Source organism: Vombatus ursinus, unplaced genomic scaffold (genome assembly GCF_900497805.2).
Source record: "Vombatus ursinus unplaced genomic scaffold, bare-nosed wombat genome assembly UNPS02014817.1, whole genome shotgun sequence".
Lineage (NCBI taxonomy): Eukaryota > Metazoa > Chordata > Mammalia > Diprotodontia > Vombatidae > Vombatus > Vombatus ursinus.
Genome location: NW_020954595.1, coordinates 457,660 through 746,017, shown reverse-complemented (window position 1 = coordinate 746,017; position 288,358 = coordinate 457,660). Strand labels below are relative to the sequence as shown.

Genomic DNA, 288,358 nt, shown 5'->3' with positions numbered 1-288,358 from the left:
GTGGGGAGGGAGGGGGAGAAAATTTAAAACTCAAAAGCTTATGGAATGAATGTTGAAAACTAAACATAAATAAATTAAAAAAATAAAGAAAAATAGACTTGTTTGGTGTGGCCCCTGAGGGCAGCCCTTGCAGCCCTGGGGACGAGTTGCAAAGGGCCTGTATTGGGCCTCACTGTAAGAAAAGACTTCCTGGTATGTAATATGAACAATCATGAAGGGCCCGTATCGGGCTTCACTGTAAGAAAAGACTTCCTGGTATGTAACATGAACAATCACAAAGGGCCCGTATTGGGCCTCACTGTAAGAAAAGACTTCCCAGTATGTAACATGAACAATCACGAAGGGCCCGTATCGGGCCTCACTGTAAGAAAAGACTTCGCGGTATGTAACATGAACAATCACGAAGGGCCCGTATCGGGCCTCACTGTAAGAAAAGACTTCGCGGTATGTAACATGAACAATCACGAAGGGCCAGTATCGGGCCTCACTGTAAGAAAAGACTTCCCAGTATGTAACATGAACAATCACGAAGGGCCCGTATTGGGCCTCACTGTAAGAAAAGACTTCGCGGTATGTAACATGAACAATCACGAAGGGCCAGTATCGGGCCTCACTGTAAGAAAAGACTTCCCGGTATGTAATATGAACAATCACAAAGGGAATCATGCATATTTATGAAGTAGAGAGGATTCTTGGGACAAATAGGTGCAGGCTGGACTTCAGCAGCCCCTCTGAGGCCCCTCTTGGTCATCCTGGTTTTGGGTTTAGGAAATCTTGGCTTGGGTCCTCTTTGAGCCTTAGTTTTTCATCAGCAAAATGGGCATCAGAATCCCTCAGTATCTGCCTTACAGGGTTGCTTTGAGATTAAATTATAGGTTTATAGATGTAGAGCTGGAAGGCTACTCAGAGGCTGTGGGGCCCAAGCCCTTCCTTTTCCAGAGAAGTTATCTGAAGCCCAGACAAGGGGAACGACTCGACCACAGTCAGTGGGTAGTAAGGGACAGAGGCAGGATTCACACTCAGATCCTTTGGCTTTAAAGCCAGTTCTTTCTGTTGTCCCCTATTCTCTCTGTCTAGCGCAGTGATGCCTGGCGGCTGAAGCCACAGGCACTGGTGGCCTGCAACCACTCCCGCCCTCCCATGAGGCTTCTGCTCTGGGGGAAGCCTGGCTTCTGGGCACGGGAGTCACGCTTCTTCAATTCTCACATTCATTGCTTCATTATTCCTTCCCGTGCATCCCAAGACAAGTTGCATTTATCTTGTCGGGCTCTAGTCTAGGGTTTCCCCAAAGAAGGAGAGAAAATAAGAGGAGACAAAGTATAAATATGAATTATGTAAGAAATGGATCTGTTCCCCCACACAAAGGAATGGTAGCACGTTTTCCAGCGTGACTAGGTTGTCTCTGAGGGTGCGATGGCATGGTGGATAGAGAATCGACCCTGAACACCTGGGTTCACGTCCTTTCTCTGAGGTACATTGGCTCTGTGATTCTGACCAAATGACTGACCTCAGTGCTCTGGCCTCAGAGACGGTGCCAACCTGCAGTGGTAGAGGCATTTTCCTCACCGGAGGTTTCCCCGTATTAACGATATTACAGGTGCAGCCCCTAGTCTAACCTATCCTTACTAGTAGACTTAATGAGACAAATACAGCCTTTCCCAAGGCTGCTGATCAGCCCTTTCACATCTGCTGGGCACAGTCTGATCAAACACCACGCGGCCTCTTCTTTCTGGTGCTCCCCCCTGCTCCTTTGCTCCATCCCTTGGCGCCAGCTCCCCATCCCCCAATCACAAGCACTCAGGCAGCTGCTTCTGCTTCTCACCAGTGCTCACAGGCTTCCTAGGACCTTTCAGGGCTCACAAGGTTAATGCTAAAGGAAGGAAATGGACACCAGAGGCAAAGAGCAGTCAGGGGCATGGAAGAAGGCAGCTGATTGAGTCTACGCTCCATATGTGGCACCCCTATCATGGTTACGTTGAGGGAGAGAGGGGCCATCCTTCACCTTTTGCTATAGCCACATCTTGTCACCTGGTAGAGACCTTTAAGCCCCAAAGCCTTCTTTTAAAAATGCAACACCCCTTCCCAAACATGTATTTTTTTTTTTTAAGGCAGTTGGGGTTAAGTGACTTGCCCGGGGTCACACAGCTAGTAAGTGCCAAGTGTTTGGTCTGAGGCCGGATTTGAACTCAGGTCCTCCTGACTTCAGGGCTGGTGCTCTATCCACGGCGCCACCTAGCGCCCCTCATTTATTGTTGTTTAGTTGTTTCAGTTATGTCCAACTCTTTGTGACTCCATTTAAGGTTTTTGTGGCAAAGATACTGGAGTGGTTTGCCATTTCCTTCTCCAGCTCATTTCACAGATAATGAACCTGAAGATTAAGTGGTCACTCAACAGGGTTATTTAAGTGGTAACTTAAGCAGGGTTAAGTGACTTGCCCAGGGTCACACATCTCGGAAGTGTCTGAGGTCGGATTTGAACTCAGCTTTTGATGACTTCAGGCTCTCTATACTGTGCCACCTTTCCATTGCTATAGGGCCGTGGAGAGGGAGTGATCAAGGAGCCACCCAGAGTCCATCGTGCTATTCTAAATAGTCAGTGTTGGGCTACCCCATGTCCAGGAATGTCCAAGAAGTCAGTCATTCCCAGAGGTCCAAGCAGTAGCAGCATCCAGAGGTTTCCAGGGGCACTCTGAGAGCAGGGGCTGGCCTCTGTTGGCTTATTCAGCCTTGCTCCATATGGGAAGTGCCCTGTTGCTGCTAAAGCGTTCTGTGCAAAGGGAAGCTATGATACATACAGTGCGATTGTGGAATGACGTTTTCTGGCTTATGTGCTCTGAACACGTCAATAGCCACTTAACATTCTCTGAATGTTTTCCTGAAGCTTCCTTCACAAAGGAAACTCAACACCAAGGATCTTCCTGTTTGGTCGTCCAGTTATCTCTGGACATCCACTAGGAGGGGACAGTACTGCCCACGACAGCACAGGCTTATATCTGACAGTAAGAAACAGTCCTTATATCTTATCTGAAAAGTCATTCAGCGCCTATCTTCCATTTGTCCACTAGAGGGCACCCATGCCCCACTTTCAAGTTAACCTAGACTACCAATGGACACGATCATTGGGTCTCAGAGCTGGAAGGAAGCTCAGAAGCCGCCTGGTCTAACCCTCTCATTTTACAAATGAGGAAATTGAGGCTCAGAGAAGGTTACAAGGAAGGAAGGAAACAAGCATTTATGCAGCACCTACTAGGTGCCAGGCCAAATGGTATTATCTCACTTGAACCTCACAATAGCCCTGGAAAGTGGGTGCTATTATCTTCATTTTACAGATGGGGAAACTGAGGCTGAGAGAGGTTAAATGACTCGCCCAGGGTCTCCAGATGGGGAAGAAACCTTTGTGTCAACATAAACTTTGGCTCAATTTCATGAAAAACTAGGAATGGGGCTAGCCTACCATGTAACGTGATTAGCCTTTGCAAAGGAATCAGTTGAAATGGTTAGTTAGAATTAAACATGGTTGCAAATAACTATTTCATGAGAAACCAAGACCAAACAATTTCAATTATAGGAAGATTTAATGCCTTTCTAAAAGTGCTTTTCTAAAAAGCCAACTATACAGATGTATGATCAAGCCGGAAATTTTGATTCCACAAAAGAAGCTCATTGTCTAATGTGCACAGAAACACAACGTCACAATTTACTAGAGATTTGCTTCAGAAGAGCCTCTTCTGAGCTCTCTCTCTCTCCTCGCCAAGGTTTGTAAAATTGCTATTATTCTGATACCACGTAAAGCTTTTCTACAGTGTAGATGTTACGGCTGAATGATGAGGTCTATAGCAGAAAACATGCACAAAACAAGGAAAAGCATGCTTAATAAACCTCGGACGTGGCTTTCTTTGAGACTCAGCTCAAATCCCGCCTTCCACAGCAGGCCTTTCTCCATCTCCCCAGCTGCTGGTGGCTCCCCTCTCAGACTGCCTTCCATCTGCTCTGCATATGCTTAAAGTACTGTGGGAGAAAACTTTGTACTCTTGTTTTAGGCATGAGCCTTCTAGAGACACGTTTATTAATTAAATTATTCTAAGCATCTCTGCATAAAGGGAGAGAAATTGAGAGAGAGACAGAGAGACAGAGAAAGGGAGAAGACAGAGACAGAAAGAGAGACAGAGAGAGAGACAGAGAGATGGAGACACAGAGACAGAGAGGGAAAAGACAGAGACAGAGAGAGACGGAGAGAGAAAAGAGGAAGAAAGAAGAGGGAGAGAGGAAAAAGACTGAGAAAGGAAAGAGATTGAGAGAGAGATGGAGAGAGGAGAGATTGAGACAGAGAAGAGAGAGAAAAAAGAGGAAGAGAGAGAACAGGGAGACAGAAAAAAAGAGAAAGATGGACAGAGATGGAGAGAGAGGAGAGATTGAGAGATTCCAAAAGAGACAAAAATTCTGCTTTGAAAATCTGAAACAAGCCATTTTTACTCGCCAATTTATTGTATTCTCTCACAAGGTTCCACAGAAAAATAAAACATAGTTCTAAGGCTCAAGTGAAAGTTTCCTTAACAGTTTCAATTCCTCAAACAGTCGCCCTGGAAAATACTTTTCCTAAAACCATTCAAGTCTCCTTCAGTTACTCACCAGGATCCCAAAGGTGAACTCAAGAGACACTTTCACAAACTGAATGAAATCTAAGATTTCTTCCTTTCCTCAGCAGAATCATGACCCTAATCACTTCAGAGAGGAATCATGTCTGGACTGCCTAAATGTCTCTGTTTGGAAATTGGTCAGCCCTTCAATAAGAATGGTTTCAAAAGATTTCAGTGCAGGACGTTGTTTTAGATTTGATAGTTTAAAACAAGTAAGATTTCTCATTCAGGTAGGAACAAGGACTACAGAATAAATTATTATTCTAATATCATTTTGTAATATTAACCAACAGGAATTTATCTATTTTAGAAAAAATTTTTTTTCCAATTACATTTAAAACAATTGTTAACATTCATTTTTTAAAACTTTGCATTCCAAATTCTCTCCCTTCGTTTTTCCCCGCCCCTCTCCATGAGATGGAAAGCAATTTGATATAGGTTATACATGTGCAGTCATACAAAACATATTTCTGTGTTAGTTATGTTGTGAAAGAAAACATAGACAAAAAAACTATGAAAAAATAAAGAAAGTAAACAATAGTATGCTTCGATCTGCATTCAGATTCCATCAATTCTTTCTCTGGAGGTGAAAAGAATTTTTTATTGTAAGTTCTTAGGAATTGTGTTGCATCATTGTATTGCTGAGAATAATTGTCATTCACAGTTGATCATTTCACAATAGTACTGTTACTGTGTACAATGTTCTCCTGGTTCTGTTCACTTTGCATCGGTTCATGTAAGTCTATTCAGGTTTTTTAAAACCATCTTGCTCATCATTTCTTACGGCACCATAGTATTCCATCGCAATCATATACCACAAAATGTTTAGTTACTCCTCAGTTGATGGGCATCCCCTCATTTTCCAACTCTTTGCCACCACAAAAAGAGCTGCTATAAATATTTTTGCACGTATAGATCCTTTTCCTTTTTTTTTTTTTTAAAAAGCATTTTTTATCTCTTTGGGATAAAAACCTAGTAGTGGGTCAAAGGGTATGCACAGTTTTATAACCCTTTGGATATAGATCCAAAATGCTCTCCAGAATGGTTGGATCAGTTCACAACTCCGCCAATAATGCATGAGTGTCCCAATTTCCCAACATTCCCTCCAATATTTGTCATTTTCCTTTTTTATCATATTACCCAATCAATCAAGAGGTACTTATTAAGCACCTGCTATGTTCCATACACTATGTTGGAATACAAATGCAAAGAACGAAACAATCCCTACTCAAAACAAGCCTACATAGCCTGAAGAGGGATTGGGCCTCAGTATGCAAAGTGCCAACTTATGTACATGGTGTCTCCCCCACTGGAATGGAAGCTCCCTGAGGGCTGAGGCTGTTTTTGCCTTTCTTTGTATACTAGCTCTTAGAAAAGTGCCTGGCGTATAGTAAAATGCTTAGAGAAGGATTTCTTACTGACTTCCCAAGACCTGACTTAGGAATCTTTTGGAATTATCTGATCACTCATTATCTTTTTGTCTTATTAGCTGAGCCCACAAATGCCTCACAAATCTAAAGGCAGTTCTGCTATCGTACTTTACTCTGAGACAAAAATGAATATTGACAGTGGAGTTCAGTTCTGTTGGCATTTATCAAACTCCTGTTCATGCTGCCCCAGAGCTCAGTATTAGAGAGCTGAAGACATAGATGAAAACACCCCCTGCCCTCAAGGAGGTTACATTCTCCTGGGGGACACAACAAATAATGGATTTATGTACATACAATGTACATACTAGCGTACATGTTTTACCAGTGAGTTTACAACATGTGTCCACTACCTCTGTTTGGTTTTATCATTCAAAATTTGGTTAAGAAAAATAGTATGTTTAGGAAGTGGCAAAAACACTTTACATATAGTAGGCATCTCACTTAAAACTGCACTAGGATGAGGCAGCTAGCTAGTACAGTGGATAGAGCACTGGCCTTGGAGTCAGGAGGACCAGAGTTCAAATCCAGCCTCAGACAATTGACACTTACTAGCTGTGTGACCCTGGGCAAGTCACTTAACCTCATTGCCTAGCAAAAAACTGCACTAAGACTTTTGGAACAACCTATGTTATCTCATATAATTCTTACAACAACAATAATAGGGGCCATTATCATCCTAATTTTACAGATGAAACTGAGGTGCAGAAAGGTTATTTGAGATACAGAGGGGTTCTTCACCAGAATCACACCTGGATTTGAGCTTTGATCATCCTGCTTCCAGGTCCAGCACTCTCTCTGCTGCTCCAACTAGCTACCATTGAGATTATAAAAATATATTCAAAGCAGATACAAAGTAATTATGGAATCTGGAGGAAAAAGAGGATCGGGAAAAGCCCCTTGAAGGAATTGACTTCAGCTGGGTCCTATAGGAAGTTAGGAATTCCAAGAGGTAGAGGAGGAGGAGAAAGGCATGAGGTACAGCCTGTGCAAAGGACAGGGGTGGTAAGTAGGGTGGTTTGTCTGAATCATAGAGCGTACATGGGGGAGAAAATGAACTATCTTGAAAGATAGACTGGAGCCACATAGTGCAGGGTTTTAAGGGCTATGCAGAGGAACCTGTATTTTATCTTAGAGGCAACAGGGAAGCTTCTTTTTTTCTTTTTGAGTTTTGGCCAGGCAATGGGGTTAAGTGACTTGCCCAGGGTCACACAGCTAGTAAGTGTTGTGTGTCTGAGGCCGGATTTGAACTCAGGTCCTCCTGACTCCAGGGCCAATGCTCTATCCACTGCGCCACCTAGCCCGCCCTGAAGTTTTCTTTTCTTTTCTTTTTTTAATTTTAGGCAATTGGAGTTAAGTGGCTTGCCCAAGGTCACACAGCTAGTAAGTGTCAAGTGTTTGGTCTGAGGCCGGATTTGAACTCAGGTCCTCCTGACTTCAGGGCTGTGCTCTATCCACTGTGCCACCTAGCTGCCCCTGAAGTTTTCTTTTTTTTTTTAATTTTAGGCAATTGGGGTTAAGTGGCTTGCCCAGGGTCACACAGCTAGTAAGTGTCAAGTGTTTGGTCTGAGGCTGGATTTGAACTTAGGTCCTTCTGACTTCAGGGCCTGTGCTCTCTCCACTGCACCACCTAGCTGCCCCAACAGGGAAGCTTCTTGAGCAGGGAAGTGACACTGGTCAGGCTTATACTTCAGAAACTTCAATTTGGAATTTGTGGGATGGAAGGGTCAGAGAAGGGAGAATTAGAGCTATGGAAAATAATCTAGGACCAAGGGGAACTGTCCAGATGGACGCTTCACTTCTGCACCGGAGACAAAGACAAAAGTTGTTATTGGAGTTACACAACACCTCTTTATTTCACCTGAAAAATGCTTATGTTCCCCGGGATAAGAACTTGGCCATTATGGTGGAAACAAGAAAGGAGATAGAAATTTGAGTTTTATCTGTTTATCCTTTATACATATATATGTATATATGTAATATATATTGTGTATAATATATTATGTACATCAACATACATACATATACATATGTATACACATGTATTTTGCCCACAGTAGCAGGCACTACATATTTTCTTCTTCCAGTGATGGAGGAAAGCCACAGACCAGCCTTGTACGTAAGTTCCAATTTTGTACTTTAAGTATCTTCTTTGCTTCCTTCCTCCCCCAAGGTTTTCTTGATGTCTCTTGCTTTGACATCACAATCTGACATACTGTTGTCTCTTTCACATCCTCCTCCTCTTAATTTTATGTTTATCTTGATTTTATGCTAAACAAGTTGATGGTCTAGCTACGCCCCAATGGCTAAACATAGAAATGATTCAAACCAATGACCAGTTAGTTGTTTCCAGTATGGTATGAATTATCTCCACTAGTATCCCTCTCAGACCCTTCATTGGTGTGTGTGTGTGTGTGTGTGTGTGTGTGTGTGTGTGTGTGTGTGTGTGTGTGTAGGTGTAGGATATGCTGGGTTCTCCAAGGCATTTCCGGAAGTGTCCATTTGGGCAGATCTGGCAGAGCCAAAAGGACTTTGAGTAAAGGGACTGATCCTGGATTGCATGTCTGTTGTCTGAGCATCTTTCTGGCTAAGTTCAGAGAGCCTCATTAGCAGGTTGGTGGCAGGATGCTGAATTTCTCTACTAAGAGAGCATTTGTAATCTGAGCCACTGGGGGGGAAATGCAGCCAGATGCAGTCATAGGACACTGAGGGGTGGAGGGAGGAGTGAGCCAGTTTTAATTGGAGGGATGTTGGGATGTTCACTGCTCCCTGTGTGTGTCCTTTGCTTTCCAACTGTCTCCTTGCATACAACGTTCATGGCATATAGATGGCTTGATGATGCAGGAGTTAACAATTCTTTTCCCTCTTTTCCCTTTTAATCCTCAAACTTTCCAGTCTAATTTTTTTGGTCATCCTCCTTGTACCAACCCTGACATCGAAGTCACTTAAGATCGAGCTTGGAAGATCTCGACAGCTTCTTCATGGAAGTTCTCTGATTCATCCTCTCCAACAAACCGATCAGTCAGTTCACAAGCATTTATTAAGCCCGTACTTGTGGCAGGCTCTGGACTAGGCACTGGAAGTTCCTATTGCACAAAAATGAAGGAGTTACTGATCTTAGGGAGCTTACATGGAGATGAGGGGGTTAGGAGATAACATGGGCATATATAGATATACACAAAATAAATTGGTGGGGTGGGCACTAGCACAGGAACCATAAAGGTCTCATGTAGAAGGTGATAATTGAATTGACTTGTAGCTTCAGTCCTAAAGAGCTGCTTTGGGCAATGAGAAGTTAAATGATTTGCCCAAGGTCACACAGCCAGTGTGTGTCAGAGTCGGGGCCTGAGCCACAGTCTAGGTCCTGACCCTAAAGGTGCCCCTCTACCCACTATGGAGCTCTGCCCCTCTCCATTATTAACTCATGGTGCTCTTTTTGCATATTCTCATTAGTGATGCAAGGTGGGGTGGCCAGGTATCCCATAATATAAGGTTTCTTATTCCCTTTGGGTACAGAATCAGATTACCTTCTTTATTTGCTTCTCCAAAGAATACTTGGGAACCATCCTTCCAATAACAGCTTCTGATAACAGCCTCTATATTAAGAATGTCAATATTGAAATCTTTGTATGCAAATCTCACATTTGTAGTACCAGCAACTGAGTGAATGTTTATAGACCATCCAAAGGCTGTGAGATCCCAACTACCGTCTGCCCTCATCTGCCACTCCATCACTGTCACTGAAGCAGAAGGCAGCCACACACGACTGAAGGCCATTTCAAAATACTTCTTTGTTTCCTGGGCTGTCATGACCAAGTAAGATATTCAGACCTAAAACTAGCTCAGGGTAAATGGGGCTTTTCATCAGGGCACCAACATGGGAGCAAAAGATGATGTTTTCTCACCAACCCATGTCTGAGTTCATCAGTTCTCTGGAAATGCCCTGTACAATTGTCCCCAGGTCACCACCCTCAGTGTCCTGGTAGAGTAGCAGAGCCCCTGTCCTGGGACCTTGCTGCCCTACCCCTCAGTGATCTTGTAGTTACTTATCACAGAACTGGGGTCAGATGGGACCTCATGGGCCATTTAATCCAACTCGTTCATGAAAGGAATCTCCACAACAGCATTTCAGACCAGTGGTCATCTGGAAAGATCTGGAAAGAGGGGGATGGGATGAGGCAAAAGGGTCACACCAGTCCCTAACATCCAACTCCAGCTATTGAACCTAATATGCTTCTCTATTGAATTGAGAAAAGTCATTTTCCTCCCTCAACACCCCTCCTCCCACCAGAGGAACTTTGGCATTGGAAAGCAGAGGGCAAGGACATCCTGTCGCCTCACTGATCATAAGGTTTTACAGGCAACTCAATTATGCCCAGGCTGATGGTCCAGTCTGGCGATTCTCCTTGCTCTTCCCTCTTTCCCTTCATTCTGCTGGCCAGATTTGCGCTTACGGTCACTTTGACCCAGGAGGAGGTTGGAGGTAGTAGGAAGAGAGTCCATAAATTCAGCTACTTTGGACAGCTCCAGCTAGGGATCTGAGGAGAAAAACAACTAGCTAAAATGAGATTTGGGATGTACATCATCATCATCATCATTTATTATCATCATTGTTATTGTTATTTTGCTGGAATGAATTTATTCATGCTCCTTGGTTCATGAATAGTCGTGTCTATTAAGACGTGGGTGGACCCATCTCTGGTCCATTCTAGAGATGTGAGGATAGTTGACAGGTAATGAGACATTTTGTCAAAGTGTTTATAGGAGGATCCCATGGAACAGTGTGCTGGATTTGGAGTCTGACTCCAGCTGTGTGTCAGGGCCCACATTTAAGACTAAGGGGCTTCACAGAAAAATTTGACAAGCCAAACAATGCTGAAAACAATGGGCTCTCTTATCTGGCACATTTGAGAGAAGCTCCCATGTCTTGGCTGGCAGGGGAAGGGCCCTAGGACGGTCCAATGAGCCCCTATCCCTCACATTGAGGAACAGACTGATACATGCAATTTAGGGTGGTCTAGTGACTTTCCTCACACTGGGAACTGACTCACACTTCCAAGGCAGTACTGGAAAGGGGCAGGGAAGGAATACAGCGATGTTACCAGGAACTGTCCAGCAATGTGGTCTCCAGACCACAATAGGAAGGAGTCTATAATGGTTGAGGTCTCTTGGGTCTGTGCTTCAGGGCAGCTGAGGCAATTACTGAGTCAGGGTAAATGTCTAGACCAGCTCAGGCTCATCCCAGATGGCGTGCCTTATGGGTTTTTATCAAGAGGGAGGAAGGGAGGGAGGGACCCTGCTCAAGTAGATCTGGTCCATTTCTCACCCCTGCTGTGGTCAAGGTCAGAGAGACATCATTTGGTCAGCTAGGAAACTGGGAGATTCTAACCTGGAATGTTCCAAATATAGATGTTTCTAGATATGGGGTTGGGGTAGGAGGTGTTCTATCAAAAGGGCACAGAAGGGAAGGGCATCTGGGTCAGAGGAAGGAACATGATTAGAAAACAGGCAGCTTGTTGAATAGAGAAAGACAAGGCCAGAAAAACCAGAGAGTTTCCGTTCCATTACAGTCACCAGGGGCAAGAGACACCACCTCTCTGAGACTCAGTTGCCTTGTCTACGTTATGGGCACGTTCATGCTTGTAGCACCTCTCTTATAGGGTGGTATTGAGGCTCAAATGAGATAATGAACATTGAGCCTAAAGCAAATTTTGCAGGGCCATGGAAATGTCACTTATCACCTACGTCATTAGGATCCCAGCTCTGCTGCTCAGCATCTTTTACTTTCTTTGTGCCTCCAGTTCTTAGCACAGAAGACACTTAATAAATGCTGATTGACTGGCTGATATGTGTCTGTATGACCTTGATCAAATCACCCTACCTAGGCCTCAAGTTTTCCATTAATCAAATGAGCAGGTTGGATTAGATTCCTCCCAGCCCCAAATTTACAGTCTTATGACGTATGTTTAATGAGGGTCAGAGGTCTCTCCTCATTCTTATTTTCCAGGTTGTTGTTTCTCTGGACAAGATAGATTACCGTAGACCTTGCATCTCTGGACACCATATCTAACTTGTCCATTTCAGAGATGTACGTTTCAAAAGAGGAGCTGATGCATTCCAAGCTGTTTAGAATCTATAGGAAACTCATTTGTGTCTGCTATTTGCCAGACTTTCCATGGGCCCAGCTCTCCTGACGGCTTTGTCAGCTTCTGTGGTGCTCCGGCCCCTAGCAAGGTCAGGTAGGAGGCCCCTCCTTTTAGCCACCTGTGAGAACACAGCAAGACCACAGAAGCAGCATCCATAGAAAGCACCGAAGGCAGGAGAGAGAGAAGAGGGAATGTAAATGTTGGGCTTGATTTCAGTGTCCAAACAAGACCATCTTTTTCAAGTCTATGCTTTAATAAAGTGCTTTTTTAAAAAAAGAGGTGTAACAATGGCCCTAATTTATGTAGGTTTACACCCACTGGAACAAAACATTAAGCGACAAAAAAATGGAATAAAAATAGAACCATCCGAACAAATAAATATGCCTCATTGGTTTGAACAGCTTTCTATGTTGGGCACATCCAAAAATGTATTCCTCATTCTGAAGCATGTTAAGTCCATCAGCTCTGGGGCAGGCAGTGGCAGGGACCTTCTCCCTCAGACTGTGGCCTGTTGATTTATTACTGCATCGGTCAGAGGCCCCAAATTCTCAAAGCTCTGTTTCAATATTGTTGTCATCGCATATATTGCTATCCTAATTCTGCTTACTTTCTTCTGCATCAGATAATAATAATAACAAGAAAATAATAGCTAACATTTATATAGTGCCTACTGTATGTGTTAGGCACTATGCTAAGCACTTTACAAATATTATCTTAATTGATCCTCACAACAACCCTGGGAGTTAGGCACTCTTATTACCCCCTTTTTACAGATGAAGAAACTGAGGCAGATGAAGGTTAAGCGACTTGCCCAGGGTCACATGGCTAGAGAGTGTCTGAGGCCAAATTTGAACTCAAGTTTTCCTGACTCCAGGCCTGACACTCTATCTACTGCACCATCTAGATTATAGAAGTTTCCCCAGTTCCTTTTGACACTGTTTGTTTCATCATCTTTTATAATATAATATTCATTCACATGCTATAACTTGTTTAGCCATTCCCAAAAAGATGAGCACCCCCTTAGTTTCCAGTTTGGGGCTACTACAAAAAAGATCAGCTAAAATATTTTTGTATGTATGAGTCATTTTCCTTTTTCTTTGATCTTTCTTGGTGTATAAGCATAACAGTAGTTTCTTTGGGTTTAAGAATTGTAACTTTTGGGTCACAGTTGTACCAAATTGTTTTTTAGAATGACTGGACCAATTTATAGCTCTACCAACAATGCATCAGCATCTGATGCATCTGTTTTCCCACGGCACCTCTAATATTTGTCGTTTTCCTCTTTTGTCTTCTTTGCCAATCTGATGGGTGTGAAGTGGAACCTCAAGGCTGTTTTAACTTGCATTTCTCTAGATATTAGTGATTTTTCATATAGTTGCTTATATTTCAAATTTCTTCCTTTGAAAACTTCCTGTTCTTAATCCTTTGATCATTTATCTATTGGGGAATGGCTCTTGGTCTTACAAATTTTGATCAATTTCTTATGTATCTTGGATGTGAGACCTTTATCAGAGACATTTGCTATAAACAGGTTTTTTTTTCATATACATGTTTTCCTTCTAATTTAAACCAAATTAGTTTTGTTTATGCAAATTAAAACTAATTTTAAATTAAAATTAAATTTAAATTTTATATAACCAAAATTGTTGATTTTGTCTCCTGTGATCCTCTCTTTATCTTGTTTTGTCATGAACTCTTATCCTATTCATAGATCTGAAAGGTAATTTCTTCCTTGCTTTTCCAATTTGTTCATGATGCCAACTTTTATATCTAAGTCATGTATCTATTTGTAGTTTATCTTGATAAACTTGATAAACTGTGTGAAGTGGTTTGGCTGTACCTAATTTGTGCCAGACAGCTTTCCAGTTTTCCTAGCAATTTTTGTCACATTGTGAGTCCTTTGCCCAGTAACTGTCATTTTTGGAGTTTATCAAACGTTGTATTATTGTTTTCACTCAATCTGTTCCCCTGATCAACCTTTCTATTTTTTTAATCAGTGCCATTCTTTTAATGATTACTGCTTTATGATCTAATTTTGAAATCTGGTAGTGTTAGGCACCCTCCTTTTTCACTTTTTTTCATTGCTTCCTTTGAGATCCTTAACCTTTTTGTTTTTCCATTTGAATTTGTTATTATTTTTTCTAACTTTATAAAATAATTCTTTGGTAGATTAATTGACATAGCACTGGATAAATAATTTAGATGGTATTGTCATTTTATTATGTTGACTCAATCTACTCATAAGCAGTTAATATTTCTCCAATATTTAGGTGTTATGTAGCTGGATTCATATTTCTAGGCATGTTTTGATATACAGACTCCCAAATATTTTGTAGTTATTTTGAATAGAATTTCTCCTTAAATCTCTTCCTGCTGCGTTTTGTTGTTAATGTATCAGAATGCTGATGATTTATATGGATTTGTATTATATTCTGCAACTTTGTTGAATTTATGAATTGTTTAAATACATTTTTAGTTGACTTGGAAATTTTCTAAAGAAATCATCACATTAACTGCAAAAAGTTATAATGGTGGATAGAGTGCTGGGCCTGGAGACAAGAGGATCTGAGTTCAAATTTGGCCTCTGACATTTACTAACTGTATGACCTTGGGCAAGTCAGTTAATCTTTACCTGCTTCAGTTTCCTCATTTGTAAAGTGGGCATAATCATAGCATCTATTTCCCAGGGTTGTTGTGAGGGTAAAATAAGATAATATTTGTGAAATGCTAGGTAAAACATGAAAGCTATACATAGATGATAGCTATAATGTTTATATCCTTCCTCTTTCTGTCTTTTTTTCTCTTTTTCTTTCTTGTCATTGCTATAGAGATGGAATTTCTAGCACTTTATTATCTATACATATAGTATATATATTAAATATATATTATGTATATTAGACATATGTTATGTATATAATAGTAAAGATATCTTTGCTTTATTATTGAGCTTTTTGAAATGGCTACTAGATTTTTTCCATTCATAATTTTTGCTCTTGGTTATAGATAGAAAGTATGTGCTAGATTAAGGAAAGATCCATTTCTTTCTATGCTTATTAATGTTTTTTAAACCAAAATGGGTGTTGGATTTTGTCAAAAACCTTTCCAATGGTTTTTAGTATTTATACTAACATTCAACTCATTCAATGTCTATTAAACACCTACTATGTATTGAGCACTGTGGTAAGTGCCAGGGATACAAATAAGAAAAAGAAAGACAACCTGGGTTCTTAAGGAGCTTTCAAATCTAACTCGAGGAGATAGCACCCAAATGAAGCTGAAAAGGGTTGGGGATCTTGTTCAATGGAGTTCAAACCAAGCAGAGCTGCGATGGAAAGTGGAGAGTGCTTTTGTTAAATTTCTGGCCTTCCTTAAATGAAACCAATCCTGCACTCCTGGTATAAATCCGGTCTGGTCATAGCGTATAATCTTTTTATTATGTTGTTTTAGCCCAAAAGCTAATGATTTATTTACATTTTTCATCAATGATCATTACTGATATTGGTCTATAGTTTTTTTTCTTTTCTTTGTCTCTCTAGTTTCAAGACTACATTTGTATCCTAGAAAGAGATTGGAAGGATCCCCTTTTCCCCCTATTTTTGCAAAAACGTTACATACTATTAGAATGCATTGCTCTTTGAATGTTTGACAGAGTTCACTTAAAGATTCATCTGGCCATGGAGTTTTCTTCCTTTGGGATTTCATTTATGGCTTATCCAATTAAAAAGGATATTGGGTTATTTAAATAATTGATTTTTTCTTTCATTAATCTAGGTATTATTATATCTATCTCTGTCCACATCTATACATCTACACAACTTTAAAGAACCTGTCCATTTCCTCTAAGTTATCGGTTTTCTTAGCATATTATTTCCTTTCTTTTTGAATTTTTGGGCATTTTCTTTTTTGATATGAACAATTTGACTTTCTTCTCTTTTTAAAAATCAGATTAGTTAGAATTATCTATTTTTTTCCCCAAACCAGCTCCTAGTTTTGTTTATCAATTCAATGGTCTTTTTGTTTTCAATTTTATAACTTTCCTCTTTGATTTTCAAAAATTCTACTTTTTTGTTTAGTTGGAGATTTTTGATTTTTTTGTTGTTCTAGTTTCCCTTGCCTGATTCATTGATTTGTTCTTTCTCTCTTTGGTTGATGAAAGCATTTAGAGATGAACATTTTCCCCTGAGGTCTTAAGAGGTGAGATGACTCCAATAAACATTTAAATTAATTTCTAAATCAACTTGACTGAGGTCCCATAACAAGTGTTTTTTGACACAATAATTTATGGTGTGATCTGGCCTAGAAAGCCAACACAAAAACCTAGAGGAAGAAAGATAGCAGATTGCTTCTTGTAGGGCCCCAAGACCCAAACTGAAGATAAAAGAGAGCTTTTAAAAACCTTCTTTGGGACTTCAGAGGAAAGCTTTCCTCTGAAAGTGTGTGGGCTCCTCAGCTAGGTTTTGAGGTGTCTGGATGTCCCCCCTCCTAATACTTTAGGAAGAGCCCGGGTCCTTGTTGGGATTATTCTGCTTGTGTGAGATGGCTGCTTCTTAAAGAGTGGGGTTCTTGCTTTGCTTCCTGGCACATGTTTTCCTAGAGTGGATTCCAGGAGAAAGGAATTGATTCAATGACCTCTTGAATGGAACTTCCATTGAGGGTTTGTCTAAGTCCATATATATAGTCTATATATTACTTGTTTCCCTCATTAGAATGGGAGTTCCTTAAGAGCACCCTATGTTCACCTTTCTTTGTATGCCCAGAACTTAACGGGTGTAGTTGGTGATTAATAAAGTCTTGTTTGCTGACAGACTGACAGATCATCTTTACCTGAATCGAGTGTGTGAATGTCTTCCTGACTGTGTCTGTGAGTATTTATAAGCCATATTTGTCAGGCCCTTTACATGAGTTTTGTCCCTACATATTTATGAGAGCTTAGTCTGGAATTTTCAGACCCAGATTTGATAGAACAGCTTAGGAGATGATTTGATCCTGCTTTTAACTTATATGAATGTCTTACAATAATGTACTTCCTCCTTTGGGGTGTTCCCCCAACTTGTGTTCACATTCTCTGGTTGGGTCCCCAGAGGGCTCATTAGTCTGAGATTCAAGAGTGTACCCCTTGACATCACCCTTCTAAACCACAGCTTGAAAGCCCCCATTGGTGTGCTTCCAAAAGCATTTACTCAAGTGTTATAAGATGTAGTCATCAAATTTCCTTTCTCCATGCCCCATAAATATGAGGTGCAGTCTCTCACAAAGGCATACTATGTCTATGGGAAGAGTTTAGGCAAACAAAGTATAATGGTAGTGAGGAATACATGTAGGTCATACATGTGGTGAAGCTGACTCACAACTTGGAAACTGCAGGGCCTCACAGGGCCTTGACATCTTTACAAAGATTACTCAAAAGTTCTCCACTGGGTATCTCTGCTAGATGTATTGCATGGTTGGACTTGCTCCTCTCACATAGCATCTCTTCTGGGCAGATCAATCTGCTGGACTCCTTGGTCTCTTCCACTTCCAGCTTCAGGCTTAGCTACAAACCTCTGCTGGGCTTCGGTTGTGATCTTGCAGAAAATCAGCCATTACTGAATTGTTGAAGAATCCTGATGCGGGGTATGGGGTTCACCAAAAGAATTCAGCAGCGAGCTCACCTTTATCTGTGGAGTGTCGCTTAGAGGACCCCAAAAGCTGATGGGGGCACCAGGATCATTTTGCCCCACCCTCCCCACAGAGCCCTTTAACTCATGGGCACTATGAGGGAAGGTGGACGTCTAGGACCAGCTTGGCATCTGTGGAGCTGCTGACAGTAAACACTACTGCGAGATGCTACAAGAGCTTCAGAACACAGAGTGTTTGATGCTAAGTAGCTCCATCTTGGAAGTCATTCTCAATTTGTCAGTCATTCAACTAGCATTTATTAAATGTTTTTTATGTGCCAGGCACTGTGCTAAGTGCTGGGGATACAAAAAGAGGCAAAAGACAGTCCTTGCCCTCAAGGAGTTCACAATGCAGCGGGGGGAACAATCTGTAATCAAATGTATACAAAGCAAGCTCTATACAGGATAAATAGGAAATAATTAGCAGAGGGAAGGCACTGGAGAAGAAGCACTTGGGAGGGCTTCTTGTAGATGTTGAGATTTTAGTTGGGACTTGAAGGAAGTCAGGAAAGCCAGAAGACAGAGCTGAAGAGGGAGAGCATTCCGGGCAGTGGGGGGCAGTCAGTGAAAATGCCCAGAGCCAGGATATGGAGTGTCTTGTTCATGAAGTAGGGAGGAGGAGACCAGAATCACTGGGTGGAAGAGTACGTGAAAGGGCATGAGCTGTAGGAAGACCAGAAGGAAGAGCCTTGAACATCAAACAGGATTTTGTGTTTGATCATGGAGGCAATTGGGAGTTTATTGAGTAGGGGAGTGATCTGTGCTGTAAGAAAATCAATTTAATGGTTAAATGGGGAATGGACTAGAGTGAGGAGAGACTCGAGGCAGGCAGACCCACCCGTGGCATGAGGTGACGGGGGCCTGCACCGGAGGGGGGCAGTGTCAGAGGAGAGGAGGGAGGGTATCCAAGAGATGCTGCAGAGGTGAAATCAACAGGCCATGGTGCCAGCTTGGATATGGGGTGAGAGAGATGGAGGGGTCCAGGATGACTCCTAGGGTATGAGATTGAGGGCTTGGGAGGATGGTGGTGCCCTGTACAGTAATAGGGAAGATAGGAGGAAAAAGTAATGAGTTCCATATTGGACATGTTGAGTGAAAGATGTCTACTAGATATCCAAAAGCCAGGAGGCACGCACTCCTCAATTTTCTTTTTACTTTAAAACCTTTTCACCCTTGTCCTTGTGACTCAGCTACTAAAACAAAGTCTTATTTCTGTAAATACAGATTCACCCTCCTGTCAGGCCAATGCTAATAGAAGCTAGCCATTGCTCCTATAAGGTATAAAAACCTTCTTTAAATTCTGAGAATGGGGGCTTTTGTCTTAAACAGGTCTTCCCATGACAATATGTATCTGGATCTTCTAGATCCATTTTTTTTTTTAGGCAATTGGGGTTAAGTGACTTGCCCAGGGTCACAGAGCTAGTAAGTCTGAGGCCAGATTTGAACTCAGGTCCTCCTGACTTCAGGGCCGGTGTTCTATCCACTGTGCCACCTAGCTGCCCCTAGATCCTTTTAATAACCTTCTACTGGTTTGCCCTAAGTGAGAAGTGGCCCACCATAACACATGAAAGGCTATATGGGACAGAAGAAAGAATGCTGGATTTGAAGTCGGAGGGCATTGATTCAAATGCTGTCCATCCCACTTACTACCTATGACCTTGGGCAAGAGGACTCAGGTTCAAATCCTTTCTCTACCAATTACTGTATGTTTGATCTTGGGCAAGTCACTCAAATCTCTTGAGTCTCAGTTTCCTCATCTGTAAAAGGAGACAGATGGACTGGGTGGTCTGTGTTTATGACCCTAAGATCCAAAGGGAACAGACTGCCCCTATCCTCTCTGAATTGGGGGTATAGTACTGCTTCATAGAAAAAAACACAAAAAATTGGTGGAGAAATTAGGAGACAGAGTTGAAGGTTTAGAACCTGGAGGAAGGCAATGGAAACCAGAGCCAAGGAGCTTCAACTGAAGATGAAGGGGACTTTTCCTTCACTTGCCTGCTAATGTCATGTAATCTGTGTAAGCAAAAGAGAGAGCCAATGGGAGCTTGGCTTTCAAAGAGGAAGACGGACGATGAAAGGAAAGCCCCATCATCTGTAAGTACTTTTTACTGTAATGACCAATAGAACTATACTTATCATAATATTTACAGGCCTGTGGGAGAGGAATGAGGTCTCATTAATGGCCTAAGAGTTCTCAAGAATCAGGATGGACACTTCAGGTAAATCAGCATTTTCATTAGGTCAAGGCCTTCTTCTCAACTAGACTTCCTAGGTGGAGGAGTATGTTTTGTGATTGAAGAAGATGATGAAGAAGATGAAGAAGATGATGAAGACAATGATGAAGATGAAGATGATGAAGATGAAGATGATGATGATAGCTGGCAGTTATAAAGTGCTTTAAAGTTTAAATAGCACTTGACTTCACTTGATCCTCCTGTCAACCCCAAGAGATAGGAACGACTGAGCTTCTGCTACCCATCTGCCCTGCTCAAGAATGAGCAGTTGCTCACTATTGCCTTGAGGATAAAATGAAAACTCTCGCACTTGGCATTTAAAGCCCCTCACAGTCTGATGAGCTGACACCACTCCCCTTCACTCACTTTGTGGGTTCCAGCCAAACCAATCTCCCTACTCTGCCTAGGCCTTTGCATAGGCCGTCCTCCCTGTTAGGGAAGCACATAGTTCCCTTCCTATCTCAGCTCAGGAGTCATTTCCTGGGGGCCTCTTATGATGCCCCTGTTTCCTGCTAGGAGGGATATCTCTAGGGCTTCCCTGTTAGAAGCCAGAGAGTCCTCAGAAATCCCAAGAGGACAAATAGGGGCATCTCCTAGAATTGGGGTGTCCAACTCAAAAAGAAATGGGGCCACTAGAACATACATAAAGATCCCTGCAGTCTGCATATTGACTGAGAAAACCACACACTGTGTTAACATTTTCTGTTCTCTTGTTATATTTTTATTTATTTGGTGAAATATTTCCCGATTATATTTTCATCTGGCTCCATGTACTTGGAAGTTTTGGACCTTCAGCTCACATGCTCAATGCCTCTGCCACAGAGCTTACTCAGAGTTGCCCAACCGACCAAGTGGGACCAGATGCTGGCCACGGTTGACTCATGGCTGAGGGGCTCATACTTGAGGAGAAAAAGTCGCCCTACTGGCTGCTGGGATGCAGGAGCTAGAGCCTCAGTAAATAGAGGTCCAAAAGGGTTTAACTCTTCCTCTGACTCTCTCTTCCTATCTGGCTTTGAATCATGCAGGAGTATTTTTAAGCTGCGTTCTGAGAAATGGGTAGTTGAGGGAATGGGTGACCCTATTCCTCTCCTTTCCCATACCTCTGTGCAGCTAGGAACACATGGCAGCTGCTGCTAATAATAATAGCTAGCATTTATATAGGGCTTTACAAAGATTGTCTCCTCTGATCCTGATAACAATCCTATGATTTAGGTGCTATAATTATCTCTATTTTACAGATAAGGAAACTGAGGCTAACAAGTTAAATGACTTGCTCAGGATCACACAGCTAGTAGGTGTTTGAGGCAGGATTTGAACTCGGGTCTTCCTGACCCCAGGCTCAGCTCTTTATCCTCTGTACCATCTAATTCTAAAGCCTATATGACTAGGCCAACTTTAGCCTGTATTTGGGCTGCCTTTTAAAGTTTTTTTTTTTTTTTTAACGAATAGTGATTGAGCAGCAATGTTGAGATATGGAGGTGACTTTGGAGCTGGAAGGGGCTGGAGGTCTTTGAGGGTGGTCATGACCATCAATGTCCACCAGATCAGCTGGTTGTAGCTTCAGTAGGTGCAACTGAGCATGAAGTCTGGAGGACATTTGGATTTCCAATGGACTGACAGTGAAGAGTTAAATGCAAATGTATAATCCCTTATCAACAATCCCACAAACTTGTTTATGATCCTCTAGACATAAGGCCCCAGAAATTAAAGCTAATTTACTGAATCTAGTTCCGTTCATGTGTACTTAAGAATTTTTAAATTCTGTATGAAGGGATAAATTACCTGTCCCATATCTAATTCCTGTTGCATACTGAGTAACTCTTTTACTCTCTCCATCATTTCACCCCCTCCCCCAAGACTTAGACAATTGTTCAAACAAATGTCCTTTCTCTGTTTCTGTTGACTCTTACATTTCCATTTTAAAACCATTTCTCAGCTCTGGTCTTTTCATCAGTAATGCTTGAAAGTCCTCTCGTTCATTGAATGACCTCCCCCCCCCCCCCCCCCACCCCTCTGATTATATTTAGCCTTGCCCGGGTAAATTATTCTTGGATGTAAGCTCACATGCATCTTTAACTTTTTGGAGCAGTGTATTCCAAGCTCCCCACTCATTTATAAAAGAAGCTGCCAGGTTTTTAATGATCTTGCCTGTGGTTCTTTGGTCCTTTAACTCCTTTCTGGATGCTTGAAGTCATTCTTCTTGGATGTGGAAGCTCTGGATTTTGGCTGTGAAATTCCCGATTCCCAGGATGGATCACCAGGCGATGATCACCTCCTAGTCAGTGGGTTCTTTCTGTCTTCCGTTTGCCCTCTGCTTCCAACAGCTCTGGGCAGTTTTCATTGAGGAATTCAGAGAGACTTTCTCTCCTCGATTTTGACTTCAGGGAGAAGAAAGCTGCAGCAGGTGGTCTGTAGTAGCCCGCCCACCATCAGGTCAGGTGGCAGCAAACTTTGGGAGTTATCTCATGGGATTGCCCCTACCTTCTGTGGCTGTGATTGGCTGTAGGGGATCTGAGACTTGGGATTGTAGCATTCCAGACGTGGAGCTGTAATGGACCTCAGAAGCCATGTGTAGCTCAGCTCTTGTTTTATAGAGTGGGGTGACAAACAGCTGTGGCCAGAGTCTCTTCCTTTAGTATTCAGAGACCAGAGCTAGAAGAGGTCTCTTGAGTGCTGAGATTGTCAGCTGTTATAAAGCCCAACGGAATGGGGAGCTGAGTGGCAAGGGACATGGCCTTTCATTCTTCAATTGCTCTTGTTTTTCCAGTAAGTGCCAAGGACCAGAGCTGGGGCCTCGGATATCTCCCAGCCCACCCCACTTAGCACCAGTCCTTGATGAGTGGACCCAGGTGCTTTGGGACCCTTCTCCAGCCACTCCAAAAAGGTAAGGAAGGTCTTTGGAGGAGTTGTGGGAGACAGTCAGCTGGATGACTCTGTTTGGGTGGTGCTTAACTATTTTTTCTTTTATTTTCATTTTGCTAAATAAACTAAGTGCCACAGGTGCCTAAATCTAACAAATGCAGAGTTGGGATTAAGGGGTCATTTAACACACAGAGAAAAGTCCAGAGGAGGGGTGGGGTGAGGTGAAGTCAAAGATTCATCTTTTTTTTAAAAATTAATTTATTTTGAATTATCAACAATCACTTTCATAAGTTTTTGAGTTTTAAATATTTCTCCCCCTCCCTCCTCCCCTCCTTCCCCAAGACAGTGCACAATCTGATATAGGCTATACATATACATTCCTATTAAACATATTTTCACATTAATGATTTTGTAAATAAGAATTAGAACCAATAGGAGGAAGCACCAGAAAGAGGAAACAAAACTCAACAGAAGAAAAAAAAAGAGCAAATAGTATGCTTTGATCTGCATTCAAACTCCATAGTTCTTTCTCTGGATGTGGATAGCATTTTCCATCATGAGGCCTTTGGAGATGTCTTAGATCCTTGCATTGCTGAGAAGGGCTAAGTCTATCAATATTAGTCATTGCACAATGTGACTGTTACTGTGTACAATGTTCTCCTGGTTCTGCTCATTTCACTCAGCATCAGACCATACAAGTCTTTCCAGGTTTTTCTGAAGTCTGCCTGCTCATCATTTCTTATGGCACAATAGTATTCCACTACATTCATATACCACAACTTGTTCAGCCATTCCCCAATTGATGGGCATTCTCTCAATTTCTAATTCTTTGCCACCACAAAAAGATCTGCCATAAATATTTTTGTATAAATGGGTCCTTTTCCCGTTTGTATGATCTCTTTGGGATATAGCCCCAGAAGTGCTATTACTGGGTCAAAGGGCGTGCACATTTTTATAGCCCTTTGGGCCTAGTTCCAAATTGCTCTCCAAAATGGTTGGATCATTTCACAACTCTACCAACAATGCATTAGTGTTCCAATTTTCCCACATCTTCTCCAACATTGATCATTTTCCTGTTTTGTTGTGTTGGCCAATCTGACAGGTGTGGTGTGGTGCCTCAGAGTTGTTTTGATTTGCATTTCTCTAATCAATAGTGATTTAGAGCGTTTTTTCATGTGACCATAGATGGCTTTAATTTCTTCATTTGAGAACTGCCTGTTCATATCCTTTGACCATTTATCAATTGGGGAATGATTTGTATTCTTCTAAATTAGACTCAATTCTCTATATATTTTAGAAATGAGTCCCTTATCAGAGGGACTAGTTGTAAAAATTCTTTCCCAATTTTCTACTTTCCTTCTAATCCTGGTTGCATTGGCTTTGTTTGTGCAAAACCTTTTCAATTTAATGTAATCAAAGTTATCCATTTTGGATTCATCTATTTCTTAAAATAATTCTGAGCAGTATTTCATTATTCCCTAGTCTAAATTCATAACCTAGCCAGATGAGGAAACTGAGGCAAACAGGATTAAGTGACTTGCCCAGGGTCACACAGCTAGGAAGTGTGTGAGGCCAGATTTGAACTCAAGAAGATGACTCTTCCTGACTCCAGGCCTGACATTTTAGCTACTATGCCACCTAGGTGTCCTGTTAATTAATTAATACAATAACAAACTGTTGCTAGGTTTGTGGGCTGTTACTACTTCTTCAGGATTCTAAGCATCTGGTAAAGAGCCATGCAGCTCACCACTCTTTCTCTTCTGAAATTATCTTGTGTTTGCTTATCTATTGACACTCGGTATACCCATAGGTGCTCCCTAAGGGCAGGACCTGGTTTTCTTTTTCTTTTGATTAGCACAGTGCTTGGCATGTATCAGATACTTAAGAAATTCTTGCTAAATTGAATTGGATCCCGGTTCTCTCTCTCTCTCTCTCTCTCTCTCTCTCTCTCTCTCTCTCTCTCTTTCCACACCCCCCACACACATCCTCATCCCTGTCTCTCTCTCTTTCAACCTTGTTGTTGTCCATCCTTCTAGAAGAGGATCAGTGACATTATGGGGGTGATGACTTGTGTCTGAATTGGATTTGAGTGAGGCAGAGCTATCCTTTAAGGTCAATTTCCCCTCTCAAACTCTCTGATTCATCCAGCTCACATCTCTGTTCTCACATTTCCTGTCTATACCATTGATTCTTGTGTGTGTGTGTGTGTGTGTGTGTGTGTGTATGTGTGTGCTTGTCTCACTTTAAAGAGATTATCTTGGAGGCCCTTGTGTCCCTCACAGTTCCTTGTCCAGTCAGCCTGGTCTGATAGTAGGCACTCAGTGACGAGGTTTTCACACAATTTTATAGCTTAGAGGGCCTTTGAGATCATTTAGTCCTACTCTCCTATTTTACAAATGAGGAAACTGAGGTGTACACAGACCTAATCACTTGTATATGAGGAGATCATGGCAAAGCCAGGACTAGAATCCAGAACTCCCATTCAGTACTGTTTTCATACGCAATAGTAGGCCCAGCACTCTGCCAAGTGAGGAGACTAGTGTGGCCCTGTCCGTAAAAGTTCTTGAGCGTGTGCCCCTAATAGATGTATAAATGCTTATTAATAAATTAGATGCCCATGCTACTGTTACTAATAACATCCATAATTATGGCCATTGTAAAATGTACACAAAAATAGAAATTAAAAAGAATGAGATAAAAATAAAATAATATTTGATCCTAGGAAGTCACTGGAGTGAGTGTATTGAGTAAGAGAGTGCTGTGGTCAGACCTGAATTTTGGGAAAATCACATCCAGCTGAGAATGGCTTTGAGACTTAAGGCAGAGAGCAATTAGGACGTTACTGAAATAATCCTGGCAAGAGGTGACAAGGGCCTGAACTAGAGCAGTGGCCCTCTCAGGGGAAAGAAAGGGACGTGTGAGAGGGATGTTATGGAAGGAAAAATGACAAGATTTGGCCACTGATTGTATCCATGGAGTGAATGAGTGAGGCTATGGTGAGATCAGGCAAGGCGGCAGATGCCAGGGGGGATGGGGGCGTGCTGCAGAAAGAAGATGCTCAAAAACTGACTGAAAAGATGTGGACCCTATCTCACCATCTCCTGCATTTTCTCCCTGGGACTCTTGGTTGGCTTAAAGCCAGGTCCCAAAGCAAGAGCTCCTAAGCTCTTCCTGCCTTGAATTGCCCTGCCTACAAACCAAAGGAAACTGTTTTAGAAACTCTCCACCAGCTCTCCAGCCCCAGGGGCAGCAATGCCCCGTACTTTCCCTGCTCCCCAAGGATCCTCTGAGAGCATCAGCGTAAAACTTTAATGCCTGAAAGTCAATTAGAGCAAAGAATTCTCCGGTAATCAAAACAAATAACTCTTTATTGGAAAGGTACAAACTGGTGGAAGTGAGCTAGGGTGTGCAGTTCTGTGGAGCTAATGGTGTTGGCTGGGCTGTCAGTAGACAGAGGCAAGGACATCCATTTCCTTCCTGCTCTCCGCACGGCCATCCTTCCTCCCTTCCCCCTCATCGCCTCTCAGCTGAACTTTCGTGAAACCTTCTCATCGGTCTCTCCCATCTCCAGTCTGCCACAGCGGCCAAGTAATGTTCATAAAGCACAGATCTGATCATGTCATTCTCTGTTCAAGAACTGTCAAGGGCTCCCCATCACCTCTAGGATAACATATGATCTCCTCTGCTTGGCATTTAAAGCCCTGCACCAGCTGGCCCCGCCTGCCTCCCCAGGCTCATCGCCTGGTGTTCTCCATCGCACGCCATCTTCCAGTCAAAATGTCTCATGTGTTATGGGACGCTCCACTCCCTGCTTTCATGTCACTGCAAAGCCCACGTTTTCTGCCACAGTTAGAATGCACTTTCTTCTCTTGGACAGCTTCCTTCAAGGACCCGCTCACATACCTCCGACAGGGTGCCTTTTCCCCTAGAAATTCCTGTGTGTTTCTTTCATATATTTTGTATTTATTTAGCTGTGTAAATCTCTCTCCCGTTGCAAAGAGATTAAGCTCCATGGAGACAGAGGCTGTTTCATGTTGGGCTTTGCATCACCGCCTCTCAGCCCAGTGCCTGAAACACACAGGCATTTAAATGCTTATTGAATGAATAAAGGAATGGGTGGGCAGGAAGCAAAGGGGTTAAAGGATACGTAAAGGGCCTAGTTAATGAACACATGTTTAGTGAGTACATGAAATCAGTCAATCCCACAAGAATTTATCAGAAGCCTATTACGTGACAGGCTCTATGCTTGGCATTGAGAGGTGTGGGGTGCAAAAGGACACAGGACCTGGTCTGTGCCTTCTAGGAACAAGAATTGGGAGCTGAGACCAGACAAGCACACAAATAACTGTGGGACCGAGCGGGCCACGAATGCAGATTCAGGGGAGGAAGAGATCAAAGCGGGAGGCAGGGATCAGGAGAAGCTGCACAGCGGAGGGGGCATTGGGCTGGACCTGGAACGATGGTTGAGCCACAGCAGGTGAAGGCAGGAACAGTTGACATCCCTAGAGGTTTGCATGGTGCACTTGATCTCATTGGTTTCCAAGCTTGTTGATTCTGTTGCCTTGATGTATCCTTAATTGTTCCCTTCTCATTCTCATTGGCACCATCCCATGGTGCCCTCTAGGCATGGTATCCACCCCGTGAGGTACATCAGAGCTGGTATCTCTGTAGCTGTGTAAGATTTGCAAAGCAGTTTGAAATGTTATATCATTGGATGCTACAGGTGTTATTCCTACCTTACAGATGAGGAAACTGAGGCTTAGGGAGGTGAAATGATTTGCCCAAGGTCTCATATAACTATCAGGGCAGAATTTGAACTCAGGTCTCTTCTGACTCCAAATTCAGTACACTCTGCATTCTAGAATAGTTTTCTGTAGAGAACAGTCTAGGTAGAGGATATAGCATGAGGACTGGGGTAGTGGTGGGGCATGTTCAGAGAAAGGTGAGGAGTCCAGTTTGGCTGGAGGGCATGCGTGTATAGTGAAGTAATGAGAGATAAGCCTGGAAAAGTGGTTTGGAATTGGGGCACAAAGGGCTGGAATGTTAGGGTGAAGAATTTGGATTTTATTTACTAGAGGCAGTAGGAAGTAATCAGAGATTTTAGACATGGAGTGACATGATCAGAGTTATGCTTTACGGAGATTTGTCGGGCAGTTGTGTGTATGACAGATTTGAGGTGGGAGGGGTATGTGGTGTGTGTGTGTGTGTGTGTGTGTGTGTGTGTGTGTGTGGGTGTGTTTGGGGGGAGAGCCCAGAGTGAGTTCCACCCAACTAGGGTGGAACCATTGGGAATGGGAGGAAGGGAATGGGTTCTAGGTCCATCATGGAAATAGAAAGAAAGAGGGGTCGAAGATCACTCCAAATTGTTAGGCCAGGGTGACATGGGGAATGATGGGGAAGGCTGGAAGCTTGGCAGGGAAGCGGGGTTGGCTGTGGACATCCCCTCCCCTTTGGGGATCTCATCTAGTTCCACAGCTTCTCTCTAGTCATTCTGATCTATATCTCTCCCTAGTTCACACACAACCCTGAGTTCTCTTGTGAAATTCAGGTCTACAATACAGCTGCCTGGGCAGTTCACCCGGATGTCCCACCGAGACCTTGAATCCTAAATGTCCAAAATGGAATGCTTCTTTAACGGTGCCTGGCACACAGTAGGTGCCCAACGAATGCTTGCTGATTCATTTGCTGATTCACTCCGAGTCTTTCCTTCTTCCCACTTTTCCTGTTTCTTTCGAAGGCACCATCGTTGTCCTAGTCACTCAGGCCTGGAACCTCAAAGTTGTCTTGGGTTCTTTGCTCTCCCTCTCCTCGTACATCCAATCACTGGCAAAGTCCTGTTAATTTAACTTTAATTTTTTTTAGAGGCAATTGGAGTTAAGTGACTTGTCCAGGGTCACGTAGTTAGCATCTGAGGCCAGATTTGAACTCAGGTCCTCCTGACTCCAAGGCCTGTGCTCTATCCACTGTGCCACCTACCTGCCCCAAAGTCCCGTCAATTTTAACCTCCCCAACATCTCTCGTGTCTATTCCTTTCTGTCCACCTGTACGTCCATCACTTAGTTCAGGCTGTTATTACCTTATCTGGCCTGTTTAGTGGAACTGCATCCTAACTTCTCTTAATCCATTCATTTGGACACATTTGTCAAATACCATATTCTTACCATTCAGGTATGACTGTCATTCCCCTGCTCAAAAATTTCCAGTGGATCCCTACTGTATCTAGGATAACATACACACTCCCTAGCCCAGTTGGCTAGGAAACCCTCCATGATGGGGTTCCAAACCACCTTTCTAGACTAATTGTACACTTTGCTCCTCTATACATTCTGTATTCCTGCCAGACTAGACTGCTGACTGTTCTCAGATCTTATCCTCCACCTTTCTGCCTCAGTGTCCCCATGACAGCCATCCACCCCCATACCTCATTTCCACATGTTGAACGCCTTCTCTTCCTTCAAAAGTCCCTTCAGGCTCCACCTCCTTCATGAAGCCCTCCTGGATCTCCCCAGCTGCACATCTCCTCAGCCTCAAACTTTCCTAGGGCATTTCATCTGATTCCTCCTTTGTTCATGTCACAGAAGCACAGAATTCCAGTTAGATGGACCCCCCAGAGGCCCAGCCCATTGTAACTTAGGTCACACTTCACTTTCCATTTGTCTTCCTCTCCCCCCAGTAGATCGTATAGTTCTTGGGAAGCAGGGACTGTGCCCCTTTTCACCTTGGCATTTCCAGTGTCTAAAACAGGGATGGAAACACATACAATGAGCTTACAAAATGTTGGCACATGATCCCAGTGGGGACAGAATTTGGAACCATGGGGCTATCACTTGGGATGGTGGTCAGAACTGGAGATTTAGAATTGGAGCCATCCATCTACTGAGGAATGATTGCAGAGTGAAGCTCTGGAAGCTGACAAAGTGAATGAAAGAGGCAGCATGATGAGAGGAGAGACAAAAGCCAAGGACCAACTTTGCTGGATGTCCAACTGGAGGTGATGAGAAGAGAGGAGAAAAACAACCAGACCAATGGGAAGAGGCAGAGGTGACAAGAGATTGAGGCTCATTGAAGCCAAGGAAGGTTTTCAGGAGAGCCCATCAGTCCTGTGGTGCAGAGAGATCAAAGACGATGAGGTCCCTGGATTGGTCATTAGGATCATAGGTTTATGTCCATTTGGGCAAAGAGGAAGGGATGGGGACAAAGGAATCAACATCATAATGGGGAGCACTTAAGTAGGACAGAAAGGTTTGCAAAGCATTTCACATTCATCATCCCATATGAGGGAGGCACCATTATTATCCCAACTTTACAGATTATCACACCGCTGTTAAGTGTCTGAGGCCAGATCTGAGCTCAGATCTTCCTGATTCCAAGTCCAACAATCCACCCTCTGTGCCATCCAGCTGCCCTGTAGCTATGACCTAGGCTACGATCTCAAGGAGCTTCCAGTCTAATGAAGGGAAAAGATGAAGGAAAGGACTTTCTACCAAGGTTCCTTTTCTGTTAAATTAAATTCAAAAAGCATTTGTTAAACATCTATTGTGTGCCAGGTGCTGGGAATACAAACATAAAAATGGTTGTTCTTCCCATTAGGGAGCTTACTTCTTCTGGGGGTGGGGCACAATATGTCTGCACATACAGGATGTAGACAAAATAAATCCACAGTGATTTTATTGGGGAATTAGGAAAGGCTTTATGAAGGAGCAGATGCTGGAGCTAAGGACTGTAGGGCCCCAGTTGAAGAGCCAGAGATGAGGAGGGAGGGCATTCCAGGAAGAGGGGAAGTCTGGGCCAAGTCACAGAGGTAGAAGATGGAATGTCATCTATGGGGAAACGGTGAGCAGGCCAGCTGCGCTGGCACATAGACTGTCTGAGGAGGGTCTCATAGGTAATCAGTTTAGACAGACAGGGTGGGACCAGACTGGGAAGGGCTTTTGACGTCAAACAAAAAGTGTTTTATACTTAAGGTCATGGTGAGATGTTGAAGCTTCTTGAGCACAGGAATGATACAATCAGAGCTGTGCTTTAGGAATGCCCATTTTGCAGATGAATATAGAGGGATGCAGGAAGATCAGTTAGGAGGATATTGTAATAGTCTGGGTAAGAATGAATGAAGAAAGAAGATATTAAACATCTATTATGTGAGGGAAAAAATGATGAGAATGGAGCCTAGTGTGGCTGTGGTGTGGGTAGAGAGAAAGGCATGAGATTCCGAGGAGGTGGAATTGACAACACTCAAGGGTGGTGGGAGTAGGTGAGTAGTGGAGGAGAAGTCCTAGGCTGCAGACCTGGGAGACTGGACACATGAAGGTGTTGTCCTTGGCAGAAATAAGAAAGTGAGGAGGAGAAGGGAATTTAGGGAAAGATAACAAGTTCTGTTTTGGACAGGTGAAGCTTGAGATACCTCTGGGAATTCCAGGTGGAGGTCTAGCAGTCAGTTGGGTAGGTAGGATTGGAGATCAGGAAGAAGATGGCAGATGGATGGGGAGATTTGGGAGTCATTTCAATGGAAAAGGTAGTTGAAAGGTACCCAGGGTCTGGCTGGGTTCATCTGGCTGCATTGGATAAACTACAAAGTGTGGCTTTGTCTCCGCACCATCATACCAATTGATATGGGGTGGGAGGTCAATGTAGGGAAGGGGATTGGCCCACATTTAAAAGGACAAGTCAGTTCAAGGAGACAGCCTTGGATGACTCAGGATTCTCCTCGTCATCTCTTGCATGCTGCAGTCTTTCTCTAGAAAATGTACATAAAGTGCTTTGTAAACCTTAAATCGCTATAGAAATGTCAATGGTTATCAATAATAGAGGCTACACACTTGTCAATGTGTCTCATGAAATAATCACTGAGCAGTCAACCCTGTTACATAAGTCATAGATTTAGAAGACACCATTTAGTCCAACCCCTCATTTCACAGATGAGGGAACTGAGGCCCAGAGAGGTGAAGGGACTTTCCTAAGGTTACACAGATAGGAAATAGCAGAGTTGGAATTCAAACATGCAATCTCTGATTCCAAGGGGAAGGAGACACGCTGGCACCAGTGATTAAACCATTTAGCTAACAATCTTCCCTTCCTCCCAAGGGCTGTTGTTCATCTGTGTTTCTTCTTCTGAGAACTGCATAATGTTACAAAAACAATTAGCATGATAAATCAAATTAATATGGCAGGGATGAGTGGCTGCCTTCACGCCAAGGTGGGGCATCTGTGCATAAGCAATCCCTGGGCTTACCCTGCTCACCCACTTATACCATTGATCTTTGGAGGGACCAGAGCAGGCAATAACCAGCTTCCCTAAGGTGAAACCCAACAGACTTTGTTCCAGAAATGAAAAAACTAGTTATAGTGGGAAGACTGATGGGAAATAACACTACTGAGCATGGGACATGGTTTCTTTCCCCATACCAATGCAGCTGCAACCAGGAGGGCCCCTTCAGGGTGTCTACAGCCCGCTGAACCAGTTGTGAGTTAACTGCATGTATCCAGCCTCACTTTTCCTAGTAACTGGGGGCCGTCTCCAGTCATCCTGATCGATATCTGGCCACTGGACCCAGGTGGCTCTGGAGGAGAAAGTGAGGCTGGTGACCTTGCACAGCCCTCCCTCACTTAAATTCGATTCACTTGCGAGTCATGACATTATCTTCCCGATGTCATGGTCCTCTTTGAGAAGGAAGGACAAACAGCAACAATCCTAGTAACTGGGAAGGTATCAGTTCCTATCCTCTTGCAACTCAGGCCTTGGTCCAGGTGCCTGAGTCTGGGGATTTGGATGAGAGCCCAGAGGGGGCCGGGGCTGGGTCCTGAGACTGCATGTGGCTATGTGACATTACAATAGTTGTTGTTGGGTCATTTTAGTCATGTCCTACTCTCTGTGACTCCATTTGGGGTTTTCTTGGCAGAGATACTGGAGTGGCTTGCCATTTCCTTCTCCAGCTTATTTTATAGATGAAGAAATTGAGGCAAACAAGGTTAAATTACTTGTCCGGGTCACAGCAAGTAAGTGTCTGAGGCCAGATTTGAGCTAAGGAAGATGAGTCTTCCTGATTCCAGGCCCAGAACGCTATCCACTGTGCCATCTAGCTGGCCCTCTAATCTGACTAAAAGCTTTATAAATTAATGACTCTGGGAAAGGTGACATAGTGGAAGTACACAATGTGAGCCGCTAGTGGGTGGGGCCACTAAAAACATAAACACATTCTTCCTCAATCCAGGTGAGAGACTGAGACCTGTGAACCACCCATGTAGGACCAGAGCTAAAGGGTGACCGGCAACCCATGACCCCGAGATCCCGACAAAGGACAAACAAGTTGGCCAATACTCTCTGTGTCTCCTGGTGTTGCATTGGAACACATCACCTTGGATTATCAGCCCATTTTATTCCAATGAGTCAGATGCTTTTAAAAAAAAACCCTGGGGGCAGCTAGGTGGTGCAGTAAATAGAGCTCTGGCCTTGGAGTCAGGAGGACCTGAGTTCAAATCCAGCCTCAGACACATAACACTTACTAGCTGTGTGACCCTGGGCAAGTCACTTAACCCCAATTGCCTCACCAAAAAGCAAAAACAACAAAAAAAAACAGAAAAAAAACCCTGAGAAAGTAGACATAATAAAAAGTAGATAAAATGTGTTTTCCATACATCTCAGTTGGTTTTTGTCACTTTAAAGTAATAGCTAGCATAATATATTGCTTTAAAGATTATAGAAAATGCTTTACAAGTACTATCATTTCATCCTTGCAACAACCCTGGGAAGTAGATTCTATTATTATTTCCCTTTTGCCAATGAGGTAACAGAGGCAAACAGAAATTCAATGACTTGCCTAGGGTCACACAGCTAGTAAGGCAGTAAATACCTGAAGCTGGATTGGAACTCATGTCTTCCTGATTCTAGATTGGGTGCTCTATCCACTGTGTCATCCAGCTGTGTGATTTGCTGTAGAAAATAGTCTCTGAAGTCTTCCTTATTTTCATCAAAGATACTTTTGATGTATCCATGGGCCATTGCCATAAAGATTTGTATTGTGTTAAGAATGATAGGCATTTGGGTTAGTACTTGCTGATGACTTGGCTGCCAGTTTGGGGAGTAAAAGCCTTGTGTGTGGACTTTTTCATTTGCAGAATCTTACAGTGGGAAGAGATCTCAAAGGTCATCTTGCCCAACCTGTGCATGGCCACGAATCCCTTCTAGAATCACCAATAGTCCCCCAAGGCAACCATCCAGCCTTTGCCAGCCGTCATGTAGTGAGGGAGAAACCATTGCCTCTTGAAGCAGACCTTCCGCCATCTTCCAGGTAGAGATTAGCAAGTTTTTCTTTCACCTGCCTTTCACCTGCTTCTCTGTACTTTCCATCCATTGCTCCTAGGTTCATTTCCCTTTGGGGCTAAGAAGAGCAAATCTAATATTTCTTTTGTATGATAGTCATTTAAAATATACATCATCAGCTAGGTTATTAGTAAATTCCACAAATATTCATTAAGTCCTTTCTATACACAAGATATTGTGCTAGGCTCAGGAATTATAGACAGCTCCTACCCCTCAAGAGCTCACCTGCTATTGGAGGTATGTAAAAGGCACTCGGATAAATATAATGCGAACTTGAGGAGGCAGAGAGCTCCAGAGATTTTAGGGGATTCTGGGAAGACTTCGCAGAGGAATTGTCCTAATCCTTGAGGGGAGACAAGGATTGAGGAAGGCAGCGGTATAGTCTGGGTGTGGTGAATAGCTTGAACAAATGTAGGAGGAGGTGAACCACCAAATTCGGGGAGTAGCTCTTTGATCTGAAATGTGCAGTGTGTGAAGGCAGCAAGGGGAAACAACGCAGAAAGGTTTCTAGGAGCCAGGTCATGCATGTTCCCGAGTGCCGAGTGAGGGAGTTTGTATATTTTTTCCCCCAGAAGCTAGAGGGTTTTATGGAAGTTTATTGAGTAGGGAAGCAACCTGCATATCTAAATTGTCTCTTCTCTAGGTGAAATACGGCTACTTCATTCAGGCAGTTCTTCCATAGGGTAGTCTCAAATCCCATCACCGTCCTAATCACCTTTTTTGAATGTTATTTAGTTGATCAATGTCTTTCTTAAAACGCGTCTTGCCGGCAAGCAACAAGATACTCTCAATCTGGTGGTTCTCACCAACAAGGAGGAGCTGGTGGCCAGACTGAAATGATTGGAACCTTGGGAGGAAAGTGACTATGCCGTCTTAGCCTCTGTAGTCCAGTTGGTTATAGTTTGATCGACTCTCAGGAAAGTCAGATCAGATTTTAACGGGTTGAGAGAAAGCATCGATAGGGACCTGTGGACTAAAATTCTATGGGAGAAGTCAGCCTAAGAGGAAAAGGAGGTTCTCAAATATGAAATTCTGAAGAACCAAAGAGAAGCAATTTTGATGAAGAAAAGGGGAAATTGTTCAAAGGACCTGATACAGATGCACAGCGAGCTCATACCCCACTTAGACTAAAAAAAGGTTCAGAAGATAGAGGTAAGGACCGGTGATAGAGGATGAATTCAAAAGCCTGAAATGTTCCTGTGAGAAGTGTCAGAGGTCTTTCTCCAGCCATTCTCTCCTCCTCAACCCCTGCCTCACACTAGGGGACTTTAATATTTATATTGATACTCCCTCAAGCGCCTTAACCTCATAGTTGAAGTGGTGATCCTCCATTTCACATTTCTTGCTTCTTTAAAATTTACAGAATAAATTCTACGTTACCTTTAAAACTTTTCTGCTTGTCTGTGCTTCCTTCTAAACTTCCTGCTGTTCTCTTCTGTGCATTAAAAACCCCACATCCCTCCCCTTCTGCATTGATATTGTTCTCCCCCAGCCTACTTCCATTAACCAAGAGAATTTTAAAAAAAACTGCTTTGGAATAAATGAGCATGATAAAGCAAAGCTAAATCCACGCAATGACCATATTGAAACATGTATAACATCTCTGTTCCTTGTATCCATCACATCTCTGACAAGAGTTGACTAACCTGCTTTCTCGCAGGTCTTTTGGAAACATGGTTGGTCATTGCATTGATCAGTTATTAAGTCTTTCAGAGTTATTTTTCTTTACTATGTTGTTGTCCTTGGATAAATTGTTCTTCTGGTTCAAGTCACTTTTCTTTCTGTCAATTCATACTACCCAGGATGTTCTGAAATAATTTCTTTTAGCATTTGTTATGGTATACTAATATTTACATTTATATTCCACAACTTCTTCAGCAATTTCACAATCTAAACCCCTTTTTATTTTACTTCTTTTTTCTTCTCCCTCCCTCTTTAATCCCCACTTCAGGATGAGGAAGTTTGTTTTGCCTGTGACTAATCCTTTCCCAGTATTCTTCTTCTTCTTACCCCTGCCTCTTTACCCCCATCTTCCTATCCCCAAGTTTGACATATTCTGTATTTCTACACGAACTATTCATGTGTTGGTGGGCCCAACTTTCTTTTGTTCATTTCATTTGAGTGAGGGCCATCTAATTCCCACTCCTCGAACCCCTTACCCCCCTCTCCATGTTTGCATAGTCTTCCTGCACATCCCAACATGAGAAATAGCAAGTGTCCTCCTTCCATCTTCTTTCAATACTTATGTTTTCTGCCTTTTATACTTCCTTCTCTTTCTGCTATTCAAGTCCTCAGAAGATAACCAATTTACTTCCTCCCCCTCCCAAGTCCTTTTATTATTATTATTATTTAGCTCCCTCAATAGCTTTTGAAGACATTAAGGTCTTCAAAGACAAAAATGTCCTTTCAAATGAAGGGCTATTGGTTTCTTATCTCCCTTTTAGAATGTTAGCACAACATCACTCTATAGCTCCTTCCAATTGCCCAAATAAATGTACATTTTGGGGTTTCTATGGACTTTTATTTTATATTTCAAAGTTTTTCCTCAGCTTTTCCCTTTTATAGGAAATGCTTAAAAGTTTTCTGTTCCAATAAAGGTTTATTTTTCCCCTACAGTATTCAATTCAGCTTTGCAGGTTAAGTTATTCTCAGTTGCAAACCTTTTTTGGTTTTGGAATATTGTATTCAATATTTCTCATTTTTATTAACAATTGCCAGGTTTTGTTTTCTCTTGACTGGAAGTAACAAGTACTTAAAGTATTTTCTGGATGTTTGCAGCACTTATTTTTTTTTTTAATGTGTTGGAACTCTAGATTATGGTTATGACATTCTTGGAACTTTTCCTTTGGAGATTCCTTTCAGGAGGTGATAGGCAGATTCTTTCCCTTTTTATTTTGTCCTATGGTTCTAATAGTTCCAGTGGCTCCCTATTACCTCCAGGATCAAATATAAAATCCTGTTGGGCATTTAAAAAGCCTTTCTCAACGTGGCCCCTGCCTATCCTTTTGTCCAATTTGTCACTTTCTTTCATTTTTATTTGGTTGTTTAATCCATTCGCAGATAAAATCATGAGAATTAGGTTTTCATTTTCTTCCATTTGTACCTAATATTTTTTTTTTCTCTAGGATTTTTTTTGGTCTTTTTCTGCAAATACATTGCTTTGTTTCTTCAGTTTAGCTTAATGTACTTTCAAGCAATCCTATTTCCATCATTTCTTTTCAGTTTACCCTCAACCCCTCCTCCATTGGGTAGCCCTTTCCCTAGTTTTGAAGTTTTGCTTGACTTACTAATTCTCTTTTCTTTCTTTTAGTTTCCTTCTTTTCCTTTCTCAATTAAATAAATGAAATTACCTTACCTCTCGTTCCCCTTCAGTTTTTTGTTTTTTTTTCATCTTTTCCCCATCTTTTTTGCTTTTTTCTAATAAAAAGCATGTATTTCCCTCACTCCCTTGATTAATTTTTTTCCCTTTCTATCCATATACACTTTTGTTCTTTGAGTCATGGTCCTTATACTATTTATTCCTTCTTTATTCTCTGTAAAAATTCTAAGGTATCTATTGAATTCCTTCTTCAAAAAGGTTTTTACTCTATTGCTTTGTAGATCTTGTTGCTACCCCCCCTTTCCTGTCATGCCTCACTCTTAAAAGTATTCATTCCTTTAGGAAACAGGATAGAAATATTATTCCATGGTAAGAATTTTCCTTTGTCCTTCATTGTGTTGCCCTTTTGCTGCCCCCCCACCATCATTTTCTTTCTATTTGCCATGAAATCCCCTCTCTGAGTTCGTGCTTTTCCTCCCTCCTAGTTTTCACTTGCCCCCAGAAGCCCTGACTCCCCTTCTTCTGAGGCAAGATGCTGTCCATGGAGACACAGCCCTCTCTTGAATATAATGGTCTCTCTAAGTGACAAATTCCTACATATTATACCCATTTAAGGTCCCATCTCCCATTATAGAATATCTCCTCCTCACGCGGCCTTCTTCAGTGGGATCCTCTCCCACCACCAAGATTTTCTTTAAACAGGATTTTATATATGATCTAACAGATAATAAAGAACCACTGGAGTTGATCAGGTTTGGGCAGAGGGAGTTACTTGGTCACACCTAAGCTTTTGGAAAATACTTTGGCAGATGAGTGGAGGATGAATTGGAGTAGGGGAGAGAGTCGAGGCAGAGAGGCCAATGAGAAGGCTATTGAAACGGACCAAGAAAAGGAGAACCAATATAAAAGTAGTGGCCGTGTGAGTGAAGAGAAAGGGAAGTATACTAGAGATGTGGTCAAGGTGAAAATGTTGTTATTATTCAGTTATGTCCAACTCTCTGTGACCCTATTGGAAGGTTTCTTAACAAAGATACTGGAGTGGTTTGCCATTTTCTTCTCCAGCTCATTTTACAGATGAAGAAACTTGGGCAAACAGGGTTAAGTGACTTGCCCAGGGTCACACAGCTAGTAAGTGTTTGAGGCTAGATTTGAACTCAGGAAGATGAGTCTTGCTGACGCAAGGCCTGGTCCTCTATCCACTGCACCACCTTGCCGCCCGATCAGGTAAAATTGATCAAATTATTATTATTATCTCATTTTATCCTCACAATAACTCTGGGACGTAGGTGCTGTTATTTCTGTTTTACAGATAAAGAAACTAAGGCAGCTGTTAAATGATTTTCTCGGGGTCACACAGGCTTGCAAATGTCAAAGCTGGATTTGAACCCAGATTTTCTTGACTTGAGGTCCAGTACTCTATCCACTGAACTGCCTCTTTGTCTCTACTTGGCAGCATTTATAGACAGTGCTTTTTTTTTTTTAAGGTTCACAGAGTGTAATTTTGAGATCATTTGATTCTCATGATAACCCCGTAAGAGAGGTGCTATTATTATCCCCATTTTATAGATTAAGGAACTGAGGCTGAGGCTAGAGGTCTTCAAGCAGAGACTAGATAACTATATGTTAATTATGTTACAGCGGAGATTATCTTGGGTATGAGTTGAACTAAATGACGTTGAGGTCCCTTTCAACTTTTGAATTCCTACTTTTATTTGTGCCACCATGCATTGAGGAAAACCGGGTCAAGATAATAGGTCATTCTTGTGGAACAGTGATTGTCTGCCCCTGACCCCACTAGCCTAAAGGTCAAGAGTGTTCAATTTCATCCCTTCTCCAGGGTTCTCTGGTACCTTTAGGGGATGAAAGTGTAATTCCTCATCTCTGTCATGGGCTCAAGCCCCGCTGATTGTGTTCCCCTAATTTTAGGTGTCTGAGCACCCCGATTCCATGTGATCACTTAACAGTCAGATTCATTTTTGTAAAGGAACATTTACTTCAAGGTAATCTGAGCAGGTGCTAAACAACCTTCACGCTTTTAAAGAGTCACAGATATAATAAGTACAGGCATTTTCTTTTGTAAACTTTGACACTCCTGTGCTTTTTCCCAAGGCCCATTTGAAATGTTTATTTTTCTAGTGTTGCCTGGATCGAAGCCAGGCAGCATTAAGGCCTGAAGATTCTGATTTTCCTGGTGATAAAAACAGAATATTTTTTCCTATTCCTTTATATTTGATATAGAGAAGGGGAGTTTAAGATAACAAGTGACTGAGTAGAAATGCCTATGAACCCCACCCAGTCCAATCAAGAAGGTTCCTGTTTGACTGGAAACCAGGGTTGTAGAAGAGCATTTGATCCAGCAAGTGGGAGGATTCCAAATTTGGCTAGGGAATGTTCTGATGGGGAAGGGCCATTCTCTCTGAGACTTGCACAGAAAGCCGGGCACACAGATATGGAACTCTTTCATACTCCGGAGAAGACAAAATCCCACATTAGTCTGTGAGTCATAAGATGGATGAATTTACATCCTGACCAGCAGAACTTTTATTTCCATTTAGATATGTTCTTAGAAAGGGATACCGAGGGGCACAAAGATATTCATGTTTATTCTTTAGGTCCCATCATTCTAACAGTTCTAAATACACCTAATTGTCTGATTGATTACCCATCTTTTGCCTTCCCTTCTACAGCTTTTTCCTGTTCTGTGTGGTAACATTGCTTGAACTTTTCCACTATTCTCCTCCGTGATGTTTTTCAGATGAACTCATACTCTAATCTGGTGCTGTTCTTGACTGTCTATCATTTTTCCTCATCTTGCAAAGGAGAACAAGTGTTTTCTGACCAAGTTGGTCAGGTACCATTTGTTCCCTTTATTATGATAAACTGCTTTATATTGCTTTATTTGTGTGGATGCTTCCTAGGTGTGCGATGTTGGCCAACGTATTTAACTTCACTGACTCTCAGTTTCCTCATCTGTATAATGGAGATAATCATAGCATCTACCGCACAGGCTTATTATGATGCTCAAATGAGATAACACATGAACACCTTAGAGCACCATATAAATGTTAGCAATTGTTATTGGTTACACTTCTCTAAGAAATGATGACAGTCAGTGACGTTCACTTTTGTTTAGTTTCACTTATCAGAGTCAGTAGCTTACTTGAGTAGTTGTTTTTTGTTTCTTTTTTTTGCTGTTCTCCTGCAATCTTACCACACACTGACTATTCATTCTGAAACAACTTCCATGTTGGTAAAGGAAAATATGTCCATCAACAATTTATGATGTGGTGAGTATAAAACCAAAGACAATGGAAGGGGAGCCTTAATTTTCTCATGTGTAGAAGTGAAGCCATGGCCCTGAATGACCTTTAAGGCTCTTCCAAGTGTTAATGGTCTATGTCAGGGGTGGGGAACCTGTGGCCTCGAGGACACATGTGACCCTCTAGGTCCTCAAGTGTTGCCCTTTGACCGAATCCAAACTCCACAGAACACATCCTCTTAATAAAAGGATTTGTTCTGTAAAACATGGACTCAATCAAAAGGCTGCATCCAAGCACCTTAGAAGCATGTGGTCTTGAGGCTGCAGGTTCCCCACCCCTGGTCTAAGATATTAGTAGAGGTATGGAGTAGCCAATAGTTCTGGAATATATCTCTTGAAATATAAGTCAAATCGTGTTTGTTATTGTTTAAAGTTAAGCTTGCAAAAATCACTTCAATATTTCCCTGGATCTATGATTGCAACAGTGTGGTAACTTCCTCCCCTAGTACAGAGCTCAATGCTCTCCACAGCTTCTTATTCTGTGCAATTTTTGTCCATATTTTCTCACAATTACTCCATAGAGAATCATCCCCCAACCAATATGTCAGAAGCATCCTCCTGACTTTTTAATATTTCATGGTTATTAGCAGCAACTTATGAATGTATTACCTATCCAATTATTTATCTCCCCTTTTTGCTATGTAGCTAGTCCTTTTTCTTTTCTAATAACGTGAGTACTTGGGTTTTTTGGATGCCTTTTTAATGCCACTTCTTATGCACAAAGTCATTGTTGCTGATACGCTGTAGTGTACTTATGTTTGCCATGAGTCTTTCCCTTGCTATTTGGGCAACTTTGATCATCTTGATATTCTGATGTTCCATGATGCACAGACTAAGCTCGGAAATGAATTGCAGTTCAGACTGGATCACAGCTGGGAAATGGGGCAATATTTTCAGTAATGCGAAGATGATTGCTGTTGTGAAGATCCATCTTTTTTAATGCCAATGTTCTCACAATGGAAACATTTCTTTAACAAACTAATAATGCTTCATGACGTTGATTTGTGGAAGGCGAGAAAAATAAAAAATTTTAATTGTTATCCAAAGGGCCAAGGAAAGAGGATGGGGGTGCTTGTTAGTAAGGATAACGTGCATCTGCATGGTTATACCAGGCTATTGCATACTTGGGCAATGCTCCTAAACTAATTTCCCATCTCCTAATTTTATAATAGTCTGCAATTTAAACATGGATTCATGGACTACATCAGCTCTTCCTCGTCTCTCACAATGAGAATTCTACTTTTTCCTAATCTAAGATTCTATGACTTTCTGCTCTAATTATTGGCTGGACTTCCATTGTTAATGCATTTTCTATACGCTTCCTATTCTGGCTCTCATTGCAAGAAGTGATGATAGGGAGAATCCATATTTGTCTCTCATTTCAAGGGTTACAGAGCTATTTCTCTGCAATAATCTTGTGAGGTAGACAGCAGCAGAGAGGTCAGTGGATTTCAAAGAAAGATGATGAGTTGTCAGGGTCCCTGGTCTGAACTCCCAGCCCTGTTTGAACAAATCCCTATGCCTCTCTGGCCTTCAGATTCCTGTAAAATGAAGCATAGATCTCTAAGGTCCCGATTAGCTCTTTGAGTCTACAGTCTACCTTTGTTCACTGCTCTTCTCAGCCCTCCCTTTCTCCTTTGCTTTGACCACACCCTCTCTATGCTCAACCACATAGGAGCTCATCTGATCAGTGTTGATGCCAGCTGTATTTTCCCCAAGCCCACTTCCCATGACTCTGTTGTGTGGCCCCATTGGGATGGGATTATTCACAGAGAATCTCCGGGGAATATTGCCCAAGGAAGCCACCCATGCCCTTCTTTGCCTCTGCACTTCCAACAACCCTGTTCTTCCCATCAGACTGACCCACTTTGATCTAACTCTGCCTGTCCTTTCTCCTCTTCAGAAATCTCCTGGACTCTATGGCTTTTTTCTTATTCGCTTCTTCCTTCCTTTGCCCATTACCGGCCTAGACCTGTGCTGTCTTCCAGGTCTTTTTTTACCCAACTAGAACACTGGGTCTGGAGTCAGAAAGACTGATGTTCAAATCTAGCCTTGGACACTTAATAGCTGTGTGATCCTGGGCAAGTCACTTAACCTCTGATTGCCTCAGTTTCTTCATCTGTAAAATGAGGATTGTAGTAACATCTACTTACCAGGATTGCTATGAGGATCAAATGACATAATATTTATAAAACTCTTAACACAGTGCCTGGAACATAGTAGGCACTATATATGTCTTTGGGCAACTAGATGGCACAGTGAATAGGGCACTGTGCCTGAAGTCAGGAAGACCTGACTTCAAATCGGGCCTCACTCACTAGCTGGGTGAACCTGGGCAAGTCACTTAACCCTGTTTGCCTCAGTTTCCTCATCTGTAAAGTGATCTGGTGAAGAAAATGGCAGACCACTCCAATATCTTTGCCAAGAAAACCCCTAGTGGGTTTGGAAACCCAAAAGAGTTGGACATGACTGAAACAACAGAACAACATATACACATTAACTGTTAGTATTATTATTAGTAGTAGTATTATTAACTAGATGTTGGGCCTGCCATCACTTGACCAATCCTTGACCTCTTAAGCCTGAGCTTAGGAATGATATAGATGTATCTCAATTTACTCGTGACTCTCTGGTCCTTCTCTTCTAGTTTTGGGTTAAGTTGCCCTGACAATACCCCACTCAGACAAACTGCCTGAATCAAATTGGTTTTCAAATGTTGTTTTCTATAAGAAATAGCATTCTTTAACTGGAGCAGAGGTTTAAATGTAGATTTATATAAATACCTGATAGATCACTAGGAGGTAGGTGTTTCTGGCACATTTCTCGGTTCCTAATTTTGTTCCAGATGATTAAAAGCTGACTGACTAATTTATTTTCCTTTCCTGTAGCAAGAACATTTAGTGTACAGGGTCAATGGGATATATTATGCTACTTTTCTTCATGCACTGCTACTACAGGAGCAACAGTTTCCATATGACCCAAATAATTCATCTCTAGAAGGAGGCTATGATGCATCCAGAGCATCCGTCTTCGGCTCGTACAAGATCATCCGGGAGCTGGACAATATGTCAGTTCTGTAGAACGAGAAGCTAGTGACAGGTCTAGAGGAAGAGTTACTTAGAGTTGTTCAAGCACAACCTGGCCCTTTCAACCTTCCAAGTGTGCTTACATTTTCCCTTCTACACACTTGGTAGAGTGGATGATAATTCAGTTCCTGGAGCACATTTAAGGTCTTTCTCCTGGTGGACATGGGACTTTAGGGGCCTCCAGATGTGGACTTGACCTCTCCTTGGTGATATCTTCATAGGGGTAGTCGGGCTAGGACTTACCCTGGACATGCCTTGACATGTGAAAGCATTTTCTAGAGAAGGTTTGGTATGGTCAATTGACCAACTTGCATTACCATTTGGGAATCCTGGGTCCCAGCTAGGATAGATAGCAGTGCTGAAGAGAGCCATGTCAAACATGAAGCTTTGCCAAATGGGGAGTGGCCCTGTATTTTTGTTCAATGTTTACAGTTTTGCTGGGGGAAATGTAGCTGTAATCCACTCTGTCAAATTGGTCTGGGACCTGTGGATGTGCTATGTTGAAAGGAGACGCATCCAAGAAATTAGATTCATGTACTCAGAACTGAAGCTATTTCCAGAAAGTCCTGGCCCAATGGAACAGATTGGACCCAGATTCTTCTCTTTATTTGATCCCATTCATTGGGACAATGATGCTTGTTTGACTCAGTGACAGATTCTGACTTTGTGGGTGAAGGGATGAGGCTGTGTGTGGGGAAAAAAAAGATGATTTTGTTTGCTTGGACCGTGCTGGCTCCGTATGTTGCCCTGGGCTATTCATACTTTTTTTCCTCTGTCTTTCAATGATTCAGAATCTTTCTCTTCTGATATTCCCAGCTCTTTCCCAACATGACTTCAACAAGTAATGAGACCAAGTAATTTGAGTAACCATTTATTGTAGATTCAATTTTCCATTAACATCCGCCTAATATTTCCTTTGTCCATTTCAATTAAACCTTTTCCTGACTTGAGTCTGTTCTTATGCACATCTTTTAGACAATTCTCTTCTTTCCCTTCTGGGTGGGAAGCATGTATTCCTTCCTAGAAGTGACTTAGCCATCTTCATTCTTGGGTTCATTTGGTCCTTTAACATTATTCTTGAAAGTGAATAATAATTAAATCACCAAATTTTTTTTTAAATCACTAAATATTTGACTGGTCACCTACTATACCTGCTAGGTATTGTAGGGGACACAAAAGAAACCATTGCCTTTGGGGAATTCATAGTTCAGTTGGGAAGACAAGCCTTAAATATTTGGGAAAATACATGGCAATATGTGATCGAGTGTGAGATTGTGTGCGAGACTGCGTGCTTCAGCCTATCAATACTGAAGGTCAGAGAAGAATGCAAGGTGATGGTAATAACTGAGTTCAGCTCTGAAAGACAGACACCATTTGGATAAGAAAGAAGGGGATGAGATTATTGCATTGAGCAATGTCCCCCAGAATATTTCTCTAAAGACAGGCAACTGAAAGGAAGTTTATCTGGTACAGTTTCCCCTGAAACTGTCTCCTCTTCCAAATTTCCCTCTTTCTGCTGAAGGTGCCACCACTTTTTTTTGGTGCCTTGAGTTCATAATCACACTACTGTTTCTTTCTTCCCTGCAAAACTTTCTTGACTGCCACAGTCTCCTCCCACCATGGTGGTATCTCCAAATGAACCGGGATCCCAAATTCTGGCCAGTTAACCTCTGCCACCCCCAAACCACTCACATGTCATCAGCCTTCCCACTCTTTGGATCAAATGAGATAATACGTGTAAAGTGTTTCACTCAGTGCTTGGCACACAGTAAGTGTTTAATAGATGTTTGTCCCCCTTGCCCCTTGTCTGCTCTGCACGTCATTTAAGGAGCTATGTAGACAATGATCCTTCCAGTGCAGACAGCATTAGCTTCACTCATTTCTGCCTCCTGGCCCTATAACATGCCAATTCTATGACAAAGACTCGAGTGGGACAAAGGTCTTGGAGATGTGAATGAGTAGGGTGGCTGTGTAATCAGATCAGCATGGCTAAAGGAGGTGGTACAGTCTGAGTGCTGGATACAATTAGATATGGCGGGTCAGACCAGATTGAGAAGGCCTTTGAGGGTCCTGCTTTTCTCTTTTGTATCAGCTTGCTCTCCCCAGTTATTTTCTCCATTGTACCCATTCTACAAAGCTCAGAGAATTTAAGTTACTTGTATTTGGCTTTATGACTAGTGAGGCCACACAGCCACGCCTGGACCCAGAGTTAGTGGCACTTGGTCCAGAAGTCTTTTCAGTGCACCCAATCATTGCCATTTCTAGGCTGGAACCTTGATTACCACAGATTTTGTATCTCCTTTTTTTGCATGATATGAATTAAAAGATGTTCACATTTGATTTGCCTGCTATTTTTTATGTTATACTGATTTTGACTTCCCCAATTTTGCTGAAGCTCAACTCTTACTTTTTCTTCTACTTCATTTATTCAAATTCTCCCCATGCTTTATCCTTCAAGGCCTCACTTATGTCTTACCTTGAAAGTCTCTTTCTGTCTCTACAAAGATCAAGAAAAGAAATGGACTGTTTGTGAAATGGCCATAAGAAAGCACCATCAAATAACTCATATTTCTGTTATACTCAATGGTTTACAGAGCATTTTACTCCCCAGAACTCGGTCAGGTAGTGAGGTAAGTGCTCAGAGGAGGAAGCTGGAAGACAGGTTAGACCACACAGCTTGTGTCAAAGGCAGGAGTGAAGCTTCTGCCCTCTGGCTCTAAGAGCAATCTTCATTTCACTGGAAACCTGGTAACTCTTTGTCCTCACTACCTGGCTTCTTAGAATGGGATGTTGCTTCCAGAACTGATGCTTCTGAAGCCAGTCAGAAGAAGGTGTCATCTTCAGGTTCTAAGATTTTCCTGATTTCATGAGTGTTGCACCTTTAAAATTGCCCCCATTCTCTTTGGTGCCCCACCCCTCCCCAAGGGAAAATTGAAAGAGATGAGACTCATGGTAAACAGGGAAAACACTGAAACCTATTTAAGAGCAGCCCCAAGTTCATTGTGCTTCTTAAGTTAATTACATTCTCTTTGACTTCCAGCCAGGTCCTTCTCTGGGACTCCATAGAGACTTGGCCACCTTTCCCATCCATAGACTGGACTGCCAGTTCGCCTGCCTTCTTCCTTTCCTTAGTATGTCCCTTAATCCTTAAACAATGGAAAAAAACCCAGATCATTCCTGAGTGTTTTTTTGTGTGTCCAGCGGGGTGGTAGGTGCTGTGGGCTATCCATGAGAAAATGCATGAACTTACCTTCGGATCTGGAAGAAAAAAATTGATATGTGAATCTACTGGAAAAATTTGGTCAAGTGGAAAGAGTGTTGGAGTTGGAGTTAGAGGGCCTGGGTTTGAATCCTGCTTCTGTTATTTATTACTCATGTGACTTCATTTAGGCTCTCAAGGACTCACTTTCTTCACCTCTAAAATAAGGATCTTGAACCAGAGGATCTCTGTGATTCTTCTCAGCTCTATGACCCTAAGAACAATGTCAAGACTAAAATACATACAGAAAGAGGTTAGAAGGAGTGTTTCCTAGTGCTTAGAACACTAAAACAGGCATAGGGAGTGCTGGGTCTATGGTGGTAAAAATGGAAATTAAAAAGACAGACAGATGGAGGAGGTCATATGGAGGAGTGGAGAGAAAGTTGGCCTTGGAGTCAGGAAGCTCTGGGTTCAAGTTCCATCACTGACATGTATGTGCTTCTTTTATGACTGGGCAGGTCACTTCATCTCTCACTGTGTCAGACATCTCTTATCAGTTGTTGACTCACTTTGGTACAGAGAGTTTCCTCATTGGGAGCTGCTTATACCAAGGAAATCACAAGTACAGACCAAAGCAAAACTGTGTAGCTCAAGTTCTATAGCAACTCTCTTGAACCCCCTACCCCAAGTCCCACTGGCAGGTTGGGGTCCCCTAGAAGGTGGGTGCTACAGCTTCACCTCAGGGCTTTTGGGATACCTCTGAGGACCTGGGGGTTGTTTTCTGGTATTATAGTTAGTGTTATGAGCCCCAGTGGGACTTTGTCCTATGATTATCAATTGATATCAATTGGACAACCAGACCTATTTAGCTTTAGAAGTAGTATTTACTGCAGTGACATAGTTGAAATAGTTGGTACAAAACATCTCCCCTAGAAGTCTGTGACACATTTTGCCCCTGGTACATAGAGATTCCAGGGGAAAGTGGGCTCAAGTGTAGAGAATGCATGTGGCAGAGGGTTAACTCCCAGCTTTGGGAAGTCCTTTTGCTGGAGTCTTCAAGATAGTCCTTTCAGATATGGTGTCACTTTTCTGCTAGGCTTCTGGTAGAACTGTGAACCTGCCTTTCCTCAGCATATCCAGTCTGTCCTCACTTCCCAATGCAGACCCCAATGGGGAGAGCACTGCTCTCTCAAGATCGCTGCTAGAATACCGATGGAAGTGAGAGGTCCTAGATTCCTTCAAGCTTGCAAGGTCCTCTTTTGGCTGGGGTGAGGAAGAAGGAAGGCAGCTGCTACTGAACCCATGTTCTCCCTCCATTCAGGCCCTTCTCCTTCTCAGGGCCCAAACTGGAAGGCATCTTCCATATTGTTAGATCTCTCAGGTTCTGAAATAGCTCTTGGTTTTATACAAGATGTTCAAGGTGTGACCAAGTCCCTTGACCCATCTGAACAGATTTACTATAGGATGTAGACAGGTCTTCAGGCTTTGTTATATTAGTAAGCACAGAAATGTGTTCTCCTCTGATCAATATATCAGGATACAAAGCCTCGCCATTTTCTTTACGGTTTTGATCAATCAATTGATTAAGCTCCTCAATCTCTACTCCATGGGGCAGCTAAATGGCTCAGTGGGTAGAGCGCCAAATTTGGGGCTAGGAAGTTGTTGCTCAGTGGTCTCAGTCATGTCTGACCCTTTGTGACCCCGTTTGGGGTTTTCTTGGCAAAGATACTGGAGTGGTTGGCCATTTCCTTCTCTAGCTCATTTTACAGCAGAGGAAACTGAAGCAAACAGAAAGACCCGAGTTCAAATCTGGCCTCAAACATTTTCTAACTGTATGACCTAAACTCTCTTTACTTCAGTATCCTCCTCTGTAAAATAATAATAGCTTTTACCTCCCATGGTTATTGTGAGAATCAAATGAGATAAGAAAACACTTAGCACAGTGACTGGCAGATAGAAAGTGCCATGTAAATGTTGTCTAAGACGTTTATTATAATGATAATAATAACAAACATGGATATAGTTTCAAGGTTTCAAATCACTTTACATATAGTATCTCATCTGATCTTCACGAGAGCTCTTGTCTTCTTATCCCTATTTTGTAGATATAAGAGACATTTATGAAAGGGAAAGTGACAGAGCCTTCGTTCTGCCTGTCTTCCTTTCTTTCTTCCTTACTGGAACTTTGAAAGATTTTTGTCAAATCTTTGGAAAGACATTTTGAAGAACTTGGAGAATGGGAGAGATCCTGTAGGCCTAGGTAAGAACAAAGAATTAAAGGTGCGAACCTTGGTCAGTGATTGACGTTGATTCTTGGCGAATTGCTTGAACATGTTATTAAAGGGGCAGGTTTGTTTCTATCTGAAAGAGGGAGTGGTGATGATTGAGTGCTAGCAAGGTTTAATTAAGAGCTCATCATACCCAGGTGGCATGTGAGTGTGTGTGTGTGTGTGTGTGTGTGTGTGTGTGTGTGTGTGTGTTTTGTTGTTCTTACTGACTGCAATATTAGGCTAGTGATTGGGGGAATTCTGCAGTTTAGCTTTTTTATATTTCAACAGAACATTTGGCAAGTCTTCTGTGGTATCCTCATAGACAAGATAGAGATGTGACTTAGAGGATGGTACAGTAAAAAAGCATGAAATTGGCTCAGTGATCATGTCCAAATCAAATTCATTAATTTTTGTTCAGTCATGTCTGACTCTTGGTGACCCTATTTTCGGTTTTCTTGGCAAATATACTGGAGTGGTTTGCCATTTCCTTCTCCAACTCATTTTACAGATGAGGAAACTGAGGCAAACAGGATTAAATGACTTGCCTGGGGTCACATAGCTAGTAAGTGTCTGAGGCCAGATTTGAGCTCAGGAAGAAGAGTCTTCCTGACTTCAGGCCCAGTACTATCCACTGCACTACCTCGCTGCCCAAAGTCATTAATATCTCCATAAAATTGTGGAGGTCCCTAGTGTGGTACCCTAACCATCTCTCCTTGGCTTTATGCTGTTCAACTTAAAAAAAAAATCAGTGACTTAGATGAAAGCATTGACCAATCAATCAACAAGTATTTATTAAGTGCCTACTATGTGCCAGGCACCAGATAGAAAGACAGAAAGAAAACAGTCCCTGCCCTGAAAAAGCTCATTCTGATGGCATATTTATCACATTTGAAGATGCCATGAGGCCAGGAGATAGAGCCAACATGTTGGATAACAACACCCAAAGCTCTAGACAGGCTATAGGAATAGGCTAGATCTGCTAAGATGAAATGTTATAGTGATCAATATGAAGTCCTTCACTTGGGTTAAAAACAATGACCTTCCACAAGGACCAGATGGGTGAGGCATGGAGAAGAGAACAATCTGTCTTAGAAAGAGCTAGGGATTTCAGTGTTTGAAAAACTCAATGAGTCAACAATGTGCTAATGTAGCCAAAAATGCTAATGTAATATTAGAATACATTAAGAAAGGCTGAGTGTCCTGAATGAGGACAATGACAGTGCTGCCGAACTCTGCCATGATTAGGTAGTATATGGTGTATTGAATTCAGTATTGGGTGCCACATTTTAGGAAGGACACCAATTCATTAGCTCTTAGGTATTCAATGATCATCTCTTTGCAAACTACTCACACATACACACATCCAGTCCCAATCTCTCCCCAGTCCTACATCACTAGCTGCTTTCTGCACATCTTTGCTCAGATACCGTATTGGAATCTCCAATTTAATATGTCCAAACTAGAACTCATGATGCCTAATTTGGTGATTTTCCAAAGTTCCATATCTTGGTTCCTTTGCTGTTCTCACATCTCTGAGGTCAAGCACTTGCTGTTCTTTCCTCCAAGAAGCTGGGTCCTGAACCTCAACATCGACCAGGAAATCTTCTGTTAACACTCCATCTCTGCCTCTTCCTCTATGTCCGCCTTGGGGGAACAGGGTTCCCTGAGTGGGGAACAGAATGGGAGGGTTGGGGACACTGCCTGGATGTACAGGTTTCACTTCCAGGAACCAGAAGCTACTGTGTGTATGTGTTAGCTCTGCCTTGGTTATCTGGTCTATTTGCTCGTATTTATAGGACAGATTCTGAGGACTCAGATCCACAATAGCCAGATATCAATGAATCATCAATGAGGATACTCACATCTTGTACAGGGAGATGTCTTCCAAAGCTGAATAAAGCCCTTATTGAGACGGGGGTCCCTCCTCTCTAACACTGTACCTATGGGCTCTATTTTCACTCCCCCGCTCCTTGCACGGGTCCAGGAGGGAGTTAGAATATTGCCCTCCCCATTGCCACTTCCAGACTCTACCTTTACCACTATTGCTCAGCAACCTGTTCTTTGAAGTACGCAGTATCATCATTTTCCACCCAATTCAGATTATGGTGGCTGTTGTATAGCAGCCGCTAGATCATTCTTCCTCTTTTCTTTCTTTTTTAACGTGTAATTTTTAATTTAAATTCTTTCTCAATTACATGTAAATTTTTTTAACTTAAATTTTTTTTTGAGTTCCAAATTCTTTCCCACCATTCCTCCCTCCCCTTCCCCCTTCTTTAGAAGGCAAGCAAATCGATAGATTTCTACATGTGCAGTCATGCAATTTTCCTCTCTTCTCAAAGAGTTCAGTACTTGACTCATTGTCTTGCTCTCCCCCCAATTCCTGCTCTTATGCTAGGCGACTTCCACGTCCATGTTGATGTCCCTCAAATTCCCCTAACTTCTGAATTCCTCAGTCTCCTTAAGTGTCATGACTTACTCTTTCATTCTACTTTACACCTTCATTGTACTGGCATTTCCCACCATGCAGAAGTTTTTCACTTCCTTGATTAAAAACTCTGCCATCCCCTTCTCTTATTGTACTGTCCCAGATAATTAAATTTCTCCCTATGCCCATAAAGATGTTCAATCCCTCTCCTCTTCTGTGCTTTCTTAGGCCATTACCCCTGCACTGAATACACTTCCCTCTCTCTAGTCTTGACTTGGTGGTTAGTTAGCCAATTCGATTCCACACTGTCCTTTGCTCTAGAATCCCTCACCCTTATTTCTTCTCAAATCTCTGCCCTGAGCTACTTTCACCATCCACCTCTTCCACTCCTACTTATAATACTGCTTAATTGAACTAGAGAAAGTGTCACAACCAGGTTGACTTGGGTGAACATTATACATTCAGGTTGTCTAGTAGCTCTCATTGCAACAAGGTGGTCCTTTTTTTCCTCCCTAATTGAGTCCCTGTCTCACCTCTCAAAAGTCTTTCCCAAACCTAGAGCTTCTCACAGAAAACCACAACTTTTGCTTTACTGAGAAATTTGAGTCCATTTGAAATGAGTTCTTTTTCTCCCTTTCTGTTTATCTGAATCTCCCTTAACATCCCCCTTACTCCTCTTACCCCCAGTTTCTGACAGTGAGGTGGTCTTTCTCCTTGCTTTCAAAGCCAACCCCTCTATGTGTGCATTGGGTCCATTTCATCTGCCATCTTCTCCAGCAGATTATCACTCCCTTTTCCACTCATTGTCTTTCTATGTAATCTTTCCATATCAACTGGTTTCTTCCATATTGCTTTCAAACATGCAATCCTTCAAAAACTAGTTCCTATATCCTACCATTCCCTCAAGCTATTGTCATATATGTTCTGTCTTTTATGGCCAAATTCCTAGAAAAAGCTGTCTATACTTGCTGTCTCCATCTCCCCTCAACCCTTTGCAGTTCAGCTCCTGACCTCATCGCTCAACTCAATTGTGTCTTTTTATCTTCAGTGCCTGGCAATTCACTCCTGAATCCTTTAGATGTTGTGATCTCTATGGATTTAGCACAGGAGATGAACTTTCTTTCTATGCCTCCGCTTCCCAATTTGTATAATGGTGATAGATATTAGCACTTGCCTCTCCTCAAACTCCCAGTAGGGAAAGAGGATTCGTGAGTGTGAACTTTATAGGAACCACCCCACATAATTGTAATAAGTGATTTCATCTTCCTGGTCATTCCTTGTACCCTTCCATTATTGTTTCAATTATTTGCCTTTACCTTGAAAACATAGGTAAAAAGATTCTCTGTGTGAAGATTGTGTAATATGACTTAACCACCCAAGAGAACATGGAGAGTTTGTAGTTTAAAAGCCTGTGGTCTTTTAAGGTAATGGCTTTTGAGAGATCAGGTTAGAGGAGTATGGACTTTCTTAGCTTTGCAAATCTCCATGTGTTTTTACTCATGTAAAAAGATTTAGTAAATGTCAGTGCATCACCCAGTAGCAAAGGGCTGTGGCTGGTTGATATGGGTCCTATGTGGAGCCCTGAAATGCCTCAGGAAGCTGGATTGCTTCAGACAGTTCTCATGGGCCACCTGGTTCTGACATTCTAGATTTTTTCATACTTTCTTCCTCTCTCCATGCTCCCATCTCCAACATCTGGACCTTGGCCTAGCAACCAACCAACCAAGTATTTATTAAATACTTATTATGTGCAAGTATCCTGGTAGACACAGGACTGCAAAGATGAATGAAACAGTCTGCCTGCCCTCAAGAAGCTTGCCATCGACAAAATACCTACCTGTAAGCAAGAGGGCTTGGATTTCCCTCTTCCTCTCTCCCTCCCAATTGATATAGTCACAGGACATCTCTTTGGCTCCTTGAACTGTCTGTGTGTCTTTAAAGATCACCCAGGGTGTATAGCCAATCATTCTTTGTCCAATAACTTTGCTCCCTTCCCACTCAGTGAAAGGACATCAGGTTTCGAAGAGGGATAACAGGAAGTTAACAAACACTTTCTGTCATCATTCTAACACCTCATTATCATTGATGACATGTGACTTCCTTGACTAGACTGGGTTGGTGGAGGTACTAAATCTCCCCCCTTTATATACAAAATAAAGGTAAAATAATTCATGAGTCAGGAAGACCTGAGTTTAAATCTGGCCTCAGACACTTACTAGTTGTATGACCTTGGATAAGTCATTTAACAATGTTTGTCTCAGTTTCCTCATATGTAAAATGAGTGGGAAAAGGAAATGGCAAACCACTCCAGTATCTTTGCCAAGAAAACTCCAAATGGGGTATCGAAGAATCAGATAAGACTGAAATGGCTGAACAACAACAATTCATGAGGAGAATGCACTAGCAGCTTAGGGAATCAGGAAAAGCTTCAGGTAGAAGGTAACACTTGAACTGAACTTTGAAGGAAAGTAGGGATTGTTAGAGGCAGAAGGAGAGCATCTTGGACATGAGGGAGGGCCAAGGCAAAGATACAGAAGTAGGAGATTTAATGTTGTGTTTGAAAAGCAGATGGAAACTAATTTGTTCGGACCACAGAGTGTGTGAGGGGGAGTAGTATAAAATAAGACAGGAAAAGTAGATTGAAGCTAGGTTGTGAGATGTTTTAAATGCCAAAACAAAGGAGGCAAAAGGGAGCCACTAAGGTTTATTGAGTCGGGAAGTGCCATGGTGATACTTGTGCATGATGGAAGTCACATTGGCAGCTCTGTAGAGGATGAGCTAGAGAGACTAATTAGAAGTCTATGGAAATAATCTGTGTTAGATAATGAAGTTCGTGTGACTATAGAGGTGAAGCTCAGTGCAAGAGGTTGTGGAGGTAAAATTGACAAGACTCAGCAACTGGCCACAACTATGGGAGTGAGAGAGAATCTGAGTTGATGGTGACACCAAGGATGCCAAGCTGAGCGACTGGAAGGTGATGGCACCCTATGGAAATGACTCCTCAAACTTTCCTCTCTCTGTATCTGTCTTTCTGTCTTTCCTCTTCTTTGATTACCACCTGCCTAGTGGATATTTCCAACTGGATGTCCTATAGGTATCTCAAATTCAACACATCTAAAACACAACTCATTATCTTCTCCTGTAACCCACCTCTTGAAATCCTCCTTGGCTCTTTACCTTCTGTCACCTCCCATATCCAATTAATTGCAGAGTCTTGTTGATTATAACCTCTCACATCCCCTTTCTACTCACATGGCTACCACTCTACCCAGCATAAGCCTCTGTCACCTCTCGTCTGAACTATTTCATCGTCTCCTCATTCCTCATCATGCTCGTCTCCTCCTCCGCCTACCATCTCTCCCTTCTCTCAGTTTCTTCCCATAAGCTTGTCAAAGTGATGTTCCTAAGACACAGAAATAACCACGTCACTCTCAGCTTAAAAATCTCCAGTTGTTTCTTATGGGCCCTAGATGAAAATACATCCCCCTCTGACAATCTGCTTCATGCTCTTTGCCATCTTATTACCCATTTCTCCCATTTATGAACTTTCTGTCACAGCCAAACGGGCTTCCTCACAGTTCCTCCCAAGCCCCTGTGCCTTTCCAATGGCCATTGCCTATGCCTACAATGCCCTTCCTCCTCACCTCTGCCTCTTAGAATTCCTAACTTTCTACAAAGCTTAACTCAAGGACCATCTCCTATAAGAGGCCTTCTCTCCAGCTGCTAGTGATCACACTTCAGAATCACTTGCCAGTATTTTGTATCGACTTATGTGTACACAATTCCCCCAATGGAATATAAGCTCCTTGAATGCAGGAGACATTTTGTTTTGTTTCCATCTTTGTATCTCCTAATGTCTGATGCATAACAGGCACTTAATAAACGCTTACCTTACTGCTTAATCATACCTTTCTCTATTATAATGAAATTCTATACTGATAACAAGGCCAGGCCTTGGCAAGATGGGAATTAGGAAAAATTGGTTCTTTATGTCTTTCTGGCTTTCCTTTCAGCACCTATTTTATCCAACTCCTCTAACCCTATGGAGACCTGTTCATTCTCTTCATTGTCACCTAAACTCTTGTAAGGTGTCTGTGACTAAAGCTCAAGCTGTCTTTCCGGGGGATTTGTATTTCTTTCATTATTCATGGAAATTAGCTCTAAATTAAGGGATTTTAGGTGCCATGCCAGTGGGGGTGACATTTTTGCATAAGGAAACCTTCCCAGGCTGTAGAGGTCCTTTGTTCATGTCTAGGGTTAGCCCCATATACTAGATGGTGCAGAAGAACGGAGACCATAAGGCCCCCTGAATCATTCTTGACTCTGCCAAGTTCTCCAGAGTAAGGAATGAAGTGCAGAACCCTGACCCCGTGTTGTACAAAGAGCTTTGTGCGCTCCCCTGGGGGATTCTGGGAGTGAAGGACAGGTTGCCAGAGAGATTCTTTCATCTCTTACTCACTTGGATCAGAGTGAACACAAACAACCTGTTTCTTTATTAATGCCACTCTCTTTTTTTGCAGAGCTAGATTAAGTACTGATTAAAGGTGAATGATTCCACAGTCTAAATGTAAGTGCCTTCTCACATTACAGACTTTACTCTGAGATTCTTTAAAATCACTTTGGCTCTTTTCCCATTTGCCTCACACAGCTCTCTCCACCCCACCCAAGAGAGGACTCCAGGCTCCCTCAGAAAGGCAGCTAGCTCTGCTCTGAGGAGCAGCTCAGCTCAGCTCCTGGGAGGCGTCTTTGGGGCGCCCTTGGGCTGCTGAGGACACAGGGAAGGGCCCTGGAGACTCTCTGCTCACAAGGTAGGAAGAAGCTCAATCCTGTTGTATAGCTTTCCTTTTTTTCTCTTTCTTTTCTAGAAGTCCAGGGCTGGGAATGTGCACTTCTCCTTGGGTGAATATTATAATCAGGAAAAAGAGGAAAATTCACTTTTTACTACTTCCCCTCCTCAAATCCAGAAGCAACTTTAGCTATGTCTCAGTCCCTGGTGGTGGTGAAAAGGACATGGCTCAGCTTGTTAGAGTTGGCTGGCTGACTTATAGGTGTGAGAGACAGGTTTCTGTCCCCACTGATCCAGGCTCTCCTGTCCTGACCTAAGGGGAATATTATGCAAATTTTCCAAACCTGGGATTGATTCATTATGACTAAATGACTTGATCAGAAAAAAATTCTCTTTTTTGCTGTGTGAGGATCTAATAAAGAATAGTCACTGCTCTGGAGTTCCTGTTTTAAACATTTTGTATTAAGATTTATGTCTGTGAAGATTTTGTTACTGTTACGTCTGTACGTGAAAACGAATCGAGCGTGTCCAGTTTGTGTGTAAGAATGTCAGATGGAACAAACTGTGGCCTGTCATCTCTGGCCTGATTGTTTTCATCGGAGAGGTCAGTGGAAGCCACTGAAATATGTTTGACTGATTTGTAAATGGGGGAGTCTGCTGTCCTTGGGAGTCCTTGCCCACCTGATTCAGGAGGAAGAGGAGCTGGACAGCAGCTACACCCCACTGTTCTGCTCAGCATTCTTGTCTTCCCCCACCCTGTTGGGAATATAGAAGTGCTGAGCCCAGCGTGGAATTTTGAGATTTGGAAAATTAAGATTCCTATGGGTTCACATGCAAATTTAAAAAAAAAATCTATTGTTTATTGTTGCTTTCTTTGGGTCGTTGGGGTCAGGATAAAAATTAGTATTAGGAGTGTCTTGCTTCTAGCTATTTGGCCACACTGGCAGACCTCGTAGGGGAGAGAACCCCTAAATATATGTCTGAGTAAAGTTGCCTGAGCTTCCCACTTGGATGTAAAATTACTCAGCTAGGGCGAGGGGACATTTCTCACTGAGCTAGCAGTCTTTTTCATTTCCACCCCTTTCCTGGGGACATGGGAAGTAGGTGTTTGGATTGAAAAGGCCTCTTCTACAGATGGAGGTGATATTTTTCTATATATAATAGAGATAATGATGTATAACTAATTTTTAAAAAACTGAAATGATCCCTCTTTAATCACTGACAGTATTTTTCTAAAAGTTCTAATGAATTTGCTTTGAGACTGGACTATTAGGAGAAAATTGACTGAAGTTGTTTGTAGCTTTTGGGCTCATATACATACATATGTACATATAAACACTTGACAGGGAAAAGTTGAGTGCAAAGAGAATAACAACATTCAGAATAAAAATTATGCTTTGTATGACAGAGTAGAAAAACCAAATTATGGGGAAGGGAGAAAGTGCCTAGCCAATTCTCCTGCCTCCAGCTGTAGCTGGTGCTTTGTTAAATGTTCAGCAACCAGCTCTCTGAAAAAAAATGTCCTCACTACACACTTTTAAGGTTAATGTGCATCATGAACATTTTCTCCATTAATTTTTTAAGTCTGAACAATCAATAAAACAACAAATCAAGCCCTGGTTTGTAGTGTGTTGATTTCCCAATGTGTAAGAACTCACAAGGAAAATTTGACAATCATTTTAGGATTAACGCACATCCTAGAATTGTAATACTTTACATTTATGTAGAATGTTATGGTTTACAAAAGGACTGATATGAATACACTCTGCTCCAATACAAATTGTGCTTGTTTTATGCATTGTGAGTCCATACAATTAAAATTTTTCACCCAATCTAGATTATAGTAGATGTACTAAGTCAACATACCAGGTCATTCTCTCTCCCTTCTCAAGGAATTCAGTACCTGACTCACCATCTTCCTTTCCCCAACTTCCATTAGGGAGCTTAATATTCACATACCTTGAAACCTCTAATCTCCCAGTTCTTTAGCCTCTTTAAATTCCACGACCTACTTCTTCACTCCACCTAAGTCATACATAGGGATGGTCACACACTGGGATTTTATTATTACCCATCAATGATCCACTTCCCAAATTAGAAACTCTGACATTCCTGAGATCTGACCATGACTTCTTATCATTCCACCTCTTCCTACATCCCATCCCTCCTAGACCTGCCCTTCCCTTCATAAGGTATTCATTGCCCCCACCCCTCAGTGATTTCTTAGACCACCCTTGCTCTGACCTCACTTCCTACCTTTCCAACCTCAACCCAATGGTTAGCTGGTCCAACTCAACTTGAATCTCTTGTCCTCTTGCCCTATTGCTACTCTCCTGTTTCCTAACCTCAGCCTTAGATAGTTCCTGCCATCTTCCTCCTCACAAGTCCCTGAATGTAGTTTGAGATGGTCTCACAATGGTGCTGACTACATTATAAATTCATGTTATCCAAACTCTATAGGGCCCTTACTACAGCAAAGCAGTCCTTCTGTTCCTTCGTGTCCAGTTCCTTCTCTCCTCTCAGAAGCTGTTCCAAACCTTCTCTCCCCTGTCCCCCCTGCCCCAAACCTTTTCCACCCTTTCTTACTCCCTTCAGTTTAGGACCTTGTCTAGTATTTTATGGAGCAAATGGAGGCCATTTGATGCAAGCTCCCTTTTTCTCTCCTTCTTTGCATCTCAAAACCCTTTGACAGCATGCCTTTCTGTTACTTTCTGACAAAGAGGTGGCCCTTCTCCTTGACAAGGCAAGCCCTTCTACATGTGCACGTGATTCCATGCCCTCTTCTCCTCTCTAGCACACTACTCCCTCGATCGTCTTCTCTCTACCTGGCATCTTTAATCTCTGCCTATCAACAGGTCCCTTCCCTACTGCATTCAAACATGCCCAAGTCTCTCTCATCCCCAAAACAAACAGGCCTTAAATAAATCTAAAAACAAAAAAATCTTGGCTAGATCCCAGCATCTCCTTAAACTATTGTCCTCCACTCCTCTGTTTGGCTTTTAAAGCCCCTCACAGCTTGGCCCCAGCCTCTCTCTCCAGCTTTATTGGACATCCCTGCCCCTCTTATACTCTGTGATCCAGCTAAATTGGCATCTCTCTATTCTTCAACACATGCCACTCCATATCCTGGACCACTAGCTTTGCATATGATTGGAATGCCCTCCCTCCTCCCTGCCACCTCATACAGTCTCTTTCATCCTTTCAGACTGAGCTTAAGGACCATCTTCTTGATGGAAACTTTTCCTGATTCTCTCCAATTGTCCTTTCTCCCAAATTAGCTTGTATTTAACTTGTGTGTATTTGTATGTGCACATGTGTTTATTTGTATTCATATTCCTTCTTGTATGTATTTGTATGTGCACATGTGTGTATTTGTATTAATATTCCTTCCTGTGAGTATTTGTATATGCACATGTGTGTATTTGTATGTATACTCTACGTATTTTCCTATGTACCTCTTATCTTACCCACCAACTAAGCATCCCATGTGAACAGGGACTATTTTATTTTTTGTACTTACACCCTCAGTGCCTAGAACATGGCCTGGCACATTAATAAACCCTTACTGATTGATTGATTGATTGGTAGACAGTCTGCTGAAGTTTCTTAAAAACAACTGAAAACGACAAACTGGGGTTTCTTAAAAAAACCCAATCATTAACTGGTGTCCAGTCTTCTGTTGATGACCCTCTCCATACTTAGCTTGGTTGGTAAAGCTATTCATGTTTCTTGTAGGACCTGCCAAGTTTTTCATTCTGCCCTTTTAGGGACAATTTTGTGGTATAATAAATCACCAGAACATGAATTTTCCCACAGAGCAGAAATCCCATTTTTTTTTGGTTTTGACAGATAGCCAATTTGGATGATGTAAATTGTTTCTCCACGGTATTATTGCCCCTTTCATGGCTGGGATGCTATAATTGTTATTAAGAAAGTTCTTAAGGTGAGACACTTTGCCATCTTGTCATTTTTATCCAGATGTCTTAGACTTACTTTTTAAAGTTACATGAACAAATTGCTTCGTCTTACTTGCTCTTAGATGTATTCTTGCCACCTTTTTATTTGGAAATACCATTTTCAGATAAAGTATTTCTTCTAAAATCTCTGGTTTCTAGTTTTTAAACTATATTTACTGAGGAGTCATTATGTCCATGAATTCATAAATCCAGTGACTTCCAAGCAAAAAGCAGCCACTACATTCATATCTTCCTAACTGGAGAAATGATGTGTGTGAGTGCGTGTGTGTACATATGTATATATATGCACACATACAGCAGATGGGGTTTAGGGCCTGCCTATCTTGGAAGGTGGCTAAATCACAGAATCAAGGGTTCTTGGAGTTTGAAGCAACCCATAAACCATTTAATCTAACCTGAAGAGCAAGTGCATAGGTTTGCTGAAACTTGGATTGTGTGAAAGAGCTGGAGTTTGGTGGTGAAAGGCTTTAAATGCCAGGCTAGGGAGTTTATATTTTATGCTGGAAGTAATAACGAGCCACTTAAGATTTTATAGCAAGGAAATGATAAGCTCAACAACAATAACAACCAGAAGCATTTATTAAGCACTTACCATGAGTCAGGTACTGTGTTAAATGCTAGGGATACAAAGAAAGGCAAAAGACAGACCTTGTTCTCAGGGAACCCACAATCTAGTGCAAACAGCCAGGTGCAAAAAAGATGTATGCAAGATAAATCAGAGGTAATCAACAGAGGGAAGTTGCTGGTGTTACGGGGAATTGGGAGAGGCTTCTTGTAGAAGATAGAATTTCAAGTGGGACTTGAAGGAAGTCAGGGAAGCCAAGAGACAGATAAGGAAGGAGAGCATTCCAGGCATGGAGGACATTGAGTGAAAATGACTGGAGGCGGGAAATAGAGTGTTGTGGTCAAGAAAAAGCAGGGAGGTCAGTGTCATTGGATTGCAGAATACATAGAACAAAGTAAGGTGTAAGATGACTAAAATAAGAAGGGGCTGGGTTATAAAGGGCTTTAAAGACCAAACAGAAGATTTTATATTTGATCATGAAGGAGGTAGGAAGTCACTGGACTTAACTGAACTCTCTCTCTCTCTCTCTCTCTCTCTCTCTCTCTCTCTCTCTCTGTGTGTGTGTGTGTGTGTGTGTGTGTAAGACACAGACATGCACTTTAGGAAGATCACATTAATGGCCAAGTGAAGGATTGGAGTAGGGAGAGACTTTAGGCATGGAGACCAACTAGTAGCTGTTGCAATAACAGTCCAGGTGTGTACTAGCAAGGAGATTACAGCAATATATCACAAAGATCATACACTATGAACAGCGGGGATTTATACTGGAAATACAGGGCTGGTTCAAAATTAGGAAAACTATCAGCATAATTGACTGTATGAATAACAAAAACAACCAAAATCATATAATTATCTAAAAAGATGCAGAAAAAGCTTTTAACTATACCACACTCATTCCTATTAAAAAGACTAGAAAGCATAGGACTAAATGATGCTTTCCTTAAAATGATGGGTAGTAGCCATCTAAAACCATCAGCAAGCATTATCTGTAATGGAGACAAGCTAGAAGCCTTCCCCGTAAAATGGAGGTGAAGCAAGTATGCCCGTTATCACCACTATTATTTAATATTGCATTAGAATTGCTAGCTATAGCAATACAAGAAGAAAACAAAATTGAAAGAATTAGGATAGGCAATGAGGAAACAAAACACTCTTTGCAGATGATATGATGGTATACTTAGAGAATCCCAAAGAATCAACTAAAAAACCAACTGAAATAATGAACAACTTTAGCAAAGTGGCAAGATATAAAATAAACCCATACAAATCATCAGCATGTCTATGTATTACCAGCAAAGCCTAGCAACAAGAGATAGAGAAAGAGAAATTCCACCTAAAATAACTGTAGACAATATAAAATACTTGGGTGTCTACCTGCCAAGACAAACCCAGGAACTAAATGAACACAACCTCAAAACACTTTTGACACAACTCAAGTCAGATTTAAACAATTGGACATATACTAATTGTTCATTGGTAGGCTAAGCCAATATAATAAAATAACAATTCTGCCTAAATTAATTTACTTACTCAGTGCCATGCCAATCTAACCATCAAAAGTTATTTTATGGAGCTAGAAAAATAATAACAAAATTCATCTGGAAGAACGAAAGGTCAAGAATATTAAGGGAATTAATGAGAAAAAAATGTGGAGGAAGGTGGCTTAGCTGTACCAGATTTCAAACTGTAGTACAAAGCAGGAATCATCAAAACAATCTGGTACTGGCTAAGAAATAGAGTGATGGATCATTGAAATAGATTAGGTATGCAATACACAGTAGTAAATGACCATAGTAATCTAGTGTTTGATAAACCCAAAGATTCAGACTTTGGGACAAGAACTCACTATTTGACAAAAACTGGTAAACAGTAAGGAGCTAGGTATACACCAATATCTCACACAGTATACCAAGACAAGGTCAAAATGGGTGCAGAATTTAGACACAAAGGGTGACACCATAAACAAATTAGAAGAGCAAGGAATAGTCTACCTATTAGATCTATGGAAAAGGAAAAAATTCATGAGCAAACAAGAGATAGCATAATGAAATATAAAATAGATAATCTTGTTCACATTAAATTAAAAAGCTTTTGTACAAACAAACCTAATGCAGCCAAGATTAGAAGGAAAGCAGAAAACTGGGAAAAAATTTTATAGCTTGTTTTTTTGATAAAAGCCTCATTTCTCAAATATATGAAGAACTGAGTGAAATTTATAAGAATAGAAGTCATTTCCCAGGTGATAAATAGTCAAAGGATATGAACAAGCAGTTTTCAGATGAAGAAATCAAAGCTATCTATAATCACATGAAAAAATACTCTAAATCACTATTGATTAGAGAAACACAAATCAAAACACAGCTGCTGGGAGGGTGGTGGGATTGAGCAGGATTTGCAGAACTTGGGTGATACTTCTAGGCTTTCTGGGTGGGCTACAGGGGCTAGGGCTGTTGCTTGCAGGGCCCCAGCTACAGCTACTCCTCCTCCCCATCTCCTTCCTTTTACCAGACAGGGGAGGTGACTGACATTCCCTACCATTCTCCAGCACTCTTTACTATTAGTCTGATCTAGGATGAAAGGGGTTAACAGGAAAACACGGGGCTATTTGTGATCCCTGCACTGAGATACCCTCTTGACTCAAGGAAAGGGAGTAGGGGTAAGAGAGTGACCAGGATTGTAAGAAGGTGTTTCAAAACTCCATAACGATCAATCTCAAAACCTCCAGAATCTGCTAAGATGTTTTTAGCTGTCCTAACTTAAAGCTGTAGCCTTAACCCGGTCAGAGCCAGGATTACAGGAAGAAGAATCCTAAGGATTTTTTTTTAACTTTTACAATTTTTCTTCAATACAGTACAATATCTCTAGATAGTGCTGAGGCCAGGCACAACAATTTTCTTGGTCCTCTAGATCATATCAAGGCCAGGCACAAAACTTTCCTTTTCAAGGTCTTGGAGACTGAGCTTTTTCCAATTCTAGCCTAGGGGCAAATCTCAGGGAAGTCCTGCTGAGTCTGGCTTTGAGGATCTAGTGGCCATGAAGCCAGAAGAGAAGTCCCTCCATGAAGGAGGATCCTGGGGTGTAGTAAGCCTCAGAAAAACAAAAAGGAACCTGCAGTTTTTCCAATTCTCTAGCCTCCTAAGAGAACTGAGAGAATTGGGCATACGCCTAAGCATAGGGTGACCGTCCTTTATGTGACGAAGATGTGTCCAGGCCCATGGTCTGGAACCAAGAAGCTAGACCTACAGCCTGAGAGCATCAGATGCCAAAAGCACCTCCCAGCCTTCCTAGGTGCTTGGAGAGCAACCTCAACTGTAGATGGAGAAAGGGATGGGGAGAGAGGGGAGGCTCACATACCTTCCGGTCTTGGCTGGAGAAAGGGTTGAGGGAGTCAGGCAATTCCCTGTAACAGGGCCACCAAAATATGATGGCAGTTTCAAGTTCAGGGTGCTGTTGTGACTTCAATAGAAGCAGGCCAGATTTTAAGAATCTGAGCCTCTTGGATTCTTCTCATCAGCCTCTCCGTGTCTGTAAACAAGTCAGGAGACACTCATCTATCTGACACTTTTGACATTTTGTTGGTTACTTTCATTTTGGTGTTATCCGTGGAGGGTCTTTGGGTTCCACCCTTAGATCTTAGCAGTCTCATGGGCTGTGTTCAGGGGTAAACAAATATCAATAACATTCAATACATCCAGTTGTGGGTACCTATTGTCAGGCTTTACTATTGCTCTGAGCTAGGGTGTGTGTCTGTTACAGTTTAGCTAGGTGGCTCAGTGGATAGAGTGATGGACTTGGTGTTAGGAAGACCTGAGTTCAAATCCAGCCTCAGACACTTACTAGCTGTGTGGCCCTGGGCCAGTCACTTAACCACTGTCTGCCTTAGTTTCTTCATTTGTAAAATGGAGATGAAAATAGCATCTCCCTCTGAGGATCAAACGAGATAATATTTTAAAGCACTTTGCAAACCTTGAAGTACTATATAAATGCTTCTTCTTCCTCCTCCTCTTCCTCTTCTTTCTGTAAAGTTTTGACCTGTGTAAAGTGAATAGCTAACAAAATTGTTTAAACCTGAAGTCATAGTGAACACAGGGCAGTCCATGTTACAGGGCTGTATTTAGATATTTATGATTTGGGATCTGGCCCACTCTGTCTCTGAGGGAGACTCTGCTTTCCACCTCTGTGGAATTGTGCCATTAGCCCCCTCAAGGAGGGGCAGGCAGGATCCATGACTGTTTTGCTCTGTTGTTTTGGAGGAGTATTGGGCTAGAATTACAACTACTTCACAATAAATATTTGTAGTACAGGGCATGTAGCTTTTTTAGGGGTTCAGAACAAAGGCCACTTTTCCTGGTTATCCCAAGGGGAGGGTAACTGCTCTTGGCACTCTGAGCTCACTCCAGCTAAATACTAGTTACCCCAAAGACAATGCCCAATATAAAGCAAACATGGAAAGTTGTACAGATCAGAGCAGATTATAGGATACAAAAGAGTAAATGAGAATGACCATGCTGGCAAATCTAGTTTTAGCAGTCTTCCATGTTAAGGCTGCTGAGAATCAAGGGATGTACTGCATGGTTGGCTTCCTGCCCCCCCCCATATATCTGCTCAGGGGCTGCCATTAGGACGTTGGCACCTTCTGCCTTCTCTTGGCCATCTCTCTGGCAATCAGTTTCTTTTTCCTCTGAGGTCTCTTCACACTTAAGTGACATTGTGGGCCCTTAGGAGTCAAGTCTCCCTCTGTCCCCAAGTGCAGAGTCACGGGCCTCTGGGCCATGAGCCTGGTGGGTTGGGTAAGTTACACCAGTTTAACCTAGAACCATCAATGCTTCTCCTCCTTTTATGAGGAGGAAGTACTGATCTTTCTATTTCTGCCTTGTGGTGAGGGGCCCTGTGCTTTCATAATATCATGTGGATTTTTGTTGGTATATTCCTCCTGGATTCAAAGATTCATGGAGACCTGCTCCAAAGTTGGCATTAAGTCATTAATGACTGCGCTTTGGAGTCAACCAAATAATTCTGAATATGTTTAGACTATATAATCCTATCTTTTCCACAAGCAAAATAGAGTATGAGAGATTTTTGAAAATGCTTTGCTTCGAAAAATGCTTTGAAAAGTCTAGGTAAACCATATTTACAACACTTCCCTGATCTTCCAGAAGACTCTCTTGATGAACAACATTCAATAAACATTTATGGATGCCTCGATTGTACCACTTATTGTTCTGAGGGCTGGGAGCATATGCATAGACCAAACCAAAGTAGTCCCCTTAAGGAGCTTCCATTCTAAATTCAGGGTTGCTCAGTATAATGTCTTCTTGATAATGCCATCCTGCCTCTTTGTGATCATCATCTCTTTCCTGGACAGTCATTAACTTACTTTCCCTTCAAAAACCTTCCAGGAACTGAAATCAAGATGATCGGTCTATAATGTAAAGACTCCATTCTCTTCCCTGCTCCCCTTTAAAAAATCAGGCTATTTGCAGTTCTTTAATCTCAAGAAACCTCTTCCATTTACCATGATTTTTCAAAGATTGATGAATGATAATCTGCCTGTTTCTTCAGTACTTGAGAATGTAGTCTCTTAGGGCTTTGTAACTTGAACTCATGAAGACATCTAAAGGACTTTTAAAAATAAAACTACCTTAATACTTATATACTGGGATCCAACTCAAAATAATTATTTTTTATTTTGTCATTTCTAGTCCAAAGGAAAAAAAACTGAGCAACTCTGGCTTCTCTCTGTAGTGGTCCCGTTCGTTCTATGAATCAATTTGTGGTGATGGTTCTTTCCCTTTACATTGTTGCAGTCATTATGTATATTCTTTTCTTTATTTCCTTCACCTTGCATCAGTTCATGTAAGTCCTTCTGTGTTTCTCTGTATTTATCACATTTGTCATTGCTTACAGCATAGGACTGTTCCATTACATTCATGTACCACAATTTATTTAGTTATTCCTCAACTGATGGACATATACTTTGTTTCCTGTTCTTTCACTTCTATAAATGTTTTGGTGTCTGAGGACTTCTTATCAGTGACTTCCTTGAGGTCTATGCCTTAGTAATGGAATTGCTGGGTAAAAAGGTACCATTTCATTTGTGTAATTCTAAATTGCTTTCCAAAATGGTTGCACTAATTCATAGTACAAACCAACAATGTACTAGGGTACCTATCTTTCCACAACCCCTCCAACATTGACTATTGGTTTTTGTGGTCATCTTTACCAATTTTCAGGATGTGAGATGAAAGCTTATCATTGTTTTGATTTATATTTCTTTTGTTACTAATGATTTGGATCATTCTTTTATATGGTTGTAAACAATTGCAATTCTTCTTTTGAGAACTGTTTGTTCTGGCTTCTGACTTCATTCCACTGAAACTACTTTCTCCAAAGTGACCAGTGATCTCTTAGTTGCCAAATCCGATGGTCGTTGCTCATTCCTTATTCTCCTTGACTTCCCAGAAGCCTTTGATATCATTGATCACCCTGTCTTGTGGGATAGTCTCTTCTTTCTAGGTTTTCCAGATATCTTTCTCTCCTGGTTCTCCTCCTACCTCTCAACAACTCTTACGTCTCCTTTGCTGGATCCTCATCCAGTTCATGCCCTCTAATTGTAGGTGTCTCTTGGGATTTTATACCAGGCCCTCTTCTCTTCTCCCTCCATGCTATTTCACTTTCTGATCTCTTCAGCTCCCATGGATTTAATTACCATCTTTATACCAATGATTCTCAAATCTACCTATCCTGCCCTAACCTCTATGCTGACCTCCAATCTTGCATCTCCAATTACTTTTCAGATATCTCAAACTGGATGTCCACTAGATATCAATCAATCAACCAACCAACCAATAAACATTTATTAAGTGCCTTCTATGTGCCAGGCACTGTGCTATGTGGTACAAAAAAGGCAAAAGACAAGCCCTGCCCTCAAGGAGCTTATAACCTAATGGGAGAGACAACATGCAAACAAACATATACAAAACAAGCTACGTATGTGATAAAGAGGAGATAATTAAGAGAGGGAAGGCATTGTAATTAAGAGGGGTTGGGAAGACTTCCTGTAGAAGGTGGGATTTTAATTGAGATTTAAAGGAAGACAAGGGAGTTCAGCAGTCAAAGTGGAGGAAGGAGAGTGTTCCAGGCATGAGAGACAGTCTGAGAGAATTCCTGGAGCTGAGAAATGGATGGTTTTGTTCATGGAACAGCCAGGAGGCCAGTGTCATTGGATCAAAGAGCACGTGGTGGTAAGAAAGGTGTAAGAAGACTGGAAAGGTAGAAATAGGCTAGGTTACAAAGGGCTTTGAATGACAAACAGAACATTTTTATATTTGATCCTGGAGGCAATAGGGAGACACTGGAGTTTATTGAGTAGAGGGTGACATAGTTGAACTTTTGTTTCAGGAAAATCACTTTGGTGACTGACTGGAAGATGGACTAGAGTGGGGAGAGACTTGAGGCAGTTATGCTCACCAGCAGACTATTGCAGTAATCAAGTTATGAGGTGATGAGGGCCCCCCCCACCAAGGTGGGGGCAGTATCAGAGGAGAAAAGGGGGTACATTATGTAGATGTTGCAGAGGTGAGGTCAACAGGCCTTGGCACTAGCTTGGATGTGGGAGGTGAAAGATAGTGAGGAGTGCAGGATGACTCTAGATTGGGAGCCTGAAGGATTAGAGGCCAGCTGAGAGGCTGGGCAGGAGAGGTAGTTCTGAGAGTGATCATATAGATGGTAAATCCATGGAAACTGATGAGGTTGCCAAGTGAGCTTGTATGGAGGGAGAAGAGATGAGGGCATAGGACAAAACCCTGAGAGATACTTATCTTCAATTGAGCATATTCCAAAGAGACCTTATTATCTTCCCCCAAACCCTCCCCACCATCTTCCCTATCACTGTATAGTACAACTGCGTTTTCTAGTCACTCAGACTTCTAACCCAGGAGTCATCCTGGCTTCCTCATGATCTCTCACTCCTCATCTCCAATCTGTTCCCAATGCCTATTATTTCATTTTTACACCTCCTGAATACTCCTCCTTCTCTCTTCTGATACTGCCATCACTCTAGCACAGGCCCTCATGTTTGGATCATTGCAGATGAGTCTGCCCATCTCCAGTCTCTCCCCACTCCAATCCATCCTCCTCTCAGTCACAGAAGATATTTTCCCAAATACTGGTCTGATCATATCATCCACCTACTCAATAAATCCTAGTGGCTTCCTATCACCTCCAGGATCAAATAGAAAACCCTCTGTTTGTCATTCAAAGCCCCTCACAACCTGCCTCCTCTTACCTCGCCAGTCTTCTTACACCCTACTCTTCCCCACCATGTAATTTGGGGTCCAGTGACACTGGTCATGTTGTTCCTTGGCCGCAATTTGCCATTTCCTGACTGGATGTTTTCATTCGCTGCCCCTTATGCCTGGAATTCTCTCCCTCTTCATCTCCTCCTCCTGGCTTCCCTGATACCCTTGAGGTCTCAGTTACATTCCCACCTTCTGCAAGAAGCCTTCTCCAGACCTTCTTAATCACAGTGTCTTCTCTCAGAAATAATATCGTTTTTTTCTTTTAAAATTTTTTTCATTGACATTGGTGTTACAGTTTGGACAACCGATAAACACATTGATGGAAATCTGCAGAAATAGACAGCTGATGGACATAATACTTGTTACATAAATTTACATAAAGCCTTTTGAGGAAAAAAAGTAACCTTAATATCAAGTAACCTACTTATTCCTTTTTTAAAAATATTTTATTTTTATATGGAATAAAACAAGTATTTCCATTACATAGTACAATAAAAAAGATAATTGTGCATGACACTGCACATCTACTATGCATAACTTTCAAAACAAACTCAGGAACCATATGAATAAAATTACAAAAAACCTTTTTATACAAATAAAATCAGATTTAAATAATTAGAAAAGTATTAATTGGTCACGGGTAGGCCAATATAATAAAAACGACGACTTCACTCAAAATAATTTATATATTCAATGCAGTCCCAATTAAATTAACAAAAATATTTTACTGAATTAGGAAAAAAATAACAAAATTCTTTTGGAAAAAACAAAGTCAAGAATATCAAAGAAACTAATAAAAAATGTAAAGGAAGGAGATTTAGCAGTACCAGATCTTAAACTATATTATAAGGTAGTAATTATCAAAACTATTTGATATTGGCTAAGAAATAGAAAGGTAGAGCAATGGAACAGAGTAGACATACAATCTACAACAGCAAATAAATATAATAACCTTGTATTTGACAAGTGTAAAGACTTAAGATTTTGTGATAAGCATTCATTATTTGATAAAAAAATTGTTGGGAAATCTGGAAAGCAATAAGGCAGAAACTGGGCATGGACCAATATCTCACATCATTTCTGAACATAAGGTCAAAATGGATACATGACTTAGATATAAAAAGAGATTTTACAAGAAAATTAGAAGAACATAGAACATATTACTTATCAGACTTATGGACAGGTGAACAATTTATGAATAAACAAGAGATAGAGAGCAGAGTGAGGTATAAAATGGATAATTTCAATTACATTAAATTAAAAAGTTTTTATACAAATAAAAAAAAGTATCCAAAATCAGAAGGAAAGCAAAAAATTGAGAAAAAATTTTTATAGACAGTTTCTCAGATAAAGGTCTCATTTCTCAAGTATATAAAGAACTTTGTCAAACCTAAAACAATATGAGTCACTTCCCAACTGATAAATGGTCAAAGGACGTGAACAGACAGTTTTCCAATGAAGAAATCAAAACAATTTACAGTCATATGAAAAAATGCCCTAAATCATTATTGATTAGAGAAATGCAAATTAAAAACCTTTAGATATCATTTTACACTACCAGATTGGCTAAAATTCTCTCTAATTTATCCTGTCTATATCTTGTCTATATATACTTATTTACTTCTTGTCATCGCCTCAGACTGTGAGCTCCTAGACGAGGATTGTTTTTGCTTTTTTTTAATTCCCAGCACTTTCACTGTGCCTGGCGCATAGTTGGTGCTTAATAAACGCTTCTTGACTTGCCTTGCTTTTCCTTAACCCATAGGTATCTATCTCTTTCTAGTTTTTCCCCCTCTTTTCCCAGAGTAATATATTTCATTGCTGGTGTTTTCATTAGTGGCAGTGACAGGTTTAAACACCAGTTGTATTTTTCTCTTGTCTGGCTTGTTTACAAAACAAACCATCTGCTCCTGTCTGTTTGTTATTATTATTGTTGTTGGAAAGCTTCATTTTTTTTTTTATTGAACATTCATCTTTTTTCACAGAGGTTTAAGCTTAAGTTTTAGGATAGGTCACCTTGGCTTGTTGCTTGAATTTCTTTGCTCTTTGAACCTCAACTTATTAATGAATAACTTCAACAATTATCAATACATTAATAATGAATCGATGATGGATAATTATTAATTAGCTTAATCCCTTCCCCCTTCTGAAGTTTTTGGTGGATGCAAAAATTTCCTGTTATTCAAATTGATTTTACTTTATATTTGAAAGTCTTTCTCCTGTGATTGCAGAATTTGTTGTTTCTTGCTGGAATTATTGAATTTAACTTTTATATGCCAGAGTTTGCAGCATAGGCTTATTTGTTTTTTTCCTTTCTGGAGGTGAACTGTAGATTCTTCTACTGGCATTTGATTTTATGTCTTCAGATTTGGGCCTTTTTGTTGTATTCTTTCTTGCATGACCATGACCAGGTTTTTTTGACTTAATGTTTTCTTCCGGGAGCCCTGTGATCCTCATATTCTCTCTACGTATCCTATCTTTGGGATCAATATATTTTCCTCCTCTTTTCACCCTTCATTCAGTTGTCATATCTTGTTTCTACCCTACAGCATTTTTCACTTCTGGCCCCTTCTTTTTATTCAAATAGCCACCATTCATGACCTCATCACCTTTGCCAGGACTATTGGAATGACCCCATAGTTGGTGTCCTTGCCTTGTCTCTCCCATTCTAGCTCATTTCCCACACAGCAACAAAAACTTTCTCAAATACAGGTTTGCTTGTGTCGATCTCCCCACTTGAGACACTACAGTGGCCCCTTACCTTTGTCTAAGGTCAAATATAAACTCCTCAGCTTAGCATTTAAAACTCTGTCCAGTGGCTAGCCTCAATCTCTCTTTCAGGCTTATTCCATGTTGCTCACCTTCACGTACACCATGGTTCGGCTACGATGTCCTTTTGACTCTTTCTCCTATGTGCCTGTCCAATTTCCCTCTCCATGACTTTGCCCAAGATCACCCTCCTCCTGGTCTAGAATTCACCAACTCCTCACCTCTGCATCTTAGAATCTCTGCTTTTCTTCAAGTCTCAGCTCAGGCATTATCTTCTCTCTATGAAGATATTTCTGATCATCCCCAGCTGCTAATGTCTTCCTCCTAAAATTATTCTATTCTATAACATTCTGTTTTATGCACTCATATGCTCATGTGGTTTCCTCCATTAGAATGTAATTCCTTGTTGTCTTTGGGACTGTATTCCCAGAGACTGGAACTTGTTGATTGATAATCATTTTCAAAAATACTGCACACCAGTGTACTTATTCTCCAGAGACCCACCAGCATTGTATTGTATTGTATTATCTTTAACTAGCTGATGCCTAAGAATTGTTTTAATTTGCAACTTCTGATTATTAAACAGTTTGAAAACTTTTTTCAGGTGGTTATTGATAACATTTTGAGAATTGCTTATTCATCAATTGATCAGTATGGCATTTATTAGGTCTCTAATATGTGACTGGCAGCTAGGTGATGCAGTGGATAGAGTGCTGGACTTGGAGTCATCTTCATGAGTTCAAATCCAGCCTCAGGCACTTGCAAGTTGTGTGACCCTGGGCAAGTCATTTAACCATGTTTGCCTTGGTTTCCTCAACTGTAAAATGAGCTGAAGAAGGAAATGGCAAACCAAAACCCAAAATGTAGTCATGAAGAATTGGCCATGACTGAAAAATGACTGAATAACAATAACAACATCAACAACAATATGTGATAGGCATGGTAGCACCGTGCTGGTGCTGGTGACAAAAAGAATAAATGAAGCCGACCCTGACTTTAAGAAGTTTATAGTCAGTAGAGTGAGGCAACACACATACTATAAGCATATGTGAAACATAAAATAAATACAAGTTTGTGCGTGTATCGGGGCAAAGCAGCTGGGGGATTAGAAAAGGCTTTATATAAGAGGTGGTATTAGAGCTTGGCTTCGAAGGGGGCTAGGGATTTGAAGAGGCAGACTTTTGCACAGGCTGGTGAATGTGCCTGGAATGCATCGACCTCTCATGAGATGCTCCTTTCACCCAGCTGTGGAGGGTGTGAAGGAGAGGAATGTAGAATAAGGCTAGAAAGGTAGGTTAGAGCCAGATTGTGAGGGGCAGAGGACTTTTTATTTCATCCTAATGAACTGCTACAACTTATTCAATAGGGAAGTGATGAGGTCAGACCTGAACTTTAGGCAAGTCACTTTGGCAGCTGGATGGAGAAAGGATTGGAGAAGGGAAAGACTTCAAGCAAGGAGGCGGATTGGAGGTTATTCAATGAATCAATAATAACCATTTATGAAGTGCTTGTCAATCACTGTGGGAGGCATTGGGCACATGAAGAAAAGGCTAAAACTATCCCTGCCCACATCGCTCTTACTTTTTAGCCCTCCAGTACACACAGAGGTATATTCAAAGTAAATATGAAATACTTTGTGATGAGGAGGTGCTAAAACTGGGGTGGGTAGTGGAGAGGATGGATTCAGGAAAGATTTTATTCACGTAGATGGTGGAAATTTAGCTGACCCTTGAAGGAGACTTGGGATTCTTAGAGATGGAAATGAGAAGGACCAGGTGGTTTGGAAGGCTATGTGAGTGGGAAAAAATGGGGCGAGGTAGGACAGATGCTGTGGAGATAGCATCAACCAGACTCAGCCACTGATTAATGATGGGCAGTGAGGGAGAGTGAGGAGTAGAGAATGATTCTAGGTGTCTAAGCTTGGTTAATGGAAGGATTATGGTACCTTTGACAGACATAGGGGAGTTTTGAGTAGGAGTGGATTTGGGGGGAAGAAAATGAGTGCTGTTTTAGACATATTGGTGCCTCGGTAACACCCAACTGAAAATGTCCATTAACCATTGAGTGAGCTCAAACTTTTAACTATTTTGAGCACTTCTCAAGTGATCATAATCAGTCTTGCTTTCACAAGTTTGTATCAGTGCCTTTTAGGTTTTGGAGGTAAAATTTTCATCAGAAATACTATGTATACAATTCTTTTCCCAATCTGTTTCTTTTCTCTTGATTCTGGAGGCATTGCATGTTGAGGGCAGATGATGTTTTATTTCACCTTGGAATCCTCAGTGCATCATTTCTCTTTATCACAAGGATAAAGACAAAAGAAAAGATGGCCTGCCCTGTGATCTTCCCAGATGCTCGCAACTTCCACCTCTTCACTCCCGATTCCCTGGCTATGATTGAGAAACTGATCGCTGCAGAGAAACTGAAGAAGAATGCCCAAGACTCCTCAGTTTTGGAAGCCTCTCCTCGGCCCCAGCTTGACTTGAAAGTATCTAGGAAGCTGCCCAAGATTTACGGGGACATTCCTCCTGAGGTTGTGGGGAAGCCTCTGGAAGACCTTGACCCTTTCTATGTGAACCACAAGGTATGCCCAGGGAGGGCGCTAGGGGGAAAGGGCTTGAGGCAGAGTTCCTAACTGTGTTTTTATGTCTGTGGAATCAGTGGCCTTGGGGTTCTCACCCTCATCTTCCTAGTTCTAGACTGTGCCCCTCTTTTCAGGGTGTTTCTTGGGGTGGAAATCTGGGCCAGTAATAGAGGGATAAAGAAGGATAGAGAAGCAAAAATGTTACTAGTTTTGGTGAATAGAGAATTAAATTGTGAGTCATAAGACTGAGGTCCTTAGTTCTGACTTCATGTCTTTTCTGAAGTAAAAAGTCAATTAAAGGTGAGAAAACACAGTAAGAAAAACAGCAGAACCTTTAACTGAATTAAAAGGAAAGAAAAAAATTGTAATGGCTCAAGGCCTGTCTCCTTACTATAAAATGGGGAAAATAATATCTGTCCTGTCTCTTTCACAGTTTTATTCAATCACTTAAACAGAAAGTATTTGTTAAGTTTTTACTGTGTGCCCAACACTGGGGACACAGAAAAAAATAGAAAACATTCTAGTGGGGGAATCAACATGTACATAAGTACACATATATATTTATCTTATATATGCATATTTAATTTATTTGATATATTATGTTATATATAATATATATAATTATATAATACACATATATAATATATAATATTATATATATAAATATATGTATATAATTTAGCCTGCATTTGCAGGCTAAAATTAACTTTAGTGGAGATGGCACTGGCAGCTGGGAGGGGAGGGATGGGAGAGGTCTCCTGAAGGAAGTATCATTTGAGCCAGGGATTTTGAGAGGCAGATATAAGGAGGGAGAACATTTCGTGTATAGGATATGGCCAATGCAAAAGTCTGGAGACACCCAAAAGATGGAGTATAATATATGAGAAAAAGAAAAGTGTATTGCAAGTGGTAAAAGCTATAGAAATATGAACTATTTTCAGCCACTGAGATTTTTAAAACTCATTTTTAAAAAATTTTCAGTTCCAAATTTTCTCCCTCCATTCAATCCCCTCCCCTACTCATTGAGAAGGCAAGAAATGCAATAACTATTATATATATGAAGTCATACAAATCATATTTCTGCATTAACCATAATTAAAAAAAAACAAGGAAAAATGAGCAAAATATATGCTTTAGTTTGTACTCTGAGTCCCTCAGTTCTCTATCTGGAGGTGGACAGCAGCATTTTTTTTTTACCATGAGTTCTTTGGAATTGTGAGGGATCGTTGTATTGGTCAGAATTACTAAGTCTCATAATTGATTAGTTTTCAACTATTGTTATTACTGTGTAAGTTGTTCTCCTGGTTCCGCTCATTTCATTTTGCATCAGCTCATATAAGTATTCCCAGATTTTGACCATTTATCATTTGGAGAATGGCTCTTAGTCTTACAAATTTAGCTCAGCTAAATTTGAGAAATTAGACCTTCACCAGAGAAACTGCAGATATTACCCCCTAGTTTCCTCTTTTTCTTCTAATTTTGACTGTATTGGCTTTATTTGTACAAAAATTTTAAATTTTATGTAACCAGAAGGAATGGTTTTAGAGGAAAGATAATGAGTTCCTTTTTGGACACAATGAGTTATTGAAGGAAGTATTATTAGCAATAACCATAAAATAACATCCTCACCTTTTTTTTTTGGCTAGGCAATGGGGTTAAGTGACTTGCCCAGGGTCACACAGCTAGTAAATGTTATGTGTCTGAGGCCAGATTTGAACTCAGGTCCTCCTGACTCCAGGGCCGCTACCTAGCTGCCCCTCTCCTCACCTTTTTCAATGTAGAAATAGATGGCTACCAAAAGTATTTAGGTTAGACTGAAAGGGACATGTGCTCTCCATAGGAGTTAGTGTTTGGTGTGGGTTGTTGAGTGAGATCTTAAAGCTACTTCCCTTAAAAATTTCAAGAATAAGACAGACAAGTGGATACTTTTAGGGTAGTTCTGTTTGGAATTTGAAACTGGAAGACGTGATCTCTTAAGATACTTTCCTACTCCTATGATTTGAAAAACTGATCAAAGAACTGATTATTCTTCATATGAAAGCTAATGCTTCCTTGGAATCACATCTTTAGGTTGGATAGTCAAGAAATGAAGTTATGCGCAATCTTGATTTCCATATTAATCATGATTCTTACCGCCTAGTTTGAAGCAGGTTTTTGATGCTTCCTTTAACTTTCTTTATTCCCCCATCATTAAATATATTTCCTATTGTTTGTGTCTTTCAGACATTCATGGTGTTGAACAAAAAGAGGACCATCTACCGCTTCAGTGCCAAGCCAGCCTTATTCATTCTTGGGCCTTTTAATCCAATCAGGAGGTCGGCCATTGGCATCTCAGTCCATTCATATCCTTTCATTAACCTTCTTTCTCCCCTTGCTTCCATTACTAGTCATACACCATCTTTGATGTACTGAGTGGGTGGCCATGTGCCATCATCAGGAACTCCATAGGACTGGGTAATTGAGAATCCATGTGCAGAGTATGAATTTTCAGAGTCAAGTAAGTGATATGATTGCAGATAACCTTATAAAGACTAAGGTCAGTAACTTTTGTAATGGTAATCTTGTACCAATATCCAGGAATGCTTTAAATAACATCTCAAAACACCTTTCAAAGATATTGGGCGTTAGCTTCATCAGTGTTGATGAGGATCTCATACCTGACTTCTTGGTGTAAGGACAACAAAAGGGTCTGTTTGTTTTTTCTTGAAGCTATATTGGGGAAAATAGGAGTAATCAAAGGGAGATTGGGACCACTGTCGGGGGTGAGACAATGATAAGACTTAACAATGAGAAGGCAGATTTATTCAGGTTTTGTTTTGTTTTGGTTTTCCCTGTCAAAGAGAATGATATTTGGACTGGAAAGCATATCATCATCATTGTCATTCTAGCATTTATGTGGCACTTTATATGTGTTATCTCATTTTGATTCTCCCAACAACCATAAGGTAGGTGTTATTTTTATCCCTATTTTATATAACACAAATGAGGAATGTGTTGAACCCCCAGGGAAGAAAGCACTTTGTAAACCCAGATGAATTCCAAGTCACCAGAGCCTGATGACCAAGATGGTGTTTGGACACTGAAAGAGCTCATGATGGACTGACTGAGCTACCATCAGTGATCTTTGAAAGACTGAGTCAAATGGCAGATGTAGCATAGGTTGGAAAAAGGGCAAATGTTTCTGATTTTCACAAGGTGCAATAAGAAAGGTCAAATTTTACAGAGTTTTAAAGGCAATGGTTATGGAATATCTAGGGAAAAAAAGGTGATTATCATAAGATTCCATATAACTTCATCAAAAACAAGTCATGCCAGACTAACGTCATTTCCTTTTTTGGCAATATTAGTAGATTGACTTATGTCAGGGAAATGCTATAGATATAGTTGCCTAGATTTTAGTGGAGTATTTGGCAGTCTCTTAAGCTTTTCTTGTGGAAGAGATGTGAACAAGAAGATATTACATTCTGGCAAAATCAAAATTGATTGAATGGCTAGATCCTGGAAGTATGCATTAATCATTTGATGTCAGCTTGCAAAGAGGTCTCTACTGGAATATCCCAAGGCTCTGTCTTTAGCACTGTGCTAGTTAACATTTAATCAGCAGCTTGGAGAAAGGCATTGATGATGTGCTTATCAAATTTGCAGATGATGCAAAATTATGATGCATCACTAATGGGATAATAATCAGGGTCCAAAAATATCATGACAATTCAGAATGTTGGGCTAAACCCAAGAACTATAAATATACATAATATAAATATAATATGAAAGAACTATAAATATAAAATCTTATACTTGGGTTTGAAAATTGAACTTCACAACTCTAAGATAACTTTCATTTAGGTGCTTTCTGAGAGAGAAAGAGAGAGAGAGAGAGAGAGAGAGAGAGAGAGAGTGCATTTATTGCATTTATTAAGCTCTTACTTTGTGCCAGACACTGGGCTAAGCATGGAGGGGTTAACAATATAAGTAAGCAAAACAATGTGTATCCTCAAGGAGCTTATATTCTCATAGGAGAAGACAACAGAGAACAGAGAGAATCTATGTGATGGCAAGGCAGGTGGTGAGGAGGAGACAGCTTTGAAGAAGTTTGGCGGGGAGTTGTAAGTGAAATCAAGTATGCCTGGGGCCACTCCCCAAAACTGTGGTCTAGAGCTGTGGTGGCAAACTCAAATAAAAACAGATCCCTGCATCTGCAAATTGACTTAGAAAACCACAAGTTAACATTATCTATGTCGTATTTTATTTATTTTGTTAAACATTTCCCAATTACATTTTCATCTGATCTGGCTACACCTGGGAATTTTGAGTGGCCTCTGGTCTAGGGTATCAGTTGTCTATAGCTATTTTTGTTCTGTCTTTTCCCACTTCCGACAGTCATTCTCCTTGGCTTAGAAAATAGAAACAAAATAATATTGAAAAGCTCTGCTTTTTCTCTGTCAGTTGTCCTTGTCTTGTCCATCTGAGAAGTGGGTCCCATCCCTTCCTTGACTTTTTCTTCACCAATATAGCTACAGAGAAAATGACCTGATTCTTTTTTTTGGCTTGCCTTTTGCTTTTCAGCTTTAGATCATTCAAGGCATTAACACTTCCAACACTATTCTTATAGAACCACGCATACATGACATGTATTCCTCCTGTGTTATCTGTCCTTGTTTCCACCTCCTGTATCCATCTTTAAGAAAGTGAAGTTGGTTGGTAAGTTCCCTGGGTGTCTGCATTGGGGCTCTTTAGACATTGATTTTTCTTTATCAGAATTGCTTGTTTTTATGTATTCAAAATTTCAGTCTAGGTTGACTTTCCCTATAGAATTTTAGCCCATGGGATCCTCCTTATCTTTCCAGAGGATTTTTTGTGGGTCATTTGTTTTTTTTTTGACTTAGGAAGACCATTATTTTTTAGAAATTAGACTCTTTTATTCCAAGGAGAGACAAAGTTTGATGAGGAGAAGGGGGATCAGGTTGGCGGGAAGGATGAGAGAAGAGAGCACAGGCAGATGGGGCTTTCATTGTTTCAGGGGAGGAAGGTCAGTTGTGAGATTGCTGGGCAAGAGAGAGAGTGGGGGGATGGGTAAGGTGGGTAAGGAGTGAGCATACTGCAATGGGAAAGAATTAGTGGAGTTGACTTTGCCATTAGGCAATGCCACAAACAAGTGACACCCTGTGTGACATGATGAATGGGTAACAACATGATGAATATTACAGGATGATGTTTGTAGGATGCCAGCAAGATGGACAGGGTACTTAAAAACAGGAACCACCTGAAGAATTTTGTAGAATAAGAGTTTATGGGAGGTCATTAATGAGCCAATAGATTTGTGGAGTGTCCCTCTGTGTGTCCATCCTTGTGCTAAGCACTGTGGGGGGAGGCAAGAGAAGAGGACAGGATTCCTGCCACTGCAGATTATAAAGCCTATAGACTAGCACGCATGGGATCTTCATGAATGATATATGACCGAAGTTGAATTGTGTGGTCCGTGCCACATTTGCTATAGGAGGCTGGGGAAGAGAGAGATAAGAATGAGATGAGGTTGGAGAAGTTAGCTTCACAGAATAGGTAGGACCTAAGCTTGATTACAAACACTGGAAAGTGTTATTGTTGGGCCAAGTGGACAATGACAAGTAGCGTGATGTAGTGGATAGAAAGCAGTGTTTGGAGTTTGGTCAACCTGGGTTCAATTTCTAGGTTTGGCATGTATTTTCCTATGTGATCCTGGGCAAATCACATTACATTTTAGTGTCCCAAGCAACTTTCTATGATTATAAATTACAGGATATTTGACAATCTGTATTGATAAAGGGAATTTCTTCTCCAGGAGTTCAGGGGTTGATACAAAAATCCAACGGCAGTGAATCCTCAGGGACACTCCTATAGAAAAGCAAGAAGACGACGAGGAAGATGAGGGTCTGGCACGATTTTTTCAAGAGTGATAAGAATTATTCACTGCAATTGTCGCTTCAGTTGAATAGAAGCTCCTGGGCTAAACCTAGGGTAGGCTAATCAGAGCTTTGCCCTAGGGTGTCAGATTTAGAGGGAAATGAATAAACTTTCAGTGTTCATTAGACGGTTGATAAGGTACAAGGAATCACCACATTCCTATGGTGTTAGCCTAGCCCTGGGCCCTTTCCAGTATTGGCTATACCATCACTCATTCTTCTTGGCTTACTGGTCGAGGCCAGGAAGTCGGAATACTTCTTGCTCCCCATTGCCAGTTTCTATCACTCAGTAACCTCTCCTCTTTTGAGGTTCATGCTATCCATATGCACCATCCAACCAAAGTCCTGGAAGCTGTTGTTTACAGACCTCTAGGTCACTCTTCTTCCTGTCTCAGTGAAGTTAGTACCTGGCTCAGAATTCTTCTCCCTTCTCCAGCTCCTGCCTTCTAAAACACTGTCATTTTCTCAGCCTACTTATTTCCTCTAACCTATGTCCTTCACTCCACCTCAGCCGCACCTCCTCCACATTCATGAATTCTTAAATCTCCTTATCCAACCTAATCTATTGGCCTTTCTCCTCTCCCTCTCCCTTCCCTTACCAAACCCTCCTCTTCATCTGCACCATGACCCACAATCCCTCATTCCCTCTCCCATGCTGTCTCTTCTGCACTAGCCAGTACCTCCTCTTCTCCTCATTTGACCTCTTGGTGGATCAGCTAAACTTTATACAATGCTCCTCTGTTGAATTCCTAGCCCCCTCACCATTTCACTGATTATGCTCTGCCAACTCTCAGCCTTGAATCACTCCCACCATCCACCACCTTCCCTCCTACACATGTGCTGCTGAACAAAGGTGGAGGAAATCATGTAACCATTTTGACCAGGCCCACACAATATCAGTTAGGCCCTCTTTGTTGCTAAGTAATCCTGCTGTCCCTGCCTTATCAACTCACTTTTCCACTTTCCTCAGTGGCTCTTCTAAACCTTTTTATTCCTCCTCAAATTTCTCATGGGCCCCCTCCCACAAGTCTCTGAGCTGAGAACCTTCCTTCATCTTTACAGAAAAAATTGAGGCCATTCACCTTGACCTCCCCTTCTCCCCTCTTCTCACCTCCTAAGCTTTCTGCCACTATCTCCTCTATCTCACATGAAGAGGTGGCCGTAATCCTTACCCAGACAAACGGCTCTACCTACACAAATGATCCCATTCCATCCCCTTCTTCTCCAGCAGATTGTTCCCTCTACCACCCTCACTCTGTCACTTATCTTTGATCTCTTCTTGTCTACTAATTCCTTCACATCTGCTTCCGTTGGAAATTCACGTCTCCCCCATCCTGAAAGAACCATCACTTGATCCTTTCATCTTCAATAACTATCATCCTATATCTCTTCTGCCCTTTGTGTCTAAAATTCCTTGAGAAGGCCATCTGCAATAGGTGCCTCCACTTTCTCTCCTCTCACTCTCTTCTTAACCCCTTACAATCTGGCTTCTGACTTTTTCATTTCACCCAAGCTGCTCTCTCCAAAGTGACCAATGACCTCTTCTTTGCCAAATCCAATGACCTTTTGTCAAACCTCATTCTCCTCGACCTCTCTGCAGCCATTGATACTACTGACCACCCTCTCCTCCTTTATACTCTCTTCTCTCTCCTTGTTTCTCTGTCCTGGTTCTCCTCCTTCCTCCCTGACTGCTTCTTCCCAGTTTCCTTTGCTGGATCCCCATCCAGATCATGCTCTTTCACCTTTGGTGTCCCACAGGGTTCTGATCTGAGCCCTCTCCTCTTCTCCCTCTATACTACTTCACCTGGTGATCTCATCAGCTCTCACAGATTCAATTGCTTTCTCTATGCTGATGATTCTCAAATCTCCCTTTCCTGCCCTAACCTGTCTGCTGACCTCCAGTCTCACATCTCCACATGACATCTTGAATTGTATATCCAGTAGACATTTTAAACTCAACATGTTCAAAACTGAATTCGTTATCCCCCCCAAATCTTCCCCCCTCCCTAACTTCCTCATTACTGTTGAAGGAATCACCATCGTCCCAGTCCCCCTTACTCACAAAGTTAGATGTCACCCCCAAGTCCTCTCTAGCTCTCATTCTCTTTATCTGTCCTGTCACTAAGGTATGTTTTTATTTCACCCTTGCACCATCTCTTGACGATATCCTCTTCTCTCCTCTGACACTACCCCCACTCTGCTGCAGGCCCCCACCATCTCATGCCTAGGCTACTGCAACAGCTGATGGTGGGTCTGCCTGCCTCAAGTCTTGCCCCACTCCAATACAGCTTCCATTCAGGGATCAAGGTGATTTTCCTAAAGCACAGGTTTGACCATGTCACCCTCCTCCTCAATAAACTCCAGTGGCTTCCTATCACTTCCAAGATCAAATGCAAAATCCTTTGTTTGGTATTCACAGCCCTTTATAACCTCCCTCCCTCCATAGTCTTCTTATATCTTATTTCCTGCCATTTGGTCTTCAATACAGTGACATGGGACTGGCCGTTACGTGAGCAAGACCCTCTGACTCTGGGATCTGGGAATTTGCTCTAGCTTTTCCCTATGCCTGGAATGCTCTACCTCCCCATCTCAGCCTCTTGGCTTCCCTGGCTTCATTTAAATCATGGCTAAAATTCCATCTTCCCCAAGCCTCCCCCAACCCTTCTTAATTCTAATGCTTTCTTTCTTGTAATTATTTTCTTTTTAATCCTTATTATAGCTTGTTTGTACATGTTGGCTTGTGCCAATTAGATTGTAGCCTCCTTAAGGGTGGTCTTTTACCTCTTTTCATATCCTCAGAACTTAGCATGGTGCCTGGTACATAGTAGGCACCTAATAAATGCTAACTGACTGACTGACTAATGGTATACAGACGTTAACAAGGCTGCCAGACCTTGGAGCACACTCCTCTATTTAGGGTTTGCAGTGGATAGAATGTTGGGCCTAGAGTCAGGAAGACCAACTTCAAATCTAGCCTCAGACACTTAAGTTACTAGCTGTGTGATACTGGCCAAGACATTTAACCTCTGTTTGCCTTTATAAAATGTGGATGAGAATAGTACCTTCTTTCCAGGGTTACTGTGAGGATTAAATGAGATAATATTTGTAAAGAGCTTATCACAGTGTCTAGTACAAAGTAGGTGCTTAGTAAATGTTTGTTTCCTTCCATCTCTCCCCTTTTCCTTCCTTCCTTCCTTCCTTCCTTCCTTCCTTCCTTCCTTCCTTCCTTCCTTCCTTCCTTCCTCCATTTCTTCCTTCCTCCTTCCCTCCCTTTTTCCTCCCTTTTCCCCTTCCTTCCTTCCTTCCTTCCTTCCTTCCTTCCTTCCTTCCTTCCTTCCTTCCTTCCTTCTTTCCTTCCTTTCTTCCTTCCACTTGTACCATATATCTGTGTATGTGTATGGGCCTTGGTACCCAGCTCTCTCTTTTTATGCTGATTGCAGGTGACACCTGACCCCCAGACAAAGAGTGAGAGAGTTTGGACCAGGGGTAGGGAACCTGTGGCCTTGAGGCCACATGTGGTCTTCTAGGTCCTCGGGTGCAGCCTCTTGACTGAGTCCAAGTTTTACAGAACAAATCCTTTAATTAAGGAGGCTTGTTTTGTGAAGTTTGGATTTAGTCAAAGGGCCACACTTGAGGACCTAGAGGGCCACATGTGGCCTTGAGGCCTCAGGTTCCCCACCCCTGGTTTGGACCCTCTTTCCAAACACAAAAAGTATTGAGAATAGTGTTTACAGGAGTAATACCAAGCTAGCCAGGCTGCGTTGACGCCCTCTTTGGCCTAAGCTGCGCCTTAGAGCTGCAATGAGCCTCCAGGAAGACCTTGGATGGGTAGAGAGCAGCGAGAACCAAAGACAGCTCCGCTGGCTATGTTCCTGTTTCATTGTTCTTTCCGTGTTTTCTTGTGTCTTCCTTAACCGTCCTGTTCACGCTATTCAGCATGTTCATCATATGCACTGTTATTGTCAACTGCGTCTTCATGGCTGCTGTAAAAGACGGCAATGTCAATAAATATGCTGAGTAAGTGTCTCCCCTGGATCCCTCTGCTCCCGACACTTACCCTTGCTTCCTTCTGCTTTTGTTTCCATAGTTTACTGAGAAAAGGCTAAGAGATGAGAAACTGGACATTATTTTCCTCTAGGACAAATTTGGATGTGATTTCTGGGAGGTTTTTTATCTCCCAGGGCTCTGGGAGTGAATGTGACCACAGATGAATTTAAATCTCCTAAAACAACTTAGATGAAATGAAGAGTTTTCAGAAAATGTCCGAGTCTTTGCTGAATTGTTTCTTTAAAACAATTTGAACTTTGAGGAAAACTATGGTTTTAAACATTTATTATGCACTTGCTGTACATAGCTTATTGTAGATAATGAGTAAAAAGATAAAGTTTAGATAAAACACTGAGTAGTTATCTGTCCTTTAGGGTTATATAGTAACCCTTTTTATCCCTCTCTCTTTCTCCTCTGGCTCAGAGTTGTCTGAGCACACACAGAATCAGGCATCCAGTCAAAATCGTCTATTTGGCTATGGCTGTCCCACATCTCTGAAATACACTTTCTTTTCATCTTTACCTCTTAGAATCTCTTGTTTCCTTGATGACTTAGTTCAAAAGCACTTTCTACATGAAGCCTTTCCTGATCCACCCACCTGATAATTGATTTCCTCCTCAAGCCACCTTATGTTCATGCTGTATTATTATGGATAATAATATATATGTACATTATATCCCCCTCATTGAACAAAAGGGGTTTTGCCCTTTTGTCTTTGTAGCCCCAAACACCAAGCGTATTGCTGGAAACCTATTGAGTGCTTAATAAGTGCCTCTGGATGATTTGATTGATGTGAAAACTGAGAACCAGGGTTATGTGACTTATTCAAGGTCACATATGTGGTAAGTAGCAGAGTTAGGATTCAAACCAAAGTCATTTAACACAGAATGTGGTTGTGAATTCTTTGGAGAATTCTTGGTTCCTATCCTTTCACTACTTATCTATTAGGGGATGGCTATCAGTCACACATATGATTAATATATAACTATATATAAAACTGTCTATATAACTATATATGTATGTATGCATATATACACATATAAACATATATATACATGTATGTATATGTATGCATATATGTGTGTATATGCATAGACATAGACATATTTATCAATGTATGTATTATTTGCAGATCTTAGATACTGAACCTTTCTCAGAAAAATTGAATACAAAGATTCCCGCCCCTCCCCCCCCATTCATTCACTTCCTTCTTATGCTAGATGCCTTAATGTTGCCGGTGCAGAAACTTTTCAGTTTAATGTGATCAAAGTTATTTATTTTTCGTAATTGCTCCTTTCTCTTGTTTGGTTAAGCATACATCTCCTATCCATAGCTAGGAGAGGTATATCATCTATTTTTTTCTAGTATTATATAGTATGACTTTTAATATTAAGATCACATCCTTTTACAACGTGTTGTGGAATATGGTGTAAGGTGTTGGTCTGTGCCTAATTTCTGCCAGATTACTTTCCAATTTTTCCAGCAATTTTTTGAAAATCAAGAGTTTTTTTTCTAGGTAATTTATATTTTCCACTTAATCAAATACTGGATTATTAAGTTCTATTTTTTCCTGATTCTCCTCATCTAGTCTGTTCCACTGATCTCTATTTTTTTAGCCAATTCTAGATGGTTTTGATGACTAATGTTTTATAATAAAGTTTGAGGTCTGTAAGTGCTATTCTACCTTTGCCCTTACTTCTTTTAATCATTTCCTTGATATCTGGGATGTTTTATTTTTCCAAATGAAGTTATTATTTTATCAATTTGATTGGCATAGCATTAAAAATATAAGTTAATTTTGGTAGTATTGTAATTTTTATTATATTGCCAAGGTCTAGCCATGAACACTAAATATTCCTCCAGGTATTTGGGTTGTTCTTTATTTCTTTAAAGAATATTTTGTAATCGAGTCTATAGAAGTCTTATGTGCTTTGGTAGGTTAATCCCCAGATTATTGTTGTTTAGTTGTTCAGTTGTGTCTGACACTTTGTGACCCCGCAGACTATAGCACACCAATACTGTCCATGGGGTTTTCTCGGCAAAGATATTGGAGTGGTTTACCATTCCCAGTGGAATCTGATCCCCAGATACTTTATGCATTTCATAGTTATTTGGAAAAGGAATCCACTCTCTATTATTGCATCTTGTGTTTTATTGTTATATAAATAAGTTGTTGGTTTTTGAGGATTTCTTTTGTGGTCTATAACTTTGCTAATGCTATTAATTGTCTCAATTAGTATCTTTGCTAATTCCCCAGGGTTTTCCAAGGGTAGCCACCCTATTGTCAGCAAATAGGGAAAATTTAATCTCCTCTTTATTGTTATTCCTTTAATTTTTTTCCTCTTGTCTTCTCTTTTCTTTTTGTCCTCTCAGGTAGTCAGGTGGATCCCTCTTTCTTCTTCTCCCTTTCAACTAGTATTATTCATTAGTTTTTAAAATTCCATTTTTTACCCCTTTACTAAAAGGATTTCTCTCCCTCTCTTCATTATCCATCTTCTCTTTCTGTTTGTTTCTCTCTGCTATTGCGAGTATATCCAGAATAATATCAAATAATGGAGAAAGTGTGTACTCTTGCTTCATTCCCATATTTGCTGGACAAGGTTCTAGTGTATCCCCATTGAATATAATGCTTGCTTTTGGTTTTAGAGAGATACTTTTTTATGATATTAAAAATATTTTATGACTATACTTTGTAAGTTTATTTATTTAGGCATAAAGAATGCTGCACATGGTCAAAGATTTTTTTTTTGTATCTATTGAGATGATTTTGGTATTTTTGCTTTTGAGGTAGTTGATTATGTTTTTGTTTTCCTAATATTGAACCATCTTAGTGTCCCTGGCATAAATCCCACTTGATCATAATGAATAATTTCTTGGATAAATCACTGTAGTTTGTTTGATAAGATTTTGTTTAAAATTTTTGAGTCAATATTGAGTCAGTATATGAGCCTATGGTTTTCTTTCAGTGTTTTATCTTTTTCTGGTTTAGATAGTGGACCTTTTTTTCTGGTTTAGGTATTTATCTCATAAAAGGATTCTAGTAGGGCCCTTTCTTTCTCAATTTTTGAGATTAATTTGTGACATATGGGTACTAACAGTTCTTTAAAGCTTGATAGAATTCTTCCATAAATCCTTAAGGACCAGGGTTTGGTTTTGTTCTTTCCTCCTGCTGTGGTAGTTTTTTTTTAAGCTAGATCTGTTTCCTTTTCTGATGCTGATTATTTAAGATCTCTATCTGTTCTTCTGGTGGGTTGGGTATTTTATATTTTTGATGGTATTGCTTTATTTCTTTTTTGTCCTCAGTTTTGTTAGCATATAACTGTATAACTCTTATGTTTTTAGATTCACTTAATGCATAGTAAAAAAAATTCTATCCCCTGTATTATTTCATGTATATCTGTTTTTAAAATGTGTTTCTTGTAAACAACAGATTGTAGCATTTTGTTTTCTTACCCAACCTGTCTTTCTTATTAATTTTTATAGGACTTCTTAATACATTCAACTTTAAAGTTATGTGAGTTAGGTTTACATTTTCCTCATTCTGTCTCTAATATTGGAGTTTTCCAAGTTATGATTTTTTTTCTCTCTTCTGATGTAAACACAGTACTATGTTCCTTCAGTTACTTTACCTTAGTCTTTTTTTTAAGGTGGCCTATTCCCACTTGTTTTCTTCCCTTCACCATTGATTCCCTCCTCTTGTTTATTACCCCTTTCCCTTTGGAGTTTGGTTGTTAGTTCCATTTTTGCCTCTTGATTTTATCTGGTTATATAACTCTTCCCTCTTTTTTCTCTCTCAGGCATTCAGGTAGATTCCTCTTTCCTCTTCTCCCCTTCAAATAGTACTATTCATTAGTTTTATAAATTTCATTTTCCCCTCACTCTCATTTTTCTCTCACTCTCTTCATCACTTTTTCCCTCGTCTCCTTGTGCACATTTAGAAAAAGATCTCATGGGGCAGCTAGGTGGCGCAATGGGTATAGCACCAGCCTGTCAGTCAGGAGGACCTGAGTTCAAATCTGGCCTCAGACACTTGACACTTACTAGCTGTGTGACCCCGGGCAAGTCACTTAACCCCAATTGCCTAGCAAAACAAACAAAAGAAAAAAAAAGATCTCTTTCTGGTCTTTCTGCTGTTACTGTGTTGTTATTGTTATTCTTGGCAGCTGCCTTTATTCACTCCTACATTTCTCTTATTTGGGGTGCTTGAAGAGCAAGTAATGTCTTAACATCTGGTTTTCTTTCTAAAGAGGTTTCAAATGACTATTATTGAATGTCAATTGTTTTTCATTTATTGTTAAGCTTAGCTTTGCAGGATAGGTCACCCTGGACTCTATCCTAAGCTCTGTTGCTCTATGAAACACATTATTCCATTCCCTCTTATGTTTTCTTGTAGATGCAGAATAGTCTTGTGTTATTTGAATTTCCTTTCCTTTGAATTAGAAGGGTTTTCTTCATGATGAGTTGAAGAATTTGCTTTTGAATTGAATAGTTATATTTAACTACGATGTGTCTTGGAGTTTGTAGCCTTGAGTTTTTTCCCCCTGGAAGTGATCTATTAATTCTTTATGCTAGTCTAATGTTTTCTATATTCAGAAATTCTGGGCAGTTCTCTTTTTATAATTTTTTTCATTGTGGTGTTAAGACTGTTTGTCCTGTTGTATGCTTTTATGATCCTTAATCTGCATCTATGTATTCTGTCTTTTAGATCACTATGTTTGCTTGCATAATCAGCATATTTTCTTTCTTTCTTTTTTTGCTTCTCTTCTACATTCCCAATCTATTGTTATCTTTTTTGTTCTTTGCTGAGACTTGCCATCACAGAATTCTAATTTTTTTCTATTCAGCCTGATAATTTTGCTGTGTAGGCCATAAATTCTGCTCTCATAATTCTCATTTCTCTTTTGAACTACCCAAGAGCAGTAGGTTGTGATTTCATGTTCTTCTCACATTCCACAGGATTTTTTGTCTCTTCACATGTTGAATCATGTTCCTTTGTTTTATAGTATTTATTCACAGATTCCTGAACTTCATTTACTAGATGTGGAGGCCATATTTCTTCTGCTAATGATGAATCCCTTGTTGACTTAACTACTTATGTTCAAGACCTTTGAATTTTCTTCCTCTTGTAATCTTTAGTAACTTTGGTCTTTTCCTCCTTATGTTGCAAGGGCTGTGCCTCAAATGTAACGGGGGTGGGGTGGTAGCATCGTGCAATTTGAAGAAAGGTGAAGGATACATACTTTAATTCCTGCCAGGAAGGGAAGTAAAAAGTTGAGGCCAGAGGCTGCCACTCTGCTCTCCTTAGAAAGAGGGAGTACTGGGCAAGAATTATATCTATCTGCTTCCTTAAATATTATTCATCTAGGGAATGTAGTTTTCAGGTTTAATATGACTTCTAGTCACTGTTTCATTAATGAGGTGAGCAGGACCACAAACTTTATACCAAAGGCTTGACCCCTTTTCCCACCCCTATTTACCCAAATTGATGGCAAAATAGAAGGCAGAGAAATTATATATAGGAGAATATATACCAGATAATACAGAATGAAGGAGTTCTCCCATTGGCAGTGAGGTAATTCAGCTCAGCCAAGACAGAAAGAGAGAGAGAGTCCTAAATTTTACCCAAGGAGAAGTTCCCTGAAGTCTCTAGTGCAGCAAGCTGAGGGAGAGTGCCAGATCCTCTCATATTTCCTTCTTCCTTGAATATTTTCTTTTAGCAACCCAAAACAGAGTTGGCGTCTTCCATCTTCTCGAAGCTATAAGTCAGAAGGGCCAAAAGCTCCTTGAGACTCATAGCAGGTCCTGAAGGCTGAAAAGCTTGAAGAGAATTCAAAGAAGGCTGGAGATTGAGGCTCTCTTCCATCCTTGACAACTCTTTCTTGCGCCTCACGCAGGTGCCGGCACTGATCTCCACCAATGAGGGAGTTCCATGCCAATGGACTCTGGGGCTGGAGTCACTCTTATTTTCCCTTAATACTCACTTTCTGAGTCTCTGACTGACTCTGATGGTGGTTTCCTTGGGAGCTCAAAGCATTTCAGCCTCCTCCCACACTTGGCAATTCAAAATACACCAGCCTGGATCTCTGCTCCAAGTGACTTTTGAGTGGTCAGAATTGGCCCCAGCTAGGTACTGAGTACCTTCCCTCAGGCTTAGTGGAGTCCTGCATAGCATCCCCTGTCCCTTCCATTGTATCCTGTCCTGTTGTGCTATTCCACTCCCTCAGTTCCTCAGTTCTCTGACTTGGCACCGGCAGGTCAAAGAACTTTTCCAACACTGTTGCTGCTGGCTGGGGCACTTCTATAGTCTGGAGCACTGCAGAGGCTGCTGGCTCTCTGTTCTGCTCTGAGCAGACTTCCACAGCCTAGAACAGGATCTTCACTCTCCAGGGTACCAAAAAGAGAGAGGAGATCAAGGTGTGGGCAGCTTTTGTTACAAGTTAGTGTGAGTCACCTGGTGCAGACTTGCTGCCAGTAGTGTGGGATGTAGCGGAGGTGCTGAGTGAGCTCTTAATGTAGAAGTCAGTTCATGGCTTGTTTGTTTTGTTTTTTTCCTTCTTTTGGATTCTGGGTATCCTAAATCATGAAAACAACTGAAGTTTCTTTATCTTTGGCACATAGTTCCTGTTTTGTAGAAGTTTGAGAGATCAGAGAAAATGTCTAATCAAAACTTCGTTCATCACATGGCCCAGAAGTTGATTTCTATTTCTTAATGAGGAAAGGAGGACCCCAAACTTAATACCCAAGACTTGACCCCTTTCCCACCAAATGCTCTGATTCTGGTTTTGCTATGGATTTGAATAAGTGGGTTTATTTGCTATATGTTATGGATGGTTATGGTGGAACTGATATTTGGGCTAATACTTTTCATTGAGAAATCTATCTGCTTCTGTAGCTCTCCAAAAGTGCTTGTCTCCCACTCACTGGAGGAGATAGGAGAGGAGAAGGCCTTGAAGTGGCCATAGAACTAGACCTAGTTGACATAGACATTAGAAGCCACCTAGTCAAATCTCTCATTTCACAGATGAGGAAACAAAGGCACCAGGAGTTAAAGTGATTTGCCCAAGGTCACTGAGGTAGTAAGCATAATCAATCAAACACTTATTAAATGAGCATTATGTGTCAGGCACTGTGCTAAGTGCTGAGGAAACAAAAAGAGGGAAAAAACAGTCCCTGCCTTCAAGGAACTACCCTTCAGCTCTCATTCCTTGCCCTTGTTCTTTCTATTGTATAGCTACCCTGGCATTTGGCTGAAAGGAAACCTGTCAATGAGCACTCAGCCAAGCGCATATGCGTCAGGCAAGAACATAGACCTATAGCAGACAAGCCAAATAGACCTTCGAATGATATGTTTCCTGAAACATTGAAAGGCCCCATCTGGCACTGGCGATCTCGTCTGACTGCTTACGATTGTTTCAGCAGGGTGGATGGCTAGGAACTTGGTTTTCTACTCAGAATTTTCCTAACACCATGTGACCTGGGGATAGCTCATCATTAGTATTGAAATACTGCTCTCTTTTCTCTGTGCAAATTGGTGTGTCTTCCTTGATTCTGCTCACTTGGGTTGAGCAGGAGAGCCCTGCCTTGTTTTTGTCTTTCTAGGAGAATGAGGACTCTAGAAGAACAGGTCTTTGAGAGGCAGTCAAGTAGAAGTGGGATGATTCCTTTTGACCTCTGGGGATAGAACTAGGAACGATGGATGGAAATCGAAAACAGATAATTTTAGGCTTTGTGTGAAGACAACTTTCCTAACACTAAGAGCTTTTGTTTGTTTGTTTGTTTGTTAGTTTTTCCCCCATAACATAGTATAATAAAAAATATGATTGTATATGAAACCACTAATCTATTATGTACAACTTGCTATTCTTTTTAAACATATATTAAAGTGATTGTGTAAGTTTCATTTTTTCCCTTTTTTCTCCCCTCTCCCCCAAGAGATGGCTACCATTTGACACAAATGTGTGTGGATGTATATATACATGTATACGTATATGTATGCATATATATGTAAAATAATTCTACACATACTTCCATTTATCAGTTCTCTCTCTGGGTACAGATCACATCTTCCTTCATATGTCCTTTGTAGTTAGTTAATTTGGGTATTTATAATAGTCAAAATGACTTATTTGCTCAAAGTTGTTCTGAAAACAATGTTGCTGTTATTATATACAATGTTCTCTTGGTTCTGCTCATTTTGCTCTTCATTATTTCATGCAAGTTTATCCATGTTTTTCTAAAATCATTGAGCTCATCATTTCTTTTTTAAAATAAAAAAAGTTTATTTATTTTTAGTTTTCAACATTCACTTCCATAAGATTTTGAGTTCCAAATTTTCTCCCCCTTCCTCCCCTCCCCCACCCCAAGATGGTGTGTAATCTGATATAGTCACTACATATACATTCGCATTAAACATATTTTCACATTAGTCAAGTTGTAAAGAAGAATTAGAACCGATGGGAGGAACCATGAGAAAGAAGAAACGAAGCGAAACAACAAAAAAAGGAGAGCAAATAGTATGCTTCCATCTGTATTCAGACTCCAAAGTTCTTTCTCTGGGTGTGGATAGCATGCTCCATCATGAATCTTTTGGAGTTGTCTTAGATCCTTGCATGGCTAAGAAGAAGTAAGTCTATCTAAGTCAGTCATCACACAACCTTGCTGTTATTGTGTACAATATTCTTCTGGTTCTGTTTACTTCACTCTGTATCAGTTCATGTAAGTCTTTCCAGATTTTTCTGAAGTCCACCTGCTCATCATTTCTGACAGTATAATAATATTTCATTACATTCATATACCACAACTTGTTTAGCCATTCCCCAATTGATGGGCATCCCTTCAATTTCCAATTCTTTGCCACCACAGAAAGAGTTGCTGTAAATATTTTTGTACATGTGGGTCCTTTCCCCTTTTCTATTATCTCTTTGGGATACAGACCTAGAAGTGATGCTACTGGGTCAAAGGGTATGCACAGTTTTATAGCCCTTTGGGCATAGTTCTAAATTGCTCTCCAGAATGGTTGAATCAGTTCACAATTCCACCAACAATGCATTAGTGTTCCAATGTTTCTACATCTTGTCCAACATTTATCATTTTCCTATTTTGTCATGTTAGCCAATCTGATAGGTGTGATGGAATACCTCAGAGTTGTTTTGACTTTCATTTCTCTAATCAATAGTGATTTAGAGCATTTTTTCATGTGATTATAGATGGCTTCAATTTCTTCCTCAGAAACTGCCTGTTAATGTACTTTGACTATTTATCAATTGGAGAATGACTTGTATTCTTATAAATTTAACCCAATTCTTTATATATTTTAGAAACGAGGCCTTTATCAGAGACACTGGCTCTAAAGATTGTTTCCCAGCTTTCTGTTTCTCTTTTAATCTTGGTGACACTGGCTTTGTTTGTGCAAAACCTTTTCAATTTAATGTAACCTAAATTATCCAATTTGCATTTCATAATGTTCTCTATTTCTTGTTTGGTTATAAATTCTTCCATTCTCCATAGATCTGAGAGGTAAACTCTTCCTAATTTATATATGGTATCACCCTTTATGTCTAAATCATGCACCCATTTTTACTTTATCTTGATATACAGTGTAAGATGTTGGTCTATGCCTAGTTTCTGCCATAGTCTCTTCCAGTTTTCCCAGCACTTTTTGGTAAATAGTGAGTTCTTATCCCAGAAGCTGGGGTCTTTGGGTTTCTCAAACAGTAGATTATTATAGTCATTGACTGTTGTGTCTTGCATACCTAACCTATTCCACTGATCCACCACTCTATTTCTTAGCCAGGACCAAGTAGTTTTGATGATTGTTGCTTTATAATACAAGATCTGGTATGGTTAGACCACCTTCCCTTGCATTTCTTTTCATTAATTCCCTTGTCATTCTGGACCTTTTGTTCTTCCAGATAAATTTTATTATTTTTTCTACCTGTATAAAATAATTTTTGGTAGTTTGATTGGTATGGCACTGAATAAGTTAATTAATTTAGGTGGAATTGTCATTTTTATTATATTAACTCAGCCTACCCATGAGCAGCTGATATTTTTCCCGAATGTTTTGGTCTGACTTGATTTGTGTGAAAGGTGTTTTATGATTGTGTTCATGTAGTTCTTGGCTTTGTTTTGGCAGGTAGACTCCCAAATATTTTATAATGTTTACAGTAACTTTAAATGGAATTTCTCTTTATATTTCTTGTTGTTGGGCTTTGTTAGTAATAGAAATGTTGTTGATTTATGTGGGTTTATTTTATATCCTGCAACTTTGCTAAATTTATTTATTATTTCAAGTAGTTTTTTTACTTGATTCTTTAAGCATACTATCATATCATCTGCAAAAAGTGAGTGCTTTGTTTCTTCTTTGTCTATTTTAATTCTCTCTATTTCTTTTTCTTATTGCCAAAGCTAACATTTCTTATACAATGTTGAATAACAGTGGTGAAAATGGACATCCTTGTTTCACCCCCAATCTTATTGGAAATGCTTCTAGCTTATCCCCGTTACATATAATGCTTGCTGATAGTTTTGGATAGATACTACCTATCATTTTAGGGAAGACTCTATTTATTCCTATGCTCTATAGTGTTTTTAATAGGAATGGGTGCTGTATTTTGTCAAATGCTTTTTCTGCATCTGTTGAGGTAATCATATGATTTCAGTTAGTTTTGTTGTTGATATGGTCAATTATACTGATGGTTTTCCTAATATTGAATTAGCCCTGCATTCTGCATGTAAATCCTACCTGGTCATAGTGTATTATCCTTGAGATAAGTTGCTGGAATCTTTTTTTATCATATTTTATTCAAAATTTTTGTATCTATATTCATTAGGGAAATTGGTCTATAATTTTCCTTCTCTGTTTTGGGTCTTCCCAGTTTAGGTATCAACACCATATTTGTATCATGAAAAGAATTTGGCAGGACTCCTTCTTAGCCATTTTCCCAAATAGTTTATATAGTATTAAGATTAATTGTTCTTTAAATGTTTGATAGAATTCACTTATAAATCCATAGGGCCCTGGAGGTTTTTTCCTTGGGAGTTCATTGATGGCTTGTTCAATTTCTTTTTCTGAAATGGGGTTATTTTAGTATTTTATTTCATCTTCTGTTAATCTGGGCAATTTATATTTTAGTAAATATTCATCCATTTCACTAAGCTCATCAAATTTATTGGCATACAGTTCAAGCAAAATAGCTTCTAATTATTGTTTTAATTTCCTCTTCATTGATGATGAATTCACCCTTTCATTGTCTATGGTACCTTTCAGCAGGATGTAGTTTGCTTCCTTATATCTTTTAATTAGATCTATTTTTACTTTTGCTTTGTCTGAGATCAGGATTGCTACTCCTGCCTTTTTTTTTTTTTACTTCAGCTGAAGCATAATATATTCTACTCCAGCCTTTTACCTTTACTCTGTGTGTATCCTTCTGCTTCAAATGTATTTCTTTTAAACAACACATTGTGGGATTATGGTTTTTAATCCACTCTGCTATCCACTTCCATTTTATAGGAGAGTTCATCCCACTCACCTTCCCAGTTATGATTACTATCTGTCTTTCTCTCCATCCTATTTCCCCCCTCTATTTATTTTTTATCTCTTTTCTTCCTTTTCCTCCTCACTAGAGTTTTGCTTTTTACCACTACCTCCCTCAACCTGCCCTCCTTCCATTCTATCATCCCCCTCTCTTTTCTTTCCCCTTTCCCCTGCTACTTCTTCCCTTTCTTCTGCCCACCCCTTCCCTCTTCTTTCCCCTTTCCCTTCCTACTCCCCATAGGGTAAGTTAGATTTCTATGCCTGAATATATTGTTTCCTCTTTGAGCCAAATCCGATGAGACTAAGTTTCAAACAATGCTCATCTCCCTCTCTTCTTTCCCTCTACTGTAATAAGTCTTTGCACCTCTTTATGTGATATAATTTAACCTTTTCTGCCTTCTCCTTTCCTCTTCTCCTTCACCACTTAAATAGATTTTTTGATCATCACATCAAACTCAACTTATACCGTGCCCTCTGTCTATGTATACCCCTTCTAAATGTCATAATAAAGATACAATTATCAAGAGTTTCAAGTATCATCTTCCCACATAGTGATGTAAACAGTTTGCCCTTATTGAATAACATGTTTTTTTCTTTTCCTGTTTACCTTTTTATGTTTCTCTTGAGTCCTGTATTTGAAGATCAAATTTTCTATTGAGCTCTGGTCTTTTTATCAGGAAGGTTTGGAGGTCCCATATTTCATTGAATGTCTATCGCCTCCCTGAAAGATTATGCTCAGTTTTGCTAGTTGGTTGATCATTAGTTGTAATACAAGCTCCTTTGCCTTATGAAATATCATATTCCAAGCACTCTGATCTTTTAAAGTAGAAGCTGCAAGGTCCTGCATAATCTTGACTGTAGTTTAGTGATATTTAAATTGTTTCTGGTTGCTTGCAGTGTCTTCTCCTTGACGTGATAATTCTGGAATTTGTCTACAATACTCCTTGACGTTTTCAACTTGGGTTTTCTTTCTGGAGGTGATTGGTGGATTCTTTCAGTGACTATTTTACCTTCTGGTTCTAGGACCTCAGGGCAGTTTTCCCTGATGATTTCTTGAAATATGCTGTCCAGGCTTTTTTTTTTTTTCTGGTGATGGCTTTCAGGTAGACCAATCATTCTTAAATTATCTCTCCTGCATCCATTTTCCAGGTCAGTTGTTTTTCCAATGATATATTTTACATTTTCTTCTATTTTTTCATTCTTTGGGTTTTGTTTGGCTGATTCTTGATATTGCATAGAGTCATTAGGTTCCACGTCCTCAATTCTAAGCCTTAACAAATTGTTTTCTTCAGTTAGCTTTTGTACCTCCTTTTCCATTTGGCCAATTCTACTTTTTAAGGAGTTGTTTTCTTCAGTATACTTTTTTTTTCTATTTGGCCAATTTTTTTTTAAGGAATTGTTTTCTACAGTCAATTTTTGTCCTACCTTTTCCAAGCTGTTGACTCTTTTTTGCATACCTCTCATTTCTTTTCCCAATTTTTTTCTTCCTCTCTTATTTGACTTTAAAAATCCTTCTTGAGCTTTTCCAAGAAGGCTTTTTGGGCTTGAGACCAGTTCATATTCCCCTTTAAGGTTTTGGATGTGGTTATATTGACAACGTTGTCCTCTTCTGAATTTGTGTTTTGATCTTCCCTTGTCTCCATAGAAAGAATCTATAATCATTGTACTCTTCTGCATTTTGTTCATGATGTTTGCCTATTTCCTGGCTTTTAAAGTTGAGCTCTCCTGCTGGAGCACAGGGGACACAGTTCCAGGCTTCTTGTGGTGGGGGCCAGGGGTCTCATCTTTTGCTTTGTGTGCTGGGGCCTCAGGTGCTGGCAGCTGGAGACTATAGGGTCTGGTAGATTACCTGTTGCTGAACTGGGGTCCTAGTGGTGGGGGCTGGTGTGTAATGAGGCCAGGTGGGGTTTTTCTGCATTTCCCAGAGCTACACTGAAGCTCTTGGGGGAGGGGAGGGGAGGGGAGTCCATAGAGGATGCCTACTTACCTGGGCTGTGCTGAAGCATGGGGAGGATGCCAGACCACTGTATTTCATCACAATTACATACCACAGCTTGTTTAGCCATTCTCCAATCGACAGGCGTCCCTGCAAGTTCTTTGCTACTACAAAGAGAGCTGCTACAAATATTTTAGAACATATAGGTTCTTTTCCTTTTCCCCTAATCATCTTTGGAAATAGACCTAGTAGAGGTATTTCTAGGTCAAAGGGTATGGGCAGTTTAATAACTCTTTGGACATAATTCCAAATTGATCTCCAAAATGGTTGAATCAATTCATAATTCCACCAACAATGAATTAGTGTCCCAGTTTTTCCACATTCCCTCCAACATTTGTTGCCTTCTCCTTCAATCATTTTAGCCAATCTGATAAGTGAAAAATGATATTTCAAGGTTGTTTTAATTTGCATTTCTCTAATAAATAATGATTTAGAGCATTTTTATATGACTAATTGTTTTGATTTCTTTATGTAAAAACTACGTGTTCATTTGTCAATTGAAGAATGACTCATTCTTATAGATTTGACAAAGTTCTTTATATATTTGGGGTGAGACCTTTATCTCAGAAACTGTCTATAAAATTTCCCCACCCAATTTTTTGCTTTCCTTCTGATCTTGGCTACATTTGTTTGATTTGTACAAAACCTTTTTACTTTAATGTAATCAAAATTATCCATTTTACACCTCACTCTGCTCTCTATCTCTTGTTTATTCATAAATTGTTCACCTATCCATAAATCTGATAATATGTTACATTATTCTAATTTTCTTGTGATATCTTTTTTATATCTAGGTCATGTATCCATTTTGACTTTACCTTGGTAAATGTTGTAAGATATTGGTCTATGCCCAATTTCTGCCCTATTGCTTTCCAGTTTAACCAAATATTTTTTTAATCAAATAATGAATGCTTATCTCAAAATCTTAAGTCTTTACATTTGTCAAATACAATGTTACTGTATTTATTTGCTGCTGTAAATTGCATGTCTACTCCATTCCATTGATCTGCCTTTCTATTTCTCAATCAGTTCCAGATAGTTTCCATAATTACTGCTTTCTAATATAGCTTAACGTTTAGTACTACTAAATCTCCTTCCTTTACATTTTTTCCCCATTAGTACCTTTGATATTCTTGACTTTTTGTTTTTCCAAATGAATTTTATTATTTTTTCTAATTTAGTAAATAAGTTTTTGGCAATTTAATTGGGATGGCATTGAATATATAAATTAGTTTAGGTTAAATTGTCATTTTTATTATATTGGCCCTGCCTACCTATGAATGATAAATATTTCTCCAATTATTTAAATCTGGTTTTATTTTTATTAAAAGGGTTTTTTTTTTATAATTTTGTTTATATAGTTCCTGGGTTTCTTTTGACAGGTATACTACCAGGTATTTTATACTATCTAGAATTATTTTAAATGGAATATCTCTTACTATCTCCTCTTACAGGGTTTTGTTTGTGATATATAGGAATGCTGATGATTCATATGAATTTACTTTATATCTTGATACTTTGCTAAAATTATTATTTCAACTAACTTTTTAGCTGAGTCTTTGGTATTTTCTAAGGATATCATTATATCATCTGTAAAAAGAGATAGTTTTATTGCCTCATTCCCTATTCTGATTCCTTCTATTTCTTTTCCTTCTAATTGCTATTGCTAGGATTACCAATACAATATTGAATAATATTGGTGACAGTGGGCATTCTTGTTTCACACCTGAGCTTATTGGGAAGGCTCCTAGCTTAACCCCATTACAAATAACGCTTGTTAATGGTTTTAGATAAATGCTTTTTATCAATTTAAGGAAAAATCCATTCCTACCTATACTTTCAAGTGTTTTTTAATAGAAATGAGTGTTGTATTTTATCAAAAGCTTTATTTTTGCATCTATTGATATAATACGATTTAAATTTTTTTATTATTGATATAATCAATTACGTTAATAGTTTTCCTTATGCTAAACCATCTCCACATTCCTTGTATAAATCCTACTAGGTCATAATGTATAATCTTTGTAATACATTGTTGTAATCTTTTAGCTAGTATTTTACATTCATATTCATTAATGAAATTGGTCTATAATTTTCTTTTTCTGTTTTTACTCTTTCTGGTTTATGTATCAAATTCATAAAAGGAGTTTGGTAGGATCCCTTCTTTGCCTATTATTCCAAATAATTTATTTAATGTTCAAATGAGTTGATCCTTAAATATTTGATAAAACTCACTTGTAAATCCATCTGGTCTTGGTGCTTTTGCTTAGGAAGCTCATTTGTGGTCTGTTCCATTATTTTTTCCTAAAATTGGTCTATTTACAGATTTTATTTCCTCTTTTGCTGATCTAGGCAATTTGTATTTTTGTAAATATTCTTTCATTTCACTTAAACTGTTAAATTTGTTGGCATATAATTGAGCAAAAATGCTCCTTATAACTGCTTTAATTTCATCTTAATTAGTGGTATATTCACTCTTCATTTTTAATATTAGTGATTTGGTTTTCTTCTAATTAAAAAAATCAAATTAACCAATGGTTTATATAGTTTGTTGTTTTTTTCATAAAACCACTCCTAGTTTTATTCATTAGTTCAACTTTTTTTATCCTCAATTTTATTAATCTCACCTTTAATTTTTAGTATTTCCAATTCAGTGTTTAACTTGGATTTTTAGTTTGTTCTTTTTCTAGTTTTTTAAATTGCATATCCTATTCATTGGTCCACTCTTTTTCAATTTTATTGGTGTAAGCACTTAGAGATATAAATTTTCCTGTGATCACTGTTTTTTGCTGTATCCCATAGGTTTTGATATGTTGTCTTTTTATTGTAATTCTCTTTAATGAAATTATTGATTGTTTCTATCATTTGTTCTTTAACCCACTTATTCTTTAAGATTACATTGTTTATTCTCCAATTAGTTTTATTCTATGTTTCCTTGGCCCTTTATTAAATATAATTTTTATTGCATTGTGATCTGAAATGGATACTTTTAATATTTCTGCTTTTAACTATAAAATTTTTATGTACTAATATATGGTCAGTCTTTGAAAAGGCAACATTAACTGCTGAGAAAAAGGTATATTCTTTTCTACTTCCATTCAGTTCTCTCCAGATATCTATCATATCTAGCTTACCTAAAATTCTGCTCACTTCCTTGAATTCTTTTTTTTTTATTAATTTTTTGGTTAAATTTATCTAGTTCTGGAAGGGGAAGATTAAAGTCTTCCACTATTAGAGTACTACTATTTATCTCCATCTGTAATTCATTTAACTTTCTTTCAAAAATTTAGATGCTATAGTATTTGATGTATATAGGTTTAGCATTGAAATTGCTTCATTGTCTATGGTACCTTTTATCAAAATGTTGTTATGCTGTTTATCTCTTTCAATTAAATTTATTTTAGCCATAACTTTTTCTAAGATATAAATTGCTACCCCTGCCTTTTTTTTTAACATCAGCTGAAGCATAATAAATTCTACTCCAACCCTCCATTTTAACTCTGTGTATATGTTTCATTCTTAAATATGTTTCTTGTAAACAACATATTGTTGGATTCTGATTTTTAATCTATTCTGCCATCCACTGCTGTTTTATGGGTAAATTCATCCCATTCACATTCAAAGTTATAATTATTACTTTCAAATTTCCCTCCATCATAATTTTATTCACCATTGTCCTCAGCCTCTCTTTTTGCCCTCTACCAGATGTACATATTGTTTTGTCTTCAACCCAGATCTGAGTGAGAGTAAGGTCCCAACATTACCAGCCCTCCACCCCCACCTACTTCCTCTGTATCATTTCTTCCTCTCATGCCCCATTTTATGAGATAATTGTTCCTTTTCACTTTTTCTGAACTAATTTTGTTTTTTTTTAGAATCAACCCCAACCTTTCTTTCAAACTACCCTAGTAATGAAGATAGTTTTTAAAATACTGATAACATTTTCATATATAAGAAGTAAACAACTTGACCTTAATGAATCTCATAATTAGTCTTTAATGTTTTCCTTATATTTTTTTCTGGATCTTTAAAATTTTTTTTTTAATTGAGTTCTGGTCTCTTTGTCACAAATGCTTGAAAGTCTTTCAGTTTGTCAAATGTCCATTTTTAAAATTTGGGATTATATATAATTTTTATATATAATTTTATGTATCATATCATATCGTATCATATTATATATAATTTTGGGATTATACTCAACTTTGCTGGGTAAATTATTCTTGGTCACAACCCCACCTTTTTTGTTCTTTGAAATATAATTTTAAATACTTATGGTCTTTTTAGTGTAAAAGCTTCTAGGTCTTGTGAAATCCTGATTGTATCTCCACAGTATTTAAATTGTTTTTTTTCTTGTCATTTGCAATATTTTCTCTTTAACCTGGGAGTTTTGAAACTTGGCCATGACATTCCTGTACATTTTCCTCCTGGGATCTCTTCCAAGTGGTGGATGGTAGAATTTTTTTTTTTCTATTTCTACTTTACCCTCTTGTTCTAGAACGTCAGGGCAATTTTTCTAAATAATTTCTCATAATATTGTATCGAGATTCTTTTTTCGATCTTAACTTTCTGGTAGTCCAACAATTCTTACATTGTCTCTCCTTGATCTGCTCTCCAGATTGGCTGTTTTTTTAATGAGAGTGTTTCAGATTGTCTCCTATTTTTTCTAGTTCTAGTTCTTATCTTATCTAGTTCTTATCTTATCTAGTATCTAGTTCTTATCTAGTTCTTATCTATCTAGTTCTAGATCTTATAAAATTATTTGATTCCTCTTGCCCAATTCTAGTTTTCAAGGAGTTATCTTCTTCCTTAGGATTTCAGACTTCTTTTTCCAATTGGGTTAATTTTCCATAATTTTCTTGGATTGCTTCAATTTTTTCCCCAATTTTTTCCCCAATCTCTCTTATTTGATTTTTGAATTTCTTTTTAAGATCTTCTAAGACCTCTTTTTGGGATTGTGACCATCTGACATTACTCTTTGGGGAAGGAGTAGCTTTTTTTTTTTATATCATTATTTTCCTCTGAGTATGAACCCAAATCTTTCTTTATAGCATAGTAGCTATTTACTGTCCGGTTCTTTCTCCTTTGCTTGTTCATTTTTTATTTTGTTTTATTTTATTTTAGCAGCTTTTTATTATAACCAGGTTTTAACCCTCAGTTGTGGATAATGATGCCCTAGGCCTCAGGTCCCCCCTACTGTTATTTTCTGAATTCTGTCTGGAGGCACATTTCACTGGAAGCTTTTCAAAAATGAAATGGTTTGACTCTGGAAGTGATGAGTTCCATCTCTCAGGAGATCTTCAAGAAAAGACTAGAGAAGTACTTGGGTGTATAGAAGAGATTTCTCTTTTGGGTAAGGCTTCAACTACAGGACTGCTAAAGACCTTTGGTATTCTGAAATTCTTCAGTTCTGTAAAGAAGAGGTCTATTGCTTTGTATATGTGAGTGCCCAAGAGAAATGTAAGAAGCTGGCCTGAGGTGGTCAGGTTTTTTTTTTTTTTTTTGTGGGTAGCATTAATAAAATTTGATTTTCTTTTAGATGTAAAATTTAGTCAATAACTTTGCCATGCAGTCAGTCATTTGAGGGCATTTGATATCTTCATGTGTTGGCCCATTCTCCAGGAATTTCAAGCTGCAAGTCTATCTAGTCTATCAGACAGTATTTGCCATCTAGATTGCTTACAAATAGAATACCATGATACATTTACATGTATTTAGTTATCAGGGTTTGACAAAGGCTGAGTTAAAAGATGAACTTTCTTATGTTTTCATTTCATTGAAAAAGCTCATTTCTGTCCTAAATTCTTAATTCTATAGGTATGTTTTTACTGCCATCTACATTTTTGAAGCATTGATTAAAATATTAGCAAGAGGACTTTTTCTGGATGAATTCACTTACCTTCGAGATCCATGGAACTGGTTGGATTTCATTGTCATCATGCTGGCGTAAGCATGCCTCTCATGTCATAGAGCCCAGGAGAGCTCAGTCTAAACTGGAGGAAGTTATATTAATTACAGTGAGCCTAGAATTGGGTGTGGATCTGAGAAAATTGGTTGACTCTGCCCAGAGTGTTATGAAGCTCTGTTGTGTTCATGCTGGGGTCAGAGCCACAATCCAGAAGTGTATCCATTTGTATGTCTACACTGGCCAGAAGGTACAATTTATGAAAATCCAGATGGTAATATAATTGGCTTCATGCCAGCAAGTATCTTTAGATTACTTTTTTAAGCAATAGAGTTTTTAAAAATATTGATGTAGATTTGAATGTTTCCCAAAAGCCTAATGTTGTTTGAACTGAATGGAGAATTCTCAATGTTATGGGTAACATGAGTGTTATAGGTTCAAGTTAGCCCTGGAACACTGAGCCCAAAGGGAAAAAAAAAACAAGATTTAAATGAGATTGTAGATCAGAATCTCATGATCTGGGGTGGTGGGGTATCTTACTAATCATTTTACCTAATCCTTTTACTTTAAAGATAAGGAAAAGGGTATTGGTGAGGGTGATTTGTCCACACAAGTTATTTAGTTCATAGATAGCAGAGTGGGCATTCAAACCTAGGTTTGCTGAGTCCAAATCCAGGACTTTCCCCCAGTTACTATGCAAATCACAGAAATAGATCTTAAGATTTAAAGGGACCCTAGAGATCAATGGACTTTAATCCCCTCATTTTATAGATAAGGAAGCTGGGATCTTGAGAATGTAAGTGGCTTACTCCAGCAAGTTAATGGCTGACCAACACTGACAGGGAATTATTTAAGGATGTAATAAGCCCTCGGGAAATTCTATCTCTAGTGTTTGGCTTTGGGAAGCTATGGGATGTGGCCTCTAGGGACACTTCCGCTAAAGCATATTATCCCTGTTCTTGCCTTGGCAGATTTCTATCGTATGGGATAGGTACACTGGACAGCGTGTCAGCTCTAAGAACATTTCGAGTCCTCAGAGCTTTAAAAGCCATCTCAGTCATTTCAGGTCAGTAACCTCAGCTTTCCTTGATCAGCTCTTAAATGTATAGAATTGGCTGCTTTTCTCTTTAATTGCTTATATGTTATGTGAGAGATACAGTGATCACCAGCAGTCTACCAAAATATGCCTTCTGGCTACTTACTGAGATCCACTTAGATTAAACTGACATTCTGTTAGGGATCTTGGTATTTGCTAAAGAGGATGCTGTTGTTAGTATTTCTTTCAATAACCTCTTATCCAATCCACAGGGGTGTGTGGGTGTTCAAGAAGTACTAGCACTTCTGGTGTGAGGGCTTGCTCAGCCCTTTACAGGGCTGCTCATCCACCTTTGGTGTCTACCTGGCACTCAACTCTCATCTGTGGCTTGAAGAAGCTGTAGCATGCATGGTGACCACGCCCTGGTAAACCTTCTTGGCAGATGGGCTAAACCAAGTTGAAGGTAACCAAGAGGCCTCAGATCCATCATGAGTTAGGAGTATGTCTACCCCAAGCATGTGAAGACTTCTTCTGATAGAATGGGCAGATGAGAACAGTTGATTCCAAAGGCCATGAAGGTGGCTGAAGCAGGTACTGTGGATAGCTTAGATCTGGTCAGACATGAAAAATGCCAAGGTCATCCACCACATCCTGGAGCATCAGTAGTCATCCTGACTTTTGTCCTGCCACTGGATTTTGATGACTCTGGAAGAGAGAATGAGGCTGATGACTTTGTGCAACTCTGTTTCACTTAAATCCAATTCAAGCAAGAGTCAAGATATCACCTTGTGATGTCATTGGTCCTCTCTGAAAACAAAGAGCAAATAACAATATCCAATCCACAACAGAGTAAAGATAAGCCACTTAATGGTGGCTGTTTCCATGTGAATAAAGTGAACATTTTCATGCCTGAGAAGGACCTTAGCAATTTTCTAGGATCAAATGAGTTATCATATCATATCATATCATATTATATCCTATCACATCATATTGATCATTTACCTTCTTAAGCTTAATATAAATGCTAGCTTCTTCTTCTTCTTCTTCTTCTTCTTCTTCTTCTTCTTCTTCCCTCCTCCTCTTCCTCCTCCTCCTCCTCTCAATTTAAAGTTGGGCAAACTATACCTTCAGTAACAAAGTGGAGACTCAAACCCAAGTCTACTTACTTCTATTAGAGATCATGATGCAGCTAAGTGGCCTGGTGGATAAAGCATTAGACCTGTTAGGTCTAGGTAGGAAGTTAGGAAGATCTATGCTCAACTCTCATCTTACACACTTGCTACCTGTGTGACCCTGGGCAAGTCACTTAACTTCTGTCTGCCTCAGTTTCCTCTCCTATAAAATAGAGATAATAATAATAACTCTCTCCCAGGGTTGTGAGAATGAGATATTTGTAAAGCATGTTCCAAACCTTAAAGTACCATATAAATGCTAGTTATTATTATGTATAATAACTATGTATCATATAATATATGATATATAATATATTTCAATATTATTACTATTCAGTCAATCAATAAACATTGATTAAGCACCTACTATATGCCAAGCACTGTGCTAAGTCCTGGGCATGCAAAAAGAGGCAAAAGATAGTCCCTACTCTCAAGGAGCTTACAATATAATTGGGCAGGGAGGACAACATGCGAACAATAGGAGACTTTTGCAGATCTACAAAAGAGGTGAGCAGGACCTGAGCTAGGAAGAGCGAGCTGTGTGAGTGGAGAAAAGAGGATAGATATGAGAAATGAATGAATGAAAAAGTGCTTAAGGACTTGCTATGTGTAAATGCCAGGGATACAGATGCTAAAGCAAGATGCTCTGCTCTGAAGGAGCTTATATACAAATAAAGGAGATGCCATATATAGGGCAGTGGTGGCCTGGGAGGGGTGTTTTAGTCTGGGGAGTCACTGGGATGTGGGGAGAGCGATAAGGGAATAGATAGACACTATTTCCAGTAGCAGTGGTGGTATTCATTTGATCATGGTTACAAAGCTGGAAAAGTGGAAAATGGGTAGGAGGAGGGAGGATACGTGCCTAGTAGCAGTCAAGACAATGGCTGGGGTATAAAGTGAAGCATGGCTTGGGCTGTATGAGGCACTCACCATTCAGGGGAGCATGGGCCCCAGGGAGGTAGCTCCAGAACTGAAAGATATGGAAGTAGAAATGACAAGACTTGCAAACTATTTGGAAATGGGGGACTTGGAAGAATAAATGACTAATCAAGGATGACTCTTGAGGTTGAGAACCTAGGTCCTTGACAAAAATAGCAAAGTGAGGAATTGTGGTGGATTTAGGGGGAAAGATGAAGTGTCTTGTTTTGGACATGTTGAGTCTGAGATGCCTCTAAGACATCAAGTGGAGATGGATAGTAGGCAAGTCAGTGAGGTGAGACTGGAGCTCAGGAGCTGAGGGCTAGACATGAAGGCAGAGTTGGGAGTAATCTATGTAGATAATAACTGACTCCATGGCACCTGATGAGGTCATTAAGAGGCTGAGAGGGAAGAGAAGAGCACCAAGGATGGAGTCTTCACATAATGGCAGAAGAACATGGATAATGATCTGACTGAGAAGACTAAGAAGGAATAATCATACAGGTAGAAGTGCCACGAAAGCCCAGGCTGGACAGACTGTTCAATAGCATTAAATGCTCCCAAATTGTCAAGAAAAATGAGAAAACATCATTGGCTTTAGCAATTCAGAGATCACTGGCAAAATCTGAGAGAAAAGTTGCAGTTGAGTCATGGAATTGGAAGCTGTATCTCTCCTCTGCCACTGCCCCTGCTTTAATGCAGACCTTCATAACCTCACACCTGGACTATGGCAACAGCTGCTCGGGATCTGCCTGCCTTGAGTCTCTCCCCACTCCATTTTTTCCTGCCATTCAACCACGAATGTGATTTTTTCCTAAAACCCAGGTCTGATCATGTCTTCTCCTCACTCCATAAACTCTAGTGGTTGCCTGTCACTCCAGGATCAAATACAAATGCTTTGTTTGGCATTCAAAGCATTTCATAACCTGTTCCCCTCTTACCTGTCCAGTCTGCTTACACCTTCCTCCCCAACCCAAACTCTGATCCAGTAACATTGGCCTTCTGGCTGTTCCAGGAACGAGACTCCATCTTTAGGCTCCAGGCAGTTTCTCTGTTGTCCCCCATGCCTGGAATGTTCTCCCTCTTCAACTCTGCCTACTGGCATCTGTGACTTCCTTTAAGTCCCAACTAAAATTACACGTTTACTGATTGCTTTTATAGAAATCCTTTCCCAATGTTTCTTAATTCTAGTGCCTTCCCTCTGTTAATTATTTCCTATTTATCCTCCATATAGCTTGCTTTGAATATCAATGTTTATTGGTTGATTGATTATTTGTATCTCAAGGGGTTGGGATAACTTTAATTTGTTTTACAAAACACTTTGGATACTATTGATACTTTATCATAAAAGCAAGCGTAAGTTGAATAGAACTGTGTAAAATATCTTTGAAAACACACGTAGCCAATTTTTATCAGAATGTTTTCTGTCATGTTGTGCAGCTCCATAGCATGCATCCCACTTGGATCCCTCTTTATGGTACGGAGTTGATCCTGGGTAATCAAAGATTGTATTTGGCAGGTTCTGTCATGCTGGAAAGGTTTTAAGCATGGTCCTATAAATAAGCTATATCTGGATTTGGACACTCAACCTCACTCAGTCTGCAGTCTCATCACTGAGATGGTGGTGGGTCTTGGGAAGAATTCTTTGGCTGTGTCAACTGATGAAGGGGGAAGGGAATGAACACTTATTAAATGCCTACTATGTTCCTGGCACTGTGCTAAGTGCTTTACAATTATTAATTCATTTGATCCTCATAACAACCCTGGGAGATAGGTGCTGTTATGACCCTCATTTTACAGAATGAGAAACTGAGACAAACAGAAGTTAAATGACTTGTCCAGGATCACACAGCTAGTAAGTATGTGAGGTGGAATTTGAACCCAGGTCTTCCCAACTCCAGGTCCAGTGATCTATCCATCTAGCTGCCTGTGATGCACCACTATCTGTGCAGAGGCTGAGGAGGTCAGGCAACGTTAGAGAGAAATTGATAAAACCCTCTAGATTACATTAATATCTAATTTGCTGCTCAATGACTTTAGTGTAAAGGTGGGCATAGGTGAAGACATAAGAAAAATATGAGGGTAAATTTAGCTCAGGAGATGGAAATGGAAGCAGCCAGAGGCTTAGCATTTCTACAGGTGCCCGATGCCTGTAAATTATGAAGGCTCACTTGAGATAAAAGACCTCGAAACAATGAAGATCATCACAGCCTATGAAACTGACTATAATTTAAGACAGAAGCTGACTTCTATTGCAGCACCTTAGATCCAATCAATCTCCAAGTCTTGTTGACTGGGCCTCCATACCATTTTTATTATTTAATTTTTATTATTTATTTATTTTTTACATTTTCATCCCCTTTTCTCTACCCCCAGAGTCACCTTCCACCCCAAATCAGAACAGCATCACCTCTTGCTCAGACTATGGCAATAGCCTCCCTGTTGTTCTCACTTCTTGAAGTCTTTCCCTATACAATCCATCCACCACATAGCTGACAAAGTGGTTTCTCCTAAATTATGAGTCTGACAACACCAGTCCCTGCTCAGTGAGCTCCAGTGCTGACCTTTTTCTTTGAATTTCTTGGGTTCAATACAAACCAAAAATTTGTGCAAATACAAACCCTCCTGTTAGCCCTTCAAATACTTTAAGAGAGACATTTGTTGCCACTCTACCATTTCTTCTCCAGAATGAGTGTCCCTAGGCCCTTCTCTTAAGTCTTTTTAGTCTCCCCACCATCCTGACTGTTCTCATCAGTACATGCTCTAGCTTGCCAGCATCCTTCCTAAAATGCATCCAAAAAAATATTTCAGTTGTGTCCGGACTAGGGCGGAGTGCAGTAGGCAACTATCGCTCCCTTGGAAGGTGAGGTGGCTTGGCTGTGGTCATATAGTTCTTGTGTTGATGCAGAGATTCAAAACTAGCTCTATTTCTACTACACCATGCTGCCTCAAAGAAGAAGAAGATATGAGAATCTGAAGCAATATGAAAAAACATTAGAGCATTGAGATTGTCTCAGATGATGAGTATTGATTAGCTAAGAGTAGGAGGCTAGCAGCTCCTTCTACTGGGTGTATTGGATAGGCCACTGTAGGTATGAATGTTGCCTGCTGGCTCCTGGAAATAAGATACTTGACACTATGCTGCATGAGGACAAGAGAAGGAGCTGGAAATGTTTATCCTGTGGATGATGCCTGCTTACCTCTTTCTTCCGAATGGAAATCAGCTATATCTGCACTGTCTTTGGACACGTTGCTACAGTTTCTCCTTCATCAGTTTTTAATGGTGCAATGAACACTGATGTCTCATTGGCTCTGCACATTTGTAGCCCCGTGTTCCTTGGCTGTGAATCCTGTCTATGTCTCCATCTATATGTTGAGTAGGCCTGCCCTATGTTACACAATGTCCCATGGAGATACCTTTTCTTGTGGAAATGTGGTTAAGATTTATGAAACCCTATGTGTGCCAGGCATTATACCAAGAACTTGGGGGAGGGTAGGGAAATCATGAAGTACCACCTTATGATTTGTCTCCTCTTTGTCCAGGTTTGAAGGTCATTGTTGGGGCCCTACTGCGCTCCGTGAAGAAACTGGTGGATGTGATGATTCTGACCATCTTTTGTTTGAGCATTTTTGCCTTGGTGGGTCAGCAATTCTTCATGGGAAGTCTGAGGTATAGGTGTATCAGCAAGTCCTGTTTGAGTGTTGGGAATGGTAAATGTCTTCCTTTTAAATACTTTATATTTTTTCCTTTGGTCAATAAAGATTTATTAAGTGCCTACTCAGTTCCAGGCACTATCCTATGTGCTGAAGTGACAAAAAAGTTAAAAGAGGATCCCTGCTCTGTAGGAGCTTAGGAGAAACAATAAGCAAGTAATTATGCTTGTATATGCAAGTATACTATAGACAGGATAAATTAGAGATAATTAAAAGAGGAAAAGCACTAGAATTAAGGATTGGGAAGAACTTGTAGAAGGTGGGATTTTAGCTGGAACTTTGAAATATTTGCTTGTATGTATTGCACATTCTGGTTATATGTGTATATACATAATGCATACACACATACGCATACACACATATTGCAGAAAGGTAAGGTTTTTTGGTTGGTCCAGAGTTCTCATGCAGCTAAAGTTTACAAGTGAATTTCCAGAAAGAAGTGTCTATGTGTGCATATGTGTGTATGCTTTTGTGTTCACAGACTTCCACAAAAATAGAATTCCAAGGCCATGCTCATGGAACATCATCATTTGTTTTTTTTCACTTATTTCATGACTTTTCTCCCTTGTCTCTTCTCTCTCATCTCTTTGATGAGTCTTCCCTGGAGTTCCTTCAGGGCATCCTGTGTGGGTCACGAGAGCTGGTCTGGACTGGCTTTTATCATCCACCCCTCAACAAAGCCTTTCTCTGTATCACACCTCTATTTTCCCACCACAGACGCCACTGATGCCCAACATCAATCCCCTTACAATACTTGACTATTAAATCCAAGACCAAGTTTGGCTTGTATCCTCTTATATGTATTTCTTTCTTTTCCAGAGCCTTTAAAAGCTGAAAACTGTACATTTCTCAAGGATGATGCTGATTTTCTAGGTACAGAAACAGAGGCATGTTTAGTTGATCTTTCTTGTTTTGTTTTGTTTTTGGTGAGGCAATTGGGGTTAAGTGACTTGCCCAGGGTCACACAGCTAGTAAGTATCACTTGTCTTGTCTGAAACCAGATTTGAACTCCAGTTCTCCTCACTCCAGGGCGAGTGTTCTATCCACTGCACCATCTAGCTGCCCCTAATTGATCTTTCTTGCAGGGTTTGTTGACAATTTTCTAGCCAATTGAATGGACAAAGAACAATGAGGATATATATGCCCAACCATTCTCTCACCACTGGTGTCAGTGAAGCAGCCCACATAGCAGTCCTGCATAGAGATTTAGAGGCCACTTCTGGTTGGGGAAGTTGGGTTTGGTTGGGGTCTGTGGAGTTTTATTCTAAGGATAATGAAAAGAGTTGGAATTTGTTCTGTACTCACCAATCTAGGATCCAAAGACCCCAGCCACTTTTCAATAAACCAGTCATGAGTAGGCTAGATCATGAGGCATGCAGGGGAGAGAGAATTCCTTTGGCATTACAGGCAGCATCTAGTGCTCACCTCAGTCATTCCAGCTGCTTCTGTCTATATGTCCGCCTCCTCCTCTCCTCTAAAGGAAGGGCTCCAGGCTAACTATACATCCTCATCATCCGCAGGTCCCAGCCTGGGACTGTGTCTGCATATAGGGCCTGACCTAATACACAGATGGTTTTGGCAATGATGCCATCTTCTCTGTACCTCTCTCTGTACTCCCTCCCACATTCTTCTAACTCATCCTCTTTCTTATGATAACTTTTGTTCCTTACCCTGTGTTTGACACCTTGCAATCAGACCTAGTTGGGCGCATGTTCTCCTCAGACAATTTTCTTGATTTCTGTATTTTTCCATGCCCTTCCTTTTTACAGAAAACTGCACTGAAAATAAAAATGAAGGCTCATCTGAAAAAAGATTATGCGGTACCTGGATGGGTAACAGGTAAGCCATTACTCCGCAGCCAATGGCAATTCTCTATTTGGTTGTTTGTGTTTTTCCAAGTAAATCCTTTTGTTCTCATCTAAGTGGAGCCATCACCTGCTGTTTGGCTCCTAATGCTATGTATGGCAGAGAGGTGGGGTGACATTATAAGGTGTTAGGCTATGTCTGTGAGCCCCTTGGGATTCATTGTCCGTAATCAAACCTTCCTTGCTCCAAAATTATTAGCTCTCTCCCTCTCCTTCCCCTCTTTTTTCCCTCTCCCTTTCTTTCCCTCTCCTCTCCTCTCCTCTTCCTCCCTTTCTTTCTGTCTCCTTTCCTTCCCCCCCTCTCTCCCACCTCCCCTTAAATTGCCATGTGTTATACTTATCTCTAAGCATGTTGCATCTCCTATTAGAATGTAAACTATTTTTGAGTGAGGTCTGTTCTGTTTTAGTTCTTGTAGTCTCATCAACGTCACATGTAGTTGGTGCCTGATAAGTGTTTATGAAATGGAATTAATACCCTTTCTGGCACAACATTCCATAACCTTAACTTAGTCTGTTAATCTGGTGTTATTTAGTTGTTTCAGGTGTGTCTGATTATCTGTGACCCCATTTGGGGTTTTCAAGGCAAAGATACTAGAGTGATTTACCTTTTCCTTTTCTAGCTCATTTTACAGATGAGGACATTGAGGCCAACAGAGTTAAGTGACTTGCCTAGACACAGCTAGTGTCTGAGGCCAGATTTGAACTCTGGAAGATGAGTCTTCTTAGTTCCAAGTTCAGTGCTCTATCAACTATGGCACCACCTAGCTGCCCACTCTATTAATCTAAATGTGGCTTATTTGCAGAGTTCAAAATTATTTTGAGGATCCAAGTTGTAGCATTCTTTGTTAACACTGGGCTTCCATACTTAAAAGAAACACTCAAAACTTGATAACACTTTTAATTAATAGAGGGGACATTCAAGTGCTCTAGAGATACAAAAATACATTAGTTATGTCATGCCCATTTTTCTGACGTCTTTGGGTGCATAACAGCAGGGGAGCTCTGATCAACTCAAATCTATGACCTTTGATGTTGAATTTAATTTTCTCTTCAGCCGTCTAGATATTTGGGTATTTTAGTTCTCTGCTGTCTCTTTGGGTTTCCTTATCTCCCTGTTGTTGGATTTCACACCTATCTACCCATCTCTGGTCTCTCTCTTGAGCTCAAGGGCCCCATCACCAACTGTTTCCTGGACCTGTGGAACTAGAATCTCTGGTTTTCTGCAAGGCTCTGCTTGGGATACTTCCTACAGGAGGCCTTTCTCATCTTCTCCAGCTTCTGGGGTCTTCGTCCCCAAGTTACCATTTATATATTTTGTATGGATGTATGTATGTGTATGTATATATACACACACTTATAACATGTATATGAATGAATAAAGCTTTGGAGGAGACGACACACAGGGAAGGTTTCAACCGAGGTCCTTAAATGCCCCTTCTTTATTGCCATCTCCACTGGTAAATTGACGCCAGTTTCTGATGTCAAACCATTTGATGCAGCCAAGACCTTTGGGGATGGCCACTTTCTCTTCGGAGTCGTCAGTAACTGTGGCTGCAGATCGTGCAGAAGCAAGTCTATCCTGCATTGTCATTGCGTTTGTTTCCCGGGATTATGGCTGGAGGGCTGAGGGCATTCTGTGTGTGTAAACACACACACAGACACATTCACACACATATGTATCTGGACATGTATGTGTGAGTGTATACTTATGAAGACATACGTCATTTCTCCCTGTAGAATAAATGCTCATCAAGGGCGGGAATCTTTAGGATAAATGACAAACTCGTCACACTCAAAAATGTAAAAATGGGTGGCTGTTTCATTATTTTGCTTCTTTTTCTTTAATTTTTTTTTGTATTGATGCCTTTTAAAATTTCACTATAAATTCCCCCAGACTGGGTAGAGTCCAAGCAAGACACAGAGGGGAAAGGTTGGGAGAAAATAGGTGTTCTCTCAGGTTGGGGTTGGGGGGGTTCATTGTCTTCAGGGCATTTTGGAGTTAAATAACAGGGATAGTGAGAGGAGCCAGTAGGGGTAGCAGAAGATGGTAAATGAATGGAACACTCAGTCAGTCAACATTTTTTAAGAACCTACTATGTGCCAAGCACTGTGCTGAGTTCTAGGGATACAAAAAGAGGCAAAAAACAACCCTTGATCTCCAGGAGTGCATAATCTCATGGCTCTGCCACAGGGATTTTGTTTCATTGCTCAGTGAATGGGGTGAGAGTGTGGGCAAGGCATAGGGTGAGGGTTCTAGGCTTGGCTTGCCTGCTCACTGCGAGAGGGTGAGGGTGGTGCATGATGTGGTAGCTTTCATCAAAGCAATGGTCAGTGGGTCTCCCTGCCTGGGCCCCAGCCCCTGCTTGTCACCTCTCTGGCCTCTAGGCTTGGTGCAAGGAGGGAGAAGGTGCCAAAGGCATGATACTCACCTTCCCCCTTAAGGAATACACATTCTATCAGATACTTGACATGTTTTTTCCCTGGCAAAAAGTGCCTGCCCTTGGTGCCATCCATGAGTTCCCCTTTATCTAGGCAGTCAGGTGGCATAGGGCATAGCATCAGACTTGGAGTCAGGCAACCCAAGTGTGAATCCTCAGATACTCAATACCTGTATAAATTCTGGGCATGTCTTTCACTTCCTGGGCCTCAGTTTCTTCAACTGTAATTTAGGGATGATAATAACACTTGCCTCTCAGGGTTGTTATGATGATTCAATGAAACAATATATGTAAAGTGCTTTGGCAAAGTTAAAGTCGTGTAAATGCTAGTTATTATTATCATGATCATCATTATCGTTATGCTCCCATAGAGCATAAGAAGCTAACTGCTTCTTTCTCAGAAGGTCCAGATGTTAGTAAGGCCCATTTGATAGTTAGAGCTGCTCAGAGAGCCTCCTGCCTCGGGGCTGTGATCTCTTCTATCTCCTTGGAGTAATTTTCTCTCATTCACCAATCCTGCTGAGGAGCTCCAGCTCTTAAACTAGAGAGAAAGGAGGTGGGCTGCACTGCTGCCCATCCCACCTTCTCTTCTAGCAGGGAGAAGTACTTGCAAATTGATGCATCCTGGATTATTATTTACCTGTGTTAGAGATTTGAACATGGCAGATCTCTTTAAGTCACTAAAACAGTTCCCTCATCCTTTCCCTCTGCTGACATAGAAACCTACAGTTGTGCCTCTCCCTAGTGACTCAGACTGCTAACTGTCTCGGCCAACTGCTCTTACATTCATTGATTGCATTGCAAGAGGACAGGGTGGGACCATGGAAGGAATCCTAGGAAACTTGTGTTCTCTCTCCTTCATGCTGAACTCTCTGCAGGGTTGGCCTATGGCTTAGGATTTAAGGTCCTGTTTCCCCCCAAATACTGTGCCCTTCTGCCAAGGTGCTGTTGTCTTATGCAGCCTATTATAGAAAGCCCGACATTAGAGTTCTCTCCTGGTTTTGATGACAAAGGTGGAGTACTGACTCAAGAAAGCCCTAGTGTAGATTCCAAGGAGAGAGAAGGAAGTCCTTTAGTCATATCCCACTAGGGGTTCTTCTGTGGAAGGGCTGACAAAACCAAGGAGATTCTAGGGAAATTCATCTGCTGGTGTTCAGGTTAGTCTGAATGTCAGAGACCCTGGAGGTGAGCAGATGAGGAACACAAGGACAAGTCCAGGCACAAAAAGTGAGGACTTTTTGAAAGAGCAGGGCCCACCCTCAGGCCCCTCAGGGGGTCGGGCACACTGGAGCAATGGGGGCTAGAAGGAACCACCGTCACTCTGGGATTTTCATGACTGGATTTATTCACTGCCCACATAGCCATTGTAATGATGAAAAAAACCAACTGTTGTCCAGGAAAACTGTGTTGTGGGCTACATAATGTTTTCTCTCTTCCCTTTTGTTTCCTCTCTAGATCATGTTGCCCTGAGTTTATATGCTGTAAAACTAAGATCAGTCCTGATTATAGTTTTACAAACTTTGACCATTTTGGTTGGGCCTTTCTCAGCATGTTCCGAGTGATGACTCAGGATTCCTGGGAACGTCTTTATCAGCAGGTATCGATTGTCCTGTTGAACGTGGGTTGGAAATCTTTGGACTTAACCTAGCTTCTTCCTGCCAAGTTTAAAATGACATTTCTATCTACCTGAATTGACTTTAAATTTATTATTTAGAATTGCCACCTAGAGCTAATCAGACAAGGGGTGGCTACTTAGAGTGAGTGGCTTTCTTGGAGGGGATCAAAGTTCCCCTTGACCTCAAACATCTGTCTCTTTCTACTGTACCCCCCCCAAAACCTCTCCTTCCTTCAAAAAACAAAAAAGCCACAGTACCTGGAGGTTAAGCAATACCTACTTTATTCAATTTTTCAGGTTAAAGATTGGGAAATCTCCATTGTTGTTTTAAAATCCAAATTATCCTTGGGAAAGGCTAGTAAATTGTTACTAACCAATCTTAGAATTTATCTGAGGCATTTCACAGCACTGAGAATCTCTCACTCCTGGATACTTTTTATTTTCTTATGTACAGATGTCACATTTAGTCAATCAATCAACAAATATTTATTAAATACCTACTACGTGCAGGGCACTGAGATGGTTTGAATGTGTGGTATTCTCTAGTAAGGTTTTGTTTTTTTAAAGGCAAGGAGGACTTGAGCATGTTTGAAAGCAGTAAGGAGGGGGGCTTGTGGATAAGGGGCCTTGGGGGTTAACTTTTAGATCGACTCTTAATTTACTTCCTTTTCATTGGTCACTTCACCTACGGCCTCTCATAAAATGGTCCATCCACATATTCCTTAAGAAAGAACCAGTCCTTTTCCAAAGATTTCCAAGTCCTTCCAGAAGAATTTTGCTTTTGTCTCTTGACGTCCTAATCAGGACCCGTAGGATTTCTGGCCATTTTTAGTTGTTACTCCAAGCCGAGCAGCCTGGACCATGTTTGGATGATGCCATAGACTGCATCACTGTACTTTAACTTCCTCCTCACTTGATTCCTCTGGGCCCCTTTTCCCATTGGCGAGCTCTTCCGCAGTTCCACTTTAAGGAACGACCCACAACTGCAGTCTCCAATTCGCTAGATTTTACCATGTTCCCAGATAGGTACCCTGGCCTTTTTTCAGCCACCCTTTTGTGTATTCTACTAGAAAGTAAGCACCTTGAGGACAGGATTGTCTTTATTTTTGCTTGTATTGCTTAGCACAGTGCCTGGCACATAGTAAGCACTTAATAAAAATGCTTGTTGATTGGCTAGGCTGGTTTTAAACTTCTTTAGCAAGCAGCAAGAAGGTAGCTAGATCAGCTGCCATGATCTCATCTCAAGAGAGACTTAGCTCAACCTTTGGGAAGCAAAGGAGAGGTTTCTTTTTAAATCTTGATCCCTGGAAATTTCCAGAAGATAGACTTGAGGTTTACTGTAAGAAGCTCTTGAAAATGATTTTTCAAGGGGTGAAGGGGAGGGAGAGAAAATGGATTTTTGAGAATTGAAAAAAAATTGTTTTTAAAGAAGATAATGTGTGGAATAAAGTTGTATGAAATGATGATTCATAGTTTCATATGTGTTTACTTTTTGTGTTCTGTTATGTATCTGCAGGTGTTACCTTTTTGGTGTTTAAATTCAAAATTCAAAATAAAATTTAAAAATGAATGTCAATATAATTTTTTTTATTGGAAGAGAAAAAATTCTTGTATTCTGCCTTAATAATGCCTATTAAAATGTTACAACATGAAAAAATATCATTCATCTTTTTAACCCTATTGCCCTGCATGTTTTACACGCTTAGTAAATATTTGCTTAATTGAATTAAATTCCTTCAGAGGTTGGATGTCCACTTGTCCATGAGGACCTGGGTTCAGATTCTGCCCCTGATGCTTCACTACTATGGGGACCTTGGACAAATCACTTAGCCTCTACAATCCTTAGTTGTCTGCAAAATTGTCTCTAATGTTCCTTCTCTCAATGAATTTGACCAAGTGACTTTAATGGCCTGCTTCAAGTCCTTGCTTACCTCCAGCCTCCATTAGGGAGAAATGGGAAGGTTCTTTTGGAGTGCCATTGATAGAAAAGGGCTTCTAAATGGGGAGGAGGTCCTTAGTGCCAACACACAGTTTGGTATACTGGCCCTCCTTTCATTAGAATTTCTTCTCCTCTTCCTTGCATTTTGTCTTCTTTTCCTTATCTTTTTTTCTCCTTTTTCCTCAACTTTCACCTCATTATCTAGTCTTTCCTACTCCTTCCAATTGTCTTCCTCAATTTTCTTCTTACCCAGTTGATGCTACTTCTCTTTGTGCTCTTCCTTTCTTTTCCCTTCTAGGCAACATCCTCAGATCTTTCTGCTAAGTCCTCTTTTCGCTGAGCCCTTCCCCTCTGATCTAGCCCTCCTTTCAGCTGGAGCCCTCCCACTCTCAGTGGCTGGTCTGAAGAATTCCCAAGCCTTCCTAATGAGACCTTCGCAATTCCTCCTCCTCCTCCTCCTTCGCCTCCTTTTTTACTCCTCCTTCATCTGCCCTTTTGGAAGTCAGAATTACAAAGACTCCTGTATGCCCATACTAGATCATTCTATCTAACCTATTCCAAAATGAACTTATTTTTTCCCCTCTTAAATCTGCTTTTCTTCCTTCTCACTTCACTGTTTCTGTCATGAGGACCCATTACTCAGCCATCTTCCTGTGTTCCAAACTTTGGTGTTAACTTTGACTCTCCTCTCCTTCATTTCCCTCACTACATTCACTTAATAAGCCCCATGGCTCTTCCTTCAGAATGGCTTTTATCCATCTACTTTTCTCTATTCCCATTACCCCAGGAGTATCCCTGGTATATGCCCCCCATTACTACCTGCCTAGCCTATATAAGTAACTTTGTATGAGTTTTTAGGTCTCCATCACATTGCTGTTAGATGAATTTTCCTTATTCACACATTTGCTCACCCCTTTCTTTGTCCAGAATCTTTAAATGGCTCTCCCTTGCCGACTCTATAAAGTCTAAATCGCATTGCTTAGCAATCAGGACCCCCCCCCCCCACCGCCATGGTGACCCTTCACCTTTCCAGTCTGATTTCATACCATTCCCCTGCACGTACCATATGCTTCTAGTCTCACTGGCCAAACTGCTTGTTATGGCATGTGATATGAGCCCTCAAGTTTTATTGCCTTTGCGTATCCTTCAACCTGTACTTGGAATGCCCCTCTTCTTCCCCATCGGCTATTGAAATAGATTATTCTTTCAGCCCCTAGTCAGCAACTGCCTCTTGCATGAAGACTTCCCTCATTCTTCCAGTCAGTAATGACCTTTCTCTGTTTTTTTTAAATATCGTTATAAGCACATAGTAGGTGCTCTGTAAATGTTGATTCTCATCATCGTCATCATCATCTTTGTTGTTATTATTATCTCTCTGATGCATTTTGATGTCATTTAGCTGGCACTAATTATTATGTGCAGGTGAAAGCAATAGACAATAGACACTATGCTCACCAAGACAAGAACCAGTCTTAGCACCCAGAGCGGTGCTCTGCCCAGAGCAGGCACTTTTTGAGTTGCTGTATTGACTTGACCTCCTCTAAGGATCACTTCAAAGACTTTGCTTTCCTGTGCTCCATGCAGACCCTTCGAGCTGTCGGGCCATTTGCTGTGGTCTTTTTTGTGGTTGTCATCTTCTTGGGTTCTTTCTACCTGATTAACCTGACCTTGGCTGTTGTCACCATGTCATACGAGGAGCAGAATAAAAATGTGGCTGCTGAGACGGAAGCAAAAGAGAAAATGTTCAGAGAAGCTCTGCAGCTGCTAAAGCAGGAGCAGGAGGTGGGTAACCCTGGGGTGTGGGTGAACAAGGCGTAGGCAGACCCCTAGAATGCTGTCCACGTCTTGGAGGTGTTCATCCCAGTGAGACACCAGAGACCAGCGTTCAGGGCATTGTGGGTAGGCATCAGGGCCACGATAAGAGAGTGCTTTACATGCTTCCTTTTACTATTGCCTACCTAGTTCTCATCACTCTGTAGATCATTTCTGTGTATATTATCAATCAATAAGTAAGGATTTAGTGCTGAAAGTAGGTCAGGCACTGTGCTAGGCATTGGGGATTCAAGAACAAAAAAGAAAGAATACCCCTTACCCATCCTGGAAGAGTTTACATCCTTTTGAGGGCAACAACAGGTCCACATACAAAGAAATACAAAATGTATTCAAAATCCACAGTCATGGAGGTGGAGGGTGACACTAGCTGAGAGAGTCAGGAGAAGCTTCCTGTAGGAGGTAATGGTAGAACCAAGCTTTGAGGGGAGCTCTGGGATTCTAATGGTAGATGTGAGAAAGAAGTGGGCTGGAATTTCTTTTCTGAAAAATGAGGAGAACCAAAGCTCTGCTACTTGCCTCAGAGGAAAGTGAGGGGATTTAATAAATTAGTTTTAAAACCCTGTGTGAAAATAGTCTTTGCAAGTCATTGCAAAGTGGAACTCGCCATATTCTCATGTCACTATGGATGAAGATGGCTGGGGAGCAGGGTAGGGCCCACGTGCAATTGGGGAGCCCACCAGGGATGTGACCTCTGGGCACATTTCTGCCTTCTCCAAGGAAGAAACAAAGTCCTGAGGAATTTTGTCTTTCAGTATGAGGGTCGTGTGACTTGGCCTTCTCTCCTGAGGGGTGAAGAATGAGACTCAATAGCTTCTTTGCAGTCAATGGCTATAAAGCCTGGATTTAAATTGGCCACCACAGATTCCTTGGTATTTGAGAGACTTGTGCGATGGGGTTTGGTGGAGAAAACTCATGGTGCCACTCTCTCTACCCCTTCTTGGGCTGCTGCTGTGTTGCTGGAGGGAGTATGTACCCTTCTTGCCCATACAGGTGGTATTATATAAGGTGCTCCAGCAATCAATTCCTTTTTGAAAAACAAATTTCATGTCATTAGGACATCTCTCTGCAATGATTTTGTGCTCTTTTAGGGCCAGGAACATATCTTGTCTTTTGGTGTGTTCCCCAAAGCTCCTGGCACCAATTCAGTTCTCTGTAATCATCAGGGCCTACTGTGTGCAATGACTGTGCTGACTAAGGGGGCATGAGGCCTGCCTAGCTGAAGGCAGGGCCTGGGAGAGCTGCAGGACCTCTCCCTTTGATATGCGAAGGGTGCCTTGTTTCATTTGTGCTAAAGCACATCCAAATGCATCAACATTCTAGGAGATGTTTCCTTCAGTCGCTGTGGCCTGAAGAGTTGCTCATGTGTTGGTCAACCCCCTGGGAATGAGCCTCTCCTCAATGACCAAGGTGGACCTTGGCTGGCATAATCAGGTTCTATGGACCCAGTCCTTGAAACCTTTCCAGTTTTTGGTGGGCCTTTAAGAGCTTATTCTCACTCAGCATAGCCTCTGAATGTGCAATTACCTTTATACACTGCAATGAGGGACATTTTACATAAAAATGTATAGAAAATTAACTCATGCCCTTAATGAACAAAAGACTAGGCATAGAAAATGGACAAGCATGGCTAGGTTGTGATCTGCATTATTGAAGAGAACATCTAATTCATTGAGATCACAGATTCCTTTGATTATAAGAAAATCACATTACCAGACAATAAATCACATTACCAGGTGACATTAGGACAGGTGCTCACAGAGGGGAAAGATGGCGCAGGTAGGTCCATGCTCCTCATAGAATTCAGAGGGAGGTGAGATCACTGGGAGTCAGCTAGGTTGGTAGGGTTGGTGGAAAGAGTGGGTTGTGACCCATCGATGGATTCTTTATGTTTTCAGACTCTCGTTGCTATGGGAATCGACAGGAGTTCACTTAATTCCCTTGAAACATCATCCATTTCTTGCCAAAGGAGAAGCCTGTTCAGTAACACAAGGAGATCTTTCCTTGGAAATTCTGGACAAGATCAAGCTCCACTCTCAGATCCTGATGAAGGTGTCCAAACAAAGGTAAGGCCACAGTCCACGAAACTGGGGACACTGGGCCAGCTGCAATCCAGGGCATCTCTGGGAGAGAGCCTCAGTTAGTCAGAGGATTTCTCATTAAGGGGAAGGGGAGGATGGTCGCAAAGCATATTGTCAGAGTCGGAGGAGGAGGAATTCAGTCAGTCCAAAAGCAATTATTAAGTGCTGTGTGCCAGGCACTGTGCTGAGCACTGGGGATACAGAGAAGGCAAAAACATGGTCTCTGCCCTCAAGGAACTCCCATTCTAATGGGAACAGACAACATACAAATGGTGATTTATGTAACAGTGATACAAGCAGTGTGAGTGGAAGGTAACCACAGAGGCAAAGCACTAGCAGGGCAGAGCTGGGTGCAGAGAAAGGTGGACAGACAACGGTCTTATGTAGAAGGTGAGACTTGAGCGGCATCTTGAAGGAGCCTAAAGATGCCAGGAGGCAGAAGTGAGGAGAGGAACAATTGAGGCATGAAGGACAGCCAGAGCAAAGTGATGGAGCTCCTAGACGGAAAGCTGCATGGGAATGACCAGCAAAAATACCAGTGTAGCTCAGTCTTAGAATACGTATAGGGAGTGAAGTATAAGAAGATGGGAAAGGTAGGAAGAGGCCAGGTTGTGAAGGGTTTTAAAAGCCAAAGGATTTTAGATTTGATCCTGGAAGCACTAGGGAACCCTTGGAGTATATTGAGTTAATGGAGTAGGGGACAGCCGAGTGGTGCAGTGGCTAGGGCTCTGGGCCTTGGGTCAGGAAGATTTATTTTCCTAAGTTCAAATCTAGCCTCAGATACTTACTAGCTGTGTGACCCTGGGCAAGTCATTTCATCCTGTTTGCCTCAGTTTCTTCATCTGTAAAATGAGCTAGAGAAGGAAATGGCAAACTACTGCAGTATCTTTGCCAAGACAACTCCAAATTGGGTCATGAAGAGTCAGACACGACTGAAACAATTGAACAGCAACCAGGATGGGAGGGGGAACACGGTCATTGTTCAGCCTGCTCAGGTCAGACCTGCACTTTAGGAAAATCACTTTGGCAGCTGAGTGAAGAATGAATGAAGAGTGGGGCTGGAGCTCAGTAGAGAGACTGAGGATCTGTATTTAAACACACATATACCATTTATACATTTATATATACACACACAGATGTGCACATGTATAATACATACATACATATTTGTATATATACACAACACACATATCTACCCACATCCACATACATTTACATATACACAAGTTTAGGGTATCTTTGGGACTTCCACGTTGGTGCATCCAAATGGCATTCTCAAACCTAGTATGTCTAAAACAGAACTTACTATCTTGTACATATATATAGATACACATACACATATATGTATATATGCACATATACACATGCATGTACACATATGTGTATCCACACACACACACACATATATAAATATGTGTATATATATATCGGTTATTTGCATCTGGATCATAACTGAATTCCACAGGAGTTGAGAGAGGCCCTGTCTTCACTTTGTGCTGTACCTTCACTTTTGTGGAAGGTGAATTTTTTTTTGTGCAGTTGAATCATTGTTTCAGTTGGCTCTGCATTTCTCAAATTCTCAAGGGATCACTTAAAAGCCATTCAAAAAGGGCCAGAAGTCTAATAGAAAATTCCCTTTCTTTCGTATCTGGTCAAGTGGGCCAGGTCACGACTTTTGACCTTCAGTTTCCTCATCTCTAAAATGGGTACGATCCTATCTTTAGTACCCACTTCACCAGGTTATAATTAGGATTGAATGAGATAATGAATATCAAGTGCTCTGCAAGTATTAAAGTGCTACATAAACGTTATTATTATAACTTTTCCTTTCTATAATGAATCACAAAGGAGACATCCCTCATGGACAGATTATTAGTATAACAAAAGTACAGTCATTCCCCATCTTCAAGGGGAATCAATCATCCTATGTAGCTGAGTGTTTTGGGGAGCATATATAAAATGTCCCAAGTATTTTAAGCTATTAAAGATATATGTGTGAGTAAGTATATATAACTACCTACATGCATATATATGCACATACATATACATATATACACACATACATATATATTGTTGTTCAGTCATTAAGTCACGTCCAAATCTCTGTGACTCCACGGACCGTACTGTCCACGGGTTTTCTTGGCAAAGATACTAGAGTGGTTTGCCTTTCTCTCTCCAGTGGATTAAGGAAAACAGAGGTTAAGTGACTTGCCCAAAGCTCTTGAGTGTCTGAGGCTGTATTTGAACTCAGGTCTTCCTGACTCTAGGGCCAGTTCCCTATCCTCTGAGCTATCTAGCTGATCCATGTATATACGTGCATATATGCATACATATACATACATGTATAATGCACACATTATATATGTGTACATGTGTGGATAGAGAGATAGATAGATAGATAGATAGATAGATAGATAGATAGATAGATAGGCTTAGACATCTGGGTGTCTTCTATCTCTCTCTTCTTCCTCTTTCCCTACCTCCTCTTCCTCTCCTTTTAGTGAAATAGATATGTGAGACACCAAGCTGCCTAAACCCAATCCCTTATCTAATTTATTAAACCTATGAAGGCAAAACTGTCACAGATGACTATTTGCCTGACAACGTGATTGATCCGCAGGACATAGGGAGCGCCTGTGTCTCAGGAGGTCCCTGTAGATCAGGCGTGCAATTATGACTGGGCGTGAGCTATTCTCAGCGAGCTCATAGTTTTGTGTCATTGTAATACAGCAGCAGTTATTGAACCAAACCAAGCGCCTGTCCCAGAACTTGTCCGTGGATTACTGGGATGACCACGGCAACACCTTTCAGAGGCAACGAGCCCTGAGTGCAGTCAGCATTGTCACCATCACTATGCAGGGTGAGTGGTTTTTCCGTGTCTTTCTGTCCCCTTTCACATCAAACAACAGTGGAGATCCTCCATGCTTTTGACTCATCTTCTCTCTGTTTCTGTCAGGTCCTCCCTCCTCTCCCCATTTCTTAGATTGTGTTGAAAGCCCAGAACCATGTTCCAAACGTGCCCCAGCCTGACCTTCTGTTTAGTTCTGTTGTCCGTTATCTAACTGATAGTTTTTCCCCTCTTTTTAGAGTATGAAAAGTCACAGCAGAAATGCCTTCCCTGTCAGACTAACTTTGTCTCCAAATACTGCATTTGGGAGTGTTGTCCCCTGTGGCTACGCGTTAAAAGGATTGTGGAGCTGATTATCACAGATCCCTTTGCCGACCTAGCTATCACCATTTGCATCATCGTCAACACTGCATTCATGGCAATGGAGCACCATCAGAAGGGGAAAGACTTTGAGAAAATGCTCAATGTAGGAAATTATGTGAGTGTGGACATGGTCTTTTTATGGCTTCTAGTCATCTGGCACGCTGAGGTATACAGAGTACTTTGGTAACAATGACCCTGCGACACAAATAGTGTAAGATTTGTGTTCTTCATTTTATAGATGAGGAAACTGAGGATCAGAATTGTGTACAAGGCTGTGTGTCGAGAAAAACGAAACTGAGGCAAACTGAGGCATGTTATCTTTCCAGAAAACTTACCTGTTTATTAACCATGATTAGTATAGCTGTTAATAAAGTGGATCATTGGCCACCTCAGCAAAGGCAAAGACTCAGGGAGAAGCCACATTTTGAGCTAAATTGAGAAATGGGGTTTGACAAAATGAGGAATAGGATCAATTACAGAGCAGAATTGTTTTTCAAATGATACAGCATCATTTTAATTTTCCTCAACTAGGAAGTGGCAGAGGTGACATTAAAGTCCTCTGGTCATTCTACTCTTCTACATTGCCTTAGAAGTACTGGGAGATATCATCTGAAAACTAGAAAGGTGTCCCTTTTTATGGGTAAACCATAAACAAACAGATAGCTACAGCTAGGTTTGCAGTAGCTGGGAATAGTTTTAGGTGTCAGGGCCCCAGAAGAAATAGAAATAGTAAAGGAGATTTAATACTGGAAGGCTAAGGAGTCATAAAGTATGCCCCAAGACAAGCTACATTTATTTGTACTAAGCTATAGCTGATTAGGAGAACAGACTCAATTTTGTTTGCCTTATATACTTCAATAGCCTCAGGTCCCATGATTCTTTCCACTGATAATAATAAAGATAAGAATGACAATTACAATAATAATAGCAAGCATTTTATAGTGCTTTAAGGTTTTCAAAGCACTTTACATGTCTCATTTCATTTGATCTTCGCAATAACCCTGGAAGTGGGTGCTATTATTATTTCCATGAGGAAACTGAGCCACAGAGACGTGTGGTCCAGGGTCACATAGCTAGTACATGTCAGGACCAGGATTTGACTCTGATTTTCCTGACTCCAACATTCTCTCCATTGTACTACTTCGCCATCTTTCTATACCGTAGCAGTGTTTGTGAATTGTTCTGGAAAATAAAAATAAAAACATCATTTGGTAACTAACTCTCTGTTGATAAGGTTCTCTGAGCTTGGAGAGGTTTGTCCTCAGAAAATTGATATACAGCCCATGGCTGGGCCTGTGCTCCAAAGCCTTCCAGCTTAGCTCTGCTGGCATACTCTTTGAAAACCCAGACTATAATAGTCATTAATGGGTCCATCCTATTTGGGGAGCAATGTCTTGTTAACCACTTTGCCTCCCCCTCCACGCCAAGTTCTCTTTTTGTTTCTGTGCTGTTCAAATGTCTTACTAATGACTTGAATGGTAATATAGAATCCAATCTGGGAGGTATTTGGAACTTCCTGGGTGACAGTCAGGATCTGAAAAGAGCACAATAGGGCAGAATGATAGGTGACCTCTAGTAAAATGAAATGGAGTGGGTATAAATGCGAAATTGGACACCAGTTCAAGAAACAAACTGCAGAGCTGGAGGAAGGTGATGTACTCCCTGGGGCACAACTCTTCTCTATACCACACCAAATAACAAATAAAAAAGCCCCCAAATGCAGCAAAATCAGCAATGATGGATAGAAAAATGGAAAGAAACCACCACAAATTAATTTGCAGGAAAAAAATAACTGAAGGCCAGTACTGATTATCCTGCTGTTTTCCCCTGGTATCACCCTACCTTTCCCATAGTCTGAGGCCATCTTGGTGAGCGAAACCTCTCAATTTCTTGTAGATATTCCAGTTTTAAGCACATTTTAAAAAAAATTCAAAGCTATAACTCTTTTACAGAGTGTTGGCAGGAAGTGGAAAGAACCCAGTTCCAACCTTGGTGGTCTGAGATAACAGAGTGTGGTCAGCAAAGGTTAAGGGAAGGACACAGAAGATAGGAATCTTCATGGAAAAGATTGGTAGTAAGAAGCATGTTTATAGCGAGAATGTTATAGAAAATTAGAAGACTTGTTAATAAACACACAAAATCACATAGCTAGTAAGTGTCTGAGGCCAGATTTGAATTCAGGTCTTCCTGACTCTGGGCCCAGCACTTTATCCACTGAGTCAAGAGTTATATTGCATTTTGTACATCAGACCATCTACTTTAATGAAGAATACTCCTGTCTTTGGACTTTGAGGGTTTCGCATCAACATTGGTTTTCTTGAGCTGTGCACTGATTCCAATTTCCTCAGGTCATTCTATGGTTCTCAAAATAGAGGCTACACTCACGCCTTTCCTTTTCCTCTCTTTCTGTAGGTTTTTACTGGAATTTTTGTTGCAGAAATGTTCTTCAAAATCATTGCCCTGGATCCATACTATTATTTTCTCCGTCCCTGGAATATTTTTGACAGCATCATTGTTGTTCTGAGTCTTGTGGAAATAATCATTTCAAATTCTGGTTCATCAAATTTGTCACTATTACGTTCCTTAAGACTGGTAAGGCGCCATTTGATTTTGTTGCATTAATATCAATCTGTCATTTGAAAGTCTAAATCAGTGTGACCCATGTATCAGAGAAGTCATTAGACCCTTCTCCTTGAACAGATGTACTGGGTTCAAACTCGAGGGATTCTCTCCAAATAATCATCTCTATGGCTTCCCTACCCAGAATTCTACCCAGGGAACATCAGAATCTGGCTCTCATCTCCTCAGATGGACCCCCACATCCATAATAAAGCATTACACTGTCAATAAGAAACATAGAAGTTTTCTAATGATATGCAAACAAAAGAGAAATATAACACTAATTGCTGGCATTTGCACAGCGCTTTGTCTATCTGATTTCATTTGATTTTCACAATAGCAGATACTATCATCCTTATTTTACAGATAAGGAAGCTGTGGTTCAAGGATACTAAGTTATTTGCTCATGGTCACACAACTATGTATTGGAGGAAGGATTTAATCCCAGGCCTTCCTGAGCCCCAAGTTCAGCACCCCACCTCCCATGCCATAACTTCAGTCCCTCATCACCAATGACCTATTGGACATTTCGTACCAGACTAGTAGATACCTCTGACTCAGTACATTCAAAATAAAACTCATTACCTTTCCCCTAAAACCATCCCTTCTTCTGAACTTCCTTATTGATGCCAAGGGAACTACCATCTTCTTGGTCACATATGCTCAAGTTTTTCCCTCTTGCTCTCCCTGTGGATCTACTCCATGGCCAGATTTTACTTCTACATTGATTGGGGTGGGCCCTACAGTCCATCTGGGGCCCAATTTCATCAGAATACAGGGCCGTGGCTCTTCCACTTACCCACAGGGCTGATGACTTGTGTGATTATAAAGATATGGTCTGCTCTGGAACATCACCTGCCCATCCTTCCCGTGCCCTGGTCATGGTTTGGTGGAACAAGAATTGACTCTGGAGTCAGAGGATCTGGGTTTGAATCCTGCCACTTGATGCCATGGTGACATTGGCAAGTCACTTAATTTGCAAAGATAAAGCTAGGTGGCAGAGTGGGAAAAGTGTTGCACTTGGAGTAAGAAAGAACTGAGTTCAATCTTACCTCAAACATTTACTAGGTGAAATGTTTAACCTCTTTCTGCCTCAGTTTCCCCATCTATAAAAATGAGGATAATAATAGCATTTTTCTCACAATGTTGTTGTAAGGATCAAATGAGATAATATTTGTTAAGTGCTTTGTAAATCTTAAGGCATTATATAAATGGTAGATATTGTTATTAACCTCTTTGGGCCTCAGTTTCTTCATCTGTAAAATGATGTAGTTGGACTATATGACACCAAAATACCTTTTCAATCTAGATCTATGAGCCTGTGTCCTTTATGCACGGATAGATTTATTCCCCTAAATTTTTTTTATAGATGGTAAAGTTGACTTGAAGGCTACTAATATATTCTCATTCACCTTTTTAAAAAATAATAATCAAATCCAAGCTAGTTCCTCATGATTTTGTACCTTCCCCTTTTTAGCTCCCTCCATGTCGTCTCTAGCCCTGACCTCCTCTCTGGCCCATGGGCTCATTCTGGTCCAGTCGCTTTCTCTTCTTGTTTCTCTTCAGTCCATTTCTTCTTCCTCAGGCAGCATGTTCAGAACTCCACTGTTACAGCCTCCACTTAATTAAGTATTTAACATCTCAACAGTCAAAATACTAAATACTTCATAAAAAGGTATAAAGTCAATAGAATATGTTGGAAAAATAAACAAGCGAAAATATCAAGGGCCACACAGGAGGAAAAATCCGAGGTCATACCACCAGGCAACACAACCAAGTCTTTCTCACAAAGTGGTTATCATCCAAACTGTCCTGGCTAAAGACGGAGTAGGTAGACAATCAACACCAGAATCTATCAGATTACCTTCACAGATTTATGGTGGATAAAACTGGGAAAAATAAAACTGGGGAAAATCCATTATTTAATCTCATGAATAGCTTTATGATTTGTAAAGTACGTTCCAATTGCCTCTTGGATATCTTACATTGGACATTCTATAGGCCTCTCCAACACACAACTCATTGTCTTTCCCTCCAAACCCTCCCCTCTTCAGAATTTCCTTATTATTATCAAGGGCACCAATATCCTCCCAGGCCCCCAGGCCTTCAAATTGGGTGTCTTCCTTTATTCCTCCCTGGAAGTCACCCCATGTACCCAATCTGTGGCCAAGTTTTATTGTTTGAGCCTTCACAACATCCTTCATATACACCCCCTTCTCTCCACTTACAGAACCATCACCCTCGTTCTGGTCCTTACTGTCCCTTCATCGGATGATCACAATAGCTTTCTCATTAACCTCCTAGCCTCAAGGCTCTCTCCACTCTAATCCATCCTCCAGTCAGCTGTCAAGGAGATGTTTCTAAAGATTGGTATGACTATGTCACACTCCCCGTCTTTGATCTCAATGACCTTCATTAGCTCCTATTACCAATAGGCTCAAACAAAAAGTCCTCTGTTTGGTTTTTAATGCCCTTGATATTGGCCCCCTCTTACTTTTCCAGTCTTCATCAATATTATAGATCCACTCTCTCTGCAATCCAGCAGCGATGGTCCTACTTGCCCATCTTTGAACATAGCGTTTCATTTCTCATATCCATGCCTTTGCCCTGACTGTCCCCTCTGCCCCCTTACTTCTGCTTCTTAGTTTCTCTGATTTCTTCCAATACTCAGCTCAGTGGTCACCTTCTGCTGGAGGTGTGTCTTACTCTCCGGGGCTAAGTCTGCTTTGCCCTCTGAGATTACCTCATCTACTCTGTATGTGTTTCGTGTGTCCCCAGGTATTTACATATTGTTTCCTCCTATAGGATGTGAACTTCTCAATAGCAGGGATTGTGTTTTTGTCCATCGTGTCCCTAGCACTTAGTATGGTGCCTGGCACATAGTAAGCACTTACGTGCTTATTGACTCACTGATTACATTTTCATACATGATCTCATTTGACCCTCATACCAAGCCTGTGAGGTAGGTGTTACTATTATCCTCATTTTAAACATGAGGAATCTGGGGCTCCAAGAAGTTAAATAACTTACCCAGGGTCCCACAGCTAGTTCGTGATAAAGGGAGGGTTCAAATTTAGGTCTTCCTGATTCGGAGTCCAATCCTCTGCACCCTACACCATGATGCCTTTCATTTATCTACAAATATGCCTGGTGAAATGGGCTAGCAATTTGGAGGGAAGTGGATTTAGGTACATTTTATGCCATGTATCTTAATGAATTCCAGCTACGATGATACAAATCACAGAATTTATTGTTCTTTATTTGCATTTTTTTTTTTTTTGCTTTCCTATTTCATTTTCAGCTTAGAGTTTTCAAGTTAGCCAAATCCTGGCCAACATTGAATACTCTTATTAAGATTATTGGCCACTCGGTTGGTGCCCTGGGTAACCTCACTCTGGTCCTGGCCATCATTGTCTTCATCTTCTCAGTTGTTGGCATGCAGCTTTTCGGGACTTCCTTCAATGGCACTATTTCACGTCCTAACTCCACGCGATTGCAGCGACGGCGTTGGCATATGGGAGACTTCTTCCACTCTTTCTTGGTTGTTTTCCGCATTCTCTGCGGTGAATGGATTGACAACATGTGGGAGTGTATGCGTGAGTCTCACCATGTGCTGTGCATTCTGGTCTTCTTGATGATCTTGGTGATAGGAAACTTGGTAGTAAGTTTGTTCAGTTTTTCTACTTATTATCAAGTGGGCAATGGCTAACTCATACTCACGGTTTTTTGGAATATTAAGTTAGTGGAATAAATATATAGAAGTTGGAATTAATTTCAACTCCAAAATGTTGACTTCCCAGTCAAATCCAAATACTACAAATCTGATTAATTTTACTAATGAATTTGTTTTTCAATCATGTTTCAACATTGGAAAAGTGATAACTGAAATATATTGGGACTTTATAGCTTGTAAAACAGTTGATCCTTGTGCCTGTACCGTGAAGTAAGTACTACAGATGAGGAAGCTAAGGCTTTGGGCGGCTAAGGGAATTGATTGTGTTCACACACCTAATAGGTATGGGAGCTGGTATTTCGACCTGGGTATCAATGATACTATATCATGTTGCTGCTTATCAAAGTTGTTTCTCTAATAGTAAGATAAACAGTACAAAAGTTACAGCTACATTTTGCTTGGAAATTTTTTTTAAAAAAATCATTACTTTCTTTTTTCAATAATAAAGCATTCATTGTTTTCTCCCAACACAGTCAAAAATAGAACTTATTTGGATTAGAACTCATTTTTGTGTATTACTTTAAAATTATAGAGTGCTTTGCTTCTACAGGATTGAGGTTAATTGAGTAAATTCATTGTCACCCTACTCCATTTAAAGGAGTTAAAGAGTTACCTTCTAACCTTTCTCCTTAACCAGCTTAGAAGCAATTGATGGTACAGTTTAGACTAAGTATGAAGAACTTTGAGTAATTAAGAATCATGCTCCCCAGGAACAGCGCTTTGATTAACTAAGGGACTTTGGTCGTGTCCTGTAGGGCCTATATAAAATGAAGGAGAATTCAGGAGAGATTCTAGTGAGTGATGAAGAGAAAGAATTCTATCTAAGCCTGTTAGGAGCTAATTGGGGGTGGGGGTAAAGAGGCACTAAATCCCAGGCCTTGATAGTCATCTCTGGCCCTCTCCCCAACCCCCACTCCCTTCTACTGGAGAAGGACCTCAAAAATTATAGAGATCTGGAGGACTTCCTAGCTTCCCATTCTTACCCTAGCAGTGTTCCTGGAAAAGTTAATTGTATTTTATGTATTAGGAGTCAAGGAAAGTTTAAACATAGGTTCACAGTTTTACAAACAGTCCCAAAGAAAAAGACTACTCCATACCTAAAAGAAACATCTTTAAGACTCACAAAAAGACTTCAAAGAACTGGGACTTACCCATTTGCCCCAAGAGCCCTCTAAGCTTGAACCCATTCTCCTTAGGACTCAGTATACATGGGTGGGAGAATATGGATTAGACCTTTGGAATAATTTTTTTTGACCAACTGTTTCATTTGTACTGCCATAATAAAACGCCCCTTTCTAAAGGAGAAGTAAATCTGACTAACTGAGAACTGATAAGCATATCAGTGGTGGTATGGGGATGTGTGAACCAAAGCACCACAAAAGGCACATTTTACAGATGAAGAGACTGAGGCAAACAGAGATGAAGTGACTTGGACTGAGGCGTACAGCTATTATATATCTTTGGATACTTACTTTGTAAGGATTTGAACTCAACTTTTCCTAACTCTGAGCCCAGCACTCTACCAAGATACCTAGAGATATTTTGCAAGCGTTTGATGCAAAGAATTTTTTTCTCCAATTGACTCCAATTACATATAAGACTTTGAATTTCATGTTATTGAAATGACCTGTTTTATCTTTTGTGGGCATCTCTGTCCCTTGTTTGATTAAGAATCAATCAGCAAAATAAATAAATAAAAACAAAACAAAAAAGAGCCAACTAGCCATAGCTGCGTAAAGTACCTGATCTCCTTCTCTTGTTTTTGATTTGTTTTATGACCTTTAATATTCAGGTCGTGGATCTAGTTTGAACTCATTGTGATAGGTTGTGTCATATGGTGGTATTGGTTGAAATCCAATTTCTGCCAAACTGTTTCATAGTTTTCCCAGGAATTCTTTTTCAATAAGGAGGTCTTACCTAAGACGTGTGTGTTCTTGCATTTGTCCAACGTTGGTTTATGAGTTCAATGTTTTCTGATTCACCCTTATTTAGTCTGTCCCATTGATCTATCTACCTGCATTTTAACCAATAGCAAATAGTTTATAACTACATTATAATGTAATTTGAGGTCTGAGGCAATATTCCACCTCCTTTCATTCCCACTTTTAAAATTATTTCCCTTGAGATTCTAGATCTTTTGTACTCCCAAATGAATTGTATCATTATTTTGTCTAGTGATATAAAATATATGGGCAGGTAGGTAGCACAGTGCAAGAACTGTTGGGCCTGGAGTCAGGAAGACTTCTCTTCCTGAGTTCAAATTTAACCTCAGACACTTACTAGCTGTGTGACCCTGGGCAAATCACTTAACCCTATTTGCCTCAGTTTCCTCATCTGTAAAATGAGCTGGAGAAGAAAATGGCAAACCACTCCAGTATCTTTGTCAAGAAAACCTCAAATGGTGTCACGAAGCATCAGACATGGCTGAAAAAGGATAAAATATATCCTTGTTAGTTAGATTGGTATAGCATTGAATCTATAGATTAATTTGATAGTATTGTTTTTCTTTACTGGCATAGCTGAGCCATGATCATTTAATATCCTTCTAGATATTTGAGCTCTTTATTTAAAGAGTATTTTCCAAAGGTGTCTGTATTGATGATGAATATAGCTTGGTGGATTAATTTCAAGATTTTTAATGCATTTTGTGTTTATTTTGAATACATTTTAAATTTTTATTTTTTCCTTTTTATTATTTCCACCTGCATTTTATGACTACTATGCGGAAATATAGGGTTGTGTGGGCTTATTTTGTATACTGTTACTTTGCTGAAGCTATTGTCTGAGTTTCTTTGCTGATTCTGTAAGATTTTCTAGTAAACCATCATATAATCAGCAAATGGGGATAGTTTTGTCTCTTCTTTGTCTATCTATTTTCATACATTCATTTTTATTACTTTTTTCAGTTTACAAGCATTTTCTCTCCATGTCACTTCCCTTTTCCCCTCCTAAAAAAGGAAGAAATCCTTTGTAACAGATATTCATAGTCAAGCAAAATGATTCTCACATTGGTCATGTCCAAAAAATGTATGTCTTATTTTGTACCCTGAGTCCATCACCTCTCCGTAAGGAGGTAAGGAGCACGATACATCTTTAGTCCTCTGGGATTGTGATCTATCATTGCATTGATCTGACTTGTCAATATTTCAAAATGGTTTTTTCCTTTTAATGTTGTTGTTCTTCTGGTTCAGCCCACTTCATTCTGTGTCAGTTCATGGACACTGTACCCATTTGCTTGGAACTGTCAATTTCATCATTTATGATGGCACAATAATATTAAATCGCATGACTGTGCCATAATGTGTTCAGTCATTACCCAAATAATGAGCATCCTCTTAGAGTCCAGTTCTTTGCCATCACAAAAAGACTTGCTGTGAATATTTTTGTACATAGGGACCCTTTTCCTCTTTGATCCCATTGGAGAATAGTTTGCCAGTCTTTGTGCCTTTAACTTCTTTCTCAGGTTTTATTAATCTCACTAGCATTTCCTTAATTATAATTTCTATTCAATAATGGTGCTGGTCTATAGTTCTCTTTCTTTGTTTTATTTTTCTGTGTTTTGAATGTTAAAATCATATTTTTCCCAAAGGAGTTCAGTAGAATGCTTTCTTTTTTATTTTTTGAGAAAAATTTGTATAATAGCATTGGTAATCTTCTTTAAAATTTGATAGAATTTTCCAGTAAAATTTCCAGATCAAGGTACAAGGGGATACTATATCTCTGTTAAATAGATAGTGAGGTAGAGCAAATGCAGTGGGTTTCCCCCTGAGTTGAGAATTTGCCTGTAACTACAGAATGGTAGATCGACATCTTGGCCAGGAATGAAATTGACGACACCTCCTCCTTTTCTGTGGATGTGACACCAGAAACATTATTCGTGGAATAGTAGAAAGAACACCAAGAGTTAGGATGCCTGGCTGCAAGGTTTCCCTCTATCATTTACTGTGTGACCCTTCTAGGACCTCTGTTTTCTCACCTCTTTGATATGAGGTTTAGAAGAATTGACCTAATTTCTCTGATTTTTATTGTGACCCTGCTTATTTTCCCCATAGGGTATAAATGGATATATATATTATCTAAATGGATATAGATATACACACATAAATGGATATATAAATGGTATAAATATGTTTAGAGAAAAGAAAAGAATGCTTAGGAAGGGATAGAGGGCCAGCTGTTTGCTGCCTTTGTGACCCTTGGGGAAGATTGTCCTGGAAAGTCCTTCAGGGTTGTCCCTCAGCCACGTGGAGCCCCACCCAGGTGACCTTTCTCTCATTATTCCCCAGGTACTCAATCTTTTCATCGCCCTGCTGCTCAACTCCTTCAGCAAAGAGGAAAGAGGAGGGAATGGAACAGGAGAGGTGAGGAAGACCAAGCTACAACTTGCTTTTGACAGGTTCCGCCGGGCTTTTCATTTTGTGAAACGTGCCATCTGGAAGTTTTGTAGCAGTCCTTTCAAGAAGCAAAGGTTTAGAAAGCCAAAGGATGTGTCCAAAAAGCAAAAGACTCAGAATAAAGACATTATTCCACTGGAGTCAGGAGTAAACCGAGAGCAAGCAAACCATGAAAAATTTTGCCCTCAGGATGAGACCAGTCCCCCTGGGTTCACAGGCCTGGGCTGTACACAGGAGAATTTGAATGCTAGGCATCCTTCATTTGTTAAAGCCCCACTTGCTGAAGGAGAAGAAGATGAAGATACTGAATCTCTAGATGAAGATGAGTCCCAGGATTTCATGGAAACAGAGTTTTGTAAACAGGTATGAAAGCTTGAATTTGGTATAATGACAATAAAAAGTTGTCTTTTTTGTTGTTGATTTAATCAATTTTATCTAATTTTATTTTTCAATTAATAAGCATTTTTCTTTTCTTCCCACACCCCAGCTAAAAAAAAGGAAAACAAAATTCTCATAACAAATTTTTGCAAATGATTAAAAATATAATTCTACACCTTGGATCCATCACCTCTCTGTCATGAGTTAGGTAGCATACGTCATCACCAGTCCTCTGGAATCATGGCTGGTCATCCCGGTGATGACATACCTTATGCAAAAAAAGTCAGTTATTAACCATGTGTCCAGCTCTGTGCTAGACCTTGCGGGGCTAGGTGTGGGTGGGAGGAAAAGAGTATATTACATGATCCCTTCCCTTCAAAGAGCTCATGACTCAGCTATCAATACACAAGATATGTGTGAAGTCTGAAATTTTGGGAATGCTACCAAATATATAAGATTAGGGGATCCTACAATCTCAGAGTTTGAAGGGACTTCAGGTCATGTGACGAACGATAAGGCCTCTTTTTTTCTGGATGGTGGTGACCATGGTCACTGCCAAATAGTCCCATAGAAAACATAACCAAACATTTGATATTAGAAGCTTCTTATTCAAAATATTAAAAGTTCTTTCATTTAATAAATGTCTATTATGTGAAAGGAACTATGTGAGAGCTTAAACAACAAATGTGGAGATCAGATTTCCAGAGATTTATTAGAGATTTCCCACCTCAAACACAAACTCTATGCATGACTGTGGGCAAATCTTCTCATATCCCTTATGTCCCAGGACACTCTCTCAGATCTGAAATCATAGAGCAGGCACTGATTTGTCCTCGTAGTGTGCATGGATTCAAGCCCCGATCACATTCCAAGAGTTTATAGGTACAAAATTTTGTTGATCTAACATTCATGTGTATCCAGCATACATATGCATACATTTCTGTGATTAGGTGAGGTGAGTTCATCTGGGAGTGATGTCCTAATTTAACTTCCACAAAATCCCCTTTGCATTGGGTCCTTTTCTACAGACAAACTGCTCTGGGTGTTATTCAGGTCTTTTTGATGTTATGCTGCCACTAATTCCTCCTTGCCCACTGTGGGGTCATCATCTTCTTTACTTTTTAAGAATTTTTTTTTATTGATACCTTTTATTTTTTCACATTATAATCATTTCACTCTTCCCCCCTCCCCCACAGCTGAATCCTCTTTTGTGGAAGAGGGGAATAATTAAGCAAAAACATCCTCTGTTTTAATTGCATCTGAAAATGTCCATAATAATCTATCCTAGCACCTACTCTCTACTCCTCACCACACCCCCACATGCCCCCACTGTGGGGGGCAGCTAGGTCTCATTTCCTGTTCTCTGGAATCTTCAGTGGTTTGCCACTTATTCAGAGCTTGATTTTGTCTTAGTGATATTTGCATTCTTTGCGTATATTATTCTCTTAATTTTGATTATTTTGCTATTGGTTAATATAAATCTTTCCAGATTTCTCATATTAATAATTTCTTACTAAACAATAATATTACATCATATTCTTATATCATAGTCCCTTCAGCTTTTCCCCTATTGATGAAGACCCACCTTATGTTCAGTTTTTTGCTCCCCAAAGATGGTTGCTATAAATATTCAGGCATCTGTTAGACCTCTGTTCTTGTATTTGAATGCCAGCCAGTGGAATCATTGGGTAAAGGGTGAATGACTAACGGCTTAGTCACTTTTCTTGCATAATTCCAAACTGATGTCCAAAGTGGTCCAGCTCCATCAAAAGTCTATTGAGGTGCCCGCCTTCGCATAGCCTCCTTAACATTGAGCGTTTTGATTTTTTGTCATCTTTGCCAATTTCCAGGGTATGAGATTCAATCTCAGAGTGTTTTAAATTTAAGTTTCTTCTGTTATCAGTGATCTGGAGAGGAGTGTGTCTGTAGAGTTTTGAGACCAAGGAAAGGAAGTAGAGGGATATCAAGTTATTAAAAAATGAGATTTGATTATAAAGGGTTTAACAGAGGAGCTCAGGGATGAGGTGTAAATACCCAGAAGTAGTCAAACAAAAATAAGACGGAAAATTTCAACCAGGAAAGAGAACAGGAAGAATTCTGCTATGGCTTGCATTGAGTGCAATATCATATGCAAAGTTTGTTTTTCTGGCAGTTAAATGTCTGATATAACATAGTTAGACAAATTCATAACTGGTTGGATGCCTACACCTAAAGAGTGGGTACTTGTGGTTCAATGTCAGCTTGGCAGGACGTGTCCCAGAGATTACCTGTGCTTGACTCTGGTCTCTTTAATAGTTTTTTTTAGAAATCAGTGATTTGAACTAAAGCATAGAGAAAATGCTTGTTAAATTTGCATGTGACACAAAGTTGGGAGGGCTAACACACAAAATGACAAAGCGAAAATCCTGAAAGGTCTTAACAGGCTAGAACCTTGGACTGAATCTAATAAGGTGAAATTCAGCAGGGATAAATGTAAATTTCTACACATAGGTTCAAAAAATCACCTTCACAGGTGTAAGACAAAGAAGACATGGTTAGCAATTTACATGAAAAAAGATCTGTAAACTAAATAGGAATGAGCAGAGTGATGCAGCAACCAAAAAAGCCAACCTGAGCTTGACCTCTATTTAGAGAAGCATGAGGAAGAGAATGATCTCACTGCACTCTGCCCGGTCTGACCTCGTTTGGAGATTTGTATGCAATTCTGGGTGTAAAGACTTTGATAAGCTAGAGCGTCCAGAAGAAGGCATCCAGGTGGGAAAAGGACCTTGCATCCATGAAATATGAGGAATGATTGGAGGAACTAGGGATGGACAGTCTAGAAAAGAGAAGGCTCCAGGGGCATATGTTAGCTGTCTTTAAGTAGCTGGAGGGCTGCCATGTGTAATCAATCGATTAACAAGAATTCATTAAGCATTTAATATTCAATGGGCATTGTATTAAGTGCCAAGGATACAAAAAAAAGGCAAAAAAGTCCTTGTTTTTAAGGAACTTATATTCTGATGAGAGGAGCCAACATATAAATAAATAGGTACACATAGGGTGCATCAAGAGTAGATAGATGGACTGTAACTTTAGAGGGGAAGACTATAGCACAGAGGTTCTTAACCTGGCGTCCATGAACCTGGGTCCAGGGTCTAGGATGCTGGGATTGTATGCTTATTAATATTTTTATGACCATATGTCAATATAATTAGTTTCCCATCTTCATCAGATGCCAAAGGTGTCCATGACCCTCCTCCCCCAAAGGTTAAGAAGCCCTACTCTAGCAGCTGGGGCACCAGGAAAGGTCTGAAGAAGGTGGGGTTGGAGCTGGGGCTTAAAGGTAGCCATGGATTTGGAGAGTCAAAGGGGAGGAGGGAGAGCATCTGGGAATTTCTTTCTCTTTGCACTCTGAGTTTTGCACTGGAAATGACAGAACAAAAAGGATGAATGAAAAAACATTGCAGTGTCTACTGTGTGCCAGGCACTAGGTTAGGCAGTACGGATCCAGATTCAAACATGAGACCAGCCCTGCCTTCGATGAGCCCTCAATGAGTGGGGAGAGACAACATAGGAGTAGTGGCCAGGGAAGGGAATTTGGGCTGGAGGAGTCACAACAATGGTGAGTGCAGGGAGCTGATTGCCATGTCTTTCCAGAAGCAATGTTAGCATGGAGTTGATTGCTGACCCCAGAGCAGGAGGTGAAAGCTGGGTGTGGGGTTGGAGAGGAGGGGGTTACACAGTTGGTGGCAGGGCTGATGGTTAGCTGTCCATGGTGGGTGAATGTGAAGCATGGTCAGGGGCCAGCTCCGTATAGCGAATTATGTGAGTTTGCATTCATTCATCAATCAGGACAGCTCAGAGCTGGTGTCAGACTTTCAAGCTGAGGGAGGGGAGTGTGATCTTTGGAGCTGTGGTATGGAGGCTGCTGTTACAGAGGGGGAAAATGAGGCAGAGACAAAGAAAAAAAGCAGGGAGTTGATATCCAAGATAAGTAAAGGATACTTAGACAGCCTGGGGCAGAGAGATTTCCAAGGAACTAGAAAGAGGGAGGAGGGAACAGGGTGTGGGTTTGGTTTTCTGGCAAGCTCAGTGTCAGGTCCTTGGTACAGCCTTGTTGTCCATGGTACAGTGGGCTTTGGGGGAAGAATACTGAGTGAACTCGGGGTGGGCATCAATTTGGGTTTTTTAACCACTGTTTTCTTGGATTCTGGTTGTTGTGGACCATGGAGAAAACTGGAGTTGCTTTATCTTTGGCACATAAATTCTGCTATGGAGTGGTTAAAGAGGTCATGGGGATCAGAGAAAATGTCTAGTCTTCCGTCTTGTTGGTCATATGACTCAGACATTTACTCCTTTAGTTACAATATTTTTTTCCCAGTTACTGATTTAGATTACAGACAGAAAGATTTTTTGAAGTTACAGAATCCAATTTTGGACAGAACAAATACATCTAACAGGATTATAGTGCTCAAAGATTTAGTTTTGGGAGGGGATTTAGACTAATCTAAGCCTCTCACTTTACAGATGAGCAAACTGACACTCAAGAAGGGAAAAATCACTTGCTCAAGTTCTCTCTCTCTCTCTCTCTCTCTCTCACACACACACACACACTCTCTCTCTCTCTCTCTCACACACACACACAGAGTAACAAATCCTGGATTCACTCCTAAGTTCTTTGACTCTTAAAGTGAGTTCTTTTTCCTCTTCATCTCATCTTCTCTCTTCTGTTCCACATTGCCTCTTGATTTGTTTCATGATAAATAAGATGTCCAAAAAAAAATTTGACTTGTTTGGACATTTTTGTGGCAGGAAGAAAAGGAGTGTATGAGCCCGGGAGCCATGAGTGGAGAGGTTGATGTATTTTCTGAAGATGGCACTGAATGGGCAGCACAAAAATTGAAAGAGGTAATTCTATCAGCTGAGCATCCCAAAGGTAAAGTCTGTGGACAACCCCCATGTACTGACTTTGCTCAGATCGTCTCTTGAGAAGCCAGAATGGGAACACTTTGGGGGTAATGCAGGCCAGCCGGCACAACAGGAAGAGGAAGACCTTTTGAAGAATCTAAATTTCTGTTTCTTTTATGATTGAAGCACCCAGACTTTGGTGGCTGACCTTTCCCTGCTTTGGCCATCGGAGTAGCTTTTCTTTCCATGTTCTCAAGGGGCAGAAGCAGTACTCTCTAATGTGTAGCTCTGTTATTCAGGAGTAGCATGATATATTGAAAAGAGTATTGGGTTTGGATTCTGAGCACCTGAGTTCAAATCCTGCCATTTACTAGCTATGTGACCTTGGATAAGTCAGTCACCTTCTCAGGGCTTCAATTTCTTTATCTGTCAAATGAGGGGATGGATTCATCTCTAAGGTCTCTTCCAGTCCGAATAGTCTATGAGTTTACGGGAAGGGGACCTCTCCTTCTAATGCCTGACCTAGAATGTAAGGAGGTGAAGAGAATAGGTAAAAAGAGGCACAGTATTGAAACTGGATGGTTTATGGTGATTTGGGCCCTTTGTTGGAGATAAAGAGACTAGGTTTGCCCTTCTACAGTATGTGACAATAATAAAGGACATTTATATTGTATTGTAACATTCGCCAAAGTGCTTTTCATTTATCAGCTTGTTTGGGTCTTACAAAAACTCCTGATCCCATTAGTGCCCAGGGATTCAGTTACTCTCTTTATTCTGATGTTTCCCAGATCTGCTTCTCTGGCCCCAACCTCTCTCTTAACCTCTAGACTCACATCACCAGCTTCCTATTAGACATCTCAAGCTGGATGTCCTCCAGATACCTTAAACTCAACAAGTACCCATCTGAACTCATTCTTTCCCTCCAAAATATACCCCACTCCCAAATTTCCCCTTCATTGTTTTAACATTTTTATTTTATTTTTAATTTATGGAATAAAACATGCATTGCCATCTTCCCAGGCACCCAGGCTCACAACCCAGGTGCCATCCCTGATTCCACTCTCTCTTATTCCTCATCTCCATTGTTGCCAGGTCCTTCCTCATATCCCCTGCATGCTGTCTTCTCTCCTCTGATGTTGCCACCACCCTGACATGGTCCCTCTTCAGCCAATGCCTGGACTATTGCAATAACTGATGGTTGGTTTGCCTGCCTCAAAAATCTCCGCACTGCTCGGTCTATCCTCCATTCAGCTGCTAAATTCATCTTCCTAAATTGAAGACTTGATCATGTAACCCATCAACCTACTCTATGCAGTCACTCTCCCACTCAATACATTCCTCTCACCTCTAGAATCAAATACAAAATTCTTTGGCATTCAAATCCCTTCATAACCTGCCCCTCCCCTTTCCAGTTTTTTGACACCTTACACCTCACTACATATTCTACAATCCAATGATGCTGGCCTCCTTGTGTTCCTTGAACAAGACCCTCCATCTCCAGACTTCGGGCATTTTCTCTGGTTGTCCCCCATGCCTGGAAGGCTGTCTCTTTTTCTCTCCATATCCTGGCTACCCTGGCTTCCTTGCTCGGAGCTAAAATCCAAACTTCCGTAGGAAGCCTTTCCCAATGCTTCTTAACTCTAGTGCCTCCCCTCTTTGGCTTATTTTCTCTTTATCCTGTATATAGCTTGCTTCTGCAGAGTTATTTGGACAAAACTGGTGGCTCAGTGGATAAAGCGCTGGGCCTGGGGTAAGGGAGACTAAAGTGGAGGGAGAGCTGGTGCGTGACTTTTTGTTTGCGGATGACTGTGCACTCAATGCAGCGTCAGAGGCTGAGACGCAAGAGAGTATGGATTGAGTCTCTGCTGCTTGTGTTCATTTTGACCTGACAATTAGCACCAGGAAAATAGATGTTCCCCCCTAGCCAGCTCCATACCATAGCAAATGGAGACATTTTGAATGCTGTGGATGAGTTCATTTATCTTGGCAGTATACCTTCCAGGGATGTACACACTGGTGATGAGGTTGATGCATTCATTACCAGAGCTAGCTCAGTGTTTGGGAGGCTCTGAAGGAAAGTGTGAGAAAAGAGGCTGCCTACCAAACTGAAGGTCTACAGAACCATGGTGCTGGCTGATCTAATTGTTGTATGCCTGTGAAACCTAGACAGTAGACCAGCACTGTGCCAGGAAATGGAATCACTTCCATTTGAACTATCTTAGGAAGATTTTGAACGTCGTCTGGCAAGATAAAATACCAGACACTGAGGTCCTTTCTCAAGCTGAACTGCCAAGCATTCACACTCTACTGCAGAAAGCCCACCTCTAATGGTGGCCTTGTTTCAATGCCAAATCTATGCTTGCCTAAAAGACAATTTTACAGAGAACTTACACAAGGCAAGCGCTCACATGGTAGTCAGAAGAAATGACACAAGGACACTCTTGAGGTCTCTCTGAAGAACTTCAGAATCCATTTGTGACATGGGAGACCCTAGCAAAGGACAGCTTAGCATGGCATGCCCTCATCAAAGAAGGTACTGTGCTCTATGAGCAAAGTGGAATTACAGTAGCTCAAAAGAAACATAGAGGCACAAATTTAGAGACATCTCCACTCCAAATGTTCACACGAACTATTTGTGCCCGACCTGTGGTCATATTGGTCTGATCAGCTGTAGTCAGACACACTGTGCATTCATCCCAACATAGTGATGCCATTTTGGTCCTCTTCGAGGACCAAACAACAGATATGACTTATTCCTGTTTACAGATGAGGAAACTGGGCTCAGAAAGGCTAAAAGACTTGTCCATGGTCTCATAGCTAGTAAGAGTTAGAAGCAGAATTTGAACTCAGGTTATCATGGCTTCAGTCTACCATTCTATTCATTTGATCACACTGTTTCTCTCATCAAGTCCTTTTAGGATATATAGCTAATGGTGTGGGGTGGGGCACAACGGGGTGGGAGAATTATATTTTTGAAAAACTTTTATCTTTTATTCCCAGAGAGAAGCTAATGAGTTCTTTCTGGGAGTTAGGGCTGTTCTTGGCCCTGGACAAAAATTACAGACTACTTGGTTCTTGCCTGGTACTTTTCTAGGCCTTCAGAAGGTCTTCTAGGAAACTAAACATTTGTCTTGCCTCATACCTGATCATTGGAGCTAGCTGGTTATCTAATCAGCTGCAGCTGGGAGGAGGCTGTTACTTAATGGTTTTTCCTTTTTTTTGTGCTTCTTTATAGAAGTTTGACGTGATCAGCTATCTATCTAATTGCAGCACCATCGATCTGAAGGATCTCAATTTGTTGATTCCTGAAATGGTTCCTGAAAAGGGGCCCGAGAGATGTTTGCCCAAAGGTAAAGGGTAGCTTTATGGAGTTTGGGTTACATGAACCTTCCCCCTGAAGTCTGTATGTGAGCCCTTTAAATGAGGGAGTTCCTCAAAGTTTTGTACTAGCTCTTCCTCCCTCTCTTCTTCTTCCCCCTCTTCCTCCCCTTCTCCTCCTCCTCTTCTTCTTCTCTTTCTCTCTCTTTTCCTTTCTCACTCTCTCCTCTCTCTCTCCTTCTCTCTCTCTCTCTCTTTCTGTCTCTGTCTCCCTTTCTCCGTCTGTCTGTATGTCTGTCTCTCCAATCTCATCAGCTCCCATGGATTTAACTATCACCTCCATGCAGATGATTCCCAGATTTCTATATATACCTCCGATTTCTCCTTTGAGCTGTGGCCTCATGCCTATTGGACATTTCAAATTGGATATCCAAGACACATCTTAAACTCAAATTCAAAATAAAACTTAGTATCTCTTCCCCAAACCCTCCCCTCTTTCAAACTTCCCTATTTCTGTTGAAGGTCCCACCATCCTTCTGGTCTCCAAGATTTTCAACTTTGATGTTATCCTCAGTTCTTCACTGGCTCTCTAGCACATCCAGTCAGTTGTCAAAGCATAGTATTTCTCTTTCCACAGCCCCTACAACATCTCCCATATCTGACCTATTTTTTCCACTTACACAACTATCGTCTTAGTTCAGGCCATCATCACCTTTCACCTAGCTTTTTTTGGACTTTTATTTTTTTTTCAATGAACAAAAATCTATTTTCTCTTCCTTCTACCTCCCTCTTCCTTCATTGGAAGAAAAAATAAAAACTTTTAAAACAAATGTACATAATCTTACAAAATAAATTCCTACATTGCTCGAGTTCAAAAACTTAATGTCTCATGTTTAATATTGAGTCTGCCACCTCTCTGTCAGGAGTTGAGTAGAATGCTTCATTGGTCCTCTGGAATCCTGGTTCGTCATTACATTGATCAAAGTTCTTATGTCTTTCAAAAATGTTTGCCTTTAGAGAGTTATTGTTTTCTTAGTTCTGTTCATTTCTTTCTCCACCAGTTCATGTCTCCCTTGGTGTCTCTGAAACTTACCCATTTCATAATGTAATATATTTTTCTAAAATATTAATATATCATAGTTTCTTTAGCCATCCTCCCAGTCGATGGGCATCCCCTTAATTATCAGTTGTTTGCTACCACAAAAAGAGCTCCTATGAATATTTTTACACATATGGGTCTTTTCCCCTTTCCTTTTATCTCTTTGGAATATGGGCCTAGTAATGGTATTGCTGAGTCAAAGTAGCATTTTGGGGCATAATTCCAAATTGTTTTCCAGATTGGCTGGACCAGTTTACGGCTCCACTGACAATGTATTAATATTCCTGTCACCCACTCAACATTTGTCATTTTACTTTTTTGTCAACTTTGCCAATCTGATGGGTGTGAGGTAGAAACTTAGAGTTGTTTTAATTTGCCCTTCTATAACTATTAGTGACTTAAAGCATCTTTCCCCATATGGTTATCAATAGCTTATGTTTCTTCCACTGAAAATGGCCTCTCTTATTCCTGGCTCATTCATTGATTGGTTATAGGCTCTAGTTTTTATGAATCTGAATAAATTCCTTGTGTATTTTGGAAATTAGACCCTTACCAGAGAAACTGCTTCAAAGATTTTTTCTCTCCAATTATCTGCTTTCCTTCTAATTTTATTGGTTTTGTTTATGCAAAAGTTTTTTTAATTTTCATAAGCAAAATTGTCAATTTTATCATCTACAATCCTCTCTATCCCTTTTTTGGTCGTGAACTCTTCTTCAGTCCATAGATCTGAAAGGTCACTTCGTTTATGTTGTCACCCATTATGTCTCAGTCATATGCCATTTTTGAACCTATCTTAATATACTGTGTGTGTTGGCCTACATCTAATTTCTGCCAGATTGAATTCTAGTTTTTCCAGAAGTTTTTGTCAAGTTGCCCTAGTTGCTGGGTCCAGCAACTTACCCTAGCTGCTGGAGTCTTTTTAAAAAAAATTAATATTTTATTTTTTCCCCAATTACATGTAAAAACAAATTTTAACATTTGCTTTTTAAAATTTTGAATTCCAAATTCTCTCCTTCCTTTTCTCCCCTCTCCCTTCAGTAAGAAAGCAAACAATTTAATATGGGTTATATATGTGCAGTCGTGCAAAACATATTTCCATATTAGTCATGTTGTAAAAAAAAACATAGACAAAAGTACCTAAGAAAAATAAAGTTTTTTAAAAGTGTTCTTTGATTTGCATTCAGACTCCACCAATTCTTTCTCTGGAAACGGATAGCATTTTTCATCATAAGTCCTTCAGAATTGTCTTGGATCATTGTATTGCTAATACTACTGTTACTGTGTACACAGTTTTCCCTGCTCTGCTCACCCCATTTTGCATCAGTTTATGTAAGTCTTTTCAGGTTTTTCTGAGAGCATCCTGTTCATCATTTCTTATAATAGCAGAGAAGTATTCCACTCTATAACGTGGTCAGTCATTCCTCAAATGATGGGCCTCCCTTCAATTTCTAATTCTTTGCCACCACTAAAAGACCTACTATAAATATTTTTCTATATATAGGTCATTTCCCTTTTTCTTTGATCTCTTTAGAATATAGACCTAGTAATATGCATGGTTTTATAACCCTTTGGGCATAATTCCAAATTGCTCTACAGAATGGTTGAATCAGTTCACAACTCCATCAACAATGCATTAGTGTTTCAATTTTCCCACATCTCTTCCAACATTTGTCATTTTCATTTTCTGTCATATTAGCCAATCTGATAGATAAGAGGTTGTACCTAGGAGTTGTTTTAATTTTTATTTCTCTAATCAATAGTGATTTAGAGCAATTTTTATATGACTATAGATAGTTTTGATTACTTTGTCTGAAAACTGTCATTTCATATCCTTTGACCATTTATCAATTGGGGAATGGCTCTTATTTTTATAAACTGGACTCAGTTCTCTATATATTTGAGAAATGAGGCCTTTATCAAAGATACTAGTTGTAATTTCCCTCACAATTTTGATTACTAACTCTATTTCCCTCCATCCTATTTCCCCCCATTTATTCTATTCTCTCACCCTGTCCATCTTCAAAAGTGTTTTTCTTTTGACTACTGCCTCCTCCAATCTACTGTCTCTTCTATCAGCTTCCCCCTTTCTCTTATCTCTTTCCCCTCCCACTTTCCTGTAGGATAAGATAGATTTCTATACCCAATTGAGTGTGTAAGTTATTGCCTCTTTGAACCAATTCTGATAAGAATAAAGTTTAAGCACTCCTGTCTACTCCCATCTTCCCTTCCACTGTAAAAGCTCTTTCATGCCTCTTTTATGTGAGATAATTTCCTCCATTCTACCATCCCCTTCCACCTTCTCCCAATGCATTCTTCTTTCTCACTCCTTAATTTTATTTATTTTTTTTAGAAATCATCCCATCATATTCAACTCACATCCATGCCCTATGTCTTTGTATGTTCCTTCTAACTGTTCTAAAAATGATAAAGTTTATTAGGAGTTACAAGTATCATCTTCCCATGTAGGAATGTAAACAGTTTAACCTTACTGGATTCTTCATGATTTCTCTTTCCTCTTTATCTTTTTATGCTTCTTTTGGATCTTATATTTGAAAGTCAAATTTGCTATTCAGCTCTGGTCTTTTCATCTGGAAGGCTTAAAAATCTTCTGTTTCATTGAATGTCCATTTTTCCTCCTGAAAGATTATGCTCAGTTTTGCTGGATAGGTGATTCTTGGTTATAATCCTATATCCTTTGCTCTCCAAAATAACATATTCCAAGCCCTCCTATCTTTTAATGTAGGATTTTAATGCTAAATCTTATGTTATCCTGACTATGGATCCATGATATTTGAATTGTTTCTTTCTGGCTACCTGAAATATTTTGTCCTTGACCTGAAAGTTCCGGAATTCGGCTATAATATTCCTGGGAGTTTTCATTTTGGGATCTCTTTCAGGAGGTGATTGGTGGATTTGTTCAATTTCTATTTTACCTGCTGGTCTTAGACTATCAGGGCAGTTTTCCTTGATAATTTCTTGAAAAATGATGTCTAGGCTCTTTTTTTTTAAACATGTGTTCAGTAATCCAATAATTTTAAAATTCTCTCTCTTTGATCTGTTTTCCAGATCAGTTGCTTTTCTAATGAGATATTTTACACTGTCTTCTATTTTTTCATTCTTTTAATTTTGTTTTATTGCTTCTTGATGTCTCATAGAGTCATTAGCTTCCACTTGTCCCAATCTAATTTTTAAAGAATTATTTTCTTCAGTGAGCATTTGTACCTCTTTTTTCATTTGACCAATTCTACTTTTAAAAGAGTTCTTTTCTTCAGTGAATTTTTCCATTTGGTCAATTCCACTTTTTAAGATGTCCTTCTCTTCATTGGATTTTTGTGCCTCTTTTACCATTTGACCTGTTCTGGTTTTAAGGTGTTATTTTCTTCAATATATCTTTGTGCCTCCTTTACCATGCTGTTGACTCTTTTTTTCATGATTATATGATCACTGCCATTTTTTCCCCATTTTGTCCCTCTACCTCTCTCATTTTATTTTTGAAAATCCTTTTTGAGCTCTTGCAGGAATTCTTTTTGGGCCTGAGACCTATTTATGCTTTTCTTTGAGGCTTTGGCTATGGATGTTTTGACTTTGTTGTTTTCTTCTGAGTTTGTGTTTTGATATTCCATGTTACCGTAGCAACTTTCAATGGTCAGATTCTTTTTTTTTATTGTTGTTTGCCCATTTTTTCCCCCAGCCTATTTCTTGACTTTTAACTTTATGTTAAAGTTGGGCTCTGCTCCTGAGGTGGAGTGGGCACTGTCCTCAGCTTCAGTTTTTTTTGTCTGTGGTCTGAGAGCTCCAGATGCAGCTACTGTCATCACTGATTCAGTTGTCCCTAAGACCTGCTGTTGTTTTCTGGGTAGTGGCCTGTACTGGCACAGCCTACACTAGAGCACACTCTACTCTCTCCCTGGTGTGATAGACTTTTCCTGCCAACCTTCTAAGCTGTCTTGGGCTGGAATATTGTTTCACTCTGTCCTTTTGTGGTCCTGCTGTTCCAAAATTTGTTTTGATGCATTATTTGAAGTTGTTTGGAGGTGAATTTGGAAGAGCTCAGGCGAGTCCCTGCCTTTTCTTGACCATCTTGGCTCTGCCCCCTCCAGTCTCTTAGTTTTTGATTCTAGAGTCTTTGAGTTTATCAAACACTAAACTACTATGTTCATTTACTCCTATCTGTTGTTTATGTAGTATGTTTCACTGATAAATCTCTCTGTTTCTTAACTAGTACTAAATCATTCTGATAGTTACTGCTTTGTACTATAGTTTGAAATTTGGTGCTGCCAGGCCCTCTTTCTTCCCACTCTTTTCCCCTTGAGATATTTGAGATATTGAGATATTTCCCTTGAGATGATTCACTTTTGGTTCTTCCAGATGTATTTTATTATTATTATTTTCCAACACTATAAAGTAATCCTTTGGTAGTATAATTAATTAATTTAGACAGTTTTTTTTTAAAGGAAAGGTCCATTGGTTAATTAAAATGTTTAGGGATGTAAATTTCCCTCTAACCATTGCTTTGATTGCATTCCCAGAATTTTAGTATGTTGTCTCATTGTCATTATCTTTACTGAAATCATCTATTGTTTTTAGGATTTGCTTTTTTTTTTTACCCACTCATTCTTTAGCATTGTTATTTTGCCTTCAGTTAATTTTTAATCATTTCTCCAGCGTCCCTTTATTGAATTTATTTTGCATTGTGATCAATGAAAGATTTGTTTAATATTTCTGTTTCTTTACATTTGTTTGCCAGGGTTTTGTGCCCTAATATATGGTCAGTTTTTGTAAAGGTGCCAAAGCACAGCTTCTTGAAGCCACAGGTGAAAATTGGGTGATAGGTCCCAAAGGTGGATGAGCAACCCTGAATAAGGTTCAGTAAGCCCTCACTTCAGAGTTGCTAGTCTTCCCTAAACACCCCATATTGCTTTCTATTCTTGTTCAATAATTGCCAGAGGTCCATTATATTCAGGCCCTTACCTACTTTCATTATTTTTTTGGGAGGGGCTCAGAATTGTGTAGATACAAAAAGGGAGACGACATTGAGGCCTTCCATAATTATAATTTTACTGTCAATTTCTCCTTGTAAATTATAGCTTTCTTTTAAGCATTTCGATGCTGTGATATTTGATGCACATATATTAAGTATTGGTATTGATTCATTGTTAATGGAATATTTCAGCATACATAATCTTTTCATCTCATTAATTATATTTTTATTGTCTTGTCTGAGATCATGATTACTGAGTGTGATATGATGTGTAAGGGACAGAATCAGTACAAAAACTTTGGGAGAGAAGAGACATTCTTTTTTATTTGTTCTATAAGAGAGACACACGTGATTCTAGGCTCTCTTCAGGGAGAGACACGTGGAGAAAGAAAAAGACTTTGGAAATGGCAAATATGTAGGGGAATTTGACTCCTCAACCAAAGTTATTCCTTATATATCATGTTACCCTCAGGATTCTCTCCACCACTCTGAAGTCATGCATACACACAAAAAATATTTTGAAATCCAGAAAGTCAGGAATGAGGCTAGAAAAGGAATAAAGGCAGGATACCATGGGCCCTTTTATAAAATGGAGACTCCAAGATGAGCTCATGATTAGCAGAAGGTGAAATATTCCAGGTTGAGCAGGGATGGTAAGATGTCTCAGAGTGAGGAGAGTCACACCCTTCTCCCTCACCCCCACAAAGTAGCACAGTAGAAAGGGCACTGGATTTGGAGTCAGCAATCTCATTTCAAATTTTGCCCTTGCCACATCATACCTGTATGACCTAGGGCCCCTTCCAGCTGTAATTTAATTATGTGATTCCACCTCTGTGTCCTCTCTCCAGATCTGGGGAAGTTGGGAGGATTCTCTGTATAGAGATAATAATTTAAACTGAGGGAGGTTATGTGAAGTGATGTCAAACATTCAGTTGTATAGAAATGTGGAGGTGATTGACTGAATATTCTTATCTCTAGCCTGGATGATTGGCACAATTGGACATGACTTCTTCCCCTTAGACTCACAAGGGTCATGGGCACCACCACCTGATACTGAGAGTCATACTTCCTTTTCTTTTTAGTCTGCAACAAATGCTTCCCCTGCTTTGCACTGAATGTAAGAAAGTCTCCTGGAATCCTTTGGCTGAGACTGAGGGTCACCTGCTACAGAATCGTCAAGCATAACTGGTTTGAGAGTTTCATTATCTTCATGATTCTTCTGAGCAGTGGAGCTCTGGTAAATGGCTGTTTGAATAGACCTAGCAATTCAGCTCAACGGTGCAGTGGTTGGAGCACTGGGGCTTGAGACACCAACATGCCATTAGGGAATTTACATTTGAATATGAGAAGATAACATGTATAGAGGATTTGGGAAGCAAGAGGCAAGTAGGGGTGTTCAGCCTGGTGCTGGGCCAGGTAAAGGGGGGGGTCACCAATCTAAGCAGAGCCACACCTCCAGGGGTGTGGACTGTTGAAATGTCAGCTGTTTTTCTTAAATGCTAAAATATTCAAATGTATCTGTGATTTTATCTTGTCATCAATGCAGGTCGCACCAAATACATGACTGCCCATATTTTGATATTATAGTAATTTTTTTATGTGTCATAAAGTCTCTGATTTGTTTTAAGACTCATGAGGCAAAAGCAGTGACATTTCTTCACCAACTTAAAAGCGCTCTGTGGGTAATTGTTGGAATGAATGAAAAAGAATGACACTTTATAACATTAGTTCTATAAAAGAATGCATTCCAAGTTCTCAAATTGAAGCCAGGAGTATAGATTCTCCTAATCTTCTCAAAGTCTTAAGTGGAGGGATGAAGGAGAAATAAATGAGATTCTTCTAGATACCAGCAATATGCTAACACTATACTTACATGTAGAAATTAAGCTTTCTAGTTAGTTATTCTCCTAATGTTCTTAATTGAAAAGCAAAGAGCAGTTGCTTCAATTGTAGAGTAGAAGGGAACTCATGTGGTATGTCTACCATATTTTGGGTCTGCAAACTGAGATATGTGGTCTTAGCAAAGGTACTATCATCTGCAGAGCTCTATTCCCTAAAACTGGGAAGACTTTAACCACAACGGTCATGCCTGTCCTGTTGTAGATTATGACAGGTCCCAATTTGGCTCTGAACAGCACAATAATAAATACATTTGGATGTGAAGTTTTTTAGGTCGACTTGAACTTTAGGGTTGTATAAACACATTTTCTGATAATGAAGTGTGGTGGATGAGCTTCTTTTCAATAGAAGAATTGAATGTTTGCACTACAGACAATATTGTACACCATTTAGTGATCTGCATTTTTACAGATAATGATATTGATGCTTTGGAGGATCAGTGACTGACTCAAAGTCACTTGGCTATGAAGCGGTGGGGGCAGGATCTTACTTGATCCTGGTCTTTGGGTGAAGACTCCATTGTCCAACACTGCTTATATGGTAGATGTAGAATAGGGAATGGAGGAGAGGACAAAGGGAGTCTTGTCCACACTCTGTATTGGAGTGATTTTTCATGCAGGTACCAGGAGACTCATCTGTGAACCATACTTGAACATTGTAAATCTTTTAAGTAAGCCTAGTCCTTACCACTTAGGACTTGTTCACTCCAACTCTGGGATCTATATGACAATCCTACTCCATTCCTTCATTACGGCTAGAGTTAACCCTGATTTTGGAAGTTTGTATCAAGCTGGAAAAGCTTTAAAAATGGTCCCAGGACATACTGAGTTGCCTTTTTGAGTGCGTACCCAGTTAACTACAGAGATGCTGATTACTGATTGGTTGGCAATTAGAGGATGAATTCTTTGGTTATGGCAAACCATGAATTGTGTGTACTCAAATGGAGTCATGTGTATAAAATGCTCTCTAAAAGCTAATGTGTGATCTAAATGTCAGTCATTATTATCAATATTATATTGCAAGTTATTGATATTTAAAGTGAGTAATGGACAGAAGAAATAGCAGAAATGATGTCAACACCAATTATGGCAATTTCATAGAAAAATATAACCAATCTAAACCAATTGCCAAAACAAAGAGACCAAAAGAGCCTAAAAATTGCCTTAGTCAGAAAACTGATTATTTGCCAAGTTGAACTAATGACCAAACACTGGTTTTAAAATATTAACTTATCTGTAAAATATTAGAGAAGGGTGAAAGATAATTATGAAAAATATCACCTCATAAGCAAAAAGAAGCACAGGAGAATAAGCCAGGTTAAATAAGGCTTGTCAAGAAACACAATCGAGCAAAGTAGCCCTGAAGATGATTAAGGATGAGCATAAAAAAAGGAAAACAAATAGAAGAAAAATGAAAAAAGCAGAATCAACAAGGATTTTTGTAATAAACTATTTTCACCATCAAGGATTGTGGAATTACCAGCTTTGGACTCTAATATCATAGTCCTGTATGAGCTTGTAGAAGCATCATGAAAAAGAACAAAGACAACATTGGACCCAGTGTACATAATGGAGATCCACTCAAGACAGTATTTATACAGTCAGTGAGGGATCAATTCACAAGGTATCAAAGGAGGGGAAGATATCAAAGGTACTGAAAAAAATCTCACACCTTATTAATCCTGGAAAAAAGGCGACCAAGAGATCACCAATCATTATTGACCTTTATGCTTACTTTCCCATCCATAAAAAAAAACCAACTTTCTCAGACTCATCTACTTAAGTATTAAGGGTATCCTCAATGAGGATGGTATTAGTGAGGTATAGGGAGGCCTTCACAAGTGATAGTCTGCAATGAATGACATTTTTACTTTTATAGAATTGACTGAAACGTATGATAACATTGTGCTGTTTGTTGATGATGAAGAAGTATTTGATGCTGTAGAGTGAATTATTGCTCTCTTCCAGTAGATCTCCCATTTCCCCCACCCCCAATCTATCTCCATCTAATATAAAAATTGTCCATTCTGTCTTGAAAGACAACAGAGATAACCTTATTCAATAGATATTTGATCATAAACATTAGGTAAGATAAAAAATATTGTCATATAAAGGGATTGCCACTGTCCTGAGTCTTCTAGATGCTCTTCTGAACAAAATTGTACTGGTTATATTAAACCCCAGAATGTTGAAGAGCCTTAGAGAGCATTGTAGAGCTATTGTAACCACTCAAAAGACTTTGGCCTAACCCTCTAAGGAGATAAAGATTGGCTATTGCTCAGATTATGACGTGCAGATGAAAGGACAACTTGTCTATCAGTATGTATATCTGGGACAGATGGTACAAGTGGACAGCAACTTAGACTTACTGCTAAACAAGAAAAGACCCCTGGTGATCATAAGAAATAGATTCTGATGGCTCCAGGTGGTTGAACATATCACCAAGAAGAGAGATGTGTGTCTGTTACACACCAAGAAAACTACTACAAGCTCATCCTGCATTTTTGGAGAATGTAAGTACTGGCAAACCTTTGGAGCTTGTCTGCATTAACATTCCATATCTTGAAGAAAGTAGCAGGAACATAAGCCATATTTTGTGATGAAAGACTACTCTCCCAGGAATGTGCACAGAAATACTCAATAAGGAACCAAAAATCTCCTATTGTTCCTAAAGCACTATGGGCTAGGACCCTTTCTCTCTGAATTGAATGGAATTAAAATTAGAAAATAAATTGTTTAGAAAATTTAGAATATTTTTTAAAAAAGCAACCACAGAGGCAATGTGATATATTCATAGAATATTGAACTTGGTGACAGGAAGCCCTGCCACTAGTTGTATGACCATGGGTAGGTCACATGTACTCTCTGAGCCTCAGGCAAATGTCTAAAACTTCACTACCTAAGTTATAGACAAATCACATGTTCATCGTTGGAAAGATTTTACAGGTTCACATATCCTTGACATATTGACATAATTTATCCAGAGTTACTGGCTATGGGAGATTGTATAGGAAGGCAAGAGGAAAACACGGTCCCTTTCGTCTGCTAGGGGACACCACAGTGCATAAAGTGCTGGGGCCAGAGTCATGAAGACCTGAGTTCAAATCCAACCTCAGACATTTCCTAGCTGCGTGACCCTGGGCAAATCATTTAATTTGTCTGAGCCTCAGTCCTTACATGAAAAATGGGAATAATAATAGCACTACATCACCCCAGGGTGGTTATGAGGATAAAATAATTTTGCAAACCTTAAAGTGCTACATAAATGCTAATTGCTCAAGAAAATTATGATCTACTTGAGCTTAAGAAAATTAACTCACATGAAACAGAATGATATGAGGTAGGTCTAAGTACCAAATGGTATGGCTATACAACTTGATCATTATAGGATTTTGGATGAATAGGAGATTACCGTTGACTAGGATTATAAAGGAAGATTTCATGGAGAAGATAAGATTTTTACTGTACCTTAAAAGATAAGTAGGACAAAAAAGGGAGAGCCCACTCTAGGCAAGGTGAGTTGCATCTACAGGGACTGAAGCTGGTAAAGACTGGAGCAGGGAAACCATTCAGGATGCTCTTCAAATAGATAATGAGACTTTGCTATGGGGGTCACTAAAGAAGGGGTATGTGTTTCCTGTTTCATTTCAATCTAATAGAGTAACCTATTTAGCTAGAAATAGGCAACTTTTGAGAGCTTTGTGGGATAACATGACTATGTCTTTTGCTTGAAATATTGTCCACAAAATGTCAGGTGTTTTCATAAGCAAGTTAGCATAGGATAAGTCATAAATTGAAAGTTGGAAGGGACTTTGGCTGTCATCTAGTCCAACTAACTTGGTTTTTGGGCAAGGAAACTGAGGGCCAGAGAAGTTAACTGACTGGCCCAAACTCTCACAGCAATAAATGACTGAATCTTGATTTGAACCCAGGTCCTTAGGCTTCAAATCCCCTGCTTTTTTCATAATATCATTATCCATTGACTTCTGTATATAATCAGCAGGAATAAAAATCCATGGATATATTAAATACTGTACTTTGTCATTTCAGATATTTGAAGATTGTCACCTTTCATCAAAATCCAACATTAAGAAATTGCTGACATTTACTGATAGGGTTTTTACCTACATTTTCATCCTAGAGATGTTTTTAAAATGGGTGGCATATGGATTTAGGAAGTATTTCACGAATGCATGGTGCTTTCTGGACTTCATCATTGTAAATGTGAGTTTAACATTTATATTCTTTCAGTTGAGGTGGGAGACTTTTGCATGGGTGTGGTAAGGAGCTTGAGTAAGGTAGGTAATGTGTAAGGAGGCTGTCTCTTAATAAAGAGGGTGAATATAGGAATCAATTTTGAAAAAAATCTAAACAGCAATTCTGCTTCCTTTGCTTTCATATACTGCTTTGGAAAGAGTCAGCCTTGAAGTCAGAAAGACCTGATTTCAAGACTTGCCTCTGCATATACTGGCCATGTGACCCTAGGCAAGGGTCACTTAACCAGATGACTATGACCACATGTTGTAGAAAAGGGGCCAATCTGTATCAACAGGTTCAGGAATTCATCAACAGGAATTCCCTATACCAGTGAAATCAGGTCCAGTCTCATCCTATTCAGTGCCGTCTTATGTTTTACATTACCTTCATTTCCAATTATTCCCCCTCCCCCACCTACAGAGCCATCCTTATAAAAACAAAAGAAGAAAGAAGCAATTCAGCAAAATTAAGGAATGCTTCAGCCAAGTCTGATGTATTCTATACTTCTAGCCTTCCATCTCTGCAAAGAAGGGAGGGAAATGCATTTATTATCTCTTCTTTCTGGCCTAGTTTGGTCATTATCATTATGAAATGATGAGGAATGAGTGCATGGGTCATGATGTCATCTTGAAGGAATTCAGACTCAGACTATCTCCAAGACAAAGTAGGACATCTATTGGGGTGATGCACCCAGTGGACCCTGCTCCTTATGGGAGTCAGGGCACTTAGTTGGGTTATGTGTCTGGTCTGTATACAGACAGAAAGGTGGGAGGGGGGAGCTACTACAGTTTAAGAAAATGGGAGGGGGAACAGGAAAAGGGGAGGGGGAGTGCTGCTCTGGAATGTCATATAGTCTGGGGTATTTTGTAAATGCATAAAGATAAAAAAGGGCAAAAGGAAGGAGGGGGAGGAAGAACTGCTCTGAAATGTTATATAGTCTGGGATGTTTGGTGAATGCATACAGAAAAGTCCAGGGTGGAGCAGCTAGGTGGCACAGTGGATAGAGCACTGGCCCTGAAGTCAGGAGGACCTGAGTTCAAATGCGGCCTCAGACCAAACACTTGACACTTACTAGCTGTGTGACCCTGGGCAAGTCACTTAACCCCAATTGCCTGAAAAAAATAAAAAATAAATTAAAAAAGTCCACGGTTGGGGGATATCAATGCATAGCCTTCTTGAGATCTATGAGCATATTCTGGCTAGTCACATATTGCATTCTGTCTCATTTTTCACTTCCTGCATCCTGTTTGCTCCATCTGCCTTGAGCACTCCTATCTGCTTGTCATACAGCATTTAGGTTTTTTTTATTCTTTCCATTTACATCATCTCAGAAATTCTGTACATTGTTTGCCTTGTTCCGCTTTCTTCACTTTTCATTCATTCACATGTCTTTTCATGAGCCTCTGTATTCTTTGACTTCACTGTTTCTTAAGATGTAGTAATGTTGCACATGTTTGTGGCCTACAATTTGTTTAGTCCTTCTCTGATCAATAGGCATCTGTACCAGGTCAATTGTTTCCTCCAAAGCCCTAGTAAATGTTGGATAGAGAAAGTGTGAGAGGGTCAGGCTTAAAGAAGACCAGTCTATCTTCAGACACTGTTTGACTACGTAACTTTTTTATTGAACATCTACACTGGGCACCTCTCTATATTAAACAAGGAAGCTTGATCCAAATGCCAAGCTTGGAAACAGGGACCGGATCATAGAGAAATTTTGTATCTGTCTTAGTATTAACACAGTACTGTGAATACACTAAGTACTAAATCCACATTTGTCAAATACAGGACTATCTATGTATGCTATTTCCTTAAACAGCAAGTATACTCTGCTAGTTGATCTTTCTTTTTCCTCCTAGGTCTCTATCATAAGCCTCATTGCTGAAAGTTCAACAACAACCTTGTCTTTTAATGTTAAATCCCTTCGGACACTGAGAGCCCTGAGGCCCTTGCGAGCACTGTCCCAGTTTGAAGGAATGAGGGTAAGCCACGGGGAACCCAGGGAAAGTTAGCCAGCAGGGAGATGAGTGGAGTACTGACTTGTGTTTTTTTTTCAGCAGAGACAGAAAGAAACTCTGTCCCTTGTGTCTGTTTGATTCATGATTATATCTTCATCCCTCCATAAATGTGATTGTGCCCCTTCTGTGCGTTTACGCTATGTGAGAATGTATTAAAGTCTTTTACGGTGCTGAGGGCTTTGGGTCTGGGGCCAGAAGACCTAGATTGAATCCTAGGGTTACAGTGGATTAAGTAACATGATCAAGACCCTTGAATTCTGAGTCTCAATTTCCTCATTTGTAAATGAAATCATCCACAAAAGTAATTATTTTAATCAATTAATCAATAATCAGTTCTTAAGTGACCATTGTCACTTAATAGCACAGAATTGTGCTAGATGATGGTGCTAAAAGTACAAAGAATGAAACAATCCCTATTCCCAAGGAATTTACAGTCTAAAGGGGAGGACAATAAATACACATATGAATATAAAAAGAATAAATGCAAATATACTTAATGTAGTTAAATACAAAGTAGTTTGGGAAAGGAGCATTAGCAGTGGAGGGAGGGGGGGAGGTGTGGTGGTTAAGAAAAGCTTCATGCCAAAGATGATGCTTGAGCTGAAGAGGGACTTTGAGGCCAAGGTGAGGAGAGAGTGTGTTCCAGGCATGGGAGATGGCCAGCAGGAAGGCAAGGAGATGGACAGTGGGGTGTAATGTGTGAAGAGAAGAGAGAAACCCAGTTTGGCCAGATCATAGAGTGTAGGGGGTGGGGAGAATGATGTCTAATGAGGCTGAAAAGACAAATTGGGGCCAGGTTGTGAAAGAATTGAGAAGGTAACAGAAGGACTTGAATATTATCCTAGAGGAAATAGAAAGCCACTAGAGTTGTTTGAGTAGGGGAATTGCATGGTCATATCTGTACATGAAGAAAATGACTTTGGCAAGAATATGGAGGCTTGTACTGGAGTGGTGAGAGACTTGAGGCAGAGAGAAACTGATTAGGAGACTCTTGTACTAACTGAGGCCAGAAGTAATGAAGGCCTGAACAAGGGTGGCAGCTGTGTGAATAGAGATGGAATGGTTGGATTCTAAAGATGTTGGGAGTTAGAAATGACAAGATTGAGCCCGATAATGATTCCCCTTCTTGAAGAATTTCTCTTTTGGGGTCTTCTGACATGCAAAAACTCACACTAGATGACTTATTATTAGGAAGCTGAGTCTTAGACATGAAGTGAATTGCCCAAGGTCATATGACAGAGGTGGGATTCAAAGCTGGTCTTAATTAATTAGTTAATTAATTGATTAATTCATTTATTTATTCATTAATTCATTTATTTATTTATCCATCCATCCATCCACCTATCCATTCATTCATCCATTTATTTATTCATTTATTTGTTTATTTGTTTGTTTATTTATTTATTTATTTCAGCCAAAGACAAAGTTCATTAAAGATCTACCATATTGGCCAGATTCTTAAGGAATCTGAACATTTGTGAGCTATTGGCTAGATTACAAAAATCTGAGCCCTTGGCTAAACTCTTAAAGAATCTGAGCACCTTAATGGAGACAAGATGAATGTTATATACAGAAAGAGTGTGGGAGGGATCTGGGAGGGCAGGGAGAATCTTGATGGGAGTGACTGGGAGGTAGAATAGAGTTTAGATAGAGTCAAGGGTGGAAAATGGCCACGGGCCATCCACACAAACCTGGTCTTCTAGCCCTAATTCCAACAGTCTTCCCAGTACAGCATGTAGCATGGGGATTGGGTGTCATGGGACAGGATCGTAGTTTAGAGGTGGAAGGCATCACTAGAGGTCATCTAATCTAACCCCTTCCTTTACAGATGAAGAAACAGATCTAGAGAGCTTAAGTGACTGATCCAATTTTACACAGGTAGTAAATGGCAGTTGGGATTTGAATCCATGTCTTTGACTTCAAAGGGCAGCTAGATGGAGTGGTGGATAGAGCGCCAGGCCTGGAGTGAGGAAAACTCATCTTTCTAAGTTCAAATCTGGCCTCAGACACTTACTAGCTGTTTGACCTTGGACAAGTCACTTAAGCCTGTTTGCCTCAGTTTCCTCAGTTTGCCTCAGTTTTATCTGTAAAAGGAACTGGAGAAGGAAATGGCAAACCACTCCAGTATCTTGGCCAAAAAAACACCAAATTGTATCACGAATAGTAGGAGGTGACTGAAATGACTGAATAGCAACAACTTTGATTTCAGATCTATCCCTTTTTATCCTATACCACACAATTTTAGAGGAGTCTGAGACTGCCAACATTGGGGAAGACATCAAGAAGGACCTTCTCTTCCCTAAGGCCATTCCTATTGGGTACGAGGGGATCATCTTTACAAAGAGTAAACGTACATCCAAGAGAAATGAAGCATAGTTTGTACAACAAGGAATGTGCCAGTGGGATGAAGGGAGCACGCAGTTACACTAACAAGCTGCCTTTCTCTGATCCTGTTTTCTGCAGGTTGTGGTCAATGCCCTCGTTGGGGCCATCCCTGCCATCTTAAATGTTCTGCTTGTCTGCCTCATTTTCTGGCTCATCTTCTGTATGCTAGGGGTGAACCTTTTTGCTGGGAAATTTGGAAAGTGCATCAACCAAACTGAAAAAGAAGCTGTAAACTACACTATTATTAACAACAAGTCATTGTGCAAAATTGACATTCACCCTGATGTATGTTGGAGTAACGCTAAAGTCAACTTTGATAATGTTGGAATTGGTTACTTGGCTCTTCTACAGGTGGTAAGTGGCATAACTATTGCATAAACACTGCTTCCCATCCCCTTTACCCCCCAGAGCACAGAGGGAAAAGGGTAAAGTCATCATGTCAGCATTCTGCCTTCTAGCTACTTCTCCAAACTTTCCCCTGACTCTTCTGTCCCATCAGGCTTGTTCTCTGTCTGTCCTCTAAACAAGTTATACTTGGTTCTCCCTGTAACCTTTGCTTATGATGCCTTTTCCCTCCCTTATAATTATCCAAACCTTATCCATTTTTGAAGGGCCAGCTCAAGGACCTTCTTCTAAGACAACTGCCCCTTCTTTCTGTAGCGCCTTACTCTGACTACTTAAAACATTGACTTCATGTATTTTCTACTTAATTATGTATTCTCTTATTTGTGAGGATAATGCCATTAGCCACTTTCTTAGACGAGTGCTGAATTTGCCCAGTCAGTGGATAGTTCTTATCAGAAAGCTACCATCTCTAAAGATCTGATCAATTCAAGCCGGCATCAGAGGCATCAGAGTTCCTTCCCATCACTGGTGGATAAACACAGACTGAAAGTGGCTCTACTGGCCTGGGAGTAAGAGATAGGACACACATTCCCAGGCTAATCCCAAATGGAGAGGTCTCGAGGGGGAGATATAAATTCATACCTTAGATTGGAAAGGCTTGGGATCCCAAAGCATCACGGACAGAAAAGTTCCTGAAGGAAGAATGATCACCAGTATTTGTATAGAGCTTTATGGTTTGCAAAGCACATTACAAATATCATCTCGTCTGATCTTCACAATGACCCTTCAGGTTAGGTGCTATGATGACACCCGTTTTATAGTTGAGGAAAATGAGGCAGGTGGAGGAGACATGGCTTGCTCAGGATCACGCAGTTATTAAGTGTCTGTGTCTGGATTTGAACCAGGTTTTTGTGACTCCAGCCTCAGTGCTCAGTGCCAGTTAGCTGCCTGGCCCCAGTGTACTGTTTGAGATTTCCACCTGGGAAGGAAGATCATGTGGTTTCATGCTTTAATGAATTGTCTCAGCCCAAGTTAAACAAGTGGCCAGAATCAGGTCACCAGCATGAGAGATGCCCTTGGCCTTGGTTTTTGTGGGCTAGACTTCTGTGTGGGGGTATCAAGATGTTTTCTTCCTGGGCGCGCCCATGCCTTTGAGCTAGTTAATTCTTAGCAGGTTTTACAGCAAGTTATCATAGTTTACGGCAAGAACTGTGCAGCTAGTTCTTCTGTCAAATGTTTGTGTAGCATCCTCATTTTCATTCACAAAGTGCTTATATCTTACATATGGTTTTCCCTTAATAAGTCTGAGTCTCTTACAGCTAGGGACCATCTCTCATACTTTTGTATTCTTCACTGTTGTTAGTTTGGAATCTACAAATACTTTCTGTCTTACAGGACTCAGTCCAGGGGGCACAATGTTTAAAAAGAAGTAGCTGTGTGACCCTGGGCAAGTCACTTAATCTTGTTTGCTTCAGTTTCCTCATCTGTAAAATGAGCTGGAGAAGGAAATGGCAAACCACTCCAGTATCTCTGCCAAGAGAACCCCAAATGGTGTCATGAAGAGTTGGACATGACTGAAATGACTGAACAGTAACAAAGGTCTAATTAAGTGCTTCATCCAGTAAGAGGGCCAGCTCTCTTACTGCGTGTACTCTGGTGGCCAGAGACACACAGCCGTGCACTATCATTAGTGATTGACCAGGATATCAGTTTATTAGATTGCTAAGTTACCTGCATATTCTTGTCTGCCAATCACAACGCTCTCCCTTTCCTTATATTGAGCTATCTGAGAAGCAGCAGGATGCTGGAACCTGATCCTACTGGCCAAATTTTCATTATGAGCATTTATACCATGGAAATTGGCAAATGCTACAAACCAGGGCTTGATTTATTGTTTTGATGACTGTGTAGGCTTAAGAAAGTAATGCGTTGTATGTAATTTTTTTTTCTAGAAAGCTGATTGTTAAACATTTACCAGGACACCCCTGCTGAGAGAACCGATAAAATCAATTTGACAAATGCTCATGATTTCTGTTTACGGTAGTAGACAGTAGTCACAAGGAAAGAATGATTGGTAGATCTAGTATCTTATGAAAAGGAGTAATCAGATGGTCTTAAGGGATATCCTGGGGAGATATGCGCTCTACTCTGGGGATACACTTTCTAAACTGACCAGATATGCATTCTCCCCTTAATAGAGCTAAAAACACACCAGTAGATTCTTCATAGACACAGAAGAAGGAGCCACTGAAATCATCTGATCCAACCAAGGTAGTATTCTTAGTAAGGGGTCATTCAGCCCCCACTTCTGAGACTCCAATAATGGGAACTTATTTCCTCCAAAGCAGTCCACTTGAAGACAGCTTTAATTGTCAGAGGGGTTTTCTTTAAAGTGAGCCAGAATCAGATTCTCTTACTTAGAGCCACAAGTTAGAACCAGAATGCCTCTCAGATAGCACTTTGTTCAATCTGCCCATTTTACGATGAAAAAATCCTGGGTGAGAGCAGCTGAGTGACTTGTCTAAGGTCACCTAAGTAGTGAAGTTGTGGACCTCTGGCTCCAGATGCCTTAGAATCGGAACCATTATTTATTTATTCCAAAGGACCCATGGATATTATCTGAGACAGGAAACTTTCTGGAATTGAGACTGAGCTTAGAGCTTGGATCTGGAAAAGCTAGCCAAGATATAGAAGACTTACTTTGTGATACTGGCTTTTCCCTCCTGACTGTCCCCTCCGCAGGGATAAATGAGGAATGCCCATTGTGTGAAGAAGTTGTCTGGGTCTAGCTGGTTCCCCTGAATTTGCCCAATCGCCCTTTTGTATGATGCCTAGAGCTTTACAAGACTGAATCAATAAATGAGCACCTGTATGCCAAGCACTGGGGATACAAATGGAAAAAGCAAAGAATCTCAAACTCTAATTGAAGGAGACAGAACATAAAGGCTACAAATCAAATGGAAAGGCCTAGGAGGCCCAAGGTTGATGAATTGAGGTGGAAGGCAAGCCCCACTGGGGGGTCCAGAAGAAATAGGGAAAGAGCAGATAGCAGGGCCTGGTGATTCTTCATGTCACTGGAAAGAATAGAGTTGTTGACATCTGTCCCATCCAAGTAACGTGATCAGTCAAGCAGCCCAGATGAGTTCTGAATGACCCTCCAGGGAGAGGGCAAAGAGAAGGTAAAAGGGAAGCCACATCTCATGATGGTGGTGGGCCTTTCTGCAGCCCACCAGCCTGGATGGTTCTATGCATAGATGGTCATGGACATATGGAGATATCATTAGTAGCCTGTTCCTCTGGGGTCCAATTCTAGGCAGGTCCCTGTCAGGCGGTTCAATTGTTTCCCTCTTCTGTATCCCTGTCCCTATAGACTTGGTAGTACCTACAGACACATAATCCTGTTTTTTCACTCCTTCATTTACAAGTTGCCTATATCTATAACTTTATAATTTAGAAATCACCTTCTGTCAAATATCATTGAACCTGCTTGCTTTTTCCTTCTGTCATTTCAGAAAGTGGGTAGAGAAAAACATGAGTGTTACATACAAATTGAAATTACGTGAGCTTAGGACTGACATGAACACAAAGCAAGCTCAAGCACACCACCAAGCCCTGTCACAAGTGGCCACGAGGCATGCTGGATAGCATTTGGTACTTGGAATCATGAAGACTTGGGGTTGAATCTGTGTGGCCATGGGTAGAATGTCACCTCATCTGTCCAATGGGGACAATGTTGATAGTAGCTACTCCACAGGGTTGTTGTAAGGCTCAGATTAGATAATGTTTGTCAAATGCTTTGCAAACCTCAAAGAATAATGCAAATGTCAGCTGTTATTACCATCAAAGATATTACTCAGAGAAGTTTAGCCAATGTAAGTCAGTTGTTATAATGGGGAGGCCCAAAGAACCTGAAATGGCCTTAGTCAACAAATACTTGACTTATTTGCCAATCGAGAGATATGCTAGCCATGTACATTAATGGTTACAAATATAAACTTGTTAGCAAAATCTTACACATCAGTTTGGTGAAAGATTATAAACAGCTTTGCTCAATGAAACAGAGAAACAGTGGAAGATAAAGCCAGTTTAAAGGAAGGTTGGTGAGGAACCCAACTAAGCAAAATTATCAAGAGGACGCTGAAGGTTAAAACTGAAGTAGGACCACAAACAAAAGAATTATGGGAAAGAGAAAAGATTTTTATAGCAAGATCTTTTCACTGTCAAGGACAGTAAAATCACCAAACGTGGGCTAAACAATGATAAGATCACAGCCATAGCATAACCCTAAAGAATTGGTAGAAATGGCACACAAGAGAGAAAAGATGGGAAAACTAGATGGACTAAAGGAACCACTGTGTTCAGTTAGTTAACAAGCATTCATTAAGAAGACCAAGAAAGTCTTCTTTCAGAAAGTGAGATTTCAGCTGAATCTTAGAGCCAGAGAAGCCAAAAGGAGGAGTCTGAGGGAAAGCATTCTGGGCATGGGAGATCACCAGTGAAAATGCCTGGAGTCTGGAGATGGAGTTAATGTCTTATGCAAGGAATAGCAAGGAGGCCAGTGGCCCTGGAGCATGGAGTATTCAGGAAGGAATGAAATGTAAGACGATCGGAAGGTTGTGAAAGACTTTAAAAGCCAAACAGAAGATTTTGTATTTGATCCTGGAGGTAACAGGGAGCCACGACGATTTGTTGGGTAGGAGGTGTGGGGCATAACACGGTCAAAACTGGGCTTTAAAAAGATCACTGGTAGATGAATGGAAGATGGACTGGAGTCAAGAGTGATTTGAGGTAGGTAGGCCCACAAGCAGGCTATTGCAAGAATCCAGGCTTAAGGTGATGAGGGCTTGCAATAGGGCCTCTGTTTCTGTGAGTGGAGGGAAGGAGATGTATATAAGAAATGGTATGAGGGGAGAAAGGACAAGACTCAGGAACAGATTGGATATGTGAGGTGAGTAGGAGGATGGAATCAAAATGATACCAAGGTTACGAACCTAGGTGACTGGGGAGACAGTGGTGTACCCTATAGTAATGTGGAAGTTCAGAAGAGGGGAAGTGTTGGGGGGAAAGATAACACATTCTGTTTTGCGTTTGTTGCTTTTGAGATTATAGGACATCTAGTTCAAGCTATCTAAGAGTCAATTGGTGATGCAAGGCTGGAACTTTGAAGAAAGGTGAGAACTAGATCTATAGAAGTGAGAATCATCTGCATAGAAGTGATAATTGAATCTATGGGAGTGACTGAGATCACCAGAAAAGACAGTGGAGAGGAAGAAGAGGGCCTAGGACAAAAACTTGGTGGATGCTCATGGTTTGTGGGCATGACCTGGATAAAGATCCAGCAAAGAAACCTGAGAAGGAATGGAAAAACAAGGAGAACCAGGTAAGAGAAATGTCACAAAAACTCAGAAAAGAGAGAGTATCTGGGTGAACTGGGTGACTGATAATGTCAAAAGCTGTGGAAAGCTCAAGGAGGATAGGGGTTGAGAAAAGGTCGTTAGCAATGGTAAATGGCAGATCAGTGGTAAATTTGGAGAGGGAAGTTTCAATTAAATGATGAGATTGGAACCCAGACTGAAGAGGGCTTAGAATCAGATGAGAAGAGTGAAGGCATCAAGTGCAGATGACTTACCAAAGGGTTTACCATGAATTAGATACTGGCTAGTGGGGATTTTCAGATCAAGCGAGGGTTTCTTAAGGATGGAGAAGACATGAGTGCAGCACAGACATTAGACAGGAAGAGACTGAAGATTAGGAAAGTAGGGATGATTGAGGGAGAAGTACGGGGGAAGAGATAAGCAGGTGGAAAAGGGCCACCTTTTCATGGGAGGTGGATAAAGGAGATGGGATCAGATTGAGAGGTGTAATATTTAACAGTGGAGTAGGCATATGAGTAGGTGTGTGTAGTGCAAATGAGGCATTGATGATATTGAGGTTGTAAACTTGAGGGAGTGGAAGGTGGGTGGTGCCCTATCCTATGTAGGGAAATTCAGAGGAAGAGGAGGATTGGTAGTGGGAGCAAAGTTAATTAATTCAGTTTTGGATAAATTGAGCTTAAGATGACTTTGGCACACACTGTTGGAAATGTCTAACAGATAGTTGATGATGTGAGAGAGGAAGATCAAGAGAAAAATTAGGGCAAAAAGTATAGAACTAAGAGTTAGCAGCATATGGTTGATAATTAAACCCCTGGGAGCTGATGAAGTCACTAAATGAGAGAGTATCAAGAGAGAAGAAAAAGAACTAGGACAGAACCTTGGATTATAATGACAATATGAGGAGGAGCAAGAGAAAATGTGTTATAACAACCTAAAGCAGAGAGAATATCCAGGGAGAGGTGGTCAACAGCGCCCCCTGTTGCAGAAAGGTCAAGAAGGATGAGAATCAAGAGGAAGCCATTAGATTTGGCAGTTAAGACATCACTGGTGGTTTTGGAGAGGGCAACTTATTTTGACTGATTTTGAGAGACTGTAAAAGGTTGAGAAAAGAATTGAGAAGTGAAAGAAGTAGAAGCAATGAATGTGTAGACAGTTTTTTCTAGGCGTTTGACTGAAAAACTCACACTCAAACTCTCTTGAGAAGGTATGGGAAGGAGGTGATGAGAAAGGCTTGAAAGCAACCTTAGAAACCATCTTAGAACTTCTTGAATTCAGGAAGAACTCATTGATGAGAAACTGAGGCCAGGAGGTTAAATGACCAGCTCAGGGTCATGCAGCTATTAAATGTTTAAGGTAGAATTTGAGCCTAGATCTTTCTGACTTCAAATTCAAATTCTATCAACTCTTCTGCGCTGTCTCAATGAGGAAAAAAATAATTTGGAAGAACTGCTGTGGGGAGTGGGGGAGAGAATGAATTAGGAAGAATAAAAAGACTGCCTTAGTGCAGTGAGAGCATAGTTGAGGTTTTATAACATAAATTTGATGGACTTGGACAGCAGAGGTCCTGGTGCATACAAATAGGTTACAGATAATTAAGACACAAAGAAAGATGGAAAGAATGGTAAGGAGTTATAGTCTAATAAAAGAATTTCAAAGTTCTTGATCATTGAAGTAGAACACTTCAAGGTGATGTAAGGTCAAGTATGACCAAGTATGACCTTCCCTCTGCTTAGTCAAGATAGGAGTAAAAGAGTTGGTTATAGGATTTGAGGAATTCCGAGGCTAAGGTGTGTGAGGGAACATCCATATAGACATTCAGGTCATGAAGATGGGAGTCAAGTACTGAACTCCTTGACCAAGAATGGAGAATGAGCTGGACTTGGTACATAACAACTCCCATGATCTGGATGGCATGATTCATTTGGATAAAATGAAGCTCAACGGGGGAGAAGTTGCTGAGTGATAGTGGAGGAAGAAAAGTCTGTGAGAGACAAGAATCAAGAAGTATTCAGATTCCCCTACTATGATCCGTGACTCAGGTGTGTTCAGTACTGGTAAAGATGGCCAAGGTCCTGTGTGATCTAGGAGGTGGGGAGGGGAATCTGGTTTCTGTGATACCCAGAAGATAGAAAAGAACATTAAAAGAAAGAGTCCCTTCCTGGGACCCATTTTAAAAAATTAATTAATTTATTTTTAGTTATCAACATTCACTTCCACAAGGTTTTGAGTTTTAAATTTTCTCCTCCTCCTCCATCCCCAAGATGGCAAACAATCTGATATAGATTCTACTTATGCATTCATATTAAACATATTTTCACATTAGTCGTGATGTAAAGAAGAATTAAAACTAATCGGAGAAACCACGAGAAAGAAAAAACAAAACAAAACAACAAAAGGAAAAGTGAGCAACTAGTATGCTTCCATCTGCATCCAGACTGCATATTTCTTTTTCTGGATGTGGATAGCCTTTTCCATTGTAAGTCTTTTGGAGTTGTCTTAGATCCTTGAATTGCTGAGAAGAGCCAAGTCTATCAAAGTCAGTCATCGCACAATGTGGCTGTTACTGTGTACCATGTTCTCCTGGTTCTGCTCACTTCACCCAGCACCAGTTCATATAAGTCTTTCCAGGTTTTTCAGGTTTTTCTGAAGTCCACTTGCTCATCATTTCTTTTTTTTTCTTGTGTGTGTGTGTGGCAATGGGGTGAAGTGACTTGCCCAGGGTCACACAACTAGTAAGTGTGAAGTGTCTGAGACCAGATTTGACCTCAGGTCTTCCTGAATCCAGGGCTGGTGCTCTATCCACTGCACCATCTAGCCGCCCTCCCTACTCATCATTTCTTATAGTACAATAGTATTCCATTATATTCATATACCATAACTTTTTCAGCCATTCCCAAATTGAAGGGCATTCCCTCAATTTCCAATTTTTTGCCACTATAGAAAGAACTGCCTGTTTCAATGATCTCTTTGGGATACAGACCTAGAAGTGGTATTGTTGGGTCAAAGGATATGCACAGTTTTATAGTCCTTTGGTCATAGTTCCAAACTGCTCTCCAGAATGGGTCTCCAGTTCACAACTCTGGGACCCATTTTTTGCTGGAGGCAGAGAAGAGGTATGTTGGTAGGTAGTGATGGACATGGCAAAAAAAAAACAAAAAACAAGAGCATCAGTAAAACATTTATGTTAAGTGCACTGAAGGAAAAATGAAGGGAAGTTGTTTAATTATGGAATGGAAATTCCAGAAGGCATATAGGAAAGGTCAGGCAGGGTTGGAGTGTATTGTTAGAGGTGTAGGGCAGGTATATATGGGGACTGGAGAATGGATTGTGGTGGTTGGGAAATGGGGTATTTACTCTTAGGCACTGTAAGATGGGAGTGTAAAATTAAGTGAGATTTTGCTAACCAAGGTTCCCAGAAGTTTGGTCTTTGACCAAAGGGGTTAGATCCCAAGCTATAGGAGGCCTTTGTAACTAGGCAAATGAATTTGAATTTGATATGATAGCATGAGTGACATGATGAAAGAAGTGCTTTAATAATATTAATTTGGGGACAGTTAGATGGCGCAGGGGATAGAGCACCAGCCTGGAGTCAGGAGGATCTAAATTAAAATCTGGCCTCAGACACATAATAGTCACTAGCTGTGTGACTCTGGGCAAGTCACTTAACCCCAATTGCTTCACCCACCCCCAAAAAAGAATATTAATTTGGCAATGGCAGAGGCCACTGAGAGCATCACAGTACCTAAAGTGCTGAGCTTGGAATCAAGAAGACCTGAGTTCAAATCTGATCTCAAATATTTACTAGCTATGTGACTATAAGCAAGTTACTTAACCTTTGCCTGTGAATGCTAGGGATACAAAAAGGGGCAAAAGAAAGTCCCTGCCCTCAGGAACTTACAATCTAATACAAGATGACATGAGGTTTGGACTAGGATTTGAAAGTGAGAATAGAGAGGAAATGAAAAGTATCTAAGGAATGAAAGAGAAACATGACTTGGTGACAGATTAGATATTGGGGATGAAAGTGAAAAAAGAATCTAAAGGCTTCTAGCCTGAGAGACTGGAAAAATAAAGTTATTATTGATGAAAATGAGATTTTAAGAAAAGGAAAATAGTTTGTTGCAATAGATGATGAGTCCAATTTTGCACATATAATTATAAGATATTAGGAATGGAAGGGACCTTTGGTTGTATCTAGTCCAACCCTCATTTTACACATGAGGAAACAGGACCAATAGAAGTGACTTGCCCAAAGTTGCACTGAAATTAAGTGAAAGAGCCAAGACATGAACCCACATCTTATGACAAAAAGGCCAGTACATTTTCCACTAGACCCACCCTGCCTGGACAAGATTAAGATAAGTTTGAAGCATCCAAGTAGAGATAGACAGTGAGCAGCTGGAGAAATAACAGAGTGGGTTTAAGATTCATTATTGCAGAACTGGTGATGTGGGAATGTATGGTCTCATTTTAGTACTCTGAAGAGAGGACCAAGGACAGAGCCTTGGATACTGACAGAATCTATACTTTGAGAGAAACAATAGGGGCCAGCAAAGGAAACCAAAGTAGGAAAAGCAGGAAAATTTAGTGTTGCCATAAACAAAAACAAATCGTTGAGGGAAGAGAGAGGTTCAAGGTGGAGTTTGTCAAGAGAGCCAAACCCTAAAGATAGTGTGAGGACAATGAGGCAAGAAGGGAATTTGTTAATTATCTTTGAGAAAGTTGTTTCAGGAGGTGATAGTGGGGAACCAAATGATTAGAGGTTAAGAAAAGGGTGAGTAGCTGGCTAAGCCATTTGAGGAAGTGAGCAGTAAAAGAAAGGTGATATGTAGATTGTCAAAGGTGTTGGCTGGTTTTTTTTTTGTTGTTGTTGGTAGCCTTTTTTTTAAGAGAGATCTGAGCTAGTATAAGGGTGGAAGGATAAAATAGAATTCACCGGATGCTGGAGAAGGAGGGGGCCATTATAGAGCAAGAATCAGAGAAGGTGTAAAGGGTTAACTTTAAAGGGGAGAGAAACCTTTATTACCATCATCTGAATTTAACAAACATTTATGGAAGAGACTTCTAGGTTATGTGACCAATAAAATGAAAGACTAAACATTTTCTCCCATTCTCAAACCTCTTAAAACCCCCCAGTATAAAATTATATACAACTGGTGAAGTAATTTCAGTTATCTCCACAGGGTAAGGTCCCTAATGTGTTAACAACCTGATAAATTAGTAACTGAGAAGGCTAAACCCTAATTCCTAATATGCTTACTCGGCAACCCTAGACTCCACTTTCTGATAGGGTAGCACACGGCAACCCATGTTCCAAGGTTCTCTCGTTAATTCCCTTGCAACTGATGCAATCTCTCCCAGCATACCCTGCTCCTGCTTTCACCCCGCCATTTTGTGGCATCAAGCAACTGAACTTAATTCTACTACCTGCTCCTGTACCTTCATGTGGGGGACATAGAGTAATAAGCAAGTCAACACATGCTCTTTTGGGAACATATATTTGGGATTTCATAAGGCCTGAAGAAAGGGGACTGGCATCTACCTGGGTCAGTTCTGTTCCCTTAAAAGTCAATTGAGGCAGGGACTGAAGACAGTGGAAAGTGAATTCCCTTGTGTGGGAAGAGTATGAGAAAACTTTGAGGTCTACCCCCAGGGCCAACTGTTTTCGAACAATGAAGAAGTAAGAAAATGATCAATAAGGGAATATAAAGAAAAAAGACTGAACTTACAAATCAACAGGGAAAATAACAAAAGGGAGGATGGCCTCCAGGACATGTAAATAAGTCCAAGTATCTCTAAATGACTATTGCAAGACAGAGGAACATAAATCAACACTTGATGAGGCAGAGGATTCTGTGTATTCCCAAGAAAGCAAAGTATTTCTAAAATGGTTCAAGACAGAAATAAGATTAATGAAATAAGAATCTATAGTCTGCACAGCAGAAATAATTGACAGAATAGGAAAATTTGAGTTTGTGGTAGCAAGTTGCTCCAAAGAAATGAGAGAACCACCTGATTGAGAGTGCAAATGTGGAAGCAAAGTACAATCTAGAAGAAGAGAAAGAAAAAACCCAATAATGTTAAAAGAACACATGACCTCAGTGTAAACAAAGCATCATGATCTCGAAGACAGTATGTATAGTGATAACTTAAGGTTTATAAATCTCTCAGTTGAACACAATTCAAAAAGCCTGAAAAACATAATGTTAGAAATAATGCAAGAATGATATTCAGAACTTAACACAGAAGCCAAAGTGCTAGTTGAAAGAATCCATAGATCATTTTCAGGGGAAACAACAACAACCACAAATCTTTGCTTCAATCTTCTAGACACAGTTGTTAAATTGAACAAGTCTAATGACAGAAAACAAATTCTGCAAGTGACCAGGGAAAAGACATTCAAATATAAAGGAAAGGAAATTAAAATAACACAAGATTATTCTGTATCCACCAGAAATCACAGAAAGGGAAAGGAATAATGTGTTCTGAAGAGCAAAGGACCTCAAGATGTTACCAAAGGTGCCATGCCCTCTAAATCTGACCTTAACCATCAATAAAAAAGATGGATATTTGTTTAAAAGATTCATTTGAAGTATTCCAACAAAGAAAACCAGGCATTAGCAGACATCAGAAATGCAAGAAAGGTAAACTAAAACATCAATCAGGGAAGATATGAGTAATAGAATAAGTTACACTAGAAAAAGGGGGGAAAATTAGAGAGACCCCGATGGGATTAAAAACAACAAAATAGCAGCAGAGGGAGCATTAAGATATTTATTCCTAAAAGTACACAAGGTGATAAAGATGAAAGTGAATTTAAATAGAAGTAATGGTGGAAAAACAAGCTTGAAACACCATGGAATAAAGCTCCAAACAATCTGTTTATAGGTGAATCAACACTTCATATGAAAGACAGAGATTCAGTAATGGGAGATGGAGACCTCACAGTGCATATAATCTGCAGGGATCTGTTGCTTAGAGGGATTTCTACCTCTAAGAGAGTATTTTTCCTCTATGGACATGCTTCAGGAGAAAGAGAGTTAAAATGACCAGGGGCAACCAACAGCCAAAAGAGTCAGAAGGCATGGATGAGATAGATTTCATGGTAACAAGGGACAAATGATCATGGAGAGGGAAGGGGGTAGTAATGAGTGACACAATCAGGAAAGTTCCTACCATGGGGCAATATTTCTATTCTCTCTATTTCTAGGAATTTGTATTTCTAGGAGTGAGGCACAACAAAAAGAAAAGGGGTTAGGAAACAAGATCTATGAGGCAATAATACAATAACTATGTAGAAGGAGGAATTAAAAATAACTCAAAAACAAAAAATACTTTAGGAGCTTTAATTCCATGAGGAATATGGAAATGAATGAAAGTATAAAGACTATAAATGAAAAAAAGTCTAGAAAATACAAAATTGGAAGAGATTGATAAAGAAAAAAAGAGAAAGACATTCTTAAAATGGAAAAAAAAACTAACTGAATAAAAGTTTAAGGGTTATAGGAAAAGAGATTTTACCTAGCTGAGAGGAAAAATGAGCTAAGAAATTGATTACTAGATAAAAAAGAAGGAAAGGGGAATTAATAAACAAAATAAAGTTCCAAAACTAGGGAAAGGAATGAAAAAAATTGGGGTCAAATCTTCAAGGTGAGGGGAAAAGAGCCTATGGGAAATAGGGTTTCCTTAAAGTAGATTAAGCAAAAATAATTGAAGAGAAAAGGCACTCCCTATACAGAGGAACAATGTAAATCTCTCATTAAGAAAAAGCTAGTATTAGAGATCAATGGAGGAAAATATAAACCAATAAAATGAGTCTTAGATTATTTAAGAAAATAAAATGCTATATTATGTTACATACAAGAAACATAACTAAAAAGCCAAGACACGCACAGAATAAACATGAGAAGCTGGAACAAAATTTATTATGCATTAGACAAATAAAAAAAGCCAGGACTTGTAGTCATACTATCAGACAAAGAAAAAAAATCACAACATAAAGATAAACAAGGAAGTTAGATTATACTTAAAGAAATAATACATAACAAACAAATATCAAGATTAAACTTAAATGCTCTAAAAAGCCTTAGCATCTAAATTCATAAAGGAAAAATTAACTGAATTACAAGAAGATATTATAATTCAATAATAGCAGGAGACTTTAATGTCCCTCTCTCAGTTTTGGACAAATCTAACAGAAAGATATACAAAAGAGGAAAAACAGAATTGAACAAATTGAAGGAGAAGCAAAATTAGATGAATTATGGTGTTTTTTTAAAATAAAAAATTATTTTATTAGATGTTTTTATGACAAATATTCCCTATCATAACTTCCAAACACATAGTTTCCACATAGGAAAGAAAAAAGTTTCAAGATATAGAGACTTAGAAGAAATCAAAACCATTTGGAAACAAAACAAAGCATACATCTTCTCTGTTGTTCTATCTGCTACTAGACTTGTCACAGGATTGCTTTCAGTGCATCTACAGAAAATGTAGGATGCAATACTTGTATTCAGTTACACAAGGCAGTTATTTTTTCTTTTTTTATTTATTTGATATGGATATGTATTTGGAATCATAAAATACATGCTTTCATATATCAGTTATTTTTCTAAAGATGGATAGTATTTTCCTTTGTAAGTTCTTAGCATCATATTTGTTTCATAAAAGGAGTTTGGTAGGACTCCTTCTTTGCTTATTATTCCAAATAATTTATTTAATATTTGAATCAGTTGATCTTTAAATGTTTGGTGGAATTAACTTGTAAATCCACCTGGTTTTTGAGTTATTTTTCTTAGGGAGCTCATTTGTGGCAGTTTATATTTTTGTAAGTATTTTTCAATTTCACTTAGATTGTTAAATTTATTAGCACATAATTGGCCAAAATAACTCCTAATAATTGCTCTAATTTCATCTTCATTGGTGGTGTATTTCCCCTTTTAATTTTTTAAACTAGTGATTTGGTTTTCTTCTCACTTTTTAAAAATCATATTATCCAATGATTTATGACTGTATTTTATTGTTTTTTGTCATAAAACTAGTTTCCTAGTTTTATTTATTAATTCAATAGTTTTCTTACATTCAATTTTATTAGTCTCACCTTTAATTTTTAGGACTTCTAATTTGGTCTTTCATTGTGGCTTTTAAATTTGTTCTTTTCCTGGTTTTTTAAAAAATTTCATACCTAATTCATTGATCTGTTCTCTCTCTATTTTATTGATGTTAGCATTTAAAGATAAGAAATTTCCTCTGATTATCACTTTTCCTGCATCCCATAAATTTTGGTATATTGTCTCATTATTAGAAATCTCTTTAATTATATTATTTATTATTTCTATGATTTGTTCTTTGACTCATTTGTTTTTCAAGATTGGATTAGTTTGCAATTAATTTTTAATCTGTTTCCATATACATTTATTAAATGTAATTTTTATTGCATTATGATCTGAAAATCATACATTTAACATTGCCATTTTCCTCCAATTGACCATAAGGTTTTTATGTCCTAATATATGGTAAATTTTTGTAAAGGTGCCATGTACTACCGAGAAAAGGGTATATTCCTTTCTTTCCCATTCAGACACCTATCATATCAAGCTTATCTAAGATTCTATTCATCTCCTTGACTTCTTATTTATTTATTTATTTATTCTTGGGTTAAATTCATCTGAGAAGGAAAAGTTGGAGTTTCCCACTATTTGAATTTTGCTATCTATTTTGCCCTGTAATTCATTTACCTTTTCCTTTATAAATTTGGATGCTATAACATTTGGTGCATATATATTTAGTACTGATATTAATTATCTATGGTACATTTTAATATAATGTAGTTTCCTTACTTATCTCTTTCAATTAAATCTATTTTAGTTTCAACTTTGTCTGAGATCATGACTGCTACCCCTTCTTTTTTTTTACATCAGCTGAAGCATAATAAATTATATTCTAGCCCTTTATTTTTACTCAGTTTTTTGAATGTGTTTCTTGTAAACAACATATTGTCAGTTTCTGGGTTTTGATCTGTCCTGCTATCTGTTGGGTGAGTTCATTCCATTCACATTCAAAATTATAATTACTAGTTGTGTATTTCCCTCCATCCTATTTTCCCCCATTTTTTATCCTCCTCTCTTCCTTTTTACCATGCTCCTCCTCAGAAGTCTAGTTTACTTTTGATTATTACCTTCCTAATCAGCACAGTTTTCTAAGAGTCCCTCTCTTTATCCTATCACCATACTCTCCTATTACTCTATAAGTTAAGAAAACTTTTGTACCCAACCAGATGTTTGTCATTCCATCTTTAACCCAGTTCTGATGAAAATAAGGTTCCCAGGCTGCCTGCCATCCACCCCATATTGCCCTTCACTGTAAAAATTCTTCCATTCATACCTCTTTTGTATGAGATAATTTGCTCCATTTTACCTCTCCCTACCCAATTTTGTTTTTTAGGATAATCCCATTATAATCAATTTAAGTTCAAGCCCTCTGTCTACATATACTCTACCCTAATAACAATAACATTCTTAAGAATTACAAATACAGTTTTCCCATATGAGACAGTAAATAGATTAACCTTATTAAATCCCTTATGATTAGCCTTTCATGTTTACCTTCTTAGGTTTCTCCTGATTCTTGTATTTGAAAGTCAAACTTTCTGTTCAGTTCTGGTCTTTTTCTCAAGAATGTCTGAAAATCCTTTAATTCATTAGATATCCATTTTTTCCCTTGTGGGATTACACTCAGCTTTGCTGGGTTGGTTATTCTTGGTTGCAGATATGATTCCTTTGCTCTTTGGAATATATTCCATGTCCTTTAATCTTTTAATGTAGAAGCTGCTAAATCTTGTGTTAACCTAACTGTAGCTCTACCATATTTGAATTGTTTCTTTGTTGTTGCTTGTAATATTTTCCCTTTGACCTGGGAGCTTTGAAACTTGTGAGTTTTCATTTTGGTATCTCTTTCAGGTGTGATTGGTGGATTTTTTTCAATTTCTATTTTGCCCTCTAGTTCTAAAACTTCAGGGCAATTTTCCTTAAAATTTTCTTCTTTGAAGTGTGATGTCTACACTCTTTTTTGATCACAACTTTGAGGTGGTCCAACAATTCTTATATTATCTCTCCTTGATCTGTTTTCAAGGTCAGTTGTTTTTCCAATGAGATAGTTGATTTTCTCTTCTATTTTAATCAACAAATTTCAAATGATCATGGTAAAATAACAATAAAAACAGAAAAAATAAAAAAAATTATTAAACTAGTATGCACGGCTATTTGCTACCAAAAGTGTGTTCATAAAAGAAAGAATACCTTAAAAATATAAAATATCCATACTGAAAGGAGACCAAATATGGATCTTAAATAACTAAATCTGAAAAAAGGGATTATATTTAGCTGTAAAGGAACTACCAAAGAAACTCCTGAACCTGATGGATTTATAGGAGAGTTCTAAAAATCTTTAAAGATGGCAAAGTTGGCAAAAGATATGAATAGTTGATGTTGGAAGGATTGCATTGTTGGTGGACCTGTGAATCAGTGCAACCATTTTGGAAAGCAATTTGTCATTAAGCAAATAAATACTGTGCTTATATTTCAAAGAGGGAATTGATAAAAAGAAAATCTACATCTATACCTAAATTATTTATAATATTTATAGCAGCACTTTTTATGATAACAAAGTGGAAACAAAGTAGATGCCTGTCAACTGGAAAATTGCTAAACAAATTGGAGTAGTCCATGAATGTAATGGAATATTGCTGTCTTGTAAGAAGTGACTGACATGATACAAAGAAACATGAAATCTATATAAATTGATGAAGAATGAAGAAAAGAATATATACAATAACTAGAAATAAAAGAAGTAAAAAAAGAAAAAATAATAGCAAAATGAGAAAAAAAATTACAAAGAATAAGCATGGCCCCAAAGACACCCCCACTCCACTATTTTTTGAGATAGGAGGTTCCCAGGTGTGGAACATTACACATATTTTCATACTTTTTCAGTGTTTAGATTGATTTTGCTAAATTATTTACTTTTTTTCCTTTTTAAAATATTATTTGTTATATAGAATGACTCTCTGTGAGGGGATAAGTAGAGTTAAGATACGGCAAGAAATTCTGTTGATGTAAAAAATAACATTTGAATAAAATTTATTTTAAAAAATACTTTTGAGTACCTGCTATATTTAAAATGAGAGAGATTCTTGAAGGTTGAGCCAGCAGAGTACAAGCTCAGCCAATTTATATCTAGCTAGAAAAACTATAGTCATCTAGATACATTGAGTCTTTTTTCAGAGGATCAGTTTAGTTGCATATGTAGAGAATTAACACCAAAAGGATGATCACTAATCTGATAATTTTTTTTGGCCATTGTCACTCATGAATACTTACTTCATTGCCATCTGCTGCAGAGGATGAAAATGTAGAGTAGGTTTAGGAAGAAATCGATAAGAACTTACAAGCTGTATGAACACACACCTGGGTAGTTGATGCCCCTGTAAGGTGGGAATAGAAAAGGACAAAAATAAATTGGAATATATAGTTTAAGGTTTAAGAAATGAAAGAGAAGTAAGTTGGCTATAGATTCATTGTCTGGCCATTATTGCTGGGTTCCATTGTTAGCGGCAATGTGGCTGTCAGTGTTTCCTTTTCTACTGTCTGAGGATCTCTTACCTACTGCGTCTGAGTCTACTGTGACAGAGAACCCAAGACAGATGAAATTAAAACGGTTTGATCAATGTTCAATGAATTCCAACAATCTAGTCTTAAAGAATCCAGAACCAAAATGTTATATGGCTTAGAGCAGTACAACACTTCAGATAAGTTGGGCCTCCTTTGGCACCAGATATGAATAATCCAGATACGAATAACCCAACGTCTTCCTTAACTAGGATGGTCAACATGGAAAGACCATCCTGTTTCCTGTAGAAGTTTTCACCAGATAGACAATACTTTTGCCTTTTCAGACCAAACATCACTGGACATCTGGAAGTCCTGGGGCTGCCAAGCAGTAGGACTTCTGCCATATTGTAAGGGTAACACTTTGCCACTCTATGAATGCTTCTTCCTCATTACATATCAGGTCTGTGACTACTAATGATGAGCACCTGTATCTCAAATGTAGCCTCTTCCTGGATTACTGCTATTTTGTCCTTGAGGTTCAACTGCCTATCTCCCTCTGGAGCCTCATTCTCATTTTATGCAGTGTATCAAGGCAGTGATACCAAGCCCCAACTCACTTTGGAGAGCTAGTTTCTCCATACCATTGAACTTCACACTAGATGGTCATGTAACACTCACATATTTAAATGGCAGGTATTTTTTTGGTGTGAATTGTTGTCCTGATGGAGGGTGGGTTTTGAGGGGGAGTCAGTTCCCTGCCTATGTTCTGGACCCCATGTGGATTCAACAGCCCATATATATCACATGGGCCAGCAGTACTGGGACTTGACCCTAATCCTTTGTCTTCATTTAGTTCTCTCTAATAGACCTTTTCTGGGCCTTTTCTTTCCTTTTTTTATTCGCTGGAATGAGTCTCTTTATTATGAAGTTCTTTTCTGAGTATAAAGGCTTTTTCTTTATCTTTCTCCTAGGCAATCTGTAGAGCTCCTCAGAATTTTTCTCATCCTCATAATCCTGCTTTTGTTTTTTTTTATTTGCCTTTTCCTCACCATTCTCAATTTCCCTCCCAGTCTCTAGAATGTTGAGTCCTGAAACTGGGAAGGCTTCTAGCCACTTGTCTGTTTTCTTCAAGGAGTTCTTCCTTCTTTGCCAACTTACTTCTGATCTCTGCAATTTCTTCCCCTGTCTCATTCCTTGCCTTCTTCTGGGCCTTGAGTCTATGTCATGTGAGGACCAGAATGTTTAGTTGGGAGAAAGAAATCATGAGTGATCAAATAACTATGTCTGTGTAGTTGAAGATCTGCCGTGTTGAGATGGAAATGGGTTTGTACTGTTTGGTTCTGGACAGTAGGACCAGAAGAAATAAGTAATAACAGTAAAAGATCAATATATGCTTAACATTGGGAGACACTTCTTAACACTTCAGACCATCAAAAATAGCATTGACCTGCTTGGGGAGGTTATAGGTTCTCTTCTCTTTGGGGATCTTCAAATGGAGGCTAGACGACCACTGTTCAGGAATATTATAGTAGGGATTTCTTTCATGTATGGGTTGAAATTGATGACCATTCAGGTCTTGTCCAACTCAAATTCCATGATTTTTGTTCTTGAAGTTTTCCTTTAATTTGAATTATAAACACCTTGAGGCTCAGGAAGTTTTCTATACTCTTAATTTCTCATAGTCCCTTGTATATGAATGTATAATAATGTCTATTGATGTTGTTTATATTTCATTCCTGGAAAAATACTGTATAGCAATGTTTACTTTTGTTCTTTTGCTCCAGGCAACATTTAAAGGTTGGATGGACATTATGTATGCAGCTGTAGATTCAAGAGACGTAAGTTGGAGATACTGAGTAAATTTTTGGGTTATCTCTGAAAGTAACTGGGTAATCTCAACAGGGTATTTTAGATCATATTGGAGGGGACATATTGCTATGATCAGAGAGGTCACTGTTTGGCAGCCTAAAAAATACCCGTAAGGGAGGAAATCTACTCCAATAGAAGTGGGTGGCCAGCACAGATGTTTCCTTAGCTGTTTGATTTGGGTGCAGAATACTGGGAAACTTGATCTCTCAGTAAGAGAGCTTCTAGTATTTCTACTGCTAGGAATCAGAAAGATGGAGTATTTCCCCCTGAATCTCTTTCTCCCTGCTTAGCTCCAGAGTCATAGATGCTGAGGGCTCAGGAAATAAGCTCATGCCCCAGGAAGATAGAGAAATAGAAGTCAGAGTTGTGAACCAAAATAGATTAACATCATTGATTTACCCAGAGCTGGAAAGGACCATGTCCATCCCTAATATTATAGAAGAAAAAATCCAGATCCAGAGAAGTAAAGAATTACCCCAGGTCACATAGCAAGCCAGAGACAGAGTTGAGACCAGAAACTTTATCTCCTGCCTCCTTCCACTCTGCCTCACCAAATGCACACATGCAAACACCGCCCCCCACACACAACTGTTTTTTCTCTCCTTAGGAGGTCCTTGAAGTCCATGTGTGTCTGACGTAGTTTATATACACTAAGTTTTCAGACATTGTATCTGTCTAAAAATGGACTCTCCTAATGATTCTAATATCAGAATCATTACTGTCTTTGAAAGTGAAAGACCAACTTATGGATGGGCTGTGAGAAGACGGTTTTAGGAAAATGAACTCATACCACTTAAGTGTAGTCATGTTGATCTTTGAGTCCTTCCAGAAAAGATCTTTAACAATAATGTCTGAAGTTTGAGGCAAGGAAGATGAGGTCTGACCAAGCTGTGTTCAGTCTCAGCTTCCTACAATGTCTAAATTGTTGTTAATATTAATATCTCACTTTTTGTGAGATTTTTGTGTGTTTTTTGCTTGCTGGTGCTGGTAACAACCACTCAGTGAGAAAATCAGTCCAGGGATGGTTATCCCTTTTTTATAGACAAAGAAATTCTGACTCAAGTAAAGCAACTTATCCATGATCACATAGCTGATAATTGTTAGAGCTAGGAATTAAACTAAAGTCTCCTAACACCAATTCCAGGGCTCATCACCCTGTCACATGCTGGTTCTTAAAGTTGGATGTGGGGGCAGAGCCAAGATGGAAGATTAGAGGCAGCCACCTGGCTGAACTCTCCCAACATTTCACTCCAAACAACTTAAAAGTAGCACCTTAAATCAAATTTTGGAGTAGCAGAGCCAATGAAAGGTCAGAGTGAAACATTTTACAGCCCAAGGCAACTTAGAAAGTCAGGAGAAGTCTGTAACACTGGGGTGGGAGTCAGCCCAGAATGTGACAGGAGCACCAGCTGTGGGCTTTGGAGGTGGCAGCAGCAGCAGCATCTCTGGGAGCTCTCAGCCTGAGACCATAAGGGGGTTGGATGACTGATCAGAAACAGGTTACAGGAAACCCTTTGCCGGCACTGGGTGCAGCTGGCACTGATTAGCCATTATATTGCCTATAAGTAGCTCTGGGTCATGGTTCCAGGGTGAAGAAGAGCACTGTTAGTCACAAGGGAGCAGGTGCCCTGGTTCTAATTCCAAGGTGGAGAGAAGCACTAGCACTTATGGCTGCAGGAGAGCAAGGTAAAGATCAGACCAGAAGAGCAGTGACCACACCTTGCCCTGGATCAAACCACTTTGGAAGCAATGAAAACTTGTAAAAACCCAGTACTAGCTCTGAAAGCAGTAGCACAAAAAAGCCAAAGGCCTAGGACAGTGTCTCCCCACCTTCAGGTGAGCAGAGCCCAACTTCAACATAACATTCAAAGTCAAGAAATAAGCTAGGAAAATGAGCTAACAAAAGAACTTGACCATAAAAGCTACTACGGTGGCAGGGAAGACCAAGACATAAACTCAGATGAAGACAATAATAATAAAATAACTACAAGCAAAGCCTCAAGGAAAAATGCTAATTGGTCCTAAGCTCAATAAGAATTCCTGGAAGAGTTAAAGCAAGAAATGAGAAGTAGATGAAAATTTTGGAAAAGAAATGAGAGTGATACAAGAAAATTATGAAAACAATATTAACAGCTTAATAAAAGAGGTGAAAAAATACACTAAAGAAAATTACACCTAAAAAATAAAATTGACCTAATGGTAAAAGAGGCACAAAAATTCATTGAAGAAAAGAAATCCTTAAAAAGAAGAATAGAACAAATGGAAAAAGAGATACAAAAGCTCACTAAGAAAACAATTCCTTAAAAATTAGAATTGGGTAAGTGGAAGCTTGTCCATGAGATGCCCACAAGACATGAAGAAATAATAAAACAAAGTCAAAAGAATAAAAAAGTAAAAGAAAATCTCATTGGAAAAACAACTGACCTGGAAAACAGATCAAGGAGAGGTAGTTTAAGAATTGATGAACTACTTGAAAGCCATGATTAAAAAAGATCCTAGACATCACCTTTCAAGAAATTACCAAGGAAGATGGCCCTGATATCCTAGATCCGGACAGTAAAATAGAAATTGAAAGAATCCACCAATCACTTCCTGAAAGAGATCCCAAAATGAAAACTCCCAAGAATATTATAGCCAATTTTCAGAGCTCTCAGGTCAAGGAGAAAATACTTCAAGCAACCAAAAAGAAATGTCAGGCAGAAACAAGCCACAGTCATGATCATACAAGATTTAGCAGTTTCCATGTTAAAAGAGTGGAGGGCCTGGAATATGATATTCTCAAAGGGAAAGGAGCTACGATTACAACCAAGAATAACCTACCCAGCAAAATGAAGTATAATCCTTTGGGGAAGATGGATATTTAATGAAATAGAAGACTTTCAAGTATTCCTCATGAAAAGACCAGAGCTGAGTAGAAAAATTGACATTCAAAGAGAAGACTCAAGAGAAGCATATGAAGGTGAACATGAAAGAGTAATCATAAGAGATTCAATAAAGTTAAATTGCTTACATTCCTATGTGGAAAGATGGTACATGTAACTCCTAAGAACTTTATCATTATCAGGGAAGTTAAAAGGACTCTATAGAGACAGAGGGCATGAATGTGAGTCCATTTCTAAATAAAAATGAAGTGAGAAAGAGGGATGCATGGGAAGAAGGGGGGAGAGAGAGGTAGAATGGGGAAAACTTTCTCACATAAAAGAAGCACACAAAGAGCCTTTTATAGTGGAGGGGAAAATGATGCAGTGGGCAATGATTGAACCTGACTGTCATTGGAATTGGTTCAAAAAGGGAAGAATATGTATACACACTCAGTTGGATATCGAAATCTATCTTACCCAATAGGAAAATAGGAGGGTAAGTGAATAAGAGATATGGGGGGAGATGATAAAAAGGAGGGTAGATTAAAGGAGTCAGTAATCAGAAGCAAAACAGACTTAGGAGAAGGAGGAGGAGGAGGAGGAGGAGGAGGAGGGGAGGGGGAGAGAGAGAGAGAGAAGAAAATAGGATGGAGGGAAATATACAGTTAGTAATCATAACTGTGAATGTGAATAGGATGAACTCACCCATGAAACAGAAGACAGCAGAATGGATTCAAAAACCCGAATCCAACAATATGTTGTGTACAAGAGACAGACTTGAAGCATAAAGACACACAAAAAGAGTTCAAATAAAGGTCTGGAGGAGAATCTAATTTGCTTCATTTGAAGTAAAAAAGCAGATGTAACAGTTATGATCTCAGACAAAGCAAAAGTCAAAAATAGACCTAATTAAAAGAGATAAGCAGGGAAACTACATTTTTCCAAAAGTATCATAGACAATGAAGTAATATAAAAATTTTAAGGGCAAATTTCTCTGATAAAGGCTTCATTTCTCATATAGGGAACTGAGTCAAATTTATAAAAATAAGAGCCAGTTCCTAATTGATAAATGATCAAAATATGTGAACAGGCGGTTTTTAGAAGAAGAAATCAAAACTATTTATAATTATATGAAAAATGCTCTAAATCACTATTGATTAAAGAAATGCAAATTAAAACAGCTATGAAGTACCACCTCACACCTATCAGAAATGACAAATGATGGAGCAGGTGAGGGAAAATAGGTAGACTAATAAACTTGGTGGAGTTGGGAACTGGTCTAATCATTCTGCAGAACAATTTAGAGCTCTGCCCAAAGAGTGATAAAACTGTGTACATCCTTTGACCCAGCAATACTGCTACTATGTCTATACCCCAAAGCGATCAAAGAACAAGGAAAATGACCTGTATGTGCAAAAAATGCTTATAGCAGTTCTTTTTGTGCTGACAGAAAATTGGAAATTGAGGGGATATTCATCAATTGGGGAATGGCTGAACAAGTTGTAGCTTATGATTGTGATGGGCTACTATTATGCAATAAGAAATGACAAGGGATACTTTCAGGAAAAAAAAACCATAATAAGACTTATATGAACTGATGCAAGAACCCAGAGATCACTGTGCTCAGTAACTGCAATACTGTAATGATCATCAACTATGAAAGACTTGGCTACTCTGATCAATACAATGATCGAAGACAATTCCAAAGGAGTCATGATGAAAAAATGCTATCCACCTCCAGACAGAGAACTGATGAACTCTGAGTGCAAATTGAAGTATAATTTTCTTGCCTTATTTTTCTTGCTTTTTTGTGATATGGCTGATATAGAAATGTTTTCTGTGATTTCACAAGTTTGCTGTAATTGATATCATATCGCTTGTCTTCTCAATGAATGAGAGGGAATGGGAGGGAAGGAAGGAAGGAAAGAATGCAGAACTCAAAATTTAAAAAGAAAAGAATGTTAAAAATGAATAAATAATACATTTTTAAAATGAAAAATAATGTGTCCTATGATAGCAATGTAGACCAGTGCTCTCTGTTGGGGTTAAATAGCCCATAATAATCTAAATGTAATATAGCAGTGATTTAGGATATTTTCTGATATTACATGATGCAACTGAGTGGTTTTAACTGAGATATTATCATGGTCCTTGAATAAGGCAATAAGAATGAGAATATATCTTTTCCTCATGATTTTTCTCTTCTGTGTTTTCACCCCCACAGATAGAGGAGCAGCCCAACTTCGAGGAAAATAAAGCTGCATATCTCTACTTCGTCATTTTTATCATTTTTGGCTCATTCTTCACATTGAATCTTTTCATTGGTGTTATCATTGATAACTTTAACCAACAGCAAAAAAAGATAAGTATCCTAAATGTCCTGGCTTGTTCTGCACCTTTTGCAGAGAGAAAATCCTCATCCCCAGGGCCAGGGTAAAGCATTTGCAATCCTTAATCGGGAAGTGAATATTGTGCTACTGTGTTACTGTCAGCATGTCATATCAAGAGCCAACTTTTGAGCCAGAAACGCCTAGGATTCATGACCCTACCCTAGCAAATACTCTGACTGTGTGACTCAGAGTGAGTCACTTAATATCTCAATGCTCTGGGCAACTTTCAAGACTATAAGATACAAAGAAAGTGATGACCTGTTTTGGCAGAGGGAGTTTCCATATAGGGGAGGTCCCCTGTAACAATGAAAGCAGAGTTCAAGTTCTTGGGTCTGGTAGTCTTGTCATTGTAACACATGGGATTTGATGTCATAAAACCCATATTTCCATGCTGTGGAGAAGAGAATTTCTGGACTTAAAATTATTTACATTGATAATGTTGGAAAGTACCCCCTGTTGCATCCTCTTGTGTGTTATACCCTAGGTGGCTGCCTGCCTTACCTTCTCCTAGTCCTGGGTCCACTCATCTCCATGCCCAAAGATCACCAATGATTGTCTGTGGTGCCATCCTACATGCTTTCTATGGATTACCATAGATGGAGGGCATTAAGGATTTCACCATCTGAATGAGAACTAACCCTACAGTGCACCGCCTCTGTCCTAGAAAAGGTTCCAAATTGTCCCCTTCCACTAATAAGGGGGCAACATGCTGAAAGAGACTCTGGAATTTAGGTCTCTTAGGAATGTTAACTGTCCCTTTGTCTCTCCTCTACTCTCCTCTCCTCCCCTCCCTCTTCTCTTCGCTCCTTTTGCCCCAAAGGACTTTATTGCAGTGACTTCATAACTGACGATAACCTCACCATGGTGTATATTCACGTTACTTGTTTGCATTTTCATAGTTTTTCAGGTTTCCTTAGTTATTTAGGAACAAATGAGGCAATGAAATAAAACTGGCCTTCCATCAAACAAGCCTCAGAGACATGACTTGGGGCTGTGTTATAAACACTCCCCATTTCCCTCTATTCACCCCAAATTGAAGTTCCTAAGGCCAGATTAGAAGAGCCTTTTGAATGAAATCATTTGGGGCATCAAGGCAAACAGCATAGTGCATGGATTTGTCACCATCACTCATGTTTCTCTCTGAGAGTGTCTGAGAGCTCTCTTCCAGATAGACTACTTCCACATTCCCTCTGCTAGAGATATCCTTGGAAAACAAAATCATTCTTCTAATTTGGAACTACAACATCTTTCCCACCCATCTTCTCCATCCTTTTGCAATACCATTAGTGAGGGCCTTCAGAAAGTACAAAATGCAAGAGTAAGAATGACTTCAAGACCTCCTCATAGCCTTTTTTATTTTGAGGCAATTGGGGTTGGGACTTGCCCAGGGTCACACACCTAGTAAGTGTCTGGGGCTGGATTTGAACTCAGGTCCTCCTGAACTCCAGGGCAGTACTCTATCCACTGCACCACCTAGCTGCCCTGCAGCTTCTTGGCATAGCTGTCCCAAGACTATTTTTCAGACTGAGAACTCTCCTCTTGCTAAAGACAGTCATTGTAGCAGAGTCCAAGGTTCCCTCACTTGCCTTTGGGAATGTTTATTTATCTTAATTGTCAAGGAGCAAGTTATTTGTAAACCTGTACGAGGTCATCTGGTCCATCTCCCTGTTTTCATGGAGATTTTAAACCATTTAGATATATTATAATTGTCTTTAGATTTTAATAAAGATGTGATAAAGAGTTTGAAAAAGATTGCTTTCTTCCCAAAAGATAGGCCTGACTACCAAAAATGTCATCTTCATATCTATTAAGCATTATAGATGTAATTTTTATTGTTCTATCCTTGGTTAGGATGAAAATCAGTTATCAATGAATAACCTTCCTTAACTTTGCAAGACAGTCTTCTGGTCTGTCCCATGTGGCTTTCTGTTGATAGAAAATTATAGAAATGCAAAGCTTCATTTCTGAAACTTCAGATGGTATCCCATAAGGGACACAGAAAGGAATAACAATATCTTTCCAATGTACTTAGGTGGCCAAGATATCTTCATGACAGAGGAGCAGAAAAAATATTATAATGCAATGAAAAAACTGGGATCAAAGAGGCCTCAAAAACCTATTCCAAGGCCTTTGGTGAGATCAACTGAGTTGTTATTAATAAACTTACCTTAGATAGGGGACAAAATTAAGTTTATGAAATGCTATGATTTCTTTGTAAGACACCTCCTTCATTACTTCAATATCCATGAGCTGGTAGACATGGGCCCTCCCTCCTCTGAGGTAGATTGTAATGATTCTGTTGCAACTGGGTGGGTGGTTTTTGAGAATTGTTGTGGCTGAAAAGCTTATCACCTAAAGCTGATATGAATTAACTTCTGCCAATCACATAGTCTGGTTCTGAGCTTATATCTGTTAGAGTGTGAATAAACTGGCACTCTGCTGACCTGGCCTGCGAGAAGCCAAAGCCACCTTCATCACACTGTGAAGTATCACAGGAAGACCTCAGCCAAGGGTGAATGAATGAATTTTTTAAAAAATATTTCTTATTATTATGAACTTAACAAACATGAGCTTTTTCTGAATACAAGGCAAAGCAGAAAATCGTGAAACCACAAATCTCTCTTACACATAGCTTGCTTTTCTTTTTTAAGTCTACACTAAATTTAAAACAGTGGTTCCAACACTGCCTTTGTGATTTACATCTCCTTATGAACTTCTACTTTCTTCTCTGTATTTTTTTAAATGTTCCATTAACACTCTTTACTTCCTTTTCTTCTTTTTTATATTGTTATTACTAACCTCTTATACCCCTAAAATTCTCCCCTCCCCAAGTCTGTTATAATATATATATATAAGAAACATACATAAAACACACACATAAATATATATGTAAATGTGTATATATGTGCAAGAAAAATTTTTACACACACACACACGAGCAAAGCAAATCTCCATGTTGTCTATGTCTGAGAATGTGTGTGTCATGATGCACCCCTAGTTCTTCTCTCCCCTGCCAACAGGTGGAAAGCTCACTTAATCGTCAGTCCTCTGGAGTTGTGAGTGGTCATTCCATCATCATCATTCTTAAGTCTTTCACAGTTGTTTTCCTTTATAATGTCATCATTATTGTATAAGTGGTTCTATTGGTTCTGCTTATTTCAGTCTGTGTCAAAGTGTTTAAGTGCAACCTGGTTTCTGCAGATCCATTTCCTTTCATTATTTCTTACAGATCAATAAAATTTTATCACATTCATATACTATATACATTCATATACCATAGCTTCTATAGTCATTCCCCAATTGATGGACTTTGTTCCCAGTTCTTTGCTACGATGAAAAGTGCTGCTAGAAACACTTTTGTGTATTGGGGTTCTTTCCCTCTTTCTCTGATTTCTTTGGGGTTAAATGTTATCACCGGGTCATTGCAAACGAGCAATTTCGTGACCTTTGAGGTGCAGTATCACACTGCTCTTTGTTATATTCCTGTGCCTCAGTTTGTGTGTTTGGACCATTTTATAACCCAATCAACAGTGTATCAGTGTGCCTGTCCTTGTGCAGCTCCCTCCAACAATGACCATTTCCCCTTTAGGTAATATTTGCCAATCTGATATGAATGAAGTGGAATTTGGGCCCACATTTCTCTTATTGTGAGTGATTTGAATCATTTTTCATATCGTTGTTGATCCCTTGATTTTCCCTCATAGAGGACCCTTCACCATTCATCTGACAAATCTTGTTCGCATATATTTTAGACATTTCCCTTTATATCTGGCCTTCCATCATACCTGGAACGTACTCCCTCCTCACCTCTGCCTCACAGAATCACTCTCTTCCTTCAAGAAACAGCTCAAGCGTTTCCTTCTACATGAAGCCTTTCCATATCAGCCCACCTTCTGGTTTACTCCCTCCCAAACTATCTTATATGTAGCTAGTTTGTATTTATATTTGTTCTCCCCCGTGGAAGCTCCCTGTGAATAGGGATTGTTTCATTCTTTTATTTGTATGCCTCATGCCTCCCTTCGTACCATCTATACTAGTACCTCCATGTCCTCTCCTCTCACTCAATTCTAACCCTTCTGCAGTCTGCTTCTGATCTCATCATTCAAGCAAAACTTTCCAAAGTTACCTATCATCTCTTAATCACCAGCTCTGAGGGTCTTTATTCAATCCACATCCTTCTTAACCCTCTCTATAGTCTTTGTCACTGTTGGTCACTCTCTTCTCCTATATACTCTCTCCTTTCTTTTCAAGACATCAGCCTCTTCTGGTACTTCTCCTGTCTTGTTGGACTGCTCCTTCTCAGTTTTCTTTGCTGGATATTCCTTCAAGTCATGCTAATATTTTATTCAATATTTTTGTATTGATATTCATCAGAGATAATGATCTATAGTTTTCTTTCTCTGATTTATCTTTCCATAGTTATCTTACCTCAAGGGCTAATTGGTGGGGGTAGAGAAGGAGCAGCAATGTAAGATGATCTACTTCAAATTACAGGCAGAGATAAATTCATAAATGTTATGCTCTCATGATGATCTCTTTTTGTCTATAATCTTTAAAATAAAGGTTTTGAACATTAAAGTTAAACAGAGTCTAGGCAGCAATTTATTTTCCAAAGATGGTTTAGCAGGTAGTTATAGACACTGTCTTTTGCCTCTTTTTGTATCCCTAGTGCTTAGCACAATGCTTGGCACATAATAGATACTTAATAAATGTTTGTCACTTGATTGATTGATACTCAGGAAATGGTGATGAATTAAACTTATGATCTTGTTTTATATGAGTTGCCCTAACTTATAACTGTATTTGCATTCACTTTTACTATTTAACACATTCATTTCTTTAATCACCCATTCATACATTTGTTGAATAAATTCCAGATAGAGTATAAATTTTAATATTAATGTAACTCCAGGGAGCCTCCATCACATTTGGGATTCCAGAAAGTGACTTCAGGTTAAAGTCATTTTAGGGGACAGTATCCATGAATTCTCCAACAATGTAGTTCTTTTATTAGATCAAGCAGAGGGTGCATTCATTTAAAGAAGAGCTAGCCACTCAAACAGTAGAATGAAATAAAAGGCAAGAAAGATCTCCCCTGTACACAGAAGTGGATGTTTTCCCCCTCCATTGCCACACTAGCCCTGGGAGAGCAGACATAAATGTTATGAACGTGCATGGCCAGAGGACACACACAGGAAAGTAACACACACCAAAAAACCCTCTTGACTAGGCTGACCTGTCTCCAGTGCTGTAGAGATGCTGGTGACCTCTGACTAAGTCATTGCTCTGCTCACTGTTGGATGTCTCTGCTCAGCTACTCTTTGTCTTCCACCTGGGCTTTTTGACGGGAGGGCCGCTTCCTTTCCCTGCTACCCACAGTTCATAACCTGTTGTCTATCTTGAAAAAGCTACCTATACCTATTGTCTTAACTTCCTATCTGTTCACTCTCTCTTTTACTCTGCATTGAAATCTAACTTCTGACCTCATTACTCAAATGAAATTGCCCTCTCCAAAGTCACCAATGATATCTTAATTGCCAAATCTATTTGAATGATCTCATTCTTCATCCTTCTTGACCGCTCTTCAGCATTTGACACTACTGACCACCCTATCCTCCTAAATACTCTTTCCTAGCTGGGTTTTTGTGACATTTCTCTCCTCTAGTTCTCCTCAAAAATTCTATCTTTTTGAACTTTCCTTCCATCAGTTAATTTTTGTAAAAGTGTTGAGTGGTGCTGAGATACATGAATTTTCTTTAATATTCCATTTCAGAAGACCAAAATTATTCCATATCTAACTTCTACAAACTTTGTTCAGCTATATATTTTCCTTTTGAAAAAAAAATCTTTCTTTTGAATTTATCCAGCTCTGAGAACGGAACATAAAAGTCTTTTATAATTATTGTGTTACTCTCTATATCTTTTTTTCAATTCAGTTAACCTTATCTTTATGAATTTGGGTTTTATGCCATTGTGTTCTTACATCTTTAGTATTAATATTATTTCAATGTCTATGATACATTTGAGCATGAGGTGGTTTCTTTGTTAATGCTCTTGAAATTGTCAGTATTTATTTTTGCTTTGCCTGTTATCAAGGTTGCAACTCCTCCTTTTTTCAAATCACCTTTTGTGAAAATTGTTTTTGTTTCATCCTCTTGTTTTCAACTTATAAATACTTTTATTTTTAGATTCTTTGTGTCAAATTGTTGAGTTTTTTTCTTATCCATTATGCCACTCTTTCATTAATGAGATTGTTTAATCTATTCACACTTAAAATTTTGATTGTTAGACATGTAAATTCCTCAAATTTAATTAAATTGATACTTTATCTTTCTTCTTATGTATTCATTTATCTACTTTCCCTCTCTTTTGACCTGTCTTTCCCTTCCCAGTTAAATGAGTGGTTCAAAACTTTTATCCAACTTCTTAGTTTAAGTAGTATCTCTAATACCCTTAATCTGGTCAGACCAGTGTGTTATAGATCTAATAATTAGGGTTAGGTGTTTGAAGTCCAGTAGGGGTGCAGTAAGAGGTTAGCTACAGAAATTGGGATTTGAGTTAGGGATCCAATGGGCTAGGCATGTAGTGGGATTAGAGTTAGTGGTCTGATAAGTTAGAAGTCTGGTAGGATTAGAACTGGGGGCCTGGTTTCTGGCTACCAGGTTTTAGAGGGATGTTGATAAACTAGAGACCATCCAGAGGAAAACAACCAGGATGTCAAGGGACCTTAAGTCTGTGTCAAATAAGGATTGGATAAAGGATTTGGGAAGTTTAGCCTGGAGGAAAGCAGGGCAGTGATAAAGGTCTGCACACCAGTGTGGATCCCAGAAGTACTGGGCAGCAGAATAGGCTGTGGTATAAGCCAAAGCAGCAGTCAGGCAGGTGAAGTGCAATTCCTGGCATCAGTTCAGTGGTTAGTGACACTTTTAAATCCTTGCTGTTATGCATTCAGGCAGGTCCAACTCTTCTTGACCCTGTATGAGGTTTTCTTGTCAAAGATACTGGAGTGATTTGCCATTTCCTTCTCCTGTGGATTAAGGGAAACAGAGGTTAACTGACTTGCCCAGGGCCACATGGCTAGTGAGTGTTTATGGCTAGATTCTAAACCTTACCCTAGCCTTTGCTTGCTGGAGCCAGAACCTGATGGGTTCTCATTATAGCCAATGTAGTATGAAGGAGTGATTGCCTACCTCCTTTTCTGGGAGACCTCGTAGCAACAATGGAGTGGCTATCCAAAGGTGGCTTGCTTTCTGATGACAGGGGAGATAAAACTGTTTACCCCAGCACTGTGGAAGAAGGAGGCTGGTCCTCAGTGGAAGCCTCTAACTGAGTCAGGAGAGAGTACGTTCCAGGCATGAGGAATGATGAATGCAAAAGTGTTAAAATGGGAGATGTGTGAGCAATAGCCACACAGCCAGTTTGGCTAGACAAGAGAGAATAGGAGAGGGGGTAATGTACAGTGAGGCTGAAAGGGACATTGGGGGCCAGGTTGTTAAAGGCCAAACAGAAAAGTTTATATTTATCTTAGAAGCAGTAGAAATCCATTGGTTGAGGAATGACCTGGTCAGACTTTTCTTCAGGAAAATCATTTGGGCAGTTGTGTGGAGGAAGGACTGGAATAGGGATAGACTTGGGAAGAGAGACCAACTAAGAGGTAATTGCAGTAGTCCAGGAAAAAGATGATGAGGGCCTGGACTTTAGTGGAAAGAAGGGGAGAGATGGCAGAGATGGTGTGGAGGCAGAAATGGCAATGTTTATAGATGACTGGATGTGTGGGGTGAGGGAAAGTGAAGAGGCAAGGGTAATGCCAAGGTTACAAACTTGAGACTGGGGGGGATTGGTGGTACCTTTGACATAAAAAGTGAAGTTTGGTAGAAAGAGGAGTTTGGAAGGAAAGATGAGTCCTCTTATGAGCAAGTTGAATTTCAAATGTCTATAGAACATCTAGTTCAGTCATTCGGTACAACAAAAAGGACCCTGAGAGGAAAGAGAGCCATTTAAAGGGGTATGGTCTGTCTAGGTTTCTGGTAAAACAAAACAAAACAAAAACAGTAGTAGAGGAATAGGAAATGCATGCTGGGTTTTTTGGGATTACCTACCTTTACCCCAATGAGAGGGAATTGGCTGTTTCACAATAATTGTTGACAATAAGGCCCATTAATGCTAGTGAAAAAGATCCCACTGAATGGAGGTAACTCTACCATTCAACCTGTTGGATCCACTGTGTATTGATTGTAAAATGAGATCTCAGAATGACATTTGGGCTATCATGATTGAACCTCAAAAAATGACCAGATTTTATTTCTCAAGTTTCATGAATCACCATACACCAGTGACTAGATTTCCCATAATATGCAGACTATAGATCCACCGAAATATTTCCAAAGTGTCCTTTGGAAAGACAAAACCATTTTCCCCTTTGAATTCCATCCTGGTAGTTTAGAGGAAAGACTACTAGTGGGTGTTTCACTTATGTTGCCCATGTGATGATTCCTATAACTTATATTGATCTCTCCTTTGTCTTCTTTCCTCAGAACAAATGCCAAGCTTTTGTGTTTGATGTGGTCACAAGCCAGGCCTTTGACATTTTCGTCATAACTCTCATTTGCCTTAATATGATCATCATGATGGCAGAAACAGATTCTCCTGAAGGACCCGATTTACAGAAGGCACGCCTTCTGGAAGCCCTCAACTTGGTCTTTGTGGTCATCTTCACAGTTGAATGTCTCTTGAAAATCTTTGCTCTGAGGAAATTCTACTTTGCTAATGGTTGGAACTTATTTGATTGTGTGGTCGTGGTGCTCTCCGTTGTTAGTAAGTAAAGATGGTGGCCAGGGTTTATAACTAGAGGCTTTGAGAAATACGTTGAAGTTAACTACAGTTTCATAAACTATGAATACCCGATATCATTTTAGCATCAATCTGCATGGAATTTTGAAAACTTGACTAGCTTTTTGAATGTCACTTGATGCTATAAAGTCGGAAGAGGTTATGGCCTAATTTCCATCTATTTGGTTTTGTCCATGGTGCCAAAATGAAGTGAAAAATTTCAATTCAGTAAGCATTTATTAAGGGCCTAGTGTGTATAAAACACTATAATGGTTAAGTCCTGGGTAAGATCAAAGTTTAGCCAGAATACGATCTTTACCCCCATGAACCTTACAATTCAAGTCCAGTAGGGGGAGGTGACACGTACAGAAATAACTATAATACAAAACAACTCAATTCAACAAGAAGTTATTAAGCCTGTTATGAGTTATGGGCTCTATTATGAGCATAGACTCTGCTACATACACGGGATACAAAGATAAAATGTGAAAAAGCCCCTATGCTCTAAGAGTTGTGATTCTACCAGAGATAGAACAAGTACAGGGATCAGTAAATGTACGAAAATTTGAGGTGGGGGAGAGAGCATTTATAGAGGAGATAAGTTGTGCAGCAATAATAATAAAACTTGCCCACAGTATAGCACTTTTAGGGTTACAAAATGCTTTTTTCACTAGTCACAAGAGATATCTCAAGTACCCCCGAAACTAAGCATTGACAAGGACCTTTGAGATAGGCAATTTAAGCTAAATGTGGCTGAAAACCCCTCTACAACATGGACTGCAACTTGACAGTCCTCAGTAAGTCAACATTCAAGGTTCTCTAGTGAGGAAGAACCCATCACCTCCCCAGGCCATCCATTCCACTTTGGGACAAATCTAATTGCTAGGGACTTTTTTTTTCTTACATTAAATCTCAATTTTCTTCCTTTCAACACCCACCTATTATTCCTTATTCTGAATTCTGGGGCCAAGTAGAACAAAGCTAATTCTTTTAAAATAGGTCAACCCTTCAAATCTTTGAAGATTTGACTCCTATCCTAAGTCTTCTCCAACCCAAACATTCTCTGTTCCTTCAATTAGTGTTCATAGAGATGATCTCCAAGTCTCTTACCATCCTGGTTCCCCTTCTCTGTATACTCTATTTTGTGTTCTGCATAAAATATGACAGAGAATGGAAAGAGGATTCCAAACATGGTTCATCTAGAACAGAGGACAGCAGTATTGTTAGCCTTACTTTACAAATGAGGCCACTGGAGCTCTGAGAGGTCAAATAACTGTCCTCCAGGTGACACAGTTGCTAGGTTTGAGGACTCGACATCCCCTTAAATACTGTGCTTTTTAATGATAATGATGGTGGTAGTGGTGGTGGTGAGGATGATGAGGAGGATGATGATGATGAAGATGATGGGAATAAGGATGAGGATGAGGATGATGAGGACGAGGATGATGATGGTGGTGGTGGTGGTGAGGATGATGATGATGGAGATGATGAGGATGAAGATGAGGAGGAGGATGATGAGGATGATGATGGTGGTGATGGTAGTGGTGATGGTGAGGATGATGAGGATGAGGATGATGAGATCTAGCATTTATAGAGCACTTTAAGGTTTGTAAAGCACTTTGTAGATGTTATCTCAATTGATCCTCACAACAATGCTGGGAAGTAGGGACCATTATTATCTCCATATTGTAGATAAGGAAAGAGTTTCAGAGATTAAGTGAAATGACTTGCCCAGGGTCACACAGCTAGGTGTCAGAGAAAGGGTTTGAACTGAGGTCTTCCTGACTATAAGCCCAATCTTCTACACACTGTGCCATCTATCTCTCTGCCTTCATACTCTTGGACCCCCAAATTGATGTAATATAGCTTAGAATGTGATCGATAAAAAGGAGAGATCCAAAGTGTTAGAAGTAAAATGAAGAAGACTTGACTTTCAGCTAGGGATCATCAGACAAAGTTTTATGGAGAAAGTGCTATTTTGGAAGTAGAAATGAAGGGGAGTTCAGTCTAAATATACACAGAAGGCAGAAAGATGAAAGCTACTCAGATGGAAGGGGACCAGACAAAACAAGAGGTAGTGGGTGAGTCATCCCCTTGGCCTTGAATATAGGAGACCTTCAAGGCGAGCTTCAGGAAAAAGTAGAGAGGTGTCAGGTTATGGAGAGTGTGAATGACAGGCTAAGTAGTTTGAATCATAGATTTAGAGCTGGAAATTTCACCTTCCTCATTTTACATGTGAGGAAACTGAGGACCAGAAAAATGAGGTGACTCGCTGAAGGTCAAATCATCCTCCAAGATCCAGGATTTGAATGAAGCAGAGACTTCTCAAATTAGATAACCCTAAATCTTCCCAGTAAAGTAGGAGACAAGGTCATATGTTAAAAGTAAGGGGATATGGAGTAGTATTGAGGGCTTAGAGAATTTTAGAATCAGTCAAATGGTACCTCTGACATCTTGTCCAACCTGTGGGAGAAGGTTTGGAATAACCGATCTCAACGAATGCATCAGAGAGACCCAAAGTGCTACATGAGACCAAGGTGGGAAAATTCACTTACACTTGGGTGGGGCTGGGGCAGGGGAGAGGACATAGTATAAAAAAAAAATCCAGCTCAGTGTCAACAGACATGGGTCTCCCCACCATCTAGGAGCTTGCGATGTGAGACACTATAGTCACATGATAAAGACACAGTAACAACCGATCTTCAAATAAAATGAAACAAAGAAAAACATTCTGGCCAAGCAGAAGGATAAACACGTATTGTGGAGTGCTGGGATCCAAAGTCACAGTTCAGCTCTTCCTGCCTTCCCAAACTTAACAGAAACATTTAGCGCCCTTAGGAGAGTTGCCCCTGACGTGGCAAGGGCAGGATAAGCCAACCCAGAACTCCGATGAGCTTCTTCCTAACCTCTTTCTGCTCATTAAAGTCAAATTCTTACCCGTTCTGAATGTCTTAGACTCAAGGGGCTTCGTTGTTTTCCTCATTCTGTTTCTCAGGAGTCTAAGTTGGTAACTTCACATTTACATTGCTAATGGCCTTTAATCACACCAATATTTATTTTCTTGCATAATGACAGAAATTCTCCCCTCTCCCTACCTGTAAGAGCCTTGCACACTCCTGATGGGCCTTGTGTGTTCTGACTCAGATTCCAGGGTTTGGTGCTATGGGATAAGGCAACGAACTCTGGATGATCCCTTGGGCCCTCCCATCCCCCACGGATAGAAAGTACCAGAGAGAGGAAGGAAAAGAGAAAAAAAAATGTCTTTTCTTTTAGACTGAGAGAGGACCAAGGGGCCACTTAGGGTGTGTCCTGTCACCCCAAAGGGCCAAAGCCTTCAGCACTGAACTGGAACACCAGAAATGGCCCCGAGTCTGCAGAGCAGAGGAGCTTCTCCTCTTTGTCCTCGTCATATTGTGTGGGGGAGTGGTGAATCTATAAGAAAAAACCATAAAATGCCCTATGCTATTATCATTATCATCATCATCATCATCATTTATCATTAATGTGAATAAGAACCCACATTAATGTTGACTTTAGTATTTACAAACACTGTCCCCCCTGTGAAATAGGACAAATACTTTCTTCCCAATTCCACAAATGAAGACATTGAGGCTGAAAGGATAAATGCCATAATCACATAGCTCATAGTGGTTTAGCCATTAGCTAGTTTTGTGATCATGTCTAGTTACAAATCTAGTAGCAAATCTGGGGTTTGAACCCTGGTTTTTTTTTTTTTTTTTGCTATTTTTGAAGAAGAAAGCGTCCTCCTTGACACCTCACTCCCTCACCTCCATAGCTGATCAAATGCCAATTCCTGTCGATTTTGCCTCTGCAGCGCCTCTCAGATATGCTCCTTTTCTTTTCTGATGCTGCCACCCTACTGATGCAGACCCTCATCTCCTCATGCCCGGACTACTGCAATAGTCTCCTGGTGGGTCTGCCTGGCTTGAGGATCTCCTCATTCCAATCCATCCTCTACTCAGCCACCAAACTGATTTTCCTAAAGTGCAGGTCCAACCATGTCACTCCATCCTACTCACTAAACTCCAATTATTTCCCTTTGCCCCCGGGATCAAATATAAAATACTGTTTAGCATTCAAAATCCTACATAACCTAGGCCCCTCCTAACTTTCTAGGCTTCTTATACCTTACTCACCAACTGTTTGATTTAGTGACATTAGCCTCATGGACATTCCATGAATAAAACACTCTGTCTTTGGGCTCCAGACATTTTCTCTGGCTGTCTCCCATGCCTGGAACTCTCTCCTGCCCCACCTCTGCCTCCTGGCTTCCTTAGCTTCCTTCAGATCCCCACTCAAATCCTACCAACTATTGGAAGCCTTTCCTAATTTCTCCTAGTCCTAGGGCCTTCTCTCTATTGATTATTTCTAATTTATCCTGAATACAAAGTGTTTGCCCATAATTATTCATATGTTGTCTCCCCCATTAGACTGAACTGAGCTCCTCAAGCCCAAAGACTGCCTTTTGCCCTTCTTTGTATCTCCAGTGCTTAGCACAGTGCCTGGTGCATGTAGACATTGAGTAAATGTTTCTTGACTGACTGAAAAAGCCAGAATAAGAATCCAAATCCGAAGAAAATCTATGATCCCTGGTCTGTGTCACCAGAAGATACAAGGAACTTTTTTTTCTAATGGAGTCCACTCTTTATATTTGCTTTCATGCTCTCATCTCTAAGGTTAACCACAGACTCAAAGGATCCTTGAGAAGGCAATGAGATTACAACCCTGTCCTCGAGAGGCCATTCAAAGCTGCACTAATAAGTAATCATCTGCTTCCTAGCTCTCAAATTCTATCCAACATTTTGAAAAAAGGCCCATTTTTTAGGCTCACACAAACCCAAACCAAAATTGTTAACATTTAAGGACATTTCAAAATCAACCTTTTTACTTCAAATGCTATCTTTTAAATTGTCGATAATTTCACTTCTTCAAAATGCCTTTTAGGGACAGGGCCCAACACTTCCCTGAAAATACAAAAGTAAAACAAAATTTGCAGCTAGAAAAGGTTCCATATTCATATGAATTCAGAATGTTTTCTGGAAAATTAATTATTTTATTTTTTTCTGAAGGCCTTATGGTTTCTCTACTGGAATCGAGTAAGGCAATTCCATTCCCTCCTGTACTCTTCAGAGTCATTCGCTTGGCTCGGATTGGCCGCATACTCAGACTTGTTCGAGCAGCTAAAGGAATCCGGACTCTTCTTTTTGCATTGATGATGTCACTTCCTTCCCTATTCAACATTGGACTTTTGCTCTTTCTGGTCATGTTTATCTATGCCATTATTGGTATGACTAATTTTTCCCAGGTGAAATATGAGGCAGGGATTGATGACATGTTCAACTTTCAAACCTTTGGCAACAGCATGCTCTGTCTCTTCCAAATCACTACATCAGCAGGTTGGGATGCCCTCTTAAGTCCTATGTTGAGTTCAAAATATTCAACTTGTAACCCAGATTCTTGTAATTCCGAAAATTCATCTTGTAACCCAGAAAGTTCTTGTCCTAAAAATGACTCTAAACCAGGTAGTGACTGTGTGAGCTCCGTCATGGCAATTACATTCTTTGTTAGTTACATCATTATCTCCTTCCTAATTGTTGTAAACATGTACATTGCTGTGATTTTAGAAAACTTCAACACTGCCACTGAAGAGAGTGAGGATCCCTTAAGTGAGGATGACTTTGACATATTCTATGAAACTTGGGAAAAATTTGATCCTGAAGCAACACAATTCATTGAATACTCAGCTCTCTCAGACTTTGCTGATGCCTTGCCAGATCCCTTACGTGTGGCCAAGCCAAATAGAAATCAGCTCCTACTGATGGATCTGCCCATGGTCAGTGGCAATCGACTCCACTGCATGGATATACTGTTTGCTTTTACCACAAGGGTTCTGGGGGACTCAGAAGGTATGGATTCCCTTAAAAGTCAGATGGAAGAGAAATTCATGGAGGCCAATCCTAACAAGAAGTTATATGAACCAATTGTGACCACCACGAAGCGCGTGGAAGAAGAGCGATGTGCTGCCATTATCCAGAAGGCCTATCGACTTCACTTGATGAAGAGTAATGCCAAGAAAACATCTTCCTTATCCCCTCAGATGGTTTGCAATGGAGCCATTGGTAACTTAGAAGTACCTGATGGCAAAGTACACTTTGACTGACATTGATTGAGATCAATCAGCAGACTCATCCAGAGGCTACATCCTTGCAACTGTGCTTTTTACTATGATGGAAGCATAGGGTAGAGTCAATGGCTTGACGAATATCCAACGGATAGCTGAATTTTCAGTTTTTTAAAAATTATCAGACATAAATGTTTATTTAAATATGCAGGGAAGACTTTAAAATATGGCTTATGCAATCTCTTATTACAATGATATGCATCAAAGTTTCCATTCCTTTAAAAATCAGACACTGTGTTAATGCATAAAAGGAAATTCATAAAAGGCTGGAAAAGGTCCATTAATGTCTGGATTATATTTAAATGCCATTTCTCTATCCACAGATGTGATATGGCACCCTGATACAGCACCTTGCTTATAAGAATACTCATATCCAATGACCTTGCATGCTAACCAGGAAATGCTGGTCAATTAGCCGCTACAAATGATTTCTGTTGTCATAAAAGAAATTTAGCTTGTTTAAAACATTGAAACATATTAATTACCAATGTGTATGTTACCTACAAAAGCATTTATTGACTGTCATGAGTGCTTGAAAAATTAAATGTTCATTCTTGTTATAGTTGGATGTCATTAATTTCTGATGCCATTTCTTGGGCTCACTTTCTTGTCTTCTCATTTCATTAGGAATAATAGATGGTAGCTTAGAATTCAGTACTTTACTTACCCCAAAGGTCCATACCTCATCATAATGTCTTTTGGTTCTTAAGGATATATTGATAGAGTTCAGTCTTTGGTAGATCCTACAGAGCTGGAAAAGCTTCAGGTCTGAGCTCTGGTGGACAGGTAGTCTGTTTGTGGTCTGTAGATAGCCTAGCAAAATTCAGAAAGATTTATCCATGGGGGCATGTTTTCAGATACATCAATATATGAGGACCAGTAAAACATGGAGGGGGTTGATATATGCACCATACCCAAGAAACCGTAGTCTTAACAAACAAGGGTAAGCAGTCTAATTATGTGCCATGATCAGTGCCCAGTCCTATGCAGTACTCAAGACCCTGGGCCATGTGGCTGTCAATCAAGGACTCTCACTTGAATAGGTTGTGGCCCCAGATCATTGGTTAGGTCTCCATCCTATTAGCCCTTCATTTTGTCCTTTTACCCTCTGTGTTTTCTTGAAGGTACTTACAAAGGCATGCCTGTATACAGGTTTTTATAGGGGAAATGAACTAAAGCCGGTTAATTCCCAGGCACTCAGCACGTGCTTCCCCAAGCCATCATTTTTTATCCATTCCTACATTGACCTCCCTATGGTAGACAGTCCCAAAGCCAGAAAGTTCTCTTTCCTCTGTTGTTTCTAGCAAGGTAGGGGTGAGGGCTTTCAATAAAGACAAAAATTCTGGAAGCATATCAGCATTTGTAGATGTGATGCAGGATCTTGGGGGTACTTTTTTCCTTTTGCAAATGACCTGTGATGGGGGAGTAGATCTGCTTTCAGATGGGCACACTTTTGCTTCTAGATCCCCAGCCCTAAATGAGGTGCACATTCACTTTATGCCACAGGCCCAAGAGTCCTGGGCAAATCCAAGGAAATTTCTGCTTTGCTCTCACAGTCCCATCAATGTAGTCACACAGAGAGAGAAGACATTGGCTCCTGCAATCAAGTTGCCATTTCCCAGTCTCACTACCTGTATTCTATCTCGTTCCTTTCAAATATGCCCCTTACTTTTGACTTCCTCCATCACTCATATCATTCACCATCCTCTCTTACACTTGTCCCCAAAGTTTTGTCTAGGAAAGGTAAAGGACCTACGTATATAAAATAAGGGAAATGGAGTTACTGCTTTAAGAGGGAAAATCTCTGGTTTCTATAACTAGTGCGAGGACATATCCCAGAAAGTGGGAACTCTTCTCCAAGCTTCCTTGCCAACAAAATGAAGTGAATAGCTGTGGCCAACATATGTCAAGAATGCAAGAGGTGGCTCCATACTCAAGGAGCTCTTGAACCAGGAAGAAAAAGCAAATGATACCCCAAACCATTCAAGAGTAGCCTAAGGTCACGCAATAAACAAAATGGCCCATTTATCAAATGGCTAGAGAAATCATGTCACCAGAAATGACCTTTTTAGATCATTGAAGCCCAAAAACAAATTGTAACATTTTGACATTTTTAATGGAAACCTATGACTAACTAATACAAAACTGGGTCTACCAGGAAGCCTTTAGCCTGCTAGCTGGAAGTGACCACTATTAGTCAACAGAAGTGGAACATTGTCTCTAAAAGGCCTAATCTAGCAGTATTTCCATTAGTTATACTTATTTAAAACATAGATACAATGAGTAAAGGAAGGGAGGATGGAAGTGAGAGAGGGATGGAGGAAGGAAGGGAGGAAGGAAGGAAGGAAGGAAAGAAATTTATTAATTTATTAAGCATCTACAATGTGCCAGGAACTCTGCTAAACACTTTACAAATGTCTTATTTGATCCTCACAAGAACTCTGGGAGGTGGGTGCTACTATTAGCCCCATTCCATGGAGGAGGAAACTGAAGCAAATAGAGGTTAAGTGACTTACCCAGGTTCACATATTTACAATATGAAGCTATTAACCACAAAACCCATACTCCTAAGCTTGCTTATAATGGGAAGCTGTCCTGGTATTCTTGAAGGCTATTCCAGGGGGGCTCTATCTTGGGTAGATTCTAATAAATTGGAAAAAATTCAAATATAAACCTTGCAATGAACTGTGATTGCCTCACCTGAGGACCAAGCTAGGGAAATACGGGAAGTGTTCTTACCAGCTGACTGGCCACCAAGTGACCCATGGAACAAACATGAGAGATCCTCTGCAGCCCCTGCTGCTTGCATATTGACAGAACTGCAGAAATGAAGTCAGGGGGTGATGACACGATTCTGAGAATATTGACAAACAACAATATAACCGTTGGTTAACAAAGATCTTTGTCCACGGCCAACAAGTTGATCAATGACTAGAGGAATTGAACTCATTGATAGTTTTCTTATAAGTGAAATTAAAGTAGAATACAAGCTTCTTAAGGTCAAATATTATTTTTTTCCTCTTTGTCTCCCCAGTGTCTAGCATGGTGTCTTACATATTTGTAAGGAGTCAAACAATGTTTGTCGAATTAATCTACGACCAGAAATGGAAGTGTCTCAAACCAAGAGTACGGGAGACAAAGGACAGGCAGCCTGGGTTAGTAAAGGAAAAGATAAAAGGTCTCCAGCACTTTGGGGTATTGTGGAGGATTTTGGGAAAGGCTCAGGCAAGAATAACACAGAATGAGTTGTGATGTTCATGAGTAGACAGACAACACACACCAATGAAGTCCTTGGAAAATTCAGAGGACCCAGAAAGCAGTAGGATGAGTACAGCAAAGACAGCACACATTGTGGAGGCAACACGGAATGCTGGAATCAAGAACCCTGGGCTCTAGTCCTAGAACATGACTACCTCACTCTGTGATCTTGGCCTTTCGTGGGCCTCCATTACTTCATCTGTAAAATGAAGACATGACTCCTTGTCCTTCTCTCCTGAGTCTAGTGTGAAGGTCAAATGGAATAGGAGTACTTTCCCACAATTCTGACCTTTTATAAAACTATAAAGCACACCATATTATTCACTGTATCCACAGAGGTAGAGAACAGAATGAGGGCCTTGGGCCATGAAGGGAAGACTTCTGGGTATGGACAACTGGGTATGCCAAGGGAGAGGGGAAGGAAGGGTACCAAAAGTAAACATTATCAACAGGGCCTCAGGGAAACCCTGGTACCAGCATTTAAACCATGCATCCAAGATAATTTTGTAGCTGTTGGCCATGTCTAATTAGCTTTTCATGGAAGCAACTCCTTATCTTCTGCCTTCCCAACTCCTGCCATTCCTCCTGCTTCTTACTTCCATAAATCCAAAGGTGGGAGGACATAAATCCCAAAGTGGAAATCAGTCAATGAAGAGGGTGCAGGGAAATATCTCCCCAATCCCACAGTCAGCAGTCTCCAATGTCCTGATATTCTTGATGATAGGTATGGTCAAGGTATGGTCAAGGTATGGTCAAGGTATGTTCAGAAGGTGTCAATACAGTGCTATATCTCTCCCTGGGATCGTAAGTTTTTAGTCCTTTGTAAAATCAGTTATGGTATACCTGAAATATGAAAGCACATGAACATCAAAATAAACATCAACATTGAACAAGACAGGGATTATTAACCCAGGGTTTCAGGTAATCATCTCAAGATCTCATTCACAGCCAATATACATCAGCAATGCATTCATTTGATAGAGTACAACGTCCAGTATTACTTGAGACTACTTCAATGACTGTGGATACACATTACATGCAAGATGTATTTTAAATGAATATAATATAGCATTACATGTATAGCCATAGAACACAAGCAAATAAGTATAACAGCTAAAGAAAGTAAAATGATGCATAAGTGTACATGAACATAAATGTATAGGCAAAGGAGTATTAGCAGAATTACACATAGCTAGGAGACAACTATATCTATAGTACATACGTGATGTGAACACCTAAGTAAATAAACACAAATAACAAAATAATATAACATGAGTGTACTCAAAATGTGCAATAATTAAAATGTGCATCAATGAACATGTGTAATTGAATGCAAGGCACACATTTCATAAGAAACATCAATAATGCCGCCTGGCTACATGGACGATCACTTCTCCAGTTTCCCCTGTAAGTAGCATAAAGTGAATTTGGACAAGAATCAGAGAGATCTAGCTCTCTTGTGTCCTTCTGGTCTATCTTGCTTCCACCCTTTCTTTCCACTCACACAGTGACCACCCCAGGTCCAGCTCTTTTTACCTCTCTCCTGGACTATTACAGTGGCCTCTAATTTGGCCTCCTTGAATTGGCAGCTTTAGTTGCTCAGGTGGGAAAGGCAGGTGGAGGTGGCACCTGGGTAGCAACCAGAAGCCTCTGGTTTATATATGGCTTTTATCAAGAATCTAAAGTGTATGTCTCACAAGAAGTGGCCAGGGCACAGGCCAAGTATCCATGGGCAGTGATTCAGAAAGAACACATCACAAGAGGTGGCTGGGTGTAGCAGCTATACTCATCATCAGATAGCCACTTTAGCACTAGAATATAGCACCCAGAACTGGGTACCATACATCAGATATGGTGTGGCTACAATGGAGGGTACAGCAGGACTATTATCTCCCTTGTCTTTTACAGAGGCCTTCCACACAGCCTGAGATCATATTAGATGGTTGGTTGCTACACCATTCTTTTCACTCATTTTGAGGTTATACTGCTCTCTAATCCTCAAGTGTTTTTGAAATTAACTACATTTTACCCACATCTCCCACAGGTTGTATTTCTCCACCTGGTTGTGTTTTTTTTTTTAACCCAAAGGTAGGAATCGAGCCTACTTTTGAAAAGATTTACACAATTGTTTAAACATGGAATGATAACTTGAATTTACATATAATATGAAGGCACTTGCCTCAGAACAATCCCATTAGGCAGGTAGTATATTATTATCACCATTTCCCAGGTAAGGAAATCTAGGCTCAGAGTGACAAAGAGACTTACATACGATCACACAACTAGTAAATGTAATTTATCTCTAGCAGATTTCATCATGGTAGATTCAACCCATTGTTAAAGTCTATCAAGATTTTTTGAGATTCTGGGTCCATTCTAAAACATATTATGTATCTCCTTCAGCTTTATATCATATACAATTTCAGTAGTGATGGTGAACAAAACAGGTTTTGTGGTACCTCTCTTTACTATGATAGCAATCCATGAAATCATTACTTCTCGGATCTGGTAGTTTAACCAATTCTGAATCATCTTGTCCACATCCATCAATGCTGTTTATAGAGAGATCATAAATGATTTCCCCAAATGCCTTGTTGAAATTCAGACACGCCCTGCATATAATATTCTTTGATTTTCCAACTCTGTCAAAAAGGAAAAGATGTTGGTTTTCATAATGGTACTTCATGAACCAGTTATGTCTCTTTCAAAATACTCACAGATTGTCCCTTTGAAAAATCTGCTTTAGGTTTTTTGCTGACCAAATAATTAAGATCCAGCTCCTATCTTGTTCTTTCTTCTTCAAAATGTATACATTTGCTACATCTCCAGTCTAGAGAGAGACATGAGGTAGTGTGTGCCAGCCAAGTCAGACCACCACCGCCACTGTCGCCACCTCGATGACCGCCATCTTCCCTCCGACCCTGGTGGAGATGCTCCCAGGATCCTGAATCCAAGAGCCTTGGGGAGAGCAATGCTTCCAGCCCACTGCCCTCAGCCATCATCCTGGGAAGCTGGCCCTGTGGAGTTGCAGCCTGGACCTGCTCCTGCAAGAACTATGGCCACAGCTACTGGAGACCCAGAAAGGAAAGTTCTTACCACCAAACCCTTAGCGCTATCAAATGGTCCAACATAAAAAACCGAAAGGTTTGTATCAGTGGAAATGACATGAAAAAAGAAGCCTGACCATCTGTTTTGCTGCTGCCCCCTAAGAACCATGGGACCTTTCTGTCTGACCTGCAACTGAAACCTTCTATACGTATTGTCTCGCTCATTAGAATGTGCGTGGGGACTGCCTTTTCTATTTGTGGCCTCAGTGTTTATCACAATACTTTGCACAGAGTAAGCACTTAATAGATACTCCATTCATTCATTCATTCATTTGGTCAGTCAGTCTGATGGCATCTTTTCTTTTCTTCATCTGTCTCCCAGGGTCACTAGCTTAGCAAGTACACCTGCAAGTTCTTTGATGAGATCATGTATTTAGAGGTGGAAGAGATATAAAGATCATTGAATCAAACACTCTCATTTTATCAATGAGCAAACTGAGGCCCAGGGAGAGGAAAGGACATTCCAAGAGCTCTCAGAGAGTCAGTATCAGAGTTGGGAGTCTGATTCCCAATCCAGCTCTTTCCACTATATCACACGAGAGCAGGGCACTCGAGAAGGCAATGCATTCATGCCAAGTGACATTTGTTTATCACGGGCAGCTAGATGCCCCCTTACCATTTCATTATGTCTTAGATGGCTAGTCACTGTTAACAATTTTTTGTTCCATTCTTTCTACTCTAAAAATCATTCCCATTCTGTTTCTGTTAGAAAAAATGCAAAAAAGTGAAACAAAATGGAAGACCACCATATCTCAGTTTTCATTTTTATCATCTTTTCTGTGGTTCTTATTCTGGCCTTCAGTGAATGGAAGCAAAAAGAAAGAAGGAAGAAAGATGGAAGAAAGGGAATGAGAGAGGAAGGAAGGGAAGGAGGGAGGAAAGAAGGAAGGTAGGAAGGAAGGGAAGGAGGAAGGAAGGGAGGAAGGGAGGAAAGAAAAGAAAGTTTTCATTCTTTTCTTAATGCATAAGCAAAGCACAATTTTGGCCCTGTCACTTGGCCATGCAATTCTTCTGCTTAAAAACTTCCTTAACTCCCTTCTGCCTTTAGAATAAAACAAATGCTTGTCAAGCCCTTGCAGTCCCACTCTAAGCTATCTTTCCTGACATAATAAATTACTTCTCCCTGTGTACATGTTGAAGCCAAACTGGTTTACTGGCTTCTATGGCCCATGCTTAAAAACCTTCCCTAGGGATGCTCAAATCCTCGTCAGCAGCAGATGGTGTAGTGGATAGAGCAAAGGGCCCTCGGTCAGGAAGACCTGAGTTCTAATTTCACCTCAGACATTTACTAGCTCTGTAACCTTGGGGAAGTCACTCACCCTCAGTTTCCCTATCTGTAATATGGAGATAATAATCACACCTACTTCATGGAACTCTTATGGGGGTTGAATGAGATAATGTCTATAAAGCAATTTGCAAACTTTAAAGTGATATACACATGTTATTATTATTGTTACATTAGGGAGATTGTTGTTGTTGAGTTGTTTCAGGTGTGTCTGACTCCTCATGACCAATTTTGGGGTTTTCTTGGCAGAGATGCTGGAGTGGTTGGTTATTTCCTTCTCCATCTCATTTTACAGATGTGGAAACCGAGGCAAGCAGGTTTAAATGAATTGCCCAGGGTCACTCAGCTAGTAAGTGTCTGAAGCCAGATTTGAACTCATGACAATGAGTCTTCCTGATTCCAGGCCCAGTATTCTATCCACTGTACCACCTAGTTGCCCACATAAAGGAGACAGTAACTGTAATAGGCTATTATAATAACTGTTATAGTGGGGAAGAAGCACGGGAATGGGGGCTTAATCAGCCAGCATTAGGAAAAATGCCACTACCCCTCAGGAGTACCCTTAGTACCCTTGGAGGGGGATGTGGCTGGCCATTTCTCCGGAGACTCAACTTTCCAGTGGGAGTTGGGATAAGGACCCCATAGGACTTGGAGTCAAGAAGACTTGAGCTCCAATCCTGCTTCAGATAGTGACTTAGCTCAGTAGATAGAGCACTGGCCCTGGAGTCAAGAGGGCCTGAGTTCAAATCTGGTCTCAGACCAAATACTTGACACTTACTAGCTGTGTGACCCTGGGCAAGTCATTTAACCCCAACTGCCTGGCCAAACAAAAAAAAATTAGGGGCAGCTAGGTGGTGCAGTGGATAGAGCATTGGCCCTGAAGTCAGGAGGACCTGAGTTCAAATCCAGCCTCAGATCAAACACTTGACACTTAGTAGCTGTGTGACCCTGGGCAAGTCACTTAACCCTAATTGCCTAAAAAAAAAAAAAGATAGTGACTTAGCTGAGGAAGAGTGAGGGAGGAGTAAAGAGGCAGAGGTGGAGGATGGGGACCAGACCAAACGGAGGCCCTTTGAACAGGCCAGACTTCAGGGATCATAAAATAAACAGGCAATATGAAGGTTGGGCCTTTCGACAACAGTGCCATCTGGTGGCAGAAAAGTAGCAAGCCAGGCAGAGCTTCCGAATGAGACTGACCGTGAGCAGGCAGATCCTCGCACTAGGTGGCAGCCCCTGCCAAGGCTAAAGTCACAGCTTTCCCAGGCACTTTCTAAGATTCCTCCTTCAAATTCCCCTTCCTGTGTACCCCGGTTGGATTGCACTTGTTTTAAGTTGGGGGGAGGCGGGGCAGCCAAAAGACCCGGGATCAATCAGTCAGTCAATAAGCATTTATTAAGCACCACTTTAAAAGCGCACACTTACGAAGTGTGCCAGGCACTGTGCTAAGTGCTGAGGATACAAAAAAAAGGCAGAAGACAAGCCCTCAGGGAGCTTGCAATCTAATGAGGAAGACAGCGAATATATACAAATGAGCTATGTGTAGGATACATAGAAAATAATGAAGAGAGGTAAGGCATCAGAATTAAGGGGGCTCTGGAAAGACTTCCCGCAGAAAATGGTATTTGTGCTGGGACTTTAACGGAAGCCAGGGAAGTCAGTAGTCAGAGAAGAAGAGGGAGAGCGTTCCATGGGGGACAGCTGAGGGAACGCCTGGAGCTGAAAGACGGAGCATCTTGTTCATGGAAAAGCAAGGAGCCTTGTGTCACCGGATCAAAAAGTACGCATTGGGGAATAAGGCCCGAGGAGACTGGACAGGTAGAAGGGAGCTAGGTTAATGAAGGACTTTGAATGCCGAACAGCATTCAAAGTCCTGGAGGCAATAGGGAGCCACTGGAGTTTATTGAGTAGGGGAGTGACTCTGTCAGACCTCCACTTTAGTGGCTGGATAGAGGATGGATTGGAGTGGGGAGAAACTGGAGGCAGGAAGACCCATCAGTAGCCATTACAATAGTCCAGGCACGAGGATATGAGGGCCTGCACCAGGGTGAGAGCAGTGTCAGAGGAGAAAAAGGTGTGTGTTCAAGAGATGTAAGGAGGAGAAATTGACAGGCCATGGCACCATATTGGATCAAAGAGGTTTGAGAGAGTGAGGATGACTCCTAGGTTATGAGCTTGGGGGACTGGGAGGAAGATAGTGCCCTGTACAGTAATCAAGAAGGTAGGAGGAGGGGGAGGGTTTAGAGCAGGGGTGGTTGCAGCCTCCAGGCCACATGTGGCCCTCTAGGTCCTCACGTGCAGCCCTTTGACTGAATCCAAACTTCACAGAGCACATCCCCTTAAGAAAAGAATCTGTTCTATAAAACTTGGTCTCAGTCAAAAGGCCACACCCAAGGACCTAGAAGGCCACATGTGGCCTCGAGGCTGCAGGTTCCCCACCCCTGGGTTAGGTGGAACAATAATGAGTTCAGCTCTGGGCATGCTGAGTTTAAGATGTCCACTGGTCAACCAGTTTGAGATAGATAGCTAGAGACAGAGCTTGGAGGTTAGCAGAGAGTTTACGACTGCAGCAGTAAATTTGAGAATCATTGGCATATTGATGACAATTGACTCCATGGGAGCGGATAAAATCACCAAGTAAGATAGTTTCTAGAGAAGAGGACCCAGCAACAGAGCCCTATGGGACAATCTAAAACACACTCCCTATAAAACCTCATACAGCACATCTGGGAGATGCAGCCACAGAGGGCCCTCACCTGGTCACCTTTACTCTACTCGTAGGCTTTGTAGATGTCCTGAATATGTTCTACCTGAAAAACTCCTTCCGGATTTTAGCTCCCCTAACTCTCCAGATGACCCCGGGCTTGAGGTTGCCCAAAGCCATGCACTGTTTTCCTCCAGCTCCAAAAGTATTTTTTATTTTATTTTATTTTTAATTTATGGAATAAAAGAAGCATTTCCATAACATAATACAATAAAAAGTTGACTGTACATGAAACTACAAATCTACTATGCACAACTTGCTTTTCCTTTCAAATATACAACAAAATTATCATGGAAATTTCTTTTATTTCTCTTTTTTTCCTCTTCTCTCCCTCCCCCGATCCTAGAGATGGCTACCTTTAGACACAAATAGGTATATATGTGTAAAATTATTCTATACATACTTCTATTTATCAGTTCTTTCTCTGGATGAAGATAGTATCTTTCTTCATATGTTCTTTATAGTTAATTTGGGTATTTATGATAAACAAAATAACTTACTCAAAGTTGTTCTTAAAACAATATTGCAGCTACTGTATACAATGTCCTCGTTTCTGTTCATTTCTCTCTTCATTATTTTGTGCAAGTCTTGCCATGTTTTTCTAAAATCCCTGAGCACATCATTTCTCACAGCCCAGTAGTATTTCATCATAATCATATATCACAACTTGTTCAGCCATTCCTCAATTGATGGACATCCCTGAAATTTCTAATTGTTTGCCACCACAAAGAGAGCAGCTATAAATATTTTAGAACATGTAGTTTCTTTTTCTTTTTACCTAATCATCTTTGGAAATAGGTTGAGGTAGCGGTATTGGTGGGTCAAAGGATATAGGAAGTTTAATAACTCCTTGCGCATAATTTCAGATTGTTCTCCAAAATGGCTGGATCATTTTACAATTCAAGCAACAATGTATTAGTGTCCGAGTTTTTCCACATCCTCTCCAACATTTGTCATTTTCCCCTTTAATCGTTTTAGCCAATCTGGTACGTGTAAAATGATATCTCAAGGTTGTTACAATTTGCATTTCTCTAATCGATAATGATTTAGAGCATTTTTATATGACTATAAATCATTTTGATTTCTTCATTGGAAAACTGCCTGGTCATATCCTTTGACCATTTATCAGTTAAGGAATGACTCACATTCTTATAGATTTGACAAAGTTCTTTATATATTTTATATATGAGACTTCCATCTGATAAGCTGTCTATAAAATTTTTCTCTCAATTTTCTGCTTTCCTTTTAATGTTGACTATATTTGTTTTATTTGTATAAAAATTTTGTCATTTAATGTAATAAAAATTATACATTTTACACTTAACTTTGCTCTCTCTATCTCTTGTTTATTAACAAATTGTTCACCTATCCATAAGTATGGTAAATGATGTGTTCCAAGTTCTTCTAATTTTGTTATAAAACCTCTCTTCATATCTAGGTCGCGTATCCATTTTGACCTTATCTTGGTAAATGGTGTGAGATATTGGTCCATGCCCAGTTTATGCCATACTGCTTTCCAGTTTTCCCAACAATTTTTTTTTTTACCAAATAATGAATTCTTATCCCAAAATCCTAAATCTTTACATTTGTCAAATACAAGGTTATTACATTTATTTGCTGCTGTAAATTGTATGCCTACTCTATTCCATTGATTTACCTTTCTATTGCTTAGCTAGTACCAGATAGTTTTGATAATCATTGCCTTATAATAATACACTTTAAGATTTGGTATGGCTAAACATCCTTTTTTTTTTTTTACACTTTTTCATTATTTCCCTTGATGCTATTGACTTTTTATTTTTCCAAATGAATTTTGTTATTTTTTTTTCTAATTTAGTAAAATAAGTTTTTGGTGCCACGTCCTACTTTTCTTGATCTCGTGCCCAGGGTTGGTGCCCTCAACCTCAGATTGGGTTAAACATAAATGAAACAGTGCTTGCCCTCAAATGAGCTTTTACTCTCTTGGGAAAACAACATATACATTAAAAAAAGATGCAAAATAAATACACGGTGAAAGGTTTGGGGGGAGGGGAAAGGAAGGGCACAGGCACCTGGGGAGGAAAGGTTCCATGTTGCTTCTTAAGCAGAGTTTTGAAGGAAACCAGGGATACTGAGAGATGGATTGCATTCCAGGCATGAGGGACAGTCAGCATAAAGCAGGGTGGCAGGAGATGAAGGGTCATGTAAAAAGAACAAATAGCATGCAGGCCATTTTGGGCTAAACCATAGAGTGACAGAAGGGAAGTCAAGTAATATGAGGATGAAAAGGTAGGTTGGGAAGCGCTTTAAAAGCTAAACATTGTCTTTGATCTTAGAGGCAATGGGGAGTCATTGGGGTTTCTTGAGTAAGGGAGTGGTGTGGTAAGATTTGCATTTCAAGAAAACCACTTTTGGCAACTGTTTGATGGATAGATAGAAAGTCTTAAGGCAGGGAGCCCAAGATGAAAGTTACTGTAACAGCCTCGGCAAGCAGTGATGAAGGCCTGAATTAGGTGGTGGGCATGGGAAATAAAAGAGAAAGGGATAGATGCAAGAAATATCATGGAAGTAGACACAATACTTGATTCCTTCCCTCCTTCAGTTACCTTGAAAACTCACCCCTTGGTACCTTCACAGCTGTGTCAGCACCAGCACAGACCTCTGCTCTGAAATAGCTGATCTGATCCAGCTACTTTCCCAACTTCTTTTTCTTTGGGGCCCTTTCCACATTTTCCTAAAATTGGTATGATGTGAGAGTTCCTGTGTAGGACCACTGCTGTCCTTGATGGTGATAAGAGTTTGGCAACCAAATCTTTGCAATTCTTCTCTGCCTTTCATCTGCTGCCTAGCCCCCTTTCCCCCCTTTATCTCCTATCCTTTAATCTTGAGATGAGTCTGGGATGACTTTGCTTAGTTGAATCTTTACCTGAACTTTCTTTAAACTGATTTCTCCTTTCACTGATTCTTGATCTTTTTATGAGGCAATACTCCTCACCATCTTACACTCATTCTTCTCCATAAGGTTTTACAGTGAATTTACATTCTCAAGTTCTGAGCTGTCATATTTCTCTGCTTGGCAAGGAAGTCAATGTCACTGCCCAGGGTGGTTTTTTTAGCTTTTCTGGTGTCCTTATTATGGCAATTAATTCACTTGAGTTAAATTTCCATGGGAAATTATTAAAATTGTTATTGGTGCCTTTTATTCCACCTATTTCCCATTTTTGGCATTGACAACTTGTTTTTTAAAATTCAATTTGGAGTTGTTTTAATTGGATATTGTAGCTTTTTCTCCTTTTTATTCCTCTAGCTTTCTATTCATTTTTATCTTCACTCTAACAAGTCAGGGGCTTGGTCATGTGATCATGGGCAGCAGATTCAGGCATTACTCTCACATCAGAAACATCTGAAAGAGGAGACTTTCTGTCTGTTAAGAATACAATCAATTTCCTTTTTGTGATGTTATTGGTGTGTGCTAAGTTCAGTAACTTCCAATTCTTTACTCACAGGAAGCATTAATGATGTACAGGTGTGAGGTTTCTGGGTCATCAATAAGTATGGAGCCTCTCTCTTCACTCACTTCTGAATAAGAACAATAATGCTACAAAAATACAAAGTCACAGGAACGTCGATTTAGAACTGGAATGGCCCTCCGAGGTCATCTAGTGCAACACCTTCATTTTGCAGCTGAGGAAACTCTTAAACCCAGAGAAGAGAAATGATTAACCCATGGTCACATAGGTGCCAGAGGCAGGGTTTGAATTCAAATATGTTAACCCTATATATATATATATATATTAGGAACCCAGGTCCTATATTCCAAATCTACTGTTGTCCAACTCTGCCTCTCTTTGACTTGAGTTTAAAACAACCACACACCTGTAGTGTTAAGGGATTGAGGTGACACGGTTAAACGTGAAAAACGTGAAAAACGATCTGGGGTTCTTAATGGACTGGGGATAATGATGACCATCATAGAATCATAGAGCTGAAAGGGACCTATGAGATTGACTAGTCCCCTCCACTCCCTCCCATGTTTTAGTGGTGTTGAGCATGGATGCCTGGAGAGTCACTTGTTCGTTCTTACACAGAGAGTCCCTGGCAGAGCTAGGACCAGAGCACAGCTCTCCCTGAGTTTCCAGAGTCTAGGACTTTGCCCACTAGGCAACACTGCCTCAGTGGCTGTTTGAGCCAACAAAAATCTGGGAAAGAATGAGGAAGGAAACAGGAGGTGGGGGCTAACAGTGGCTAAGGTGATGCTGGCATCATGGTAAAGGAAGACAAAAGAAGGAAGGACTACCATGTCTAGGTTCCTTTCCCTTCCCAGCCAGACCCGCCCCAGGCCCTGCAGCTCCTGACTCCTGTTCAGGGCACTCTCACTGTGCTTTTCATCTCTTCCTGATCCCTGGAGAAATTCAAGAGATCAGCTTTCAGGGCTGCCAGCCTGGTCCCTGGGTGTGGTAATAACCAGTAATTTCCCCTTCCCTAAGGAACATCTGAAATCATCCTGGTAAAAGTTTAATGCCTTGGAGTCAATTACACTTAAGCACTCTCCTCTCCTCTAAGCAGCAGCCGCTTTTTATTGGGGCCATCATGACAGTGGTCTGCTTTCCCATTTCTTTGTGCCCGTAGCAGAAGAGATTTCTAGATCCTCCTCCTAGTCATTGCCGTGCCTTGGAAAGAGACCTGGATTAGGCATCAAGAAACCTGAGGGAAAAAAAAGAAACCTGGGGTGCTAAAGTCACTATTGGGCCAATGTGACCTTGGGCAAGTCACCTTTCTCTGGGCCCCAGGAGATTCATCTGGAAAATAAAGGGTTTGCACTGACATAACTTTAAGGGTCCTTTTGCTGATGAGATTCTAAGATTTGGGTCCAAGGTAGGAAACTTAATAAAACTTCAGCCTTGCAATAGAATCACATATTTTCCAAGCTGGCAGGGACATCAGAGACCATCTGCCCCAACCTGGCTATGAATAATACCCTCTACAACCTCTCGAACACATGAGCCTCTGGATGCTCAAGGGAGACCTCTGGTGATGGAGCACTCAGATTCCATCCCTCCCATGGTAAGGCTATGAGATTCCATTATGTAATTCCATTCCCATTAGCCCATTCCATAAAGCAGAAGATGGCACGTAAATACCTTTATTCAACCCCTGGATTGGAGGGAACTAAGAGTCTGAACATCAGCAAGTCCCTCTGTAAGTGGAGATCCAGGTTGGACTTCAAGTGGGGAGTCTGAATAGGAGTTTTCCCAAGCGGAGCTAAGCCATTGGAATCACAAGAGGAAGAAGGGGGCATCTAGGGATAATCAGGAGCGATAAGGTGGAGGGAGGAGGGGAAGGATGAAAGCAAAGGCTTTCTGTACATTGAATATTGTTCCCTAATTTTATGTAAATGGCATGCAAAATGATATGCAAAACACTATGTTTTATATCTTAGTCAAGGTTTTGGGCACATTTCCTGTATCAAAAGCAAACTCCTCAACTTAGCATTCAGGGTCCTTTATCAACTACCACCTCCACATTTTGCAAGGGAGGCACTCTATTAAAATCGTGCTACCTTGCTTACCGCTCTCCGCACATAACTTGCAAATTCCTTCTTTTGCCCATGCCTTCCCCCACCTGCTCTCATCACCTCCTTGACTCAGTTTGCCAATGTTCTTCCTTTGAGAAGTTTTCTCTTTTTAATTCTGCCCTAGGCTGAGGGATGTTTCTCTCCAAATATGTTGTAAACACATATAAACAGTCAGTCAATATAGTCCATGCTTACTATAGACAGTCACTGTGCTAAGCATTGAAGATACAAAGATAGGCAAAAGAAAAAAAAAACCACTCCCAGGAAAAAATAAACCCCAAACAAATCAAAACACAAAATAACATGGGCTTTGTCCTCAAGGCGGGGGGTCACAATCTAATTGGAGGAGAGAGGAAACATGCAAACAATTATGCTCATACCAGATATACAGATTGACACACCCCATCTAGGAACAATGGATCCTGCTTTATGGTTCCAGAACTGGGAGGGGGGGGGAGAGAGAGAGAGAGAGAGAGAGGGAGGGGGGGGGGGGGGGGAGAGAGAGAGAGAGAGACAGAGAGAGAGACAGAGAGAGAGAGAGAGAGAGCTGCAGAGAGTGTTGAAGGAGGGGAATGAAGCATGACCAAGGCTTTTCTGAAGGTCACCAGTGAGGAAGTCCCAGCCCCAGAAATTACCCCAGGACATGGTCTCTGGTATGGAAGGGGAGCAATTGAGAAGAGGTTATGGAGGAGGAGGCAGGAGACAAGGGATTAGTTAAAGTAACTAGGGATGTCTCACGTAGATGAAATTTGGGGGTGGGGCGTGATAGCTGTCTGCAAGTACTTGAAGGGCTGTCATAGAAGAGAATTCTGAATTTGTTCTTCTTGGTCCCAGGGGGCAGAAAGAGCGTTATAGCTGCAGAAACACCTCAGAGACCATCTAGTCCAATGTCGTCATTTTACAGATGACAGATGAGGAAACTGAGTTCGAAAATGGTGACAGGGCTTGCTCAAGGTGACAGTCACCAAGTGGCAGAGCCAGGATTAAAAACCATCTCCTCTGACACCAAACTTAGAGTTGCAATGCATCATGGAAGGAAGGAGAGGGTGTTGTAGAGGCAGAATTCTGTTTAATTTAAGGGGGAAAACCTTCCCACCCATTAGAGTTATGCCTTCGAATGTAATGGGCTTCCCTTTACTGAGATTTTTAAGAGGAGGTTGGGGATGTTGGCTTACATAAAGGTTGTTCTAATATCAATTCAATGCAGTCAGCAATTATTAAGCACCTCCTTATGCAAGTCACTTTGTACTAGGGATATGGTGATAAAATGAAAACAATCTGTTCCCTCGAATTTCTTCCCTTGTATTGGATATATGTTCTAAGGTCCTTCCAGATTCTTGTTACTTGACTTTCGTATCTGTATGACATGAGTCTAATTTCTTTGAGCCTCAGTTTCTTCACCTGTAAAACTGGGACACTAATACTTTCACAGACATGCTGTGAGGAAAGGTGCTTTGTCAACTTTAAAGTGCTTTCTAAATGTGTTATAATTAATTTTTTGCCTATTTCTAGAATGATCTTGAGATTAGCAAACTTGGTCATACATAAAAGAAACCAGAACAGCATGATGCCCCTGAACTGCTCCCTGCTTTCCTAAATCACAATTAATAAAATAAACAAAATCCCTATGGAGCCATACTGGGTGGAATACAATGGTTAATAAGCACTATATTTTCTCACACATTGACCACATTCTTTGGGCCAATTTTGCCTGTTCCAAATCAAGCATCTGACCATTTGTAGGGACACCCTGAAGAGATACTTCACCTGGGAATTTCATTTTTGAATATCATAAATTCACTAGAAAAATGGCTATTTTTTCTCTCTCGTTTTAAACTGCAATGGTACAGCTCTCTCTCTCTCTCTCTCTCTCTCTCTCTCTCTCTCTCTCTCTCTCTCTCTTTCTCTCTCTCTCTCTCTCCCTCCCTCCTTTCCCCCCCCATTTTTTTTGCTATTTCCTTAACATTCATACCCACCTTTTAATAAAAGGATTCTAGTGCATGTTCTCCCAATTTTTGAGATCATTTGTGAAGTACTAATTGTTCTTTAAAAGTTTGATAGAATTACCCTATGAATCTGTCAGAACCAGGATTTTTTTCTTTGTTGGTTCCTTTACAGCTAAATCAATTTCATTTTCTGACATTAAGTTATTTGAGGTCTTTATCTGTTCTGATAGTTTCAGTATTTTATTACTTTTAAGATATTCCTCTATTTCTTCAGTGTTTTCAGTTTTGTTGGCATATAAAAGTATGTAATATGTTCTGATTATTCTTTTTATTTCTTCTGGTTTTGTTGTGATTTCACCTTGCTCATTTGCTATTTTATTAATTTAATTTTCTGCTCTTTCCTTTTTAATTGAATTGCTAAAGGTTTTTCAATTTTGTTAGCCTTTTCAGAGAACCAGCTTTTCATTTTATTTATTGTTTCTATAGTTTTTTCTTTCTGATTTACCTATTTGTCCTCAAATTTTTAATATCTCTTCTTTTGTACTTATTATTAGCATTTTGTTGGCTTTTAAATTTTTTTTATTTTTAAGCAATTTGGGGCTAAGTGACTTGCCCAGGGTCACACAGCTAGTAAGTGTCAAGTATTTGGTCTGAGGCCGGATTTGAACTCAGGTCCTCCTGACTTCAGGGCCGGTGCTCTATCCACTGCACCACATAGCTGTCCCCTTTTAAGTTTTTTTAAATGCATGTTAAGTTCATCAGTCCTCTCTTTCTAATTTTATTAATATTTGTTTGTAGGAATATGATTTTCCCCTGCAGCTTTAGCTGAATTCCAGAAATTTTGGTAATGTTGGTCATGCTGTTTTCTCATTATCATTTTCTGATGCATTATTATTGTTTTAGACAATTATTGTTTTCATGATCTGTTCTTTGACCTATTCATTTAGGATTTCACTGTTAAATGTCTATAAAATGTACTATTGTTAAATGTCTGTGTCTTTTATTTGTGGTCCCTGAAACAATGACTGTTTTTATTGTATTATGGTCTGTAAATGATGAGAGGAGAAAAAAATCAACTCAGCTGATCGATACATTGAAAAAGTCTGCAAACGTGGAATGTGTAACATCTGTGGACCTCTCTCCTCTGTGAAGGCATGGGTCAAAGGTTTCTTCTCCTCCTGTCTCTTCATTTGAGTTCTGCTTGATCTTGATCATTTTGTAACCTTGACTTTTGATTTTTGGGTGTGTGGTTCTTTTTACTTACATTGTTGTAGTTACCGTGTATACTGTCTTCTTGGTCTGATTACTTCACTCTATATCAGGTCATATCAATCTCTCCATGCATTTCTGTATTCATCCTCTGTATTCATTTCTTATACCATGGTAATATTCCACTAAATTCATATACTACAATTTGGTTAGTCATTTCCTACTCAATGGCCATCTACTTTGTTTCCAAATCTTAGCTATCACAAAAAATGATGCCATAAATGCTTCGGAATTCATGGGGACTTTCTTCTTATTGATGTCTTCCTCAGGGTAGAATTCTAGTATGTAGCTCCTGGTTCAAAAGGCATGGACGTTTTAGTCACTTTATTTGCATAATTCCAAATTGTTATCCAAAATGGTTGTACCATTTCATAGCTCCACTAATACTTTATTAGTGTGCTTATCTTTCCAGAACCCTTCTAACATTGCCTTGCCATTTTGTTTTGTCATTTTTTGCCAATTTTCAGGGTATGAGGTAAAACTTCAGGGTTGTTTTGATTTGCATTCTCTTATTAGTGATTTGGAGCATTTTTTCATACTTTACAATTCTTTTGAGAACTGTTCATATCCTTTAACTATTTATTGATTGATTATTAGTCATTACATATTTACTAATTACTTATATATTTTAGATACCAAACTCTTATCAGAGAAATATGATACAAAGATTTTCCCTCCATTCAAATTAATGATTGGTGGTTTCTTTTAGTAACCAAAGACAAAACCATGGAGAGGCTGAAAGTCTTAATACACTTTTGAAAAAGGAGTAGCCCCTGACAAGTGAAAATCAACACTGATTGGTGACTTTTAATGAGGAGTGGGCTTGATGTCTTTAGCTCCTCCTGATGAGAATGTGGCTTGAGCATGAGATTCTGCACTTCCAGCAATCGGGACAGAGGAATCCATCTCCACACAGGTTGGTTTTCTCCTTCATAAACTGAGTCACCCTAAACTCCAATGGAGGAGTGCAAGGATATGGGTTTACTTCCTAAGGGCAAGAATTCACCTAGAGTAGATTAGTTTACATAATTATATGTAATATCATGTTATATATAATATATAATTATATTGTATTAGTTTATACTTTAAACAGTAGTAAGGTCTCCTGGTTGGATGGGGTCCTGCCTAAGTTTGAGGAGCATGCTCCCTGAGCATTAGGACAATCTATCAACCATGTCTTTCAGAGACTGGCTGACTAACCTACCGGGGCTGTTCCCAGAATGAAGAAATAAAGAGAAAAAGCCTTAATCCTAATTTAATAATGGGTTGTTTATATAGTAATGAAATAATAACTTCTCTCTTCCCTTGATGTTGTTTTTCCAAATGAATTTTGTTATTGTTTCATCAAGATCTGTAAAGTATTCCCTTGATAATTGATCAGTGTAGCATTAAAAGTGTAAATTAATTTTGGAAGTATTGTCATGTTTATTATATTGGCATGGCCTAGCCGTGAGCACTGAGTATTCCTCTAGCTATTTTGATGGTTCATTTCATTAAATAGCACTTTGTGGTTTTATCTATATGTCTTTTGTATGCTTTGGAAGGTCTACCTCCGAATATTTTATGCATTTTGTTTTTATTTGGAATGAGATTTCCACTTCCATTATTGCCTCTTATATTTTGTTATTATTATATTAAAATTCTATTGATTTTTGAAGATTTATTTTAGAGCCTGCAACTTTAATGAAGTTATTAATTATCTCAATTACTATTTTTGCTGATTCCTTAGAATTTTCTAGGTAAACTATCATATCATCAGCAAACAGGGATAGTTTATCTTTTCTTTACCTATCTTTATTCTTTTAATTTTTTTTTTGCCATACTGTTGCTAACATTTCCAGAATTATATCAAATAATAGAAGACAGCATCCTTGCTTCATTCCCACATTTATTAGAAAAACTTCTAATGTATCTCCATTGCATATGATGCTTGCTTTTTGCTTAGATGCTTTTTATGATATCGTAAAAGACCTTTTTATGCCTTTACTTTGTAGGATTTTAAGTTTAAAGGTTGTTGTACTTTGTCAAAGGCATTTTTCTGCAGCTATTGAGGTGATCATGTCATTTTGGATGTTTTGGTTTTTAATGTGATTGATTATGTTGATTGTTTTCCTAATGTTGGACCATCTTTGCATTCCTGCTATAAATCCCACTTAGTCATAATAAATGATTTCTTGGAAAAATCATAGTAATCTGATCAATAGGATTTTGTTTAAAATTTTTGAGTCATGTTAATTAATATGGACCTATAGTTTTCTTTGTGTGTTTTTGCTTTCCCTGCTTTAGGTATTAAGAATATATTTGTCTCATAAAAGGATTTTGGCAAGATGCTTTGTTTCTTAGTTTTTGAGACTAATTGATGCAGTATGGATACTAACTGTTTTTGAAAAGTTAATAAAATTCCCCTATGAATCCATTAGGACCAGGAATTTTTTCTTTGGTAGTTCCTTTACAGCTAGATCTATTTCCTTTTCTGACATTGGGTTATTTGAAAATCTCTGTCATTCTGACAATTTGAGTATTTTACATTTTTTAAGACATTCTTCTATTTCTTTGGTGTTCTCAGTTTTTAATCAACCAATCAATCAATCAATATTTATTAAGCACCTGCTCTGTGCCAGGCACTGTGCTAAGTGCCAAGGATACAAAAGCAGGCAAAAAAAATTCTTGCTTTCAAGAAGCTTACAATGTAAAGGAAGAGACATGCAAATAAATATAGAGAAAACAGGCTATGTACAGGATTAATAGGAAATAATTAACAGAGTGAAGGCACTAGAATTAAGAGAGGGTAAGGGAAGGCTGTTTGTAGACGGCAGGATTTTGGTTGGGATTTAAAGGAAGACAGGGAGGTCAGTAGTCAGCAGAGAGCTTTGTTAGTATGTAACTGAGCATAATATGTTCTAATTTTTCTTTTTATTTCTTCTGGTTTTGCTATAATTTTACCTCACTCATTCACTATTTTGTTGATTTGATTTTCTGTTTTATTCTTTTTAATCAGATTGACTAAAAGTTTATCCATTTTTATTAGTTTTTTCAAAGAACCAGCTTTTATTCTTATTTATAATTTCAATGTTTTTAAATTTCCAATTTATTTATTTCCCTTTGAATTTTTAATATCACCTATTTGGTGCTTATTTGGGTTTGTTTATTTTTTTGGCCTTATAGTTTTTAAAATGCATATTCACTTCATGAATCCACTCTTTTTCTATTTTGATAATTTATATTTATAAGGATATGATTTTCTGCCTGAGGACTGTGTTAGCCACATCCTAGCAATTTTGGTATGTTGTTTCCCCATTATCATTTTTTTCTTATTATAGTTATTTAATTATTTCTTTGACCCAGTCAGCATTATGTATTTCATCATTAAGTCTCCATTTGGGTCTGTATCTTTTTTTTGTGATTCTTGAACCAATTTCTATTTTTATTGCACTATAGTCCATTAAAATATATTAACTATTTCTGCATTTGCATTTGTTTTTTTACAATAGCTCTGTATCCTAGTACATGGTCAGTTTTTGTAAAGGTAACACGTGGTGCTGAGAAATATGTATATTTTTTTGTTGTCCCATTTAGAAGATAGCATAAATCTTTTAACTTTAGTTTATCCAGCAATTGGTTCAGTTCTATATTTTCCCTTTTGTTTATTTTTCTTTTGTAATTATCCAAAACAGATTGGTATTGAAGTCTGCTATCACTATTGTGTTGTTGTCTATGTCTTCTTATAGCTCAAATAATTTTTCCATTATGAATTTGGATGCTAAGGGATTTGGAATGCATAAATTTGTTGCTGATATTGGTTGTTGTCGATGGTTCCTTTCAGCATAATGTAATTTCCTTGTTTAACACTTTTTAAAATGTTTGTGTTTGCTTTGTCAGATAGCATGATTACAACTCCTGCTTTTTTGGATTCATTCCATGCATGGTAATTTTTTTCATGGCCCTCACTTTTATTTTGTGTATGTCTTTGTTTCTCAAAATGTGCTTCTTGTAAGCAACAAATTGTAGAGTTTTCTTTTCTTATGCAATCTGTCACTCTTTTTTGTTTTATTGGATTGTTTGATCCATTCACATTTAAAGCTATGACTTAGATTTATATTTTCCTTCATCTATCTTTAATACCAGGTTATTTTTGAGTTATGATTTTTTCCTTCTGCTGTAAACATAGTATTATGTTCTTTTAATTACTTTACTTTTATGTTTTTTAAGGTATTCCTACTAGTTTTCTTACCATCACCCCTGATCCATTCTCTCATTTGTTATCCCTTTCCCTTTGAGGTTTTGCTTATTAGTTCTTTTTCTCTCTCTTGTTTTTATCTAGTTATATGATTCTTCCCTCTTTTTTTCTCTCCATCAAGTAGATTCCTTTTTCCTTTTCTCCCTTTCTACTAGTCATGCTCCATAGTTTTACAAATTTCTTGTGTGTGTGTGTGTGTGTGTGTGTGTGTACCCCTTTCCAAAAAGGATTTCTCTAACTCTCTTCATTATCTGTCTTCTCTTTTTGTCTTCTCTGATTCATGACCACTATAATTACCTGGTCTTTCTCTTTTCCCTGTATTCTTCATCTTGGAAGCAATCTAAGCTTCCAAGGTATCTCTTCTAGGCTCTCCCCTCTAGGGGATTTCTGTCACTGCCTTGTAAAGTTTGCTTCGTGCATTCCCCCTTTCCATTGTGCTTCACTCTCAGGACAATGACAATTATTGTAGGTGTCAGAGAGGACACTACCCCATGTTAGAGCCCTTTCTTCACCATTTTTCTGATTTGGCACTCCATTGCTGTTCTAAATCCTTTCCTGGTTACCTTCTCTTCCCCCATTTGCCTCAAAATTGCCTCCCTGGGTCCATGCTCTCCCACTCCCCCAGGGATTGGAAGGTTGTCCCCAGGATTCCCAACTCCCTCCCTCCCAATGTAGGATGAGTAGACATTTCAAACATCAAATCCCCTAGGTCACACCTAGTGTTTGACCTTCAGCTCCCTTCCCACACTAGCTCTTTTCACCAGCAAAAGCATTCATCAGTGGAACCCCCTCCCACCACTGAAGTAAGTCCCCTTTCCTTTCCCCATCCTTTTTCCTCTTTCCCCCCTCCTATTCACCCACTTTCTTTAGGCTTTTTTTCTTTCTGAGACTACAGAGGTCACCTTCCCTTCCTTGCTAGTCTTTGATTTGACTTTGACACATCACACATTCCTCTATCTCCCTGATCTCCTCCTTTTCATTTACTCTTCCATGTTTTAATGTAGTCCCACAAAACAACAACATTGATTCATCTGTAGGCAGGATGTTGCCCGTTCCATTTGTAATGCTTATTGTCTCTCTCTTCACTGTTACTTTGGCCAGATTTTCATCTTCACCTCTATCTCCTTGTGTACATTTAGGAATAAGTTTCTTTCTGATTTCTCTGCTGTCACTCTATTGCTGTTGCTGTTCTTGCCTGCTGCATTTATTCATTCCTCCTGAATTTCTGTTGTTTATGGTATAGCAAATAATCTCATCAGAGATCTTTTTTAATTTATGGGTAAGCTCAGATTTGTAGAGAAGGATCATCCTAGACTGTATCCTGAGCTCCGTTACCCTTCAGAACACATTATTTCATTCCCTCCTGTGTATTTTCTGATGGATGCAGAATATTCTATCATTATTCAAATTTCCTTTCCTTTGCATTCCCTTTGTATTTAAAGGTCTTTCTCCTGATCACTTGATAAACTTGTTTCTTAATTGCATTGTTATATTTAACCACTATGTGTCTTGAAGTTTGTGTCCTTGGGTTTTCTTCTGGAGGTGATACGTGAATTCTTTCAGCAATTATTTCATTTTCTTTGTTCAGAACTTCTGGGCAGTTCTATTTTATTTCTTTCATTATGGCATTAAGGATTTTTGTCTTGTCATGTTCTTCTGGGAGACTTATTTATCTTTTGCTTTGCAGTATTTATCTATAGCTGCCTGAACTCATTTACTAGATTGGGAGGCCATATTTTCTTCTATTGTTACTATTTTCCTTATTGATTTCTCTTCTTATGTTGAAGGTTTTTGAACTTTTTTCTTCCTGAAATATTTGGAAATTTTAGTCTTTCTTACTCCTTATGCATTCTGTCACTTATTACTCACTTTCTGATCCCTTCCCCTGTAGTAATGGTTTCCTTGGCAGCTGGATCTCAAAGCATCTTTGATTGGACATGACTGATAACAGTTCACTACCTATGTCTCTGCCCCAAGTGACTATTGGGTGGTCAGAATGGGCCCTAGATGGCTGCTATGATATTTCCCTCAGAATTAAAGGAGTGCCGTACAGCTCCCCCTATCCCTACAGTGTACTATCCTGATGTCCTGTCCTGCTGCCTCTGTTCCTTAGGTTTCTGGCTCAGCACCAGTGATTTGGAGCTTTGTAGATTGTGTTTCAGGGGTGTTCACCCCAGCACTGGCTCTGCTGGTTTTATGGTGTTGTTGACCCCCAGATCTGCTACTACTACAGAATTGCCCATCCCAGCACTGGCAGTTCAAAGTTTTGCAACATTGGTGCATTAGTTCTATAAGATTGTGGTCCCAGCAGGCTTTTACTCCTGAGGGGCTATGGCTGCCTGTCTGGCTGTCTTGGCCAGGGCAAATTTCTGCAGCCTGTAGCCAGGGTCTCCATGACACTAGAAAGAAGGAAAGCAAACCAGGGTGTGGGGGTTCATTTTGCTGTCAACCTTTATCTTGTCCATGGTCTGAGTCTGCTAGTGTAGCCTCACTGCTGGTTGTGCAGGATATAGGGAAGGAGTGCCAAATGATCAGAGTCAGTGAATCTCAGTTCATGGAGTATTTTTTTTTGTTCTTGATAATTTATTTATTTATTTTTAGTTTTCAACATTCACTTCCGTAAGATTTTGAGTTTTAAATTTTCTTCCCCTCCCATTCCTCTCCCCCCTCCAAGATGGCGTGCAATCTGATATAGGCTCTACTTATACATTCATATTAAGCATATTTTCACATTAGTCATGATGTAAAGAAGAATTAGGACTAATGGGAGGAACCACAAGAAAGAAGAAATAAGACAAAACAACAAAATAAAAGGAGAGCAAACAGTATGCTTCAATCTGCATTCAGATTCCACAGTTCTTTCTTTGGATGTGGATAGCATTTTCCATCATGAGTCTTTTGGAGTTGTCTTAGATCCTTGCATTGCTAAGAAGAGGTAAGTCTATCAAAGTTAGTCATCGCACAATGTTGCTCTTACTATGTACAATGTTTTCCTGGTTCTGCTCACTTCACTCAGCATCAGTTCATATAATTCTTTCCAGGTTTTGTTAAGTCTACCTGCTCATCATTTTGTATAGCACAGTAGTATTCCATTACATTCATATACCACAACTTGTTCAGACATTCCCCAGTTAATGGGCATCACCTCAATTTCCAGTTCTTTGCCACCACAAAAAGAGCTGCTATGAATATTTGTGTACATGTGGGTGCTTTTCCCATTTTTATGACCTCTTTGGGAAGTGGTATTGCTGGGTCAAAGGGCATGCATAATTTTATAGCCCTTTGGGCATAGTTCCAAACTGCTCTCCAGAATGATTGGATCAATTCACAACTCCACCAACAATGCATTAGTGTTCCAATTTTCCTACATCCCCTCCAACATTTATCGTTGTCCTGTTTCATCATGTTAGCCAATCTAATAGGTGTGATATGGTACCTCAGAGTCATTTTTATTTGCATTTCTCTAATCAATAGTGATTTAGAACATTTTTTTTATATGACTATACATAGCTTTAGTTTCTTCATCTAAAAACTGCCTGTTAATATCCTTTGCCCATTTGTCAATTGGGGAATGACTTGTGCTCTTATAAATTTGACTCAGTTCCCTATATATTTTTAAAATGAGGCCTTTATCAGAGACATTGGTTGTAAATATATTTTTTTCTTAAACTTCTTTTGAATTCTAGTATTCTAGACCATGGAGACAGCTAAAATTGCTTTATCTTTGGTGCACAATTTCTATTGCAAAAAGGTTTGTGAGGTTTTAGGGATCAGAGAAGTCTCATCTTCTGTCTTGTTGCTCATGTGACTCAGAAGTCAATCCCTCTTTATTATTAAACATCCATCTTATCTCCATTTATAATTAAGCTCAGATTTGCAGGATAAGTCATTCTGGATGTATTCTGAGCTCCATTGCTCTTCAGAACAAAATATTCCATTCCCTCCTGCATTTTCTGGTGGGTGCAGAATAGTTTTGTGGTTTTTAAAATACCCTTTCCTTTGTACTTGAAAGTCTTTCTCTTGAGCACTTGAATAATTGTTTCTGAATTGAATTGTTAAATTTAATCACTCTCTGACTTGGAGTTTGCAGCGTTGGATTTTTTTTTTTCTGGAAGTGATTTGTGAATTCTTTCCATTGGTATTTCATTGTCTGCATTCAGAAGTTCTGGGTAGTTGTCTTGATTTTTCTTATATTATAATGTTCAAATTTTTCATCTTGTCATGTTTTTTCTGAGATATTTATGATCCATAGGTTGTCTCTACATACCATGTCTCCAAGATCAGTACATTTTGCTTGCACGGTGAGCATATTTTCTTCTAATATTTTGTTTTTTGCTTCTCTTCTTCTAGATTGTCCTTCACTTCAGTATATTTTGAATTCTAAATTTATCGTTTTCTCTTTTGTTTCTTTGGTGATACTTGCCATTGCAGATTCCAACTTTTCTACTCTCCCCATTATTTCTGCTGTGCAGGCCATAAATTCTGCTCTCATAATTTTCATTTTTCTTTTAAACCACTCAAAAGAAGCATGTTGGGGGACCACATTCAATTCAGATTCCACAGGGTCCTATGTCTCGTCAAGCATCGAACCATTTTCTTTTGCTTTGCAGTATTTCTTTATTCACAGATACCTGAACTCATTTACAAGATGTGGATATCATATTTCCTTCCTATTATTACTGTTTTTCTTGTTGCTTTTTTGTCCAAGGTTTTGGAGTTTTCTTCTTCCTGAAGTATTTGTCAATTTCAATCTTTTCCTTTCTTTTATTTTTCACTATTGCTTACTTTCTGACTCCCTCCATCCATTCTGATGGTGGTTTCCCTGGGGGCTAGATTTCAAAATGTCTCTGTTTCCTTCCAATCTATGCAATTTATGGCTTACCAACTTAGGTCTCTGTGCCAGGTGACTTTTGGGGCAGACATAATTGGCCCCAGCTGGATGCTCGGCTCTCTCCCTCAGGCTTAGTGGAATGCCCACACAGTTTCCACATACCCAGTGCTCAGTCCCAGTGCCCTTCTCCGCTCCCTCTATTCCTAACTACTCTGGCCTAGCATTGGCAGTTCAGAGAGCATCAATGCTGGTGCTGTGAGTTTGATATCAGTATTTTGTGTCTTTGAGGCTTTGGGAGGAGGAAAGGGTGAGGTGTGGGTATGAGCTCCATTTCAAGCCCAGACACATGTCCTGCCCCTGTTCCTCTGCTCTCCTGCAGAGATCTTTTGTAGCACAACACACTTTCATTGCATCCCTGGCTATCTGTTGCAGCCTGAGCCCAGATCACCACAACACTGGAAGGATGGAAGAGGGACTGAGATGTAGGGCTGGGATTTGTTGCAAGTCTATATGTTGGGTCCTTTGACCAGCTAGTGTGGCCTCACTTCCAGATCTACAGAGGAGAAGGACTTCTGACTGAACTCAAGATAGGTATCAAATCATATTTCTTTAACCTTATTTTGAATTCCAGGTATCCTAAACCATGGATGCAGCTGAAACTGCTTTATCTTTGGTGCATATTTTCTGTTTCTGGAGAAATTTGAGAGGCTGTGGGGATCAGAGAAAATGCCTAATCACCCATCTTGTTGTCACATGACCCAGAAGTCCAGACCTATTCTTTTTTGAGATGGTTTTTACAGACTTTTGCTTGTGTTGATTCATTGAATGTCTAAATACTGATGTTTTCTGTAACGCTGAATCTTGTATAGGTTTCAATACTGAAGCTCATGTAAGAAGTATGGAGTTTGCAGGTGCCTTGAACTTACTAGGCTAGCTCGTTAATGTTCTTTCTTTTTTCTTATTTTACTTTTAAGTAGACCTAGAATGATTACCTTATTGGTGATGAATTCAGGCAGCCTGTTTGAGACTCATTTGGATTGTAGGTCCATAGGATAAGGATGGCAGATTGGCCTGGAAACCCCAGAATATGCTTAACTCCCTTTTCTCAGGAGCCTCACTCTTGTTCAGAGTATTTTATCTTGTTTTCTAATGAGTTCTCTAATGATGTCTACTTTTCTTGTTACTGGGTGACTTGGAATTCCAGATAGAGTGCCATGATGTCTGCAGGGATCCACTGGGGAAAAGTTCAGATGCCCTTTGGAATGAGGGACACAGAAGAAATTTCCCAGGAATTTGAAGGGGACTGTCTAAGACACAGACCTTTGGCAAAACTTTGGCCTACCTTGGACTGTATGAAACATCTTAAAAAGACATTTGATGAAGTCAAATGATGCTAAACAAGAGATCACACTTCTGGGTCCTGTATAAAAGTATCAAGTTAGCTAGAGTTGGGGATTCCATACATTAGGGTGATTATGGAGCTCTAGCTAAACTCTCTGAGAAGGAATGACTTGCGGGGGAGAGGTCCCAGCTTCGCCCTTAGCTAGGTCTTCTTTCTCCCCCTCTTCTCCTTCACCAGAGGAGAACCTTCAAACTTTGAAAGGTATGGAAGATGTTGGGCTTCTTATCTTCCCATCTGTGGCCTAAATTGTGTCCTTGTATCTGATGGCAGTAGTTTCTGCATTATCAGGAGCAAAGGACAGACTGGACTCATGGGAAATCTTTGAGTACCCCATGAACAGGAGAAAATGACTTCTAGCAGCCAAGAGTTCCTCTTGGCCACATGACAAAAGTCCATTTTTAGCCCACTCTCCTACAAGTATATGAAGAGTGAAGGGGAGAGTGAAGGGTGGCTTTCTAGTAAACCCAAGGTTCCTATGGATTGCTTTTGTGTGTGATGTTTTGTACCAAATATTCTTATCATACCTTCTTAATAAAGACTCTTTAAAAAAAAAGATCTATGCAATATTGGCCAACTAAATGATTCTGCTTGAGAGTCAGACACACTGGTGGGGACTTGAGCTGATAGAATTAGAAGATTTACACCCAGGTTCCTCAGGTATCCCTAGAATGGGGGAGGAAATAAAACTCTAGGGACCCAATTCATCAGTGGGAGTTTAGAGCTTTAATTAGGCTACATATGATGAACAGTCTATGAGAGAATGTAATTGGTGACATTCTTGGTTGTAATATTATCAATCTCCATTTAAATTTTGTAATATTATTGAAAAGCAATGAGAGGTAGTGGATAGGAAATCAGTCTTACAGTTAGGAGAGCCTGGCTTCAAGTCCCGTCCTGGACATACACTGGTTACTTGATCCAAGCCACTTAATCTTTCTGTGTCCTGGGCAAATCTCCTATACAGACTGCAGGCAACTTTTCCTTCTATGCCAGTGGAGAACTTCCACACTGGCAGTGCTCTACGCTGATGCAATCCCAGATCTGAAGCCCTTCAAATGCTGTTATTTCTGTAGTTGTTTTCTTGGTCTGGATCTCTGATCTTGGAGCCATCAGGAATGTTCAGGGAAGAGACTTCCTGCTCTACAATGTACAATCTTAGAGCATGGCCTGAAAGTGCTATGAAATTAAAGACCATCCCCAGGGTCACTTGGTTGGTCTGAGTCATAAAGATTCAAGCTAGAGAGATGTCTCTCCCTCTGGACACTGTGCTGTGCTCGGAACATCATTACTAAGGGTCATGATGAGATCGCTCACAACAGTAGTGATGCTATTAGTTGCAATGGTTTATACCTGACCTCGCACTGGCCCAGTAGACACATAAACTCTCCCCCTCCTCCTGTTTTGGGTCTGTGAACATGAACTTTCCAGGCTCACCTAAGACAGGTACAGTGGGTGGCACCCAAGTCTTCTCCAAAGTGTGCAACCAACTAGTTAGAGGTAAAACTAGCACATGTTAAATTATTTCAGAGCAATTATAAGGCAACAATTAGAAGTGCAATATAATAAGAAAGGAAACAGGTTCTTTGAGAGCTGGGGGACGCAGAACAAAGGACTGAGCTTATCTGGGTGGAGGTAATTAGCAGAACTGGATGAGGTCTGGTTACCATCATAATAACCCTCCAGAGCAGAGCCATAGAAGGCAATTTTTAGGGCACTTAAGAATTAGGGGACCCCTCATTCTCCTGCCAGAATAATGAGTCTCTATGTATGTGAGAAATCATTAATCAAATGGAATGCCATGCAGAGTATAATCTAAATTCTAAAATGATGGATCATTCAATGAGAATGCCAGGTTTTTGGAGCCTTGGGACCCTTTCTTTCTAGGAGACCTCATTATTCCCCTCAGTCTTCTCTTATCTAGACTGAATAGTGCTAATTATCTCTCCCTCCCTCTTCCTTCCTCCTTCCATCCTCCATTCCCTTTTCCTCTCTCCCTCTATCCCTCCTATCACTTCCATCCTTCCTTCTTTTCTTCCCTCTCTCCTTCTTTCCTTCCTTTCTCCCTCCTTTCCTACTCCCCTCCCTTCTTTCTTTCCTCCCTCCCTCCCTCTTTTTTCTTTGTTTTCTTCCTTCCTTCCTTTCCTTCCTTCATTTTTCCACTCTTTTTCCTTCCCCTTCTTTGCTAAGTCTCTTCCTGTATCTCTTGTGACCCCTTCCCACCTTCTTCTTATCCTTCTGTGCTAGCACAGCCAGGCTCAGGACACCAGCAACCCTAGTAAGACGCTCTGCCCTAGACTGAAATGGAATAAGGAAAAGGAGGAGGAAGAACATCCCTCAGCCTAAGAAAGCCTTCCCCGACCCCCAGCCAGGCAAAAGTGACACTTCCTGGGAAATCAAAGGGGCACAACGGTGCTAGATATTTAATGGACCATTTGACCACCTGTGCTGCTAAGGAAACACATCAGCCCCCACGCTCAAATGTGTGAGGTGGAGGGAGCTATAAATAAGATAACAAAGGATGAGACAACTGTGAACACATAATTCCTTTGATTTTTATTTGACAGAATTTCTAGGAAGGTTTCCCAGGCAGTAATTTGCAACATTTTTTTTTTTTTTGTAGTGAAGTCCAATTCTGTATAGCTCTCAGCAGAACAGTAACAGGGTCTGGAAGAGTTGCCACAAAGGCTTCTACATGTGTCATGAAGAGTTTGAGTGGCTCCCAGAGAGGAGAAGAACTAAGCCTCTTCCTGCCCACCCCCCACCAGGGGCTTCTGCTTTAAGAGGTGTTGGGCCAATTACCCCATTATGAGGCCACAGGCACGAGTCCATTAAATGTCCAAGGGGGTCTTTGTGTGTGACAGCGGCTTCCATGAGTCACTTCCTGTTACTGTCTCAGGAAAATTCCTGTTATTTTTCATTGAAAGATTGGACATTTTTATTAGTGACTTTGGGGAGCTTAAGAGAATAGCAAGCCGCTTTTCTTTTGTATTTACAAAGCTGTTAATTGCCTTCTTTAGAAAATTAAATTCCATTATGTGCTCAACTGGAACCCAGGCACTTCTCTATTTGCTCCAAGGGAATGACTATTTCTTAAGGTTATTTTGCAGCAACCAGACTCCAGTGGCAGGAACACAAGCTGGTTGCTTTTGATTTCCAGCTTCAGAGAGACCACATTTATTTAGAGAATAGTTATCTTAGCCTAATGGTCCCACTTTGCAGCTAACAATGTGATTCATCTTCTTTCTCCCTCTTCTGAGATCTGACCCCCTACTTAAAAGCCTTCCATAGCTCCCTAGTATCTTGAGGAGAAAATACAAGACCCTCCCCTATCCAGCGTCCACCTCTCCGCCTTGGCATTCCTCCCTTCTGTGCACTGCCTTTCCATCTCCAGATTCCACACCTTTACCTTTGTTACCCCATCTTAGTGAATCTCCCAAGTACTGCCCATGGACCACCCCCTACAGTAGGCTTTTATGATTTCCCCAGTCGTTAATACACTGTACTTCTTGAAATTATTTGCTCTTCCCCATTCCCAAAGTAGAATAGAAACTCTCTGAGGTCAGGGATCATTCCATTTTTGTCTTTCTATTATCTATGCCATGCACGTAGTAGCCACTTAATAATAAACGTTGGTTGAGTTCAACTGAATTCTCACCCCTGCTTCCATCAAGATTGGGAGCTTTTCTTCCTTGCCTAGATAAAGGTGATATGTTACAACATCAAATAGGTGGGACAGAGGATAAACCATAGACCTGGAGTCAGGAAGCTCTGAGTTCGAATATGGCCTCAGAGGCTTAGTAGCTGGGTGACCCTGAGCAAGTCACTTAAGCCTCTGTTTGTCTCAGTTTCCTTATTTGTAAAATAGGGATAATAATACCTGCACATTCTATCTCATAAAGTTGGCGCAATGAAAGCAAATTGCAAATCTAAAACCCATGTTTTGTCATTTGTAATCTCTTGTCCTCCACCAAAGTTTATGAACAGAAGTATTATGCTGGGATTGCTGGAGAGATAGTTGGGAGCCATGCCGTAGAAGGCCTTAAATGTTGAGCTAAGGGGCTTGCACTGTACCCTCCAGGCTGTGGTTTGGAGCCTGCTGACCAAGAATGGCTTTGACATTTTTAAATAAAATGTTTGCTGACCCCCTGCCTAGGCAATGGGAAATTACTGAAGATTTCTGAGGAGAGGAGGGGTGCCAATCAATCAATCAAAAAACATCTTCTACCAAATGTTATGAGCACTCACTCTGCCAGGCTCTGGGGCCACAAGGGCATAAACTAAATACTCCCTGACCTCAAGGAGCTCACATGTTCAGACCTGCACCTGAGGAAGAATATTGTGGCAGCCCAGTGTGTGACTAATTGGAGGAGAGAGAGAGTGAAAGTAGGGAGACTTTTGAAGAGGTCATTGTGATGGCCAGCCAAGATGTACCTGGGGTCTGAACTAGGGCTGGATGAGTGGAGAGAAGGGGATGGGGATCCGAGATGTCATGGGGATGGCATTGATGGGATTGGCAGCATCACCACTGATTGGCTAGAGAGGACCAGGAAAGGAGAGGAGTCAAGGGTGACTCAAAGAATGATGGTGTCCTGGACAGAAAGAGGGGAGTTGGGAGGAGGGGAAGGTTCAGGGAGGAAGGGAGCAAAGCCATTAGTGTTGCCTTGGGCTTTTGTGGCCAAAGAAGGGCCATTTTCCTATGACACCAGAGAGAAGCATTGGTGGAATTAGCTTCAACATCCTGCTGCAGACCACCTCAAACATATCCTTCTATTTGTGGAAACAGAGAATGTCTCAATTTTCACACTTTCCCGTATGTAGTTGCCATTACAAAGGAGCAGAAGTGCTCGAGGCCACTCCGCATATAAAAGCATCTACATTGGAGGACACTGAGAACTCTGGGGGCCTCCTGGCTTCCTCCAAGTCCCAGATAAAATCCTCCCTTCCAATCCAGCCTCAGACACATGACGCTTAATAGCCATGTGACCCTGGGCAAGTCACTTAACCCTGATTGCCTTACCAAAAAGAAAAAAAAATTTGCTTAGGGGCAGCTAGGTGGAGCAGTGGAGAGAACACCGGCCCTGGATTCAGGAGGACCTGAGTTCAAATCCAGCCTCAGACACATAACACTTACTAGCTGTGTGACCCTGGGCAAGTCACTTAACCCCATTGCCTAGCCAAAATAAAATAAAATAAAATAAAATTCTCCCTTCTCCAGGAAGCCTTTCTGGTGCCCTCTTAATTCCAGCACCCACCCTCCCTGTATCAATTGATCCTGACTATGGCTTGTTTGTACAGAGTGGTTTGCGTGTCATCTCTCCCATCGGATGGTGAGCATCTTGGGGATCCTTTACCTTTCTCTGTGTGCCCAGCATTTAGCACAGTGCCTGGCACATAGTAGGTGCTTAATAAATGCTTATGGACTGACTCTTTTCTGGGTCATCCTTCACAACTCAATATTAATTTTCCTAAAATGCTGCCACAAACTATGTGTTCTAGAGAAGCTATTTCACTTTAGAGTGAGGGATTTGGCTAAGTAATCCCTGAAGTTCCCTCTTCCCTGTTCCCCATTCCAGAACACTGTGCTTCTGGGAATTCTGTGTTGCTTTGATCAAAAAGGTTCAGCAGCTTCCTATTGGTTATAAGAGAAAGCCTGAGCCTATCTACCTGCCCTCCCCCCCACACCTGCCTCTCTCCCCCTTTCTTCTGTTACTCATCTGAGTCGATTCTGATCGCTGGTCAAATACGTCCTTTTTTTCTCAGTCTCTAATTTTCTTTGGTTCCAGGACACTCTTCTGGTTCCCCTCCTCCCTTCCAACTTTCTCCTTCTCTGTCTCAGCTGATAATTCTTTTTCCATCTGCTACTGTCTTACTCAGGCTCACATTGTGTTTCTACCCTCCCACGTTTCTCACTCTGCATTCTCCCTCTTGGTTTATTAATTCCATCTCTGGAGTAATAACCCACAATCAATAAGCATGTATTAAGTGCCTACTGTGTGTAGGCACTGTGCTAGGTGCTGAGGACACGAATTCAAAATTAGACCAGGCCTTGCCCTCACAGAGGTTGCACTCTATGGCAAGGATACTTTAGCTCTGTCCTGAGGACTGGCAAAGCCAACTCTTTGGACCCCATTATTTCCCTACCTGAAAGGAAAGATGGAAAAGAAATATGAAGCAGGAAGAGAGACCTCAGAAAGTACCAAAGTAAGGATATATAAAACCACAGAATCTTAGGATCTCAGAGTGGGCTATCCGGGTCACCCTGCACCTGAACAGAGCCCCTCATCCTAAGGTCACTTGGGTCACATTGTCCTCTTGTGGCTATTCTATTCTATTTGCAGCAGATCAGAGCGGGTCCCACCCTGTGACACATTTGACCAGAAGCTCCCCATTCATCTCCCTCCCCATGGGTGCCATGCCTCTTTCTACACTGTGATTATCCTTCATGGCTTTGCCCATGGCTTCCCAAAGATGTAATCACAGAGAACTCAACGATGCTCTCCTATTACTGAGACATAGGAAGGATGGTGAAGACTATTAGCATGAATAATTAAAGCTAAGTTACACTTATCAAAATAAATGAATCATAGACTCTGAAATGGGAGCTGGAATAAGTGCCAGGAGCTCAGCTGTTACCTCTCAACGTTTGCCACCAAAGGTTTGCTGCTACCACTTTGGTTAGGGGGACTGAGGTCCAGAGATGTCATTTCTCTGGCAAGGGAAGGGCAAGTTTGATGGGTCATTTCAGGGGTTCCTTCCAAAATTCTAGAATACCATGACTCAATGATTATGAGATTCACATAATCCTCTTCCTCAAAAACTTTCACTGGGTCCCCATTGCCTAAAAAGATCAATTCCAGATTCTTCTATTTGGCATTCAAAGCCCTCCACATTTGCTACTCTGATCTCATCTACCATTGTTTACTCTCTTAAACTAATCCTCAGCTCCAACCAAATATGACCACTTTGGAACATCATTTTTTTTGGTTCTCTCCCTCTCCCTCCCTTTTCCCCTTCCCACTTCCTTCCTTTCCCTTCCTTTCCTTTCCCTCCCTCCCTCTCCCTCTTGCCCACCTTTCTCCATCCCTCTGTCTCTCTCTGTCTCTGTCTCTCATAACCTCTTCACAGAGGATCACCATATCCAGCCCTTATGTCTCTACTTAACTCCAATCAGACATCAACTGCCTGCTATCTCTCTAGGCAGCTTGAATCCCAGAAGTCCAAAGGCCACTGTCTGCCAATCTGAGAACTTAGCCTCACCTCCACCCTTTTCTGCCTCTTTGTTCTGGGAACAGTAATCTTGACTATCAATGACCCTAAGACTGCACTCACCATCCCTGAATCTTCCCAAACCAGACCTCCCTGTCCTCATTGCCAGGCCCCTACACGTCACTTCCCTTTATAAGGAAGTAAGACCCCTGAGGGCATGGCCTATCACACTTTGGCCTTAATGCTTATTGTTTCTCTCTAAGATTCTCTCCCAATTCATCCTGTCTATGTCTCCTTTGTACACAGTTCTTTGCATGCTTTCTCCCTCATTAGACTGAGAGCTCCTTTGAGAGCAGGGAGTTATTTTTGTTTTTGTTTTTGTTTTTTTGTTCTCATTTTTCATTGTATTCTCAACACTTAGCAGAGAGCCTAGCACACAGTAGGTGCTGAATAAATGCTTCTTAACTTGTCTTTGTAGGCCCTGTATTTAGCAATGCCTGATGCATGGAAGGTGCTCAATAAGGGCCTTTCATCCATCCATTCATTCAGACAGACAAAACTTCCTCTCCCCTCCATCTCCCCAAACTTCACCTTCCTCCAAACATCCCTATTTCTGTGGAAGGTGCCACAGTTCTCCTAGACACCAGATCTGTGACCTGAGTCATACTCACCTCTTGCCTCTCCTTCACCTCTCATACCAGTCGGTTGACACCTCTTGTTAATTCTGCTTTCATGACATTTCTTGCCTTTATCCTCTTCTCCTCAGTCACATAGCCACCAGCCAGGTTCAGAGCCTCATTGCTCTTACTTGGGATACTGAAATGACTTCTTCATTGGCCTCCTCTCTGGACCTGTCTCCTACATCTTGAATACTCATCCTTGCTTCTGCCTTGCGGTATCCCTCAGGGCCACAAACTGGTCCATTCCAGACCTTCCCTATTCCAGTGATCTCTTTCCCAAAAGCCTTAGCTCCCAAGATCACCTTGCATCCATTCTGCCTCAATAGTGTAGGTGCCTGGCTATTTGCATGTTGTCCCTCCAACTAGAGCATACAATTCTTGATGGCAGAGACCACATTTGCCTTTCTTTGTATCTGTAGCTTTAGCATAGTGCTTGGCAAATAATGAATACTTGATAAATGTATATTGACTGATTTTGTATTTACTTAATAATAATAATAGCTAACATTTACAGAGTACTTCAAGATTTACAAAGCACTTTACAGATATTATCTCATGTTATCCTAACAAGCAACCCTGGGAGGTAGATGTTATTATTATCCCTACTTTACAGATGAGGAAACTGAGGCCAGGAGAGGTTGAGTGACTTAAGCAGGATTAGAAATCACCTTCAAGTCCAGTGCTCTAACCACTGCACCACCTACCTGCTTACTTCTCTGTATACCTGTCTTATACAGTAGAATCCAAGCTGCTTAAAGATAAGACTTTTTAGTTTTTGTGATTGTGTCCCATGACTGGCAAAGTGCCTGACATGTAGTAATTAGGTAATAAATGCTTATTAAATCGAATTTCTTTCAGGTGAAGAAACAAAAAGAAATGCATCTTATGGACTATAAAATATGGTTTTTTTAAAGCATAGTATTGGAGGGGCAGTAAACACACACACACACACACACACACACACACACACACAATGTGAAATGTTTGTGGTTGGCCCAAAAAGACTGAAACCCAGACTCTGCAACCTCTCCCCATTATTTTCCCCAAACTTTCCCCTTTCCCAGGCCGTTTTAAAAGCACAGTGCTTGGCATCTTGTGAAGTCTCATGTCACCCACCAGCCCAGCTTTTAGTACTGTATACATTAAAGATAATTGCATCAATATTAAATAACATTCCCAGACCTCTAATCGGGTTCTGATGGAGAAGGCTGACTTACTCACTATTTCAGTCAACAAAGCATTAAGAAAGTTGAGAGTTACTTAGTCGCGTTGGGAGTCAGTAATTTCCCTCATTCCATTAAAACAGATTGAGATTTTTTTTTAAGTTGAAAGTTTGCATTTCCCAGTTCCAAAAGAAAAGTGACCTCTTTTCAGTGTTCCAACTCTCCCTTGGTTGCTTGGGATCAGCTTGTCCACTTAGTGAAGGAGGGCAGTAGAACAGTTACTAGTTGTAGAGGGGAAGGGAAAAGGGGGCAGAGGAGTGGGGAGAAGCCCCCCAGGGGAGTAGAAGCTACAGGGCCTATCCTGCTGCACTTCTGCTGGCTGCCCAGCCCACAGCCAGCCTTTGCCAGGATCCAAGGACGGAGGCCAGTAAGAGCTGGGCTTTCCACAAAGCACAATGGCAAATTCCCATGGATCAAGGCTCAGAGACAGAGTTTTCCTGGAGGCTACTGCTGTTTCCTGTTCCCACAAAAAGTGTGAAAGTGAGGCTGATGACTTTGCACAGCCCTCCCTCACTTAAAGCCAATTCACTTACATGTCAAGGCATCACTTCTTTGATGTTATGGTCTTCTTCGACAAAGGACAGACAAGAATGGCAACATTATCCCATGGGCTCTAAGCAAAAGCTCAACTAAAGCTACATCTATCCCCAGGGTGACTTCCACTCTGGGAACACACAACATTACTCTAAACCCTGAAACTCATTCTTGCTATCTCAAACTGGGGGCAAGTTAGATTCATGTAGGTAGAATAGGAAAAGATAGAAAGGGTGGGGAGAGGACAAGGGAATAAAGAAACATAAGAGAAGAGGAGAAGAGAGAGAAGAGGGGAGGGGAAAAGGGAAAACAAGTGGGGAAGAGGGTCATAGAGAAAATAGAAGCCGAGGAGAGAGGAGAGGGGAGAGGAGAGAGAGGAGTGGAGGGGAGGAGAGAAAATAAGTAGAGGAGATTGGCCATAGACGAAAGAGGAGAGGAGAGAAGGGGAGAGAAGAGAGAAAAGTATAAAATAGGGCAGTAGGGGAAAGAGAAGAGAAAAATTGGGGGAGCTATGACAGTTGTCTTCAATTAATTAATTGACAGGTAGTTATTTGCAAGAGGGATTGGGTTTATTCTGTTCAACCCACAGAATACAGGTTGAAGAGGAAAGGATTTCAATGTGATGGTGCAGTGGATAGAGCACTGGACCTGGAGTCAGGAAGACCTAAGGTCAGATCCAGCCTCAGGCACTCAGACCGAGCTGTGTTGTCTCCATGCAAGTCACTTAACTTCTATTTGCCTTGGTTTCCTTATCTGGAAAATGGGGATAATAATCACATCTACTCCTAGGGTTGTTGTGAGGATCAAATGAGGTAATATGTTTAAGTGCTTGGCACATACAGGCACTGTATATATATATGTACACACACATATATATATACACACACACATATATACACACTGTATATATATACATATATATACACACATAGAGAGAGATATGTGTGTGCATGTATATGTGTATGCACATCTATATTAGCTATCATTATAATAATTTTTAAAAGTCTCATAATATATGTGTGTGTCGGGGTGGGGAGTTTGTCCCTAACTAATTGACTTGTCCCTAACTAATTGACTTCCCCCTCACCCCAGCTCAGTTGCAGAAATCACAGAAGGGGCAGAGAAGAGTTAGGTATTAATGCCATAAAGTGCAAAGACATAGCCCTGTTACTACTTTAGGAAGTATAGATTCTCTTAGCTGAGAGAACAGCTGGTCATTAGCTGACAGCCCTGAAGGTCTTTACAAACCAAAACCAGAACATACCCCCTATAGATCAAGGGTTCTTCACCTTTTGTGTATAATGGATCCCCTGGCAGTCTTGTGAAGCCCATGGAAACCTCTCAAAATTATGTGTTTATATGCTAAAATAAAATAATAACATTACTAAGGAAACAAATTATGTTGAATTATAGTAATAAAAATATTTTTAAGAAGAAGTTCATGGACTCCCTGATATCTATCCAGAGACCACAAGATAACCTCTGCTTTAGGGAGATGCAGATAGCTAGATAATGGCAGGAAATAGGTCTAAGGAGGGGGACCCCTGGAAGCAGAAAAGAGAGCAAGGGAAGAAAAGTATTGACGAGAGTAGTCTCCAGTCTCTAGACTTGAGCTCTGGAGAGAAGCAAACCCAGGGAGCCCAGCTAGCAATACACCCAGCCCAGTCTGCAAGCAGTGGAGAGCAGTGTGAGGACATTATGAAAAAGGAAGGGACAATGGGGTCCTGCAGAGCCATAAGCATTTGTTACCTTGGCCACATGTGGTCCTCACTACCAGTGTGTACCCTCTCTTCCCAATGATGCTGTGTATATTTGAATTTTTGTAGGGAATATTTTGTAGCTCCTGTACTTACTATGCCACCTTGGTAAACACTTTTGCCTTGAGCCCACTGTTTCTCCAGGAGCTTACGAATTATGGTATTTATGAATTTGGACCCACATAGTACCCTTAACCTGGGGCACAGTTGCCTCCCCTAGAGTATCCAAACTGCAAACAAGTGAATGCCAAGAAGACAGAAGAGGAGAAAAGAGAGAAGAATAGATAAGTGGAGAAAAAAGAAGAGAAAATTTAGGAGAGAGGTGACAGTTGTCTTCAAGTATCTAAAGAGCTATCCTGTGCAAAAATGAATTAGGTTTAAAGCAATGGCTAGAGGTAGCAGAAGAGTAGATATTAACTCAATACTAGAAGAAAAAAATCTTGCTAATAATTAGAACTATCCCAAAGTGGAATGGATCGCCTCTATATTAGAGGGAGTGATTCCTCCATTACTGGAAGTCTTGGAGAAAAGGCTAGATGATCACTTGGTGTAAGGGGAGTCTTGTATGATAAATTATTGTTCAGGCATGTGCTGGACTGCATGACCTCTGAGTTACTCTTCAGTTCCATGATTCTGTGAACCCTGTCAATTTTCTGGGCCTCAGTTTCCTTATCTGTAAAATGAAAGAATAGGATTAGATGACCTCTAAGGGTTCCTTCTAACTCTAATTTTATAATCGAATCCAATGCAAACCAACAAGGATTGTGAACTTTGATCCTATGACCCAGTATGAGCTCTGGGGACCTTTTCGCTCAAACAGTTTATGAATCTTAACCCCTGGCTTTGCATGCACAAAAGCACCTTAGAAGCCAAATGTGATTTGACTCCCATGGACTATAAGCCATCTCTTGTTGTCTTTCAGTCTTTTCAGTCATGTTCAACTTTGTGATCCCACATGGGGTTTTATTTGCAGAGATACCGGAATGATTTGCCATTTCCTTCTCCAGTTCATTTTATAGATGAAGAACTGAGGCAAATGGGGTTAAATGACTTGCCCAGGGTCACACAGCTAGTAAGTGTCTGAGGCTGTATTTGAACTCAGGAAGATGAGTCTTCCTGACTCCAGGCCTGATGCTCCATCCATTGCACCACCTTACTGCTCTGATTGATCAGAGATAGATAATAGCTATTTAGATAGGAGAGAGAGAGAGAGAGAGAGAGAGAGAGAGAGAGAGAGAGAGAGAGAAGGGTAGCTAGATATAGATGAGACCTGGGATTTCACTAGGGTAGGGGACTCCAGATGGGGAAAGTCCCCATACCTATCAATGCAGATCAGCACCTTCTCTGTCATTTATAGTCTTAGAAAGTTGACTGAGCAGGGAAGGGAAGAGAATAAGAATTAATTAAACACCTGCTACATGCCAGGCACTATGCTAAGCAGAGTTACCCTGGGACAAGTACCCAGGATTTTTTTCAGGAGATGCAGAGCTAATTAGTTTTATTCAAGCCAAAAGCCTTTATTAATCACCTGTGTTACTGACTAGAGCTATTCGTTACCAGGCAGGGCTTCTACTTGGGTTGAGAGAAATATGCTTTGGTGAGCAGGGACAGATATGAATAAAGCATATAATAAACAAAGCTAAAACAAACAAAAAACTAAAAGTCAAATCAACAAGCACTTAGAAGTGCTAACTATTTTCCAGACACTGTGCTTAGCACTATGAATACAAATACAAACAAAAAAGAAAAAGACCAAACCCCTCCCCCCAAATCACAAAATACCAAATAACAATGTTGTCCTTTACCTCTCGGTACACAATGTCCCCCCACCCCAATCTGCCCTGTTCCCAGCGTTCCCAGTGAGCCTCTCAATTCTGCTGGCAGCAGCTTCTGCTCCACAAACTTATTGTTTGCTGTTCTTTTCCATGATGTCTTTTCACACGTTTTGAGCCCCTAACGGACACTTTGTGCACTGAAGCCTGGCCGAGACAGCACTGGGCCCTTCATCAGGAGACCTGCTATCACATAAACTCTATGAAGACTCTGTGGGTTCCTGGGGAACAATGGGGGGGCAGCTTTCATTGGGGGCCAATGCCCCTTCTCATTTCTTCATTCCTCCCTGAGTTCTGCTGGTAAATCTCCAGGCTTTGTTCTCCACCGTGATCTAGCATGCTCCTCACACTAGAAAATCACTTTGCCCCTTATGATCTGTTCTTTTGATTGGTCATGTGCTCCCATAACCTTCATTGAAAGGAAATTGCCTGGGCCAGTCATGTTCAAGCTTTCTTTCCTCTCTAGGTACTTTCCCCATCCCTCCGCCAGTCCCCTTTCAGCTTCCTTTTATGTGTTATCTTCCACCATTAAAATGTAAGCTCCTTAAAGGCAGAGACTGACTATTTTTTGCTTATATTTGTATCTGCATTGCTTAGCACAGTGCCTGGCGTACAACAAGCCCTTAATGAATAGTTGTTGATGTGTTATTTACTTCTGACTCGCTCTTTAGGCAGGTAGAACACTGTCCCAGAAGGATCCACTTTGTAGGACTAAAACCTTATGTGACTGTCAGTCCCAGTCTGCCTGGTTTGCTGTGGCCATAGGCAAAAGGAGACTCCTCTGAAACACGACCAACATCCCCTGGGCCCACGCTCACTCAGCAGCCAGAGTAGTTCAGTCGACAGATGAGACCACTGTCCTAGGTGCTGACGGTTTCTGGCATTGAGCCATATCTCTTCCTAGCCACTATCTTCTTTCTAGACCCTCTTTCCAGGAGACCTGGCCTTCATCAAAGCAGCATCTACAAATTTGGTAAAATGATTTACTACCATGAAGCTGAGTTGGCTTCTCCAGAAGTTGTTCTGCTTTATTGGCCCAACTAGTTGTGTTCTAACAAGGCTAGATAAGGCATTGCCTGGTCCTCTGGGTGCCTTTTCCCCCTGGCTAACCTGGCTTCCCCCCACGCCTGATGTATTCCAGGGCAGCCACAGCTCTCATCCTTGTTAATCTGTCCTTGTATTTCTCATTCTCCTTGACCCATTTTCTGGCCTCGAGGATCAGTCTAAACCAGTGCTGTTTGCTGGTGATGTTGGCCCTTGAGGTTCACATGCCAGGATGCCCGTCCTCAGAGATGATGTGGGTCTCCTGGAAGACTTTCCTCATCTCCTTGTTTCATTTTACTCTGATGGTAAAAGGCATTAACTCGCAGGAAATAATTAGCCTTTTGAAGAAATTGTCTATTCAATGACCCTGGGGAAAAGTTGGTCTTCAGCAGCAACATGGAACTGGCCTGGCCAATGAAATTCAGAGCTATGGGGTGTGGGGAGGTTTGAAAGTCTGGTGGATTTCTGCCAAGCAGTGCCTCCACTGTGCTTCCTAGAAACCTAGCTCATCCTAACACCTTGCTCAACCACTGCCATGACCAGCCTCACTCCATTCTCACTTAACGACAATAAGAGCAACTGGGATTTATAGAGTACTTCAAGGTTTGTTAAGCACTATACATTATCACATTTGATCCTTACAACAACTCTGTTAAGTAAGTGCTATTATTCTTTCCATTTTACAGATGATGAAACTGAGGCTAAGAAAGGTTAAGTGACTTGTCTAAGAGCACACTGATATTACATGTCTGAGGCCAGATTTGAACTCAGTTCTGTCTTCCTGACACCAAGCCTAGCACTCTACCCACAATACTACCTAGCCACCTCAGTTTCCTTACTTATGAAAGGGAAGTAACAACAATTACATGGGGTTTTGGTGAACATTAAATGAGATAATATGCTCTCTAATTTTTAAAATGCTCTATAAATATCAACGATCATCATTTAATACTCTTCCTTAAACAACTCTTTTCCCATCTTCTCCTTGCTTCCAAACTTCCCATGCTCCCTGTTTCCTCTTTCATCAAATCTAGACTGCTTCTTGTGGTTTTCAAGTCCTCTTTGGCCATGCTCTCCTCATCTACTCTGACCTCAAACTTGTTTGTTTCCGGTGGGAAGGCCTTTCCCTCTCTCCCCAGCATCCAGTTACATCTCCCAAAGCTCACCCCAGAATCCTCTTCAGTAAAGTTAAGAGATTGAATGTAATGCTATCTATGGTCTGGAAACAGGGAAGGAAGCTTTGACATCCCGAGGGCTGCCTGGAGACGACAGAAAGTCTCAGATTGGGTGAGATAAGACCTGAACCAGAGCCCAAGAGTTTTCTCAGGATGCTATTGTTTTACTCCTGGAAATTCTGTGTCTGAAAATAGTGCAGCCATGGCTGACTTTAAGGTTTCCCAGGTGCTTTGCCTTCATTGTCTCATACAGTTTTTCTCACAAACTTCGAGGGTATTTGCTAATATAATCATCTTCATTTTACAGAAGAGGAAAGTGAGGCTCAGAGAGAGAAGGCAAGACTGTGCCAGGGCCACACAGCTACATTGTGTCAAAAGTGGGATTTGAATTCAGGTCTTGGTAACTTGAAGGTCAGCGCTCTATCTATTACCCAATACTGCCTCTGAAAGCATTCCTAGGGAAATGGCTTTTTCTAGGATGTTTAGAGAGTACCATCTTTCTCTGGCTCTGGCCTGTTTGCTATAAGAGCTGTTACTTGAATGGTTGTGGAAAGAAGCCAAGTAGGACAGAGGATCTGGCCAGGTTAGGACAAGTGTCCCAACAGGGAATTGGAAAGGAGTGAGGGGCAGGGCTACTGTTTTTCTTTCCCCTACTGGGACCCTAATGGCTATTGTCATTGCTAATTGTCATTTTGCTAATAGAAACTTAACACTTCCTCCTGAATGGCCCCCTTCTATATGATTCCAATAACTATTCTTGGAGCTAAAAGTGGCCACAGATAGTGGGATAGCAAGTGAAAGCCTTTGGGAATTGTAACATGGAGCATTTCCCCAATAGTGTTTTAGCTTTAGAGGGGGAAGTACCACAGAGACCATCTCTTCCAACCCTTGACCACCTCCTCTGACCCCCTCCCTTGACCACCTCCTTTTCCAGAGGACAACACTAGGAAGTAGAGACTCAGAGATTTGCCCAAGGCTACACAGGTAGTGAGTGGAAGAGCTAAGTAGGACTTGAACCCAGTTCCTCTGACTCCCAGGCTAGCCCTCTTTATATTGGACCAATTTTCCTCCTTAAGAGAAGGCTTCTGTTGGGCTTTTAAATTTCTTTTTCATTTACATTTTAATTTGTTTAAAATTTCAAGAAGCAAATCTTCCACTACTTACTCCTACCCTCAGAAAAGTTATGATAACATGGCCACCTCCACTTTGCAATATTCCTAGAGCCCTCCCTCCTAGAGCTCTTATTCTCTTTACCCTGGCCAAAATAAGAGGTTAACCTCTCACACCCTAGGAGGGGAAAGACCCTTAGGGTACTACTTAGCACTTAATCATGTACTGAATTATGTAAATAACCTTGTAATTGAAACTTTTCAAATATGTGTCTTATCATTCTTCCTAAATTGTGCCCAGGCTGTCACTATCTGTGTAACCTCAAGCAAGTCATTTAAATTTTCTGTGCCTCAGTTACCTTCTCAGTAAAATGAAGCAGTCAAACTCAATGACCTCTTAGGTTCCTACTAGCTGTAATCCATGATCCTATGAAAGATAAAAAGTACAAGAATTGTCATGTCAGCTTAACAGATGGCAAAACTGAGACATATAAAAGTCAAGGAGCTTGCCTATGAGATTTGAATCCAGATCTCCCTACTCAAGGTCTAGAATGCCTTTTACTAGGGTCTGGTTTGGTTTGGTTTTTTACCTTTGTTATGTGTCATGGATCTTTTTGTCAGTCTGATGAAGCACATAGACCCCTTCTCAGAAGAATATTTTTTAATTGAAAGAAAAGCTAAATTTCAGTTGCAGCATAGTGAAAACAAAATCTTTTTTTTTTACATCCCAGTTCACAGACCCCTTGCAATCTATGGGATCCCTGGACCCCAGGTTATGAACACCTACCAGGGGAGGGAAACCTTCAGCCTTGAGGCCACATGTCTCTAGGTACTCAAGTGTGGCCTTTTGACTAAATCCAAGCTTCACAGAACAAATCCTTTGTGTTCTGTGGATTCTGCCAAAGAGCCACACTTGAGGACCTAGAGGGCCACATGTGGCCTCAAAGCTGCAGGTTCTCCACCCCTGCTACTATACCAGGAGAGTTTTAAATACTTATTGTGGCCACTTTTTTAAGGTCTCTCTGAAGAGATCTGTCCTCCATAAGCTTAATCTACATCACTCATTTGCCCTTTAAGGGACCTCAGAGGGCACCTAGTCCAACCTATACCTGAAAAAAAAATGGTTTCCTCTGCAAATTACCCAATAAATGATCCACTGACCTTGCTTGAAGACCTTCAATGAGTTGGCTCTCACTACTTGAGACAACCCTGACACTTTTGAACAGCTCTGGTTGTTAGGGCACAACCTCCCCAACACCAGGAATTTTCACTGGTTGTTCCCCAAACAAAGAATTCTCTCACTCATTATCTTTGCCTCCTGCCTTCAAATCTCAACTGAAATTCCATTTTATACAAGAAGCCTCTCCTGGTCCCCCATAACGTTAGTGCTTCCACAGAGTTGTTGTTTTGTACTTGTTGAATCATTCGGTTGTGCACAACTCTTTGTGACCCTGTGGACTATATTGTTCAAGGGGTTTTCTTGGAAAGATACTGGAATGGTTTGCCATTTCCTTCTCCCATTAGACTGTGAGCTCCTTAAAAGAAGGGGCTGTTTTTAACCTTTTGGTGTATCCCCAGCACTTAGCACCATGTCTAGAACATAGGAGGTGCTTGTAAATGCATGTTGATTTGATTTGTCTTAGAAAGGTTTTCTAGACACTGAGCTTTAATCAACTTCCCTGGAACTTGCACTCATGCCTCTGGTTCTACCCTCTGTGGCCAAGAAGGAGGCAACCTTCCAAATATCTGAAGACAGCTCTCTTGCTTAAGCTAGGCTACTCACAAGGCAGGAACTCAGGACTTTCACCACTTTGGCTACTCTATTTGGGATACTCTCTTGTTTACCAATGCTTTTCCATAAAAGTGGAGCCCAGCCCCAAGCACAGTAGCTGGGGACACAGTAGCTGGGGACATGTTTGATTCCAGACAAATCACTCACAAGCTACCTGATTAGGATTATTCCTTTACTTCCTATAGGGACACCCTGTCTCCACAACCAGATTGCCAGCTGGAGGCCAGGAACTGTGTGCCATAGTCCCTACTCTGTCCATCTAGGAAGTATTTGGTACCAGGAGAGATCCTTGTTAACTGTTTGATTTTAACTCCCTGTTTCAGTTGAAGGCGGCTTTACTTTCTCTGAGTGTCGCATTTCTAAGTGAGGAGAACAGTTCAGCTAACAAAATGGGAACCAAGATCACAGATTTTGGACCAGAAAGCTGCTCCAAGTCTTTAGGTCATAGAGTTATGTCTTCAATAGGACTATCTAAGTGCAGCCCCTTCCTTTTCCAGGTGGGAAAACTAAGGCCCAGGAAAGTGATATGATTTGCCCAAGGTCACAGAGGTGGGAAGTAGAAGAGCCCAGAGTCAAATCCAGGACCATTCACTCCAGATCTAACCTTCCCACTGTGCTACCAGGCATCTCCCTGAGCAAAATAACTCTTTTACCAAGTTCTAAGCCAGTTTCCCAAACCCTCCATTTTTGGTCACAAATCGCCTAAAATAAGGATCTAAAGATCACACAGCAATTCCCACAGTGCCTGCCATCACTAATATGATTTTAGATTTCAGATATACCATTCATTTCAATTAAATATATATTGTATTGAAATGTTCCTTTGGATAGCAATTCATGGGAGATTGAAATATCCATTAACATCCTTTCAGTATTTCCTTTGTCCATTTAGATGAAGATGTTTCTAAGCTCCCAATCCTCAGGGGCTTTACTTACCCTTTCAGTAAATGTCCTGCTTCCTTGAACTCATTTCTGTGTTTTCTCTCTGCAAACAGATTTTGAGGCATCCACAATCCTCAACATTTTTTCTTTCCCATCAAAAAAAATTTTCAGACAATTTATTATGTAGCAAATCAATGAGTTAACCAAAAGCATTTATTAAGTGCCTACTATGTTCTAGACTGGCACTCAAAGACAAAAATGATACAGTTCCTGCCTTCAAGAAACTAACATTTTATTGGGAAAAAAAACCAAGGGTTGAGGAGGGGAATAAAATTTTACAAAAATATATATAAAAATAATATGAGGTAATAGCAGAAGGAAGAGACTAATAGCTGGGCAAATCAGGAAGAGCTTCATGTAGAAAGTGTCATTTTACCTGAATCTTTAAAGGATTCTAAGTAGAGAAGGGGAAGAGGGAGTACATTCTAGGCATGGGGGATAGCCTATACAATAGCACAAAAAAGTAGTACATTTCTCTCTTTAGAAGCCACTGAAACCTGAGGGTATGCTGCAGATCACAGGAATGGCTAGACTCAGTGAGTTCAAAGTTAAACTGTATGGTGGAAAAGAGAGATCTATTATGAACAAGGGTTATTTAAAGGGATACAAATCAATTTGGTTAATACTGTGTAACGTGCCCTCTGAGATTTCTTCCCAACTTCCACACTTATTGGGAGGCCAAGTCCTTAGACAGCAATTATTACTTGCTCCCAAGGTTCTAGGAGTAGCTATAAGGGGGTATAATTTTTAATATTTTTAAAATTAATTTATCTTGATTTGCCAACAATCACTTCCATATGCTTTTGAGTTTAAATTTTTTCTCCCCCTTCCTCCCCACCATCCTTCCCAAGATGGCACACAATCTGATATAGGCTATACATACACATTCCTATTAAATATATTTTCACATTAGTGATGTTGTAAGTAAAAATTAGAACCAATAGGAGGAACCACCAGAAAGAGGAAACAAAACTCAACAGAAGAGAAAAAAAATAGCAATTCAACTTCCATAGTTCTTTTTTTGGATGTGGATAGCATTTTCCATCATGGGGCCTTTGGAGATGTCTTAGATCCTTGTATTGCTGAAAAGGGTTAAGTTTATCAATATTAGTCATTGCACAACATGGCTGTTATTGTGTATGATGTTCTCTTGGTTCTGCTCACTTCACTCAGCATCACACCATATAAGTCTTTCCAGGTTTTTCTGAGGTCAGCCTGTTCATCATTTCTTATAGCACAATAGTATTCCATTACATTCATATACCACAACTTGCTCAGCCATTCCCCAATTGATGGGCATCCTCTCAATTTCCAATTCTTTGCCACCGCAAAAAGAGGTGCTATGAATATTTTTGTACATGTGGGTCCTTTTCCCATTTGTATGATCTCTTTGGGATATAGTCCTAGAAGTGCTATTTCTGGGTCAAATGGTATGCACAGTTTTATAGCCCTTTGGGCATAGTTCCACATTGCTCTCCAAAATGATTGGATCATTTCACCACTCCACCAACAATGCATTAGTGTTCCAATTTTCCCACATCTTCTCCAACATTGATCATTTTCCTGTTTTGTCATGTTGGCCATTCTAATAGGTGTGATGTGGTACCTCAGAGTTGTTTTAATTTGCATTTCTCTAATCAATAGTGATTTAGAGCATTTTTTCATATGACTGTAGATGGCTTTAATTTCTTCATCTGAGAACTTCCTGTTCATATCCTTTGACCATTTATCAATTGGGGAATGACTTGTATTCTTATAGATTTGACTTAATTCTCTATATATTTTAGAGATGATGCCGTTATCAGAGAGACTGGTGGTAAAAATTCTTTCCCAATTTTCTACTTTCCTTCTAATCTTGGTTGCATTGGCTTTGTTTGTGCAAAAACTTTTCAATTAAACGTAATCGAAGTTATCCATTTTGCTTTTCATAATGTTCTCTATCTCCTGTTTGGTCATGAATTCTTCTGTTCTCCATAGATCTGATAGGTAAACTAGTCCTTGCTCTCCCAGTTTGCTTATAGTATCAACTTTTATATCTAAATCATGAACCCATTTTGCCTTTATTTTGGTATATGGTGTGAGATTTTGGTCTATGCCTAGTTTCTGCCATACTCTTTTCCAGTTTTCCCAGCAGTTTTTTTTCAAAGAGTGGGTTCTTATCCCGGAAGCTGAGGTCTTTGGGTTTATCAAATAATAGATTACTATAGTCATTGGCTACTGTGTCTTGCACATTTAACCTATTCCACCCATCCACCATTCTATTTCTTAGCCAGTACCAAGCAGTTTTGATGATTGCTGCTTTATAATACAATTTAAGATCCGGAATAGCTAGGCCACCTTCCCCTGCATTTCTTTTCGTTACTTGATAATTTCTAATATTCTCACTCACAGTCCCCCATGGTGTGCCTCCCACTAACAATCAGCCAGATTTAACTAACTTTTTAGCAAAGGTTATTTATAAGATGGGATAGCAAAAATAATAATTACCCAAAAATCCATTCTCTCCAAAAGTCTGGGCTACGGTCTTCCACCTAAGGTTTATGAGGAGAGTACATAACCTTAAAGTACAAAGGTAGTGAGACAAACATGTAGAAAACACGTATGACAAAGGAATAGTCAGCCAGTAAATAAGCATTTAATAAGTATTTACTATATGCTAAGCATTGGAATAAGTTCTGGGAATACAAAGAAAGGCAAAAACAACAACAACAATAACAACAACCCAGTTCCTGTTTCCAAGGAGTGAATATTCTTTTTTTATTCTTATCACAAATTTATTTTATTTTCAATCCACGGAACAAAACAAGCATTTCCATAACACAGTACAATAAAAAAGATGGTTGCATATGAAACTGCAAATCTACCATGAACAACTTGCTACTCCCTCCAAATATATAACAAAGCTATCACATAAATTTCTTTTATTTCCTTTTTGTTCTTCCCTCCCTGCCCTGCCCTAGACATGGCTACCATCAGACACAAACAGGTATGTATATGTAAAATTGTTCTACACATACTTTTATTTATCAGCTCTTTCTCTGGATGCAGATATCATCTTTCTTCACACATCCTTTATTTTTAATTTGTTTATCTATAATAGTCAAAAAGACCTATTTGCTCAAAGTCATTTTTAAAACAATATTGCTATTACTCTATGTACTGGATGGCCAGCTCTCATACACATCCCCATCTCTCCACTCCTACAGCCACAGCCCTTATCACCTCTCACTTGGACTACGTCCATAGTTCTCTGCTTGGTCTGATCATATAGTAAAGGAGAGCCTAACACCAGTGGCCTGCTAGTTCACGTTCAATGTTGGGGCAAAATGAGGCACTCACATGTCACTGAATGATTAAAAAAAAAGAAAGTTTGCCCTAACATAGTAACGACATGCAACAGGGATACAGTGGCCCTTAGCTTCCCTAGACATGGTTCTCCTTATCTCCATATGGAAGCACATCTGTTCTGCATGACAGGGCCTGGTGACCTGTGTGGTCTTCAGACATCCCAGTCAAAGGGAGCCCAAGTCTTCACAGGTGAGATTTTATTATGCTTTCTGGTGACCGAACAGCTGCCTGACACATTTGTTGTTCGGTTGTTTTTTAGTCACTCCAACTCTTTGTGACCACATTTGGGTCTTTTTTTTTTTTTTGGCAAAGATACTAGAGTGGATTGCTATTTCCTTCTTTGGCTCATTTTACAGATGAGGAAACTGAGGTAAGCAGGGTTAAGTGACTTGCCCAGGGTCACACAGCTAGTAAGTATCTGAGATGGGATTTGAACTCATCAAGATGAGTCTTCCTGACTTCAGGCCCACAGCTCTATCCACTATACCACCTAGCTGCCCTGCCTGATACATAGTAGGTGTTTAATAAATGTCTGTTGCCTTCCCATTCCCCTTCCCTCCAGGAAGGTAAGGGTCAATCAGGTCCCAGGGACAGTTTTGTTGCCTTTTAGGGAAAAACTAATTTCTATTTGGAGGAAACTCTATTCCTATGACATCATATCACTCCTCCTCCTCACTTTTTCCCCTCCCTACATACTCAAGAAGCTACAGTGGCTCCTTATTACTTTTAGCATCAAATATGAATTTCTCAGTTTGGAATTTAAAGCTCTTCATAACCTTCCCAGCCTTCTTACCTTTTACTTCCCTTCATGTATGCTACAATCCACTGACAATGGATGACTTGCAGTTCCTTCAACACTTGATCTCTGGGCTACCCCTCATGCCTCAAATGCTCCATCCCTATATCTAGTTTTTCTGGATTCTTTCAAGACTCAGTTCAAATCTCATCTTCTACCAGAAGTTTTTCCCTGTTCCCCCAAGCTGCTAATGCTTTCCCTTTTCAGATTGCCTTCGACCTCCTCTGTCTCTCTAGTCCCTCTCCCCATCCATTCTCCCCCCACCTCTCTCTCTCCCTATATACATATATATGTACACACTCACACATATACATACACAACTAATATATATGTAGACATTTATATCTATACATCTTATATGGACCTGGATATTCATATCTTGTTTTCCTCATCTGAAAATGCACTCCCATCAATTGGGGAATGGCTGAACAAGTTGTGGTGTATGGTTTGATGGAATACTACCGTGCTGTAAGAAATGATAAGCTCAATGATCTAAGAAAGGCACAGAAACACTTGCATGAAATGATGAAGAGTAAAGTGGGCAGAACCAAGAGAACATTGTACACAGTAATAGCAATATTTCTTTAAAAATGACTTTGAGCAAATAAGTCATTTTGACTATTATAAATAAACAAATTAAAAATAAAGGACATATGAAGAAAGTTGCTATCTGCATCCAGCTCTTATATACATCCCCATCTCTCCACTCCTATAGCCACAGCCCCTATCACCTCTCATTTGGACTATGTCCATAGTTCTCTGGTTGGTCTGACCATATGTCCATGGAAATGACAAGATTTGGCAATGGGTGACTCATGTAGAATGTATGAGAATGAGGAGTCGAGGACAACACTAAGTCTAGGGGACTTGGAGGTTGGTGGTGCTCTCGGCAATGATAGGGACGTTCAGAAGGGGGAAAGATTTGGGGAAAAGAGGAGATCAATTTTGGACATACTGAGTTTGGATGCCTACTCCAGCAACCAGAAGTTGTGAGTTAGAGGACCTGGGCTTGAATCCCCACTTTGCGAGTTGCTACTGTCTGTGTGATCTTGGGAAAGTCATTTGTGTGGCTTCAGTTTCTTCAAATGTAAAATTGGAGTAATGTAAATTAAGTCAATGTAAAAGTTGGACCTCTAAAGTCCCTGCCAGCTCTAAATCTCTGATCTTATGAATCCAGTCAAAAAGAAGGCAGTCAGAGGTAGAATTGATGATGACCAAGTTTTTTATTGTTGTTCTTCAATCATTTCAGTTTTCTGACTTTTTGTGACCCCATTTGGGGTTTTCTTGGCAGAGATATTGGCGTGATTTGACATTTCCTTTTCTATCTCATTTTACAGATGAGGAAACTGAGGCAAACAAAGTTAAGTGACTTGCCCAGGGTTGTATAGCTAGTAAGTGTCTGAGGCAGGATTTGAACTCACAAAGATGAATCTTTCTGATTCCCAAAGCAGTGCTCTATCCACTGTGCCACCTAGCTGCTGATGACAAAGGTGCTTGAAAATAGGGATATTGAGAAGGTGAATAGAAGCTTAAGGCAAGGAATGAAAACACAAGGGAGTTATTCTTAGTGGGGTTTAGGATGTGGACTTTCTCATGATGTGTAGATAGAACACCAGACTTGAAATCAGGAAGACCTCTGTTCAAATCCTCCTTCAGATATGTACCGTTTCACCCATAGCAGGTCACTGCATAAAGTAGAGATGATAATAGGATCTAATCCACCCAGTTGCTGTGAGGCTTCAAGGAGATAATGTGTGTATTACATGTATGTGTGTATGTATTTTATATATTTGTGTATACATATATACATGTATGTGTGTATATTATGTGATGTATGTATATATACTTATAGGCATATCTTTGAAAACCTTAAAGTGATAGGTGAACACTGAAGAGTCTGGAGGCCTAATGCGTATGCCATGTATTCCATCTGCAGGCCATTATGACTTGTGAGTGTAGGGGTACAACTGGCTGTCTTTCATACCTGTACCAGTGGAAGGAGCTGGCACCATCCATCTTCCTAGGCTTTTATGTCAGTAAATCTAGAGAAAAACATAAAAATTCAGAACCATCAAGGGTGCTGACAGGTTCCCCTGAGGACTCCTCCAAGACACAGTCTCCCTGATTCAGAAGATTTTGTAGTAGCTAACTCCTGCTGACTCCTGCAATGGCCAGGATCTCCATATGAATAAACACCATGACTTGAGGGGTTTGTGTGGCTGGAGAGTGGAAACCAGGGTCAATGTGAACCTTCTTGAGTAGTGACTGGTGGACAATTCAGTGGAGCCACGTGGTTCTGCAGAATTTTAGTGAGAAGACTACTAAGCTCACTATATGTATCGCTTGTTCAGTCCTCCAGCTTTGAGGAAGGTTGACGAGTATGAATGTTCCTAGGTTGAAAGGGAATCCTGGCTCCTGATGTGTAAAAGTTCACTGCGTATCCGGTGATGGGAAGCAATAAGTTTATATGTGGAATCCGGAACCTCTTGAATGACTTATAAATCTCCCTGGGTGTCTTCCAACTCCTTCCAAGTGGTGATGGATTTCCTGGACAATGGTGTAAACTATGAGAAGGGGGAGGGGCAGGAAGAAACAAGGGCGAAGCCCATAGTTGCTGTTTTAAAAACATTTGTCCTGAGTGGAATTGTGAAGAGAATTGTTCATACAGAATTCAGCAAGAGCAGGTTAGGTGAACCAGTTATCCCAAGGATAAGTAATAAAGCAACAGAGGTGTGTATCCATGTATGTTCCGTTCTCTCCATCTGCCCATTGGTCAGGAGTAGAGATAATAAAAAAAGAGATAGTCACTGACAGACACTGTGGAGAAAAGGAGAGACTGGAAATGAGGCATGAATTTTACTTCATGCCTAAAAATAAGAAGGTGGATAGACCTAGAAAAGGAAAGAATTCCCAGAGGAAGAGTCATGTCCCTTTAGCAGCCAAAGGTTAGGGAATTGGGGGAAGGGGATTCAGGACAAGTTAGGAAACAGGGCAAGAAAAAATCACAGAATTTAGAGCTGGGAAGGACCTCAAAAGGTCTTGTCCAACCTGTATCTGTGTAAGAATTCTCTCCACAGTAATCCCCCAAAAAGCATATCCAACTTTGTCAAGAGGACCTCACTCTCTGTCCAGGAAACCCAGTTCATTTTGGGCCAGCTGTAGTTGTTAGGAGGGCAACTAGGTGGCACGGTGAATAGAACACTGGGTTAGGAATCAGAAGACTCATCTTTGTGAGTTCAAATCTGGCCTCAGACATTTACTAGCTGTCTGACTCTGGGCAAGTCACTTCACCCTGTTTGCCTCAGTTTCCTCATCTGTAAAATGAGCTGGAGAAAGAAATGGCAAATCACTCTAGTATCTTTGCCAAGAAAACCCCAAATGGGGTCATGAAGGGTCAGACACAACTGAAAATGACTGAACAATTGTTAGGAAGCTTTTCACTAGAGCAAGCCTCAGTCTGCCTACTTTCGTAGGATCCCAGATTAGATCTGGAAGACATCTTGGAAGTCACCAAATTCAGAAATACGGTTATAACCTCTATTCAGTGCTTCATCATTCTGCATCAGGCAGTGCTAAGCCTTGGGAATAAGTGAATGAGACAGTTTGTGTCCTCAAGGAGCTTTCATTCTAAGGAGGGAACGACAACATATAAACAAGAGACGGAAAGCAGAGGGAGATGAAGATGAGCATACCCTTGATGGGCAAGGCAGCTGGTGAGGTTGTGGAGGTGTCTGAAGTGAGTTCAGTCAAGATTGAAGTGGGGACAGCTGGAGAATTCAGTCCCTTCATTTTACAGATAAGGAAACTGAGGCTGAGAGAGGCTGGGTAGCTTGCCTGGGGTCACAGTAGGTGTGTTAGTCAAGATTTGGATCCAGGTCTTCTGAACTCTAAGCCCAACATGAAATCCACTATGCATGTTAGGTCTCATTACTCCATTTCCCCCTCTGGGATCAAGCAAAATAAATCAAATCTTTCTTCCAAATGACAGACCTTCCTTGGAGACAACTATTGTGTCCCCTCTAAAGCTCCTCTTCTCCAGGCTAAACATCTTCATTTCTTCCAACTGAACTTGACTTCCTCTGCCAACTGCTTACCTTCTTCTAGACACTCTTTAGCTGATCAATAGCCATCCTAAAATGTGATATCCAGAAGTGAACACAATACTTCAGATGTGGTCTGCCCAGGACAGAGCGCACAGTAGGATTCTCAGGTCCCTTCCTCTGGACACTCAGCCCTCCTCAATGCAGCCTAAACTCCCATTAGCTTTGGGTACTCTTGCTGAACTTACAGTCTACATTTCAGTTAAAACACTTACCTCCACTGGGATAGTATACTGAATCTGGGAAAAGGCAAGTCCACAATGGAGTTCAAGTTTATAATGGAACAGGGATAGAGGGAGGTTGTAGCTGTCTTTCGTCCAAGGTCAAGTGCACTCTCAGTAGGGTCAATGCATATTTATCACCCCAGGGAGGAGCTTAGCCCAGACACAGGCCAATAACCATTGTTGTAATGACAACAATTTTCCAGATATAAGGTCACCTCAAATTCTAAGAAGATAGAGGGTGAGAAGATAGAGGGTCTTCTCCATCCATGGTGTACTTAGCCATTGGCCAGTCCTGATTCTCCTCATCCCTCTTGAAAAGGCTCAGACTTGTGATGGCTTATGCGCAGAAACCTGCTAGCAATGGATTTCCTACTCATGAGAGCTTGGGGTCCTCTCCAAGGCAAGCAAATGAGTTCAGATGAAGGCATCCTGCTATTGATGTGAAAGGCATCCTGTCACACAGTGAACTCCATTATTTCAGGCTATGACAAGATAGTTACACAGTTCTGAGATCTGGGACAGTAGGTACTGCCTTATAGCAGCCTTAAGTTTGGGGTAAGAAGCCAAGCCATTGACTGAGAGTCCTGTCATAGAATATGAGTAGTAGGGGGCTTTCTGGCTGGCTCATCTCATGCCTCTGATACTACTGCTTGCTCTCCATCAGAGCTGTCATGTTCTGGTGATGTCATTTCCTAAGTTACCGTCTCTATGGAGCCAGCAGCCTCTGCTGCCTCAGTCCCTGCTGAGCTGCTCTCTGCTGCTCTGGAAACTCCACTGTTCTGCATCTTTGCCAGGGTGAAGGGTCCCTCAGCTCTTGTCATTCATAGCATCAGGCTCTTGTTGGCTCTTTTGTGATTTCTCGCATTAGTGAACTAGAGAGGACCTTAGAAAATGAAGTCTGTGCTTTAAATTCCTTTTCTCCTACTGCCCCACAAGTCTCTCTATCTAAACTATTATTTAACAGAGTGAGAAAAATTTCTTTCAACTCTTTTCCACATTCATGATACCAGCCACAGGGACTGGGTAGAAAAGACAGAAAATGACTGGTCATTGCTGTTTCTCCTAGCAATCAAATTGCTGAGCTCCTTACGTCTATAATTAAGGATGGAAGGAAACAAACATTTACGAAGTGCCTACCATGAGTTAGACATTGTTCTAAGCACTTCATAAATATCATCTCATTTGGTCCTCACAACAACCCTAGGAGGTCAATAGTATTATTATCCTCATTTTACATCTGAGTTAGCTAAGGCAGACCGAGGGTAAATGACTTGCTCAAGGTCACACAGCTATTAAGTGTCTGAGGCTAGATTTGAACTCAAGTCCTTCTGACCCTGGGTCCAGCACTCTATCCACTGTGTGTCTCTATATGTATGTTTGTATCTATAATCAAAAGCAACACACTACAGTACACAGGACATGGCAAAAACAATACATAAAAGAGGCCAATGCCAAGCATCATTCAATGGAAAACGCTCATTGCCCATGCTGGGGGAGGTTAGGGAAGGCTTCTTAGAGAAAGCTAGATTTGAAAAAGGCTTTGAAGTAGGTAAGAATTCAATACCTTCAGGGTACCATATTCTAGGAATAGGGAAGAACTCAAGAAAAGACATCAGGATTGAAAAGTATAGTCCATGGATGGAGGGTAGGAACTGGCCCAGATCGGTGAGAGCAAGGATTAAATGGGAGGGAGTAACATGAAATACAGTTGGAAAAGTAGAGCAATGCCAGGGCATTGGGCCTTGAATGCTAAGCAAAGTAGCTCAACTTTTACTTGGCAGGCAGTAAGGAGGACTGTGAGGGGAGGAGCAACAGAATCTGATTTAGGCATAAGGAAGGTAAGTCAGGAAGGCATATGAGGGATGGGGTGGAGGAGGAAGACAGTGAAGACAGGAAGACCTGGTAGGGGTCTTCTCCTATCATGAGGTTATTTTAACAGTCCATGAAGGCAGTACTGGGGACCAGTACTCTGATGGTGGCAGTGGAAATAGAGAGGAAAGGACAATCGCAAAAGATATTGCTGAGATGACATCATCAAAAACTTGGTAACTGATGGACTATGAGAGGTGATAGAGAAGGAAGAGCCGAAGAGAACCCTAAGGTTTCATCCATGAGATATTAGGTGACTGGCAGTGCTATAAATAGAAAAAGTGAAATCAAAAAGTGCAACAGGTTATAGAAAGGACCTCAGAGACTATAGACCACCCCCAAAAAACCCCAAACTTCTCATTTTATAGGTGAGAAAATGGAGACCCAAGGTGGTTCTTAATTTGCTCAGTCATACAGATTTAAAAACAATGAGTTCAATATTGAGCATGCTGAGAATGAGGTCCCTCTAGGTGGTTGGAGATTTGGGGCTGAACTTAAAAAAGAAAGCAAGGCAGTTCCTAGCCACCATCTCCTTACAGAACAGTCACTGTCCTCTTCCCTTCTCCTGCCTCCCCTACTCCAGGTATCTAGCCTATTTTTCTGGGATCAAGCAGGACTAGACTAGTTACTTGGACTCTGCCAAGTCAAGCACAGTGCCCTTGACTGAGTAAGTGGAAGGGCTGAAGCTACCAACGTGCAACCTGGTAATGAAGAGACTTCCCTTAATCAGGGCGTCCAGTGTCTCTGATCTCACTCTAAAATAGGAATGCCACTTTCTTCAAGAAGGAGAAACAGGCAGCAGCAGAGAAATAGCCATGGAAAAGCATGGGCTTCAGGGGATGCCCGCTGTAGAGTTGCAGCAGAATGGCAGCAGCAAGGGAGCTCTAGGCCCATGCCAAGAAACACTGGGAGGTGGTGCCAAGAATGGCAGGAGGCAGAGAACCCAGCCTGGAAAGACCACCCAATTGGGGCGATCATTCTCAAAAGAATGGATCTTACTCTAGATCTTAAGGACAATTAAGTTTGTAAATATTGATGCCACAACTATGTTCCTCCCTTAGTGAAATTCTCCCATGTCTATGGTATTTCTTTGTCTATGGACCTCTGCCCTGACCCTGAGTACTTACTGTAAGAGTATGCATTCAAAGGTCATTAGCAATCACCTAGTTCAGTGGTTTTACTTTTTGTTCCTCAAACCCCTTTCAACCACAACAAAAATGTGTTGTGAACCCCCAGGGTGATTTAATATACTACTCACATATTCTTTTAAATTTATTCATCAAGTGTTTACAATAGCCACAATTGCCCCCAAAAGCTTCAGAATAAAAATTGACATTACATAATTATAATTATAAAATATAAATCCTAGTCTACCTATAATTATGAAGACTCTAAATGTAAGTTTATGAGACTATTAAATAATCATGAAAATACCAAAGGTTTGAGCAGCCAATCTCTCCCACTCTTCCCTGGTAGCTTTAAGTAAGAAATACAGCTCTGTGCTGCTGGATGGGGAAGGGGCAGGGCCAAACTGGACGAAGTCACCATGTGACTGTGAACTCATGGCACCTCTTTTTTTGTCTGTTTCTTTTGTGTTTAGTCTTAGGTGAATGAACATCTGGAGATGGGTTCTACCAGGTTGTGTGACAAGTTCAGACAAGCATTCACAGCTCCCCTAAACAACTGGCAGTGGAAACAGAGACTACTAAAGCTAGGGCTGAAATGGCAGCAAAGTCTGGTGAAGAGTCAGCACAGTACCCAAGTAACCTGCTTGACCTGACCCCACGATGGACCCATCAACCAAGATGCCTCTAGCAGAAGGAGCAAACCCAACTGAGCAGGGGAATGACTCATCCATCACTGTTACTAGTCCTTGAAGAGAATTTTGGGTGGACTCCAGGACCAAGAATCATAAGCTATCCATGGGGCCATAAGCTCTCTACATGTGTACCTTACTACCTTGGTACATTAAGTCTGAGCCCACTTTCCTCCAGAAACTTGAGCTTTTGTGCAAGAATATACCCCTCCATCTAGTGAAGGGTGTGGTAGGAGGGAATTACTTTGTAAATATTGTTCCAGCTACACCTTCTCAGTAAATTCCCTTTTGTAAAAACTAATTGATGTCATCTAGTTGAAAGATATTGGGCAAGCACACCAGATGGGGGCTCATGGAGCCACAACCTGTCATGGTTAACTCTAGAATCAGTTGCCCAATGGGAACTCAATCTGCCAATGGGAATGGGAGTTGGGAGGGTGAGCACCGAGGGGATGCAGCTTTGATCCTGCCCAATCATATGATGCTTCAACCCAGCTGCTGAGATGGCCAAGAAACAAACTATCTTCCTTTGGTCCCCTGGCCACAGGGATATTGTTTTTGCTGTACTCTGAAGTTCATAAATCTGAACTTTGTGTTCATTTTCAAACATACATCCAAGGTCTCTTCTAAGCCTCACATTTCCCATTTGGCAGTTTGGAGCTTTTGAAAATATTGACTTGAATGACATAGTTGCCATAGTGATCTGGCCAATGAGGATACAATTTGCAGAGCATTTACAGGGGACTCTGCCTGTGGAACCTTGGGGACCCCATTTCTAGAAATCAATGATGACAGAGTAGAGGGGCCTAGCTTTTGTCTTCAGAGTGTGTATAGCTATTGTTTCTTGATTCTTAGTGCATGAAGAAGAAAAGGCCTTTGGGTTGACAGCTGACAAGAACTGAGAGTGTATACAGAAGTTGCCAATGGAGAACCTTGCTCACTTTCCTTCCTGTTGGCCATGAGGTATAAGGACAATTCTCTGAGCTCCGGAGGGCCAGATGGGGATGTGACTTCCCATGCATTGAACCAGGCCATGAGCGTGTGGCCTCCTATGCAAGCCAGTACCTGGACTGTGAAGGGGCTAGGATGGAGTTCTGAATTGGGTATGTCTTCTTTCCTTTAAAGGCCATAGTACTTTGTGAAATCTGCAGGAGATGCCAGCAGAGCCCCAAGGAGTGACCCACAGGATCCAGTCTGGCAGTGAATGGACCTGAGAGCCAGGAGGCTGTGACCTGCAAGCAAAGGAGCTACTTGGTTTGTAAGCAAGCCATGCCAGATTTGGAAGTGAAGATGATGGGGCCAAATGAGTTATGCTAACTGCTCTACGTTTGAGGCCCTCCTCTTCAGAACTAAAGTGGAGAGTAGATAGTGTACCTCTAGTTCAAAGCAGTAAGTTTGTGCTTCTTCCTAGAACCGACCAGTTAGTATCCCTTTGATTGATGTTAATCAATATTAATTGGCTATCAGTAGTATTACAGAGATATTGATACTGTCAAGTGATATTGGGGGAACACACCAGATGGGAGCTTGAGTCAATGGCTTTAGAGAAAACTCTATAACCTGATAGAGTTACCCCAGACCCCTGACATGGTAAGATAGCCAGTATCCCTTAGGGGATGAGGACTGCTCATCCCATGTGGGTTAGAAGACTAAGCCTTGAATGTCATTCCATAGGACTGGAATTTAAGTCACTTTTCACTGTTGCAGTTTTCTACTGACCCCACCCTCTCCAAATGCAATGACTCAAAAAGGACAATTTGACAGTCACATGGCTTCCACGGGCATTTAGACCAAAGTCTCCTTCATAAGCTCCCATGAGTACCCTGGAAGTAGGTATTGGAAACAAGGGAGAACAGCTAGTCACCACTCTTCATTTCCTATCTTCTGATCAGTCAGTCCAGCATGAATAAAACAACCTGCTCCATTATCAGAGATGCTCCTTGCTTTGGGGCTAGAATCATTCACCAGTGTTTAAAGAAAGAGATCTGGGCTTGGGCTAAGTGCTGGGGCTTGCCGACTTGCTTCCTCAGGTTACAGGATTTCCCCAGAGATCATTTAAAATCACATTTGTTACTTGTTCCTCCAAATACACACACACACACACACACACACACACACACACACACACTCTCAACTTGCTCTCTCCAGCACGCACAGGCACGCACACTCACACACACACACTCTCTCCCTCCCTCCCTGCTTCCCTGCCCCCAGATAATGCATTTTCTACAGTGGGAGGAAACCAGGATGGAACCCAGGACTGGAGATAAAAATGATACCAGATAAAGCAAGCTTTTCTACCATTTTCTGAAAGGCCATCTGGTTCCCTCTGGATGTCATGACATGCACCTTGACCAGCAGGACGGAGAAGACAATGTAAGTGTCTGCGCTAACCTTGCACTTGAAGTAAGCAATTTGCCTGGGGAATTGGGCTTACATTGCCCACAACTGGGGAATCTAACCTCCCAGATGGGGAATGGACAGAGGGTAGATGTTAGAAGCTTCCCCTCCCTTCATCTCCTGAAAATCACACTTCTCCCTTATTTGTTTGATTCGATTCATTATCTCCTGAAACAATAATGAATTAAGAGCTCTATGAGGAAAAGCGAAGATTGACCAACGAAGGGCCTTTTGATTAGTGTCCTCACCGGGCAACATCTCAATAGGACGCTTCTGGATCATGTTTTTGTATAGCAGGTCAGGACAATTTGGATTCTGCCCCTTCTGGAGCCACAGTATCCCCCTCACTAGCTATCTCATGGAGTAGGCCCCCAAGCTAGCCCACCAATCCAGTAATGTGATGAGCAACACTTCTGTCCACTTGCCAGCCTGCCGCCAGTAAGACAAACCACATCAAAGGTGGCATCCCCTGGGGAAGAAGGGAAAATATAATCCTCGGGTCTGAATTGAACAGTTTTGTTGGGACTGTGGTGAACGTTGAGCGATAGCTCCAGGAATATTGATGAGAAGAGTGAAAATCCCTGAGAAGGCGTGAAGCCAATGCTGAGGGTCTGCTGGCAGGCAGTGGGGGTCATGCTTCCGCTCATTAGGAGCTGTGGGCTCCTGGGACTCCTTTTATTCCATGGCATATTGGCAGAGTAGAAGACTGATCTCGGGTGTGGGCATTGAAAGGTGCCTTGTTGTCCAGGTAAACCAATAGGGTGGGTTTGGATTCTTTTCTAAGAAATAGTAGAAAGGCTTTGTGATATAGTCGGCTGGCATCAGGAAGACCTGGGTTGAAGACATGCCTCTGACAGCCGCTGCCTTTGTGAACATAGGCGAGTCTTAACCTTTCCAGCCCTCTAAGACTAAAAAATACTTATGAGTTGCTAATGTACACCAATGGAGGGAGTTTCCTCACAGGAGATTTCTCTATACTGATAAAATTGCGGGTCTGGACCAAAAACAAAAAGAGGGATGGAGAGGGAGGGAGGGGAGTGATAAAAACCATTTGAAAAAAACCATTGAAGTTAGAGTCAAAAGACCTGGGTTCAAACATCAGGTCTACCACTTACCATCTAGCTGTGTGACTATGAGCAAGGAATTAACTTGTCTGAGCATTTGTTTTAACATCTGTGAAACACATAACCCACCAGACAGTATTACCATTAGGAAGAGGTATGTAAGCTGTTAAGGGCCATATCAGTGAGACACATGCTAATGTGTATTGGTGTTGTTGTTATGAAGAGAATAAAAATGAATCAGGTTTAAAAAAAAAGTATATGGTGGGAAGGAAGTCTGTGACATCTTCCCCCCCAGCAGGCTGGTGTTGGAGGCTCCAAAGTTAGGAGGCTGCTGGTCTCTACGATATCCCTTTCCCAGGGTTCTAGTGTTTTTAATGTCAGTTCACTGCTTAAAAGGATCCTTTGGAGCTAGAAGAGAAAGTTGAAGTGTACTGTGATAGGAATCTGGGATAAACATCCCCAAGGACGGGGGCTGGGCACTAATGGAGAAAAAGGTGAAGGTAGTCGGGAGATAGACGTGCTGTCCTAAGGACTGAACGAATGCTTAATAGAAATGTCAGGAAAGTTTTGTAGATTCCCAGAACCTGGGAACTGGAAATGACCCCCAGAGACGAGCTAGTACAGCCTAGACCTGAACAAGAATTCTCTCTGATAATAATGATTTCAGTGGCCCAGGGGTTGGAGTTCTGACCTTGGAGTCTGTATGAACTGGGTTCAAGACCCACTTCAGACATTTATACTCTGTATGACTCTAGGCAAATCCCTGAACTGCTCAGGGGTCCCAGCAACCCTCTAAAATGATCAGATGTGCTTGTTAGCACCCTGCATTGGTAAAGGAAGTTCCCTTACCTGGGAGCTCCCTCCATCAATGAAATCATAGCTCCAAAGCAAAATAATAAGAATAGTTAACATTTATTTGGCAACTTAAGATTTGCAAATGTAGAATATTTTTATGTACAATACTTTATGTACAATAATTTTTATCCTTCTAACATCCCCAGTAATCCAGCCCTTCCTTGAATACCCTCAGGGATGGAGAACTCAGTACCTTCCAAAGCTATGTATTTCATTTTAGGACTGCTTTAATTGTAGGGAAATCTTTTAGGAGATTAATCCTAAACTGCCTATCTTCCACTTGCTGCTCCAGGCTCTGCCCTCGGGGGCCAAGAAGAACTAAGCTTATCACTCCTCCACCTAATTGCCCTTTGAATACTTTAAGTCAACCTTAGGGCTTGCTTGTAGAGAAATAGGATGGTTTTCTTTGCCTTTCTCCCCAAACTCACTGTCTCCTCCAGAGGCATCCCAGAGCTGTCTCTCTATACATTGAGACGCCTAGCTGCTCTTCTATACCTTACAACATTATATAGGTGTTTATTATTATTATTATTATTATTATTATTGTTGTTGGAAGGAAGAGTCAGGAGAACAGCACAGGAAGTCTTCTTCACCTTGTCATCAGGCATAGGAATCATCCCTTCCAGGACCCCGGCCCCTGCTGGTGTGGAGTTGGGAGCCGTCTCTTGGGGACAGAAGGAGTTTACATCCCAACACATTTTTCTGTTCTTGATTTTCCCTCTGAAATGATTGTGGGAAGAATATGATTTTCAAAGTCAAGGCGAAAGTAGTTATAAAGTTTTGGCTTCTTGACTGGGCAAAAATCAGCTAAAATTATAACCCCTGACCCCGTGATAGGTAAGGCATTGTAGGCAATGTCGAGATAAACCAGTCTGGCTCTCCAGGAGCTTATAGTCCAGCTGGAGAGATAGGACTAGTAAACACTAGTAAAGAGCCAAGCCAAGGCAGGTTTTAAAGTGTTATTCTGCTTGGCCCCAGAGGGCAAAACCACAATGAACAGAAGAAGCTCAAAGGTTGACTTGGGCTAGATATAAAGATAAAACTTCCTGACAATGAGGGCAGGCCCAGAGTGGTGTGGGGTGAGTCGGGAGGACTTGAACCCGGGCCCTGGAAGCCTGGGGATCCGCCTTGGAGAGGATCCTTGCTCAGTGGTTAGTCGGTCCAGTTGACTTCTGAGATCCCTTCTACCTTGAGATGCTGGGATTCCTCAGGGGGGGCAGCCAACAGTGAAGACTGAAAAGAGGACAAGAGGAGCCAGGATGGGGCCAGTGCAGTCAGGCAGAGACTTCTGTTGGCCTTTAAAGTCACTTAGAAACAGAAGAGTCTTAGAATTGGAAGGGGCCTGAGAGGCCTATCTCCCTTCACGTCTTCATTTTACTGATTGAAAGCTCAGAGAAGGCGTTTGGGGATGGCGGCAGGGCAAAAGAGAGGCCCTACCACCCAGGAGCTCCCAGTCTAATGTGGGGGGGGGGGACAACATGCAAACCGCTCTACAAAAATAGGCTCTAGACGGGCTACATTGGTGGTACTGACATTGAATGCTTTCTTGTAGAAGGTGGGACTTTACCTGGGGTGTGGAGGCAGCCAGGAGGTGGAGACAAGGACATTCCAGGCCTAGAGGAGGGCCAAGGAAAATGCACAGAGTTAAAAGATGAAGGGTTTTGTGCAAGAAACAGCAAGGAGGCCAGTATCCTGTGTCATAGGGGATTGATTGGAAGGTATAAGAAGACTGGAAAGGTAGGAAAGAGCCGGGTTACAAAGGGCTTTAAAATCCAAACAAGGATTTTATATTTGATTTTAGAGCTAATAGGGGCCCACTGGAGTTTACTAAGTGTGTGTCGGAGGATGGAGGGGGGGCGTGTAGTCAGATCTGCACTTTGGAAGGTAAGTTTGACATCTAAGTGGAAGATGGCCTGGAATAAGGAGCCCCTGGAGTTTATGGAGGGAGGGTGTGACACAGCCAGAGCCGAGCTTTAGAAAAATTGCTTTATAATCCCCACTACTTCTGACCTCTGCTTTCCATTCTCTTATGAATTCATGATCATATTTTGTGTCCTATTCCAATTGTTTATAAATACGACTTACCTCACTGCGGGATTACAATCTCCATGGAGGCAGAGACCACGTCTTTGTGGTACCTGCTAGTGCCTAGCATGCTGTAACAACATTAACAGTATTTGCCAGATAAACCTTCTCAAAGCATTCCTTATCTCTAGAAATTGAAACAGTATGCTTAGCAAAAGAAGGAAAAAGCTAACCTATAACCGCAGTCAGAAGGAAGGCCAGAGATAATCTTGTCCCATCTGTAGCTCAGCAGAACTTGCTCTACCATACTTCAAGCAAATGATCATTCATTTTTCACTTGAAGACCTCTAGTGATGGGGAACTCACTACCTCCAAGATAGCACATCGTACTTTTATGGAGTTCTTAATTATTAAGAGGTTTTTCCACATGTCGGGGTGAAATCTGCCCCCCCCTCCCAATTGCTTCTCATTGATCATAGTTCTGTTCTCTGGTCTGAGGCCAAACATAAGTCTTTACAATTCCCCTTCAATTATTTGAAGACAGCTGTCATATCTATGTCTTCTCATTGGTTCTCTAAACCGATCTGGTTGTGTTTTCATGTGAACTAACATCTAACATAATAATAGCATTTACATAGCATTTTGAGTTTTGCAAAATGTCCTCATTTGATCCTCACAGTAGGCAGATGCTATTATTATCATCTCTATTTTACAGATGAGGAAACTGAGGCAGACAGATATTAAGTGACTTGCCTAGGGTCACATAGCTAATAGGGGTCTGGGGCTAAATTTGAACTTGTCTTCTTGATTCTAGGTCCAGTGCTCCATATCCATTATGTCACCTCATTGGCTCAGTTGTACATAAGATGTCTAGCCATCTTGACCTTTTGCAGTTGATGTTTTGAACCTAAGTGGAAAACTATATGTATCCTTATTATATTTCAGATTATTCAATTCTGTAGTCTGTTCTGGCCTGCTGAGATCCCCACAGGACTTGTTTATGTCAGCCAACACATTAACTCCTCATCACACTTTCCTGTAATCTGTAAATTAGATAAACACATCAGCTATGCCTTCATCGGTCATTGATTGAAATGTTGACCAGCACAAGGCCAAGGGCAGAGGTACCAGAGTAATCCTTCTGTGTTTACATTGGTCTATTAACCTCTATGCTTTTAGATCAGTCTTTGAATGAGTTCTCAATCTGCCTAGCATCGAATCCAGATGTCTCCAGATCCCCTCAGAATAATTTACATTTTAAAAATAATTTACCTTTTTTTTTTAGAATAATGTAGTTTATAAAGTTTATAAAGTGCTATCAGCAAATCAATTCCTCTCAAGTGCACTATGTGACTGGAATCCTGTGCTAGGCATTATGAGAAGCCCAAAGTTCTGCTAAAGTTTCTGCCCTTAATTCAAATCAATTCAATTAAATAAATATTATTAAGTACACTAGGCGTCAGGTTCTGTGCTAAGTGCTAGAGATACAAAAAGAGGCAAAAGACAGTCCCTGCCCTCAAAGAGCTTGCAATCTAATGGGAAAGACAACATGCAAACAAATACACTCCACCAAGCTGTCTCTCAATAAGGACAAACACAGGAATTGTCAAAAATAACTCTGGTATTTTTCGACCTATGGAGTAATCAGTCATCCTAGCTATATACAAAGCAAGCTATATGAAGAATAAAAAGGAAATAATTAGAAGATAGGAAACGCTGGAATTAAGAGTGTAGGGGAGGCTTCCTGTAGGAGGTAGGATTTTAGTTGGGTCTTGAAGGAAGCCAAGGAGGTCGGTAGTTGGAGTGAGGAAGGAGAGTGTTCCAGGCATGTAGGAAGGATGCCAGAGAAAATGCCCAGAGCCGAGAGATGGAGGGTATTATTTATGGAAGAGACAGGAAGCCAGTCTTACTGGATCAAAGAGTATGTGTCAGGGAGGAAGATGTAAGACTGGAAAGGGAGGAAGAAGCAGGTTATAAAGGGCTTTGAATGCCAAGAGAGGATTTCGTATTTGTTCACCATTTTAGGAGACAAGACACATGCATCATCTCATTGAAGCCCAATTGCACCCCTAGGAGGATTTGGCAAGTGATGGTATCCCCTGTTTTATAAGAAGAACCAGGTTCAGAGAGTTGAAGTGATTTCAAATGGTGACTGAGTTATGGGACCTGGATGAGAACCCAGTTGTTCTAGATTCCAAGTCCAGCCTACTTCTGACTTACCCCGCCTACCTGAGTCTGACAATGGTTATTCTCTTTGCTAAGAAGCCATCCAGAATCAGTAAATATTTTTAGGATGCTCCACTTTCTTGATCACAAATAGGGCTATATATACTCCTATATAGTACACACATACACACACACATATACACATGCACACATGTTCCTATATAGCAATTCCTTTGCTCCCTTTGCAACCTTGGAAGCTGCAGTAGTGAATGCATTATTGTCCCCATTTTGTGGATGAGAAACTGAGGCACAGAAAGGTTCTGTGATTAGCCCAAGGCTGCACAGCAAGGAGGCATTAGAAGGAGTCAAGCTCATCTGTTTTATAGCCAGCAGGACAGAGAGCTGGGGCCCTTCATAAATGTACCATTCTAGGATAAACAGACCTTTGGAGAAGCTAGACAGAGTAGGCTGGATCATAGATTTAGAGCTGAAGCAATTTTAAAGACCATGTCTTGTCCCCTCATTTTAAATGTGTGGAAACTGAGGCATAGCAAAGTGACTTGCTTAGGTGACTTGCCCAGGGTCCCACAGTTAGTAAGTGCCTAAGACAAGATTTGAACCCAAGACTTCCTGACTCCAAGTCCAGGACCCTATCCACTCTACCATACTATCTCTCAATAGGGACAAATATTACAGTCATCAACATGACTTTGGGATTATCCTGTCTATGGATTTATCAGTCATTCTAGCCATTTCTGCCTCTCTGTCTTTCTTCCCCATCCAAGGAAGGGGGCCTGGTCTGACTGTAACAATGTTTGGATGGTAACTCACATTTATAGAGAGCTTTAAGGATCACCGGTTAATAGCTACCACAGAAAAGACCTGAGAGTTTGAGGGGACAGCAAGCTTAAGATGAACCATCCTGGTCAACTCAAAGTGAAGCAGGGGGCATCACTTTCACCCCACGGAGACCTGCAGGCAAAGGATGGATGGGTGATCACTTGTCAGTTACACTATAAATGGAACTCTATTCAGATACTAATTGGACTAGATCAAGAACTCTTAACCTGGGGTGCCTGAGGAGGTTTCCAGGGGCTCAGGAACGAGATGGGAAAAGAAAATGACATCCTTCCCACTACTTCCCACCACTAACCTCTAACTAAAATTTGACATTTTCTTCATTGGTTTAAAATGATGATTCTAAAAGGGGTCCTTACAGAGGCCACCCCAGACTGCCCAAGGGACCAATGAAACAAAAAGGTTAAGAATCTCTGGGCTCAACGGTTGCTGAGGTCCCCATGCCCCTGGACAGTTTATGCCTCTAGGATCTAGGATAATTATTAGTCAGAATGTTTGCTAAAGTGGCTGACTACCACAGACAGGCTCTCTGCTAGGAGCCGCAGCCAGCACAGTGCCAGAAAAGATGGCAAACACTTTAAAAAGATTTGTCAGGTGATTGATAATGGCTATAGTTTAAATATTCAGCAAGGCAATCACGCAGTCTTCTGGCATGGAAAGCTTCTTTGTGACAGCCAGAATCTCCCCCAGGGACCCACAGGCTGCTATCATCGCAAGGGAGAGAGTCATGGGTCTTAAGGAGCCCCTCCCTGCTCAAGACCTCTCTGCGGTGTAGCCAGTCCTGGGCTCCCAGCGACCGTGCCAATTGTGGGCAAGTTTCAGTGTGTGCTCCCAAGCTAGAGACTGGCAATTGTGGTCTGGCCACAGCCCATGTGCCTGCTGTCCAAGGATTAGCCCAGCCAAGTGTGAAAAGGGACTCATCACTCCATCGGAGGCAAGGAAAGAACTTTTCAACCACAAAACCTCTAAAATCCTTATACTAAGTCATACCTGGGTAAGGCCTATGACAGGGAGGGAAGACCCAGGACACAATATAGAAACTGTGGCCTGTTGGACTGGAGGACGTTGCTCAGAGGTGAACCCAATGAACCAATTTAGCCTGGGTAGGGGAGAGCTCCACAAGAACATTAGTGCACAAAACTAATTAAATAATAATTACATTTGTCATCTTAGAGCCATTCCTGACCAAAGAGAGATACCAAGTCTGGGGTCTTCGCCTCAACTGTCCTTACAGAATCAATTCATTCAATTCGGTTCAATTGTATTGGACTCAATTCAATTAGACAGCTATTTATTAAATGCCTACTATGTGCCGTGCATTATGCCAGTAGGCCAATCAATCAGCAAGCATTTATTAAGTATTTACTACATATTAAGCAGTATGTTAGATGCTGAAGACCAAAACAGTCCCTGCCTTCAAGAAGTTTACATTTTAGTCCTGGGGGGCTGGAGGGTTTGGGAGACCGTAAGCATACAATGAAACAAAGAAACAACCGAACATACAAAATAAATAAAAATTTGTATGTGTGTGTAGGATGGAGTTGTAGGGAGTTGATAGTCATAATAATAGCTAGCATCTATATCACATTTTAAGGTTTGCAAAGTGCTTTACAAATATTCATTTGAATCTCACAACAACCCTGGAAGGTAGGCACTATTACTATCCTGATTGTGCAAATGAAGAAACTGAGGCATGCAGAGGTTAAGTGATTTGTCCAAGGTCACACACAGAGTGTCTGAGGTCGGATTAGAATTCAGCTCTTCCTGACTCTGGATTCGGTGCTCTACCCACTATGCCATCTAGGGTTAGAATTAACAAGTAGAGAAATCAGGAAAAGCCTGATGTGGGAGGTGGTATTTGAAGAGCTCTAGGGCTTCCAAGAGTGGTACTAGATGGCACCATAGTGAATAGGGGGCCAGGCCTGGAGTCAGGAAGGTGAGCCTTCCTGAGTTCAAATCTGGTCACAGACACTTACTGGCTGTGTGACCCTGTTTGCCTCAGTCTCCTGTCTGGAATGTGAACTGGAGAAGGAAATGGTAAACCACTCCAGTATCTTTGCCAAGAAAACCCCAAATGGGGTCACAAAGAGTTGGGCATGACTGAAACTACTGACCAGTCACAAAGGGCTTCCAAGACGTAGAGGTGTGGGAGAGTCAAACCTCAAGTTTATGAAGGAGATCAATGAGAAATAAGCCTGGGGAAGAGGCTGGAGCCAAATGGTAGATAGTTTTAAATTCTAACCAAAGGGTTTTGCATTTTATCCTAGACAAACTCAGGAGCTCCGGGAATGCTTTGGTCATAGCTATGCTTTTAGAAATTTGCCTTGGCAGCTGAGTGGTGGATAAATTGAAGCAGGGGATGGGGGTGGGGTGGGGGGAGAGATTTGAGGCAGTGATACCACTTAGGTGGCTACTGCAATAATCCAGGCAGGAGGTGAGCAGGGCCTGAATTCGGGTTGTGGTTGGGTAGGTACAGAGAAAGGGTTGAATGTGAGACATTTTGTAGAGGAAAAATGAACAGAACTCAGCAAATGATTTTTACTAAAATGTGAGCTCCTTGAGGGCTGGGTCTGTGTTTTTACCTTTCTTTGTATACCCAGCACTCAGCACAATGGTTGGCGTGTAGTAAGTACTTAATAATACTTGTTGATTGACTGATTGACCAGTCATGAGGAGAGTAAAGCATTAAGGGAAACTCTAAGGCTTCAGGTCTGTGTGCCTGGAAGGATGGTGGTGCCCTTGAGAGAAACAGAGAAGTCTTGAGAAGTATGGCATTGAGGGTGGAGGGTAGAGTATGAGCCTTGCTTTGGCCATGCTGAGCTGGAGATGCCAAGGGTCCACCACCACTTACCACACTGATGTTTTCTTGTCTTCCTGTCCCCAGACACTGTGGTCACCGCTATTCTTTTTTTCAGTTATTTCAGCCACTAGGTGTTAGAAACTCTTTCTGAAGAAGAATGAAAAGATGGAAAACTGTTTTGGCTCCCTGGAGACAAACAACTTCCGCCTTTTTACTCCTGAATCTCTGGCCACCATTGAAAGGCTGATCGAGGAGGAGAAACATATGAACAATGTGAAGGAGAAGGAACGAGAGGAGGAGGAAAAGAAAGAATCAAAGGCCGGAGCTGAGAAGCCCCGACCCCAACTAGACCTGAAGGCCTACAACCAGCTGCCCAAGTTCTATGGCGAGCTTCCCCCAGAATTAGTGGGGGAGCCTCTGGAGGACCTGGACCCCTTTTACAGAAATTACAAGGTAAGAGCCAAGACTCTACAGCCTGACTCAGGTGGTGGTTTTGTCCTTGTACCGATACAGCCCGCCTCCTGGACTAGGGGACGAAAGGGTCTGGCCACAGGCCGCTTGGTCCCCGTTACAAAGCTTTTGACCCCCTTTCCTGTGACCCAAAGCTTTTGTGATAGAGGTGACATACCATTCAGTCTTCAAAAGCCACACAAAGTCAATCCAGGGGTGCTTTTCCCTCTTTATTTTACTTATGGGGAATTCTAGTGGCTCATTTTGCTAACTAACCCCCAGGAACGAAACAGGAAGTAGCCAGGTTAGAGTTTTGGCCCATAGTCCCCCAGGCCATCTTTGTAAACTTGAGGGTTTGGCTGCAGTAATCAAGGGTCCAGGTCACAAATGAGATTAGATCCTGAGCCTAAAGACAGTCAGAGTTGGTGGCCTTCAATGTCATATAACTCACCCTGTCCCTCCCTACTTGGTTTTGGTCTCCTACCTTCATGGGATGGTTGATCTGTGGATGGAGATGGGAGGAAGGAACTCAGACGTTACATCTCTGTAAGCATAGTTACCTTTCTAAGGGGGCATGACCAAAAGTTTTGTGCTATAACCCTATTGTTTTTCATTCATTAAAATGGTCCCAACTGTAGTCAATTGCAGAGGGTTCTCATCTCCTGGGACACTGTCTATGTAGCGTACCCTTGATGAATCAGGCCCAGTACGTCTTTTGGTGCTGAGACAGATTCTGAGTACTTGCTGCCAGTTGGAGGAGGGGAGAGCTAAGCCAGGGTGGGAGCAACAGGAAAGGATTAGGGGGACCAGAGAGGAAGAGAAGAGGCTTTGAGGAACGTGACTCATAGCATAATACCTGGTTGTCCTCTGTACCTATACATTCTTATTTTCATAATGGAACTAAAGGACAGTGCTGAAGCCAGGCCTGGGTGTGAAAAAACTCATCTTCAACCTGAGCTGGACATTTCATTTTTCACTATTCTTACCCGTGATTTTATCATTGCTTAGACGATGATTTCATCAGAGTGGGGGTATCCCAGCATGGAAACTCCATCCACCAATGCAGATTGGCACCTGATCTTAGACGGTTGCCTGGGGCACTGAGAAGTGATTTGTCTAGGGTCTCACATTATGTGTCAGAGGCAGGACTCTAATGCAGGGTTTTCTAACACCAAGACTGGCCTTCTATCTTGATGCCACACTGTCCAGGCATCACTTTACCTCATTGAAACTCTTGATTTCTGTGGTCGCTGGTTTAAATGGATAATTTAAATAGATAATTAAATAGGTAAAGCTCATGGCCCACCACTGGGGCCCCTGGGAGCAGTGTGGGACGTGGTGCCTTTCTAGCCAGTCATCAGAAGGGAATTGGCTTCCCTGGGCAGGAGGATCTGGGCACTGTCTACTCTGCCTTCAGCACTGGGATGGATGAATCGGTAAATAAGTTCTCGTTTTGCAGGTCTGCTGGGTAGGTGTGATTTTGTATTTTGTTTTAACAGACATTTATAGTCTTAAACAAAGGACGGACAATCTTCCGGTTCAGTGCAACCCGGGCTTTGGGGCTCCTCAGTCCTTTCCATCCCCTCAGGAGAACCGCCATCAAAGTCTCAGTCCACTCATATCCTTTCTCATGGATATTTTTTCCCTTTAAAGGAAGTCAAGTGTGTCTGGCTCTTGGTGCCACATGTATCTCTGCATACTCTTGAAATGGAACATTGAGCTGGCCTCAGAAACAAAACAATTCTGCAATGTTTTTAAAAGAGAAGAATTAAAAAGGGACAAATGCTGATTCTACTGATCTGCAGCAAAGGGAGTTGCCATAACAGGAATTCCCCACATTAATGAAATCGCAGGTGCAGTCTAAAAACCCCAAGATAGAAACAGTCCATTTAATTAATAATAGCTAGCATTTATAAAGCACCTACTGTGTGCCAGGCACTGTGCCAAGTGCTTTACAAATATTATCTCATTTGATCTTCAAAACCATTGTGGAAGATAGGTTCTATTATTATACCCATTTTATAGATAAGGAAACTGAGGCAGACAGAAGCTAATTGACTTGCCCAGGGTCATATAATTAGTGTCCGAGGCTGGATTTGAATTCAGGTCTTCCTGGCTTTGGGCCCAGTGCTCTATCCACTGAGCTCCCTAACTGCTTTTGACATATATTCCCGTTTTTTAATAACAGACACTCACCTAGTTTGCAAGAATAATTATTCACAAAGGAAGCTTCCAAATGGCACAGTAGGGAGTCCTTCCCCATCCACTTCTCTGGTTTTCCCAGTAACAGCTTCAGACCAATGCCCTAATAAAAATTCTGCTTGGGGGTAGGGCATGATGGTCAAATACCAAAACTAAATGGTCACTTGATGTTCCAAGGGGATTAATTCATCTTAAATTTGACTGTTCCCTACTTACTTAGTTCATGGGTTTCTCCTAGCACTTCAAGAGAATATTTGCTTAGTATTTATTAATCCAAGACCTCAGTGTCTCCATCTATAAAATGGGGATGATAATGGGACTTGATGTGACTCATGTGACAGCTTGTTCTAAAATCTCTGCAAACGTGAAAGTGATGTATATATATGTATATATGTCACTATTACTGTTATTGTTGTTCTTTTTTTATTTTCAATATTAGTAAGGTAAATACTTCTCTACATCGGGCAAATGGCCTTAAGAAATTCTTCCCCTCATTTTTGCTTTTGAGTGCCTGTTTCCTGACAGCAGAGTGACTGCACCTGCATTCTGATATCTAGTCCCATCTCCTTGGAGTGTGGGCATGCTGAGGAAGGCTGCCCTTCTGGCCAAACAAGTGTCCAGTGAAGAGAATTTCAGGCAGCATATCTAAAGGAAGGCTTCCAGGCCCTCTCTCCTTCCCAACACAACTGTTGGAGTTGTCCATTGGATCATAAACAAGCACATTTGGAGAAGAGCCTCCAGGAAGTGGGCTTCCTGCCCCCACTGAGATCAGTCACATGTTCTCCTTAACAAATCTTCCTCACCCTGTTCAGTTTCTTCATCATGATGACTATTGTGGTCAACTGTGTATTCATGACCCAAAGTGAAACTCCATCGACTATTGAGTAAGTCATTTCCCTCCTTGGGCAGCAGCAGTTTTTGTTTTCCTCTTATCTCCCCCTCCTCCACTCCCACTCCCCTTTCCTCACCCACTTCTCTGCCTGATATTCTTTGGCTTTGCAAGTTTCTTGTCAATAATATAAATGAAGATTCTGGAAGACCCAGGTTCAAGTCATTCCTCTGACACTCATTAGCTGTGTGAACAGTGATGTTACATAAACAACTTTTCTTAGGCTCCAGAGTAATGATTATCTTTGGATGGTGGGTGGGAGTCTAGACCTGTGAGTTCATCTGTGTAGGGAAGTCCCAGTGAGGGGGCTCTTTACCAAGGCAGAGCAGTACCCATGCTGTACTTTATATTCTTAGGGACACGTTCAGGGTAGCACAGCCAGTATATGTCAAAGGCAAGACTTGAACCCAGGTCTTCCTGACTCTTGGGGTCTGTCCCTAGGATCAAATGAGTTACTCTATTTAAAGTGCTTTGCAAACCTTAAAGTGCTGTATAAATGTTAGCTATTATTAATATTACACACTGCTTCTCATAATTATAATTGACTATAGATATGATAAAATGTTTGTCCAAGTGTTTCCTTCTCTGTAAACTTCAAGAAGTAAATATATGAACAGTTTTCAGTCTACCTATGCCTGCTTGCTTAGACCAAGCAATGGCATATTTCTCTTCTTTTAGAAAACCACGACTCTCTCTGAGACCCCCAACATCTGTGGGACAAAACCAAAGTCAACCATTGCTGGAACTAATCTAGAAGATAACTTCATAGCCACATATAATAAATATTTGTGTATATGTGTACATGTATATATGAGTATAATGTATATACACATTATATATTCATATATATTAAATGCATAAAACCAGCCCTATATATACACATGTATATCTGTGAATATATGTGTATGTATATATATACACTTTTACATATGTTTACATATGTTTTAGAGTGACTGACAAGTTCTCAAGGTGGGTTAATTGGTGTGAAGGAGATCTGCCCACCTCTCTTCCTCACTCATTAGTAAAGGACAGACTTCCTAGTCACAGTTTCTTTTTCCATGCACATAGAGTCTATGGGGTCACAGTACCTTTCTCCCTCCAAAAACATAGATCCTTGCTTTTCCTACCTTATAGGAATGCTCTGGCAGTCAACGGAGTTAGTATATGTGAAAGGATTCTTGGAAACTCTTTGACTCACTCATTTTTTAGGATTATATTATTTAGTTTCCAATTAAATTTTAATCTATCTTTTCACTGCCCTTCATTAAATGTAATTTTATTACATCATGAACTGAAAAGGATGCATTTACTATTTCTGCCTTTTGGAATTTGATTGTGAGGATTTTATCCCCTAATACATTGGCAATTTTTGTGTAGGTGTCATCTACCACTGAGAAAAAGGTATATTCCTTTCTATCCTCAATTCAATTTTCTCCAGAGGTCTATCATATCTAACTTTTCTAAAATTCTATTTACCTCTTGAATTTCTTTCTTGTTAATTTGTGGTTAGATTTATCTAGTTCTGAGAGGGGAAGGTTGAGGTCCCCCATTAGTATGGTTTTACTGTTTGTTTCCTCCTGTAATTCATTTAACTTCTTTAGAAATTTGGATGCTCTACCATTTGGTGCATATATGTTTAGTATTGATACTACTTTGGTACCTTTCAACAAGATGTAGTTTCCTTCCTTGTCTCTTTTAATTAGATCTATTTTAGCTTTTGCTTTGTCTGAGATCAGGATTGCTACCCATGCTTTTTTATTTCATCTGAAGCATATTATATTCTGCTCTAACCTTTTAATTTTACTCTGTATGTCTCTCTCTGTTTCAAATGTGTTTCTTGTAAACAGCATATTGTAGGATTCTGGTTTTTAACCCAGTCTGCTACATGCTTTTGTTTTGTGGGAGAGTTCATACCATTCACATTCACAGTCATGATTACTGTGTATTTCCCTTCACCTTATTTTTTCCCTGTTTATTCTATCTCTATCTCCCAGTGTTTGGCTTCTGACCTCCTCCCTCAATCTGTCCTCTCTTCTACCAGCCCCCACTCATTTTCTTTTCCCTTCCCTTCCTACTTTCCTATAGAGTAACATAGATATCTCTACCCAACTGAATGTGTATATTATTCCTTCTTTGAGCCAAATCTGATGAGAGTAAGGTTCAAACAATGCTCACCCCTCTCCATTCTTTTCCTCTACTGTAATAAGTCTTTTGCACCTCTTCATGTGATATAATTTACCCCATTCTACCTCTCCCTTTCCTCTTATCCCAGTACAATCTTCTTTTTCACCTCTTAATTTTTTTATGTCAATCAAAATCTACTCATACCCACACCTTCTGTCTTTGTATACTCTTCCTAATTGCCCTAATAGAGATACAGTTCTTAAGAGTTACAAGTATCACCTTCCAATGTAGGAATGTAAACATTTTAAGCTTATTGAATAATGTTTTTTTCTTTCCTGTTTACCTTTTTACGTTTCTCTTAAGTCTTGTATTTGAACATTGAATTTTCTGTTTAGCTCTGGTCTTTTCATCAGGAAAGCTTGAAAGTCTCATACTTCACTGACTATCCGTTTTTCCCCCTGAAAGATTATGTTCAATTTTACTGGGTAGTTGATTCTTGACTCTAATCCAAGCTCCTTTGCCTTTCAGAATAGCATATTCCAAGACTTCTGGTCCTTTAATGTAGAAACTGCTGAGTTCTGTGTAATGCTGACTGTGGCTCCTTGATATTTGAAATGTTTCTTTCTGGCTGCTTACAATATTTTCTTCTTGACTTGATAATTCTGGAATTTGGCCATAATAGTCCTTGGAGTTTTCATTTTGGGATCTCTTTCAGGAGGTGATTGGTGGATTCCTTCAATTACTATTTTACCCTCTGGTTCTAGGATATCAAGGCAATTTTCCTTGATAATTTCTTGAAAGATGCTGTCCTGGCTCTTTTTTTTTTTATCATGGCTTTTAGGTAATTCAATAATTCTTAAATTACCTCTCCTGGATCTATTTTCCGGATCAGTTTTTTTTTCCAATGAGGCATTTTACATTTTTTTCCATTTTTTCATTCTTTTAATTTTGTTTGATTGATTCTTAAAGTCTCATAGAGTTATTAGCTTTCACTTCCCCAATTCTAATTTTTAAGGACTTATTTCCTTCAGTTAGCTTTTGTACCTCTTTTTCTATTTGGCAATTCTACTTTTAAAGGAGTTCTTTTTCCAAGCTGTTGATTCTTTTTTTCATGATTCTCTTGTATCAATCTCATTTCTCTTCCCAATTTGTCTTCCACCTCTCTTATTTGATTTTTAAAAACCTTTTTGAGTTCTTCCAAGGGGACTTTTCCGGGCTTGAGACCAGTTCGTATTCCTCTTTGAGGCTTTGCATACAGGCATTTTGACATTATTGTCCTCTTCTGAGATGGTGTTTTGACCTACCCTATTGCCACAGTAGCTTTCTATTTGTTTTTTTGTTTGTTTGTTTTGCTCATTTTCCAGCTTATTTTGTGACTTTTAAAGTTGAGCTCTGCTCTTGGGGTACAGGGAGCACTATCCTAAGTTTCTTGTGCTGGAAGCCAGGGGCCTAGTCATTGGCTTTCTGCCCCAAGGCCTCTGGAGCTAATGGCTTGCCCACTGTGTTGGAGCGGCCCAGCCTCTAGCTTTTTGTGCCAGGGATTCCAAGGGTAGCATTTTGCCTTCTGCCCTGGAGCTGGAGGCCTAAAAGCTGACCTGCTGTGCCACTGGCCTGCTGAGTTTGGAACACGGGGCCTCAGTTGCTGATCTGTGCTGTGGCTAAGAGCCTCCCACTGGCTTGCCTGGATACCACCTATGCTAAATTGTGCTTCCCTTTTACCCAAGTGAGAAAGACCTTTCCTGCAGTCCTTCTAAGTTATCTTGGCCTGGAAAATTGTTTCACCCCATCTTTTTGTGGATTCTGTCACTCCAGAATTCATTTAGAGGCTTGATTTAACATTGTTTTGAGGGAAACTGGGGAGAACACAGACAACTACCTGGCTTTTCTCTACCACCTTGGCTCTGCTCCCTTTGGAAACTCTTAAATTTGAAATGTAAAAAAAAAATTAACATTTAAACAAACTCTCAGAGTAAACCAAAAGAAACACCAAATATGTAACAGTCACTATACTAACAAATGAGAATGCAAAGGGAAAAAATGTGTGTGTGTGTGTGTGTGTGTGTGTGTGTGTGTGTGTGTGTGTAGTCTGCCCTCAGGGAGCTTCCATTCTACTGGGCTTATATGGCTGGGCATGGAATTAATATAATAACCCCCATTTCTGGCAGGTTGAGGTTTGCAAAGTGTTTTTCTCTCAATACCCCATATGAGGTACATAGCCTAAGTAGTACTATCCTTATTTAACAGATGAGGAAAATTGAGGTTTTAAAAGTTAAGCCATACAGCCAGTGAGTAACCGAGGCAGGAATTTGACCTCAAATCTCCTGATTCCAGGTCCAGGATGCTAACTACTACACCACATTACCTCTCTGAGACCTAGGTCATGGTTTTTCAGGTGATAACTGTAATAAAACTCACAAAAACAATCTAATTAGAGTTTTTATGATGTTTAAAGAGCCTTGGCAGTCACCCTGTGGCTAATATAGTCAGTGAAGCCTCCTTAGCACATGTTGGGCTGCAAGGATCACACTGGGCATCTCCAAGGAGGAACAAAATTGTAGCTCCCAATGGCTAGCTCAGCTTAGCTAGTGAGGCCCCAAGGATGGAGTCTCTCTTAATATTCCCAGTGAGATTCTTAAGTGATCTCTCTTCTGTCAAGGAAACCATTTTCTGTCTCTATCCCACTCTTACTTCTCTCCCTTCCTAGCTGGCTTGCTCACTAAACTTGATAGTTGGTAATGGTCTCTACCTAGAGACTTGTATGTTTCCTTATGGGAAGAAATCAGAGCCATAACTAAGGTGGAGTAGTAAGGGCTTTGGCCCTGAGCACAAAAAATTTAACATGTGCACTCTCTCTAGCAGCTTAGAAATAACTGAGTTTAGCAACAATTAAGTGAGAATAAAGGGAAGAACTAGACGATTTCATTGGTATGGAGAACTCTTGGATGAGGAAACTCCTTCTACCAATGCAGTCTGGCACCTTCTTTCCACCTTATACTTGAGGAGAATTGCTTGGGAACAATGAAAAGTTCTTTGCCCAGAGTCACACAGCCAGTATGTATCAGAGGTAGGTCTTGAATCCAGGACTCCTTCTCTCTAAGGCTTGCTCTCTATTCATTATGCTATGACACCTGAGAATAATCAGTTAAAATAGGAAGGTATGCCTTCTCATGGGGTGCAGGAGGCCTAGGCAGGAGGAAGAAAGAGAATTTGGTATTCAGAATTTTTAAAAAATGTTAAATTTTTTAAAAATATAATTGGAAAGTATTTAATGAAATAATTTTTATGTAGGTATACACACACATATTTAAAAACACGAAGCTAGATGTTCCCACCTATAAGCTACTTATTCCCCCTGCTACTTTATTGATTCTATCTCAAAAATTCTTCTTCTTCTTCTTCTTCTTCTTCTTCTTCTTCTTCTTCTTCTTCCTTCTTTCTTCTTCTTCTTCTTCCTTCTTCCTTCTTCTTCTTCCTTCTCCTACTCCTCTTCATCTTCACCATCCCATAGAATAGAAGCTCCTTGAGGCCAAGGGCTATTTCTTTTTTTGTTTGTATGCTCAATGCTTAACACAGTGCCTGGCACATAATAGATACTTGAAAAATCCTTATTAAATGAATCATTAGCACAAATTTACAGAGCCCTTAATGATATTTTATATTTAGGGTCTGGGGCTTTGGGGTCTTTTCTCAGGGTTGCATTCATATACAGTAAGGAAGCTTATCTATAGTTTTCTTTCTCTGCTTTTGCTCTTCCTGGTTTAGGTACCAAAACCATATCTGTATCATAAAAGAAATTTGGTAGGACTCCTATTTTACCTATTTTTTTCAAATAGTTTATCTGGTATTGGGATTAATTGTTCTTTAAATGTTTGGTAGAATTCATTTATAAATCCATCTAGTTCTAAGGATTTTTCTTAGGGAGCTCATTGATTGCTTGTTCAATTTCTTTTTCTAAGATTGGTTTATTTAAGTATTCTATTTCCTCTTCTGTTAATCTGGGAAATTTATATTTTTATAAATATTCACCATTTCACTTAAATTATTGGTTTTGTTGAGGTTTAGGGGTTTTAGGGGTGCTGGGACCCTGAAATCATGACATGTGGGTCCTGCCAGAATTAATTCAACCCAAGCCTTCTTTCAGCCAAAGACAAGGTTTATTAGAACATCTACCATATTGGCCAGACTCTTAAGGAATCTGAACATTACTGAGCTATTGTCTAGATTTTAAGAATCTGAGCACCTTAAGAGAGACAAGATGTACCTTATACACAGAAAGACTGTGGGAGGGATCCAGGAGAGGCCAAGTAGTTTGGAGAGACTGGAGGAGGGGCCTAAGGGAAGATCTGAATGGGAGTGGCCAGTAAACTGGGGTGAACAGAATGTCAGGGACCTGGACCACATGGTCTCCTGGACCAAGAGAGAATGGAGTTTAGATAGGATTAAAGGTGGGAAGTGGCCAGGGGCAATTGGGAGGTATCAGAACAGAACTGGGAGATTGGGTTTAGCCACAATGAAAGGCTAGTTGATAGGATTATAACCTCAGAGATTTGGCCATGTGGGAAAGTCCAGGGTTTTTCTTTTTTGGGGTACAGATCCCATCCTCATCAGTTGTACTAGCATATAATTGGACAAAATAACTCCTAATAATTGCTTTAATTTCATCTTCATTGGTGGTGCATTAACCCTTTTAATTTTTGATGTTGGTAATTTGGTTTTCTTCTTTCTTTTTTAAATCAAATTAGCCAATGGTTTGGTTTTTTTTTGTTGTTTTTTTCCCCCATAAAACCAGCTCCTGGTTTTATTAGTTAAATTTTTTTTTAACTTTCACTTTTATTAATCTCTCCTTTGATTTTCAGGATTTTCAATGTGGTATTGAATTGGTGGGGCAATTAAAAAGTTTTGAGAGACATAGTTTCTAAGTAATTTAATCATTTTATTAATAAGACCAGCACCTTATTAATAAAACAGAGATCATTTGGCCATTTCTCTTATACCAAAGACAATTGTGGTGGTGGGCTCACAGTTTATATACCTTTGGAAGAGTAGGTGTACAAAGAGGTGATGAGAATGATGTCATGTTACCCTTGGGCACAGAAACAATCTCTATACTCAAACTACCCTCACCTTGGACTATCTAGACAAACGGATCTGTCTCCACCCAAGTCTGAGTAGAACACAATGGGCTTCCCCACTTTAGATTAAATTTCTTGTAAGATTGGGTGTGATCTGACCAAGACTGAGGAGAATTAATTCAATCTCATTATCAAAAATGTCTTTCAAGAGACTGCAATTTTAACATCAGGACTTTGGAAGAAGAGAAGAGCACTTAATCTCCCCAAATGATTACTTATTAATAATAATTTCTCATATTAGAGATTCTTAATTTATTCTTTATTTAGTTTTTTTTCCAGTTGCATTCTGATTTGCTCTCTCTCTCTCTCTTTTTATTGATGTACACATTTAGAGATATAAAATTTCCCCTAAGTACTGCATTGGCTGAAACCCATAAATTTTGATATGTTGTCTCATTGTTATCATTCTCTTTAATGAAATTATTGATTGATTGTATGATTTGTTCTTTGACCCACTCATTCTTTAGCATTAGATTATTTACTTTCCAGTTCATTTTAAACTTATGCTTCCACTGCCCTTTATTGAACACAATTTTTTACTGCATTTTGATCTGAAAAGGATCCATTTAATATTTCTGCTTTTCTACCTGTAATTGTGTTTTTATGCTCTAATACATAATCATTTTTTGTGAAGGTGCAATATATTGGTGAGAAAAGGTATACTCTTTTCTATGTCTATCATACCTAATTTTTCTTTTTAAAATTTATTTATTTATTTATTTTGATTTATCAACAATCATTTACATAAGCTTTTGAGTTTTAAATTTTTCTCCTCTTCCCTCCCCCCTTCCTCAAGATGGCATGCAATCTGACATAAGCTATATATATATATATATATATATATACATTCCTATTAAACATATTTTCACATTAATGATGTTGTAAGGAAGAGTTAGAACCAATAGGAGGAACCACCAGAAAGAGGAAACAAAACAAAACAGAAGAAAAAAATAGCAAATATTATGCTTTAATCTCTAATTTTTCTAAGATTCTAATCGTCTCTTTAACATCTTTTTTTATTTTATGCTTACATTTATCTAGCTCTGAAAGGGGAGTTGAGGTTCCCCACTAATATAACTTTACTATTTCCTCCTCTAATTCATTTAACTTTTCTTTTAAGAATTTGGATGCTGTACCATTTGGTGTATGTGTGTGTGTATGTGTGTGTGTGTGTGTGTGTGTGTGTGTGTATTTATATATATATACACACACACACACACACACACACATATATATATATATACACATATATATTTGGTACTGATGTTACTTCATTGTCCATGGTGCCCTTTAATCAAGATGCAGTTTCCCTGCTTATCTTAATATATATTACATGTATAATATGTAAAAACATATATCTTAAATATATAGACCTTAATTAGGTCTATTTTTGTTTTTGCTTTGACTGAGATCATGATTGCTACCCCTGCCTTTTTTAATTCAACTGAAACACAATAGATTCTGCTCCAGCACTTGATTTTAATTCTGTGTGTCTCTATTTCAAGTGTGTTTCTTCTAAACAACATATTGTTGGATTCTAGTTTCTAATTCAGCTATTTAAACATCATAGGTGAGTGCATCCCATTCACACTCAGTTGTCATTACTAACTCTGCATTTCCTTCCAACCCATTTTATTCTGTTTATCTTTCTCTTTCTCTGTTTATCCTGTCCTTCCTATAAAGTCTGTTTTGTTACAGACTACAGCCTTTCTTTATCCACCCTGTCTTTATCT

General features: G+C 40.3%; 2 protein-coding genes across 2 annotated transcripts in view; both read left to right on the top strand.

Annotated features, from left to right (window-relative positions):
* The first annotated feature begins 74,671 nt into the window (after positions 1 to 74,671).
* Positions 74,672 to 202,542, top strand: SCN11A (sodium voltage-gated channel alpha subunit 11). Its single transcript, XM_027835817.1, has 27 exons — positions 74,672 to 74,878; positions 77,102 to 77,220; positions 84,742 to 84,831; positions 104,208 to 104,336; positions 105,267 to 105,361; positions 110,965 to 111,132; positions 111,955 to 112,008; positions 112,905 to 112,974; positions 116,894 to 117,035; positions 120,577 to 120,774; positions 122,721 to 122,888; positions 125,637 to 125,763; positions 125,991 to 126,229; positions 128,527 to 128,706; positions 132,035 to 132,394; positions 136,753 to 137,223; positions 142,033 to 142,128; positions 145,364 to 145,478; positions 152,609 to 152,763; positions 157,475 to 157,648; positions 159,538 to 159,660; positions 162,160 to 162,435; positions 182,197 to 182,254; positions 187,371 to 187,508; positions 189,565 to 189,665; positions 196,067 to 196,346; positions 201,452 to 202,542. Exons 1-27 carry the CDS (start codon positions 74,687 to 74,689, stop codon positions 202,540 to 202,542), a joined length of 5,409 nt encoding a protein of 1,802 aa, XP_027691618.1. The 5' UTR covers positions 74,672 to 74,686.
* A 73,451-nt stretch (positions 202,543 to 275,993) lies between these two features.
* Positions 275,994 to 288,358, top strand: part of SCN10A (sodium voltage-gated channel alpha subunit 10) — a 92,817-nt gene continuing 80,452 nt past the window's right edge. Inside the window, exons 1-3 of the mRNA XM_027835806.1 lie at positions 275,994 to 276,281; positions 277,778 to 277,896; positions 279,284 to 279,364. Coding sequence (XP_027691607.1) covers positions 275,994 to 276,281; positions 277,778 to 277,896; positions 279,284 to 279,364 — 488 coding nt within the window. The remainder of the gene's footprint in view (positions 276,282 to 277,777; positions 277,897 to 279,283; positions 279,365 to 288,358) is intronic.

What these genes read in the sequence shown, in the direction of transcription:
- SCN11A (XM_027835817.1), top strand. Translation starts at nt 74,687, where the DNA reads ATGATTGAGAAACTGATCGCTGCAGAGAAACTGAAGAAGAATGCCCAA. An exon ending in CTTTCTATGTGAACCACAAG is followed by an intron (nt 74,879 to 77,101) that starts GTATGCCCAGGG and finishes TGTGTCTTTCAG; the next exon opens with ACATTCATGGTGTTGAACAA. An exon ending in GGGAACGTCTTTATCAGCAG is followed by an intron (nt 117,036 to 120,576) that starts GTATCGATTGTC and finishes TGCTCCATGCAG; the next exon opens with ACCCTTCGAGCTGTCGGGCC.